Raw genomic sequence first — 288,358 nt, forward strand, 5'->3', positions numbered from 1 at the left:
TTCTGAATGAAGATTTTAAAGTCACCTTCTAGTGTTCTGACCCGCTTTTAGGCTGTGCATGGTAAATATGACTTAACTTAGCACTTATGGTGACTCCAGCTACTTACATATCGAATGCACTCTACTTATCAATAATGAAATGCTTTCTTTTGCATTAGTAGGAAACTGCCATGTGCTATCAGATTTGCATGGTATAATCCTAAGTCGGTATTTTCTCTCTGACTTTGAGCCTTGCAGATTTCCCTTAATGACTCAGAGAGTCAGTGTATGTTACATGTTCTATGCTTCTTCATTTACATTTAAAAATGATTAATAATACACTGTGCTTCCTTTTTCAATGTTTTCCCCCACTGATAAGAAGAACAGATGTGGTAGGTTTGCTAGAAATGTATAAAGCCTATGCTTACATGATTATTTAAATCTCCTTTTGGTCCCTAGGATCTTGCTTTGGTTTAGGTACAGAGAAGATAAATGGTTAATCATTACAGTGATTGCTAAAAAACAACGCTAGCAACAGAATCACTTGCTAGTTTTTCTTGTGTAGTAAATTCTTATATTTTGATAGCTTTCCAGTCTAACTCAAATTCTGTCCAGAACTGACTGACATTGTCCTTTAGATAGCAACTATGGAGGTATTACACTTGATTTCAGATTCTAGAGAAGTTCAGATAGGTGCCTTTAACTGCCTTCATTTGCCTCTGGCACTTCAGGTACTTATCTCAGCAGAATTATTGACATGAGCTAAATCAACCATAACGAACGTGCACACAGCTCCACACCCACACAGCCATTTCTGCCTGGCTTCCTACACAAAAGACAAACGCTGTGTCGCCTATTTGTGACAGTCACCTAAATTCTTGCAAATACGAAGGCTATCATCATTTTTCCTTTCATCAGGTAACTCTCACAACCCCTTCACTGCTGCAACAACAAGTAGAATAAGCAGCCCCTCTCATCTGCAGTCACACACACTTTGAGTGAGTGCTCATGCTCAGCTGGAGATGTGCATGTGAATAAGTTTCAAAGAGGATTTTTCTAGAAGTGGTTTCATCTCTGTGAGTCTGATTCTAAATAGTGTTTGAGAACCTATTTTGAAATCCCCTCCTGTAAACTGTGTAGCTTCTGTACTTTCCCAGGTTACAGATGTAGGCAGAGATCTGTAGTGTTTGCCATGAGTGTTGTGACTCTGACAGTTGCAAAAGAAAATAGTTACAGTGGACATTTGGAAGCTATCTGTAAGGAGAAGATTCAAAGTTTGTAGCATCCAGACTTAGAAGTACCTACAAAGGACCTCCAAATGCGTATTCGATAGTCATTTTAAACACTAGCTCAAAATTTACCCTGAAAGTCTGTTCGTTTACCATGCTTGCATAATTTCTTTTGGGTCATAAACAATGATGGCAAGAAAAAGGAAATCCAATGATGGAAACAATGATTTTTTCTTCTTCTTTGAGTAGGAAATGACTTGTATTCAAGCTTGGTTACCATTCACCATCTGAATTTTGTTGCTTGAAACCATCTTGATTTGCAGATGAAGAAGCTGTTTTCCTGCAGGGAACACTCTTTTCTCTGACATATTTTCTTATTTTCTCATAATGATTTTTCTTTTTTCAGAGAGAAACAATTTTTAGTGCTGAACATTACCATAATGTTTTCTAAAAGCACTTTCTGTGATTGAGGAGACCACTGCTGGGTTCCACACAAGCCTGCTTCACAGCCTCCAATAAGAAAAAAAAAAAAAAAAGAGAAATCTGCAAACAGTCATGATTCCCCACGTTAATAAATATTTCAAGTCATCTCACTAATGCTGTGATTTTCTAAGAATACCCAGAACCTCTCGTTAATGACCTCAGCTAATGCCTTTTCCTGGCTAGAGCCATTCCTCTCCGTCACACTAATGGCAACATGAAGAACGGGCCTGTAATAGCCTCCTGACGGCAGGGTTCACCCTCTGGCTATGCAGGCTACTGCCCAGATGGGAACTGTCACAAGGGCTGGAGAGGGCCATGCTGGCCCCCTGGTTCTTCCTGGGGGATGCCATCACCTGGGGATGCCTCTGCCAGGGCCAAGTGGAGAAGGAGCGGTGTCGGTGGGAGAACAGGGATGATCCAAAGATGTCAAAACATAGGGCAGCCTCTGAGCTGCTCTGAATTATGTATGAGGCTGAGCTTCAAATCACAGGATATCATGAGGTGGTTGAGGCTGGCAGAGACCTCTGGGTCCATCTGCTCCAGCAGGGTGCGCAGGGCCATGCCCCAGTGGCATGACTGAAGGTTTTCAAGGGACTCCACTACCTCTGGGCAACCTGTGCCAGTTCTCCACCATCTGCAGAGTGCAGAAGTTCTTCTGGTGTTTGGAGGGAACCTCCTGTGTTCCAGTTCACCTGTGGCCACATCAGCAACAGAGAAATCAGAGAATCATAAAATCATAGAATCAGCAAGTTTGGAAAAGACCTGCAAGGCCATCCAGTCCAACGTTCTACCTATCACCAATAGTTCTCACTACACCATATCACCCAACAGCATCTAAACATTCCTTGAACACCTCCAGGTTCAGTGACTCTACCACCTCCCTATGCAGCCCATTCTAGTGCCTGACCACTCTTTCAGAAAAGTAGTATTTCCTGATGTCCAACCAGAATGTCCCCTGGTGCACAAAGGCTGCAAAAGACACCTTGTTTCTGTCGCAGGTACTACACCCAGGAATACAGTCCAGTATTTTTACCATGGTGTTTTGGTGTTAATATTTCTTCAGCAATCTTCTAAGAGTACAAGCAAAGAGCAAAACTTAGGCATGAAAGCATCCAGGCTTCAGTAATTGCCACTCATTCATATTTCAGTCTTTTGTATGTAAGTAAATGAATCCTGAGCTCCAAGTGGAACAATCTTCACGCATTTTTCTGGTGTCTGTTGAAAATATTGTTACATTCTGACTTTATTGGGAACTTTCTTCATGTGACTCCAGGCAAGGAAACACTGCTGCTCTGTCAGACTCCAGGACATGGCAATGTGCAACAGAGGGGAAGAGAAAGGCCTGAGCACAAGGCCCTTTGGTGACAGCTCAAACAATTTGCTCTTCAGTATCTCGCTCTGCCTCTTGTGCAGAATTCATCCTTTCCCACAATTGGACCCAGCCTTTGCTTTGTACCCACCCAGCAGTATTTGCCAAGGCTTTTTTTACCAAAGTGCTTCACCGCATTTCTCAACATCGACTTTGCCTGGAGAGACTTTGGGATGCCCACTGACAATAGGACTGAGCTCTGCTTACAAATGCGGATGTTTTCAGCCAGTTCCCAGACTGCTATTCCCCCATTATGGTTGTTTGCTGCACTGCCTGCACATCAGTGTTACAGTTGGGTGCTCACTGAGGCTTTTTCTTCACTGTGCTTGAGCTGATCTGAAGCATAAGTCATATCAGGTCAGCAGACTGACGGGGAGCAACAGCTCCAAGTTCTTGCTTGCAGCAAAAATGTCTATGCTGCCTCTGTGTGCAGCAGACAAAGGGGACATTGCTCCTAATGTTCTGTAGTTTATCTCTGTCATGCAGGAAATTATTGACAGGCAGCTTTAAGTTATGCAATACAAATGCACCCAGTGTGCACCTCATGCTACCATGCCTTTCATCCATTCACCATAGCAGTATCTTTTCAGGCAGATGCCAAACAGTTGTTGCAGTGGTGTTTTTTCAGAGGCTTTTGGTGTGAACATCTTTTCTTGGTTTTCTAGATGAAAAAATCCCAGTAGATCTGTAGCTCTGCATGATCTGTTTGCTTCCCCAAGGTGCATCACTCAGAATATTTTAGAAACATAGCACTCAGAACTCCTGGTGAACTGACATTTTCCTCCATGTCCTCCTTAAACGTGTAGAATTAAGGGAGAGGTTGTAGGAGCAAAGTTTGTCCAAGGTAATGCAATATGACAGGTGCTTTTGACAGGGATCTCAGGACGTGCCCAACATAAAACCGAGATGAAACCAGCTTTGCTTCTCTGTGCTGCTTCTTAAAGGCAGGCACACATTTCATCTTAAGCTGACTTGAAGGAGATCTTTTTGTGTTTGACCTGTACTGAATATCTTTGGTGCTCTAACACGTATTTTGGATGTAGACAGGACAGCAGCCAACTACTGCAGATGATAAGGAATATTAAGGGTGAGAAATCAGAAATGCAGAGCTCCCGGTTCTTAGGCACTTAGTTCAGAACAGTGAGCTACATCTTCAGATGATCAAATTAATTTAATCATAACCCAAAGATGTCACTGCTCAGTTCACTTATGGGATGTGGCCAACACTTCTTCCTGCTCATGCTTAAGCAATGCATGAGCCAGTGTCACAGACTTCCACTGCCAGTGACTTAACACTCACAGTATGTGACATGTGTACCTCTCAGGGTTAGCAACAAGAATCCAGATTACAAAAGGTAAGGTTGTTGAGTTTTAAATGTTCCACTTTTAGGTATATAATTTGAACAACACCACCAATAAATTCCCCCGGAGTGCTAAATGAAAGTAATATTCTTCTTGATTTTGAGATAAAAAATATTAATGATTTCTAAGTTAAAAAAGAAAAATACAGTAATTGATGGAAATTATTTTAATTTGCAGCAGCTTTAATCTGGAATTTGGATACCGAGATGGATATTATGAAACATTTCTTCTCAGAAAGATAGAGAGGCAGTGGCACAGGCTGCCTGGGGAAATAGTGGGGTCACTATCCCTGGGGCTATTCAAGAACTGTGTGGATATGGCACTGAGAGATGTGGTTAGTGGGCATGGTGGGGGGGGTGTGGGCTGGTGGTTTGACTAGGTGATCTGAGAAGCCTTTTTCAGACTTAATGATTCTATGGCTCTTTAATAAAACACTGAATGTATAGTAGTGTCTCAGTTGGGTGAACTCTAAATGTTTAATAAATGTTCATAAAGTGACCTTAGGATTTACCTGGGAAACAGAAAAAAGAGCACAGCTTTTCAAGTTCTATAAACAGGGATGGGATCCTGAATCTACCAGAGTCAGCAGAAGAACCACCTCTGAGTCTTCTTTCCCTTCAGCATAACTAAGTTTCCAATTTCAGCATATTACATTGGCTTTAGAAGATTCCTTCATGCAGAAAGATAATCTGTAGTTTGAGCAAGATAAGCCTCAGAATTAATTTATTTCTTGGTTTACTAAGCAAACAAACAAACAAAAAAACAACCAGCACCCACACATACCATGATTTCAACTCTTTGTCTATAGAGAAATGAAATTGTTTGCTTTGTTTTTCCTAAGAAAACTGTGGGAGAATCTATCTACATCTGGTGAATAAGTCTAGCCACAAGCAAGTTTCAAAACACTGTATAATGTATCCATTTGTTCCTCCTTCCCTTCCCTTCCCTTCCCTTCCCTTCCCTTCCCTTCCCTTCCCTTCCCTTCCCTTCCCTTCCCTTCCCTTCCCTTCCCTTCCCTTCCCTTCCCTTCCCTTCCCTTCCCTTCCCTTCCCTTCCCTTCCCTTCCCTTCCCTTCCCTTCCCTTCCCTTCCCTTCCCTTCCCTTCCCTTCCCTTCCTTCTCATGCTCTCTTCTTCTTCTGTTCCCTTCCCTTCCATTCTCTTCCCTTTCTGTCTTTATTTATTTTTAGGAAAAGTCTGATTACACTGTGAAAGTAACTAATGCCTTAAAGTTCTACTCCATACGGAAATTACAGATGGTGAATCAAGCCCCTGAGAGAATCACTGAGAAAAGAGAAAAGGCCATTTTTAGTACATAAAAATATAACAAAGGTCTAAAAATGCCAGTGTGAAATCTGTGGGCTGTTCTAACCCTGAAGCAAAAATTAACACTACAGAAATTTCTGCAGCTTTGAGACCGGTCTCAAGTTCTGCCATTAAATGTTAGTATCTGTGGTCATACATATTTAGTTCCTCCAAAAGACCTCTCACGGAACAGGACCCCTTGATAAATTGTTGTTTTTTGGTGAGAGTGAGAGTCCTAATCTTTGCAATTAGAGAATCAGTTCTGATCATTCAACCATCCTCTGTTTCAAGGCAGCATCAGGTGTCTTCATTCTCTAGCAGAAGTAATCAAATATCCTCAGAGCTGGCTAACACAGTTTGTTACTATCTTCCTATGTGCACCTGTCTTCTAGAAGCAAAAGGTTGCCTAGATTGTGTTCTTCCATTGTTATGGATTCAGTAACTGGAAATACTTGTTTTAAAACAGACACATACATGACAGGCTCACATTGTTGCTGTGTACTGCAAGGCAGTATTCATGTCTGCTTGGCATCTGAGCTAATTTTAGTTAAAACAAAGCAGTGCCATTAGCATCATGGAGGTAGGAAAGCCGTAACCCAGCCTGAATTTCTCTCTGTTTCTAACTGCCCTTCTCATTCTGGCACCATATGCTGCTATATTTTGTGTTCTAAGCATTGGTGTATTTGTGTTATCAGCATTTTTAACAAACAGTGCCTGCACTGTGAGGCTTGCCATGTTGGTGGGGTGCTCATTTAGGCACTGCACCTGCCTCAAAAGGATCAGGCACTCCATCCCCAATGTGCTGCTGAACACACAGATCTATGGCTGCCACCTGTGCTGAAATGCTGACAGATATGATCTTTTTACAGCATCCTTGCACCAAGGTTTGATTTCGTTTCCTGAGAATGCAGGTATTTCCCCACCTCCCTGGGCCGTCCTCAGCAAGACAGATGATCAGTGCTTACAAACATGCCATGCAGTGACAAGATGTCCTCCCTCCTCCTTCACTTTCCTTTCTATAATTTGCTACTCTCCTAGCCTGTTTTACAATGCATTTCATAGTCGAAGCTGATCCATTCAAGCTTAAAAATGCAGCCAGGCTGCTTTCTGGCATCATCCCAGCATAATCACTGTAATTCCTTCAGTTTCCAATATAGGAAAAGTTATGTCTGAATCAATGAAATATTATTTTAAAGCAAGCATCATTTATTCTACTGTGCATTACTCTGTTTAATTTTGGTAATTGGTATCTATCATTTTTTTTTTGCTTTTTCAGATTTTCCTTGGTCTTTAATTCTGCCATCACATGGCTGTTTATTGAAAAGCTGAACCTTTGTTAAATAAGGTGACCGCATACAGACTTTTCTTTGCAGTTCATTTTGCATTTTTCCACACATCAGCCTTCATGCTCTCTTGCAGCTGAGTGAAGAAGAGACGAATTCTGATTTTCAATTATAGGCAAAGAAAAGGAAAGTGGGAGGAGAGGAGAGGAGAGGAGAGGAGAGGAGAGGAGAGGAGAGGAGAGGAGAGGAGAGGAGAGGAGAGGAGAGGGCCTGGATGTAGTGAAATTTGAAATGGTATTCAATAGAGGTAGAAATAACTCATTAAATAAATTGGTCTAGCTGAGAATGTGAGGTGTCTCCAGGGACTGAAATTCTGACATTTTCTGGTGTAGCACTTGGGAACTTTTGGAATGTGGAAAACATCACCACTGCTGATGAGGGAGAGAAACAGCTGTAGGTGTAGGTGATTATATCTCTCTTTATTATTCCATGTCTCTGAGCCCAGACTCCAAAATGAAGGATGTGCAAGTTAAAGAGGTCAGAAATAAATAACAACAAAAACATCTAAAACTTTCGCTGTTGTGACTTCAGTCTGAGAGATCCTCTCTGCCACAGGCAAAGATTTCTCAGCAGCTGATGGTCCTGAATGCAAAGACTTCAAGGAAAGTAGTTTTTCAAAAAGCTTTCAAACATGCACAGAAAGAATGCACGATAAAGAATGCCCGGAAATTGAGTATTTTGGAGTAGGTAAACTTGTAAAGAGAGATTTCATTTTGTTTTGAAATGAAATTTAATTATAATAATACAAATTTGAATTCAGAATTTAGGCAAATTTAAACATGTTTAAATACTTTATACTGATTCTACTAAGCCCTTTTCCCCAGATCTAGCAATATTTAGGGCATGAAAAAAGGATGTCAAGTGCTATCATTCTCCTGAGGCGCTGCTATGTTCCTGTGTCTTTATCTGACAAGACTTGGTGTGTCAGCACAGCAAACCTGCCCAAGGAGTGGATCTGCTCCTCCCTTCCACTGACCTCAAGCACCCTCTACAGCCTTCTGTGTGCTGCTGGGTGGTGGGGAGGTGGGCGAGGAGTGGGGACAGGGCAAAAAAGTCTTGCTGGACTGGATGACCTCTGCTCAGGTTGATCGAGGGACAAAAGTAGGACAGGTTCTTCATTATGCACCTGTCTCTGTATCTGATCTTGTCCTTCAGAGATCCCTGTGCTTGATGTTGTCCCTCTGACACAGTGGTGACTCAAGCCTGTAACTTTTCTTTCAAGCTACACAAGCTGCTGTTTGAGCTTTGCTGTTGTCCAGCACCACCAGGCTGTCACAAAGCATGAGGGCTGAGGAGGGACTTCAACACTGCCTCCCCCACCACCACCCCCCCCAGGATTGCACTGGATTAGAAAACCAAGTTATCATTTGGAATCTCAGAGATTTAGCAGTTATAATCCCAGGGCAGATCTGTCCTATATTGTTCAGACTGTAATTACTACCATGATCCGATACTCCTTTAATCCTTTTGTTCAGTCTAATAAGTCTAATTAAACTCCTGGCTCAGCAGCCAGAAAAATTTGTGTTCATTTCCACACCGTCACCTGGAATTACTGCTCAGTTTCTCCAAATTTCATCCCATCCCTCAAATCCAAAAAGCCCATCCAAAGTATATTGATCATTTCAACCAAGTGGCTGAGAAAAATATTTCAAATTAATGAATTATGTTAGGCTCTCGTGGACGATTCATCCTGCTTTAATTCCATTTATTTCACTGAACTAACACCAGTGATCATTTGGCTCTTATCTTTTGGATCTGTGAAGTAAATATCTATTCAATTCCACACATGAAGCCAGAGCTGTCAGTGTGCCAAATATGATTAATGCAGTTCTTGTCTGGTTTGATGTTTTTTCCTGGGTTGGTCTAGAGGAAACTTTAGCCACACTGAAAAGCAGTTCCAGATGATGTGATTTCTTATCCTGATTAAGTCTTTGACATGACTTTCTGAGAGATCTACTGTGATTTCCAGGTGCATCCATGTGGAATAAAAAGGCAAACTGCTGTCTATCAGGGACAGCAATTAGGGCTGTGGGTTCCTGAACCAGCTGCCTCCAGCTTTTAGTTACTCTGGAGGATGACTGAAACAAAAAATTTGAGAAGATGTTGCTTTGCGAGATGTGATTTTGGAAGTAGTCAAGGCGTGAATTCAAACAGTAAGTGAAGTGGAAACAGAACTGTCATGAAGAAAAAAAGGTCTTGAACTCTAGTCTTTACTGAGCATTTTATTTTGTGCACTCCGAAGTGTGGATGTCCGGGGGACTTCATAATTTCTCCAGGGCCTCTGCTCACGTAACGGAGCTTCTGCAAGGGGCAACAGCTGCTTGTTCTGGACACAGACAGGCTGAGTTCATATGGAGGCAGATTTTCTGTGCTGTTTCACTGCCATTCATAACAGTGTGCATGTGACTAGTGTTCCAAGATAACAAAAATTCCACCTCAGTTAAATACAGAGGTTAACCCTGTTTCCAGACCAGACTCGTCCACCTCCGGGATATATATGTGAATATACAGATGCCACTTCTGGCAGGGCACTGCATGAGGGAAGGAGAAACACGCAGGCTTTCTGTATGCTTTAGGCTGTACCCAGAACATTTTTCAGATGGACCGGCTGGTGTCAGCACCATCAGAGCTGAACCTAGTCCACCCAGCAGCACCCTGAGGGCAGCTCTGCTGCAGCACAAGGAGAGCTCCCGGCCAAGCTCAGATGCATGGACCACAACCCTGGAGCAGTGCTAGTGTTTCTCAATGCCTGGGGAAAGCAAGGGGCACTGAGCTGCCTTGTTATTACCAGGAAGAAGAGAAACTACACAAGATGTTTTCCATCCTTAAGGTTTTTCACTTTCTGGTATCCAAAGGACTGCACAAGCTTCAGCAGCTGTCTGTGTTTGGAAGTTCGAGTGAGGGGATGGGACAAATCAAGTATCCTCCACTCCCTGGGGAAACCTGTTGTAACTCTGCATCGTGTCTGGATGACAGTGTGCTGTTGATTTTGTTTGGAAGAAGATGCCTTTTTAAACTCTGACCTGATTTTTAGGGCTGACAGAACAAACCGGTTTCCAAATGTGCTGTTGCTGTCTGGATTTCTTCTAGTGCTGACTTCTTTCCCCTACTTAAGCCTGCTTTTAAGCCCAATTTTAAAGCAGCTAACGAGGGCATCAATCAAAATTCCCAAATATATATTTTTTCCAATTGACCTCATACACAGGACCTGACCGTTCTGGAAATTACCCCATGTTACAATAAACAATTGTTTTAAATCAAAGATAGCTGGAAAAGAAGACATCTACTAACATAACTGATTTTCTCCAGGCTTTCTGGCATTATTTGTTCTTAGAATTCAAATTATCCAAGTCAATTTTGAAGCCAAATCAATTAGTTACTCAAAAATAATAAATGGGGAAAAATTAGATTTAAAACTGTAAATATAGAGAAAATTTCTAGTCTTCATCCTGCTCTGAGACAAGTGAGTAACATTGCTCTGGAGAAAATCACATTAGTTTAATCACGTAGGCATTCATTGTGTCAATAGAAAAGTATAAAAATTACTTTGACTAATGGTCATATTGCAAGAGACCGAAACTATTACATTATTTGGATAGGAAAAAGCCAACATATGTGCACCATAATCCCATAGGTGCAGTAAAGAGTAGTAGTGCTTGGAGCACACAAATTTTCACATGAAATATGCTAGGAAATAACTTCTGTATGCCTAAGGCAATAATGGTCATAAAATCATATGTAATTCTTTAACAGAAACAATGCATTACATGTAAAGAACTTGCTGTAGCTAGGTGTCGTAGGAAATGCTAATCAAAATGTATGTTTTCATTCACTCATCTCATCTTCTCTCAATTTAAAAATGAAAAAAGTTGGGACTAATCTTCCAGTTTTGCATTTCTCTTCAACAGTATTTTGTGGTTAATATAGGCAGCACTACAGCAGCTGAAATGAAGCTGTACATCCTGCCAGCTGCTGACACTCAGTCATTGCCTCCCTTGTCTTCTTAGACTGCACCTGGGCCCCTCTGACAAGTGGTCCCCAGTGCAGTTGAGTCTGAACAGCTACATCACTCCTGTAACCTTTTCTTCCATCATTATCACAATTTTAGCATCTGTCCTCATTAGGAATTACACTATGATCTGTTATTCCTCATGGATAATACCAACTTCATCCAAATGTGACAAGAGAGGTTATATTGGTCGATGTCTTAGTCATCTCTTACCCCTGACACTGTAATTTGCTTCTCGGCAGTTTCCTTCCACCCAACTCTCTGTTCTTTCTGAAGATGGCCTGAGAAAAAAAAGTTTGTATCATTCAAATCTGTACAAATGTATGCATGCTTGTTTTCTTTTCGATGTCTTTGTCTTTGTTTTTACATTAGATCAAACCACCTCAATTCTGAAATTATACATCATCTTATTATGTTCCCGTCAGCAATAGTTACTCGTGAAAGAGAAACTGGGTTTCTTTTCCTGAATAATTCCTGAGAATATCAGTTCAATATTCAACATCATTAAAAAAGGATAATAGAAGATTAAAATCTAGTAAGAAAGGAATACAGGAAAAATAAAAAAAGAAGAAGCAAACATGAACAGGTCATTGCAAAAGTATACAACACACTCACACATCGAAACCTCCATGTGGTTTTATTTAATCAGAGTTAAACAGTAAACGTAGAAAAGGTACAAAAAACATTAAATCGTGGATGCCACAGAGAAAATGAATGTGTGAGGATTATTGGCTATTCCTCACAATGAAAGAACTGACAGACGTGGAATGATCAAGTGGCAGGTTGATAAAAAGGAAATACTTTACATACTGCTCTTAAACTGGGATTGATTACCACAACTTGTGAAGTGTGTTGAGAAAACCAAAAGAATGAGTCTGCTCAAAAAGCAATTAGAAAAATGACTGGAAATAAAGCCTATCAATGCCATTAGACAGAGATAATGTAGTTAAAACATCCATCTCTAAAAGCTGGTAAGCAGACAAGATAAGGCCAGGCTCTCACTGACCTCACATCAGGGCTCTGTCCCATTAGGCTTTTCCAAGCTTCTGCTTGGAAAAAGTCCTTGACAAGAAGAGGCTGTGGGCAAGAGAGCTCTTTCGTGTGCCTTAGCATTATTGTTCTTGTCTTATTTTCTTCCCTCTTGGTAGGTTCCTTCATCTTTTGATCTGTTCCTCCAACAGGTCATCTTTCCTACATTAAGTTTCCCATATGTTCCACCTCTTTCATGGGAATTCTTGGATGTTGAGTCATCCTGGAAAGATGTAATTATTACCCTTATACCTTGAATATGTGTGTCATAAGCTGATCTGAAACACAAACTGATTTTGGAAGGTGTCATCCTTTTTTAACATGTGCATATTGCTGATAATGCCCTTGGGGACAAAAAAAACCTGTCACTGTATTTTCCAGCTTCATAATATTGTGTGCACATCTCACAGATTTCTTGTGGTTGCGGAGATCAATAGTAAACCTAAATTAAGAGACAGAAAAAAGAAATGGATGGATACAGTCTATATTCAGCATTGATCAAGAGAATGAGTTCTGCTTCTGAGATGATGCAGAAAAAGTTAAGACAGTGCTGAAGACACCTGAAATCTTTCCCAACAGAGCTGTCATGGAAAGGAGAGTCTGTCCTTAAGCCAGAGGAGAAGGCTTTCCATAGAAGCCACAGGTATGGCCCATCTCTTGTCCTGTGATAGGACTCTCATGTCATCTGTCACTTCACACAGATGTCTTGATTAACATGATGGGCATACATCGAATCTCTTGGAGCTGCTTAGCACTGCTGGAACAATTCATCCAGCCAGCAGCTGGCTCTCTGCTGTTTCTGGGAGTCTTTCTGAGGTTTTCTGAAGGAAAAAGCAGTAAAGGTAAGACAGATCTTGTTGGTGCTCTCTGGATTTGGGCTTGGCTGAATAGAGGGCAGGCCTGCATTTCTGGGTTTATGATTCATTGCACAAGATGAATGAGTGAAGAAATTGCAGACTTGAGCACAGGCAAATAAAAAGCTTCCTAAACATGACCAATAGACATCTGATGGCCAAATAAGGCTAGTAAAGCTGAATATTATTGAGTCAAACAGTTACAGCCCTGTATTATCTGGCTTAACTTATTGACTGACATCACTGAGTAAATGCCACAAACAAATATCCTCATGAACAAGCAATCATTCATTGACACTGCAAATGTGATGATAGAGTAGCCAGATTTCCTTAAAACGTGAGTACATTTTCCACAGCTGTATACATTCAGGTATATGCCCTTATTTCTGAAGAAGGGCAGATGTGCAATAAGGCATTTTATCCGTAGCTTTTCCTTATTATTTTCTCTCAATGGAATCAATGTCTCTTTACTTATATCACCTAACAAAAGATGCCTGATACTGAACAGATCTGTTTAATAAGATTCACAGAATGAATCTCACAGTCTTTATATTTGGGTCAACATTTCTGAGGCAGCTAAATACTCACATTTTCCTTTTAGATTTCAGTCTGCACTTGTGTATTTAAAATCAACAAAATTAATGGGATTGGAGCTCACTGAATTAGTTGAAAGGGGATCAGCATTATAGCCAACAGCTGATGATTTGACCTCTGCTCATCTTTGTAGAGCATCTGCTTGGAAAAAAAGAGTTGAAATGAAACAAAGATGACTTAGAAGTATAAATCCAGCTAAACTCATCATAGAGCAAATTTAAGACTGTGAAATGACGGAACATTCAAAAATAACCCTCACAAGCGTCCTTGGAAAATAATTGTATCAAATTATTAATCTACACTAAATAAATTGGTTTGACTTGTGCTGCAGCTGCCTGCAGCAAATGTCTATTCTACTAAGAAGTTCAAGGCTCTAGAGGAATGTAATTTACACACCAATCTTTAACTACTTCTAAGACTAATGGTCTTTGGGAGCAGAGTATATTTCTGGCAGTATTTGCCTGAGGTACAAACTTTCTTATGGCTATTGAATATGGCCAGGATGCAAAAGAGGTTAAGAAGTTTTCCTGGAGAAGACAGAGGACAGAGAAGAAACTCGTAGCAACTGAGAAAGTAAAGAGATCTTGAACTAGATATTGGCTTCTGTGTGGAAGGTAATGACATAGCTTATGTGTTAGGAAAACAGGATACATGAACATTTACCTAGGAATGGAGAAAGCAGGGAAGCTACAGTGACTGCAGCCCCATCACTAAGTTAACAGCATTCCCTTGAAATTTTTTGGTGGTGTGGTGGCTATTCAGTCCTTACCTATGAGAGGGTATGCTTCCCTGATGGAGAAGGGAGGCTGATCTAGGGCTGGGTATCATGGAAGTCTGGGCAACCAGTGTGTGCTTCAGCTCAGGGTCTGCAAAGGAGGCTATCACCATTGATGGCAGACTTCCCAGAGGAGCAAGTAATGGCTGTTTATAGTGGGGGAAATGAAGAAGGATGCAGATGTCATTCAAATCAGGCGATCATTGCTGTATTTTTATGTGTTATTTGTGTAATCTCCTCTAGGGACTAATGTTACTCATAAAGAGCTTTGAAAAGGCAAGTGACCCAGCTGAGGAAAAGTAAGTGAATAAATGAGTGGCTTTACAGCACATTGCTAGAATGTTTTGCATAATGTCTATTTCAAGCTTCAGCAACTAAACTAGTATTCAGTATTCTTCTTTCTCTTTCTTCTTTACTTGACTCTGTCTTACTGCACAACTTTGAAGGACTTGTAGTTAAGTATTTGCAATTATTAAAGTCACTCCAGAGTTTAGTGAATACCAAGTGCCTGTATTCATCATGTTTTCTCATTTGATTCATCAGACTAAGACATGACATGCGAAGCACTGTCAGATTAACAACAGTGTCTGAATTTCCATGAACATGAACACTCTGCTGTTTTCAGCATATGTAGTTTTGTGGGGTTTTTGCTTTTGGATTTGTTTGGGTTGGGTGTTTGTTTGTTGTTTTCTTTAAACAAAGAAGCCAAACAACTGCAAAAATCAACAAAACAATCAAAGACCATTCTCAGTGAGGCAGGGCTCATTTAGCAGAATTAAAAAATATACATATGAGAAAAAGACATTGGTTTTCTTTTTCCTCTTTTTTAAGAAAGCAGACAATAGAGAAGGCTGAGATCCTGATAGCAGGGAAAGGATCTGCTCAAATCCAGGTCAACATGCTGTTGCCTCATCTTTGTAGAGCTCTGGTGGCTGGCTGATGCTCTGACTGAAACACACTGCTGGTACTGCAGAGAAACTAAGCTTGAGTATCTGACCAGCGATTGAATGAGTACAAAGTGATCCCTACGGCCAGTCTGTGCCAATTTGAGAAAAGCAATCCCCGAGCAAAAACCATAAGAAATGTTGGAAGCTCCAAGGACCAGACTTTGAAGTCCCAGTGAGCAGTTCAGCACCATGGGAAAATGTACCGCGATGAAGTGAGGCACAACAAGGAACTGGCCTTGTGACTCCTATGTTAGATTTAACTAGCAGCTTGGTATTGTCAGGAGGAAGACAGTGCAGTAATTGGGGCACTGCCTTGCAGACTAGATAATCTCCCCGAAAAAAAAATAAAAAATAAAAAATTGGAGTATGGCTTAATCATGTAAGAATGTTTTCACTCATTTTCTTAAGAGTTGGAAACTGGCTACTAAAAGATTTTAAGCTTCCCCTGAAACGCAATTACTTCAACACACAAGTTCATGAAATTGGGAAAAAGTATGAGGGTCTGTAAGGGAATGACCATTTGAATGAAAGTAATACTCAGTAACGAAGTTATTTGAGCTACACAAAGGCAAATCAATCAATCAAACAAACGAACAAAGGAAAAAAAAGAGCAAAAAATCTGATTGGTATTTATTTTTTTCATTTCTATAACTTTATTTTCAACAATACATAGAGGGAACTTCTAACAGATGAACTTCAGTTGATCATTTTTGCCATCTGGCAGTATCAATCAGTCTGATTTTATTTTGACAATGTACTTTGGAAATGTTCCTCTTTCGAATCCTGAGTGTGTATTTGGAGAAAAGCTGGCATGTGAATAAGCCCTTTGTGACAGAGAATGATGAACATTTTTTCCATCCTATTTTTAACAGTATTAAAGGGTAATTAGCGACTGCAGCTTCTGGAATTGGTATCTTCCAGTGGTGCATCTTGGAATAGAAACTCAAAATATGTTGAGATAACAGCCATTGATGTGCCCTGAAAGTATTGGTTGATGGGCCAAATCCTGAGAGCAGGGAAGTGTTTCTGCATTTCATTCACTGCTGCAGATGTTCTATTACCCATAAGAGCCAAGACCATTATAACATGATGGTTGAACTTTCAGCCTTTGCATGGAAAAAGAAATTGCCTCCTACAAAGTAACAGGTATCAAACAGAAGGTATTTCTGAGATTTAACAATTATTTTTCTTAATTAAAATAGCCTGTCTTTCTTTTACCTTCTCCCCTCTCACATTTTCAATATTGCTTCATTTTACGATCAGATTTTGACTTCTAAGGGACTTCTTTTGCAGGAGCTAATTGGGAACTGGTTTTTCTCATGACAACATTGAACAGAATGGGTAAATGCCCTAAATCCAGTGGTGACTAACAGCCATCTGCCATACTGTATGACTAACGCTATTCCATTTCTGTGGGAAGATGTGATTCCATTTTACATCCTTAAGCAATTCAAATCTCCCTATACAGAAGATATTTCGCTTTTTCAGCTTCTTTTTCTCTTCTCTGGAGAGAAGTTGAATCCCATTAAAAATGCAAAACGTAATCAGTTTGGTATCTGATCAAATGCAACAGAGTTTCAGTCTAAATATATCTTGTTAACTTATACTGCTTTGCAAGGACAACCAACTTTAATAGGATTATAATTCTTGAATAAGTTACTGCACAAAAAAAAAGAAAGAAAGAAAGAAAGAAAGAAAGAAAGAAAGAAAGAAAGAAAGAAAGAAAGAAAGAAAGAAAGAAAGAAAGAAAGAAAGAAAGAAAGAAAGAAAGAAAGAAAGAAAGAAAGAAAGAAAGAAAGAAAGAAAGAAAGAAAAAAGGAGATTCTGTCTTATAAGAAGGTTTAGCATAAACTGTTGATGGATTGAAGCCTGTTTAGATAACAATAGAGAATGCATCCTGGCAACTACCAGATGGAATACTTTTTATTTCTTAGTGGTTTCAAAAGATGTCTTAGAAAAAAGGAGTAACAACCAGAAGGTCTTTCCGCAGACCAAAGGAAGGTAGTGGTGAGGGGAGAGACAGCTTGAAGAACTGTTTTTTGGGTATTATGGTTCTTCTACTCTCTTACAGGCTATGTTTTTTACCTCCAAAAATATTCCTAATGTTAGGGAAACTTTGAAGTGACTATTCAATTTCTTATTTTATGACATTTTTACAAATCTTAATGGTTTACTTATATATTGATAAAGCAATTATTAATTAATCATTAAATATAAAGTATTTATTATCAATGCTTAGTCTTTCTGATATCTTGTGATTCTGTCACTCTATTTCTATCTTAGAAAGGTAAATTTACAGGCTGATAGGTGGAAGAAATGAGCTAGTTGGACAAATAGGATGATACCTGGAATTATCACTTGTGGCAAAAGGTGTTGCAGGTGGTAGAAATACAGGTATTTTTTGATATGTTACTTGCATGGTGACGAGTAAGTGTGTTATCACAGCCCATGAGCTGCAGATTCTGAGAAGAAAGCTTCTGTCACTGAGCTTCATACCCTGACAAATTAATGATTCTGTTGTGCATTATAATAAAATTCACCAGCTAAATACAGACATTCCTGATCCCAGTCACTTTCTAGGTTCTGTTCCCACCTTGATCAAAGGCTGGACATGATTTCCACACAGGCTGTCATAAAGTATTGGCTTAATGACTTCAGCCCTTAACAGTGCTCACGTGAGGCTCTGCCTTACTGGATCTGCTTACTTTGAAGTGTGTGTATGGGGTCAGCCCTTCAAAAGTGGATTTCAAAATGATGTGGTTTTCAATGGAAAAAATATGTGCATTAGAGCACTCAGCGTTTGATTTTTTTTTTTTAAGTCAGCACACTTCTGTGCTTTGGGCCTACTAGATATAGTTTCTGCTCTACTCATGCACCAGAGAGCAAGAAGAATAAAACAGGGCTTCTACAGACAGTTGCCGCATACTCTGTGGACCCTCTATAAATTATTGATGAAACAGTTAATCTTCCATGCATGCCTGAGCAACACACCTTATCTTTCCCTTTGGAGCTTAGGTGAGAGTTGTTTATAAAATAGCTTTAGCTAAAAATGTTACATCCATGCACAAAATGAGGATTGCAAAGGCTCCTAAGACTAGCAAATAAAAAGGATTTATCACTGAAACACTCAAAATTCTTTTGTTAAATTTTAAATTTCAGCCTGCACACTTCAGTGGTAGAAATGTCAAAATTCACCTCTCCCTTTTGTGTGATAGGAAAAATGCATGTGTTCCCTTGAAAACAGCAACTTGTTTTATTTCTGTGAGCTTCAAGTTAATGTCACATTTGGGCAATGTGAAATATCAGTCAAAGAAAAAGAAGGTTCAAACACTACTACGAATCTGGAAACCTAAGTATGAAAAGGATATATCTAGTCATGCATTGCTATTGCTGTCAACATCACCTGTGCTACAACTGCCTAAGAGGTTCAAAAGCAAGATACATATCCCCTTTTTTTTCAGTGTTATTTCACATAAGAGAACTGTAGGGAGAGCTCCACAACTCTCCTTCATGGAGAGTGTGTATTATGTAGGGCAGCACAGAGGTAAATTAGTCCCCCTAGAGTTGCTTTTCCCCATGCCATGCAGCCAGGCATGTACCAGAAGACTTCATAGTGAAGAATGGAGAGTGGTGCAACACTACTGGTTGTATAGATTTCTGCCTTGTAAGTGGGGGGTAAACCAGACAACACATAGTGATGTGCTGAGAAACAGACTGATATGCAATGCTGTCTCATCTCCAGGGTTTGGGAGAAAGCTGTGTGCTGGCTCCATTTCACACTGCAGCATGTTATCAGAGAACTGGTGGAGTAAAACCAGCATTTCCAAACTCAATATATTTATCTTCCACCAGATTATCACATTTTTCAGTGCTTGTGAAGTTTTTTCTTCATCTTTTCTGCTCACCTGAGGTTGTACAGTAACAGAAGAGAAAAGTTGAGTCTACTTCACCTGATGAAGAAATCAACTCTGATTGTACAGACTTCTTTAAGGAAGAAATTGAGATGGAATTCTGTGGAAGGCAGTTTGAAATTCAGATTCTGGGCTACATTTGAAGAACATAGGTTGGAAAAGAGTAAGTTTGTAAACTGAATAAATACAATTCCAACTTGATAAATTTGTGTTCTGAAAGGACCGTGCACACATCAGGACTGCGAAAGTAAGGCAGTAAGAAAGTAAGAAAGTAAGAAAGCTTAGATAGCAGGTAAAAATGTCAGTGTGTTGTTGGGTCTGAGCCAAGGTTTGACAGCATAAAGTAGTGTGCAAACACAGCACAAGACTCTTCCTCAAAGAGCTTGATGTCTGACTGTAAAGAGCAAATTATTGAGAAGTAATACAGGACTTCCCATTACCAGCTCTAGGCATGACATTTCCTATCCTATTATGTTTTAAAATTCACAATTTTAGGTTTAACAGACCCACTCAGAAGAACTCACAATTTCCTTTTAGCATGTTGATTTTCAACTAGATGTTGTTGCCTTCTGATACACATGGAATAGCAGTACAAATAAACCTTGTGTACATTTCTGTCTTTAAACACTATAAAGGGAAGTAGTTTGAAGAGGAGAATTAGAAACCCATGATTTGCCATCTTTCAGTAGTTCAGTTACTCAGCTCGAGCTCTTCAAACAGTCCACAGTTAGTTGGCAGGACCTACAAATCTACTATAACAGTCAAATACTAAATAAAGTGTTCTTCCTCTGCATTGTAACAAAGGAAAAAAATTAGGGCCCAATCCCACTTCCAAAGAGGCCCATATTGATAAAGGCAATGGGATTATTCTATCTTTGGCTGCAGCAAAAGCAGGACAAAATTTGAAACTGTACAAAGTGAATACAAAGGACAACCTGACCACTTGTGCTGACAGTGTGCTCTCCTATGCATGATGTGGCACATCTTGTCTCTTCCTCAAAGTATTTTATAATTTGGTTGAAAGATGACTTAAGGAATCAGCTATTGGCAGCTGACCAATGGATCTCCGAGTGTTAAAAGTGTTAAAGACTTTAATGACTTGCTGTACACGATGAGAGGCTGAGGCCCATCATAGTCCTACCCTTGAGCATTTGCATGATCAGAAAAGCATACAGAAGGCACCTCTATTTTTGCAATAGAAATAGAAAACATCAAGGAAGAAAAAAATCCCACCATTTTCTCTGAAGACAAATTAAAATTTGACCCACAGGTTGCCATGGATACAAAAGTCAGTTTACTCTAGCAGTGCTTTCTAGCAACTAAACACTTGTGATTAAGGAGAAAACACATTTATGTTTATTATGTTCCATTAGGTTTATATAATTAGTTTTTTTCAATTGTAAGCCTCTACTGATGACTGTTTTCTCAGCTGTTCAGAAAAACCTTGCAGCATGATGAAACCATTGTTAGAATTACCTTTACTGTCGTGGCTTCTCCACAGTCATTTGTGAACAAATGACTACTAGCACTTATTATTATGACTTTTACAATCCAGAATCCTTATTTCAGGTTATAGCAATCCAACCAGTAGCTTACATGAACAACTATGAGTTAGACTGCTTACTACAAGCTAAAATCCTAAATGTGCGGTCCTACATGGGAGCCTCTAGAGTTCTGTCTCACAGAAGTGATCTTACCCTTCTACGCGCACACACAACAAACTCAAAGCAATCTCTCTACTTGTGGGACAGGAAGAATAGCTACTTGTCATTTTACAGATAGGCTGAAACAGAGGATAGTTCCATCAACAAAAGCTGCACATGTGTGTATGGCAAGAGATTACACCTTTAAAAATTGTGCTGGATTAGTAGCCACCAGCCATAGCTGTCTCCTCCCAGAGCTCTTGTTCCAGAATTCCCTTTAAAAAACCAACCAACCAACAAACAAACAAAATAATAATTTTTTTTTTTTAAAAAAAGGTAAGCTGAGATTTTGGCATTTGTCATGCCATTCAGAGTGAAGGCAGTGGCAGTGTGCCCAACCAGCTGTAAGGGGAGCCTAGAATGAAGCGTTCAAGAGAAGCAAGAAATCACTGCTGTGTCAACCAGCAGCTACAGAAGTTCACGTGTGATTCTTCAGTCTCTGAAATGGTTCCATTAATGTTTTTACTTGGAACTCATTTTCATGAGCCTTCTTTTTCTATCCCGGTCTTCAGAGCAGTCCTTCCTGTTGTTGTGTTTTACTGAAAAATAGAAAATATAGAGACATTTCAAAGTCCATGGACACACTCATAAAACCTGCATGCTGAGATGAATTCACCTGGATGAATTCACTCCATCCAATCACAAATCAAAAATTTTCTTCAATGTTTCTAGTACAAAAAATCTGTCAGCATCTTTAAGGTACTTTTCCAGTCTTAAAAAACACTGTGTGTGAAGGTCATCACAGAGCCTCACAATTTTTTGTTTAATAGGAGCTCATAGGGCTCAAGCTGGTCATTCATTGATACCAGCAAGAAAATTTCTGCAAGTCCAGTTATACCTCCAATGGCAGCTCTGCAATTTCATTGTCTTCAAATGACAATTTGTTATAAGTGAGCGTATTCTGAAGACAGCAGAGTAGCATGGATGTGGTTCAAAGGGCACTCTGGCTACAGAGCTATGATTTCTGGTGAGTGGTGAGGTGAGATGAGAGGAACTCAGTGTGATTCCCGCATTACAGGCTAAGCTGGCAGAACTTGCAGGAAAAAAAAATAAAAAAGAAAAAAGAAAAAAAAAAGAAAAAAAATCAATTTGATCCATTTGTACAGAAACTTAGTAATTTTTAATATAATCAATAGGACATTTATGAGAATTTTCATTGTAGAAGAATGGCTTAAATCTCACCCCTCAAATTACCCTGGGCTTTTCTGTTTGCCTGAGGATGCATAGGAGATGGATTCTTTTCTCAGGACTTGGCTGCATGCACCATACACAATCTTAAAGTTTTAATGAAGTCATTGCATTTTAAAAATATCTGAATAGAACATAAGATTAAACTTTCAAATACTTATACATTCCAGTTTTTACTATATTCCAGGTTGTGCTAAAGTCCTTGAAAATCATTTGAAGGACATTAATCTTCATTTTTAAAGGACAGAGATTTTCACTATTATAAAACGTGTGACGTTTGTCATAGTAACAGATCTTTACAGTAACCTACACCAAACGATTGTATATAAAAATGCAAATTATGTGTGTTATCCTCTGCCCCAATTGCATATAGCCATTCCACAGCAACTGACTCATGGCCATTTTGAAGGCACTGCTGTGAGGGTAGGCTTGATAGTCACTGTCGTTGGCGAGAAAGAAGGCAGAGAATATTTTTGTAATGAGTGTTTGTACAGTAAGCAGCACAGTGGGGTGCCAACGGTAATGATCGTAAACCTTGATCAGTGATTTCAAACACAACAGTAATGTCAGACAGAACGTTATTTGTGCATAACCAGAGATTTCAGCTGCCTTATGAAACCCGTAGATTGCTCTGGGGACACTTCTGAGCCATCTGTAACTAACCCACTCAAAGCACGCTTACTTTCCCCTCCCCGTTCTCCTTGCGCCACCATATTGCTTTTCCACCAGTCACAGCAGCGCAACAAGCGTCACCGCTCCGGCGGGGCCGCCTTCAGCACCGGGCCGGACGGACAGCTCCAGCCTGGACCGGCCCCGGGGCGGGCTCGTGCTGGGAGGCGAGGCCGCGCAATGGGAGCCGGGGCCGTGCCGGGGGCGGCGCGGAGGAGGGTCCCCCCTTCCGGCGGCGATGAGCAGAGGCGGCAGCTCCGCAGCCGGCGCTGTGGTTTTAAATGGGCGGAGCGGCGGAGGGCGGAGGGGCGGCCGGTAGGCGGTCGGCGCTGGCCCGCGGCTCCCATATAACCCCACCTCCCGGGCGAGGAGTGCCGCGGTAATTGGCTGGATGTGGTACTTGGAGATGTTGAGCTGGCTCCTTCCCCCCATGTCTCTGCACACACACAGGGGCGGGTGGTGCGGGCGGGAGCGGGAGGCAGGGCTCAGCCCCGGCGGTGGTGGAGCTCGCCCATCCGCCTGCCTGCCCGCCGCCGTGCCTGAGCCGCTCCTGCTGCTGGGCTGCTGCCTGCGGCCGCAGGACCCGGCCGAACCGGCCCGAGGGGAGCGCGGGCGGCTGCTGGCGGCTGCCGAGATGATGGCGGAGGGCGGCGGCGGGCCGGCGCGGCGGAAGGCGCTGTCGCTGCTGGAGGCGGCCCGCTCCCGCTACGAGAGCCTGCAGATCTCAGACGACGTCTTCGGGGAGTCGGGCCAGGACAGCAGCGGGAACCCGTTTTACAGCACCTCGGCCGACTCCCGCTCCGCCGCCTCTTCCCAGGACGAGGAGGATGACGAGGAGGGCGAGGGGCGCCCGGAGGGGCGCCCGGAGGGGCCGTGCCCGCGGAGCAGGGCGGCGCGGCGTCGCGTCCCGAGGCCGGCGGCGGCCCCGGCGGAGCGGCGGCGGCAGCAGCAACGGCAAGCCGGAGGCGGCGCGGTGCCGGGCGGCCTGGGCCCGATGGAGGAGGGGGAGGAGGAGGAGGACGCGGAGACGGGCGGCTGGACGCGGTCTCTGCGAGACGTCCCGCCGCCTCGCTTCAAGGATAGCAGCGGTACGCGGGGAAACGGGGGCGGGCGGCGAGGCCTGGGCGATGGTGCGGGCATCGGGGCGCGGGTGCCTCCCGAGGCCGGCCCGGCCGTTAGGCTGCCGTGCGGGGTGCGGGGTGCGGGCCGCGTGCGTGCTTAGTCACAAACGTCTTTCCCCGAGGCGCAGAGCGCGGACAGCAGCGGGGTGCTGAGGGACTGCGTGCGGGCTCCTCCCGGGGCAGCGCTTGCGAAGGCCCTGCCCACAGGTGGGGACACGCGGGGAACAGAGCGGCTGGCTCGACCCCCTGCCCGCGGAGCGGAGCGACTTCCTCTTGCGAGGCTTTTCGTGCCTCTCTCTTTCATCCTAACCGTTCTGCGTTGGTGCGTGGCGGAAGTGAGATCCTGAGGGTGGTGAATCGGCAGGCGGTCGGGCAGCTCGGATCTGTGCGGGGCGACTTGCGTAGCGAGTTGCACCGCTGGGTTCCGTCAGCTGACACATCTGTCGGCAGGGCCGAGCATCCAAGTTGGCTGTGAAGGGGAAAAGCTTTGCAAAAACAGGTCGTTGGTTACAAAGGGGTGAGGCATCAAATGAAGTGCTTGTGTCTCAGAAGGGTTAGCGCTGCCTGGCTCCACTGAGCTGATGGATGGCTTGTTTGCCCTAAGGTTGCTTGTCTTCACTGTTTGTTGTTTTGTTTTTTTTTTGTTTGTTTGTTTTTTACAGCTTTTAGTTAATTCACTTTGCTATTAGAATGTAAATGCGGGTGAGTGCTTCTACACCTGGTTAGTATGCTGGAATTTGTGCAGTGGGACGGGTAGAAACCTACCTGCGGGAGCAGCTAGGGATGAGGGACTGAAGTGGAGCTGGCACGGAAACTCAGAGTTCCATGGTGCTTCAGGCAGATGTGAAAAAGAAGTTGCCATTTCCCCCTAGCTCCAGAAGTCTCTAGACACTGTAATATCCTTAAATATCAAGCTGATCTGCCTCTTTAAGGAACTCTTTGATTTTCAACTCATCAGATTGGTCTAAGATCAGATTCTGGACCACAGGCTTCATGGTGTGATGTTATTTTGGTATTAATTATCATTTAATTTCCTGTGTCCACTGGCTTATTTCTTCATATCATTACTTTATAGGCAGTATACACTCTAACAAATAGAACTGGGATTCACATTTTACTGTTGCTTTGGGAAAGAAAATTAAGTTGACCTGTTAACTCTAGAATTCAGATTTCCTTTGAAATGAAAGAGTCTGATCTGCTGTTGTCAGAAATAGATGCAGAAGCCTCTTGAGATAGGCATATGGATATCACTGTGAATATTTCCTCCTAGTAATAGATGTTGTAGAGTTTGCTGCTGCCCTTTCATTCTGTTGATCTTGATGATGATAATAGATGCTGCATGCTGTTCGTAGCATGGTGATTTGGTTTGGCAAAAGTTCAAATAGTGTAGTGCTTTGATGTGTCTGAAGCATGTACACTCTTATTATTTATTTATTGACTACTCTAATTCCAGACTACAGAAACTACTGCACTGTACAACCAAACTCTTGTAATTCTAGTCTGTAGATCAACTGGCTTTGGTCAATGCATATCTCATAATTAGGTCCGTGCTGAGCACACTTGTACTGTCAGTGTTCTGACCCAGTGTACAGTGTACTGTACAGTGTTCTGACCCAGGAGACTGGGGCAGTACCACGGAAGAGGAGGACTCAGCTGATGTGAAGACAACTGTTGTTTCCAATGGCACCACCTCTTTCTGTACCTAATGGACAAATGTAATGAAATATACAAGAAAGAAGTGTAGGGTCAAGCATGCAGCACTAACAAATTCTTCTCAATAAAAAGTTTTGGATGAAAGAATCTTTTCTTTCCAGGTTCTGATCTTAAAAAGGAGTTTTGAATGAGATAAAATTTAAATTAGCACAAAAGCTTCTCAGTATGGTCTTCTCGCCTCAGATGATGCAATGTACTTCCATTACTATACTTCTGAGATTTCAGCCAGAAAATAAATGTATTTAAGAACTGAAGTCTCATGAAACATCAGCTATATTGATTCTAGAAGTAAATCTTTGAGTCAGACTAGGATCAAACTAGTGTCAAGCTGTTTGGTTTAGGAGACAGCCCTACTAGGAAAGGGAAGGTATGGAACAGAAAAGGATTTAAAGTTTCTGAATAAGAATGAGCTAAAGCTATCAAGAGAAAAGTAGACATTTATGATACTCTTTTGGTCTTTTTAACCAGAGGCAGAAAGTCCTATTGCTTTACCTTTTTCCTTTTCTAAAAAATAATTACTTAATGCCTTTCCCTTCCCAGCCTCAATGTATTAACAAAGTGTTGTACTTATCCCTAGAATTAGTCTCTAGAGTTATCAGGCTTACTGTATTTCTGAGATGAAGTATCAGTTGAGGTCCAGATGCTGTGGGGGCTGCTGGCAGTGTGAGATGTTTCAGTTCAGTATGCCCTCAGTCTGGACTCAAGTAGCTATGTGTACTCATGAGGATGCCTGCCTTGCCCACGTACTGCATTCTGATGGACTGGGAAGGAGCTGTATCAGCTTTGGGTGCTGAAAGAGAAGTGACTGGAGAGAATTACTGCACAACACTTAATTATAGGCTGTTGTGTCTTTTTTTGTGCTAGGGAGGTTCAGGTTTGGATATAAGGAAAAAATTCTTTTCTGAAAGAGTAGTCAAGCATTGGAACAGGCTGCCCAGGGAGATGGTTCCTGGAGGCGTTCAACAAATGTGTGAATGTGGCATGGAGAGGCGTGGTAGGTGAGCATGATGGAGGATGGGCTGGTGGTTGGCTAGATTTTAGAGGCCTTTTCCAACCTCAATGATTCTGCGAAAGAAATATCACAAACATGAATAGCTTTGTCAGACTTCCTTTGTGGGAATCCAAGGTAGCTGTTAACTCTAACACTGAGGTTAGAACAGATGGTTTTCTGGCTCTTGGTGTTACTTTCAGTTAAGCTATTCTGCAAAATCATTCTCTTTAGTTGCTGAGAAAAATACAAGCCATACTGTGATGCCCTGATTTTTGAACTGATAAATAGTAGCACTATGCAGCTCTGATCAAAATAAGCTGAGGAAACAAGGGAGCTCAATTGCTTGCCATAAATTTCAAAGTAATGATGTGAGTACTGTGATATAAGGTGTATAGGAGGTGCTGAAATTCTTTCCCTTGAGAAAGAGTGCATGGCTCCAGCAAGTCTGTGGGTAGCTCAATATGTGTATTTAAAAGGATGACGACATTCTTGAGGAAATGTTGGATCTCAGCATGTTTTGTTATATCCCTTCTCACTGTCTTGAAGAGAGAACTTCCCATTTTCTCCAAACCTTACTGTGAAGGGAAGGTAAAATTAATTTGTTTGGAAGTGGACCTACAGAGAGGGAGAAAGGCTTCCAGGAAAGGAGATCTGACCTCTGCCCAAACACTGCTTTCCTTTTGCAAGGAAGGATGGGTGGATTTTCTGTCTTCCCTTCCTGTGAGAGTAGGACTGAGTGAGCTGGGAAAGTGCTATTACAATAGGGGAAGTATAATTGAAATGCGGAGAAAGCAACTATTACTACTTCATTTGTGGGCTAGTGAATGCTAGAAACTCAATGTAAAACCTTGATTTCTGGTTCCTCCTGCCTTAAACTTTTTTTAATGTGTATGCTGTTTCTTCACAGAATACCCTAGGTTAGAAGGGAATGAGAAAGATCATTCAGTGTAACTTTTGGCTCCACATAAGACCACACAAAGTTCAAATCCTATTTATGATAGCATTGTCCAAATGCATCTTGAGCTCCAGCAGGCTTGTTGCCATCACCCTGGATCACCACTGACTGAGGTTACCTCTCCCTAACAGGAGCTGTAGTGATAGTGCTCTTCTCTGTAGCCCTGAAAGCCACAGAGTGAACATCCTTCAGTGATAAGAAAGTATAGAGGTGAAGAGAGTTGGGTGGCTCTGAGTAGTGCTTTCCTCTGTTTGCCTAGTAATCTGACCAGGAAATTTTCTGTAAAATATGGGCACTTTTGCTTTTGGTCTTTCTTCTTGGAGGTCCTAGAAATACGAATATTCTTGTATTAATGCATCTCGATGTTCCTGAATTGGGCAGCTGATACTGTGTCCCTAGAGTTTAATGCTCCCCCTATTTATATATCCAGCGACTAGAAAATTGGTTCTTAGATGTAAAAGCCATCCTGTTGTTAGAGATCATGTTTTAGGATGACAGCAGTAACGGGGAAGTTTGATTAAAAATTATTGCTGAAGTCCTCAAAGTTACAATCAATCAGTGCTACTGTTTTCTTCATTTTTGTGTTCTCGGAAATCTGTTCTTAGACCTAAACCCAAGGACAAAATGTAAGGGCTGTTCCTTACTGACAGTTTGAGACAACTCCTCCTCAGCAGGTTGCGTTTGGAGAGCATAGCTAGCTTTTTATGGGCTTTCAGAGTATATGTCAGACACAAAATGTGCTGTGAGATATCTTTGGAGAATTCAGTCCAGTAGAACAGCTTGCACTCAAGAAGTTGCATAGTCCATGTCTGGCAGTCAGGCTCCCCTTGTTACCTAGAAGAGGTTTAAATGAATATTTGAAGTAATTTTTAATATACTTCTTAGGAGACTAATTTTTTCCAAAGGGCCACGTGATGGGAAATAGTCATTTATTCCATGATGGCTAGCACATGAGAGAACATCTGCTCAAGGGAGGTTGTGTTGATGAAATAGCCTGCATACAGGATAATAGCATGTTCCAGCTACTGTCAGAGAAGCAAAGGATAGCTCTAAATTGAAGTAGTGAACTGTCTACTTCATGCATCTTCTGGGAGCCAACTAGATACAGCTTCATCTGCAACAGCTTCTGAATAAAAGTCTCTAGTACTTGGTTTGAGTGGTATTTTCTTTCCAGTACTAGTAATAGGCAAGTGATCTGTTTCACAGACTTCTCTTTAATCTTAGATACTTATATTTCAGCAGGTTTGCTTTAACAAAAGGGTATTACATTACGTTAAGCTTGGTCATTTAACTATCCTGTTCAGTAGCAGGAATACTTCCAAAGCATATACTGGAGAGGCAGGCTGTTTGTTTTTGGTTTTAAGTCTTTGATTTGAAACATGGAATTGAAATGTGTAAAACTTGTGTGATAAGTTTCCTTGATTTGGGGTTAACTACTAAGAAAAGATGCAGCCAGTGGCCCTTCAGTTCAGTGAGTGAAGACCACAGAATCAAAGAGCAGTTGAGATTGGAAGAAACTTCAAGATCCTCTAGTGTAACGTCTCCTACTCAAAGCATGGTCAGCTAGAGCAGTTTTTGCAAGGCTCTATGCAGTTGGGATTTTAATATTTCCAGGAACAGGAGGCTCCAGCCTCTCTGGGCAGTGTATTCCAGTGTGTGACCACCTTTCCAGTAAAAGTTGTTGGTTTTTCTTTTTTTGTTTCCTTATGATAATTCACAAGTGCCTCTTTGTACATCAGCTGGTAGGACTTCACTCTTTGGAGTTCTTTTATTGTTGTTGCTTTATGAATGCTGAACAATGAAAACTTAGTTCCTTCAAGCTAGTCAGCAGTGAATCTCGCAGTATAATAGATACAGGTATAGCACAGAGTTGTTCATTTGACCTGTGTTGGGAACAATATTAGCAGAGCTAAATAATTCAGCTGAAGTTAAATAATCAAAGGAGAGGAAAGGAATAAGGTAGAAAGGGAGAGGCTTTCAGTGTTATTTAAGTATCTCTAACTGTAAATCCGAGTTGTAGGGAGAGATGCAGTGTTGCGTGCTCTTCCCAAGAATAGAAGACTTGTATGGGAAGGCAGATGAGAAGACAGTATTCCAGCAGCAGGCAGACAGGACAAAGAATTCTTGGGTCAGGCTGGGTTGTAAACGATGGCCACATACATGCTGCCATCTAACAACACTGATCATCTTGGTTCAAGTCCTGAACTGTATCTGAAGGCTTTCATCTTACTCTTCTTACTCAATTGAGGACCATAGCTAAAGATTCCAGAGGTATAAGACCACCTGTAAAAGCTATTTAGTTGCTTATGAAGTATTCTACTTGAGAAATATCTGGGCCAGATTTTCTGTCTGTAAGTTGATGAAGTGCCTCTGATGTGTCATGTTATTGCTTACTTCTGTCATCAGAATTAGCTGCTTTTCACTTGCTTAACCATGGAAAATGGCATATCTGTATGAGCTGTTCTTGCATTCTAAGTAGAAGTTATTTATAGCTTCCTAGATGTTTTGTGATGTTGCTATGTGATATGATAAATACATCAGAAAGATGTACATTACAATTTTCCAGATCATTTATTGGATGACTTAAAGGCTTGATGTTTTGCTAAAGATGTGGATTAATGCAAGGGCTTAATACATCATACCTCATATGAAACCTAAATGTGCTTTCTATATGGTTTTAGAACACACTTTCCTGCTTCCATCATCATTGTAATACAAGTTCATGACAGCCTTCTTAATTCTAAAATTTACTGCAATTTAGCCATGTTCCCATCCTTTGTGTGCATAACTCTGTGATTGAGCATATATTTTGTGAATAACATACTATTGATAAATTTCACAGAAGTACCTATTCTCTGCTTTTATACAGATAGCCAGTTCTGGTCAGTACTTGAGACATGAAGATATATAAATGCTGCAAATTAATGTCTTCTCTATAGACACTGACTGAACGTCTACAAGGGAAAAACTTATTTCTTTCTTGATTTTTGTACTACATCAAATGAATCCTTTCCCCTTGCAGTTACTTATGGGGCCATTTCAAAGAAATAGGTTACTTCCTACAAATAGTCATGTCCACTTGCTTGCTGTACTGTTTCTGTGATGCTGACAACTTCCTTTGTTTACTTAACTCCAAGTCAGCCTGGAGAGGAAACTGGCCTCTCTCCTGAGCCTAATGAGGATGCTAATAGCTGAATTGACTTGCTTATTACGTATAGACTGCTGGGCCACAAGAAGCTGTCCTGGGTTCTGTAGAAGTGGGAAATTTGTCTTAGGTGTGCTTGTTTGTTTACATGTTTTGTATAGTTTTCCTCCCATGCTTGTCTTTCAAAAACTTGGAGCAGATGGATTTAGCAGTTTGGAAGTAAAAGGTGCTTCTCAAAGGGAAGATAATCATGGGTACAGTTTTACATTTTATCTAGAGGTCAGAGGAGTATAGTCCCTAAAATACCTTATTCTTCCTAATACTGCTGAAATTTCTGCATGTTGTTAGAAAATAGAACAGGTGGACTCCAAAGGAATATATAAGACAGATGTATGAGAACACTGCCATTTGACATCTTGCTTCTTTGTGGCAAGGCATCCTTTTTAGGAACTTATCCAAGCTCCCACTTCACACAGGATGTTAATCAGTCACAGTCTCTATCTGAAAATGAACAGATACATAACTGAATGGGTCTTGTAAAAATGAAGCCATAGTTTCAAGAGTGAAGGACTGCAGGGAAACAGTTTTAGAGGGCTCTGCAGCTTGTTTTGGCCTCATATAAATATTTCTGAATTATCACCCTTGATTTTCTGTGAAGATGACTGATATTAATGATTACCTGATTAGTAGGCTTGCTTCCAATTTTGCTCTCCTGGACATCTTGGGTTCATATGATTTCTATTAACAAACAATATTTTTCATTAAGAAGGCTAAAGAACAAACACAGCAATACAAGGCTTTAGCTGTGCAGTTGAGAACTGGTAAAACTGAAGTATGGTTGATGTATCACACTGTAAAGATGCAAAAATCTTGTCAGAGAAGGATAAATAGGAGTCACTGTAGCAAAGAGTAATTTATGTCCATATGGGTGGGGGAAAGAAGTTGTTTTGAACAAAAAGATTACTGGACTGAGAGGATACAGTGGGCCTGTCAGTAGTTACAAATGGTTTTGGTTGGCTTTTTTTTTTTTTTTTTTTTTGAGGGAAAGGGGAGAATGAACAGAAAACAGACTTCAAGCAGATGCTATTATAACTGTGATTCATTTGTGATTACATGTGGCAGAGAAGTGGGTGTGTATGAAATAGATTGCAGCATGTCTTTCTTCTAAGTTACTTACGTAATTCACTGCTGTGGAAAATTTGTCTATCCAGTGTGTGGAGTCATGTGCATTTTTTTGAGTGGTAAATGCTAGCTGATTTGCCACTGGGAAGCATCTGGAGCTGTGCAGTCCGGGATCTGTGTGTTGCTGTGGATGTGTAGCTGTCATCATTGTTACGATGCTCCCTGCTTGCAGAATGCAGACCGGGTTTGGGTACTGGTAATCTTGTCAGTTAATGCCTTGAAAAATTACTTTGAAGGAGTTACATATATTGAAACTCATGCATGCTTTTATGCATATGGTTTGTGGTAATTGGGGTGGGGACCTAGTATTACTTGTTCTGTCAGTACTGGGGCAGAACAGTTTAACTGGATTGCTACTGCAAGGCAAGAAATAGGCAGCCTTCACTAGACGTCAAGGTGGTGGATCTTATAAATTGCCTTGCTGCAGTGGCCTGGCAAAAATGAGTTATCTTTGGATTAGGTTGATAGGTTCCCAATATGGTCTTGAAAAGTGTGAAATGCTCTTACATCTTTCATGCTGGAGACATTGTATGATGGATGTAACAACATGTGTGAATGTAAATTCTTATTTAATCATTCAAAGCAGTGTGTTACTAGAATGAGAAGACCTGTTTAAACTGAAGACTTTCTCCCATTTCTAGGGTATTGTAGTTATTTTTTACATAAAAATTTGTCCTACCGTGTAGTCATTGTTTACGGAATCACAGAATGGCCTGGGTTGGAAGGGTCTTCAAAGATCATGAATCTCCAAACCCCCTCCGACAAGCAGGCAAAGTTTCAGATGAAGTGAAATACAAAGTATGAAGTTTTATACTGGTAAGATCTGCATTAATTACCCCTTGTTATCCTCTTTGAGACTAATAGAAATGAAGCACTAAGACTTGGAGTGCCTTCGAGAGATTTGTGGCTTCTTCCAGAGTGTTAGCTTTCCTGCAAATAGTATATTTAAAAATAAATTTTAAAAAAAGAGTAAGGAAAGATGCCTTTGAGTGTGTTGCTAATCTCATTCAGAAAGGAGTGATGGCTTTTGGCATAAACTACAGTACTCTTTCTACTTGAGGAGGCTGTATCTGAAAAGGAATGACCCCTTTACCCCTTCAGAAAAGACCTTCACCTGCTTCTGTACTGCTGGGTAGTGGTTTGGCTTAACTGACATCACAGATCGTCTACAATAGTTGGCCTCCCTACCAATGCAGGTCCTGGTGACTGGGACCCACTCTTGCACAGTAAGGAGCATCTGGGCAGGGAGACCCATGGCTAGGTGAAGCTGTGGGAAGTGTAACCCAGCCATGCTGGGGGTGAGGCTTAGGGCGCTGGGGGATAACCTGAGACCCAGGGCCATAGGAACAGTTTGATCTGTCAGAGCCCCTAGGATAGTTCCTTGAAACAAACTCTGAAAGTCTTTGCTTTTGCTGAAATGTCTTTTCCACAAAAGAGGAGGTGGGAAGGAATTTGGCACTTGTTTGGGCAGCTCTTCCAGTCCACATACAGGCTGCTCTGTGGGTTTCTTTCTCTGCCCATGTGACTCTGACTGCCTGCACCCAGCCTCTCCTCGGTCAGGGGGAGACTGGTTCCAGTCCTGAAGTGTTGGGTCATGTCTTCAGAACCTGCCTATTTTGCAGGTGCTCTGCAAGTTTCTTCTCCATAAAATTACCTGTGCTTTTTGTTGTGTATGAAACAAGGTATCGGTTGATGCTTTTAGTGCCTGGAGTGCTTGCATGTGGTTAGGAGCAATCTAAGACTGGAGAACTACAACTGTTGTGCTCCTGTCAGACTTGTCTCCTCCCTTCCTACAGTGAATCAGAGGTATCTTCTTAAGGCAGGAGCCATCTTGCCGTTATTAGCTCTGATTTCTGCAGAGTGCTTTGCGTTACGTTATATCAATCATGGCAAACACCTTCTTGCAGACATTGAAATTTGAAGGTGAGAAGGAGCAGATGCAGCAACAGCTGATCTGTTAGATACCTGGTGGGGGCTAGATTACATTCTCACTAAATTTGTTGTTACTGAAACGATCTGTTTCCATTTGAATTTGAAGCTTAAGTATTTTGACAGAGAAATTGTTTTCTGAAAATTTGAAACTGCCTTCCTTAATGGAGATGAACTTACTGAATTTGTTCATCAAACTTTTAGATAAAACAACTGGGAGGGGTTATGTGTACACTGGAGGACAGGTTCAGAATTCATGCAGTCTTGACATCCTGAAATAGCCCAGGGGAGTGAAAGGGTACAGTGCATGTGAGAAACACATAGTGTGAAGGCAGCAGTGATTAACAGTGGAAATGCAAAATGGAGGGGAAGGGGAAGAAGTGTTTAGATAGAAAAGGAACAGGAGGATGAAGCTGAGCACAAGATGAATGTGACTCAGTGTCATATTTTTGTGAAAAGACAAACATCCTCCTCAAATATTTAAACAGAAAAGCTTGCAAGATTTATGATGAGACTGACTTGCCATTTAGGAGAGAGTGAGTCTGGGTCACCACCCCAAGTGGGAGGTAAGCAGCCAAATGTGAAGGGAGAGAGAGAACAGAGAAGGAGAAAATCTACCAACTGGACCATGTTTCAGTATTCTGTTTAAAAACTAAGTGGCCATGTGGATAAGTAAAGGCTATTGTAGAAAAGGGCATTATCTGCCTTATCTGCTATGGAAATTAAATACAAGGAATAACAGGTTTAAGCTGAATTGATGGAGAATTAAATCAGTCATGATAGAAACTCTCAGCCAATGTAATACTGCAGCAGACTTGGTTTGTCTCAGGAAACCTAAGAACAAGCTGTACTAACCTGTTGCAATAGATTGACACCTAGTATGTATACCAATCTCTGGTTGAGACTTGGATTAAATGACTTCTCATATCCCTTGCAGCACTCTTTTCTGCTGTTTTACAAATGGTTAAGGCAGATGTATATGCTAGGAAAGCTGCTCAGTGGCAAGCTGTATATTGGAGTGCTAGGCAAAAGACTTGCTACTTGCATCATCTGCCTCAGCTTTGGGTGTGGGGTGAAGATGTATATCTTGCAGGAAGGAACTGTGTGCTCATAGAAGGCCTTCTCATCTGTTAGGGTGAACCTCTCCCTTTCCTCCTACTCTAGTACAGTGGCCCAGGCTTATATGGCTGTTACTCAGAGTATTGCTGTCTCTATCATATGCTAGAGTAATGAGTTGCATGTCAATGCATACTGTATCTCTATTCACGTGATTAATTCTAGGCCTCATTTTGCGTGTTTAAAAACTAGTTTTTGGATACAGCATTATCCAAATAGTTGTATTGCTATCCTCACAGCACCTGGGAATCTTTTAGTTGTTGTGTCATCCAGTGGCACCTAGGTCTGTAGTTACTTTTGTCTATGACTCTCTTGAGGTATGAAGACCCTCCTTGCAAGTAAAACACCAAGAATACTACTGTAAAGTGTGATGACAGGCAAGAAGACAGGCACAGGTCTTTGATATGCTCAACTGAGTCCACGATCCAGTCACCTGCAGTAATTTATGACCATGGAATAGGTGTCTTGACAAGGAAAGACAACAGAATGTGTATGTTTCTCAGAAAGTTGTTTTCTCACTTCTTTGTGAGCTTTGCAAATTTGTTTCATCTTGCAAAGAATATCATATTGCTTAGGTTGGTCCTTTTCCTGATATATAATTCAAGTATGATTGTAGGGTATCTTGTTTATGATACAAGTGAGTAATACTGCTCTGAATTTGTCTCAGTGCCCATGGTTGTTATTCTTTTCACTCAAATCTGTTCAATCTTGAAAAAATCCTGAGATAAGAGTAACAAGCTTAAATTTACCAGGTTTCTTCTTTCTCTTAGATTGTACCTGTTGGGTGTTCTTTGTTTTAGCTTAGGCTGTTACCTTGAACTTGGATTCACTTTGGATCTTGTTATGAGGCTACTAGTATTTGAGGAATAAGACCAAAAATATTAACTAACCTGCAACATTTTAATTATTTATATTTTTGTTTCTGCTGCAGGCACTGTAGCTTGTGCTGTCCTATCCTCAGACTCATGAAACTTATCCTCTGATGAACCTCATTAGTTGTCTCGAAAACCAGGGCAAAATCCTCGCCTTGACAGCTGAATCACACCTAGCTTATCATAAATTTGTGTTCCGAAAAATTCCCTAACCTTACTTATTTCTTCATCCCCTTTTTCTCCATTTTATTTTGCAAAAATGCCTTTTAGCTCTTTCTTTATGAGACATGGCTGTTTCTGATTAGGAGGTGCAGGAATGTAGCCAGAAGTATCTAATTCCCTAATTCCACTAGGCTGGGATAAATATGAACCACTTTGAGCTCTGTGAGTGCAAATCTGAAAGCTGCTTGCTTTCTGGGGCAGGTGTTGGGTGTAAAATATTCAACTATGGATATATTTTTTTTAAATGGTGCTGTAAAACTGGGCATCAAAAATGAAAGATTCTAGGAATTTAAAATGTACTTACACTGGTAATGCTGCTGGTGAGATTAAATCAGTTTTAATTCTTCTATTTTTTTTAACTGTTGAATGTCACTCATTGAATCAATGACAAGAAACTAAATGAGCATTTTTTTCCTAAAAGCACCTATCTGTGGTGCTATATGCTCAAGTAGAAACATTTGATAAAATTTTATGAGCAGATGCAGAAATTGAGCAAGTCAGATTTTAAAATACAAACGCCTTCTCTTTCGGCCTTTTGCTGAAAGGCTGACTCTAAAGGGAGAGAAAGGGTCTCAGTATTGACCTGGAGAAGCTTGACATTGAGGAGTGTGCTACCAATTGTTCTAATGTCAGCTTTTTTCCTGAGATAAAAAGGAGATGAGATTTTTTTTTTCTTTTCAAGCTGAAATGGGCAGCTAAAGGGAGAATGCTTTAGCACAGTGCTTTAATCAGAAAAGGAGCTAGGAAACAAGTATAACAAAAGCTGTTCAAAACTTTACTTTGAAACTTTCCATTGCTAGTGAATCCTTTTAATCTGTACTATAACCTTTTCCTAACCTTCTCTTCTCTGCTACAAGCATTTAGTTTCTCTAACTGTTTCTCTTTCTAGAAAATTCTTTGCTGTCATAAAAATAACCATTTCTCCTGCACCTTAATATGGGTCTTGCTAATCCTTCACCTCTTAGCATCATATTTTTAGTCATTATGAACTTCCCTTTTTATTATTCTGAGCTCTACTGGATTCCATGTCTCCACTGTCCATGTTAAAATTGCAAATAGTCTGGGGCAGGAATTCATTGTTCACATTTTGCTTCTTAGTAATTTGAGCTTTTTATGTGTATGGTTTTTGTTTGTTTGTTTGTTTTTGCTCTGTCATGTGGCAAGGTCCATTTCTATGGCAGGAGAAGGAAAGGGTCTTCCAGATACTGAGTTCTCACCTACCTCATGCAAAAACAAATGATGAGAGCACTTTGAAATGCCCCTGTTTAAAGGTAGTTTGCTCAAGTTCTATCCTTATTAGACAGCAATTCTGTAGTGAGAAGAGCCTGTCCTGCAGCAAATATATGGTGCTGAGAGATATGATCAGTGGGCATGGTGGTGATGGGTTGATGGTTAGACCTGATGATCTTTGTGGTCTTTTCTAGCCTTAATGATTCTATGAAAAAGCCAATTGATGTTGAAATGAAGTCATGTGAAAGCAGGCTCTGCCTGTTCTTAGTGCCACATAAAGATGGCAGCTGGTACTTCTAGTATACTGCAGTATGGCCAGATGCCTCTAGACCACATTTCTCACTGACACCTGCTACAGCTGATGTTTGAGATCTGAGTGTGGGAGATGCAATATGTGAACAACTGTCACACCCACCACAGCATCAAACTTAGCAGTCCTTTCAGCCTGTTAACACTTCATGCAGCTCAGCAAAATCTGTCATATCTAATCAGAATGGTGCTTTTCTGTGGCTTTGGTTATCCCATGATTAACTGACCTTCCTTTTTGGATGAAGGCTGAGCTTTGAGGTGTTTGCTGTCTCTGCATGTTCTGAGCCAGCATATTAGTTGGATTGAGGTGTGAATGCATCTGTAATGCTGCTGCCCAGTACAAGATCCTAGTAGAAGTTTAGAGGCTAAGGCACTGTGTGATAGCTCAAATTCATTGCATTGAGCAGTTAAGAAATATTCTCCCATCTCTTCCCTCAATGTATGGGCAAGGGCATGGATTGGGTTCCCAATGCCTTCTTCCCTTGCTTGCATAACTACCTGAGCCTGTCATCACTCAGACATTCATTCCAGAAGCAGGAAGATGTACACAAAAGCAAGTGACATCTATTAAAAGAAAAAAAAAGTATAAATGGTATTGGTGTCTGTTGCTTTCCTTTTCCTCTTAAGATTAGCTGAACTCACTGTTGTTCTGTGTCATAAATAATTATATTGATGGAGCATAAATGCTTCCTAAAGAGACAGATTCATTTGAAATTTTGCTTCCTCTGATCACTGCTGTAGACAGCTGCAATAAGTTGCCTTGCATGTAACTTAGGAAGAGGAAGTGAGGTCTTTGCTAAGCAATTTCTTCAAGCTCATCTTTTTTCTTTTTTCTTTTTTTTTTCAATTTTGTTATGTCTTCCAGGACTCTTCTTGACATTGCTACCACTAACACTTTTGTTTAGAGCAACACTTGGTTATCACAAATATACCTAACCTCACAAGCATTCATTTCAGTGAAGTGTGGGACTGGTGCCCAAGAAAAACATGCTTGACTTCAAGATATTGTTATTAACTGCCACAAATGGTTTCTGCTAGACTGAAGCCTAAGACCCTAAAGGAGAGAAGTGTTGTCAGCTAACTCCCCACTGGTATCCTCAACCTTTTTTCACAAGCTGGTTTCTGTTTTGAAATGCAGACCCGCTTCTCTAGGAATAGTAATGTTTGTGTAGATTACTTGGAAGAATGATAGGAGAGGATCTTGCCAAACCATGCAGTATGAGAGTAAAGAAGGCTGCGCTGCTAGTAGCGCTGCTGAAGCCCTTGGAAAAACGACTCTGTGTGGAAGAACGAACTGGCATCCAGACCTATGCCTGCGTTTGAGTTTCTAGCTAATCAGCAGGAATCGATGAAAACTATCAAGATAATTAAAGTAAAATATAACAAAGATAAACAAAGACCAAATGAATAACCAAGGAAAAACTGTTTAGCTCTGTAAAGCAACTCTATCCACTTCTTATGAGCAAAAAGCTTTCAGTGTAGTTCTGGAGTCTGGAGCTTTCTGTTAAATAGCAGTCTCCTACTCCTACTGCCGGTCTTGTGTGTTGTCATTCTAAAGAAAATCTCATGAAATATCTGCTGCTTCTTTGCCCCTTAGTTGAGCTTTTGGAGTAAAAGGCATTAAATGTGCGCAAACGTAAGTCTCCCCTTGTCTCCAGAGAGAATTTCACTTGCCTTTTCCTAATCCACAGGACACAGGTGCTCTAGATCTTTTCTTGTCATTTTCCTTGACCCTGTTCTCTTGTGATGAATAAAGGTGGATTTAAGAGCAATCACAGGTTAAGGAAAGCAACTTCGAACATGAAGTCATTCCACCTACTTTTATGTAGTATAAGAGGAGTTTGGCCTTTGTCGAATGACAAAGGGGAAATTTTTTTTTTTTTTTAAGATACTTGTCAGTCCCTTTAGTGTGTTTATTGAAAAGCATAACCTGTTTGCTTTGACTGTATGAGGAGCTTTGAGGCCAGATGTTACCAGCTTGCCACTGCATGTGTGACTGAATTGCTCCTTAAAAATGGCGTTCTTATAAACACACCAGCAATCACTGTGATATCAAATCTGTGTCTAAGTGGTAGAAACTAACGGTAAGACCCATGATCGAAAGGGAACTCCCATGCTCCCTGAAGAACACATCAGTTGTAATCTGCTTGTCAAGGCTTGAGAAAAGTCATTGCAGTCTATTGAGTGACAGTCATAAGGCCCTGCAGGGATGATGATAAGGCTGTGGGAATGACTACAGCAGATTTGTATGGTAGAAAGATGTTTCCCTCCTTTCCTACCATTATGCATATTGCAGGCTCAGTCTTGCTATAAGCAAGATTGGATTAATAATTTCAATGGCTGACTGCGCAACAACTTTGTGCTCTGGAAATTTATTTCCATTAGAGAAAAACACAAGGCTGTTGAACATCCTTTTGATTTGTCAGCAATACAAATTTAAGTCAAAGTTGAGTGTCAAGGGATGTTAAAAAAGCACATTATGCCTTGAATCTAGGAAAGCTCATAAACACATGCTTAAATCCTAAGCTTTTCTGTATGTGAATGCAGTACTACTATAATGATAATACAGTAATGTACTATAAGCAGAATAGCAAGGGAGCTGTTATACCAATGCAAAAGTCCCTCTGTCCAATACTACTGCTGCTTTGCAATAGTATAGTTTTCTTACAAGAGAAACAGTTTTCCAGGGGTCAGAAAGGGAACCAACTCCATTGGATATACTGATATAAAACCATTTGGTGATACATCAATCCTTACTGAAACTGATAGATTTGCATACTCAACTCTGCTGAAGCGAGTGTTTGAGTGAGTCAGGTAGGCTGCTTTAGTCCTGGATCTTATTATTGGAGTATTCTAAAGCAATGGTCTCCAAAGTTGTTCGGTTGTCCACCTCTATCAGTAGAAGTTTTTTGATGTATATTTATCTGTAAATTGTACATGTATGCTACTGTGCTAATAAATAACATAGACTATCAAATGCACTCAAAAAAAAAAATATTAAAAAAGGGTGAGATAGAGATGAAATAAATACTATTTAGATTTTTATTACTTAATACAAACAAAATTTTCTTCCTGCACCAGTATGGATTACCATGTGTGCTCTCTGGGTTTGTGATACCCCAAGTTGGAAAGCACTTATCTAAAATCAATGAAAGGATGGCCAACATACATTTCTGGTCGGTGCCCAGTGAGCAGGACTACGGTCATCTGTGTGCAACTCTGCAACCCTGCTTCAAACCAGGCCCATACAGAAAATTTCTGTGAGGTGGCTTGGCTTTGTCTGATGGTAGAACTATAACACCTAGTATTTAACAGTGATGCAAAGTAATATGTTCATCTCTTTCTCCCTCCTCAACAGATAAGTAACATTCTAGCTTGCCAGGGGTGCCTAAGTTTTTGATAAGGCTAGTTTATGAAAACTCTAGGCCTTGCTAATAATCTGAAAGCTTTTATTTATTTATTTTCCTCTAAAACATTGATGGTGGGTTATAGCACTTAGGATCTAGTAGAATCTGACCCTGGGGGAGGAACATAATTCCTGATGTGGAAGGGAAAACTCAGGGCAATTCATTATGAGGAGGAAAGAATTACATCAGAGATGATGGAAGAAGCTGATGGGCTTGAATGGATGCAGCAGATCTGTTACTTTTTTCAATTTTATTTTGAGACAGTCAGTGTAAATAAAGTACAAATGGAGAGAAATATAGCTTAAATGTGAGACTTTTGTGAACACAGCAATAAGCAGCTGAAGAAATAGAATGGCTATAGAAAGGAGCAAATCTGTCTTTTAATATAAAAACAGCTGTGAAGTGAAGTCTGAAAGGCTTAGGAAGCAGGAGACAGGTGGAGACAGATATTCTTTTCTTTGTTTGCCTTGCTATTCCTGCATACAGAGCCAAGAGAGCAGGGAGAGACTTAGCAGTCAAAAGTGGAAGTATTCAGATACTCCTTTTACAGTGGGACTAAATACAAAGAGTGCTGGAAAAAAAAAAATAATAATGAAAGGAGTTCTGGAAATAACGAGCATTCATCCTGACACAGAAGCTGCAATTCTGTTGCTCTGGCTGGAGCAGCAGCATGGGCTGATCTCTCCAGGAGGCGTGAGCCAACACCAGGGTTTCTGACAAGCAAACATTGACTGAGATAGTGCTGCAGCAAGGGCATGGAGGGAGGTCTCAGATCTATAGGAAATGCAGTGGCAAAGAGGCAGAAAAGGTTGGATATCAGCCACAAGGAAGAGACAGCTTTTGCTGTTTGGGATCAGAGACTTTCTTAAATAACCTTCAGTCATTAGCTTTTAAGTGGAGGCTGTGAAGCACCTAGGGGATTCCTTGTAGGAAATGTTGTGGTGCTAGATGAAGACTGATGAGTAATCCTCACACAGACCATGGCTCTTCCTTGCTGGCAGGGACTGACAAAATTGAAGAAAGGGACTTGAAACAGCTCCGTGTGAGGTGTGCTACATATGCCATGAGATTACATTGATTTTTGTGGCCTGGGTGGATGGTCTATACAGAAGAACAAGTCTGCATTTATTCATTTGCAGAAATAAGTACTTAAACCTTTTGGTGTATTGTTTCTAGGCCATCAGAATTTGAGTCTGTGCTTTAGATTTTGAATGCTTTTTTCACTGTGTTGAGGATGCTTGAGGAGGATGTATGTACAGCATGCTTGTACCTGAGGACTGAAGGAAAAGAGGCAGGGGTTATGGCTTTCAGCATTCAAGGTCAGGGTGGATGGACCTCTGAGCAACCTGATCTAGCTGTAGATGTTCCTGGTCACTGCAAGGGAATTGGACTAGATGGCCTTTAAGGTCCATTCCAACTCAAATGACTCTATGATTCTATGAATGTAAGATTGCATTGACTTCAAATTGAAAGAGAGAAGTCTCCAGCTGCAGACCTCCTTGGCCATTAGTTATGGAATTTGATCTGTGTTTATTTGCTATCCAGCTGCTCCTTGCCAGAAAGGGATTAGTAGAAAATGGATGTGTGAACTTGTGACTGCAGATGTCAGTACTGGGCTTGTGGGCAAAAGGAGGTATGAGTCTTCAAAAGAGGATTTGGGATTTCTGTTTCTATTATTTTTGGCAGACCAGGCACAGGTACAGATTCTTTATTCTATAATTTACAACAGAATTATGTACAATTGGACACACTCCTGACCAACACCTACCCAGATGACCAACTGTTGTATCCAGCAGCTAATCCTTGTTTTAAAACATATCCTTAGAAACAGCAGGTGCACACAGGATTCCTACTCGCAGAAGCCTCACCTCATCCCATCCCTTCAGCAAGATGTCAACAGAACAGGAAGCTCTGAGGAACATCAGTTCTCAAAAATGCAGGAGGAAGGGAGAGGAGAGTGTAGATCCTGGGGGAAGTCAGGGTGAGCCCAGCAGCCTGGGGAAGGATGGAAACTTGCAGGAGGGAACAAATGAAAACAGGACACAAAGCCCACTGTCAGCCTGAGGCATGGTGAAGCAGGAACACAGATGATTTAATTAGCCTAAGACAGCACAGCATATCAGTAGCAGAGGAAAGCACGCAGGGAGGCTGACTCCCAGTTTCATAACTCAGGAAAATATTTTCTCTGGCTTGGTGAACAGGCAGTTAGAAAGGAAGAACTGCTCTTGTTGTCGAGCGGTAGTCAAAATTCACAGCCCTTGTTTAAGTGGGAATTTTTCCAGTTACTTGTCACTGAGTAAATACACTCTTTTTCATCATATCATGAAATCATAAACCAGCTTGACATAGAAACAGAATCTTATTTTTACCCTTTAAGAAAATCAGTCTTTAAATAGACAACAGCACGTGAAATGAGATAAGAGGCCAAGTCTACAGAGCAAAAACACACTTGGAAACTTTCTCACTTTCTCGGTAATTAAAACATTACATTAAGTAAGAGGAATAATACAGCTAGCATATGTGAGCCTTCAGTTTGTGAAACCTGCAGCTGTAAATGTCCTAATCTGTGGTTCCAGAAGGGAAAGCTATTGTTTCTATTCTGATAATGCCCGAAGCCTTTGTAGGAATACTTAGTGTAAAATGTTTGGTACTTTACAAACAGAAGGATGTGTTTTGCAGAGGTTATTCCCATGTTGCTAATGTAAATTTACCTTGCAGGTGCATCCTGCATAATTACATACAGATTTAAGGAACTGATATGTGGGTCTAATTTTAATACACCATAAAATGTATTGACTTTGTCTTCCATCCTGCTACTTAAAATGATCTCTGACCCAGAGCTCATCGCTCTCGCTTTTTTTTTTTAATGTGAGCATATCATAAAGTTCTTTGGAAATCCCTACTGTATTAAATATCTATTGCTACTCAGTCCAAAACAAGAGATACAAGTACTTCTTTTTGTGAGTTGAAGTGTGTTCTTACAGTGATTAAATCCTTCAGGGTCTTTCAGCGTTTATTTGTTCATTTGTTGCCAGCCCACAAGAAACATGGAAAAGATGAGCTCAACTATATTTGTGTTCATATTTTTAGGTGATTCTGTAATCTTGAAGTATATTAAATTGCAGGATGATGAGGGAGTTGAAAGGAAGGGAAGCTTGCCCTTGAGTTACCCAGAAAGGAATGCTTTGGTCTCCAGGTTTGTCAGCTGGGAACCTTCTCCAGTGCAGAGTTAGCATCTGGTGTGATGGATGGGTAGTGGCAAGTGTTGTCTTCCTGGCAAGCTCAGACTTTTTCCCTTCCTGAACTCAGGGTACAGCAGAATAAAGAGTGAGTCTGTAATTGAGGTGATCAACTTTGGCTCCAGAGTCACGTCCTGCCTGACCTGAAAAGCTGTGGAGGAGCATGTGATGGTCTTCTCTGTAGACTTCTCTCCGTGACCTATTTCTGCTGTGTTTGCCCCTGACAGCTGTGCAGCCTGTCACTGGCCATGGGGGAAGTTGGAGGCCAGGTGCTCCAGTTCTGCTTGCTACTCAAAGTAGCTGGGAGGAGGTTGCAAGAGCAATGCTGTGTTGCTGACGGACTGCTACTTCAAGGTTCTGCTTTGACTGCACTATGTTTAGCTCTGAATTGTGCTTCTGGCTCTTTGTCTGCAATTACAGCTCCCAAAAGCCTTCCCTGGGGGCACAAGGGTTGGTAAAAGTGTGCATCAGCTTGGAGTCAACGCAGGCAGTACAAGTGGTAAATCCACCTTTTCGTATGGATGATTGCTTTCTTGTTTTTCACACTTTATCGTTGAAGAAATGCTCTGGTTTCTTAAAACTGAGAAGTTGTGGGTTTATAAGAGTTATTAGGAAGCGGCCAGAGTGCTGTGAGATGCACGTCGTGCTTCCTGCCTGAGCTAAGAGGATTAGGGTTGCTGGTATGCATGATGTACAGAAGTCATTCATCAAAGCTGCCAGCCATGTGGCTATTCTGAGTTGAGATGTTCAGACACCCTGCAGTGTTACCTGTACATCAGTTCTCAGGGGAGGTAGAGCAAGGATGGAAAAAGAGAATCTGACAGCAGTGGTTCTCTCACACCTGTCCCTCTATGTGCATTCTCCTAACTGTTCTAAGAAAATAGACTTTCATTTGCCCCTAAACCTTGCCTTGTTGGCAAGGCACATGATTTGTAAGTGCTCATCCCAACACTTTGGAGGATTTTGGGTTGGAACATGGGGAGTTAAAAGTGGTAAACTTGCAAATTTAAAAACAGCATGTAGGTGAAAACTTGTGATGTTATGTTCTCTGATGGAGATGGTATAGTCCTTAAATGAGAGTGCCAGCGTTGACTTATTCTTTTAGTCTCCAAAGTGATGGAACTTCCTTTGCTTCCTTGTTCAGGGCTTCACAGCAGAGAAAACTAGTCTGACTGAGCAGCTTGTGAGGTCACCTAGAGGTGCATGTGCACCATACTACAGAGAGCAGTGAAATCCCAGGGAGGCTGACACAGCCTTTAGGAAGCTGACATGGAAGAAGAATCTGAATATCATTCCCATAGAGTCCCTGGCACTAAGCTCCTTTGCCAGCTTCCAGTTTTTAAGCTCTTCTAGCTGGGCTGCAGCAAAAGCCCCAGCTCCGTGCATGGTGACTTGGGGGCAGAGTCATGCTGTGGCTTCGTCACCCTTTTCCAAGTGGATATCATGGCAGGAGCTTCATTCTGCACCTGGGAAGAAGCATCCAATGCTTTATGTACAAAGGGCTTGCCCTAGCAGCCCTTTTTCAGGAAAAGGCTGTTGCTGCTTGGGTATATAGCCCCAGGTTGGGTTCTATAGCCCCAGTTCTGAAGCTACATTAGCACATGTAGGATGGAGATGAATCATTGGGAGGCTCTGCGCTGAAGTGAATGTCTTTGCATGAAAAGATTGTCTCTAATGCTTTGCTGAGCTGTGTGGATTTCCAGATGATATCATCGTTGTTTTTTACATTCAGTCTTTTTTTTTTTAAAAATCAATTTTTGAACAAAGCAGAAAACAATTTCCTCATGAGAATTGTTCAAAAGCAAAAAGTCAGTTTTCCGGAGGCATATGTGTGTTTTGCATGTAAATGCAGGAGTTGACACAGAGACTTTCAGCATCTCATTAGCTGGGTCACTTGCTTATTGACTTTTACTTACAGAAAATAGATTAAATATCTTGATGATTTAAATGGAAAACATACTGGGCAATTTTCCCTTCTTCAAACACAAAATCTCTCCCCTTACAAACGGAGGGTTCTGACACCAAATGCTCCTAATGCTGGAGGGGACAAATTGCTTGCAGATAATAAATGTTGTTTGTAGGCATGCATTGGAACTGACCAGAAACCCTGGAGAGAAAGATGTGAAAGCAGATTGCATCAGCGAGAATTGCTAGCTCAGGTTCCTCCTATGAGGCTATCCCAGAACAGCTTTCTTGGATTTAGCTCTGGGGATCACTCTGCTAGTAATGGAAGTTGTGCTGACATAAATCTATCTATGCTACTTTGTGAAGTTATCTCAGATAAATATTAACAGCTGTGCCTACAGCCAGATGTGTACAGCCCACATTACAGATGATGAACGAAGCCACCATGTTAATGGTTGTCTCCAGCCTGCTGGGTGTGTTCAGTATCACTTGGACTGTCAGGAGCAGCCAATCTGCTATGATGTTTAAGTGTGGTAAAACATATTAATAGAATTAATAGAAAACTGCAGGTGCAAGGAAAGCTGCTGAACAGAGAATTCCCCTGAGAAAGGAACAAGTGTGTTCAATCCCACAGCCAAATGAATAATGAGCAAAGCACTGTGTGAGCTGGCGCTGTATAGTACTGTTTCAGCATGTCTGCTGTTTTAAGGGGTTTTTGTTGATGTTGGTTTTAATGATTTTAGCTATAAAACCTTGTACCAGTGTTTGGGAAGTTCTATTGGGTTCTGATGATGCTGGCTGGTAGATTATAAGATCTCATCGTGGAAATGAAGTATATAATTAAAAGTGTCAGCTCTGCCTGCAGTGGGCTTTTTAGTCTCTCATTCACTTGCTGCAGCTTGAAAGCTCAAAGAGATGGTAAACAAATAACTACATTTAATTAATTGTGGGGATTTTTTTTTCACTGTGGTGCAAATCCCCAACAAGCTGCATTTCATGGAAGGCTGCCGCAACATATCACACATGTTCATTTTCAGACCAATGCTGCTGATGGAACAGTCATTGGCTAGGGCACAAGACCTGCCTGCTTGGACCATGAAGACGTCCAGAACTTCACCTGTTTTTATGTGGTGTCTGATCCTATGTAGTAACCTGCTGAATTACAGCCAAAATCCTTTACCCTTGGCTTGTCCCACTGGTATTGTTCTGGGCCTGCCCAGGGCTGCCCTCCAAGCTGGCACACAGCACCATCACAAGGAGCAGGAGACCATCTTGCGCTGGATAGGAACAAGGGAACTACACTAGGTTGACATGCCAGACTTGGCTCTCAAGGTTCTTGCTATCCTGCTGAAGAAAGTGAGGTAGGAATCTGGATCCAGTATGTAGTGTGGAAACAAGTTCAACTGCAGGAAATACTTTGTTGAATGTTACCACTTTGTTTAAATTTTACTGTTTGGTTTGCTGAGTAACTTCTTTATTTGGCTTGTCCAACTGTAGTTCTTTCTGCTTGTCTAGAGCAGCCTGGGACTGAAGCTGGCCTCTCTTGCCCAGAGCAAGCATGAAGCAACTATATGCGGGTTTCTCAGGGGTAGGTGAATGCAGCAGTCCTCTTCCATTTGTCCTTGGACTATGTTGGATCCAGCTCTACGTTCTCCTTGTGGATAGACGTTGGCACACAATGTATGGATTGCTTTACTGCTGTGAAGAAAGCAGTCTTTTTGTGTTAAAAACTGGTGAGGAATGAGAAAGTACCCTGTCACTGAAACTGTTTGACACAGTTGTTGTGCTTATGGTTGTTACACACCAATGTGAAGGTATTGGTTGGTGCTTACACATGGATCTTGAGTAAGTGCTATCAAATCATACTTCACTAAATAGGTTGGAATAAATGTAACTATGAAACGAAGATAAAAGTGTGTGCAACTGAGTTGCTAGGCAAGAGTGCACATTAGCATCTAGTAAAAATTCACATAGACACATGGGCTGCTGAGGGTCAAACAAGAGACCTATCTTTAGAAGAACACTCTCCAAATTCTTATTTCTAATATAAAAAGACAGTAATCTGTGTGTTTTTTTTTCTTTATAACCTCATCAACTGTCTCTGAGTCCCAAGTGAGTCCACAGTATGGATTGTTTGGCTAATTTAGACAGAATTCTTGTGCTGAACTTTTCTAAAGGAAAGTAAAATTAATCCACCCAAATAAAAAATGCAAACATCCTACTTCCTGTAAAATATGTCCAGAGCTGCAGCTGCTATAAATTAGGATGACTCCTTTGGCCTGACAAAGAAGAGTTGTCATTGGAGGTCTGGTTGCTATTTTTTAATAAACTGAATGAAATACATGCAGCATAATGTATTACAGACCTAGATACTTTGCTGCCCAGTTTCAGCAGAATGCCAGTATCTATTTGCAGAATAAACTGCAAAAGAGAATTGTTATATGCACTCAAGCACTGTCAAACTTCCTTGACAGACTTGTCATGAGGCTGTCAGACTGGCTGTGGTTTGAAGATGGTCTGATGAACATTTTTTTACAGGCCATTAAGAACAGAACTAATACAAAAGCTGATTTTCCAGTAGGCTTGATAAGCTCCAGTGCTTTCAAAGCTTAGATGAGGGAACTTAGTGTGAAACAGAAATCTTGAAAAAATTATTTTGGAAAATAATAAGACGTTGTTTTTAGATATTTTTTTCCCCCAGTTCTTTGTGTTGTTCTTTACTCTTTGAGAAAGCTGAAAAAAATCATAAAACTGTCTACCATATTTCATCAATTGACGCTTGTTACGAAAACATCATGATTTTTTTGATGAATGTTTACTTTCTGACAGAAATCCTCCTTCAGCATTTTTTGACTTTTTCTAAATAAGACTTCAAAATCTTGTTGTGTACTTTTGGAAAGTAATTTCCCAGAAATACAAAACAGTCTTTTCTTGCTTGGACTTAGGATGATGGAATTAATTGTGTTTTCAAACCTTGCTCTTTGGAAGCAGCGCTATATATCAGAAGAGAAAATACTTCCCAATCTTCAGAAACTAACAGATTCTGGTTACATTTCCTTCTTGGATACATAGCTGTATATAGTACACCTTAATGTTCATACTTGGGTCTGTTAAGGCAATGGGATATTTTATCATGAACCTCAGTGATGGGACAGTACCTCAACAGCTTCCCTTGGGCAGCCTGTTCCTGGGCCTCACCACGCTTTCTTAGGGGATGTTGTTCCTAATATCCAAACTGAACCTCCCCTGGTGCAACTTGAGGCCATTCCCCGTTCTCTCCAGTTCTATCGCTAGTTATGCAGGAGAAAAGGCCAACCCTCACCTTGCCACAAACTCCTTTCTTTTTTCCTTTTTGTTGAGAGCAATAAGATCTTCCCTGAGCCTTCCTCTTCTCCAGACTGAACAATCCAGTTCCCTCAACCGATCCCTGTAAGACTTGCTCTCCAGAGCCTTCACAGCTTCAGTGCCCTTCTCTGGATGCTCTCAGTGGCCTCAGTGTCTTTCTTATAGTGAAGGGCTTGAAACTGAACACAGCACTTGAGGTGTAGCCTCACCAGTGCCAAGTACAAGGGAATAATCATGTTCCTGCTCCTGCTGGCAGCACTATTTCTGATACAAGCTAGGATGCCATTGATCTTCTTGTCCACCTCGGCACACTGCCGGTAAAAGGTAAATTAACCTATTAAAAATGTGCACTCAAATACCTCAGTGTTGTGAACCTGACCATGCAAATAAAGAACAAGCAGTCAATTCACTGGAAATTCTTAGGTTTTTTTTCCTAAATTTCCCCTCAGGATGAAGGCAAGAAACACCGTGAGATTGGAGCAGTGGTAAAAATGCAAATGGTAGAGACCCATTGAAGAGAAACACTACAGGGGCTCCCTCAAGGATGGTTACCTGGATGCTTCCTTCAAATTTTTATCCTCAGTATGTCTGACTTCTTTCTGCAATGTGTGTGTTTGCTGAGAAGTTGGGCGTGCAGACCAGCCAAGCTGCTGTAACATGCCCTGAGCTGAGCTGGAAGGCTTTGCATTGCACGGTTGAGGCAAGGCTCCAGTCTCCAGTCCAGTTGCGCCAGTAGGTTGTATTACAAATGGTGTTCCCTGCTCAGCATCTCCATTTACTTAGAGTCTGTCCTAATGATTTAAATAGTGATTTCCCTGCTGGTTGGCTTTGGCAGTGATGTTACTTCTGAGTGCAAAACAGAATGTGGAACCAATCTAATCAAAATTGGATTGCATGACAGCAATGACTTGCAAGGTGACTACTGCTGATTGCATGTGCCAGTTTTTCCTGGTAGTCAAGGTGAGAAGGAGGGAGGAAAGTGCATTTACACGTTGTATTGTAACAGAGGTAGACTGTGTTATTTTCCCTGTTCTGCAGAATGTGACATAAAGCAAGCCCTGAATGCTAGTGATGGTCCCACCTGGTGTAATTAGACCACTGGGTCATGTAGCGTGTTGAAACTCAAGAGCACTTCTGTGCTCTGACTGTGCGGTATTGGAAATCTTGATTGATTTTTAAAGAAAAAAAATGTCAAATATATTCTCAATACAGCAATTTAAATGAAGAGGAGAGAAATCTAAATTTGGTACATGGTCATAATCTTATATTCATTCTGAATTTCTGAAAATTAGTGTGGATTTTTTGTTCTAATTTATTGAAGTCTCATTAATTAAAAGAGAAGGAAGACTTGACGAAAAAGACACTATTTAACTCAATAAAACTTTGAAAGGTAAACAGTGTATTATTTGAGATTTTGAGATTGTTTTCTATCAGTGTTGTCTGAGTAACTGCCATTGAAGTGTCCCTGCCTATAGCAGGGGGGTTGGAACTAGGTGATCTTAAGTGTCCCTTCCTACCCAAACCATTCTGTGATTCTAAGTCAAAGTAGAAGTGCTTAAAAAGCTCAAATGCAATATTTAGGTTTCATAAGCAGCTTGCTCTGTATGTGGGATATATTTGTGGACTTAGCGGATCATATTTAAATAATTTATTCTGAAGTAGTCATTAGCTGTGCAAAACCCAATTTATGTTAAAAATTCAGTTTTCTCCCTGCAGAAACTCAATGTCACTCTTGCTTTATTATTTATCAGTAAATTATGAATCAAATGTTCTCACTTTACCACTAACGGCTTTTTTAAAAGACAATAAAATTATACAGTGGCTTTCAGAATTATATTTAGTCAACTATTAGGTTGATGATTGAGTCAGAAAGTGCTTCAGCTTGCTTCTAGAGCTGTGTGGGTTGTGCAAGGCAAACAGGTTACCAGTCTTGCACATTTATTTCTAGGAGAGCAGATGGGAGGTGTGTGCAAGGTAGAGCAGATCTGCTGGGTAAAAACTAAAGCACGCTATCCAGTCTATCTGGCAATTTGCCATAATCACTTTTCAAGGTAAACTTGTGCAACTTCTGAAGATTTAATAGTGTACAAAATTTTGTTTTGTTTTAACTTCTGACTGTGCTTGACTTAGTAAAAATGGAGTCCAACACAGACTTGTTGCTTGTATGCACCTGCCTCAAGACCAACATATTTCACTTTGTAAGTCCTAATACTTTATGAATGCATTTTGGTTGCTGTAAGCAAGGTTTGAAATGTTAACCACCCAACCCCACCTTCTGCTTCTAAGGGAAAGAACTTAAAAGCTGCCTTCATGTACTACCTGGAAGGGTTGCATGGGCACTGGAGGTAAATTCACACAGCTACTCAAGGCTTTGTGTACAACTAGGAATGCAGTGTGTTGTTATCAGAAAGCTGTATCTCTTGCAGAACATCAAAACTTGATTAAATTGTGGGGAAGGAGGAAGTGATGAACTACTATAAGTAATTCATGCACAATCATTTGTAGAGCATTTCATGTCAACTATAACTGCCTAGTGTGTGCTAGCAGAATATAAATCTCCTGATCAAAAGAAAAGAAATCTTTATATAATATACTTTACTGTTGCAGTAGCAGTTAAGGTTAAACAAGTATATTTATCCTGTCCCCACAGTTTCCAGTTGATAATGAAAGCTTTTTATCATTTCAGCTGAAATTTTCTGCTCTGTCCTTATCATACCATGATTTGTGGGGAGTTCTTTTAGTCTTGTGCTTTCAGCTGAACTATTTCATTTATAGTTTCCCAATCTTGCAAATTATAATTGGAAAGAAATTTTTTGATGTATGTTTCCTTGCCCATCGTACTTGAAAAAAAATCCCCTCTATTGTGTTTTTGGTTTTTTTTCTTTCCTTTTTTTTTTTTTTTTCAATCTCTTCAACCTGAAGACTTTTTTTGTTGTTGTTGTTTTGGTGCCATTTCTGCTCTACTTTCTAGTAAGTTGAGTTCACCAGCTTGTAGCCAAACACTAAGGCTTTAACTACCTTTTGAGAGCAAGTTCAACAACGTAGTTTATTTGGTTCCTATGCAGTACTGTTCCATGCGATATTTCTGTACGCCGTAGTTGTTGTTGTAACTAAGAATGTGAACTGAGATACAGGTGTACAGAAGAACGCGACCTAACCAACACATTGGTGAGTCTTTGAAGCTCCAGGGGACAGAACGGCAAACTTCTTGCTATGGATTCATCTGATGCTGAGACCTAAGGAGCCATGCAATACAAGGAAGACTATTTTGTATTAAGTAGAACTTCAGATGAAAATCTGTGTACTTTCTGCTTAAGAGCACTGTTCAGTCAGTCCTAAGCCTGTCAGTTAAATTAAGAACTGGATTTGCTGAATCCAGCTCTTAATGTGATGGTCATAACCCCCATCTATCTTTTGCACAGGGATGCAGAACTGCTCTTAGCATTGCCCTGTGCTTAGGTTTGCCTGTGCTGCCCCTCTCAGATGCATTAATTTTGTGTGTTTGGCAATTGCACAGCTTTCTTAGGAGAACAGGAAACGTCCCTATTCCTATAGTCTTTACCTGGTGACTCAAGCACTGCCAATGTGGGGCATGAAAGCACTACATTTAAAATTGAGCTTAATTAACTTATGGAAGGGATTAGAGGAGAGAGGGCTGTAAGGATTGGTGTCTGCATCCCTGGTGTTGCAAGCTTGATGTTCCTATTTCGGCTTAATGTAATTTAGTATCTGACTGGATAACCTCATTATGCTGCTACAGGACTGCCAACCCTTACTGCCTCCTTCCCACCACCACTACTTAAGAAATAAAATAAATACTTGAAACTTGCAGCAAAAGAGGAAGATCGTTTAAAAGCCAGGCTAATGACTGCATGGGACTGCAAAGCTTATTGCATTATGTGAGGAAGATGACCCAGGATGTGCACTGTAATGCTTAAGAGTATTCCATATGATGTGGGATGGTGAAATCAGTCATGTAGAGAAAGACAAAGAATATAGGGGTGAAGAATCCTGACAGCTGTCAGTGGATGTGCTTCTAAAGGAATTAGCTGTCACGCCATCACTTTGGCCTTGTTTTCCAAGTGTCCTGTCTGAACAGCCATTGCTTTAACTATCATGGTTGTATCTATATAGATTCATTTTCTTGTGGTATCCAAACTAGCATATTGACCTGAAGTAGTCATGACTGAGCTCTGTGCATTTCCATTACAACTGAGGGTAGGGAGTTAATTCAAGTCACTATATGGTAATTCCTACCAAACAGGTTAGTCCGGCTTTAAATTGCTGATGTTGGTTGAATATGTCTTGTGAGCTTGCCTTCCCTTTCTACTTTTGTCCTAGGTCCAACACGAAAAATGCCCTTGACTGCCAGTGCCATGGACTTTTTTCAACTCTTTGTTCCCGACAACGTACTAAAAAACATGGTGGTACAAACCAACATGTATGCCAAGAAGTACCAGGAGAGATTTGGTAGTGACGATACCTGGATTGATGTCACCTTGACGGAAATGAAGGCTTTCCTAGGCTATATGATATCGACCAGCATCCACCACTGTGAGTCTGTTCTCAGCATATGGAGCAGCGGCTTCTATAGCAACAAGAGCATTGCACTTATCATGACACAATCACGGTTTGAGAAGATCCTGAAGTACTTCCACATTGTGGCCTTCCGCTCGAGCCAGACAACGCATGGACTCTACAAAATCCAGCCTTTCCTGGACTCTCTGCAGAATGGCTTTGACTCTGCTTTTAGACCTTCACAAGCCCAGGTAAGAGTTAATCTCTTTGTGAGGAACACAACCTACATTCTCTGGGTTTTGTTGCTGTGTCTGAAAATGCAAAGCACAGCTGCCTGTGAAAAGAGCTAGGGATTCACACTTCTAGCGACTGCTAGCAATGACCAGCCTGACCTCGTTGGTAGGTGCTTGCCATATGGTCCAGGCCCTCCTGGGAAGTAGCAGCACTACAGCTATCTCCGCACAAATGGGTAAAGAGCAAATAAGCAGGGCATTGGTGACTTTGCTTACTGCTGTTGTCAGTTGTCCTCAACAACGCTGCCTATGCCTTGTGCTGGTCCTGGTTTTTGATGATGGGTGATGCTCCTGTGGAAGAATTTATTGTTGTGTATGTATCCAACCAAAGTGTCAGTATTTCTAAACGACCAGAAATAAAATAAGCAGGTCTCTAATGAATATTCATTTCTAGTTACTAGTATGTGCATAGCAGAAAGCCATTTTGGAGGGAGGCTGCTCTGGAGACTAGGCAAACAGTGTAAGGAACTAAAGATAGAAGATTATGGAGCTAGTAGTCTGACTACAGCATATAGTTGAAAAAATGATTTTTTTAAGTGCAAAAAATTATTTTCTTAATGTTTACGATATACTTGTTTAAACTTTGATCTGCCACAAATAATTTTGGAACTGCTGCTACTGGTCACATTTAAAAGTTTGGAAAGAAAACGGAGTAACAGTGAATAATGACTATTTGAAATAGCTTCTCAATCAGATCTCTATTTTCAGGATATACACTGAGTTCACACAGTCATTGGGAAATGTTGTTAGGTGCACCTTCTTCCCATTTTCATGTTAAAACATTAGGCTTTTGTTCACAGCATACAAAAAATGGAGACATAGATACACCTTATCAATGGAAGTATGCCTAAAAATATGATCAGGAGTGACCAGGGAATAATCAAAGTTTTTTTTTTCTATTTTACAGAAAGTAAAAATCATATCTCTGTAATCCAGGACAACTCAGCTTCCTGAAAAGCAATAAATGCAGAGAAGGGAAGCAGAAGTGGTTTTGCTAAGCCATGCTAGCAAGGTGCATTTCCATTAAGACAAAACAGGCAGTTAAAGACATGGTATTGTTGGGATGAAACTCTCATTAAGATGTGAAATCTAATCCTTCTGGGCACTATCTTCAATGGGCATAAGATAAAGGGTTCAGAAATGTGATCACAGTGTCTAATTGTAAATGCTTATAATGGTGCTGTGGGACATGGTGAGAGTGCAAATCCATTAAAGAATAAAATTTGATTTGCATGTATATCCTTTCTCCCTTCCCCTCTCCCGAACAAGGTTTGAGAACTGAATTGATAAGTTCCATTTGCAGTGATAAAACCTCTAAATTTCCACAAGCAAAATGTGTGATTGTATTAGGCTTGGTAAGGAGATACTACTTTAAGGAAAAAAAAGAAAAAAAAAAAGAAAAAAAAGTGATAATCCAGTTCTCTCCTTTCCCTTCCACTTCTGTGCCCCAGTTCAGTGTTTACATCAGTGATTTCTATACAACATGTGTCGGTGGTATTGAGCGGAACAAAAAGCACTAAAATACCGCTTCAAAAATAACTCAGAGAAAGAAAAAGGGTTTGAATTTGTTGTTAAAAATAGTCTGGCGTAGCTTCAGTAGCCTACTGGGGGATGTTCCAGGCCTCCTTTCCAGAGGAGCCTTGTTGCCCTTCAGGATGTAATCAGGAGGAGCTGCATACTCCCTGTCTCAAGAGATGCGGACCCCATCTGCTCAAAGCTGCAGGAAAGGCTCTGGAAATTAGATCCTGAATACAGATTAGCAGACAGCAATAACCATCAATCCCAGAATGACAGACCCACTGAGGTTAGAAATAATTCAGCTTCACAAAAACAAAGGGAAAACACAAGGGGAAGGGCCATGCAGATGGGCTGCCTCTGAAAGCGTTTTGGCAAGAGGTGCCCGGATTTCTGCAGTCAGTAATACATGGAATCCTAAGTTCAAAATGCATCTGTAGCTTAAGGGGCACCTGTGTTTTAGACATGAGACTTGGTATCCAGATGGTTTGTGCCAGGGCTGCAGTCAATGCTCAAGCTTTAGGACAGTGTTTTCTAAGTGCCATCAAGCAGAGGAATGACTTGCTCCATTTTGTTGAATGCACTGAGGTTGTTTGGGCTTCTGGGTAGTCTTTTTACTGACTTTCTTCTGCTAGCAATCTGGGTTGGGACAATGCCATGCTTAACACACTCCTATGGACTTTGTTGGTAGTCTTGGTGCCAGGCAGGCAGTGTGGCATCCACCTTCATTGTTATTTCTTCTGTAGCTTTGATCTTCTCATTTTGGAGAACTAGAAAAGACTCTTAAAATGGAGTTTCTATCAGAAAATATTTAGTTGGTTTTTTTTCTTCCATGCAACCCCCCCAAAAAATGTGCATGAAAAAATGACACTGAGCTTTTTGTGAAAGGGAACTGAGAGGAGAGAAATATCTATGCCAATATACTAAAACAAAGAAAAACATCTAGTGAGTTATAATTATTTTGCTAAATATACTGAGCAAACAGAGGGAAATAATTACTTTCTAGCCTACAAAGGCACTGGAAGTCCAGAACATTTTAATTGTGTAAGTGCAGGCTTCAATTTTGGAGATAAAAGAAATAGTGTTCTGACCTAGATTGTATAAGAATTATGGGAATAATCTGTGCATCCTATCCCTCCCTGACAATTCATGTGTAAATCACTGCTGCCTGTACCTGAACAACAAGAGGTGAATTTAGGGGTCCAGTTCCTGGAATCGGTATCATCCCCTTGCTGGTTGGGTCCCTGTAGCTTTGTAGCTAGGCTACTAACTGCAAGTGAAAGCCTGAGAACAGAGAACATGCCCTGAGTGAGCTCAGAAAGTATACTGCAACAAATTCAAGGGTACTCACGTACCAAGGGTATAGCCTGAATTCCAGAAAGCAGAGGAGCTTGGAAAAATATTACTGCTTAAATATCCTTCTGTGCCTGCTGAGTATTTATATGCTTGTCAGCAGGATGTGGCTAGACAAGATTACTGTCTCCTGACCAGCATGGGAGAGGTCAAGAGCACAACTCTGTGCACTCCCCTTATCCTTCTCCTTGGCATCTTGGAACCAGACATTTCTGCATCCACCCAGTGAAACCAGCTGGGAGCAGTTAAACACGTTTGTGTAGCTGACTAAAGTCCTTACTCCAGGCAGTAAAGAACTCCCTAGCAAAAACAGACGTAATTCTAACCTCATGCTCCAGAGGCAGTGCCATTCTAATTTGGCTAGTTACTAAGGGGCTTGTTGATTTTCATTCTTGGTGGTATTGCAGTTCTTCCAAAGCAGCTCACAGCACTAGGCAGCAATTTCTCTGAAAACATAAAGATGTTAAAATAGGCTGATTAAATTGTAGCTATTTTGTGTCCACGTGATTAAATGTTATTTGGTACCTGGTATTTCTGAATTAAAAGATTTTGCTCAAGTCATAGAATAGCTTAGATTGAAAGGAACCTTGAAGGCCCCATCCAACTCTGCCTTGAATGCCCCCAGAGAAAGGGTATTCATAAAAAAGCAACCTGTTCCAGGGCCTCACCACCAACTTGAGTAAAAAAAATTTCTTCCTAACTTCCAACCTAAGTCTACTGTCTTTTAGTTAAAAGCCATTCCCCCTTGTCTTATCACTGTCAGACCACGTAAAAAATGAGTTCCCCTTCTGCTTGTGAACTCCCCTCAAGTACTGAAAGGCTGCAGTGACATGTCCATTCTCAGTATCCCCATATAGAAAAGATTCTTTGTGTGTAAAGATCCTGGTTGTAGATCAGGACTGCTGTTTTCTAGGGGTTCTATGTGCATAGCACAGAGATCCTAAGTGTTCAAATGATGTCAGCCAAGACATGAAGCAAGACAAAAACATGCAAAGTAACAATTAGAATATTAAACTTCTGATATAGATCTTGGCCAGTTGATTCTCTGGTGAAGCCAGAATTTATGGAGAGTTTGATAGCAGAAATTCATGAAGTTTGTAGCTATTTTTAAATGACCTCCTGGCTGTGGAGTGCTTTAAGAAGTGATTTTTTTTTTAGTTATTTTAAGAAAGTCAATTGAAGACTGAGCAAACAGGCAGAAAATCTTGAGAAGAGCTGGAAATCATGGCTCCACTGGAGGTGGCAGTTAACCTTTAAACAATGGCAAAGAAGATCAGTAAAATATAGAAGGGTTGAACAGGACTTGGAAAATGAATGAGTCTTTCTGTACTACTGGAGAAAGAGAGCCATTAGAGAGAAACACAGAGAGGAGAGACTGCCTAGTGTGATGGCCTAGCAGAATGGCTTCCCGGCAGGAATCATTAGAGCAGGATTGCCTTGTGTTGAGACCAAACTGCTGCGGGGTGGCTCTGACCTTGATTGGAGTGGGTGGGTTGAAAAAACTATGTATTGCAGAACTTTTACTAAGGAAGCATGGAAAAAAATGGAGGCATTGCTTAACTCAGAGCATCATGCAAGGAGATGCAGTAAAAGTGGTGTTCACATGCACAGGCCAGCAAGATCTACTGCAGAGGAAGGGGAATAACTACTAAGACCAAAAAAAGGAGATAGCAAGGGGTTATCTTAAGGGGAAAGAGATGATCTCAAATGTAGCATAACAAAACTAGAACTGACAGATATCCAAGCAGAGATGTCAGATGCTAGCAGAGGATTTAGTTTAGGTGGAAGGAGCTCTAGAGCAAAGAAGCAGAAAAGCAAGGAACTGATGCAGAAGCAATAGTTGAATCTGTATACACACGTGCAGCTCCCCGAGGGACTCTGTTCACAGCTGGATGGTACCTACCAAAAGCCAGAGATGAGACAGGCTGAGGCAGTTCCTCCAGGGGACAGACTGAAAAGACAGCCTCTAGTAGGGATGGCTACAGAAATAAGGGAAGATAACCTATAAAAGACACATCCAAGGCAGTGAGAGTCCAACAAGTCTGACAACAGTAGAGTTAGTGGCTCTTTGACTACAGGCTATTTGGGCTGCGGTGAACATCATTGCGGAATGGAAGGAACTTTAGAGGTGATCTAGAATGGAGAAGGAAGACACCCTGTGGGCAGTGACTACCTGCTATGTTCAGCAAAGAAAGATTTTGTGAGATGGAGTAAAATTACTGGATAGACAAGACTAAGATGGGAATCCCAACATTTGGAGTGCATATACTTATGGAGGAGAAAATGAAATCTTAGCAAGAAGACCTGGCAGTGATGAAGATGGCTGTAAACAGAATGATAAACAATGGATAGTTGAGAGGGAGTGAAACAGCTAGATGAGAAGCTCCTTGACAAAATGGGATTTGAGAGAAGAAAATGGGAGAAATTTCTGTGAAGAAATCCGCAAGGTATCTTGCATCAATAGAAGTCAGAGTAGGAAGAAGATAAAGCTTGGAGAGTGAGTCAAAGATGATGAAAAGGCTGCCAGGAACGAGTGTGGGAGTCAATTAAGCCTGAAAGTAGATTTTATCTAGGAAGATGAGAAACAGGAAAGAATATGTCGTGGGGGCAGTAAGCCTGCTTTTGGAAAAGAGCACTGCAGAGACAGCAAGAACATAGAAGGGGAAGGGGGAAATATTACTTTGCATGGAGGTCTGGCAAAAACATTGTTTGCGTTGGGGGAGGGAAGATAAACTAATAGGGTTGACCAGGGGCAACAGAAGTAACTTTTCTCAAAAGGAAGATATTCCAGTGCCAGAAGCAATGAACTGACCCCTTAGAAAGAGAGGTGGGGATCAGCTGTCCCAGCAGCAGGCATGACCCATACAGCACTGTGCATGCGAACTCCTTTACAGCTACTGAAGCAGTGTTTGCACACTGGGGTGGTAACACTTGTCTCCCCACTCTCTCTGGAAGAAAGAAGAAGCGCAAGCTCCAAAATTGCCATTTCAATTTCCCTGCCTGTCCTTACTCCCTCGTTTCAGCAAGAACAAATCCCTACCTTGTTTCCATTTGTTGTCCCTTCTCCCAGATATTCAGTAGGAACTTCTGTAGAGCTTTCATCTTTTGGAGAAATAGGAATGTCTTGAAATATTGAGTCACAGAAAGAAAGTCTTGGGAACTAGAGGAAGGCTGGTCTGAGCATAAAAATGGATAAAGGAAGCATGAGGAGATGTTTTCAGAATTCAGGTTTACTTCTTACATTTACAGCTGACAGGTTTTACTTGGCACTGGAAGGTAGAAAAAGGGCAAAGGGTGTAAACAGAATGCAGTAGAGCGCTGTGAGGAGAACTGATGCTGTCATGCAGCATGACGAATGACCCTTGAAGCAGACTGTTCTTTCTGCTGTTCACCATCCCCCAGAAGGAGATATTACAGCAGTTGAACCATGCTGGTAAGAGGGTCTTTCCAGAAGCTGACAAATTTCTACCAGTTTATCCAACACCATCCCAATGTATGCGGTCCTCCTATCTGCCCAGCAGAGACAGAAAGACAAACAAAAGGACTAAGGACATGGATAACATTTGCAAAACACTGTCAGAATTCCTTGAGATCAAAGTGTGAAACATCCCAGGTGGCATTCAGGAAAGAAGAGCAGTATTTCTTGTGGATCTTGAGAGAGGAATGGGAATATGCTCCAGTGAGGTAATGGGGAAGCTGCAGCTTTAATAACGAATATCTTTGTCTGCAACACTCCTTGCTTGCATCTGCATTTTGGTGTACAATTTGGTCATTTCACAAGAGTGATTTCAGATGGTCCTGTGAATGTTTTATGAGCCGTTAAGAAGTGGAGTGTATATAAATGAAAGTGTGCCGCCGCTGCGCAGAGAGAGCTCTGATGCCTATTTTGGGCTGCCAGAGTAATGTTCAACAAGCATCTTGCATTCAGAAGGGCAGCAGCTGCTCATCAATGGTGCTTAACTGCTTACCTACCACTTCTACACAGATTTAATGCAGCATTCTGCTCATTTTCACCACCAGATGCATGCAGTTGTGCGCATATGGAAAGGGTCTGTTTAAGGGTGACAGCCTCTGCCTTGTGGATGTTTGTATCCAAGCCCTATCTCTGTGAGGTGATGGTTACTGGAAAAAAGCGTACTCCTTTGGGCATAACGCAAAGATGAGCATTATGTATCTGACTTATTTACAGAAGTCTTTGAGAGAATATAAATTATGTTCTTCTGGGATGCTTTCCCCTGAAGTACTAGGTTGGGAGCCTCCAGTGCCTTGCTATAATTTAGATGCAGTTGTCCGAGTTTGGTCAGGAGAAACCCTCTTTCCTCAGTTGAGATCTTTCAGCAACTTGAGAGCGTGTCTTGGAAGTGTCTTGCTAGGCAATCTGCACACTGCATAGTCAGGAATGTGTGTGCAGCTACCCTTAAGCTGCGAGGAAGTAGCAGTGCTTTTCTACAGGTAGGCTGTGTGGCATAAAACCTAATCATTTTGGTACAGAATTAATGGCCAGAAATGTAGTAAAACAGCTATAAGCAAGAGGATGCAGAATGCAAATATTGCTTAGATTTCATAGCTTTTCATTACTTTCTCCAGTCTATCTTGTGTTTTTCTATTCCTCTCTGTAGTCTTTTATGTTTCCATCTCCTTTTGTCAAATTTTTCAGCTCTTGAGGCAAGAGAGCCTTCCCTGAAGCTGCTGCCACCAGGAAAAACATTTTCTATTTCTTCACCACCTCCACAATTGGCAGCTAATACCTTTTTCTCTCTTCTTTCATTCTTTGCTGTGTGTTTTCTGTTTGCTGTAGGAAAGGAGAGTACCTTACAACAAATTGTAAGGGGTATTTGGGTGGAACACATTCTGCCAAACAAAATGAATCAGATGATGAAGCTTGGAGAGGCATGACGCAATTCCCCAATAAACCTCAACGCTGTCCCATTTTGGAGCATATAGCTTATAGTGGTAGAGGGACACATTTTGGAGGAATGTTAAACTGTATCTCATGGTGAGAAGCAGAGGGCCATGCCTCGATCCTTGCATACGGTCCTTGCAAACTGTATGTCGAGTAGCCATGCACAGAAGAGTGCTTGTCCAGGCTTTGTTTTTGTTGTTTTTTTTTCGGTTGAGTAACAGTCCTGAAAAAAAAGTAGCTTTTCACCTTTGTATGAAATGTTGCACACAAGCATAAGGCAAAAATTGTTGTTCCTTGGAAGACTTTAAAGCACTATTTCTTTTCAATAATCACGAACTCTTCTGTTTTTCACCTTCTTTTCTGTCTAATTGCAGGTTCTGCATGAGCCCCTGATTGATGAGGATCCTGTTTTCATTGCCACGTGCACAGAGAGGGAGCTGCGCAAGAGGAAAAAAAGGAAATTCAGCCTCTGGGTTCGTCAGTGCTCATCCACTGGTTTCATCTGCCAGGTGGGTTTCACTTCTTCAAACGTCTTGATTTGGTTCCTAGCTGTCCCTCAGATGCACTGCAAGATCAATGGTAACAGATGCTTCTATCCATAAGCATGCCATGGTCTACAGTCAGAGTACAGCAAAGATTCTAGTTCTCAGATACTTGATCCCAAGGACGGTGATGACAAGTTTCTGATGCTCTGATTGCTTGATGATTTAACTGAAGATTCCTGTCTGTAACATGATCTGACTGGCTGCCGTCCCTAAGCTAATTAAATTGAAAAAGAACTAAAGGGTCTGTTTGTACATCTTAAGTTTATTGAAAGGTCTAGGAACTGTGACTCTTGTCCTTTTTAATGGACCAGATTCTTTCTCAAAGTATAATACTGTCTGTGATAGCCAGCCGTGTCCAATAAACTAAGTCAGGATGGTATAAAGATGTCCATTTTTCTGTGAGAAATGTATTAACAGGGTTTTCTTTTACATCTCTTTTTATATCTCTACTTCTCTACCAAAGAAATTAAATCACATATGACCTCAAGATAAAATATGAGCTTCGGTGGAAGATGTGGTAAGGGATTTGTATTTAGCACTGCAAAGCACTGTGGACTAATTCTCAAATTCTTAGATTCTTCATCTGCTGGTGTGTTTTTGAGCACTCATCAAAATCTGCCCAGTTATTTTGATACCTAGAGGTGAGGAAGCAGGTAGATTCTGATATTTCTTTTTCCCGACAGCTTTTGGTGTCCTGCATGCTCCAGAGCAGCTATGCTGAGGTGCCATTAGAACTTGCACGCAGACTGCTCGGACTTGAATGCATGTAGTGCTGTACAGCCTGTGGATTTGCTGTAGTTGAATATGCACACTGACCTGTGAATCACTGCAACATTTGAGTAGCAATGTAGGAGAAGTCTGTCTGGGAACAGATGTTTGCACTTCCAGTAGTGCTTTTCACTGCAGGAGAAAAATGAGGATCATACATCTTCTGTCCAAGTTTTAAAGCAGTTATTTTGTCCGACACAAAATAGATTCATGTTGTGAAGCATCCTTGGAAATTTCCACTCTCGAGTCTTTTTGAAAAACATTTGCTGTACAGAGGTAGTGTCCTTTATCTCCAAGGTGAACTCCACTTGTCCCAGACATAGCTTATCACTCCGAAGTGTAATGGTGAATGCAGTGCTAACAGTGAGCACAAAGTTTGCTGATCTCTCTTGTCATGTTTTCCACAGCCAACTACCACTGAATAACTAAGTCTTCAGACATGCCAGAGGTTTCAGATGCTGAGCTGTAATTATGTTACATCTCCCTTCCTGTCCTTTGAGAGAGTAAATTAATGAAATGTCATGGAAACAGAGTAGATGCTCAGTACCACCCTAATCCTCTTGCTCCATTAATGAAATAGATACTTAAGCTTCTCTTGCATCCAAATGACGTCTAGGATTTTCTTAACAGCCTTCTATTTTCATTCCACGATTTGGCTCTGATTATCACAGTGATAAAATGATTGGTGAGAACAACCTTAGAGAAATATGAAAAAGAATATAAAGGAACATGAACATTCCTTCTAAAATGGAAATATCTAGTCTGAGAAGGAGGAAGGTCTTTAACTAGTATACGCTTGAAATACTGTGTTCAGTTACATATTGCTATTACAAAGGATCATAAGTACTAAAGTACTTGCTTGGTGGTTGGATTATTTGCTGTGCTAAAAAGAGCTTTTTATTTGTTTAAAATATTGAGAGAATTGATCTAATCAAGAAGATAATCCACTATTTAAGGACTGACTGGTTTGTCACTTGTCTGCTGTCAAAGAATTTACACCTACTTGGAAATATGTACAAATTTTTTAGCACTGTGGATGAAGTTCTCCCCTCATCCTTTCTGCAGTGACATCAGAGGTCATGTTATTTGGAATAAAATATAACACTGAACACTTTATAAATCAAGCTAACGAAGTTAACTGAAGTCTGAAAAATGCATAGCTGTGAAAGGGTGAGGCAGTCCTGGCAAAAGAGGGAGCTAAACAATGTATGACTTCGGGATAGAAGCAATCTCAAGAGGTTCATGACACTCCTGGCCAAGGTCTTATAAGCCTAAGTGATTAGTTTGATGATAAAAACCTCCATTTAGGAAAATCTAGTTTTCCAGCAATCTGATTTTCCTACTATGTAAAGGTTTAGTTTATTTTCCTTATTATAAAATTGGTATCAGTGCTTTGAAGAAAGACATATGCTAACATGTTCTCTCTTGATAATGTTGCACTTGGTAGCACTAGCACTTGTGTTATGTTGTTCAGGACAACACAGGTAGATCCAAATACAATCATATATATTGAATGATCACTCATTTTCTTTCCCTACATACCACTAAGATTCCTTTCAAACTAATATTTTAATATCCCAATTCCAAATTAAATGTCTGCAGTAGCTAAGGAGTGTTTCCTTTCTAGAGTATTTGCTGAGTAAGTGTTTAAATCAAAGCTGTAGATGTGTCAGATTTTTTTCTTTCAAGAAGTCTGGAGCACTTGTTCGTAAAAGACATGCATGAATATGATTAGCAGATCTTTCTTTATATATACATTATAGATATATATGAATAGAGCTTGAAATAAGAACTGATGAGAGTTCCCAAATATTCAGGGTTAGTTATTTTGTGCTGACACATCATGTTTTCTCTTTCTAGAGTCATAGAATCATTAAAGTTGGAACAGACCGCTAAGATTAAGTCCAGCTGTCAATCCATCCCCAGTGTGTGCACTAACCATGTCCCTCACTGCCACATCCACACATTTTTGAGCACCTCCAGGAAAGGTGACTCCACCTGAGAAGGAGTCCACTCCACTCCTGAGAAGGTGGAGTCCGCTCTACTCCCTGGGCAACTTGTTTCAATGTCCCACCACTCCTTCTGAGAAGAAATTTTCCCAAATATCCAATTCTTGCTTGTGTGTAGCACATAAGGAACAAACAAGAGTATTTCCTGGTCTTGTAGATGGAGAAGAAGGCACTAACAGCTGGTGCCTTGCACGGAACACTATGGAGCCAGGCAGGATAAAAGTATTCTGATAGAGCCTATTCCAGTACTACAGGGCCATGGCACAAGGACAGCCAAAAAGGCATTCCCCAGCATCATCAATCAACAAAATGAAGGCCATATATAGACAGTAGAGAGTACTGCAACAGTTTGGTTGGGCAGTATTAATCTCTGTGATAGATGGTAATGGAATTAGCTCATCAACCTAATTATTTGCTTAGAAAACTATGAAATTAAGAAAAAAGGTGAGAAAAGACTACGTCTTGGATGTGTATATGTTTCGTGTTTGTTATGATGAAATCTGTTCGCTGAGGCTATTCTGTGCAATCTTCCCTTCCCGCTTTCCATCCTGCTTCAACTCTACAGGTTCTGCACTTGGTTCTATTTTCTATCTATATGGGAAAAAGTTCCAGAAGTAATGCATTTCATTTTCAATAATATCATTGTGAAGTGTCTCTGTCAGATTTATGAAGTTCTTTAGAACTTTGTACTGAGACTGAACTTAAATTTCCACCTTCCTCTGCTCATCCCGAAGAAGGGATGAGTCAGAAAAGATTCAGAAAAAGAATTGTGTGCATCTCTGCAGCTCAAGCCTTCCCACATTGCGGTATCTAATGAGTGTACACCAGATTGAGGTGGTCCCTACTTGAGAGGTAAGGCAACAACTCCCTGAAGGGCTACACTGCGCTGCCTGAAAGCACTCCACAGACCAGTGGTAGGGCTGGGAATAAATCTCGGCTCTCCTAACTCAGGCAGTGTCATATCTGTTGTCTTTTGCTGCTTTTTCTGCTTCAGCATGTCTTTATTACTTTATTGCATGTCTTTGTTGCATCATTCAGTTGCAGCAAAAAAATGAAAACAATGCAAATATTGCAGTTGTGTAATAAATGCTGTAGTTCATTCCTGATGCCAAATAGAGTGGGTACAGTTAGCTTGAGTATTTCATAGCTCTGCTGATTTCACTGGGTAAGAGCTCCCAGAATTTAGGGAAACTGAGAAGATACCCCCAACAGTTCATGGTTTTGCAATACATCATGTAAGTGAATTCAGTCTCTGTTAAGCTATAACTGTTTTTACCCATTTCCTTTGGAATGGGAAAAGCAAAGAGTAAATATGCCTGGGATTAATGTGGTTCTCAAGGTCAGAATTGTGGGAGCATTAGCCATCTGTGCATTTGTTTAGCAAAGCTGCTCAGAAATGTTGGTGTTTCAGCCTATTTAAGTTCTGTTTTGATATTAGCCTGAGCCAAGGGGTTTCTTTAAACAGCACCCTGATAATTTATCTGTCACTGAAATAGTTGCATCTGAAATGCACAGATGTAGCAGCTGCTTTGAACAAGTCCTCAAGGTCAGGTTTTGTCTGGGAGGGAATCCCAGGAAATCTGATCGCCTTCATTTGCCATTCACTCTTGGCTGGAAAATCCTATCTGCTTTCTCCCTTTGGCTCCCACCAGCTCTGTCTTTTTAATGCATGTGATTCTGTGTTGTCAGCATCTGAGAATCTCAGATCTCAATTAAAAGTCTCTAATCCTCTTACTCTCCAGTGTTATGCAGGAAGGTAGTTTTGCAGATGTGTGGTGGGCCAGCCCTGATTGTTTCTCTAGAGTTCAAAAGCTTACTGTCTTTCTTACTTACTTTCTTTTCCTATGAATGGGAAAAACAAACATTTAAATGTGTCTTAATGCAGAGATCCCTCCCAGAGTTGGCCCATGGTCTCAATGTCAGTTGTGAGCTGGGAAGGAATGTTACTATTTAGTTCCAGTCTGTAGTGCATGGGGATTTAATGATGCTGTTCACAACTCGCAGATCAGTGCTGTAGTCCTCTTTTTGCAGCTGTTCTCACTCATTCTCTGCCTGAAAAAGGAGGATAAAAGCTATTGGTCTGCTTCACTCCCTCGATTAACAGTATTGCCACAGGAACTTCACTCACACATCCTACCCCATGTGCTAGGTGCTGTAGGCAGAACAAGAAGTTCAATATCTAAGCACGAGATGGAAGTGTAAGCTGCCATCAGCTCATGAGTTTTGTTTGGGTGCCTTTCAGTGTCCCAGAGACTGCAGGCAGGATACGTGCAATGTTATTTGCTGGCTAATACAGGCTGTAGGCAGCTAGGGCTAGCATGCTGCTTGGCAGCAACAGGCAGCTCCTAGTCCACAGCCATCAGCCATGTTGCTTCTTGGAAATGAGTTGGGTCCTTAGTGGGATTGAATTGCCATCCTCTGTTTTTTTCTTAAGATTTTATGCTTTTTAGGTAAGTATTTTGCCCTTGAGCTACTAAATATTATCCCCTTAAAGGTTACAAGATGTTAGATGGTTTTTACTTATCTTGCATCACCTAAATACATTCTCACTTACATAACTTTGCTTGTACACCTTCTTAAAGCTCAACACTAATTTTCTCAGGAAAACTGAGCTAAAATTGTGTCACTGTGTGGCAACATAGTGAGGGCCTAGTCATGGACTTAACTAATAGCCCAATGAAATGGCTTATAGGTAAGAAGGTAGCCACACAAATGCACAGAGTAGAAGTTGACTGGGGGGGGAAGGAGGGTTCATTGTTTTTAAGGAAAGTGTTGAAGGAAGAAAGAGTTTGTGGAGATTAGAAATGTTTTCCAATACCAAAAAGGAGAAGAGCAACATAGGAGCAAAAATGGCCTTGTTTGGCAACAGTAGTTGGAAGTCTGGCTTCTCAGGGAAACATAGACAGGAATCAGTATATTGAAAAAATAGAGGAAGAACTCAGTGGGGAATGCGAGACTAGAAAGGCCTGTATCCATTTTCCAGGCTCTCTTCTATTTGATGCTGTAAACAAGAGGGAGCTGGCAGAATGCTGAAATGGTCAGAGCAAAGGATTATTAGCCAGGCTGGATGGGCCCCTGGGCAGTCTGATCTAGTACTTGATCTAGTGGCTGGCAACCCTGTCTGTGGCAGGAGGTTGGAACTTGATGGTCCGTAAGGTCCCTTCCAACCCAAGCCATTCTATGATTAACTAGATACACTGCCTGGAACTCAAGATGCTTGTGAGCCAGGACCAAAGGAAAGAAGGATGATTGTGGATTATGTATTTGAAAAAATGGGAAAGGATTTCTCATAGAGGCGTTGTGGATAACGAATCTGCATTAAATGTGACTGGCCTGAGAGAAGATACAGAGAGACATCTACATTTGTTGATCCACAGATTTACATTCACCATACAGATGAATTCTGTGGTGTCCTCAGTGGTGAACAAATGACTTGGAGGAAGGATATCGGGGTGGAAAACTGAGCTTTTTAGCCATATTGGACATTCAGTTAAACTTTATCAGCATCTCTCTGCAGTATCACCAAGATTTGATGAATGTACATAGGAAAAACAAAGATTTGCAGTCCACAGAGTTGTTAGCTGGATCTGCATGTAGATGCACATTAACATCATTCAAAATAGGAGGCCAAGGAAAGAGATTTTTAGGCAGCCCCAAAAGCTATCTGGGGACAGCTTCATGTCCCTTGAAATTATCTGAAATCGCCTTTGGACAAGTAAGAAGAGACTGAGAAGAGGTTAAAACCATTGAAAAAATCCAGTGTCAGTAAGAGCAACATAAGTACACCAGCAAGCAACAGCAGCTGAGGAAGAACCGGACCTAAGAGCTGGCTGATAAAAGGGCATTAAAGAAGGGGAGAACATGGGCTGTAGAGAGTTTGTGGTAGGGTTGGAGGGGAGAATCTCCCAAAGGTGATTAAAACAGTAACAGCTAGAGGTAGGGTTTAGCGTGAGAGGGGAAGACAGAATGAGGCAGGATCTAGAGAGCAGTGCAAGTGAGTATTTGGCTGGGAAAACTACAGAAAAATGAAGTTAACCTTTCAATAGCAATTCAGGATCCAACGAGTATAACAGTACCATTCATTCTCTTGCATTTATAAGTGTTATCTGTAAATCTGGCTCCTGTTTTGTCGTTGTTTACTATCTACCCTTTATTAGATAATGTAGCCTTCAAAATCTGCTTCCTGCTTATTGCTATTTAGCCCCATTTTCTTCCAAATATCACTTTTTTCATTTGAGAATTATACCCTGAGGTGCTTTAGTTATGTATGGATGCAAAGTATTTGGGATACAAGTGCTTTCAATCTGTGATCTGAACTATGAATATTAACAGAATACCCAACATTTTAATTTCTAGGGCGCTTTCAAGTGTACAGACAAGTGGAAGATTTTGTCTCTAACTGATCGGTTTTTACCTTGTTTCTAGCAAGACCTTATGAACCTTCCACATGACTTTTCCATAGAGAAAATTGCCAACACAAAGCAAGAAGAGTCTTGGTGGCTTGTAGCATGAATGTCTGCTCCAGAGAATGGAAGATCTCAGTACTGCTTTTTGTAGCAACCTTCTTCTGTAGCCAAACAAACACTTTATGTTTCTGAATGACAGGTGATTGATTTGTCTCTTATCTGACAACATGTGGAATCTTCTGCTCAGAAATCTGATGTCTTCTCTGTCTGCCTTTGTGTAGATAAATAGACTTTCCAAAACAGTTTGCAGTGTTTTTCATGTTTTGTAAGAGCTAAGCACAGTCTTAATCAATACCTTGTCACTCTGTCATTGAAGTGTATTAAGTGATACCTATTTTTGCCTCTGTGATCCAAAGGAAGTTGTAGTGGATGGGAAGATGAGCCAGTGGCTGTGAAGGTCTGTTCTAATTGCCAGGCTTTTAGGACTATCAGGATGGTGCATGGAGACTAAAGGCAGAAAAGAGGAGGTTTTGAGGGATGAGTGAAAGGGTGTGAGAAGGCAGAGCTGGTATTGTGCATATGGATTATGCACAATACATGCTGGATTAAGAAGTATCTTAACTGGTACAGCAGAGCTACCCTAGATAAAATGATGGCAGAACTTAAAGTGTAACTGTTCCAATAAAGAGAACTGAAGGATGGCTAGAGAAAGTTCCTTTTCTGTTCTATCACTGCAGGATAAAGATCTTCAGCCTGTATTTGTCTTTAAGAGAAATGATGTTACATCTGCAGAAATTATCCCATTTGCTGTTGTAGACTGAATGGATCACTATCAACTAGAAAGAGCTACACAGTAAATGTGATCTCTGCAGACATTTGAGAGATATTGCTTTAACTGTCACCTGCAGAAGCAAAGGGTGTTACTGCCAACATCTCCATCTGTTGTCCAGCAGCAGTTGTCAAGCCTGTACTTCTGATGATGCTTTCCTGTTAAAGCGCATCAAAGGGGCACAAAGCTCTGATGCTGTCCCAAGGCAAACCAGCAGCTCTGGTGAATGGTTTAATAAATACTTTTGGTGCAGCAGCTTCTGACTGTGCCTGTGAAGGTCCTACAGTCAATTTCTGGCAATTCTGTGCTTTGTCTGCATACTGCTAAATGTTAAATAGCTCAAGTAATTAATTGCAGAAGGTGAGGAGAATGCTGTGGGCTTCAGTGGTGAGGGTCTGTATGATTTGAGATAGAATGAAATAGGCTGGATGGAAAGATGAGAAGAAAAGTAAAGGCCATATGGAATCCTAGATACTTGGAAGGATATTTGAAGCTATGCTTTTGCCAGCTGTCTGTACCCAGCCACAGTTTCACAGCAGCCTTAGTGCCTTCCAACATTATGCTGCCGTCACCCATCCTCCCAGCAGAGCTGAACACAGCAAAGCTTTGAATAATGATTTTCCAAAACAAGAAAAATTGTGCCTAGAACAAAGGCTGTGCTTGTGTATGCAAGGAAGTGCCCAAGGAGAACAAAGGAGTATGTATTTTAACATTGGAGGAGGAGGGAATGTCCAGCAGTAGATGTGGATGTTTGGGAAAAGGACATGGGGAAGTAAACAGAGTGAAAGGGAAAGAGAATCACCATGAGACCATAACAGGGACCCTCGATTCAGAGGGAAGCCCAAAGGAAGGGTGCCAGACGTTAGCTCTGCTTACAGAACATACGGAATATGTAGCATCCAGGTATGAAAAGAGTAAGTGGGGACATGCTCTTCAGAGAAGCTACTTTCAGACCCAAAGCAGCCCATAGTAAGGGAGCAGTTGGGGCACCCACCAGTGCCAGCAGATTGTCTCATCCCTTCGCATGGGCCTCTGCAGGGAGCACAAAGTGAGCATGGAGTCTCTTGGGTGGTTTGTTCTTACTGCAGTAGGGAAGGGAAAGTGCAGAGCATTCTCCTGGGCTTAGAGATGCCTGCTTTGTTTCAGCTCAACTGCTAACCCAAGGTCAGAACTAGTCTGTATGCAACTTTTTTGTGTCCTCTTCACCTCTTTGTCTGTAGATTTTTAAGGGCTATTTGTGTGGTCTCTCTGCTGGCGCACTACTAACTAATCTTAATTTTGATACCAATAAACCTTGATACCATGCACAACCTTTGTTGTAAAACTGTAGCAATCTGCCCTTTGTATGTGTTCCACCATTAAGCTGCTCTCTTGAGTTCTATTTAATAATCTAAATAACTTACTGTAATTAATTAGTCCTAAGCTTAGCGTTGAAGAAAGCACAAATTTAACAGCTTTCAGAAGTGAATGGAGGATGGTCAGAGAATCTATGAATATTTCTGCCTGTGTCCTCATCTAAGAACTATCTTTATCAAAAGAGGGTTTACCTATTTTTTTTATATGTGAATAATGTGTAGTTAAGACTTTCTTTTAAGATATGCTTTACACTTCTGGAATTAGTGTGTGTTTATCCTGGCACCATCTCTGTTCCTTAGCATATAGTTTACTTCAGAATACAGATCATGTATCATTTCTCAGAGGTTTTATAGATAACACACTCTTCCAGGGTCTATTTCATGATGAATGAATAGCTAGGGAATATTATCTTAATTTATGTCTGGAATGCCAGTGCTGGGAGATGCAACATCTAAAATAAGGAGAAGCTGTTTAATTTAATTTTGTCCCTCTCTAAGATCATTGAGATAATAAAAAATTACAGAGAGCACTATTGCAAGCATACAAGAATTTTTATTCTCTGAGCACTATAAAGAAGTTTCTTTTATGAAGGAGTATGTTAGTAAGATAAATATGCAGGAAAGCAACATTGTGTATTCTGAATGGCTGCATTCTCAAGCAAGTTTAGCAAACACTCATTTTGGATACATCACTCCAACAAAGTACAGTTCCTTTTTCCTACATGAATACTGAGAACGTTTCAGCTTCAGAGAGAAGCTGAAATTCCTGAAATTTTTTGAAATTCACAGAATCAGAGAATTGTAGAGGCTGGAAGGGATCTCCAGAGGTCAATGAGTCCAGCCCAAATTCCTAAAAGATTTGAAGAGGGGAAGTTCTGGAATTCCTAAAAGATTTCAGGGGGAAGTTCTTCACAAAGAGTGGTGAGGAGCTGCAACAGGCTGCCCAGATAGGCTGTGAATGCCCTATTCCTGAAGTTGTTCAAGGTCAGGTTGGATGGGGCCCTGGGCAGCCTGGTCCAGTACTAGGTATGGAGGTTGGTGGCCCTGCCTGTGGCAGGGGTTTGGAACTGGATGGTCCTTGGGATTCCTTCCAACCCAAGCCATTCTGTGATTCTATGAATGTTTCAGAGCCAAAGTCACATAGATGTACCTGGACAGCTTTTTCAGAAAATAAGCATTTGTGTGTATTTAAATCTTTGAAATTAGCTTGGAGTTACAGTGCTGTTTGAATGACTGAATACGGGGTCTGTGTCTTCTCATTCCTCTTCCCAGCAAGTAATTTCTCTTGAATTTCACAACAAGATAAAGGTCAGACACCGAGTTCAATTTGATGGATGTTGAACTTTAGTGAAAATTACACTTGTGAAATACTTCCAGTGAAATAAAGTTGAAGGCTTCTGTACAAAGAAAAGGTCATGCAGAGGCAGAAAGCACATAGCAGTGCAGAAGTCTCCTCTTCTAGAGGGGTCATTTATAGGAGTGAAGGAGGAGCTTTATTTCAGTGCTCTTTCAGTTGGTGTGAGTATGCTAACTCTGCTGTGTTCAGTTAATTATGCTTTGTTCACATTACTGAGTGTAAATGTTCCCGCTCTCTAACATGTATGTCCACCTGCAGGTGATGGTGGCAACTCTCTTGAAATGTGTAGCCATGTGAGTTGTACAGCAGCAGAACACATGCTAAAGCAACTGCAGCCTGCTGCAAATGAGCTAGACATTTCATTATTAAAAGCAGCATATTGCACTGTACTCTGCTTCCTGGTTCAGTCTGTTTTGGTGGGTTGTCTCCAAATCCTGGTCTAAAAGGATCTCTGATTTAGTGCTGCGCCTGGAGAGTTTGATTAGGATGTTCTGGCTGGTTAAGTATGTACACTGCTGGCTCCTCTCATTTATGGGGGTGCACATACACTTGTATTGCAGCTTAAGTGACTGCTGCCAACAGAAATAAATTAGAATATTACTGCAGGGAAGCTCATGGGCCATTTCCTTTTGGTCATCTTGTAAAGCCTTTTTGGAACTGAAGATTCTGTACTCTCCTTTTGCTGGCAGCAGTAAAGCCTATAAAGACTCAGTAGAACACGTAATCTTTTCTATGACTTCAGATTTTTTTCTTGCCAAGCAAACAGTCTTCCAACTGCACAACAGTGACAGGAATATCAGGAAGCCCTAAAACTGACACTGTGTTTATTGGTAGCTACAAAAGCTAAACTAGGGTAGTTTTAAAATAACAGCTCCTCAAAAGAGCCTTTAGATCATTTGTGCTCCGTCTGCTAGTTTTATTTTTTTATTGTCCACTTTATTAATGTTTTAATATAAAAATAAAAAATAAAAGTTTTGTTATTTATATATATTAGTTATGTTATATATTTTGTACATGACTCAAGACAGTTCCTCTTCAATCAATGTGGCTCAAGTAAGTCCAAAGACTGGAACACCTGTGCTTTAGATATTTGCAGATTATTAAGAGTATCTTCTGCCTCGATCTTCACATTGTCTCTCTTTGAGCTGATGCACTGGCCATTGCATCTGCTTCCTCTGCCTCTGGATTTATTATAATCTTTTGTCTTTTCTCTCTGCTTCTCCTTTAAGATTTATGTCCATCTCAAAGAAGGCAGTGGTGCTGATGGGCTGGATGCTTTGAAGAACAAGCCACAACTGCACAGTATGGTGGCCAAAAGCCTTTGTCAGAATGCCTCTGGGAAGAACTACATTATCTTCACTGGCCCAAGCATTACCAGCCTCAATCTCTTTGAAGAATTTGAGAAGCAAGGTGTGTATTGAGTGACTCACTGTGTTTTAATGATAACAGGCCTAAGGGCCTCCTGCCACTGAATTAAAAAGAACCTCCCAGAAGGCTTCAGTGAGATCTCAATTCCATGTATGGATAAGTTAGTCATCCCTCAGAAGAGATCTCATTTATGGAAAGGTGCTATGAAGAGTGCTTTTTAATTTCCATCTATGATCTTCAAAATTTCCAAGCTAAAATGAGGGCATTTAAAGTCCTGGATTTTGGACTTTGCCTTAGAAATGTGAGGTTTGATCTTCTGTATGACATAGGGGACTTTTCAAGGCATTTCCCTATTTGCCTGTGATTTTTCTGTTCCTGTTGCTAAAAGACTAGGGATGCAGTGAATCCTTAAAGATGTGTCTTTACAAGTCCTTGCTAGTTTAGTATCAGTTAGATGTGACTTCTTGGGGTGATAATTTTATGTTGTTGCAAAAGCCCAAGCATAGTTCAGCTTTTTGCTAGTACAAATAAGCCTTAGTAGAAAAGTTGGTATTTGGAAAGCATAATGAACTCTGCATTTGCCAGGAGAATGCTCTTCATTACACCAGTGTGGCTCCTCTAGCCAATATCTTGCTAGTGCAGAGAGTATCCTCAAGACATCCTTTCTGTCAAATGCCTCTTCACCTTATGTGAAATAGCTGCATGTTACCTTGCTTTCAGAGATGCTAAAGACTTGTGACTCCCCTTGAATTATAGGCTCTCGCACTCTGGCAATCAGGTAAAAGTCATCTCAGTATAATTCTCAGCTAGTTGTTCAGTCAGCACAGCCTTTCAGGGTCATTGTGGTACATGAAACACTTGAGAATATACTCTATAGGGGGCTACAGGGCTGTTTCCCTTTTCGACTCATGGCTGAGTTTTGCTTTTGGCATGTTTTCCATTACAGAAGCTTAAACCCACCTCTGCCATTATAGTAATGCAACGTGCTCTAAAGCAAAGGGAACAACTCGGGATTGAGACAATATTTTGATTTGCATCTGAAACAAGCATACCAGTCAGCTATACCAGTGCTGTAGTTGAGCCCCTCAGTCCCGTACTTCAAACTGCACTGGCACTGAGGGCTGTCTCAGATGCAGAATTTAGCACCTGAGTTATTTTAGGTAAACTGGAAGCTCACAGAATACCAGTGTATTATCACAAAAGAAGTTGTTAATTTTCCAAATGCTGTAAACAGCCATATGGGAAAAAGTTGGACATATCTATGGTGCATTGGAATTAATCTTCTCCAGAAAATGACTGGTTATAACCATTACATTTTTAAGGCTAACAAAGCTGGAATGGAAAATGGCTGGTCAGAAAAAGTACAGGATATCCCACATGCTCCTTGCACATGAAATGTGTCAGGTTTAAGCATGAAGAGTGACAGACAAAGAGTCACACTGTTTCTGCTCAGCTGGGAAAGGAAAAAAACAAATATTACATGACCCTGTTAGTCCGTAACCCGAGTGGAAAAGGTAAAACCAGTTGCATGTTGTCTATTTACAGATAATTCCCATTGTTTACAGAGGTATATTACTCGTGGGCTTTACACTGAGCAGGTAATTCTAATTAACAGTTTCTAGCAGGTAGAACATTCAGTAATAATGTTTTTACCACATGCAATTTGGACTTATTATTTGATCCAATATTCCATTACTATATTGATCTCAGTTTGACTCATGATTTATTATTCTGCTTCCTGAGACGTTTACAATATTCAAAAGCTGCTTGCAAAATTAAATTTCTGATCTGGTACACTCCATCACTTCCCTTACTGGCTCTGAAAAATATCTTGGAATTCCTATATCATGCAATCATAGAATGGCTTAGGTTGGAGGGGACCTTAAAGATCATTTAGTTCCAAACCACCTGCCTTGGGCAGGGTTGCCAACCATTGGATCAGACTGCCCAGGGCCCCATCCAACCTGACCTTGAATGCCTCCAGAGAAGGGACATCTGTAATTCCAGTGCCTTACCACCCTCTGAATAAAACATTTATTCCTAACATCTAACCTAAATCTCTCCTCTTTTAGTTTAAAGCCATTTCCCGTTGTCCTATTGCTATCGGATCATGTAAAAAGTTGGTCCTCCTGCTTGTAAGCTCCCTTCAAGTACTGGAAGGCTGCAGTGAGGTCTGCCCATAGCCTTCTCCAAGCTAAACAAACCCAACTCCCTTAGCCTTTCTTCACAGGAGAAGGGCTCCTGCCCTTTGATCATCTTCATGGCCCTCCTCTGGACCCACTCCAACAGTTCTGCATCCTTCCCCTGCCAGGGGCTCCAGGCCTAGACATGGTTCTCCAAATGGGGCTTCACAAGGGCAGAGTAGAAGTGGAAAATCCCCTTCCTTGCCCTTCTGGTCCCCTCTCTTTTGATGCAGCCCTGGATACAGTTGGCCTTCTGGGCTGCAAGCATACACTGCTGGCTCATCCCTGGCTTTTCATCTGTGAGGACCCCCAAGTCCTTCTCCACAGGGCTGCTCTCTTTGAGTTCTTCTTCCAGTCTGTACTTGCTTCAACCCGAATGCAGCACCTTGTACTTGCTTTGTTAAACCTTATTAGGTTCTCATGTGCCCACTTTTCAAATGTGTCCAGGTCCCACTGGTTGCTGTCCCTCCCTTCTATTGTGCCAACTGCACTACTCACCTTGGTTTCAGCAGCAAACATGCTGAGGGTTCACTAAATCCCTCTGTCTGTTATTGACAAAGATGTTGCAGACCACTGGTCCCAAGATGGACCCTTGGGAGACACCATTTGTGACTGGCCTCCACATGGGCGTAGAGCTATTGACAACAACCCTCTGGCTGTGACAGTCCAACCAATTCTTTATCCACCTAGCAGCCCAGGCTTCAAATTCACATATCTCTACAATTTAGAGAGAAGGATGTGATGAGGGGGACCGTGTCAAAGGCCTTGCAGAAGTGCAGGTAGATGACATCAGTTACCTTTCCCTTTGTTCACCTGTGCCATCACTTCTTCATAGAAGGCCACCAGATTGGTGAGGCATGATTTGCCCTTGGTAAAGGCATGCTGGCTGTCTCGGATCTTCTCCACATCTTGCATATGCCTTAACATCTCTTCTAGGAGGATCCACTTATGATCTTTCCAGGCACAGAGGTGAGTGTAACTGGCCTATAGTTCCCCAGGTCATCCTTTCTCCTTTTCTTAAAAATGGGAGTGATGTTTCCCTTTTTCCAGTCACCAGGGACTTTGCCTGACCACCGTGATTTTGCAAATATGATGGAAAGTGCTTTGGTGACCACATAAGCGAGTTCCTTCAGAACCCTTGGATGCATGTCATCTAGCCCCATGGAGCAGATTTCATCTGCATGTTAGCTTTCCTGACCCCATCCCTGCACATTTGGACAGAATCCCTTGATTCTTCCCAGGCACCTATCGCCAATCCACTGCTTGTACTTTTTGTATAAAGAAGGTCACAATGAGTGTGACATTCTTTATATAACGAGAGTGTGTCTGTTTAACAAGGATGTGGGATTGTTTGTGATTACCATGGGATACTAGGTGTTCACTCGCAGGTTTGGTAGTGTTGTTGAAGTGGAAGGACTGTGATAAACTATGAGAGATCAGATGCCAAGCGCTTGTAGAATCAGTAGGAGTTCTGGAGGAGAAGTAGAGTACTGACTGTACTGCAGAACAAGAAATGTGTTGCCAGCACCTGTTGGGATCCTGCTGCATTGGCTGTACATTTGGAGAGAGGCAGACAGAGAAGTCTGGACTCAGCCACCAAGCTGATGAATGCTGGACCACATGTTCCGCTCCAAGAAGGGGATTGTGCTTGCTCAGCCCAGAGAAGGGAAGGCTTTGGGAGGGACCCAAAAAACACCCTTCCCGTACCCTGCGGAGGTTATCGGGAGGATGGAGCCAGTTCTTCAGTAGTTCATTATAAAAAGATGAGAGATACAAGACGTAAGCGGAACGAAAGAATTAGCTCAGATTAGATTTGAGGATTTCCTGAGGACAGTGAAGCAGGCTGCCTGGAGAGGAGTTACATTCTCCATCCTTGGAAGTTTTCAATCCCAAACAAGATAAAGCAGTCCTGTCTGCCCTCAGAGCTCACTCTGCTTTCAGTAGGGGTTTGGACTGGAGGCCTCCTAAGTTGCCTTCCAACCTGAATTATCCTATAATCTGTTGATCCTATTAAGACTTCTGTGGAACTATAAATGCCATTAGTTTTCCCTATGCCCCACATTCATTCCTGCAAAAATCACGATGTTCTTTTTAGAAAGCCTGCTATGTAGCACCTTTGCTGTACAACAGTAAGAATACACATCAAGTAATATAAAGGGATATCAATGAATGTAATTCGAAGGTCTTTGGAGATACCAAGAGATGAGAAAACTTCAAAAAGTAAGACTGGGAACTTTGGTCTATTTCAAAATCTAAAACCTGAATAGATTCGTTTTCTTTTTCAAGGAACATTCAAAACATTTCTTTTTCTGGCTTCTGAATAGAACTGGAAACCTGCACTGAAATGCCCCAAATTCTCTGTTCTTTGAGCAGACAGCTGCTGTTATTTGCTGTGACAGTCATTCATAGCACATATTCCTTTTCACTCCTCAAAGCAAAAGTGTTGTTCCCTACAGAGGACAGCACATCCTGAAGCCTTATGTTTCCCTTGAGGATATGAACTCTAAAAATCCCTGTTGTGCTTTCTAAACCAGCAGGAGCAGCTGGCTCTGTACTGCAGAGCACTTGGACTCAAGCTGCAGGAGCAGACAGCTGGATGTCCATGGTGCTCACAGAATTGTTGCAGGGTCCTGCACCACCAAGCACATGGATTTAAGCAAGCTCACATCTCCTTGTTCCAACAGGCCCCTGAGTTGCCCTGGCTCTAACATGACCCAGTGTTGCATGCAGGATATATGGTTGAAAAATGTGTACTTCTGCCTGAACCGACTGGCTGAACTATCTGCCTGGATACTTCTGCAAATGGTATCATTTGCAGCACTGAATAGGCTTCCAAGCAAGCTCTCTCTGGCCTGGAGACCTCGGGAATGAACCTGGGTCACTCTGCCACACTTTCTCTTTTTGCTTTAATAGCCTATGCTAGCTTAGGTGCTTGCATTTCTATACAGTTACTGTTTAAGACTGGTGGGGAGCCTATCTCCTTGTCTCCTGTGCACGCAGCAAACACCTGTTGTGATTTAGACTTAATTACTTGCAAAAACTTCATTGATCCAGATGGGCTTAATTTTTATTGCTTCTATTGCTATAGTAACTGGATGTTTTTTTTAAAATTCTGTAGATTAAGGGTGTCGTCCATGATGAGAGACACCAGTGTATCTCAGAAGTATTGATTGAGCCTTTCTGTGCTGTGTAGCAGGGAGGTTATGCTGTGTGCCTCTGAGACAGGAAATGGTTCCCATTATTCTGTGTGAGGATTGAAATATCTGCTGAAGGCTTTCTCCAGGCTTACCGCCTGAGCTAAAGGGAAAGCTGCAATTAATTATTATGGGATTTCAGAGTTGTCTGTTACTATTTTGAAGCTCTAGCGCAATAATGTAGTTATTGGCTTGGTTTTATACTGCTGCAGTCTCCTGGAGAGAGTTAGTATCACCCTTCAGTGAGTCATAAACCTTAGGCAGCTCAGGAAAATTCTCAGGCTCGTGTGTTATTAGAGCAGGAAAGTCTTACTATTGGCTAGAAGAAAGCTTTTTAAAAATTTAATATGTTAAACCTATGTTTTCAGGAACATGACCTCCATGACCTCTACAGTATTTGCGTACCTTAAAGCAAGATATTAAAAAAAAAAAAAAAAAAAGCAGGTGCAATTCCTCCTGTATTGATTCTAGGCCTGTTGCCATCAGGCTTTTCTTCTCTTTTGTAGAGGGAAATTATAGATTTCCAAGGATTGATTTCTTTCCTTAGAAATAACCAATCAAGTGCCTTCCTCTTTCTGAATAAGCTCCAGTGCTGTGTTGGTTGACCTTCTTCTGACATGAGTCTCTTATATTTCTGATGGAAAAGTCTTAGATCCTCATAGATGTGCCCACAAAAACTAGATGAATCCTTGAGTATTTGCTATTACTGTATCAGTATTCCATTAATGTTTGTGAACCCAAGCTGCTGAGTATGCTTAGAATGCCAGGCTCTATATGAACCAAGGGCAAAGGCTGTACTTGCCCTCAAGAACTCGCATTGTTACAGGCAGACAGACAGAAGCAGAAGAGTCATGTGAGTGGAAATCCAAGAATGCAGTAATGCTCTTTGGAATCCAGAAACTGTAATCTGTCATAGCATTTCCCCTTTAAGGATATCCAATTATCCATTGTGGAAAATTAAGCACGATGAAAAAATTGATTAAATGGTCTTAACTGACATATTAGCTTCAGACTACTGCAGACTTCAGCTGCCATATGAATGATGTACACAGATGTCACCTACTTCCATGCCCATCCATTTTTTCCGTGCAGGTGGATTAAAGCAAAGCCTAGGGACACTGAAGAAATTTCTATCCAAGATTTCCTCGAGTTTAATTAACTTGCTCAAGAAGATCTCCTTCTCCTTGAAAGCAGACCATTATTATTTCATGACCTAGGGAGAAGTTCAAGCATTTTCATCATTAATTTAGTTTCAAAGTCTTGTCTATTCCTACCTGGCTGCACTGAGATGTACTTTGTGGCATTGGATGTTATTCAGGAGGAGAAATAGGAGCTAAGATGAGCCTGGGAATAAAGGGCTGTGAGGGGAGCATATCATTTGGTTTTAGTTCTCACAACCCTACTGTGTTATCAGTTGTCAGATTAATCTTCCCCAGGCTAAGTTCATTTTGCCTGTGACAGTAACTGATGAATGACCTACCTGTGCTTATCTCAACTCATGAGCTTGTCCATTGTATGTTCTCTCCTTCTCCTGCTGAGGAGGAGAGTGAGATTGTGACTTGGTGTGAACCTGATGACCAACCAAAGAAAACCTACCACAGGGCTTTTGTCTCCTTTCCCTAAAATTTGCTCTCATGAAACTTTGTGTTTCCATTTTCTCCATCATTTAGAGCGTGCATTTTTTTTTGCCCATGGTTTCAGTAGTTCTTAAATGCTTATCCACGATTTCTTTAATAAACTAGATTACCCATGTGCAAGAAATGCCAAGATAAAGAACAAGAACTGGATGGCACAGTGAAGCAGCAGATTAAACCAGAGTTTATCAGCTGTGTATATTATGAAAGGTATAATAGGAGCAACGTATGAGATTTCAGTTAACAGCGAAGATGTTACAGCTTTCTTTCCCTCCTTGCTTCCTCCACAATTTATTCTCTCAGTTAAACATGAAAGAGTCTCTTGGATCATAAATTCTGATTTGTTTCATAATACATATCACTGCTTGTATTTTTCAGTCCAATTTAAAACGTTGTGAAGAATATTACATGGGTTATAGATGTCATTATGGAGAAGACACCCTGCATTCTTCTCCTTGTCACTGCACTGTGTCTGTGCAGGAAATGTCAGTACATTCCATCTTAAAAGCGGGCTTTCTGCACTTGTCTCATTTTCCAGAGCCATTCAGAATGGACATAAATGTTAGGTACTGCAGGCAGAAGCCAATTGGCTGATGTATTTGTTGGACTATAGCATTGTAGGACAAGCTGTTTTTTAGTCAGGTCAGTTGGACTTGCTCCGTTGCTCCTGCTTGTTGGATCCATGTGATGTTTTGCTGATAATGAGTGCTTTTTTCACATGCAGAAATTTACTGCTGTGGGTTGCTGAGCGCCAGGAAGAGTGACTGTACAGGCCTACCTCCATCCATGCTGAACAACCCTGACACTCCCCAGTCCAGAGGACAATACAGAATAAGAATGAAGGGAAACATGTCCTTGATCTGCTGGTACAACAAAGGGCACTTCCGTTTTCTGACTAACGCCTATTCACCGGTTCAACAAGGTAAGCAGTATTCCTGCTGCTCGTGTGGAAAGTGCACATGCTTTAAGTGACAAGGCAAGATGAGTCATGGAGTTTGATTATAAGCCTGAACAAAGAGCTTGATCATAATATCCTAGATAAATGATTGCAGTAGTGATGACTTCCCTTTGTGTCTTCTTACAGCTATTATATTTTCCTATTCAAAGGTTAAAAAAGCCTTTTGCTAATGCAGCAGCCTTTGCCTGTACTGGTAAAGACTGTACCTTTTAGGTATAAAGATAATATCTCTGCTGGTGGTCAGAGAAGGGGAGTGTTGTTGTATGACGCTATACTAGTCACATTTGCAAAACATCTTGTGGGATTGCTGCTGCAGAAAAAATAATGAATGACATGATACACTTAAAACTCAGAGTAGGTCCTACAATTAATTTATTTTATCCAGTAAAAACAAAGTCACAAACAAATGTATTTTTGCGAGAAGAAAATTAAGGCTTCCTGTTACATTAAACTGGTTTTGGCAGTTGATGAAAAGAAATGAAAACAGATAACTTGAATAGTTCAAATGATGGCCAAAAGTTTCTTGATTACTAAAATCTTTTCCATTTCAAAAATATATAAATATTTTAACTTAGAAACTATATGATACAACATGACAACTAACTCTTTGAAAATCTGCATCAGTGGAAATTTTGCTTCAGTTTCTCTTCATTTTATTACTCAGAATTACGTGTAACTGTCTGAGACAAACCACTAAGTGTAAAGCCACCAATTCCCAGGCATCAGGGAGACTCACATTCTGAGCCCCACCATCGTCTCTGCCACGAGCTATGCAGTAGGTGGGCTTTGGTGACAGGGAGAGCTAATTGCCCCTTTCAGAGAGGGGCCATGAGAGGCTGAAGTTGATAGTGGCCCTCCCAGTGGTTTAAGGTTCTTTGGTTAGGACTTGTGCATGTGTTGGATAAGACCTCACAGTGCTCACCAAATGCCTGCTGGGACAGCCAAGAGAGTTCAGGGTGAATCAGAGCAGAAAACTGAGAGGTTTTTTCAGAGCTGTGCTGGGGAGAAAAGAGTCTCCAGTGAAGGTCTGAGAACAGATGGAGGTTCAGCAGGAGGGTAAGAGACCAGATTGCTTGCCTCTAATTTGGCATCTCTGAAGTCAGTGCAGCAAGAGTGGTTGAAGGCAACTTGACTACCAAAGTCTCCTCTAAATGATGTAAACATGGAGGAGGAAGAAATTTGTGTTCCTTGAGGCAATCCTGAAGCACAGACCTGCTGAATAAGTGTGTTAAGTGGGAGAGGAGTAAGGAGTAAATGGGACTGAAACCTATGTGGAATAGTCAGAGACTGGAGCCAGTGGGATTACTTGACAATAAATTGTGGATTTCTACATTGAGCATAAACGTTAGTGAGAGTAGAGAGGCCATGAAAACAAAACATAAAAACATAGAAGATAAGATGGACAAAGCAAAACCTAGAGTGAGAACAGAGGCAGGTGTAGCTAATAGTAAGCTATGTATTGCAATTTAAAGGAAAGTAGGGAAGGTAAACCTTGCATATACTTGGAGGGCAAATCCCACCAAGCCAGAGGCACTGGAGGGCAGTACTCTTGTCACCGTTGATCTATGAGTGCTATTCTTAGATGCAGCACATTATTTATTATAGATGTTTTGAAGCAGTATGTCGTAATACATCATCTTGGATGCTAAAAGATGAGTCTTATTCCTTTAGTTTTGCAAAAAAAAAAAAAAGTCCTCTTTAGTCTGCTGTGAAGTACAAATTTTCTGTCTAGAACAAAATTCAGTGTTTTCTTAATTTCCCTTAAGTTTTAACTTGAGTTTAATTTTCTTTTGTGTCAGTACTGCAGAAGTCAAAAGCAATTTCCAGAGAGTAAAAAGTTATCCTTAATATAAACCAGGTGATATGCTGGTCCAAACCTTCCTGTCGGGGTGACATGGCCACATTTTGTTTTCCATTCAAGATCTGGAACCGGCTTTCCACACATCTCCAGGGCTGTGTTCTAGAAACAACAAAAATCCTCTCTGCTTTTTTATTTTTAAACAAAGCAAAACAGAGAAGGCAGCAACCTCTCTTGCACACAGCAGGATGATCAGGAACTCAGGGAATCCTGGGATTTCTGGTCTACAGAAGGAATAGGGAACCTCAGGGTCCCTGGTGTTGTGTAGTGCTCCCAGCCTGCTGGAGACTGTGAAAATCCCATGGCTTTGGCAGCATGTAGAGCTGGAAATGTCAGCTTCTTTGCAATTAGGGGGTCTGGGCTGCTTTCTTTTGAGCGTATTATGTTTAAGCACAAACTTATTGAACCCAAGATCCTTTGGAGAAGTAGCTTCTTTCTGAGAAGAGCTTTCGTAGATGCCAGCTCTACTTAGAAACTATATGTATATATTAGACATTAGCTAATGATAAAAATGACATTTGAGCTACACATGCAGAGGACAAGGACCAAAAAGCTGCAGGTGACATGGTCTCACCAGTGACTGGTGGTGGTAAAAGGTTGATGTAGGGTTTAACACTTAGGAGTACGGACTAGATAGAAAGCTAAATGGAGAGGCAGTTGGAGAGGAGACAGTGGTAATGACAACAACGAAGCATGATCAGGAGCCAGCTGCTAATAACATCCTACTGACACAGCCAGTATCAAATGCTGCAGTCCCCTGGGAAGCTCTCATTAGCTTCTCTTTGCTGTCCATGCCTTTTCTGCCCACCCTGCCTTGAAGATTGTACAGCAGGAACCAAAAAAAGATGGGAGATGTGGAAGCATTGCTTTTGTGTACACTGCTTTGATAAGCAAGCCCCAGTGTGGTTCTTAGTTCTGGAGGAGCTGGAGTGAGGAATGCCTGCTGACATCTTTGTTTCCTGAAAAAAATTCTAATTGCAAAAATGGAAAGTCTGGGGTAAGATACGGAATGTTAAAAAATATGTTTCAGGACAGGGAAGCTCTAGGATTATAACTTTAAATTTACACATGTTCTTTCTGAGATTGAAATCATGGGGTTGTGTCCAAGTATGGTGAGACTTAGGATGGAATGAAGGCAAGCGCTTGAACATTAGTCCTTGTGCCAAGCTGCCTGTCTGCAGCTCTGATAAAGAACTGTAACAAATTTACATCCAGATCAAAAGCCATATAGCACTTGGAACGTGAAACAATCCAAACCTAAAGCTGATGCCAGCAGCCTGCACCAGAGCGGCAAGCAGGCAGGAGAAGGCAGGCGCAGGCTGCAGCGCAGGCGGTGTTCTCCCCTGGAAGGCTGCCAAGGACTGAGCACAGTGATGCTGGGGGAGGACCAGGAGGGGAAATAACTCATCTGAGGTGCCGGTGAGTCAGCTTGCTTGGGGCTTCCTGCCACAGAGACCTGCAGCTATGAATGACCCAGCTCCAAGGGGGTTGCCTTGTAGCTATGGAATAAGCCTAGAGAAGGCCATAAGAATAATGTGCATATGAAGCTATGTAATATTCTCAGTACAGAGGAACACTGCACAGAGTACAATAGAAAGTGAGAGGGAGTGTGTGGTGCCCACATAGTTGACATCACAATGCATTGTTAAGGATAGTGAATACAAAGCAAATTGCAAAGGAAATATAAATTCTCCAAGGGAAGATGAGGGGGAGAAGAGAGGGAACATTTGCACTCTGTTCTGGAGGGGAAGAGGTGAGTGTTGAACGTTTTATAGGTGACATTGTTCTTGACTCATGAAAAATCAGAATTTAAAAACCCCAAATAAATTGCTGCGTGGCTCAGCAGTAACATGACATTTAGTATGTGTCACAAGTCTTGCTTCAAAATAGAGCCTGCCAGCTAGGACAGCACAGGGAGCATGACAGAGATAATGGATGGAATGAGACTTCCAGCTGAAGGAATGAAATGGTGAAGTCTGCAGTCAAAACGTGAGGAGCATTTTAGGGATGACTGTAAAAGACTTGGCAGAAGGAAGGAAATGGGAGTTTGAAGGTTGAAGAAGTGAAGAAGCCCAGGATCATATCTGTACCGAAAAACAATGCTGAGAAACAATACAGCTTAGCCTTTACTTCTCTAGAAAAACACTTGTGCCCAGCAGGGAGCAGGGATCATCCCTAGACAGTAATCTGTAGCCGTGGAGCAAGAGATGGTCCATACCGTGTAGACCTGACAATCAAATGCTGAAGGAATATGAAGTAAAAAATGAGGAAATGAGGGAACAGACTCAGTAAGGTACTACAGATTTATTTCATTCATCCTTCCCTTCTACAGACAGCCACCCCTGCTGAATGGGAAGGATATGGAAGACTGGAGTAACAAAGGAAAGAGCTGGGGCAGTTTCTTGGAAGAGCATTGGGCTCATAAATACTGCGGTAGTGTTGGAAGAAGCCAGTGAAAGACACACCAAACAAACTGAGGCTACTCTTCTTTTTGTTGTTGTTAGGTTTTTTTTTTTTTTTGCCAAGTAGCACCCACTGGAGTGGAAGTCCTGTTGCTTTTGTTCTTCAGGGGAGATATGAGGAAGGGATCTCATTTCAGGGGACTTGTTTAGGACTATTAGAACTCAAAGCAGGAAATATCAAGTTACAGCTCTAGATTTGACCACAACTCACTGTGAACTAGCAGAAGAGAAACTAATACACTATTGGTAGGGGGCCACTGTAGGACTAGGGTAGTGGTTTTTCTGCCTGAAACATGGTGAGAACATTTGTCTCCCTAACACCTTTTCACCTCCAACTAAATATTGATTTATCTTCCTTTTTCCCTTGTTCAGTGTACTATCAATGGAAAAAAATGTCAAATTAGCATCTCCATTCCGGGTAACAGAGGGGCCGCATCCCGGTTTTGGACAGAAACTTGCAAAAATTTATTTTATAATGCACAGTGTATGTAAACTGTATCTTTCAGTGGCTACACCTACTGTGTGGATTTAAAACTGTTATATTTCTAATTGATGCAGGAGTTATAATTAAGAGAAAAAGCGGAGAAATTCCATGCCCCTTGGCGGTTGAAGCATTTGCTGCTCACCTTAGCTATATCTGCAAATACGACGACAAATACAGCAAGTAAGTGAGAAGGGGTTGGGGGTGAGGGAGTTTCTTTCTTTCATTGCTTCTCCATGAACTGCAGCTGTGAGCACAGTCCTGCTTTCACTTAATTCATTTCTGTCAAAACTCTTGTTCTAATCAAAGATCAGAATCTGGCTCTGCACAGTGGTGAGAGCTGCACTGCTAGACGCACTGTAGAGAATCTCTGCAGGAGTATAGAGATGAATGAGCACTAATCATTAAGCACATTGCATTTTTTACTGCTTCCTTTCACCTTTTGAATAATCTCAAAGACCTGCCATTCTCGCTTTGGCTCTATCTACCTACCTACCAATCCAAAAAAGAAAATTACGTGTTCATGTTCTTAGCATCTTGAAAATGACTTGTAAGAGGAGTTGGAAAGATGAGCCAAGAGGCAGATGTTATTCTTGGCCACATCAAATTCAAGGCTAGGTTGAGAATTCAGCAAAGGTCTCCAAGTCTCTCAGGGTAGCTCAGTCTCCACTCCACTCAGCAGGTGGTGATGATCTGTCTTGATGCTATTTGAGCCACCTTGAGCCCGAAGATGCTCAGCTGCGAATACTGAGCCAATCTAGGTGGATTGTGAGAACAGAATATAGATATTTGGGCTCCTTGATTCCATTTGATGTCCTCATTGCTAGCTCTTAATGTAATGGAGAAACAGAGACAAGTATAACAGCAGTGGGGAAGCTTGGCTGTGGGTGTAGCAGTGAGATGCAGATGATTTCATGAACTGAAAACTGAGGAGAAAAAGCAACAGAGATTTTCTAAATTAATCTGAGCAAAGTCGCAAGAATTGGGTATGTGGAAAGCAATGAGAAAAGAGATTAGGTAGTAGATTTAAATGATTACTAAAATCATTGAAGAGAATATTCTGGTAATCCTAGAATTAGTCAGAACCTAAATATAAGGTGGTCAGTCTGTCCTAGTTCTTCTGCCTTATGGAGAGGAGGTGCTCTGCATACCAGCACTGTATGCTCTGTTTCTGCCCCCATATCCTCCCACATGCTGTTGACAACAGCAGAAATAATTTTTCTCTTACAGTTGAAATAATTGAGAGAGGCATCAGCAGTATTCCCTAAATTGTAGCCTAATAGGCCTGAATCTTTTATTTTAGTTACAGTCTGAAGGGATTCAGACCAATGGCTCCCAGCATTTGGGTGTTTGCCACAGGCAAGCTCTAGGAGTATAGCATCAGGTTTTTATGATGCTATGTGCAGAGGTGAATGCTGCTGAGGTTTTGGCTCCTGAAACAAGGACACTGCTAGAAATTTCCAGAAGTAAACAGGCAACTAACTGTAAATGATTTCAAATGCAAAGTACGGAATTCTTGAAGATCATACTTGCACTTGGCAGTAAGTACTGGTTCTGCTTCCCTTTTGCATAATCTTCTTCTAGGGTCATTTCTTGCCTTCCAGATGAAAGTGATGGCTGAATACTGTTTGTTTATTTGTTTGTTTGTTGCCTTTTCTCTTGGCTTTGTAGGTATTTTATTTCTCACAAACCAAACAAGACCTGGCAGCAAGTATTCTGGTTTGCCATCAGCATTGCTATAAACAATGCCTACATCCTCTACAAGATGTCAGAGGCCTACCATGTGACGAGGTATAGCCGTGCACAGTTTGGTGAAAGACTTGTAAAGGAGCTTCTGGGCTTGGAAGACATCTCACCTTCCCATTGATGTAACGTTCTTGGAGGCATAGGCAGGAGGTGGAAGGTAAGCAGAAGAAAATACCACACCTGCAACAGCAAAGCAAGGAACTTCTGATGCCACCAGTGCTGTCCTTATCCAAAAACACCAAGTGATGCCACTAGAGAGGTGGAAACTTTGTTCCTAGTAGCAGCTGGATGTAAACATGTTCTGCAGAAAGTGCCACAAGAAACGCTGACACAGAATTGCATATGTGAATGCCCTGTGGGTATCTGTACACTGGAAATGGACTTAAATTAGTTGTCTCTCAATGCCATTCATTAAACAGGGTCATCTTGTAAAGTCATGCTTGGGCTCAGTGCTTTCCACAAGCTGAGATAGCTCAGCAGGCCCAGGTGGGCATTGCGTAGAACTCTATACCTTATTTGGAGTTACTCAATTCTAGGACAAGTAGTGTAAGTCTGTACCATGGACTGTGGTTGAGAGTGCCAACCACCTTGTAGGAACCATTGCTGTCCTCACAGTGTGCTAGAAGAAGCAGTTCCAAGACACGAACCCCAAATAGGCATATTGACTAACAAAACCTTTAAAGCAGGCAGCCAGGAACTGAGAACTGATTAAGACTTTTTTCTTTCTTTTTTTCTTTTTAAAGCATAAGGCAATTTGATCCCCTGTAGATCGCAGCAAGATTAGAAGAAACCAAATACATGAGTAAATTTAAAATGGAAAAGCATGACACTGATTTTTTTCTTTTTTTAAACCAAGATGAAACATTTTATACATGAACAGTGAGTGGATTAATACTGCCTCACATCTTAACTGCCATGGCAGTTAAAATCTGTTGGTATACAGATCAGAAATAAGAGCCTAACAATCATACTTTTTCTTGATTTCAGCCATCTTGTATGTTGCTTTAAAGTCTAACATAACGGACTGTTAAGTGGATAACAAAAACAGTTCGTTTAATTTCCTTTTATAAGCGTCAAGACTTTTCAGTCCAGTTTGGAACTTCACTTGGCACACAGTTGGCAGGAAGAAAATAATTCACTAATAGCTGTGTGTTTCACATTATCACTGCAGGATGTTCTGTAGGAATTCTTCTCACTAGAACACAGGGTTTGTTGCAGTAGCTGTAATTAAGCAGATTACTTGTTTATCAAAATAACATAGCATTGTGTTTTGCAAAAAGAAGTCCAGTTACAGCCAGAAGTCAAGCATCACTAAAACAGAGCAAGCCTAAAGAGTTCACCTGAGTCACACTGTAGAGGACAAGCATTGTCATGTGCTGGGGCCTGTGGCTGAGCAACTACAATTTGGCATTGGTGGAATCTGAAGGCATTAAAGCTTTAGGAAGCAGTGGAGAGCGAGGGAAGTATGGTTGAACCAGGAGAGAATATGGAGGTGAAATACTGCCCTGCCCTCTACGCATTATTGATTTCAGTCCACAACTCAATCACCAAAAAACCGTCTGTATTCTAAAGGTTAACAGTGATGAAAACAGAGTTGTATTAACTTACAAGGCATAAACCATGTTGCTAGAAGGACCAACTGATTTTTGGTCCCCAAGCTTAGCATTTCCTGAGAAATTTTATCAAAGAACAACTTGGGCTGATTCAAGAGTGATGGAGTGATTGATTGATTGAGAGATCAATGTAAACCTCACTAGTTTATATGAAGGGTCGTGAACATGAATTTCAGAACTGCCTGAATTCCATTGCTATGACCATCAGATATGCCAAGGCACTGCAAATGCGTATTGTGTAAATCAGCAGGGGCTGGTAAATTACTCTCTGGCTCAAAGAGAATCCTTGCACTGACAGCTGTCTGTTTCCACCAACGTTTTGGTTTTTGGAGTAAGCTTAGGCAGATCTCACCTGGTTGCAGGGAAAGTAAAGGGACAGCCAACACTTCAGTGGTTCTGCTTGCAGTACCACCTGGAGACTGCCCCACCTGTCCTGCTCTGCCTGCCAGCCACAAGATGAGTGACAACCTACAGGTTTCTTAGGTGCTCATTTTCTCAGTCCACAGCGTCACCATCCTGGAAAAGAGAACAGCAAAGGTTACAACCATGTGCACTGGAGGTCTCAGAGCCTCAAGAGGAATGGGAGGGTTTGTACCACTGTAAGTCCTTGGCAGTGCTGGGCTGTGGAGGGCCCTGAAGATGAATTCAAATCTCCTTGTCCCAGCAGGGAATGGAGATGATCCTTCTGCAGACTGAATGTGTGGTGTGGCTGGGTCTTACCAGTCTTCTAAATATCCTAAGTGGAGGGGGAGACAAACATCCAGCTGTCAGTTTCCATTTCTTAAGAAACTCCAGAGATACCTGAAGGCAAATGGTGTTATTGTTCTGAGATCTCTGCTTAGGCAGTGCTGGCTTTCATTGTGACAGGATGATTAGTGACAACTTCATTATGCCCTGTAAGTTTATATGGCAGTCAGAGTCAGGCTAGTAAAGACAGGTGTGGCAGGAACTCTGCAGGTCAAACGTTGCATGAACAGTAGCTGCTGGGAGCCTATTCCCCTGCTAAACCAGAGCATTTGCAAGATGCTGACGCCCCCAGCAGCAATGGAAAGGCTTGCAGAGCTTCCTAGGAGCTGCTTTGCATGTCTGAGGAGGAAGCACAGCACTCTCCAGCTGTGTTGTAGCCCCTTCAGCTGGAGCTGGAGCCCTTTGCAAATTATTACATCATTACTGTGTACGCTTGAAGGCCTGGATCTATGCCTTCCCATTTAGAAAATGCCTTTTCTTTTTCAGGTGTCAGTAGGTCCAAGGTTTTGGAACATTGAGTTTTTCTACTAACTTATGTTGTTAATTATGGGAATTACTTGAGCTAAAATGACGAGGTCCTAGCTTTTTGCCTCAGGGACTGGGTCCTGAGTAGTTTTCCCTAGAATTGGTGTTGATGGGGGATTACACAGTGGCTGACTATTACAGGGAAGATGTTTTAGTCTCCTTTTGCAAAGGAGAAAAATTTAAACAAAATTATAGCTTTGCAATGAATTTCATTTTCTTAGCCTTAACCATCCTTCATCATTTTGAACAGGTGCCCTAAGCATGCTCAAACATTCCATAAGTAAGCAAAAATATTTATATATATTTGTATGTACAAAATGCCTGAATTTTGGCTCTGAAAGCCAACAAGCAGAACCCACCAAAGCATAGTTTATATCCACAGATAACTGTTCCACCTTATCTTCTCCATCTGTTGACTTGGAGTGGATAGGGTTGAGGAAAGTTATGATTTTTCCTTGTCAAAAAAAGCATCTTGCACTTTCTCTAAGTTACTATTAAAAAAAAACCAAAAAAACAAACAAACAAAAAACAAACAAAAAAAACCCCAAACCAAAAACAAAACAAAAAACCCAGCAAAGTAATCAAGGAAGAAATAGAATGAGATTAAAAAGCAAAAGTTCATTAATCTGCAGCTCAGATGCTGTAGCATTTCCTTTACTGCAAATTGGCTGACTCAGATTTGGTTCTCCCACCTGCCTGTAACACTAAAGCTTCTCCCTAGGTAAAAGGAAAAAAAAAAAAAAAAAAAAAAAGATTTAGTCTCAAAGTAGTGCAAGGATGCTAGTTGTACTGTGCACGTGTATGTTAATTGTGCAATGGCTTGTGAGATGACACGAAGTTTTCCTATCTTTTGTTTTGTTTTGTTTTGTATCCTTGAGACAATCTGGGTAAGAGATCTTAAAGCTCCGCAGTGGCTAAAAGACAGTAGAAATGCCAACCAGGTCACAGAGAAACTTCTGTACATTTTTCTGGGAAAGAGAGTTTGAAGCTGAAGTAAACATGGGATCAGAAAGACTCATGTCTCTCCTGCTGAACTGAATTTTAATTCATCTGTACTTCTGAAAATGATTTAACTATGGTATGCAAACTCTGTTCCAGAGAACCAAGACCATCAGTGAGACATACTGACCATCTTCTATGCACAGTGCTTCTTTCAAGAAATGTCTGTCCTGCCATGATCCATTCATGGAAAGCATTTCTTTCCTAGCGCATAATATAACAATATGACAAGAGCTCAGAAGCCACTGTGAAATGGTTTCCACTGCTGTTGTCTTAGCTGAAAAATGCTCCAAGGGCTTGCAGAAACTCTGCCATTTTTTACTTCAGCCCATTTGTGCACTCAGCACTAGGGCACAATTTAAAGACGCCTCTTCTCTGTTCATTATTTCTTTTCTCTGGCCCCAGCTCTTCTTCATTTACAGTGACATCCCAGAGCCACTAATAGGTACAATGTTGCTTTCTTCAGAAGAATACATTTACCCATTTCCAGACTGGCATGAAGGAGAGCAACTCCAAGCCCTTTCGTCACCTTCAGCTGTGCTTCTGTGGCTGTGGCTTTTTATTTTTGCTGAAGGGTTGTTGGTTTTTTTTTCCTTCTAGTATTTAGTAGACTGCCTTGAGCTGTGGGTAGTTAAAGAACCTTCCACTGGCTTTGTGTCTTGCATGTCTTAGCATCCACTAGTCCTGCATCTGATTTCAGTGATGAGCAGAGGTTTATGCTGAACTGATAGCTCTGTGTGTCTACCTCTTGGAAAGTGCTCTTACGACAGCGGTAGTCATCAGATACCATTATCCTTTCACATAGGAGCTTTCCCCTTCATAATCAGTGAGGCACAGCAGAGACAAAGGCATGATAAAACTGTAAAATGGGGCTTGCATTCTTCCTGATTAAGTCCATGTTCTGTGTTTTCAGCAACTTTGTTCTTTGTCAGTTGTGCTTTTCCAAACTAAAACTGGGAGCAGGATGGACATCATCCTGCTCTGCAGCAAGGGCTGTGGGAGCATAGCATGGATTCTTTGCACATACAGGCCCATATGACTCAAAACCAAGCTGTGCTAAAGGTAAGAGAAAGCTGAATAAAACAGAGCAGCCCAGCCTGCCAGGGGAGCACAGAGCAGGGATATAAACAGAGAATCCAAAGCTCTGCTGCAGACTAGTCATCAGTGCAAAATTCAGAGAAATAATTACTAAGGCTGTCTTGAGGAAAGTATGAAGTCTTCCATCCATCCCTGCTGTGGAATGTGCCACAGCAATTTCTGATTACTGTGACTGGTGTGAGATTGTCTGTAAAACAAGAATACATCTCAGTCTGATTGAGAAATACAAGCAAGTGTCAAAAAAAAAAAAAACAAAAGCTAGCGATGTTTTGGAAGGTGAGAAACTTCAGCTTTGAAACATTTATGTATTTGGTCTTCATTAACTAGGCTATTTTGCACAGAGCTCAGCACTTGCTTAGATGTAAACTATTGCCAGCGCTACTTGGTGTATGTTTCTTCTTGTAAAGGCTCTTTCCAAACCAACCTTTCCTTCCAGAAGCATTATGAACTCGAACTGGAATGGCCCTTTTGTGGTCATCTCACTGTTGGGGAACAGCTGAGAACATCCACGCTTCTGTGCAAAAATTCTCATTCTTCCAAAATTTAGCCCTGAAGAGCTTCCCTGGCTAACAATGCCTTTGGAGCTCATGCTGATCATCCCACCAGCTCCTGGTCAGTCTGGAAGAGGTGACAACAACAGAGTTGACCTTTCCATTTACTTTTGTATTATTACTTCACTGATCCTTCCTGATATTTTGAAAATCAGATGCAACAGGGTATTGTTTCTGAAGCCTTTACTAATTGCAGTCACTGTGAAGGTGTTCCTGTTTTGCCCCATCAGTGCTGCCCCACCAAGTTTCATATGGGCCAAAGAGATATTGGCATCACCTACCCACTGCTCCCATTGGAATGGCTGTGAAAGCTCTTAGCGCTGTCCAAGGGGTTGTGGTATGTTTTTGTTATCAATGGTTTGGTTTTCTTTTTCCTTTTTCTCTTTTTTTTTTTTTTCTTTCCCCTTTTATTTAAACCCTTCACACTTAGCAGACTGAGCGGGCTGGTGAGCAGCTATTAGGTATCACAGAAAGGCCTTATGTGGTAAATCCCTTTTGTATCACTCTTCTGAAATAACGACTGCTAGCATTAGATGTCAAAGTGGTCCACACAATGTGTAGTGCAAAAATTCTATCCGTGAAAACATTACTCTGCAAAAGTGCTCATTTGATGTAACTGTAACAATTCTGGAATGCTTGGGGAATCTGGACGGAGAACCTAGGGGGAAAGGAGCATGGCATCATGCTGTAGGGCTGGGACATTCAGGATCCAATTGGATAAGCAAAGAGAGGCAAGATGAGTGCCCATACACCTCTGTTCATTAGAATCAAAAAGCCTGCAAACACTTCAAGTATTTACAGAATGCTCTGGATTTCAAACAGAGCACTCAATTTCAGTAGTTACCAAAAAAGCCTGGAAACAATGAAAAAGAGCCCAGTACACTAGGTTCATCTGTCCAGAGCCTCAACCCACTCAGTGTCAAAGTCATGCTGTAGTCCTTTTTCTTCAATTAATTTGTGCCAAGGTGTGTGCAAAACGTGCTGAACTATTTGCATCTCTCTGTGAAACCAAGTTACTCATTTGATGGAAACCAAATTGAAGGTCTCACACTTACTTTTGCAGCCTGGATTTTTCCTCTGTTTATAAGCCAAATATTTGCCTGGCATTTCAGTGCAGAAATTAAAAATAATTTTACCCCGTGTTTTGAAGAGAGATCAGGGACAGCAAAACAAAGATTTTTGCCACAGGTGTGGCTAAGTGGTGCAATGAAGTGGCAGAGGGAACAGAAGAGGCTGGGCATGCAGAAGAAAGGAGCCAGATGTTCCCTTCTAACTTACCTGTCAGCATGTGCACTCCCCTTCCCCTGCTGCCTTGAGTCCAAAAGCAAAGGCTGATGTTCAGTACAGCCACTCCTCTGCTAGCTTTGCTCCATGCTTTTGCTTACACTGTGCACTTTGGTAATCACAGAGCAGGGAGTGCGAGGAAGGGAAGCCGAGGGGGTACCATGGGAGAGATGGCAGTGATGGGAATTCTGGAAAAGGAATCTCCCCATCTGCATCTCATTCTAGTTTATATATAAAATGTTAAAGTGACATTCCATTTAATGCGGCAACTGCACCAAACACAAAGCTGTCAGAGCGCTTTCAAAACAGCTCCATTGGGCTGCGCTTACATCAGCGATTGCAGTTCTGTTGCAGAGTTCCACGTTTCTGTTGAAAATGTAAATCCCACAGGTAAAGCATACACTGCAACTGCTTTCTTTTCTTTTTCATTTCTCCGAGCAGTTTTCTAACAGCCACGTCTTTTGGGGAAATGCATGTGTGTGACCTCTTCACAGAGCGATCCACAGCTGTGTTTCTGCATGGGACAGGGAACTACTTTTGTGACACTGGATTTGTTCTACACAAAGGCACGCTTGCAATAAATTTTTACAAGTTTTGTACACCATGAGCTAAATTCTGAGTTCCAAAAATGTGAAGTGTGGCAACAATAACAAAATGGATTTATAGTATCACTCTGATATCTTGTCATGTGAATTTATTTCTTCAACGATGTTTGTTTACAATCAGCAACTTTGAAATACAGTCAGATATATTACCGGTTGCTTTTCTGCCTCGTTCTTTTCTAGAATAGCTATGGTAAGTTGTTTAGGTGAAAGGATGTGGAGAAAATACCCGCAGATAAATTACACATTTTCACTCTCAGACTACTATAGACCGAAAACCTGATGCCTTTACCTGGCCACTGAGTATACATATTCTTCTGAAAGAACTGAGTGCAGACAGAGCCCCAGGTCTCCAGCACAGGTTGCACACAGAAAGGGAAGGGCCCTGCTGCCCCCAACACCCTGGTCAGTGCCTCCTGCTGCCCCTCAAGCTGATCACAGGACAGGGGCTCCAGACATCTCTGCTGAAGGGTGGTGGCCCTTTATCCTTGCTGCTCTGACCCTGCCTTGCCGAGCTTTATCTGCACCACCAGCGGTACATATTGGAGCCATCACCCACACGCCAAGCGCGTGGCATTGGCAGAAGAAGCTAAACGCATATCGCATGGTTGAAACCCTAATCCACAAAGGAAGTGGAAACCTCACAAGAGAAAACTTAAGTGAGGCTACAGTATCTCTTTGCCAGCAACTAACGGAGAGATTTTCCCCATGCCATGTGCCTGTGTCCCTCCAAGGACCAGGCTGTATAGTGTGTGTGGCTCAGCACTAACCTCTTGCTGGGATGTGTCATGTGCCTGCTGTACCTTTACCTTGCTCATGATGTATTTCTTCCTAGAAACCAGTATTTTCCATGGGAAGAAGTCTAGTTAGCATCTAAATTGTCCAAAGAAAAACACAGATTTTTAGTGAATGTAGAACATGACCAAAAGCAGCCAGCAGTGCATCCCTTGACCTTAGCCATTTAACATCACCATGGACCCAATTACATGGCTGTTTTTCTCAAGTTGCTCCCCTACTATCAATAAGGGAAGGAGAGGAGAGTCTGGCACGCTCAGCAGCTCTGAGCTCTGCAACGTACCAGCAGACAGGTGGCTGAAGGGGCAGCCTGAGCATGCCATCCTGGTACCACAGGTATGTCACTCCACAGACACTCTGAGCCAGAGCTGACCAAAAGAGACCACAGGCCCCTGCCACACACCGGCCAACACATTTAGCTGTGATGAGCCAAGTGGGAATTTCTTTAAATTCTCTGTTGTGGTAGAACAGCTCCCAGCACTCTGCTCACCGGTCCCTGGATGCACCATGACCTGAGCTAATGCTGTGTGTAATCAGGCTCCGTCATTGGAGCTGCAAGCAGCAGCACAAGTCATCTTTAGCACACTAATTGAATGAAACAAGGAATTTAATTTGTGAAATTATGAAACCCAGGATCTGATTAACGCTGAGACACATACATGTGTAACCTCAGCGCTCTCACTTAGAACAATGGCACCCATTCAGATCAGGCCAAGGCCTTGCAGTAACTCAATCTCCCATTAAATTATTCTCAGAGGAATTTGCAATTAGTAATTCCAGCAATGTAGTCTTTCTTAATTAAGCCAAACTTAACATTCCATTTTGCAGTACTTTCTAATATCCTGCTTGACTTGCCTCTCCGTCCCTGGAGATGAGCAGAGTGAAAGAAGTGCCAAGTCAAAGGCGCTGCAGATAGCCCAGCCACCACCAAGCCTGTGCACTTCTTCAGCACCTTCATCCAAGGCTCAGAAAAGCACTTGACATGCATTAATGAATTGCATCTCATCAGACCCCTGCAAAGCAAAATCATCCCAGCTCTGCACAGACCACCTCTGTGTTCCAGTTTCCTCTGATTACAGAACAGGACAGATGCACAGCCAGCAACAGTTTCATCTTTGGCAACGAGAGTTTAAGAAAGGAAAAGGTTTATGAGAATCGAGGAGCTCAGGGACGTGGGACCCTGAGGTTAGCATGAAAAAAACAGCTGCAACACAGGAGGGCCCTTACAGAGGCACCTCTGCCTAGATTTGCCCCAGCTGCATTTCAGCATCCCTAATTTCACCATCTTTCTTTCCCTCCTCTTCTTCTCCTTCTGACCTCTGCCTTTTCCCCATATCTTTTGTTACGCCACTCCTCTACTATTGTCCAAATGCTGCAGTTCACTTGCATGCAAGTGCATCCTCTGGCCCTAGGGATTCTAGGGACTTTTCTCCCTTTTCTACTATCCCCACTTCCCGGGAATGAATGTGATTTCCCAACAGTGCTTGTGCTGACACCACCCATTTCCTGCTGAAGGTTTTGCCTGGAAACCCCAAATCCCATCTTCATTCCAAAAGCAAGAAGAGTGGTAAAGAAAATCCTCAGACTCACTGGGAATCCACAGCCCACAGACCAGAAGGAGGATAGCCAGCCCTAAGCAGGCAAACTCTCCTTCCACTACACAGCCCTTGCCCCAATGTAGCTGGTATCAGTGGTGACGTGAACACAACAAGGTGCAACAAGCCAAGATATTCTCATTTGTACTTTCACAACTTGGAGCTAGATTTCAAGCTTAAACGAAGAGTTAGATATTCCTTCAGATTGGAACTGACCAAGGAGAATGAGGCAGAATCACAGCATGTCATTGTCATTGGAAAGAACAGCAAATGAAAACGCTAATCTCTTTTAGACAGATACACAGTACTTAAAATAAATAAAATCTTGTCAAGCTTCCAGCAGCCAGACAGGTCAAACTAACACTGTCTGTGAGGGAATACAGGGAGGGGGAAGACCTTCCTTTAAATTGCTGTGAGATCAGCATCTGCAGCCAGCCGTGGTGGAATTATTTCACAAGCTGGAGAGGTGCATTGCCTGCTGGTCTGTCTATACCCCAAAGCCTTTTAACACAAACTGCTGGAGATAAAATCAAACAGAAATTAATGTACATGTGCAAGTATAGTCACTTCAACATTTAAGCAGAAGAGGCTTCTCTACAAACATAAGCAACTGTATTCCCACCCAACCATGGAAGCCTCCACCCAACACTTGCAAGAAAAAAAGGTAATTCTGTTGGTGTCAGCTTTCCTCTGTTTTCGACTGCTGTTTCACTTCTCATTGTGCCCGATGCATCTCCATTGCTGTGCCCAAAAACTCACCAGCTGGTCCAATAACATTTCTGCACTGGAGACAGACATCCCAAATCTACGATTCTACAATTAATGTAGGGCAGATGGAGCACTGTTCAGAAAAGCAGTTTCAAAAATGTCACTCATTGCAGAAATCCACAGTTACTGTCCTTGAGGACAAGAGATAACATTAAGCATTTATTAAACCAAATACAGATGGTGACCCACAACCAAAGCTATTAAATACTGCAAGTCAGGTTCAACAAACAGATTAAAATATGAGAGGCTCCAGCACTTTTAATCAAGAAAATGTGTTGCTGTAGCCAGGAGCTGGGCTCTGATGCATCTGAAAGGCACTTCAGTTGGACTCAAACCAGTCACTAAACCCCTGTATTCCCTTCAGGGGTCAGGGCTAGCGCAGTAAGCAGCTACCAGGCAGATACGTGTCACACATATTCAGCAGCACACACCTGTGATGACAGCAGTCAATTTCAAGGCATTGTGCACTACAGTGGTTTTAGAAGCTACTTTCCCATTGCATAAAATACACATGCCCTAATCCCTGACCTGGAAGAAGCACGTGCACCCTGTAGGCACCTGAGTGGACCCAACAGGAGCCAGCACCAGCTTTCTATTGCTCCTGCAACTCTTTCCTCCCCTTCATGCTCGCCCTGCCTGTTGCCCAGTCCCTTTGCTGCTTTTGGCCCCTGAAAAAAGCCAAATTGCTTTGTTGCTGCCCCAAAGGAAGAAAACTAGGGCAGAAAAACAATTTTTAATCTTGCCATTTATTTTCTAGTAACAAGGAATTATTTATAGTGCTGTTAGGTTTGTTGTTGCAAGGCAGCATTGCCCTTTTGCAGCTGACTGCCTCTCTGGCAATGACAGCCTCACAGCAGCCCCTGGGATTGCATCGCCTGGGGTACTTAACCCAGTTTCTCATTTCGTTAACAAAAACCAGCACTGATTTGCTGCTGTGGCTGTGCTGTGTGGCTCTGCACAAAGGCTGAAGCGCCCCAGAGGGCATCTCTCCCTCTGGAGCAACACCAAAGCTCTGCAGTGCTGGGTGCTGAGGAAGGCCCAGTCTCTCCCTGGAGAGACTCCCTTGTCTGCACACAGGTCCAGCTCATCAGCCCTGTCTGGCTCCCCAGGAGACATTTGGCAAGTGCTGGCTGCTGCATGCCCTCATACAGGCTTTGAGGTCCATGGGGTGTTCCCAAAATGGAGCTGTGCCACCTGAGCTGGGATCTGGCCAAGGATTGCCACTAACTGCACAGCAGCAGCTGGAAAGATGCAGGACAAGCATTTGGCACAGTGGCCAGAAATTGATTAAAACAAAAACAAACCGAAAAGAGAAACTTGCATGCAGCACAGCTGATCAGTCGGGTCAGGTAGAATGTGTGCCTGGTGCATGCGTCAAACCCAACTCCCTGCGGTGAGCTCACTTCTACCTTTCCACCTCCTCAGGGCTAATTTAAGAGCTGTTCTTCACAGCCCATAATAGTGGTGAGAAAAATCAAATTCTGTTCTGCCAAGAAGAGGAAACCGGAACACTGGAATCAGCAGGGAACTTGTCCTGCTGCCATCTCTGGCTTTCCTCAGGAAGCTCGTGCTCCAAGTGCTGACTCAGAGACCTGAGCTGCTTGAGCACACCACAGTCTTCCCTGTGAGAGAGGCCAAAGGTTCAAACACAGTCAGAGCATTGCGACCTGCCTCAGGGGGGCCCAGCAGTCAGCTTCACTTGGGCTTGGACACATCCTCTGTGTCACCCTGTGAAATGACCTCTAATTTTGCCAGATGTAAATAACTCTGTGAGGAAGAAGAGTATCTTAAAATGGTTGCTTTTTTCTCTGTCAGGAAAGTCACTCTGTGGTTGTTGCTTTGAGAGAGCTGCTCACTTCTGCCAGGCTCAGTCCTGTGTGGCACAAGCAGAGCACCTCATCATCCACATGAAATGAGTCACAAAACAAGTATAGCATTGACACTAACAAAAATGGTGGGGTTGGTTCCCACCACATCTCTCAGTGCAACCAGTTCTCTGGTTAACAAGTCACTGCTTTTTATCACCTTTTATTTTGTGATGGAGCCCAAGGTAACACATCATAGAATCACAGAATCGTTAAGTTTGCAAAAGAACACTAAGATCATCTAGTCCAACCATCAGCCCACCCCCACCATGCCAACTAAATGATGTCCCTCAGTGTTGCATCCACACGGCTCTTGAACATGTCCAGGGATAGTAACCCCATCACCTCCCTTGGCAACCCATTCCCATGCCTCACTACTCTTTCTGAGGAGAAATTTTCCCTAATATCCAACCTGAACTTCCTGTGTCACAATTTAAGGCCATTACATCTCATCCTATCCTACCACTAACATATCTTCAACAAAAGACACCTCTTTGTGCCGGGTGAGGCTATTGAGAAATTCATACAAGCCTCTCTCCAAGCACTGCTGATAAAAGTCCAAATTCAGATGCATAGCAAAGATCATTGCATTCATGCTAGTGGAAAATTCCATGGCATGTTTTCAGTAGTCTATGAAAATTTGTTTTCTTTAGAAACCTATCCTTTGGGACTGTGCAATGAGGAGACACCAGAATGTCAAAGATGTTGTGTCTACCAAGATGCTATTGAAAATGCTGGCTTTTTTCCCTCCTATATCTGCAGTTATGTTAGATAGGCAGAAAATTCTTTAAGTAGCATGTGGCATTTGATCCCTAAAGGCGTTAGATTTCTATTAATAATAATATCAGAAGTTATTTTCCTGACCTATTCTATGCTCATTTTTTCATCTTTCCAGATGAAAGCCTTAAATTTAAATAACTTTCTGCAGCTGTATGCCATTGTAATATCAAAATCGTCCACCCCTTTGTTCACATGTTATGCATGATGTTATACAGGTGACTTTGCAGGTAAACTATAGCAAAAGAAAGCTAATTGGAAACTAGAGCTGGAGATGGGACTCTCTACAGAACACATCATACATCAGCTGCTCAGCTCTCACTCCTATGCTCGATCAGCACAGGCACCCTGCCCATTCCTGGAGATGCACTCACGTGCTGTTCTCTGTGCATCCACATATTTGTCCACCTGTGATATGAGCCACCCAATGTGTTTCAGCTGGAAACCGTTAGCCAGCGGGGATCAGATGATGATCTAACTCAGCATCCAGACTTCAACAACAGCAAGTGCTTAAGGAAGGATCAAAGGAATGATATTAACACTACTATTTCCTCCACTTGCTCTCCAAGCTCCCATCAATCTCTGACGTAGAGACTGCCTTTTGATGTCTTTTCCTCACACCTTTACAGGTTTACCAACATGTTGTATGAACATATTTTTTAATCTATTCCAGCACATAATCTTGTTCAGAAAAGCAGGAACCACAATATGTCATAGGTTGCAGGTAGACAAGAATAATTTTGGGGGATGCAAACTGACAGCCCTGAGAAGCACCAGTTCAGATCAGTAGCCTGAGTTGCAAACACTGCTCCTGGACATCCAGCAATGTTTTGTTTATTGCTTGCACATGTACACACAAACCTTATTGCCTGAACATTGATATATCCCGCTGTGCTGGATTTGCTGGAAGTCAAGGAAGATCTGCCATCCCCTTGGTATCATTGATTCAAAGCTTCTCAGAGCACACTAAGGCCTGTCTGTCTCTATTACCAATTTCAATTCCAAAATACAACACGCGTGGTCAGCATTGATGGACATCTGACAGATAACAACAGTAAGGACCTAATTCTGCTTCTGCCAGAGCAGGAGGACAGTTATACCTCATCATCCCTCCATCTGCCCAGATGGAGGAAAACCTGATGATCTGCAAAGACTGTTTGCTGCTGGGCTCAGCCTGTAAGGGGAAGAGCTAAGAGATGATGGGATCAGATTCCAGAAGCTCTGATACAACAAAGAATATTCTGAGAGATGAAACTGAATTAGCAGACAAAATGGCTGGGAGTTGAAGCTAGAATTTCAGCTTGGCAACAATTAGTCATTAAAACAATCTTCTACTGGAGTAGATGACAAATAAAAAAAGAATTAGATCAGCTGGAGAAGGAGATTTCCTAATTCTCAAAATCATTGATTTCCCATGATGCTTAACTGCCTAAATTTTATCTTTAAATACTGTCCTAAACTCTTTTGAAAATTGTATTCAGTCATTTATATCTGAACTGAATGCTTTTCTCCGAGGTCACATCCAAAAAGAAGCTGAGGTCTTGGCACAGATACCATTGCTGAAGATGTCAGAGCTTATGCTGTAGCATACAGGACAGTTATATCGTATTTTATCTTAATTTACAAATGCACTGCCCCTGAAACACATTCAACTGTGCTGTAAGCAATAATACTCTGGAAGAAGGAAATGGAGATTTCTTTTGTTTTTTCCTCTTCCCTGAACACAGTTTCCATGTGTTCCCATCCAGGTCAGCCTGACTAATAAGAAGTTTAGGTCCAGATAGGAGAAATTGGGACCCTCGTTACCGTATAGGTAAATTTGCCCTGCAGCTGCTTCTCCATACCATCTCACTTTGCTTTCTCTGATGCTTCACTTTTCTTCCACCCTTGCCAACTACATGAATACAGCATCATATTCTTTTATAGCTCCTACAATTTTCAATAGAAAAAGACAAATTAAAACCTTAATATAATTCTGAGAGCAGTTGTCAGAGTCCAACACCATTACGGTGTGCACCATATCATACAAAACACAAACTGCATTCAAGGTGTAACATTTTCTTTCTGAAGATTATCTCAATGAGAGAGTCAATCCCCTTCCAAGTAGCTAAAATCCCAATCAAACAAACTTGATGCTAAAACTGAGGTTTGGATCTAACTTAATAAAATGTTTCCTTTCCATCTCTTGCTCTCCCTTCTCTCTTCCCAACTTGTCACTGATACCAGCAGTAAGGCTGTTTTGGTAATAAATTGTAATCATAAAAAAAACCAAAAACCCACTACACAGAAGTCAACTCCACTGGAAAGCAAAAAAAGAATATCCCAGCACTCAAGCTCACTCAAAAAACAAAGGGTTTGATTTGCAATCTAGTTAAGCCAAGCTCCAATGGCTTGCAGCCACTGAAAGGAACAACTGAGCTCTTCCCATGATTTTTTTTATTTGCAACCTTCTTTATGCTCCTCATTAGCCCACTACAAAGCACATCTAATGAGTGTTTGCTAACTCACAGGTCAGTACAAGACAGAGACAAACTGGTATCCAAGGTCTCACTGTGATGACCAGGAGGGAAAATACAGCTGATGCACCCCACAGCTCCACAGGATGGGCAAAGTGCTTTGGCATTTCAGTGTTGCTAATTTTCTTGACGAGGAGCACAAATGTTAAGAAGTAAATTTTATAGAAATATTTCTCACCAGGCAACCAGGGCAGAGCACTCAGTATCACTTTCTAACCCCCTGTTTTTATCTTAAAGACTTTGGACTTCCAAAGGCAAGGTTTAAATAATGTGAGCGTGGCAGTAAACATAGGTGTTTCCTATTCCAAGATCTCTTTTAATTAAAACAACATCATACATCTGCTGGGTAGAAATAGCAAATTGAAATCAAACAGGTCCCTCTTCCTGCAGCATAGGAGCATATTGTAGCTCTCTATGCAAGAAATCAAATCCAGTCAAAAGAGTATTTTGCACCCATTCATCCAACAACCTCTTGGAGGGCCGTACAGAGAGAACATCTGTGCACTGACTTGATTCCCAATTTTTCAGCTTGATTACTGGCAGATCTGAAAATAGCTGCTGGATGATAAGTTGTAAATAAAATGTGCAGTCTGACAAGAGATACAACTCTGACATTTTTGCTCATTCTGTAATCACAGCCTATTATACCAGACTATTTTTTTTAATGGCTTCTATTCATTTGAAGTCATTCTGTACAGGAATAAGCCTCTTGTTAGAGCATTCTGTAATTATTGCTATAAAATATTTCATTGTATTTCAGTCTGGATGAGGAGAGTGATGCATGCAACTGAGGATCACACTAATCCACAGCATATCTAGATTTAATATAAATACAAGTAAAACAGTGTAGACTTTTTCATATATAAAAATGTAACTTAAAATTAACAAAGGTTATGGTAGTCCTATTCCAGACAGGAATTGGACAGTACTCTACGGGACCCACTTCAACTAAGACAACCACCCTTACCTCGAGCAGTTTAGCATTATAATCTTTCAGTATTCAGTTATGTACAGTCAGGGATTCTCTTGAAAATTATATATTTAAAATATATTTTATTTAAACATGAAGAAAAACAGTTGTAATGTTTTTTATAAAAATGGCGTAAATATCTGACTATGAGCACAGTGATAGGCAAACAGAAAACCCATGCATATAAATAGGCAAAAAAGCACAACCTGACATTCTAGCTTGGAAGTTTCAAAAGATGAGAAACTTTGATATATATTTGGAAATAAGGCAAAAGAAACAATTAAGTTTTAGTCAGAAAGAATGCAGAAATTGCTGGACAGTTCAGATACTTACATTAAGCAGCTTACTAGGAAAAGCACCCACAGAAAAAGCCTAAGGCTCTACAGAGACATGAGACAGACTTCTGCATTTATCACTGGATTAGATTACAAAGGTACTACTCCCAGAAGCCTAATTGCTTTCTAGTATTACCTGCCAGCTCAGAGGTGTCAAAAGGCATTTAAGATGGAAAACCCTCATTTGAATTCTCAAATACAATCCCTAAATACAAGGTGTTTTCTTCTGTTTACTGCAGTTTGACAGGGCAATTTTATTTTTCCAACCATAAATATTAATCAGTGGTCTATTTTCTTGATAGAAGATTCCATTTAGACTTCATTCAAACCTTCTGAAAGGTGACAACTAGTCTCCTACCTCCAGCACACAGGGAGAGTAAGCTTACACCAAAGAATTCTCCTTCCCTACGGCTTGATAGGCAAAAATCCTCCTGTCAGTACAATTAAAGCATTTATATCTTTCCTATAAATGCCTCTGCAGGTTATTCTAGCTGATAAGTCCTTGGGGCTAACTGCAAACCTAGGTTTCTCAGAGCAAGAGCAAATGTTGTAGTTCCATATGCTGCTGAGTAGAAAAGGATGTGCCTCAAGCTCATTTAAGCCCCAGAAATTGTTCTCAGCTGGGATTTTAACTTCATCCATGCTCCTGCTTGCCCTCCTGGACAGATTGTACCCTGTTGGAGTTGTTGAATTTGCAGCCCACATCTATCATAGATATGTTGCAATCAGGTACTGCGTCCCAACTGCAGCCCACAAGAGGAAGATCTCACATTCACAGCTTTCCATCACCTGCTATGGAGAATTTGCCCCCTCCCCAACTGGGCCAGTGTGACACTTCATTTGAAAGTTCTCTGAACTACACCTGCGAGGTTCTTATCCCCCAGGAAAAAAAATACTTCTAGAAAAGGTGTCTTTTTTAGTTTTGTTTTAGAGAGTACTTCAGATATTTCTTCAAGAGCACCACAGACATCTGAATTACCGCCCAGCACACAAAAGAAATCTCTGATTAAGCACAGAGAGAAACACAAAATCACAGAATCATTAAGACTGGAAAATACATTTAAGATCATTTAATAGAACTGTGAGCTCATCCCCACCATGCCTATTACCTATGTCCCTCAGTGTCGCATCCACATGGTTCTTGAATACTTCTAGGGATGGTGAATCCACTGTCTCCCTGGGCAGCCTATGCCACTGCCTCACCACTATTCCAGAGATTAAATTTTTCTTAATATCCAACCTGAACCTCTACTGCTTCAACTTGAGGCCATTTCCTCTCAACCCATCGTTGTTACCTGTGAAAAAAGGCTGACCTCCACTACAACCTCCTTTCAGGGAGTTGTGAAGAGCAGTAAGGTCTCCCCTGAGCCTCCTCTTCGTCAGACCAAATAATCCCACATCTCTCAGCCACTCTCCATAAGACCCTTCATCAGCTTTGCTGTCCTTTGGGCACGTTCCATGATGTGAGCAGACGAGGACAGGCATGCCAATCAACTACAAGAGCCGTTGTTGCAATCATCTTCCTCGAGTCCCTCCAGGCTGAAGTAAGCCCTGCCATGCTTGGAACAGCACTTTCTAAAAGTGAAAAGAGGAACAGCATTAGTCTTGAGAAGATCAGATCTAACCGGGTCATGTTAAGGGCCATGCCTTAACCACGTATTTTTAGGTAACTACTGTCAGGGTAAATTCACCCAATTGGAAACAGCTTTGAAAATAAGAATTTCCTCAAAGCTATCATATTAAATACAAATTCTCTTTTCTTAAATATAAATATATATTCATGTACACACACTTTTACAACAATTACAAAATAACCAAGCTTCAGGCAGACTTCTTGGTTTTACTTAATTGCATCAACCACCACACATGTATCTATAAAGCATTCTTCTTTATTTAAGTTAAACAATTTTTCAAGGATGGTTTCCATCTATAAAATGAACAAAGTACAAGCTCTGTACAGCAGACTTTTCAAACCAACTGAAAAAACAGTTTCCAAACTAAGTTTTGAAAATCTGCAAAACAAACAACATCACCATTCTTGCTCTGAAGATGGTAAGAAAAGTTCTCAGAAGACTCCATCACCATTTGCTTCAAGGGCTTTTAATTTATCTTTCACATGGGCCAATTTCCTAAATATTTGTATATCACAGTAATTAACTTTGGCACACTGTCATGTAAACATAACAAAAGGATAACACTTGTCTGTTCTCTCAAAGAAAAGTAATGCTGTCTTTAACATACATCTCCTGTACTAAAGCCCCTATGCACAGCATCCATGGGGCATTAGTGAAAATATTCCTACTTTTTATGATACCAGTTGACATTAAAGTCTTAAGAGGTGGAATACGATTTTTTTTTTTCTATCTCAGAGTTAAGAGGCCAATGTTCAGAGCTACAACTTTTGATCTCAGTTGAGCACTACGTTTACTATGATCCAAGTTGCAAGTGAAAGTAACCACATAGAAGCTGAGTGCTTTCTCCTTCTATATTCTGTTTTCCAAAACCTCAAGAACTGGTTTGCTGCTGAGCCCACATTTCAGCATTTATTCTCCAGAATATTCAGAAATCTACTGCTATGTTATGAACCATGTTCTTCAAGTTCTCAGCAAGGTTAAAAGGCTACAAATAGGGAGAGACAAAAAAATGGAAACTAGTTTACCCACTGCATGGCCATGGAAAATAGACTGTGAAGAAAAAAAAAAAAAGCAAAAAAAAAAAAGCATTAATTATCCACATATGAAAAAAAAAAGTCAGATGGATGGGAGAAGTTGGATTCAATGTGTACATCCAAAAGGTATGCAGATACTTGCAGGTCATAGCTCCAGAGACACAAGATATTTGTGGCACACTGACTGACATAATTAGAGCCATTGACCAGAAGAGTACCACCTCTATACCTAGCATACAGATGCAGCCAAAGGAAACACGAGAATCAGGAACTGCTCTACTTCCAGAAATAAAGAAAGAAGGGAGTGTACTGGAGTTACACAGTACAGCAGATGCTTTTCATCTCCTTATGATCAACTCTTACGCTTTTCCCCAAGATCCTTATCTTACCAAAACCACTTCCTGGCATCGCAGGCCTGCACTATTTCTTTTCTTTTTTTCCTCCCACCAATGCTGTGTTACTTATCAGTGCTGAAACTACTCACTTTTCATTTTAGAAGCTCATTCAAGCATTTAATTATTTATTTGTTTTAATAAAAAAGTACATAGTCTATGCAAACATAAGAAAGTACAGGTCAAAGTTGATTTAACTTTGACAGTATTATTTTAATATAAAAATGACATCAGCTGAGTTGTCGCTGTAAAACACACAGGCTCAGTGGTGAAAAACACCACATAGGATCTGCTGGTATCCAGACTGATTCCCAGAGCCAAACCTGAATCCACCCAAAAGCCCCATATAATGAAAAAACAAACAAACAAACAAAAAAAAACAAACAAGAAAGTTACCCAGTAGCAGGCCTATAAATTAAGTAAGTGCAATTCAGAGATATTACCTAACTGCTCATCCTTGCAAATTAAAATTCAGACCTCATGCTGCCAACAGTGACGTTCCCTTCCACCTTATTCTCAGAACTCAAGAGGGGAGTTTGAGACAAGGAAATTTTTGTTATGATGAGGGCCCAGAATAAAATTGTGCTGAACCCACATGGCTGCATCTGTGCAAGATTTGCACCACTCGTACAATTTTGTAATGAAGAGAAGTATTTCAGGACATAATATTACAGAAATCATCAACACAAATATCAAGTACAAGATTAACGATATCCAGAGCACGTGTAATGAATTCCCAAGCTGGAATAAACAATCCGAGCAATCATCTGTGCAGATGCATTGGCTTATTCTGCTGTTTTCTTTCTCCTCCTGAGTTTCATGATCTCCAGTGAGGGAGAAGCTTCAAAACGTAGATCCAGTTTGCAAAGCAAAGCATCCAGTGTTAGCACGGACATCATACTCAGCAGCACAAAATCTGCACCTTCGTTAACATCCACTCTTCTAGCATTTTGATCCAATTTCTGGTTATACATACGCCAATGACTTCGTTGATAATTATAGGGTGATGAAAATCGATACAAATCATTGGGAGCTGGCAATATATATATTTTATATATTTATATTTAGAGTCCATCATAGAAAAGTTCATATTCAAATTACCAAGTACACACAAGAAAAAAAAACGTTCAAAATGACACTTCTGTTTTTGGAAACAACAAACAATGCATTTCTATGTAAATGGAGATTTCAAATGACCTTCTCCTGGTAATTTTTCCCACCCTCCCTCCCAGACCCTGTTCCCCACAGGCGTTTTTCAAGATCCTTTTTCTATCATACATCAGTTGTTCCTAGAGTTAGTTATCTGCTGTGCAAGTATGTAACTGAAGACAGAAAGGAACTGTTAAAGTCTTCACACCAAGAAGGAGCCGTGCTGAGGCCACGTTCAGTGAAATCTTTGCAGTGCTCCGAGTCCACCTGTTCCCTGGTGTCCGCTTCAGCACTCTCCTACTTTCAGATAAAGATGGAATACTGAGGTATATAAGTTCCGTGGAAAGTTTTAAGAAATACATCAGTAATTCAATCAAAACTTTGCCCGATGTCTATGAGTTGAAACAGCATTTTGCTTGTAAGTTCTACTGCTGCAGATTAAGTGTGAATTTCCACTGTTGTGATAAAGAAGGACTGCAGATCTCAACAGTGAGACCACCATTTTTGGCATTTCGGCTGTCTAGACAGAGGTTGCTGCCAACGTGCCTCAGTTTAGAGTTGCTTTCAATTTGCTCCCATTTCTGAAAGAGAGAATAAAGTTAAGCTGTAAAAGTCAGGAAAAAAATGCATTCTATATCCCATCAACTGAAATCTTCATGTGCTTTCCTGGCTTGTGCTTAGGAGAGATGTGAATACTGCAATAATGCAGTTTAGACAATCCTTGATTAAGGGTATGTACATTATAGAAAGCCTTGTCAAAGCAACTGTTCTTTCAGCTAGTGCGCTGCACAAGATACAGAATGCACCAAATCATTTTCTTCTACTTCAGCATTTCTCAAATATGCTGTCACACCATATTTGACTTTCCAAAGCCTTTAGTTTGAGGAAGAAAGTAAGTCACAAAACCCATCCATAGTATCACTACTACTACTACAGTTCAGAACATAAGGAAGAAGTACAATCACCAAAGACAAGCCTGGAGAAATCTAGAAATCAGTCAGATGTCTTTCAGTTATAAAGATGTCAACTGGTTAGTCTGTGCTGTCGGAAGCACTATTGCCCAAGGTGATGCCAAGGACAGAGTAAATACAAACTGTAAGATGTTAAAAGATTCTCTGTTGTATTTTCTTTGAATTTTTGCCTTCAAGCCTTATCAAGAAAATATTGCCTCCTTGGTTTCTTTATCTGAAAAGTGGCAAGAGCATTTTTTTCTTCTTCAAGACATCATTTCTGTTTGCAAATATTGAAATACAGAAACAAAGAAGGTAACAGAAAATCAGAACTGATGACTTAGCAGAACTGTTACATGACAACTGACAACAACAAAAAGGCGATACGAGTCTGCAAATGTGATTTTCCTAAGGCTGCATTAATAAGGAGTCTACCTAGCAACAGAGTCTAGCACTGTTATAAACAGGTCACGGCTGAAAGAGGAAAGGAAAGCTAACCCCACCCTCCTGAGACAGACTACGTTATCTTCAAACTTCACTGAAGGCCTTTCAAATATACATCATGAAACACATATTTTATTTCAGAAAATGGACAGGACAGTTGAAGACTGTCACACAACAGAGCTGCTGTGTGAAACCTTTATATAAGGCCAATTTTGAGATAACAGCTCTATACGTTATCATAAGATTGTCACTGGTTTATAAAAAGGAAAGATCAATATACAAAATTATTCCTCCTGCTCTGCAGGATGTCATGTATCCAAATTTTATGTATGCAAAGAATGATGCAGAGAAAGAGTAGAATCCTTAGAATAGAATACAGACACAAATGCGTGTTCTTGCACTCTCATTCACAACCCTTGTTTTCCCACTATTCAGGAAGTATACTCAGGACATACTGACCTGTCTACTGTCATTTTCCCTGCAGCCCTGAAGTTTTATTAGTGAACCAGGTGCTCTGTCCACAACAGTAAGGCACAAATCCATGTGTTTCACTGACTTGTCCTTTGTTAAGGCCCATTCCTAGAAAAAGAAAGTAAAATTTATGAATGGTATGCAAAATCATTTATACTAAGTTATACACAAGGTGCACCTGCTATCTCTGCATCCATAGCACAGGTTAAACTCCTGTCAATGGCTCAGTAAGAGAATTAGAACAATTTATTATTGCCCACAGAGAAGGAGATGAGGAAAACTGTACTTTTGAAACAGTACTTTCATTTACTCCAATGGTCTCAAATCTACGCTGGGCTGGGCTAGCTGACTAACTGCTCCCTCTACTGGCTTCACGGAGGTACAACAGGAAGACACAGGTTCTCAAGTAGGGTCAGCTTCTAAAGCAAGTATCTAACTAGCTACATTTTCTATGTATCTAGCAATAGCTGTATAGATTTTAAATATCTTTCGCATTAAATATATGAAAAAACCAAGCTTGGTCTGCAGTATCACTGGTCACCCTATCCACACACTAGGTAACGCACGTGTTGTGAGGGAAAACAGTTCCTAATGGTAGAGCTCACCAGAAAGCAGAACACAAGGTCAGAGGTAATGGGAGAATGAGACTTTGGACCCAAAGTGTGATGTACAAGAGAATTTCCTTTAAATGCATATTGGCAAGCAGTTTCTTAAATGATGGGCAAAGAAAAGTTGTTCTGTATGCACCAATGCCCAGCTGGTTTTACCTCAGTGTCCTCCTACACAGGACCTGATCTTGCCCTGATGTTCACACACTGCATGCTTCTCACCCTGAAGTCTGATCTCCAGGACCCAGATTGGTCTCCCTGTCTCATTATCCTTTGAGGAAGGAACTTGATCTCCTGACTTGCTTGAGCCACACTAACTGTCTAATTCTCCCTTATTGCTACTTAAAAAGGAAAAATCAACTTCACTCCAGTGAGTTCAGAGGGTTGTGTAACACAAAAACCTAGATATACTCTAACTCACGTCTGGCTATATTTAGTGTTATTTTGTAAGCAGTGAGTGTTTCAGAAAGAAATTAGATGCCTCGTCCCATCCCATTTTTCAACTTACTTTCTAATACTGTAAGTGATGTTCAGCTTGCATGATCACTTAAACCCAGTAGATTTAACAATGATTAAATTTCTTTGAGAACAGATGCTCAGGAAACAACCAGAACTTCTCTCCAATGTTATTACCAGTAATCGCCATCATACAGGAAGCAAGCCCAGCAACACATCATTAGATGGACACCATATTATGCAACCACAACTGACTATGCAGAACAAAAAGGAAGGAGAACTTTGCATGTCTCTTGGCTCCCAAAACACAAAGCTAAAAGCTTTTCCTTTCGCTCTCAATACATCTTTTTTTTTTTTTTTTTCCACTACATTCAGACTGGATACTAGGAAGAGGTTCTGCACCAGAAGGCAGTGGGCATGGAACAGGCTGCCCAGGGCACTGGGCACGGCTCCAAGCGCTGGTGTTCAAGGAGCAATTGGACACCACTCTCAGATACAGGATTTGGATTTGGGGTGGTGCTGTGTGGAGCCAGAAACTAGGCTCCACGGTCCCAGAGGGCCCCTTTCAACTCAGGATATCCTATTCTGTTTTAATCTCAGATGCCTTCTTGTTCCAACCATTTTGTCCAAGGCTAAGTAGCATCATTGAGAGCCGCTTTTAACAACTTAAGGAAGTAAGCAAGTATTTTTAGAGCTCATCAGCAAACACAAGTGCCAATGAAACAGATGATTTATACTCAGTAATGACATTTGAAAATACTGTCAGTGTAGTGGTTAAAATTCAGGTTCAAGAATCCTGCAGCAAAAGGAAATCGAAGCCTTGAAGATACTGATTTTTACATCTTTACCCTTCCATCAGGAGACCAGAAGAGGCCCAGACAAACCAGCAACCGCACAGGAACTTAGCTTATCTAAAAGCAAAAGCTACAGCTTCACAAATGTCTCCAAGTTCTGCAGCTGGAGGCATCTATGTGATGGCCCTTCATAGTGTAAAACAGAATGTACAGGTGCTCCCTCCTAGCGATCAGGATCTGCGATTTGCTATAGTGCTAAAGTTTAAGCAAGTAGCACTACAGAAGAACAGGAAAAAAATGCAAATAGTGCATGTAATGTGCTATGGATGCAGGCTGGAAATAGGTCACGTGTGTGACAACTGGAAAACCAGGACATCTAAAAAAAAACCTGTCTCATAAATCAGAAATAGAACACTACTAACCTTAAACTTTCCCCTTACACATGAGTGCATTTGGCTTTGTCTTAAGCTCCTTATTATGACCCTAAAGATTTGCAAAGACTTGTCAAAACAATATATCAGAATTTCTTCACCCATTCTGAAGTGTAATTCTACCTTTTGGACCACTGAATTCTAACAGTCTGCTTCAGGAAAACAAATCCATTTAAACTGAAGTTTTGCTTTTTAAGCTGTGTAAGCATAAGCCAGAGTACACTCTCCATATGGTAGAACAAGGTTTCTGCAGCCTGCAGTAGTTGAGTACTCACAGTCTAACCCTCCACTCCCAACCCTAAACCTTATTCTCAGTAAGAATAGTTGCAAAACACATAGGACAAAGTTGAAGATTCTGCTTTGCTCCCCCAGCCTTCTCCCATGCTAAGATCACTCCCATTCATTCCTTGAATCCAATATGGAACTCAGTGTGGATGTAAAAAGCCACTGTTGACCAGCTCCGTCTCCTAACGTGTCTGAAATTCCATCACAGAGAGAACATACATTTGTTTTTCAAGGTCAACTTCACAGATGAAACTACACTGAAAACTGAAAAGAGGGATCAGATTTGGAAGAGGGAAGGACTGAAAGAAGCATGTACGTATCTATAGAGAACATACAGGATAACCAGAAACTATCAAAACTTCTGCACAGAGGCAATTCTTTGACACAGTTATTCCTTCTCAAAAAACAAAACAAAACAAAAAAAAACAAAACAAAAAAAACCCCTGTGCTATTCTGAAGATGGTGTGCATTTTCATAAAGATAACAGAAAACGCCTCCCCGAGTATATTCCCTTTAATGATATGGAAGACACATCTCAGATCTACAATAGCAATTCAAATCAACATTATACACTGCCTGAAATAACTTCTGTTAGGCTTTATCTGATTATAGGGTTTTCCTCTTCTAATTTAAATCAGAGCACAAAATTCTGATACAATCACTCTTTCAGTAGTAGATCTGCAATTGGTCAGGCTTCTGATCTAACACATGCATTTGATTATTAGTTTTAAATTTATTTGAATTCATAATCACATTGGTTCTGAAAAGTTTAGTGACCACACAAAATAGTGAGTACATAAGCACATACTTTGTTAATAATGATGAAGTCATGACTGCATAATTAGATTCTTTACAATAATGTTCCCATCTACAGATGTGACATATTTGCAAGTAAAAGTAGGCTCAGATAAATTTTGTTGAAACACTCCCTTTACTGGTTGAAAATAGGAGATGAAGTTTAGATGCCTCTCTTTTCTGGAAGAGCTGAACAGGGATCTGAGACAGATTTTTTACATGCCACTACTACAAACTGGAAATTACTAATACAGCATTATAGTAAAGCACTCTTCTGATTTTGCTGACCTTAGGCCATATGCTTAACAATCCATATCTTTTCTTAAGAAAACTTCCTTCAAAAATCAAACATACCAATTAATGGATTAAAGCTTTTTATGAAAGCCTAAAACTCCTGGGAAAGATTCCTGGCCTCCAGCATAAAAATAAATATTGATAGACAAAAAGGAAGGGGAAACCTGACCGTATTGAATGAACCTCTCTGCTCAGATTCTAACCCTGAAAGTGCAAAACTACATTTGAGGGAGAACTTTTTACAACAGACTGCCTAAATAACTGATTTGTTCATTTCAGTTCGTATACCTATCACTGACACACAGCACATGGTTGAGTTAGTTTCAATTTATTTTTAAATCCTAAGACCACATATTTTGGAAAAAAATGAATAGCATACAGACCTGGTTTCCTCCGGCATTATGACATTCGTAAACTCCAACAACACCATCTGCAAAATGGCCCAAAGTATCAAGGCAATTGGTACCCTGCTGCAAAGCCCCAAAAGCTATATCTTGATGATCAGGTACCCTAAAATAAAACCAGAAATATCTCCCTCAATTAGTCTATCTTTGATATTTCTTTTACCTCCTCATCAAGTATTTTGAAGATGAGAGGTTTAAGATGAGTGATGGCTACTATTTGGAAATTCCAAACATCTTTTGAAGACAGAAGCCAAATTTCTGATCAAACTCAAACCTGCAAGCACAGGACAAAAATAGAAAACAAGGATGAACATACAAACTACTCATAATGACCAAATTAAAGGTGACATCATTATCATTTAACGTCGCTCATATCTTCATGCTATCAGTTCAGATTCACCACACTTATTTCCAGACAAGCCATCAGAAACATTCTACTTTTGTCCCAAATTGATCTTTACTGAAGTGTTACAAGTTGGGGTTGAAGGGAAAAAAAAAAAAAGAAAAAAAAAAGTGTTTTACTCATACTTATTTTTAAGCAGTCGCATATAAAGTAGAATTCACATAGTCTGGAAGTACATAGGCAAACACATTCAGAGAACCCTTGTGGGGCATAGAGACCATAAGTTCATATTAAACAGAAAAGCAAGGACATACCAACTCCTTTAAAAACTTCAGACTATGATAAGAATACAATAATTCAACTCAGCAAAGTGAGCAAAGGGAGGTGACACAGAATAAGATAACATTACACACCAGTAATGCTTATTGTAGCACATTTTCCAAGAAAAATTGCAAGCCATATTTCTTCTGACAAATTAAACACAAATAAATATCCTCTGGCACTGTAAGAGAAATACAGAATAACTTTCCTCCTCAGCATTATCCTGGTTCATGAGACTCTTTAACACGTGTGGCTTTGTAAAATACACGAAGGCTGTAACAGTTTATGCTCATGCATTCCAAGCCTGTATTCTAGTACTAACAATCCAACTTCACTGACACAAAGTGTCCTCAGCAATAAGTATTCCTACGAACCACACATACAGTATCCTGTGCAACCAACAGTATGTTGAAAGAAGACACAGTAGTTTACAGAGTCTAATACCAAAGCAGCAGCGTTGGAACTGGATAATGTTTAGTGTCCCTTCTAACTCAAGACACTGTGATTTTGTGACCCAGTAGACATACTTATCAGTAGACACATTACTGAACAAAAATCTTTTCATTCAAGAAGTGCTAAAAATTTTTTTTTGAGGATTTTTCATTGGTTAGTATGCATTCTACAGCAGAAATTATTCTTTTGTACCATGTATTAATGCTGTAAGCACTGATTCGTTCTGCAAAAAGTATTAGTTATGTTACCCATAATTTCAGTTTGCTTTTTCCTCTACACATGCATAAAGGTTAGCTATTGGCCACTGACAGAGCAAGAGATAATAAAACATGTGATTTAGCTTCTTAGAGCAGTGCATTTACCAATGCTTAAAAAACTTGCATGACTTTCTTATCTGATAGCTTCTGTTATTTCTGCTGTACTGAGATTCAGCTTTCTCACTCAGCTAATCATGTGCTTCAGTGAAGGCAAAACTTTAAAAGGGAAGACAACAGGAGAGAGAACAATGTACCGTCAAGCAAAAAGCCCATGTAGGAGACAGGCTACAGAGGAGTTTAGGGCTTTGGATGTTGTTCTCTGAAATACTGCAGCTACAGCTGCAATTCTATGTAAGTGGAAAAGAAGATTACTTCGATAAAATGGATTTTTAGGAATAGAACAAACAATACTGAAAGCAAATAAGGCCACAATTACATTTTACTTCCAAGAAAGGGGAAAGAGAAACCAGTGATTTCAGGAGAAGACAAGTCAAAACCCCACACCATCCCAGAGTCAGATGACACTCACCGTAACTCAGGATAAACATTTTCAAGATACCACTTGAAGGGTTTGCAGCTAAGTCTTTTTCTGAGTTCCATTCGGCTTTGAATACTAGAAAGGGAAAAAGAAGAATGATTTTCAAGGTCTGGATGCTGTGTTTGTATGAATTAATGACTGTATACAAAACCCAAATTTCTCAGTAGATCTACATCTTAAGGACATAAGTGCCATCACTACTTATACCTCAGAAACCACTGTTTTTTGAAGGAGGAAAAAGAAGTAATTGTGGCTTACTTTCCATAAGGTACATTCCTGGCTGAAGGCACTGCTGCGTAATAGAAATTCTTGTACTCATCCATCCAGACTTCCGCTGCCCTGCGTGTATTTCTAGGGACAATCATATGAAAAAAAGGTTATATTTTCCCCCAACTGCAATTAAACCATGTCATTTATTCTTGATTTGATTTTAATCCTTCTTATTACTACATCACCAGCTGCCTCAAGCCAGGCAGAAGATTTCCTATTAAAGTCCCAAGTAACAGAAAATCATTAGAAAATCACAACTGAAATCAGTACATTTAGAAAAAATGCCTTTTCCACAATTTGCTGCTTCACATTTTCATCTGGAATTTAATACGCCCTGAAATTCTTTCTGTAATCTTCAGGGAATGTTGTTGGTTTTGTTTGTTTTAATACAATTTGATAGACCAAATTCAGTGAATCTTCACCTGAACAAGCAAGCTAATTGGAAACACAAAATTTCAACAATTTGAAATATTTAACAGTGTATATTGCCTTGCTGAAAACAGATACGCTAACTTCTGCAACACATTTTCATTCTTCATCTTACTATTACCAGCATAGCATTCAACATTTCAAGACATAAGCTGTTCCGACAAAGCTATGAAATAAACAAGTCTACTAAAACAGAGGAGGCAGTACTTAGCAAAATTTTTTTAATTCTTGAAAATTCAGAGCTTAATTACTGCTGTAAATGTAAAGGAAAAAAAGCTAACCTGGATTATTTACCTCTAATCAAATGGCTAACTAAAATGTCTATATTTTTGTAATGGTGTGTTTACAGCTCCTTTTGGACTGTGAGATTGTAAGGTGTTTTTTTCCCCATCTCCTGGCTTCCATGTAAAACTCATCTACTTCTATTGTTTGTAGTTTCATTGAATTACTTCCCTTGCAACTGTCATGCTCTGAAGCTTTTTTTACATTTGGCAGTAAGTTCAATCTTAAGCAGCCAGAGTAAATGCAGTCAGCCAACAACTTATTGGTATGATTCTTTCCAAATTAGAAGGCAGAAGTAGCCAGGACAATTTCAGTTCTTGCAAATTGCTAAGAGTGGAGGAGGTGGGGAAAGGGGAAAGAGAGAAAAAACAAAAACAAAAACAAACAACAACAGCAACAGAAAACAACACAAGGCAGACTTTGATCATTTGTTGTTTGAAGACCAATATTTTCCTGCAAAGATTCCTTTTTTTTTTTTTTTTTTTTCCTTGTGTGTGTGTGTAAGCAAAAACCCATTCAATCCAGATTAGACTGTTTCAGTTCAAATTTACTTGTAGTCTGTCAGGTTTTAATGACTGTCACTCAGCAATCAGGTTGGCTATCTATTCACAGGCCAAATGGATTTTGGTGGTGGGAGAGGTACTAATTGGTTTGCCAGAGTTTAACAACTCAAAAGGTAATTCCAAGGCCAGAATGCATCTCTGTACCACACTTTTACACAACCAAAAATTAAGAATCCAGACACAGTGCAATATGGATATAGAAACCATATAGATGCTGAGAACTGCTCAAATTTGTATGACTCCAAAGCAGTCAGAGTATTGAGAAACACAGTGTAGGGAACACTCAGCACCTAGATTAAACCACAGATAATGAAACTTAGCATCATGCCATCAGAGATAGTTTTGCACATACCAGACTAGGGTCTGTAAGGTTTATTAACTCAGATGAAGTTGTGTATTAAAGCAGCTGGCCCTCAAGCAGTAAAGCATATATATGTGCAAAAGCAAACCTGATCTAATACATTCTGCTAGAAGCAAGCAGCATCTGCCCCCGCACAACAGCCACGATGTCATCCCTTTTCTCCTCTTGTACCACACGACTCCCAGCCTCTCATCCAGGATCAATTTGTTTTGGCTGCCCAAAGGCAGTGCATACTGGCTAGTCAGCTAAAAATAGGAAGCTTACCCAGAGCACTCCAGAACAAATTACATACAATCAAGGGACAGATGATTGCATAAGCTAATGAGTCCCAACTGCACAAGCAGTGATTCCATGCACCAAGTTTTTTTTGGCACCATGGCTCCACACATTCGATAATGTCTGCACCATGAGGGTATTCCATTACCTTAGGTTTCACATTCTCTCATTGCTAAAAATACTTTTTTTTTTTTTTTAAAGGGAATTTTGTTATATTAGTTTGACACACAAGGCAGCTGACTGAGAAAGAAACAACCTTCAACTAAAAAGCAAGGTTGACAAGTTGCTGTAAAGTGATATATAAGTTTTCTAGGTCAATTCAAAAATAATTCCAATGAAACAAAGAACTTTAATGGCATTTCAGAATTTGAGACAGCTGGACAGTCAAGCATAATGGCAATAAACCACTTGCAGAGAAAGACAGACCTGGACAGGAATGCAAGTGCCCAAGATTAAAGATCACAGGCTTTACTTGTCCTCATAATTCAAGTCCAGGTAGTATTTTTTTTAAAAAGTCATTTTGAACACAACTAACAGAAAAACAAAATGCATCAAAAATAATCTGTCATGATAGCTGTCAGGAAACGTGGGTGATTAAATCAACAAAATCCAAAAGTTGTCATCCCAATATAAATGCAGAATCTTCAACCACTGTAAATGACACATTTATGATGCATGCTCTGATCTTGCATATGCAAAGCCAGCCCCTTTCTTGCTTTTCAGATGAGTTATGTGTAAGCACCTATCTAATAGCACAAGTGTGCAACAGACATTAGTCAACTAACAATAGACTAACAATAGAAAAGATCCAGAGAATTAGGAAAACTGCACAGTTTGGTTTATTTATTGAGCACGATCCTTGTTATGAAATCATAATTTTATAACCTACTATATATGTTTCTATGATAAAACAGTTCCTTCCTAGGCCTTTGTAATAGTTCAATTGTTAGATCCTTCTACCCTACTGACATACATAAATAGGAGAAGTTCAGGTTGGGTGTTAGGAAAAGGTTCTTTACCAGAGGATGGCTGATCCCTACAGCAGACTCCCCAGGGCTGTGGTCATAGTCCCAAGCCTGCTGGAGTTCAAGAAACATTTGGATGACGCTCAGAAATATGGTTTGAGTTTTGGGTGGTGTTATGTGGAACTGAAAGTTGGACCTCAATGATCCTTGTGGGTCCCTGCCAGCTTGGGATATTCTAGGATTCTATATCAGTACAGAGATGTAATGTCTGAAGAGAGAGGATACTTCTTATTAGTTTTTGTTTACCCACAAATACCACAAATACCCACAAAGTTATTTTTACTGTAGCATATAGACCTCAAATAATAGGGTACCAAGAAAATCCCTCCTGTGACTACTGGAAGAAACAAAGGCAGTGACTTTATTTTAGCAGACTACTAAATTGATTAGTGTGGTGTTGCTGGCATAACCTATGCAGAAGAAAATTTACACCTCTAAGATGGTTCCTCAAGCTCAGGTGAAACACTATTCCAAATATATTGGCAGCTTGGAACATTCTTCCGGACTTGAACACATTTGCACTCTGTGCTGTGGCTCCATATTCTTCAAAGATAAATAAATGAAATTATTTAAATTTGAAGCTCTTAACTCTTAGAACTTTTAGCTCCAACTTTGCTTCTTCAGACCTTGGAGAGCATTAAGTTCTCTGAGCCAAAACGCTTTAAAAGCTGGAACTGACAGAGCCTTAGTCAAAATCCCTGTCATACACCACTCAGTGCCTTAACCCATATAACTTAGAACACTATGAACATGAATCAGGACTTGCTATTCTCATTCTACAGGAAAAAAAAAGATGAAACATCTCTACATTCCAGCAACCGCATACATTAAATCAACAGTAAAATTAACACACATGCTAATCTATGCTCTTACTAATGTAATTTCTTAAGTTTACACAAAAAGCATCTTAATCACGTGATGAGAAAAGAAGATTCAATGAAGAATTAAGCATCCAACAGCCTGGTATAAATGCCAGAATTAGCCTACACGATCACTTGTACATCTCATACTCATTCTGTAATAACAAACAGCAAACAAAGCAAATTCCTAACCTACTGTATTCTGGGTCATAGAGAACGACAGTATCGTTCCTAAAAAATGAAGATGTATGGGACTGTTTTGAAAATAAAGGTTTCTTCAAAACCAAATAAACAAATTTCTCAAAATTGGCTATTTCCTTTTTTTCTAGATTAATCTCTAATGGAGATATTTTGCCTCAAGCATATTCTCCTCAGTCATCAGCTTCTTCTAATGAAAAGGTCCCTAAAATTAAATTACTGCCACCTGCTGATCATTTGAAGAAATTCAAAACATCACTATTTAGCTGAAGATCATCTTAAGAGTTACCTTGCAAATACAGTACCACTCCCACCAGGAAATGTGTACGGATGTTGCTTGCGGAATACGTGACCCACTCTGCTGCAAGGGATGATTTCTAGGCTCCCACCACATTGCCAAACTCGGAACGAGATCTCTGCAACGAAAACATAAAAGACCAACATCACAAAATACACCACAAAATACTGTAATTTCCTACGGTTGTTTTTAAGCAAAGAAACCAGTAATTGCTGAGAAGATCAATAAGATGGATTTCTGAGAAAATCTAGGATAAAACCAAGGCATATTCTTGTTTATTACTATCCAAACTCAGAAGAAATAACTGTATTAACTTGGAAGCAAAACTGCATGCCTTCTCTCCTCTGAGCAGTATTCTCCAAACGCAGAAATGATGCTGAAATTTGCCAGAATAAGTTAGGTTTATGTGTTCTATTGCTGTGCTTTATCTAAATGGTAAATAACAGTAGATTCATTTAGCATAAATTAATTATCTAATCTATAATTTTAAAAATCAGCTAAAGATTAAATAGAATGTCAAGCAAATTCAATGCACAATAAAACAACAGATTCTTGCTGCTGGCTCAAAGTACTGGCAGTAAAAGGAGTTATGCCAAGCCAATCTTGATTTGAAGATAGAGTAGCAACTTATATAAACCAAAAGCTATGGTCACTACTTTTGTAAATCAAGCAAGCAAACTAACTATGGTAGTAAAGACAAGGTCTAGAAATATATTGCATATTTCTCATCTTAGACCTCTAACAGCAGAAATCACCTAGTACTGACAGAGAACTTGTCTTCATTCATTTGAAGCAAGCATAAGGGCGCTTGCAATAGCAGTGTTTCAACTGTGATATTTTTCCCCCTTTTAGTCTAGTAGCTGCAGCAGGTTACCATCTCCTACCCTTAGTCTATTCATCATCATTCAGTATCTTTCCACAGATTTAAAAAAAAAGCAACACAAATAGTAAGCAAGTCACATTCCTCTTCTAAAACTAAGTGCTATTCTTCGTCCAGAAGCCCTCCTTTCACACATATAAATCAAAAGTTTTATTTCAAATAAACTTCATCATTTCAAAACCAAAAGTAGGAAAACCTGAAGGTTAGCAATGTCCTCTCAATTATAGACTCCTTAGAGTTGGAAGGGACTTCTAAAGGCCATCCAGTCCAACTCCCCTGCAATGAACAGGGACATGCACAGCTAGATCAGATTGCCTAAGGCCTGATCCAGCCTTGTCTTGAAAGTCTCCAGGGACAGGGCATCCACCACATCTCTAGGCAACCTGTTCCAGTGCCTCACTGTAAAAGACTTTTTCTGTATACCCAACCGAAATTTGCCCTCCTTAAGCTTGAAACCATTTCCTCTTGTTCTGTCACCACGGACCCTTCTTTCCTGTAGCTCCCTTCTGACTGGTCTGACCAGGGGAAAAATAAGTGTTGTCATTTCAAACTAAGGCAATGTAAGTTAACTGCTTTTCTTCTGAATCTTTGCTTTTTACAAGAATTCTTTCTAATTTTACCTCAGAAAAAAATTTCTGTTCAATCAAGGCCAGTTAGTCATATTCATGAAGACTAGATAATCAACACAGTCCAATCTGCAGACAGTCAGTCTTCCAAAAAATATTAATGACAAAAACATTATCTCTGGCAGTAACTTACAGCCTTGATTTTATAGTTAAATTAACATGGGAGGATAGGCAAATGACTTTAAGAAGCAACTGAACATGGCATTCTCACCACACATTTTTCACAGCACTGACTTTATTCTTATCTCTTATTTTGTGCTAAGAAAAGCAAAAATTGGGAATTACAATAAATGACTGTTCAGTGTTTCTATTAAGCTAGCAAAAAAAGTGCTTTTCTGTAGTGCTTTTATTAAAATGATGAATTTTGAATGCTTCATCCAAAACATCAATACTATGTTCATTAATGATCTGGATGATGGGGTAGAATGCATCCTCAAATGTGCAGATGACATGAAACTGGAATGAGTGTCTGATTCAGAGGGACCTTGACAGGCTGGAAAGGTATGCTGACAAGAATCTCACGAAGTTGAAGCAGAACAAGTGCAGAGTCCTGTGCCTGGGCAGGAGCAACCCCGAGTACCAGTATGTCCTGGGAGCCACTCAGATGGAAAGCAGCTCTGCAGAAAAGGACATGGGGTTCAGGTATCAAGGTAAATACAAGGCAGGGGCATGCCCTTGTTTCTAGCAAGGCTAATTGGTATTTTGGGCTTCCTTAGGCAAACTATCACCACCAGTTCTATATTCAAGACTGGTTATACTGCATCTGGAATATTGTGAAGAGTTCTGGGCCAGCCAGTAGAAGAGAGACATAGATGAACCTGCAAAAATCTAATGTAGGGATGAAGGGACTGAAGCATCTCTCTTATGAGGAAAGCCTGCAAGAGCTGGCACCATTCAGTTAGGAGAAAAGAAAGCTCACGTGGGTTCTTATCATTGTCTATAAATATCTGAACGGAGCCTGCAAAGAGAATACAGCCATGCTCTTTTCAGAGGCACTGTGTGCCAAGACAGGAAGCAACAGGCATGAACTGGAACACAAGAGATTCCAGCTAAACTTCAGGAAGAATTTCTTCACCATACAGGTGACTGAGCACTGGAATAGGTTGCCCAGAGAGGTCTACGAGAAATATCCCTCCTTGAATTTCTTCAAACATTGATTGGACATGATTCCCTGCAACAGTGCTTGAACAGTGTGGGTTGGACCAGATCACCTCCAGAAGCCCCTGTCAAACTCAAACATTCTGCTATTCCATGATCTACTGAATGTACATAAGTGCTGAAAAACTATTCCAGAAGTAATTTAGAAATATCTTGCATACCAACTTCTTCTATTATTCATGGCTTCCTCTACTCTGTACATTAAGTTAATGCTTTGTTATTTGATTAGTTCTCCCTACACAAATGCCCAGGCCTGTACACCTACATATATACTTTCAGACACCTTAGGCTCTGAAGAATATAAAAAAGATGAAAAATAGCTGTGGGAAGTACAGCAAAAGGGCCTGCAAATTGGGAGGGGTAGACTAATACTTACATCACCGTGGCTTCTAAAGTCTGCATGAATTTTAAGTTAAAAGGAACATAAAGCAATTAAAATGTAAGGTGTTAGGCTTTTCTTGTTGTGTTCTTAGGATGCTATTTTTCATCATACTCATTGGGAAAATGAATTCTACTATTTTAACAGTTTCAGAAGACACAATGTTTTTTTTTTTAAAGGCGCAAATAGTACATCATGCACTTCCTTTGGAGCACCTCCCCTATGAGGACAAGCTGAGGAAGCTGGGCTTGTTCAGCCTGGAGAAAAGAAGGCTGCGGGGTGACCTCAGTGCAGCCTTTCAATACTTAAAGGGCGCCTACAGAGGGGAGAGGAATCAACTCTTTGAAAGGGTTGATAAGTGTAGGATGAGGGGAAATGGTTTTAAGTTGAGGGAGGGGAGATTTAGGTTGCATGTCAGGAGGAAATTCTTTATAGAGAGAGTGGTGAGGAGCTGGAACAGGCTGCCCAGAGAGGTTGTGGATGCCCCGTCCTTGGAGGTGTTCAAGGCCAGACTGGATGCGGCCCTGGGCAGCCTGGTTTAGCATTAAACGTGGAGGTTGGTGGCCCTGCATGTGGCAGGGGGGTTGGAGATTTGTGATCCTTGAGGTCCCTTCCAACCCTGGCCATTCTGTGATTCTGTGATAAGATTACCTTCAATACTGCTCTTGCAGCATATTACCAATTTAGAAGGTGAAGTCTTACTTGCTTTCTGATTTCAGCAAAACTAGAAAGAAAAAGCTAGGTTTTCAAATTTAATCCAAACCTTTTAATGATCTATCCATTTCTTTAGTATACTTGATCTCCCTATGCTTATCAAAAAAGCACTGCAAAAGCTCTCAGGATTAGAGTCTATGAATTCGAGAAGATTGGACAAACCTTGATCCATGTTTTATACAGCAAATGTGTTATCAGTCATATCTGGCAACAGTGTGAAAATACACCATATCTTCACAGCAAGAACAGTCATTTTAGCTAATATAGGATTTAGACTAGGCAAAATACTGTAAGCTCATACACCTATTATATGAGTATAGTTGAACCTATACTACTGTGAAGAAAATCTCACATCTATCCTGTACACATTTGCAAGAAAATGCAAATTTAAATGAAGTATAAATACGTTTAGAAGTATTTTACGACTCCATCTAGCAGATTATTTGCACGTAACATCAACTGACTGAGAGGTACGCCTGAGAATAAAGAGGCTGTACAAATATGCATATTGAACTGCACATGACAGATTTCCACTATCTGGTGCATGTCATCTATTGGTAATTAAATCAAAGGCCATGCAATTTTTATTCATTTTCAGTTAACCTGGCAGCTATGAACAAATAATTAGCTGTCTGCTCTGACAGGCCTTGCATTTTCAGGGAGCAGAGAAGATGCACCCCAAAGGCTCCATCTCCCCTCCTTCCTACTGCGGAGAAGAGAAAACTGAAAGCAAAAGAAACAAAGATTTTTGCATGCCAACTTTTCACCTTGAGAAATGAGCTGTTGCTTGAGCCCTTTATTACTACAAAATCCTCAATTATCAAAGCATACGAGCAGTTGCTAAGTTTTCAGAAAAAAAAAATCTGAGTGACTCAAATGCATGCTTACAGCTAATCAGATATTTAAGTGCTCCAGTGTTAGAAGAGGTTCTCAGAGGATAAAAGCACTGCTGTAGTAAGTTTATTCAATGACTTTCCAGAACATTTTAAAAAATGAAAAACAACGATGATGTTCAAATTAATACAGTTTAGCCACATGCAGCCAAATAGTGAGGAGAATAAAATCTAACAGAGAAAGTAATTGTTCATAATACATAAGAGCGAGCACTGTACAGAAAAGTCAGAGGAGATGGTAAGGATGTTTTTTCCAGCGTATGTAAGTTCCAGCTTATTCCAGTTCCTTATGTGAGTGTTAAGCAAGTGGTTACACTGTCTCAGTATTTAGAGGTGTACTGGATAAAACAGACATTTTCTTGTAGGTCACATACGCCTCATGCAGGTATTTCAGTAGCTGAAAACACTCATGAGCTTTTACAAGTTCAAGGTATTTCAGTTTCACAGCTAGAACAGCAGTAGAGGCATTTTAATCCTCAGAATTGGTCCTAAACACACTATTTAGAATGTCTGAGATGACCCCTACCTTGAAAAACTAAATTAATGATACCTGTAACTCATAAGCAATTAGAGTTCTGCTCCACTCAAATATTTCTTTAACTATAAATGCACTTGTCTTAGCTGAGCGATAATACTGTAAAGCAGAGAGCCAAATGCCAAATCTAACCACAAGGTGAAAATAATGGCTAAAGTGCAAGTTCTTGGTCCTCCCTCCTTCCTCCTCAAATCCCACTCAAACATCTGAAAATAAGGAATTCCAATAAAAATGCCTTCCCAAGCATAATTATCTTGTTGAGCTAAAATAGGGGTATAAAATAAAAAACCTAAGTTTAAAAGATCAATGATAAAAAGATCATTTTTTGGTCAGCTGTTTTGATCAATTGCTTAAAGTGTGTGTAAGAACATTAAACTCATGAACTCTCGTGCTCTGATTTTTGTCATTAAATTTCACCAGCATTTTAAAACTTGCCTTAAATTGTCAGCATTTAAACACCGTATTTTAATCAATAACATTATAGGGGGATATGGCTTTCAAACAAGGTATCATTTTTGAAAAGAACTTCCTATCTGCATCCTTAGTTCATTTCATTTTACCTGCCAACTTATTTAACTGCACAGTAAGCAAATAGTTCTGCTTTCTCATACATAGTATAAAATTGCTACCATGTTTTAATTCTTACACTGAAACCTTCTGGATTTTCCCAATAATGCACCTACAGTTTTGATTGCTTTTTAATCTTCTTTGCATGAAACCATGAAGATCATGAAACCATGACAGTAAAAGCAAAGCTGAAACTTGCTTTTCTGTGAAAACTGATCTGAAAGTACATTATGCACTTACCTAAGTTTTCTCCACCCCAAACATCCATCATCATGTCATACTTCCCCAGTTCTTCAAAATAGGATTTGTCCATCACAAATAACCCACCAGCTATCATGGGTGTCCTAAACAGACAAGAAAAATTAAATTAAATACTTACAGAACCATGAACTGGGAGGTAATTGATTTGCATCTCAAGGTTAATATCTCCTTGAAAAAAGCTGCAATGTTTTTGAAGGCGACTAAGTTTACATCCATCATGTCAAAGCTTGTCTGCACAACATCATGCAACATTTCTATGGCATATACAGCATTATAACTACCACTGCCTCAGAAGCTGAATTTCCAAAACTCCACTTGGTTCCCAAGTCCCTTACTTAAAAACTGGGAACTTGTGCCAGCAGTAAAACATTAAAGTTTTGTTGCTGTATTTTTAGCTGTCAAAACATATAAAACATCAAATTTTAAAATAAACATGACTTTTTTTTTTTTTTTTTTTAAGGTTAAATAATCTACAGGGGAACTGTTGGGTGGGGTTTTTTTTGCTTTTTTTTTTTTGTATGCTTTTTTTAAACACTATTTGTGAGAGCATCACAAGGATGCACAAACATGAATGAAGTTACCATATTCTTGAAAGCTAGCTAAGGTTCATTTCTAGACTGATAAAACAAGTTTTAGCTCTGTTTAGTCACAAGCTACTTGGTCTGGATCCATTTCTGTTTTAAATATGTCAAGTCTAACTGTAAATATACAGTTGCTACACTTCAATGCATGTCATTTACAGTAAAATATAAAATGCTACAGATAGGAAAAAAAAACCTAAATGAAATTCCCTTAAGCAAAAACAGAAAGGATGCAAATTCTGTACTACTTTGCTTATTATAAACTCTAATCTTGAAAAACGGGGACTGTCTGCACTAATTGTCTCCATTTGAATTGAATTTTCCCAACTGGTAATATCACTTTTCGTTTCTGAGATGGTGACATGCACAAAAGTAAGTCTCATACTCCTGAGTTAAAAAACAGAACAGTATTCGTGGTAAACTTTGCTTCAAGCTATGCTCTCATCATGTCCTACAGCAATATTACACTCTGCCTGTTTTATTATGCATTTAAATCAGATAAACCAACCAATGCTAATCTATTTGTACTGAAGATCTCTGATGGGAACAGATTCCCATGAAGATGAATCAATACATTTTTTTAATTAAAAAAAAGCATTATCTATCAAATGGAGAATCAGTGATATAGACATACTTTATGGGAGCAACTGGGTTTCCTTGCCGTGCTCTTCTTTGCTCTGGTGTCATGTAATCCCATTTGAATACCAGGTTCCAGTCAAAGCCTTTAAGAAGAAAACAGAGTAGGATGTTAAGACTGTGGTCATTATTCATGTTGTAGTAATGTAATATCAAACAAAATCACTGGGAAGGAAATTTACACTTACACAATCTTCTTGGTAGAAAACAAACGAGGAGGAGCTCGAAAGAAAAGAAGTTGAACTGGAGAATAAAAAAGTAATCTAAATAATATTGATTTTTCTTGTTGACATTTATTACACAAGGTAAGAAACCCAGTAGTAGATGAGAAAGCATAAGTCACAAATACATGAAATAATGTGTAATACATGAACATGTGTAAGTCACACTGAACATCATGCGAAGATCTTCATCCCTTTACAATTGCCCTTAACAGTTCTTATTGTACTGTTGCATCTCAGCTGTTATGATCATGCTTAGGCTTACAGAAACTTTATACAGCACTCGCTGCTCTTCTCTATCAGCATTGGTTCTCTATCACAAAGGTTACAGCAGGTTATGTAGCTCTCACTTCTCATTAACATCCATACAACTGCATCCTTTCCTACTGCATGCTTCTACATGCATCATTTTTGAAATTCAGATCTGTGCTATAGAGACAAAAAGCTTAATCATCTTCTGCACACGTATATATGTGTGACTGCATGCACACAAGAGATTGGTTCTTTTGTGAGCTAAGTACAGAAGCACAAAGATCACCAGAAAAGGGAAGGCCGAAGAGTCACAGCAGCTTTCTACCTGACATTTTGAACAGCCTTCCTTTAGCCACCAATACAAAAAAAAGCCAACACAGCAGGTGCAAGATAAACTTCCTACGGAAACACTAACTGGTTTTGAGCTATGTTACGTCTTTAGGTATGAACCTCTATGGAAAAAGCTCCATGAGCTGTACAGTGATCTCCCAGTGCGCCTAGCAAACCAGCCTTACAAAGACTGTGGACTGCCAAAAGCATTTAGATCCTATGAGGTCATGTAATAAATGATTTCCAGATTTCTGTTGCGCAGATGTCAATAGTTTTCTTTCTTCAGTATGAAGATAAAGCAATTATTTTCTGGGGAAAGTAGGAAAAAAATTTAAGCTAAACAGGCAACAGACTGTTTGTCTGGATCTGTAAATGTGCATGGTACGGATTGATGTGGAGAACTAAAATGAAAATTGCTTAGTTTTCAACTCCCAAGATATGTCTATCTCACAGAAGCTACCCTGAACACTTTTTGCAACATGCACGGCAACTCTACAGATTTAAGGTGTAAAACTGTACAGTGTTACACTGTAAAAAATGAAAGATCATCTAAATACTCCTAAAACTCCAAGTTTCAAAGCATTAAAATGGCTACAACTGATAGCAGTGCAAAGCCTCCACGATGAGAATTAAAACTAACTCCAATATTTCCCGGCAGTTAAAAAAAAAAAATTCATTTCATCATACATCCCCAGCAAAATTACTTGCATCTGGGAAGAACTGAAAAACTCTACTGTTCCCCAGCACAAGTGGTAGAGATAGAGTTACGTACACCATAGTGAACACAAGGGGTCTCTTTTGGAACACAGCACTGCATTGCAAACTCAAAACAAGTGTATAAATTGTCTACTCATAAAAAACTGTTCTTCTGTCTCCATTTTCACAGAGGCTGGGAAAAATCACCCAATGAGATAGTATCAGTAACTTTGTAAAAGGAATATTTTTAAACACAAGTGCATATACAGTATGAAATTCTATCACGTGTAAACTTCATAATAGGCATATCCTAAGTTATTAGAACTCTGTTAACTACAATTTAGTCCAGTAATTAAAATGCTACTCAGGGTGTAAATAGTTTTGTAAGCCTTCTGCCTTCCAAGAAAAAAAAAAAAAAAAGTAATATGAAGTGCACGGATTTAATATTGGCCAGCCATGGGAATTATTTCAATTCTGTCCACTTTTAAGTCTGTAGCATTTGCTAGATTGCTCGTCTTGGGTGATTAAGTCTTGCAAAACAGAGCAGGCACAAATGCTGTCCCAGCTGTCTCAACTCTCCATGTTTAAGCCACGCAGACACCATATCGAAGGTTGAAAGCACGGTTTGATTTCCATGTTTAGACTTGGCCTCAATGAAAGTGTCCTGTGATGCCAAATGCTGGAGTGCCCCTAACGTGCTAATCTGTCCTTTGGGATCTGAATGCAAATATATTATTCACATTTGAACATACCACCAAATAGCATTCAGACATTGCTATGTGAAAAATTTCTATTGTTAAAAGGCAGCTTCTCACTTCACAGCCCAGAAGTACAGAGGCTCAACGCACTTTAAAGAACCTATTGTGTATAAGAGAAAACGAGCACTAAAAGGAGAAAAAAAAATGGGAAATATAGTTCATAGACAAAGCAATGAAAAGCAGCAACAAGTAGAATGATCGCTCAATCCTCTCCCAGTTCAGTTGGAAAGAATTAAAGAGCATGAACCCCACAGGAACCAATCTAAGGTTTCAATGAAAACTCCTCCTCCCACTGCAGACAACAATAAGAGCTACATAATGGTATAGAGATTTCCATAGTTGCTGCATAATGAATAGATTGGGCAAAAGCCTTAAGGTTTTAATAAAGCTAGCACACAGATAATAGCATAGTATTATAAATTAGCATACTGTGAATATATCCATGGCAGACATCTTTTCAGAACGCTAATTAAAAGGATACAGAAACTTTTACCTCAAGATCATGACTGGAACTTGAAGCACATGCAGCATTATGCAAATATTACTTTAGTTTACTGGAACAAACACTTGGTGGCCAGTTATGGACTAGGATTTCACATACAGAAGGAGCTTAAAACTACTACCTCACTTGAGAGAGCCCATTCAAAATAAGCTGAAAAACTGTGGGAACAGTACCACATAATTTCAATATTGTGGCTTATCTTACATCTGTTCTACAGGCAGCACAGTTTCTAGGGTTGTGGGAACAATTATTGTGGATCAGTTATGGGACAACTATTCTAAATGCTAGACACCTGCTAGTAGTGAAATTAAATTTAAAAACTTAACAAATAAGGATTTTACTGCAAACTTGTCTTTCCTCTTTTGGAAAGAAGGGAGAGAATCATTTTTGAGAGTTTCACAAAGCTCTTTACTACTTGCTGTTAACAGTTTGCATTAACCAGACAACAAAACCATAGCTTTTGTAAACAGAATTTAACAGGAAATTTTCTAACAGTAAAGATATAAACACTACCAATTTCAAGGTTATGTGTTACTTTCTTCACAATTACAGATCATGGGCTTAAAAAAAAAAAAAAAAAAAAAAAAAAAACCACCTTTCCTTTTTAAAAAACAAACACATTCCAGAGGTTTCTGCTTTTTCACAAGAGATTAATTTTTAAGCAAACCAGCATCTTAAAAAAACCTCATAGGCACCGCATTGCTGATGGACTTCTGAACTAGAGAGCAAATAAACTGTTGTCTGTAAAAAGGGAATCATAAGCTCTTCCAACCATAAGCTGCTTCTAATACACAGCACTGCAAACATTCGAGTGACTCCTGTACATTGGTAAAAAGCAGCATAAACTTATAAGAATTGGTATAATAAAGACAAACTCTTGTAAAGTAGAATGCAACAAGGCCATTTAAAATCTAAGCCTGGAAACAGTCGATATATAGAAATTAAGCTAGATATGCAAAAGGGAAGAGCAGTGTGTTAACTGCCCATTCCACAACTGCAGTGACCACGAGCTTTGACTTGTGATGCTTCTTATTTTATTTGTATTCCAGCAGAGGTACATACCGCCTTTTAAATCAGCTGACGCCCCCACGTACTGGAAGTTGTCCATATTAATTACATCGATAATAGGAGACACAACTCTGGTCTTGTCCTAAAATAAATATTAGAAAGCGATATTGAAATAATGAAACCAATATATAAAGATTCAGACAGGATAACATGTTGCAGAGTTCAGCAGGATTTCATGAATGCTGCTCCCCCACCTTTTCCCCTGCTTCTGGTTCTGAGCAGCGTTGCTCACCACTGCTTCATTCAGAGAGCAGAAACCACATTACATAGCGAAGAATCCTCTTCATATTCCAGCCTACCTTACACACAGGTAAACCTCTTCTGGCTTATCTGCGAAGAAGGCAGCAAACTTCTATTTCAAAAGACAGACAGGCAAACAGCATTTTCATTCTTACTTTTCAAACCAGTGCAAAGAAGAGAACCATCTGGGTAATTCATATTTTCACAGCAAATTCCTACCCCATAAGGTAGTGTGATGTTATTACTATAATCTTTAAGGGACATTAAGGCCTTTCCACAATCAGAAAAGTCTTAGGTTAATGATAACCGATTTCACCCCAGAAGAATCACACTTCACAATCAGATAGAAAATGGGGAAGAAAAAAAAAAATCCTCCTAAACTAATGAACGCTATTAATCTCTGGCAGCCAAAATTCCAGTGGCATAGATTCTGCATTCCTCTGTCTGAACTTGGTCTCATATACTATTCTAAGCAACATTAATTACCTTAGCTCATGTGTTTGTCAAAATAGCTTTTAAGTTAAAAAAAAAAATCTTTCCAGTAACTCCACACGCATCATCCATTGGGATCATAAGACATCTGTAATCTAAGAGAAAATCATCTAATATTAGAAACACAGTGTCATGGTTAAACCAGTTCTTCTCCACGAGGTACCTCTTGAGGCAAAAAAGAAAAAAAAAAAGATATATTTACAAACTAAAGTATAACTTCTATGGTAGTTTGATTAACAGGTAGCTTGCATTCAAAGTAGAACTTTAAACACCACAATTTAGCAACAGAGCATAGGTAACTTCAGAACAGTAAAATACCAACTTTGTGAATACAAAAATGCTTTAAACAAACAGGATATTTTGGTAACTGTCTTACAGAGAAACTGTTCTTATCGTTAAAAACAATACTAACCTAATCGTCCCCACTGTAAGAATCTATGTGTAAAGTACTGCTCCAAAAAACAATGCATATATTCTAAACAGGTTCAACAGTGCATCCATTGCTACTGCAGTATTATACAGAACGGCTGGTACTAAATTAGCAGGAGAATATAGTGTGAGCTTGTAACAGGAGGCCTGAAAGCAATTCTTTTAGACAAACGATTTTGTTGGTCCAAAAAGGACATTAAAAACACCCATTTTCATTTACTGAATCTTAATTACTCAATCTGTACAGATTTTAGTAAGCCCAAATTAAATAGCTGACATATACTACATCATTCTACATAAGTAAACAAAAGGTCACTTTCCCCCAAATTAGCCAGAAGGAAAATCTGAGTTGTGTCTCCAGCCAAAATCTGAAGACTGAGCTAAAAGCTGACAACTTGTATTGCTTCTACATTCCTTTTAAGTAGAACTTGAGCTATACAACGTGAGTCTTTATGAAGGATATAATGCAAGACGTGATCATGACTTTCACTAGCTATTAATTATCTTTGGCCTAAACCAAATTAGAAACACAAATAAAAGATGACACTGTCCTATTCTGCTATTGATTACATCTTCAGCTCACATTTCTGTTAGCTGTAAACTCAAGTCTACATGTTCATAATGCAAGGATATGGTTTTACTAGCAGTAATCCATTTGGGAGGCAATTATGATGGACTGCATCTGAACTGCAAAACACCACAGATTTCTGCTGTGCCTTCCTACAACTCTAAAACACTTCAGGTGTACACATTGTTTTAGATATCTATATGCAGTGTCAAAACTAGAAAACTTCCTTATTTAAAGGCTAATGTCTTCTAAAGATACCCAGCCTACCCAGTATTCACAGTACACCCATCAGCATGACATGAGACCTTATTGCTCTCTATAACTACCTGAAGGGAAGTTGTAGTGAGCTGGAGGTCAGCCTCTTCTCTAGTGTAACATGACAGAACTAGAGGGAATGGCTTCAAGCTGCACCAGGGGAGATTTAGGCTGGACGTTAGGAAATACAACTTTTCTGAAAGAGTGATCAGGCACTGGAATGGGCTGCCCAGGGAGCTGGTGGAGTCACTGACCCTGGAGATGTTCAAGAAATGTTTGGATTTTGTGTTGGGGGACATGGTTTAGTGAGAGCTATTGGTGATTGGTTGGATTGGATGATCTTGAAGGTCCTTTCCAACCTTGCTGATTCTGTGATTCTGAAATAGAAATAAATATGAAATTTCCCTTTCTTTCTTATTCCTTCCTCAGCTGAAGCTCAGGTGGCTTATACAAATCTATGCCCATCCAGAAAAACCTCCTCCAGCAAAAGTCTGTACTCTCAAATGATTATACATGATAGAGCTAAATGTGGTGGTAAAAACTGCCTGTCGTCTGTCACATTAGGAAGAGCTTCAGTGAGACTTCAGTTTATCTCCACTACATCCCCACAATGCTGAACAAGCAGGCAAGCACAGTTTCCACACATTCAGGATTTCCTGAGGTCATTGCTGTCGGTCTGATTAATTCTGTCAATATCAGCGCAGTGGCAAACTAGCACCATTTGCAACACTTAACGTGTTACTTAGGCAACTTCATTATTTCTCTGACACGCAAATACCTAGACTGATGTACAACTGCCACTTTCTCAGCCTTGGAAACAAGCTGCCCCCTCCATGCTTCAAAACAATACCTTTGTTCAGCAGCAAAACAGACAAAATACTTGCACATCCCTAAGGTGACACTTTGCAAGGCACTACAGAATTGTTAATGTAGAGACTGCTAAAAAAGAGCCAGTGGGTCTCTAAGGCAGAAAGAGTTCAAAATCATTCACTTAAAATACTAAAACCTTGCTCTTCTTAAATTATCCTCAAGCACAATAGAAAAAAAAAATAAAAATCATTACAGTAGAAACCTGGTGTGTGTTTTGGAAAAAAATAAAAGCAAAAACAAAATCTTTCTCATCTGATTTTGTTCTGAAGGTTTCATACCATAAAATATAATGGAATACACAATTGGGAAACCTTGTGCTTTCTGATTATGCCAATGGAAAGAAATAGCCCATGAACGCTGCAGGTCTCTAGTGACTGGAGTTTTGTAGCAGACTTTCATTTTAATATTTCATAAGGAGGTTATACATGCTCTAGAGAGTTAGACTACCACTACTACTCGTTTTCCTCATAAACAATTGGAAATTATCCTCAAGATTCTGCATACATTGTTTTTCCCCCAATCTAGTATCCAAAAATCTCAAAGCACTTTAAAGATTAAACTTCACAACACTCTTAACAGAAAATACAAATATTTTCCTTTCAGCGATGCAGTAGTTGGAAGTAATTCACTCAAGGTCGCAGAATCTAAGGATATGAGAAAAGAATCCACATACCATTTCTTAATTCTAATTCTTTCCTCTTTTAGGATGTTTTGTGTAAAAATATTATCAGAAGTGATAGACAATTTATAGTTATGCTATGAAAACAGATGAGTACAGTTCTGCACCAGAACCTTCCAATTTCTATTTTTCTCAGTCAATATACTGTAAGAATAGAACAAAGTGATTAGAAATAGGAAATGGAAAAAGCCAAGTAGAAAAATTTTCATAAAATACACCAATGCATTCGAGACTGTGTGTTTTATCTCCCCCTAATATCCACACACAGCTAGAATATACAAAAGGAAGTCTTGTGCAAATAGGCAGGAAACGTCTCTGCAGCTGGGAGCAAAGTGGAAGAAGGCATATCAGCTGCAGTTTGAACAGATATCTGTCCATTCTGAGTGCTAAAATTTTCACCTTGTATTTATGTTTTTGTTGCTTTAGACCTTTGCTCAAGTTGCTGAAGGAAATTCCTATCAGTATCAATCCCTCCAGGAATGCCAAGCAAGTATGGACAATGAACAAAGAAACTAGTTCAAGAAGTAAGCACTGCGATGGATCATTCTCCAGTTGAAGAGATCTCAGTGCCTCAGGTGACCACATAAGAAGTCAAACACACAGCGTATCAGATAGCATATTTCAGAATGGATTTCAGTCAAACTGTTTCTGGCAGATCTACGTTTTTATACTGTAAAATGCTTAACAAAACTCCTAAAACTCACACAGAATTAAATGCCAAGAGGACAATTCTGAAATTGAAGGAAAAGGTAACCTTTCTGCCACAAAACAGAACAGATTCAGCAGAGCATCAGAGAACGCTGCATTAATGCTTAGTAGTCCTGACATGAAAGTCCTCCTCGACCTCAAAGTTAGGTAAGGAGTTCATATCTATTCAGCTTCTTGTCACCAAGACCATCAAGAAAATGCTGCTGATTAACATCAAGTAGCATATCATCTGCACTGTGAGCAAAATTAATCCATTTAAAATAACAAAGAACTATCATAGGCTATGTGCAAGCAATATACATTCACTAATGTTTTCTAAGCAGAAAGCTTAGAAGCACCTTTAACAAACTTCATACCTGCTGGTTGGGAACCTTCCCAGGTAAAAGCAAACTGGAATTCCATATAATTTATTTAACAACAGATCAAGAATGGCTCACGATTAGTGTTTTTCACCATGACAATTGTGAGGAGCAAGTTTTTGAAAGGTCTAATAATTCTTTTGCCTCCAAAAGTGGCTGGTACAAAAAAAAAAAAAAAAAAAAAGAAAAGAAAAACATGCACCAATTTCTCCTATCAAGTATACCACACAATCTCATGTCTTTACTAATCTAGCAGCAATTGAATAGGTTTTATATTCTGTTATGATGAACACTTTCACATCCCAGATTGTTTCAGAAAAATAAATAAGTATGCCAAGAGGAAAAAGGAAAAAAAAAAAGGGGCAAGCAAAACTACCACTGTCTTCTCGTTTCTCAAAAACGTGGATAGTTCAAACAAATTACACTTGAGAACACTTCCCATATCCTAGAGCCAAGACACTGCTTTAGCAGAAAGCATTTTCCACTCCCTTTTAAAATGTATTTAATGCCTTCAAGTTTATTCTCCTGATTAAAAATTACATAGGAACTACCTTTCTAAGTCTGTGACACTACCCTGGCAAAAAAAAAATATTGCAAAGTGTTATACTGCTCATTCTTAAGGGCTCTGTGAGCTCCAAATACTTTTAAAATGTTTAGGTTTAAACTGATCATAGTTATTTCTCCTCTAGAATAGGATTTCAAATGCTGATGTGCCTTAGACAATTTACAGTATTTTGGAATACACAGTAAAACACTGCAGGACCAAAAGGAGTAAGAGAAGTTCTCAGTTGACAGCAACAACTGGTTTTCTTCCTGGCATACTGAGAATATGACTTCATCTTCCCCCTCTCTTTTGGAGGAAATGCAAAGGAAAGCACATGGAGGGTAAGCAAGAAACTGGGCACTAACAATACAGAGTAAAACAATTTTGACCAGGAGTACTTTGAAGGAAAGATATTCCAGACTAACATATGTTAAATTAAAATGTGTGTTCACCTGAAAGAAAATGCAATTATGGAAATAGCTCTGTTGTTTCGAACACTCCCTAGATTCTGTGATTACACTTGATTCACTGTCTGCTTCAGCTGAGCTCCTCCAGAGCACGGAAAAAACGTATAACTCTCAGTCCTGTCACTAGCTTTTCTGGGACACAGGCAAAACATCATTTTCACAGAAGCTGAGAGCCCACAGTCCCTGTTAATTTCCATGAGAATTTTGGTTTCACAGCTCAACCTCTCCACCATTATCACACTGAATGTTAACGAGGCATAAATATTCAGGGTAAACTGAATTACATTGAGATGATATTGGTTGAAGGGAACAATGTTTTGCTCTAAAGATTACTGCGGAGGTCCCTAAAGAACCAAAGAAGCATATATTTGAATTACTTGTGAAGGTAATAATAAATATTCACATTTTATATTTCTATGTTCACAGATTAAATGAACAAAAAGTGAGTTTTAATCACAGAATACTCTGATCATCTCCATCATCTCACTTCAGAGAAAAAGCTTCTTTAGAAAAATGCATAAAATTAATGTAGTATAAACCAGATGGCTTTAAAATTTAAAAGCTACTCCTTCAGGAAATTACTTTAGAAGAACTCTTTACTAACCTCAGCTACTCTTTCCAAAAGTGGCTCCAGCCAGTGTTCATTGCATTCACAGTGACTATCCAGGAAAGTAAGTACTTTTGCTTGTGCTGCATCTGCCCCTCTGACCCGGGAGCGCATCAAGCCTGAAAAGGAAAGAAAAAAAAAACAACACAAAAACAGTTGAAGTAGGTTCTGGAAGAAAACAATCAACAGCAGCAAGACAAATTATTGCATTTCAAGATAGTAATGAATTTAATTACTCTCACTCAAGACATGAACACACAAGTTTCATTTTAAAAAGAAAAGATGCCTGTTAACAATTCATAATAAAAAAGCCTACATCCTTAACTACTGCACCCAATTTTACAGGTTCTAATCTTATTTAAACAGAAGAATTGAAGTGCCTTTAAAAAAAAGCAGTCCACAAGGACAGCTGGGTCTGCAGTACAGCAGATGTCATTAATGGGATAAATGTTACTTAACATCAATAAGGAAAGCAATTTTATTTTTTTGTCAGATATCCAGAATAGGATTTGATTTTAGTAGCACAACTGAAGGATTAGTGCTGAGTGAATGAAGAAGCCCTACCTCTATGACCGTATTGTAGAACTGAAGATCCTAACCATCTTTCCACACTCCTTCCACTTCCTACTTTAGAAGCCGTCAGGAATATCCTGTCCATTCTTCTGTCTGCTTCTTCCAGAAATAACTACACTTTGTTAATTCGTGTTTGAGAGCCTCTCTCCTTATCCCTTTCAACCATTTCTTTTCTACATTTTTTTGTAATTCTCTTCTGTTTGTTGTTGTAGTTATCTTTTATGTTCTGTTGTTTGTTTTGCTGGTTTCTTTTGGGGGGAGAGTCATTGCTGTTAGCACTTTTTTTTTCAGTTGTTGCTTATAAATCTCACCTTGAAAAGACTTCTTTAACAGAAAACTTCTGGTAAGAAATCAAAAGACTTCTCAACACCTCATTTACCCAGGTCCTTCACTGATTTGCCCTGTTCCTTTCTTGCTTTTGCTCTTATTATTTGATCAGTGAATGACTTTACCATTCCTCCATGTCCCTTGTAAGACTTACATGCACACCCTGGAACACCCCACTGTGTTCTTCAGTCAGAAGAAAGTCAGCTTGCTCTCTCCCCTTAGCAAACTTTCTGCCTGTTTTTCTCTATTACTCTTCAAAATTAACTGATTTCACTTACATTGATTTCTTAATTGAAACAGTTCTTTAAAAAACAACAACAACAACAACAACAACAAAAAAAACAAAACACAAAAAACCTGAACAACCAAACGAGAAACTACCAACTACTTCTTTTCATCCTCTTCACAAAATAAAACTTGCAAAATGTCACTGCCAAAGAGAACAAAAACTTAAGAGTAAATAGCTATAGAACAAGCTTGCTCTGCCCAACATTCAGCAACTAAACAGCTTCACGAAGATCCTTGTGCTCTCTTATCATAAGAGTACTTCGGTATTGTAGATATGCTCTGTGGTGATCCTGTGTCAGTGCTTTCTACTTTACCTGTTGTACATTTGCAGCTAATCAGATATACTTAGGTTCTCTCCTGAGCCCAAACCCTGGCACTTTTCCATGCAGTTACCTCACAAACCATTCCTCAAGCACAGTGTTAACATTTGTTCTACTTCTGCAGTTCCTCCTTCCAGAGTTTCTTATTTCAAACTTTTGTTTTCATAGAATCCAATGTCTTCTTCTACTTCAAAAAATGTGGAAGTAAACATTTGGGTCATCGAGTCCTCTATAATCACATGGAGCAATAAGACAGCAAGAGTCCAGAAAGTTCCCCTGGCCATAACCAGACTCTTCAAGATGGATGTGTTCCCATAGCAAACTGGTCCTACATATGAAACCTAAATCTACTATGACATATTTCTGAAAGAAAAGCAGTCAGTGACATCCCTGTCTGAGATACCAGTGTAAGTCTTCATATAAAAACAACAAGCAAACTTAGCATTAAGCTCCATCACAACAATGTAGCAATCAAATGAAATCTGAAAATATTTTCATTAAAGAAAATTATCTAGCTGCATAAACGCATATCTAGGAAAAACTTCCTAACCAGCACAGTAGCTTTCATGCCTGATAACTTCATTCTAATCTCATAAAAACACCAAGAAAACCAGCACTGCACCTTCAATTTGAAAGCAGTTCTTTTCTGACAGTGAGATTTGTCAAATCATATCTTTTTCAGATATACTAGTGTTTATTTTGAAGTATGAATGAAAACTCTGTATGTACGGTACAGAATATTTATAGTACAGAAAAAAAAAAAAAAAATCAAAGGGTTATTTCAGTCAGTTTTTCCATTACTGCTATCATAATCTTCAAATGTTGCATTGAGATGAGATCGGCTCTCTCAGAACCCCAAAACCATGGAAAGTCATAAAAGGCCTGCTTTCCTAACAAGCCTTTGTTTACAAGCATATTCCAAACAAATGCTTAAATACTAAGAATCCCCAGTAAGTCATTACTTTAATTATGGGATAACACAGGTTTTGTGCATGCGACTTCCAGATTCTGGCAATCTAATGATTCTAGCTGCTCTCCAGTCTGTCAGCCTAGAAGATACAGTGCCTATAAAAACAAACAGTAGGTATCTGCGAACTCAGTCAGCTATTTCAACTGTCAGCTCCTAGTTACTATTTCAAACAGCTGTACAGTAACAGTTGCCTTTAATACTTTAAGCTACACAGCCAGGAAGCTGTGACTAAACAGCTCAGTGATATGAGGCCATAACGTGCAAAGCAACAAAAAGGAAAAGGATGCAAGAAAAGCTGGCATATGTGGTCCCGGCCCTCCTGGCTGCTTAAACTCACGTTTGCCAAACAGTCTGACAGGCTGTCCATCAACTGAATCCTTAAAACCACTTCTCATAAGGGAACCAGCAAAGAGGGATATTTTTAAGCTGGATTTTTGCAGACTTACATACAACTTACAGTGAGACCTTGCATACAGTTGGAGCAGCTTAACAGAGGATTCACTGGAGTGAGAAAAACAAGGGGCTGAGGATGAGAGGCAATGTATCAAGTTGTCACATGTGCAACTGCACACAACAATAGCAAGTTAATTAGAATTACTATTTTTAATCACAGAAATACAACAGCTTTTTTTCCTTCCACTTGTAAGGTGATTTATGAAACAAAAAATCCGCCCTTCCAATACAGAAAGTTCCTTTAAAAGACTTGATAAGCAGATAAGGCAACACAGTGGAATTTGTATCTTCCTTTTCCCAAATCAAGCCTACCTTCTCGGCGATCATTTCGAAGAACTCGCACTTTTTCAATTTTTCCCAATAGAGCACCATCATCAGCTTAAAAATAATAATAATAATTAAAGTGATCAAAACCAGTCTCATTTACCACAAGTATGTTTTTCTTCAAAAACAGAACAAAAACTTCATAGTGGAAAGCAATCATATTTACAAATAATTAAGAATCATGCTTAAAAAATGCCTGTTTGTTTCTCCAGAAATAAAGAAAAGTGACCAGGGTAAGAAATTACCACCATCATTATATTATTTAAAATTAATTTTATTTTACTCTCAAAATTTTTTTTAATCAATTCTGCTCTTTGTGTTTACCTTGAGTAGTTTCTACATTTCATTAAGAAAAAAAAAAAAAAAAGATTAAAACTTGTGTCTTCTTTGCTTACAGGAAAGCTTTTAAGCAACATTAAGGTTTAAACTAACCTAAAGTATCAATCAGCATTGCAAATGTAGACATTGACTTCCGTTAGAGCGTTACTCAGAGGTTCACTGTTCAAATTAACATTACGATATCCTAAAAGTTTTTAAATCTTGACTTTCTTTATTCACTAAGAATTTTCCAAAAGTGATGGAGAGCAGCAGCACTCCAAAGAAGTATTTTGTGCCAGTGCCATGGGTTTTATTTTTGCATCATAATGTACTAAGGGAAGGCTGTTTTCAACTCTAAACTCTGCTTCTTCTGCTAACAGGAAGCAATAAAATAGATCTGAAGTATTTTAGAACTCTTCATGCTTCCACAATGACAAACACAAAAGAATTAAGAGCAGGTTTAGAACCAGACTTTACAAATTCCCATTCATATGACTAACTCCCAACTGAGTCACCTACTTTCATTTATGGAAAGACTCAGCAAAATAAACAAAATAACATTTGGACACTATAAAAGTACTTACGATCATTACTGTAGTCATCCACTAGTATGATTTCCTTAATAAGATGTGATGGGCTTTTTTTAAGGACACTGAAACAGACAAAAAAGCATTCAATACAAAGCAGTTTCCATCTCACATAAGCAGTGCTTTTAATGACATTATTTGTTAAACTACAGTTTAATATAGTCCAGGATCCCATCTTTCTACAACAGCTATTAGCTTACTCAGTAAAGAGTTTGTGAAAAAAAGAGCACAGAGTTGTTCTTCCCTCAGATTTCCAGCCTCCAGAAATGAGTGAATTACACAGTTTGGACAATGGAAGCTTTGCAGATACCCTCAGATAAAGTAGCCCCTGAAAAATCCATCTTCCACGTATTCTTCTTGAAACCATTTATACAACCAATCTCAAGATATCTTCTTGCAATTAATTTCACACTTTCACATGTTTGTAGTTAAGGGAAGCATTTTTGTCTGTTTAAGATCACTCTTTCAGGATGTAAGACCTGGAGGCATCAGTGAAATTAAGAGCCAGCTTCATCCTTTGTAGATGGTACAAGAAAAGCATAATGGATTGCTTTGGATGATGGATTTGCTACTTCTCTTTATCAAAAGCTATTCTAGCACAAGCAAAGTGCTTTTTGTGGGGAAAAAAAATACAAAGTCATGGATTGTCTCCCAGGCATACCTGACAACAGTTCGAAGTAAAGCAGATCTTGCCTCATTATGAAAGGTGATCACCACACTAGTGGCTGGCAAATCTATCCGCCATTGTTTCCGTTGACACCTGAAAGACAAAAAGTCTGTCAATCTAATATTTACATTACAGTCTTAACAAACAGTCTTCATCAAAAAGCAGTTATCTACTAAACTGTGTACACACTGTATCTACCTAGAAAGAATGATGATTCTTATTTTCAAACGAGATGATTTATAATCAGCTCCTCTTTTACCACTCTTGACACTCGTCTTTGTATACAACAGACTGAGCCAGGGTCAGATTTGGGTAGATAAACATTGCTGTACTACAATAGCTGTAGTTTACTGGTACATACCTTTCATGCAACTGAGTATGAAATCAGAGTTCTATTTCACTTCAAGACCACTTAAGTCTAAGTAAATGAGCACATTAATAAAAAAGCAGAGGTTCACAAGCTGTATGTGTCTCCTTTAGAAAAGCACTCATCCACTTTCCCTTTTATTTTTAATACTGCATCCTAGTCTTGCTTGTACTTCTCATTAGCATAGAAAACTGTTTAAGATTGAGACTTACAATAGCCCATCTACACTAACTGATTTTTCGTGATCTCTTCAACTAAAAAGCAAAAAAAAACCCCAAAATTCTAAAAATACACGAACTCTTGCACATCTACATAAAATTAAGCTACTTGAATACCTTGACAATAAACCTAAAAAAGGACTCATTGTGCAATGAGAATAGCATACTAAAAATGGTGTAACAAAGAGTTTGTGTTAAAATCATTGCTGTCTGACAGGTCAAGATCATAATCTTCATTCATAAGTAACATATGAGTGATGCATTTCTTCACACATGCTTTATCAAACATTTGGGGCACAATTCCAACAGACCTAAACATCTTCAGAGAGGGCAATCCCAGTTGAATTAGCATACACCTGTGGTGAAGTCACCAAGGAACTGTAATCTATGCAGTATGAATCAAGCTAGCTATTAAGGGAAGAAAGGAAAGTTGTATTACTACCCAAACTTCAAAAACAAGCCAAGTGCTTGTATAAAAAAACTGATGAAACAACTGTCACAAATCATAAATCACACAACCTTCAGCTTCAAGGAATTAAAGCGAGCAATCTGCTGCTTCTCCTTGTCCATGCTCCAGAATCCCAAGGAAGAATAGTGCTTTCAATGCAACACGCCCATAAGGTCATACAAATGTTTGCACTGGTAATGAAACAAAATGCTATTGTGCCACTGTGTTCTCACTGCCCTGAAGAAAAACAAAGCCTGTGCCAAACGTACAACTGCTCTGTGTCAGATTAGCAAGGCCTTATCTAGCTTTCTTCCTCCAGTGGTGGGTGTACAAGACAGCATTTCCACAAACACCCAAGTTGAAGCAATACATCACAAATACTCATGGAAAGTAAAGAATTAAAACCTCCTCTATCATTTGGCAATTCATCTGAACAGCTGAAAGGAATTCAGCTATTACATACAAAAGCCTACAAAAGCTAAAAGAATTATCCTGTTTTCTGGTAATTTCCAAACTGCCCACACAAGATGAGCCTCCTGTGCACACAGTTTCCTATGAAGCCCTGACACAGGCCAAGAAGCTTGGTCCTTTACTGATGAGCACTCAGAATTCAAACTTGAAATTTAATCTGTTGAAATGTTCCATTGAAACCTGCATCATAAGTCATGCTCAATAATTCAAAGCAACCCTAGAAGATCACAATTAAGCGTGACAAGAATTAATTGAATACTGTATCAATCCAATTTAGAATAAGGTCATGAAATTGAGTAAATTTAGTTCAAGTCTATTGCAAGCAAGTCATAATGCCAAATTAAATGCATTAGAATAATAATAATAATAAAAATAGTTATATTGTTCTCTTTGCATAAAAGAGCACATCTAAAGAGGTAATTAATCATGGCAATGAAGCCTGTTATTTAAAAAAAAAACAAAACTCAGGAGAATAACACTACTACATATTTCAGAGGAAGAAAAGATTTTTAAACTCTCAAATAAAATGAGAGGAATGCTTCAATTAAGCATTTCTCTTCTTTTTATGTTGGTGTCAATAATGCCACAGTTAAACTCAACAAACCAAAGAAACAATACCACCAGTTTTGGGAAGCGTGATTTTCTTCCCTCGACTTACAGCACTTGAACTGAAAATATCAAACTAGACCTTCAATGCTTAGAAAAAATTATTAAAATTAATGAGAGACAGAAAGTATATTTTTTCCCCCAGAATTTTGAATCAGAGCCAGCTCATATCATTAGCCAAATACTTGAAATCTCTGAGTTTTGTTGAAATCATCTTTTGGTAGAAAAATTCCCTTTAACCAAGGAGACATTCATTACAACAGATGATATCTGGGTACTAAAGAGACAAGAAAGTTTGCTTCTTATCTATTTAGAATGAAAATTTGAACATGAGTCCAGAGCCTGCTAATACCTGTAGAGTCAGGGGAAAAAAGGTTTAATCGAAATAAAGACATTACCAAAAACCACTGATCTTAACTGTGGGAGGCCCAAAAGCACGGAATATTCCACCCAGCTCCTACTCAGGAGACTATTTCACACTGACCAAAGGATGACTTTAGAGATTTCTGATTATGACTGTGACAGTCACCTCCTGAGTCTCCAAAATCCACCATGATCAGGTCAGCTCTCAGCCTGAGACATGTTATAACCAAACAGCAACATAAGAAACCCAGAGCTTTCTCAATCCTGTTGAAAGTGGTAGTGTCATGAGCATCACCTCATTTACATTTCCCCAGACCTTCTCACTTCATTTCAGATGATCTATCAGCCTGTTTCTCGCTTTTCCCTTTTACTTAAACAATGGCAAGCAGCTTAAAGGGCCAAACCAAAGTGTTTTCCCGTACTGCTGACAAGTTTTCACAAAATTATCAATTAGAAAACTTGTCTTGATGCTAGTATAAATTCCTTAGATACAGAAAAACCTAAGCAATATAGTACAAAAAAAGAAATGCATTTACACATTCAACTGCTTCTAAACAACCTAGAGAATTTCAGCTCTTTAAAAGTATTATTATGTAGCTATTTCAGAGTCAAATAGCCTTTATAGACATCAATTAGTAAAGATGCAAGTATAGAAACAAATATTTCCCCAGTTTTCCTGAAGAAAAATGTTGCAGCAATTCCAAAGGAAATATTAATTTTAACCCAGCTGCCTTCAATTTTTACTGAAAATAACATGCTTCCAAGTGTCAAACGCTCAGTTCTTTAACATATTCTTCCTCCTATGGCTATTACTCTTGCACTTTCCATTAGGCAGATATCAAACAAGTATTTAATGCAATGTTTTCAGCTTCTGCAGTTACTGTCCTTGCCAAAATAGAAGGAAAATTAATTGCAAGACAGCAAGGAAAGCACCATGAACAATTTGCAGGAATTACTGCTCGAGTAATTTCCTTTTCTTTAGAAAGATGACTATTTACAGATTGATGGGCACTTAAATCTGCTTCATAGCAAAGTCTAATAAGCCCAGCACAGATGCAGCCTTTCCTCAGGACTCTCTCTCACACTGCCTTGCAAGGCTCTTTTCTAGGACCATTTAAAAATGTCTAATGCCAGACTACAAGACTTGCCTTACATCATCTGCAATATTGCATGTTTAAAGGGAACACAAACCACACTATTATATAAGGGATTTAACATTATATAATAAATATCCACGTTTTTCCAAATACCTCCTCTGCTATACTGCTGCTTACTAGGGAGCATTATGAAGAAAAAAGTCACCTTCCTTTTCTCCCTCTGGCATCTCTTCTAGCTTCTTCTACACACAGCTGTGAATGTACACTCATCCTAGCTGCAGAATTACTTAGGCAATTCAGCTACACACAGCTGGTTAATTTCATGCTTTGAGGCTGTACTTGCCTTGTTTTTAAAAGAAAATATTAATATTTGTAATTATGAAGTCCAACTTTTTTTTTTCAAGTCACTGACGTCATAATGAGCAACCTTCATTTTAATATTAATCAAATCTGCTTAAGCAAGGTTGGTCCAAATCACTTAATTTCCTTACCAAATGTCAGTCTCTTCCAAATGAGAAAAATGTTTTTATCTTGCTTTGAAGCATGCTAATTTGCTGATTCAGGAAGTAGTACAAGAGAGACACGGCAAAAGCTTTCAAGCATCTGAAGTTTGGCCCCCAAATGGTACTGGTGCATGAGGTTATCTCTTCCCAAGGACTCTATGCTTCCTGTGTACTTGTCCCTCTCTCAGCTTTGTATCATCTGGAAACTTACTGAGATTGCACTCTGCCACACCATCTATGTTATTAATGAAAATATTAAGCAGTATTGGATCCAGTATTGACTCCTTCTCCACGCTGGTCACCCTCAAAAGTAGCTTCTTCTATATACCTGTTTATTCCACTCCATAGGTTCAGAGAAGCCACAAAGCCGCACCAACACACAGCAGGCTTCCATTCTCTCTCAGAAGCAGGTGAGATGAACTTCGTGGTTGGGGAAAAAAGAAAGCATCCTTTTATTTACATAAATGTGGTCTATTAGATGGAATACCACATTCAACAACTGCCTACCTCACTCCTACAAGAAGAGGAAAACATCACCACAAATATAGCATGGTGATTCCTGCAACTCAGGGAAACAAATTTGTCATCATTGAGCAATCATTCCAGCATAATTCCAAGCTACACAACAATTCAACCTCTGGTATGAACTTTGAAGCCATAAACACAGGACAGTTTATATACCAGAACAACATGTCAGATTTACCTGACTTTGAACTAATATAATAGCATGTGTTCACAGCACTATCTTGCCTACAGTTTCCCTCAGGAATGGGAAAATGGTTCAGCAACCAGTCCAGCTTTGTGGGAAAGACCTGCAAGCCAACTCCATGTAAAAAACTGCGCCACATGTCTCTGGAGACTAGCAAGTATAAAAATACTGCTAGAGTTTCACTGCAGGGATACTGATGAGAGCTGTGTTTATTGAGATTTCAATCACCAGAGTGAAGCTAAGACAGAACCCTTCACAAACATAGAAACCAAGAAAAGTCATCAGATAAATAGGGACAAAACGAGATTGAAATACAGTGTCAGTCTTGATACCAAATACACACTGATGGAAGTTCTGGAAACAGGACAAACTTGAACAAGGAGTGGTCCTTGTTGAACAAGCAGCCCTGCAGAGAAGGGGTTCTTGATAGGTGAAAAACTTAACATGAGCCAGCAGCGTGCCCTTGCGACTCAGAAGGCAAATGGTATCCTGGGCTCCATAAGAAGAGGGCTGGCCAGCAGGGACAGGAAGGTGATTGTCCCCTTCTGCTCTTGTGATGCCCCATCTGGAGTACTGTGTTCAGGCCTGAAGTCCCCAGTACAGGAAAGACAAAGAGCTGTTGGAGAGGGTCCAGAGGAGAGCCACAGAGATTATCAGAGGCTTGGAGCACCTCCCCTACGAAGACAGGCTGAGGAAGCTGGGCTTGTTCAGCCTGGAGAAAAGAAGGCTGCGGGGTGACCTCAGTGCAGCCTTTCAGTACCTAAAGGGAGCCTACAAACAGGAGGGGAATCAACTCTTTGAAAGGGTTAATAACTGTAGGACAAGGGGAAATGGTTTTAAGTTGAGGAAGGGAAGATTTAAGTTGCATGTCAGGGGGAAATTCTTTATAGAGAGAGTGGTGAGGTGCTGGAACAGGCTGCCCAGAGAGGTTGCGGATGCCCCGTCCCTGGAGGTGTTCAAGGCCAGATTGGATGGGGCTCTGGGCAGCCTGGTCTAATATTAAATGTGGAGGTTGGTGGCCTTGCATGTGGCAGGAGGGTTGGAGATTCGTGATCCTTGAGGTCCCTTCCAACCCCGGCCATTCTGAGATTCTGTGAAGATTCATTGTTCTTTACTCCACTGTTTAAGGATTGCAGCACAGTTTATTGTTCCTTACTGAAAGTTGGAGAACTGCTATAGGAGAACAGCTCTCTGTTCAAAATAAGCAAACAAAAAGGCTAATCCAAGCCAAACATGGCTCAGTTGGGAACTTACTGATCATGTCTCGTGTCAGGAATGTTTCGGTCCATTCGTAGTTTGTCACTTTCTACCTGATTGAACTTATTGCGAGCATATGGATCCTGACCAGATCGCACCATGGTAGCGCTCACATAAGCATCTTGATCAAAGTCTTGCCACCGAACTTTGCCTACAAAAGAAAAACAGGAACATATTCGGTTTAACCTCTGCAACTTCAAGAGAATTCATAAATCCAAATATAACTAATCTTATTTTGCAATGAAGTAATTAAGCCCCACAGTATTTTTAACAGTGTAGCGTCACACTCACTTTTGCACATTAAGTTGCTCCAGAACACCCTGTGAATTAATGAAATTGAACCATTTCACAGCTCTCAGTTCACACAACTAATCATCAGATGGCCATGCATCATCTTATCTGCTATTTTGTTGGTTTTGCCCCTACAACCACAACTTCAATTTAAAATATAATTTAATATATTCCAAATTTTCATACACTTTAACAGAGTAGATCTTTTTAAAGGCCCAGGCTTCAAAGACATTCTAATTTAATTTACTACTGTCACATTATTCAAACAGAAACCAAACGATTCGAGAAACAGGGCTTTTAGAAGTATAAGAGGACATTATTCTTAAAAGCTAGCATTTCAGGTAGGCAGAGCACCACACAGCTCTCCAATGCTAATTACATGACATAACTGCAACCTTCTTTACATTAAAAAGGAATCACAGATTAATTACTCTTTAACAAAGAAAGTACTATTTATGTAACTGATTGCAGCACTTGAACTCGTATACATAAAACTGAAAGGCAGATTAACATTTATTATCCAGGAACAAAATTTCAGAATGTTCACCTTCAGCTGTAAAACAGTTTAATGTCAAATGTATCAAAGGTCTAATTTCTCACTTCTGATTCAACACTTTCTTTTTGTACTGACAGTCAAACTTCTGTTACCTACAGCAAATTTATACCAGCTGTAACTAAAACTAAAGAAAGAAAGTTACAGAGCTGACATTCTAATATAATATACTTAAGATCAGCTTTTAGGCAAATACAAAAGTTCAGGCATATCCTACAGTATACCAATACACACAAAAGGAATACTATTACAACAACTATTAATGAGAGCTAGAGATTGCTCAGACATTTCAATGTTTACCTTTCTTCCTTCTCTCAATTTGTGAAGCACAGAAACTAAGGTGTTCCTCATTCAAAGCTTTCATCCATAAAACATGCTTTAATTATCTTATGTGAACTTCTGTTAGGAGATCCCAATATTGAAAGAAAACTTCTATTTCAATGCAATTAAATATTATAATGGCTTGTTGCTTACCTAAAACCTAAATTGAGCAGGTTGGTAATTTCAATCTTAGGTGTGAGTTTTAAGGCAATTTACACTGACAGCTAACATGATAATAAATCCAACAGTAAGTGAACTGCAGAGTTTGCTATTTGAGTTAAATAAAGCCAAAAATCACTCAGTTGGTTAGGTATCTGGAACCAAACAAATGCTGAACTTGCATTTGACAAGTGCTTATTTTACAGATGCAAAGGTTAGATGTTCTTCAGTTTTAAGGTGATCACTAGTACAACTGTTCTGAGACTGAGAAGCTGAGCAAAGATAAGAAGAAGAAGAAGTGAAATATAGTGAGGCTGCTTTTCATCTACAGACAGAAACAGTTATTTCCCAACTCTAAGGTCTTGGAGGAGGTAATCAACTGAAATAGTGCAATATATATTTATTTTTTAAACACACCGGGTGGCTTTAAACAGGACTTTTTTTTTTTTTCTTTCTTTCTTTTTTTTTTTTTTAAACTCTGAAACAATAAGTAGCTCTATTTAAAAAATAAAAAAAATAAAATAATAATAATAAAAAAAAAAAGTGGATTTGTTGTAGGAAAGAAGTCAAGAAGGTAGTCCATTTCACAGTGCTAAATTTAGTGAAAAGCAGTGCCAGGCCATAGAATAAAAAGACAAGTGAATCTGGCTTCAGAAGGCAGGAGGCAGGCAAAGCCTGGCTCTGGCTCCAACAGAAGATCCTGTCAACTGTGTAGAATATACATCAGATCCATTAGGGAAAAATTCAGATAACAGCAAAAGCACCTTGAAGTCAGACAGAAGGGAAAAAAGCACAGCAGATAAATTTGTGTGCAACCAAGCAGCAGACCTCAAAGTGTAGGAATGGATAGACACAGAATTCTACAAATAGCTTGCTCTCCCTCTTCCTGACTCAGAGGAGCTTAAAAGCAGTAGGATACCTAGTATAAATATGATCATTTTGACTAAGAGACATTAAGAGATTTGTTAACTAACAGAAGCAGCTAGCTGACTAACTGTTGAAACTCTTATCATTGCCTGTTCAAAGCTCAAAAAAAGCATTTAAAAAGAACCGGCCATATAGTTTTGGTTTTGCTACTTATGCAGAGAGTTCAGGGTCAGACAGTCTTACTACAAAAGCTGATGTCACTATTTGCACAAAACACGAAATACAATTTCACAACACAAATCATAAAATGACAGAAGAGTAATATACTTGGTTGTATGGGAAGTAGTATAAAAGGTTTAGCTACCATTTTTCTAAATAATCTTTAAAAACAGCAAATAATTTCTTATTTTGTATAAATCTTGAAAGACATCATATTGCATAATAGTGACACCTAAATTACAGGTCCTCTAACCTCAGTGGAAAAAGCAAGGCAGTTTTGAACCAAACCTCTCCTGAAATTTGATCATTTTGTTTTGAAACACCCCAAAAGTATCTGCAGAAGTATGAATTCCATTTGAATTCAAAAGTCGCCTACTCAAATAAACAAAATAGATTTGAGAGTGCAAAATTCTGAGTAGCCTTTGATATTTGACTTGAGATTCATGCTGTCTTGCAGTAAGGATTATCCTGCCTGTTAAATCAAGTCTTAAAGAGACTGCTAATCAATGGATTAAAAAAGGAGTTCTGACCTGTCCTACTTTACATCTAATTTTGCTTCTAACCTTCCAGGTTCTGATCTCTCTCCCTTCTGACCTGTAATACTTCCCACCTCTTAATACTTAAACAGCTACTTTGGGCAACATAGAAAGGAAGACCTCTGAGGACATAGATGGGGTTTGGCTCAGAATACATAAATATTCAATATTTAAGAATATTGATTTTTTAAAGTCTTATTTTCCAGGTAAATATTAGCAGAAAGAAGAATTCTAGTTGGAAGATGTGCACTGGCTGACCTGTAATTCCAGTATCAGGAATATTCCTTCAACTTGCAGACATTTCTGTTCAAGAAAAAGTACTTGGAAAAATCTGCCAGAAACCAAGCTGGGTTGGAAAAAAATTGCCAAAAAGCATATATACATAACCAGAGCCTCATTTCCCCTCTCCAGAAACCAATAAGACAAAGCAATCCAAAGGCTGCAGGAATAAAACGCCATGAATTTTAAACAGCTTATCCAGTGAAAGGGTTTTATAACTGTAAAAAAAGAATCACACGTCACATTACTGGGCATGGAAGTTCCCAGTTGCTTAGAAGGAAGTTTACTTCAATTAGGTCTTTCCTCCAGATCTCAAACAAATTCAAATGTTTCTCTTATTTATAGCTAAGAAAAATAAGGATTAACTGTAGAATAAAAAAAAATTTGTGAAGCAATCTGATCAGAAGGTGTCATCTTTATAAAGTTCTTGAATACAGTGTCAAATATTTAAATCCATTTCAGCTCTTCTGCACTCCTTGCTATAGCAATTCTAGTCAAACATTAAATCTCATTGATGTGAAGCAGTTAAGAGGCAGAAGAATTTTTATAGCAGTCACATCAAATGAAGGTTCTGTAACATTCAACAATCCCATCTCATCTTCAAGTTATGACTCCACTTCTTTCAAATATCTAGTCATACGGTGCTGTTTCTTTGTGAATGTGTGACAAATACTCAGGAAGAATAAGGAAAAATAAGGTACACCATCAGCATGCTCAAAAAAGAAAACACCTACTACTTCATACCTTTGTCACAAAAGCTACACAAAGGTAAAAAAAATAAAAAATAAAAAAAAAAATGCCAGAACCTTGACTGAATCTTCAGTCAGAAGTATAGCTCCAAGGTGTCTTGTCTGTTGCCTGTCAACACTGTCCACAGAGAAATGGACAACTTTTCTGTTAGATGCTTTAACAGCAGCATAAACCTATTGCAAGGCGACATAAATGTACTAGCAAAGAGTAATTTTCTTCCTATGATTTTAAGCCCAAAGTAATAGCGAAGCAGGTAAGAGGAAGGTGAAGCCTTAAGAACAGAGATACATGCTAATCCTATCACTTCCAAACTACAAAGAATTGTTAGAATCAGAAGAACTGGTTTGCTTTATGGCTATCAAGTAGTTGCATCTATGCCTAGGGATCTTTCATCACAAACTTTACTGCAATACCTGGAGGCAATGTCTCCACACTTTGTGCTTTGTCCTCACCATCACTGACATGCAAGTCTTTCCTTTTGGCATCGATGTCATTTGGGTCCTCCTGAAAAACAAAGTATACCAGTTAGGAATATTATGTTAAGGATTATTTAATTTTGTGTTGTCAAACAACATAGCAGTAACCAAGCTTATTTAGTAGTCTAGTTAACTCAGCTTATTTAGTAGTCCAAGAGATACAACTTTAGATTTTGGAAGATAAAACATAATCATTTCCTCTACTGCTTAAAAAAAAAAATAAGGAAGAAATCAACAAAATGTTGATGCAGACTTCTGCATTTAATTTACACAACAATGCTTTCCGGGAGAAAGTAAGAATTAAGAAGTAAAAATAGAATAAAAACATTTTGACCAGAAATATTCAAATATGCAGGGCAGGCAGAAATTAAATGAAACATGAAGAAAGTACTTCTCCAATAAGGAATAACACAACTATGAAAGTTACCTGAAAAAGAAGTCAGATTACCTTGCAATAATATGCCAAGTGACAGTTTTCTGACTGACCAAAAAAGCCTCCTAAATTGTTACTCACAAGTTATTATTTTCATCTTCTTTTGAGATTATTCTGGGTTTCACAGGTAAATGATGGATTTGTTATTACAGAAATATGGATAATACCCATTTAGAGAAACCAAACAAGCAAACAAACAAACCACTAAGATTTTCTCCTCGCCTCTCTCCAAATTCCAAATTTATTCTCAAAGTCTTATTTTCCTTTCAACAGGGAAAAAAAAACAACCTCATACCCTTACTTCATTATTGTAAAAATACAACAGGAACGTGGAATTGAGATTCATATCACGTTACATACTTGGATGAAGTGGAGAAGAGTGTAAATTTAAAAAAAGATGATGATTACCAACGGTATGTTGATTCTCACACTAAGACAACTGATTTCAGAGCCAGCTGCTTTTGCCGCTTTCAGGCACTTAAAAGAAATTTTGTTGCCATTTCTACATCTCCATCAAAGAAGTTCTAATTACAAGCTCTGGTTTTTGGGTGGCAACCCCACTAAAGGCAACATCTTTCCTACCAACAGCAGAACTGTTTGTACCTCTTCCAGTAATCTGCCCAAGCCTCCCCAGTAAGGTGATGGTATGGAAGTTGCCTACTGCAAGTGGACTCAGCTATGGCTATTGCCATTCCTAAGCTGTATCTGGTACTTCTTTAGAATAATAAGTGGATGGAATGAGCCAAATTCATTTTGGAAAACATTTAAACCAGAAATGATAGCTTTTCAGCATGTCCCCAGGCAGAAACACTGAACTTCCCAATGTAAACTCAGCTTAACTGTCTATATTAAGTAAGAACTAATAACTGGAGATTTGAATGTAATGTCTCGTATTCCTAAAACATCAAAATGCAAAACTCAATGTTGATGTTTTATTGTTAGTAATCATTTCTAGAGAAGCAGTTATATAAACACTGAAGTTAAAACCGAAATGCTATCAATGCATGTTTTTCACAGAATCATGTATCGAGGATATCAGAGAGGGAATTTCTCCAGGTTCTTCTACTAAATTCACCATGCAGTCTATGCTTTGAACTACAAAGCCTTGAGAATGTCACTTAAAAAAACAACTTTAAGGCAATAACAAAATGCATGTTGAGAGAATTATCGTTGCTCACGGAGGTGAATGAAAGTATATTTCAATGTGCCTTAAGCCCCAGCAGCACAGTGAAGGAAAAGCTGTCCTTGGTTCTAGAAAGTCTGGATTTTACTATTTGGTTCTTTTTAAAGACAGCGACACTTTATGAATAACTACAAATATCAACTGTAGGTGCTAGAAGATCTTCCCAACACAAGAATGTCAAGTTCTGCAGAAATTCTACCAGGCTCTTCACTTTCCCATGAGACCAAGACAAAAATATGTTAATTGAAAAATAAAAGCAAAACATCAATAAAGCATCCAAAAGAAACTGGAGGGATTTTTCATTAAGTTAACAAAAGGTGCAGAGTGCCTTCTCATTCTTTCTTCTTCCACCCTCACACCTTTCAAGTCTTTAAGGAAAAGCACTGCCATTCCTACTGAGTTTAACAGCATAGGAGCATGAGTCATTAGGCACGATTATATGTTATTTCCCCTTGTTTTCCCAACCACCTCCCCAATTAAACTACAAAAGACAAAAGTTAGACTTAGAAAAGTTGAACGCAATTTTGAATACTTTTGAATGAGAGACTTGTACCCAGCTATTTGGGTGCAACCTACAGAAATTCTCGGGCAAACCACACTGAAAGGATGGAAGTTCCCAACACAGATTGCTGGATATTCAATCTCCCTCCCAGAGCTCCCTATCGAACAGAACAGAGGCAGCAGAGTATGGGATATCGACCTCTAACCTGTGTGTCTTAATTAAAATATTGTGGTATTTTTCTTCTCCAAAAGAAGTCTATTTTAATGATATTCTATTTTAACCACCAACTTTCAGCCAATAAAGCATTTTGAATAATGCCTTTAAAGGGAAAAAAAAATACATATATCCTCTAGAAAAAACTCAAAGTGCACAAAAGGGAAAGAAAGCAGACATTAATGCCACACAGATATAAATACACCAGGATCAACCACTTTCTTTGGATCTCTAACTGTAAATTGTTTCACCATGTTAATTTGGAGCAACACAAACAAAGCATATGGTCAGATAACATTCCTATGTTGTCATCATCACAGGAAAGCGTTGCCTTTTCAGCTTGCTTACAGTGAAACAAAATACCCATTTCTAATGTAATCTTAAAAAGCTTTTTGCATTTGATGAATAATCTTAGCAGATCATTGCAATTCTTGTACTAACAAATTTCATTCACATAAAAAGCTAAGCTTAAGATTGAAACAACCAGAACTGCTCAATGAGAGGCATAGTTCCAAGCTCTGAAGATGAAAGAGATTTAATGAGCAGAATAAGAAAAAGGCTAATGCTATAACTGTATTAACAATATTAATATTTAACAGTTCATGATACTATTTTCCTGGTGTACTAAAAAAGCTGACAACATCAAGCTGTCAATTGTAGCCATTTTTGATTTGGACAAGTATTTTAAGCTTGCTGAAAAAATTGAAAGGTAGCTAGCCAAACATAACTAACAGGTTATAACCAGGTTATAACAGGTGCTAACCAAACATAAGATGCATGTGCAACACCACTACAGTAATATTTGTGGTCCTCACTTGTGATGTTACTTTCTTAGGTCAGGATACATAAAAGCTACAGCAGTGCTTTCAACTGTAATGCAGGTGTGGGGATTTTGCATATACTGAATTTTATTTATTTTTTTTACACGTCACAGCTTTCCATTATTCTTGATTTATCAGATGATCTACAAAGAGACAAAATTGCAAGCTTTCAATTCCATTCAGAGAGAAATCTTACAGAAAAACTGTAGTAATATTACGATGTACCAAACAAAACTAACTGAACTGTATTTAAACTTCAAACTCAATTGCACTTCCATTACCCCGAAAGCTCAGAAGCTAAAACAATGTACACTTATCAATTTGTTAAAACACTCCTTGCAAATCAGAATCACAATAGATTTTTTCCACTGCAAATTCAAATAGACTGATATCTTCACCAGCTACCCAACTCTGCTTTTCATTTATAATATAGTAATATTTCAGCAAAAATTTCAGCTTACTTCTCAGATTTAATGTGTAGGTCACTAAGTAATGCCTTCTATTTATTTTTATTTAGCTACAAAGAGTGCAATTATGCTATTTGACAGAGGAAATTCTCAGCTGCAAGACATTATTTTTCAACATAGTCACCACCAGTAGCTTGCATTTTCACCAGAGCCTGCATGCTGTGCTCCTGACAATCTGCATCAGTGGACATGACCCACTGTCGCCACTGCTGAAGCGCACCACCCACTGCCTCACCATGATCATGTCCACTCTGTGGTCTCCAGAAACATTCAACATGCATCAAATGAATGCCAGCAGGTGCCATTTTTTCCTCATGGAGTAACTCAATTACACACTTTTGCTTCATCAGCACTTTCACATTAGATGCCATTTTGTCAGATTGCCCCTTAGCAGCCATCCCTTACACAGCAACTAAATGTAACAGAATATTGGTGGGAAGGTTCAGCCTCTACTGCCACCAACATCTACGTCTGACATCATGGGCTGACACCATAGGTAGGAGGCATTACTTCCAGAGCAGCCTTCGCATAGCTCAGAGTAGATTGTGCTATAAGTAGAATTGAATGTATGAGCAGTTTTTGTTGTTTGGGTGTGTTGTTTGTTGTTTTGGGGGTTGTTTTTGTTTTTAAGGCTGATTAATCCCTAAAGTACAGCAACTTTGTATTTCAGAAAATGTTAAAATGTCTCTACACCTGAAAAAGCATATGTTAGTTCATAAGCCTTGCAATTGCCCTTTTTCTTCTCCTGCTCAACTCATCCACTCCGTTAAGACAACATGGTAGATTCAGGCTGAGATAAGAAAAATGGTGCAGGAGGAGATTTCAGCTTCAGGATTCAGACTCTCAGCTAATTTCTACAGAGTTTTTTCTTTTTTTTTTAAAAAAAACCTTCATCAAATGATTAGTTACACATTTAAGAGCGCATCGAGTGGTGGGTGGGAAAGGAGGATGAGGCACTTAATAAAAATTCTAAGAAAGATTCAAACTCATTTTTACAGCATTTCTACACATCTACTGCAAGATGTCATCATTTGCAGCAAGAAATGTAAGATAAGTGCCATTTCAGTTTAGAAAGCTGTAATTACACACAGACATACGTTATTGGATCATTTCATTAGCATTACTTAGATCATCCAGACTGCCTCCCCTTCTGGTTTGGGTATATTTATTTGCATCTACTGCTATATTCCTTAGAAGTGTTTCAAAGCAATTAGTGTTTCACTGATTGTTATTTCACTTGGCACAAAAAAGACATTAAACTAATCCAAATCCCTAGGTACTACTGCTCTGTACATGTACTACTGTTTTTCCTATTTACGTCTTTTTCTTTTTTAAACTCACATTTTGAGTGCCATGGATCTGACATTTAGCTGTGATGCATTAGACTTCATTATAGGATTTCTATCCTACACTGACTTCCCATCACCAAGAGAACAATTTACCAATGTGTAATATTGCCAGATATATCAAGATCTCATATGCCTTATAAGTGGCAAGTCAACACAGACTACAGAAGAACTCCTGTGGTTAAAAACATCAACTGGAAGCTGAACATGCATCCAACTCCAGTCTTTCCTATCACTGTGGACCCTGATGCTGAACACCACACAACATTAAGGCGCAGGAGATGTTTGGGAGCTATGACTGCACCACACACAACCAGGACAGCTGCTCACTGTCTCCTGGATGGAAATGGCAGCAATGTAGATAAAAACACCTCATGGGTGAACGCACAGCACTATCCCACGGGCTAATGCCATCCAGCCACCTTAGATGCATGTCAAATGTGGAAAAGACCTCCCTTGCTCATCACTGTGTAGAAATGCAACATTTCAATGTTGTCCATGCAGAATGCAAAGCATGGGATTAAAATAGAAAGCTCTCCTTTGGTAACATACATGAAGACAGAATAATTGAGAAGAGAGGCACGATGGGACAAAACACGTGCTAAAGCTTAGTATTGGCTGTGCTACTTGCTTTTAAGACACTGGCCAAGGGCCAATTGCAGGCAAATTTCCTTCTACTGAAGATTTTCTAAAAGGAAAGTGAATACTGGCAGCATCCTCAAAGTGTCATCGGATCCAGCCGGCCTAATAGAAGGCTTTTCTGCACTGCACAGTACAGATCAGACAAATTAGTTGATTTTGGAAGAGGTGCTCTCACTGAAGCAGACACTTCTCTCAACACTCCATATACTTCTGCTCCAGTGGTGCACTGGAACTAGATACGCATAAGCACCTCAGTGTTACATAGCTTAGTACTTGGCACTGCAACAGCTCAGTGCCTGCTAGGATTCAGATCCTCTCCAAGGACCAAGGCTCCTTGCAGAAGCTAGTTACCTGAGAAAGGACTCAAAGCTGGCTATGCATGGATGCAGTAAAAGTCCAGTCTTGTTTCCTACTTCTTTTTTCCCTTACCCAGTTTACAAGCTTATAAACAGACATCACATGAGATGCTTATAGAATAGCTATGCAGGCTCTGAAGCACAAGTATCTCCTAGTCCTAGGGAAACTTAAGCAAGAAGAATCAAACTCATCTGCTTGCTTTCCAATTTGCTGCCATCCAAGAAGATGCCTCAAGAAATAAGACTTCAAGTCTCTTCCTGTGGTAAATGAGATCAGTTTTCCTACATGCCAGACAAGTACTTTAGCAATTTAATTTAATTACATTAAGGGGGCATCCATGTCTTCCCTTGTCAGCAAAAACGTATTGCATGAAGCAGACAAAGCATACTTCAGTAATGCCTAGAATGGTGATTCTTACAGGCAAAACAGGCAGGAAATATCCTGTAAGCAAATGCTGACTTTCTGTGGATGCCAAATTACTTAGCATTAGCAAAACATTTCCAAGTACATCATGAAGCATAATGTAAGTAACCAAAAAAGCACTGAAAACACCTTGCAAAATTTGATTACATATTTGTAAGTAGTCTGATATTATTATAGCAAAAGATTTGTTTTTCTCTTAATTCCTTCTTTACTTAAAGTAAATTACTGCCAAAGGTACATTCTTCTCATACATTTGAATACTTTAAGTTAAATAGAAGTTTCCACCAAGGGAGAACAAAAACACACACAGTCACCACACACACATACAAGAAGGCAATTTCAAATTCTCAAGAAATATGAAGTAATCAAAATTATAATTTGATAGTTCCACATGTTTAGATCCAGTCTCAGTGAATATACACAAAGCATTTTGATAGTGCCTCCTACTATAACCTGCAGTCTCTAGACAAAATGAAGTACCTTTGAGTCCTACTTTTCTGTAAAGTTTACCTTTAGTTAGGACAAAGCACATATTTTAGTGCTTTCAGGCACTATCTGAAGCGCCAGAACAACTGTAAAACCTGACATGACATTTCATAAACTTAGATCAAGTTAGACAAAAATAATGCTTTCTCTAAAGTTTCTGGCATATACGTACACATATTCTCTGAGGACAGCCTGAGCCAACTTTGCAGAGGAAAACTTATTTGTACAGCAAATGGCAAAAACTGGAAGCTCCAGTTAAGCTTAATCTAATATTCCTGGGCATTATAAACATATTCCACTTGAACGAGACAACAAGTACAGAAAACCCTCAGGTCAGGGCAGAGTAGCTCTTTAGATGTAGGTAAATTGTTTTAATACAAAGATTTACATTCCTGTGTATTTTGAGGAAAAAAATCAAAATGAATTTGAAGATAGCCTAAAATGAAATGTGTGTTTTAACTCTCAAATCCCTGCGTTGGTTTAATATGCATTGGGTTAACTGAATAGCATGTAAATGTTACGCAGTTTTTTATTATATTTTAATATATTATAACAAATGGTAAATTGTTCCATAAGCATCTGACATTGAACAGTGCTGATTCTCTGATAAGCTATATTCTCTTGCATAGAGATTTCATCAGCTCCAGTAACAAGAGTCTAAAACTAAGTGGTCAACCTTATCTATCAGAAGAAAAATAAGCATTGTCTGCCTTCCACCAAAACAAACAAAAAAGAAAAAAAAAAAAAAAAAACACAAAAAAAACAGACAAATCACAAGTCAAAGACCACAACAAACCCTACTTTTTTTCACTCTGCAGCTGAAAAAGTCCTCTAACAGAGGACAGCCAAAAAAGGGCAATAATATAAACATACTCGCTCATTTAAACTAACAGTAGATAAGAACATACCTTCTTATCAGAGGCTACTTCTAGTAACATCAGCTAACCTTAATCTACCCTGCCTAAAGCAGTCTGACCAACCAAGAAAAAACCTCAGCACAGCCTGCCTAAGACAGAAGCACAAATGGCACTTGCTGTGAAGTGCCCAAAGACCAGAAGGCTAATCAGAGTCTCACTCCAACTTGCGGGAGAGACAATTATCTCTCCCTAGAAAGCTGAAGTGAGGGGAAAGTCTCATACACCAGGAAGACCATTAATGCAGCAGAAACACTACAGAGGAAGCATTGAAAGGCTGCTTTCCAAGTCCATCATGCTCGTTTGAGCATTACTGCACATGTTCTGCTTTTCACCGTAGAGATTTGCAAGAGGTGAAATCCGAACATTCAAGTAGCTTAACACAAGTATATGTGCTTCAATTTAGATCCAAGGAATATAAATGGGCCTGTTCATCATTCAAAAAAATTTACCAGGTATGCCAAAACCCATTTGGTTTGCTTGTCCCACAGATCAAAGAGATCCCATGGAACAAGCACTCTAGAGACAAGAAGAAACCCAATGACAATACAGCCTTCAGCTGCCATCCTGCTCTGCAAGCGAGCATGTGGCTGAGGCAGCTCTCCCTGACATCCCTGCATCAACTGCTGATGGTCCCCACTTCTCCCCTTACAGACGCTGTTCTCAGCTTTGTTGACCGGCTTCCTTCAGCAGACCTGGCACTGAGCTTTTGGGCCAGAGCAGAGAGTTACACGTGTACCTATTGTTTTTTTGAACCACCATATCAACTACTGAATTATGTGATTTGATGGAGGGCAGCAGCTGGAGGAGTGTGCACACAGAGTAGCTGAGAAAAGGGTGATGAGAATACACTTTTCAGCACGAGTAAGGGATTAAAAGTTTAGCTACAACATTAAACCACCCATCACTCAAAACCACTGCCTGCTTTCAAGCAGAAAAATACACAATTACCCAACAAATGTTCAGGCACAATTTAATGCCATCTCTTGTTAATTCTACAGTATCAGAAATGCCCCATGAATTAGTGTGCATTCCAAAGTCCTGTCTCTAATCCTCTTTGAATACAAATACTCACTGCTTGTTCTTACCTCCAAGACTAACTTCTTCCAAGTGGGGGGGGGGGGGGAGAGGGAAAGGAAGAAAAAAGGTTTCTCTGAGCACAAAAAGCAATGCGTGTGGTGTTTTGATTTATTATTTCTGCACATGAGAAAGCCTCTTTTTATTTCAGTTAATAACTCCAGTTTTTTCTGAACTTCCAGGTAGTAAGCTAAGGACTGAATAAGTAGGTAGATCTCAATTTACACAGTGTGAATCCAATAACAATTATTTCAATAACCCAGGTATTTCCAATTTTCATTCTGTATACTTCTGAAGGAGCCAGAAAGCAGTTCCTCATCTGCAATACAGAAAACAGCTGGGAAGAAAATAAGAACAGAAGAAAAATTCTCATGCCTTTCACATATCTTGAAGTTGAAACGAAGGAGCACAATCAGAACTATACACTTTTCAGCTTAATTTTGTTTTATAAATATTTAAGCCTGCAAATATAACTGAGGTCAAAAGGATACATACATTTATGAGATATATAAGTATATCTAAAGGCAGAACTGCTATTGCAGTCACGTCTGTGGTTTGTTAGTAAAGGGAGCAAGGTGACTTATTGCAACAAACCAACACAGAAATAGGATCCAAGAGAGCTATTCCAGGAGGGGGAGGTGGAGAGGAAGGAAAAAAAAAAATGCATTTGACAGCTTGAGTGCTTTGCTGGATTGGAACTGCAGTATTGTGATGCAATGAACAAAACATTATACCACATTTTCCTAGATGTAACAGTAGGTTAAAACAGGTACAGAATCAAACTGTAGATAGCAACTTTAATTACCTTATCTTAACCAGTCTTAAATCATTCGTTTAGCATGCAAAAGTACTTTTGTAATGTCTAAGGGACTTTAAAAGGATGGCAAAAAGTTCATTTTCAGGTTCGGGAACTGAGCCCCTGAAGAATATGGGAACGATTTCTTTCTATCTCTTTCAAGGACACCTTTTGAACACAGATGGGAAAAGTTTTATCTGTAGAACTTCATAACTTCTTTACTGAAATAAATTTGTAACAAGCTAGCATTTGACAAATGGCTTCTGCCTTCAACAGTTCTCTACATTTTTTCCTTCCATCCTATCATTAGGATTTACAAACGACTGCAACTCTCAACACATGATGTAGTACTCATAGTATCACTATTAAGAATCTGCAGAGTTCAGATCCTAATTAAAAGTCAAAATGAAAAACACCGCTCACATTCAGTGTTAGTATAGTTCCAGAATTCTGACAATAATTGCACCCAATAAGCAACATCCACCAATGCAATTAAACATCAAAGGCCCCACATTATGAATTTCATGCAAAACTGTCAATAACATCTTTCAGTTTTGCCAGATCTAGGCAAAGTTGTTCATCTGAAACACTTAGGATTACTAAATTGGACAGATCATTAGACGGATGAAGAACCAGCTGCAGGATTGAATCCGGAGACTGTTGCTCAATGGCTCAGTGTCTAGATGGAGAACTGTAACAAAAGGTGTCCCTCAGGGGTCAGTGCTGGGACTGATGCACTGTAACATCTTCATCAGTGAGATGAAGTTGTCTGATATAGTTGACACACATGAGGGATGGCATGTCATCCAGAGAGACAGGCTCAAACAGCGAGCCCAGGAGAACTTCATGAGGTTCAACAAAGCCAAGTGCAAAGAGTGCCGCAAAAACTGGTTTCAAACTAGGAGAAGATTTGGATTCAACATAAGGGAGAAGTTTTTACAGTAAGGATGATGAGGTATTGGAACATACAGTAAGGATGATGAGGTTGCCCAGAGAGGTGGTGAATGCCCCCTTCTTGAAGACAATCAAGGTCAGGCTGGATGGGGCTCAGAGTAACCTGATCTAGCTGTAGGTATCCCTGTTCATCGCAACAGAATGGGACTCAATGACCCTTAAGGGTCCCATTCAAATCAAACGATTCTATTAAATTAAAGCTCAGTCAATAGACAAGTGTCTATCACAAGTCGGACACCAAGTGTGAAAAGTGCATCCTTGCATCAGGATAAAGAAATATGAATTTCCACAGAGATAATGGGTATCTATCCTTCCCTTCCCTCCATTAAATTATTTCTGCCAAATTTTAGTACTATGATCTGCATCTGGAGTAGGTAGAGCTTTACAACCCTACACAACACAGAACAAAAGTATACAACGTTATACCTCTGATAAAACCATTCTGCAAAAAGGTACCAACTGGGGAAAAAAAGGACTTATTGTGGGTTGGCTTTTTGTTTGTCTTTTGTTGTTTCGTTTTTTGCTACTATACATGAGATCAGTTTGGGTGTGAACTGTTATAAGAAACTCAAAAATCACAATTAAGTAAAATTTAAAGCACATACAGACCCAATCCTTTAAGGCAGGAAACCACTTACTTCAGATAACTGCTGTCGTTTCTGCTCTTAGCACTCTGTGCTGTTTTTCCACTGAGCTCTGCTTCACTAGTTTGCCCCTGCTTTCTGAGAAAGTGCACTTCCTCCAGATGGAGCCCCATTTTCTGGGCTCTGTACAAACAGATAGCAAGGCACAAAGCAGAGAAGCAGCTTAGTTGTATAGGAACTCTATAAAGGGAGAAATAGTTTAGGTCTGTGTGCAAAACCTTCAATTTTCCACAGCATATCTAATGCATCTCTAAGGCCTGCAAGAATATTAGCTCCCAGATGCTTCCATTACCTCCTTTACTGAAGCATCCCAAGAATCCTGTGCATCTGAAAGCATCAAGTTAGAAGCCAGCTTCACACTAAGTACTCGTGCTGAAATTAATCTGACTAAAAAGCGGTGGGAAACCTGGATGCTAAGGCCTAGCAAGAAGATGGGAGCTCAAGTCTGCACAAGTTAAGACCTATTCATCCAAAATCCCGCAGGAGAGGTCACCAACTGCTCTTCAATGAAATCACACACTAACTCTACAAAAGAAGCTTTATAATAGAAATTGACCTTAGAAAGAAATAAAACAGAACTAAAGACTGATCCAAGCATGACGGATAAACCAGGTGCAACACAGGAAAGCTTTTGTGCTGCTCTCAAATCCATCAATAACAAGTATCCTGGAATTTAGCAACTCAAAAGATTGCAACAGAAAAGATTCATACTTGCAGATTCTACTCTAAAGCTGCTGAACAACTGCTCTATTAGAAAGTTTCAATGTTTACATTTAAATCTTTCTGTAGGATTTTATGAGTTACCATTTTCTAGGATTCATTACATCAAATGTTTTTCACTACCAAATTGGAAACAGAATATTAGCCTTAACATTAGAAATGCCACAAGACGAAGTCAAAGCTATCATCTGTTTTGGAACTCGTGAATGGTATAAAAAAAGATAAAAAATGTCATTCTCATCTTCCATTTCCATAATAGCAATACCACACCGTATTCTGCAGTGAGCTCTCTGTATGGTATGGATGTATATTGAAATTTGAGACAGAAAGCATCCCAAAGTTATAAAAACAAGATTTCAGGAGAAACAGTCCTTAACTCTATAAGTTCATGCATACACACAGACTAAACACACTTTTAAAACTGCAGCAGAAATCCTGAAGAGTAATTTGAACTACAAAATTACTTGTTCTCTGGAAGTCAGGTAGAATTGAAATCCTAACCATAGGAGAATAGTAACAGAATTAAGAGACATATTGCTACTCAAAGATAAAAACAAAAATAAGAGTAAAACAAGATTTCACACACACAAAAAAAATCAAGATAGTAATATCAACCATCTCGAACTAAACAATACTATCATTTTCAAATTTAACCAATAAAACAAGAATGTCACTAGCTTCCAAAAACAAAAACAAAAAACAAACCACTGTAACAAGGGTTTAGAAAAGTGCTAAAAAAAAAAAAAAAAAAAGATGAGAGAGTAAGGACTACATCATATCTAGGAAAAACTGTTTTTACACTATAAAACAGCTCCAAATAAATTAGCTCCAGTAAGAATACAGTCATCAATTTGATGCTTTTACTGAACAGAAGGTTTCATATTCCAGAAAGATCACTGCAGTGCTGTAGCTATTCTGCCATGAATGTGTGAAATAACATCGACTTACTAATTTATTCATATGCTATTAGTCAACCAAATACACATACAATCAAGTAATGCAATAAATATCTATATTACAAATCATTTTTTAAAAGCAGCACAGTTCTGATGATGATAAGAAATTCATGTTTCACTAATAGTGTATTCCTTATTTCTCATTGTTTTTCACTTATTTTCTGTAAGTTAAAGCAGTAAGGGAACTGGCAGAATGAAATAGTTGATGTGCTAGAAAAGGACTAGGGATTATTTTAGTATTGGTTATTCCAAAGAATACTCAATTTAAAAATATTATTTGAGTGATGTTTTCTCTTCTTGCATTAGTCTGAAGTGGGTTTTACTTATGCCTTCACTAACTGCAGATGCAGCCTTCTGTTTTGCATGGCAGTAACTTCACTGGAACGAGAAATCTTACTCATCTGGCCTCTCCCAATTGCTGTTCAACTATATTATTGTCTCTATTGGACAGCAACCTTCTTTCTGACTAAAAAGGTGACTGTTGGTCTTTAGAGAAGTCCCTCCACTATAAATTGAGTCAACACAGTAGCATTTCATCAAAGACAGCTCATCAGAAAAAAAATAAAAATTGAACATGAAATGATTTTAAACACTAGATTGCGCAGTCAGATTGATATGGTAGTATTTTTCCACTTTTACTGATTGTAGAGTTTAATCGGTTTTATACAGAAACTCATTTTATGTAGATTTTTAAGCAGTCTCATTCTTTACAAACACTGAACAGCTGTTCAGCTCCAACAGTTAAGACAAGAGAGGAATAAAGGAAACAGGTAGTAACATTAGATAATACATGTAGATATTGAGACATTTGCTTCATTTACTTTTTACTCTACTTTGTCGTTCTTCTTTCGAATCATCTGTAACTCCTCCTCATCACAATGAGGCCTTTGAAGTGATAGCTTTGATGAACCAGTTCTTTCACTTCAAGGCCAAGTGATAACACTCTTCAAATCGACAATCTTTTCTGTATATTTCCCAAGTCCTAGAACAGTTTGTTTCACCTGAAAGATTTAGAAGACAGAATAAGAAACAAGTTGTTCATCAAACTCAGACTGAATAAAACTGCATGAGTCAGAAATTCTCAGACACAGCCCTATTTTCCTGATGAATTGTTTTGAATAGTGCAGATAAATTAAACAGGTAGACTTGACTGGCTTCAATTTTTAGGCCAGATTTAAAAACAACGCATACTGCTCTTTAAAAAGAAAAACAAAAAACCACATTATGTTTGCATCTAAAAAAAGCACAACAAAGTCACAGCACACAAAATGAAATCATGCATCAGAGAGATAGTAGAGCCATGCTTCTCATTTACCCAGACTAATAATTCAAAAGCAGCTTCTAAACTCATGAGTAAATCCAATTTGTCAACATTTCTTAGATTCTGATTCATATAGATAAATAGTTGAGATGTAGTCTGAAACGCAACTTTACTTTTATTTCTTCTATTGGACTAGAATAGAAAAAACTACATAAACGTCAGTATTTTACAATGCTAAGGCCATGAGAAATCAGGCTCTGTAATCTTAGTCCACAAGGAGTTACAAATATTTTGGTTCACGATACAGCTGTTCCTTTGGAAAAGTCACAATCCCATTTGCAATTATCTACAACCCTTATCAAGCTTTTTGAAACTGGACAAGATGGAATATTGAAGTTTATTTTAAATTGAACAGTAGATTCAAAAACAGATAGAGAAAGAAGAACAAGGAAGGAAAGAAAGAGTCCATTGAAAGAGTTTTCTTGAGGGAAGAAGAGTAGACTAATAAATACACAAATACACAAAGATGCAGAAGAATCCCTAGAGAAAATACACAAAAGTTTCAGAAGAATCAAGCAGCAATTCAAAGCAAATGTTTCTTTGACATTTAATTCTCAATACTGGATACACACCTTTCAGATAAAAGCGACTTTAAAAGGTTTATTATTAAAAAGATAGACCCCTTGAAAACTCATTTATTTTACACTTGCAGAAAAACTAAGATAAGGGACAGAGACATAGATTAGGTCACCTGCTCTTAAAGCATGTGCCATTCTGCTGATGGATAGTCATCACGTGCTTAGATTAAAGTTGAAAAAAATGAAGAGCTACAGAAAATTCTGAGATAAAACCCCTTATATCCATACAAACATTAAAAGATACATTCACAAAATTAAAAGATTGAGGGAGGAGGGGAATGGGTGAACATGGGACTTGATACACCATGCTAATTTCTCCAGCTACTGAATGCTAATTTCCAAAAGCCAAATTCCGGTACTTTTTTTGCCAGAGCCAAGGAATATTACTTGGTTACTCCAGCTTTTTCTACATTTTTCATTCTTCTCATTCAACCATGCAAGCACACACACACTCCCTCCAAGAGGATGAACCAGAACTGGAGTTGTTGGATACTCAAACTGATCACACGCCCCTGACCCAAGCTACAACAAAAATACAAGCCCATTATAGCAGTGGTTTCTCACGATGCTTTTGAAAGCTGCCAGCTCTACCACCTCAACCTAACATCAAAGTTATGTTCTCATTCTGCCCCTTCACCTTTTTCTAAACTTTTCTGACTGCTTGCATCACTAAAAGGGATTGCATACCGTCAGCAATAGCTGCACCTGAAAAACCTACATACTGTGGCCATGGTTCTAAGAAAAAGCAAGTGTTAAGCACTGCTCTTTTTTGTTTTCTAAACTGCTCTGAAGTCATGCACTCAGCAGCCACCAATTTCTCTATTTCTTGCACTGGTGACTCCTTTACTATCCGCATTAAAGGCAAAGGACTTGAGTCCTTTATCAGCTACATGCCCAATGTTAACCTTCAATTACAATGACACATACTTAGAGGCAATGCTGAGTTTCTCTAAAACATATTTAGTCTCTAAGTCTTCTCATACAGGAAGAAATACTCCTGACTAAAGCATCTGGTACACATCTTGGACAACAGCTTCTCTTCAAAAGGGCAAGAATTCTAAGCTGCTTTTGAACACCTGTTGTGTTCAACAATATTATTATTGGGTTTATTCCATTATAAGCTGCTTTCATTACCACTAAGGGAATATTTTTTTTTTCGAATGGAGTTGCTCAAAACAGCAACTTCAGGAGATGGCAGATGTGAATTGTAAGACATAAGTAAGAATTTTAGGATTTTTGAACTCTACTTGAGGAGGTAGAAACAATTAAAATATTTAATATGTTAAAATTGATAACCTACAATAGGTTTTCTGTTTCTGAATACCATTGTAAGAAAGTGATTTTTTTTTTTTTTTAATCAGGCTATTAGCTTAAATGCATTTCATATATGATAGTAAGAATGCCTTATTAAACACAAAACAGCAAGTGATAGCCTTGAGAATAACCTCGGTTCAGTGGTGGGTTAGTGTGCAAAGCAATTAACTCAGGTTTATTGATTAGTTTTAGACACAGGAAGATCATGTATTTATGAAATCAACTTGAGGCAAAGGAACCTACACCAAAATTTGTATACTGCAGTTCACACTTTAAGAGAAGTTACTGACTCAGTCAATAAATCCCATTTTATTCCCCTAACTATGAACAAGTGCTGCTAGCATATCTTAATATAAACAAGGCAGTTTTGTTTTTAGATTTTTATATATTCTTTTGCACTGTTCTTTAAAGAAATGCTTTAACAAAAAGTAGAACTATATTTATGGGCTTGACAACACTGCAAACAAGGAGCAAAGTTGACTTTTTGAGCATAGGGTATTGTAATTATTCAAGTCTTGTCTAAGTAATTTCAGCATTCAGAACTAGTTCTCTGGCAACCTCACTGAGAGCCTTCTGAATGAGGAAGAGCACCTTGTACTTCCTGGTGTCCTTTAACATAAGTAAGCAGTCTGCACTCGCAGCCCAGAAGGGCAACTGTAATCTGAGTCCATCAGGAGAGGGATGGCCAGTAAATCCCCCTCTACTCTGCCCTTGTGAGTACATCTGGAGTACTGTGTCCAGGTCTTGGGCTCCCAGCACAGGAAAGATGAAGAGCTTTTGGAGAGGGTTCAGAGGAGGGCCACAAAGATGCTCGGAGCGCTGTTTTCACCTCTCCTGTGAAAACAGGATAAGGAGCTTGGTTTGCTCAGCCTACAGAAGAGAAGGCTGTGGGGACACCTCCTTGTGGACTTCCAGTATTTAAAGGGAGTTTATAAACAAGAGGGATGCCAACATTTTGCAGGGATAAATAGTGATAGGACAAGTGGGAATGGCTTTAAACTAAAGGAGGGGGGATTTAGATTAGATATCAGGGGGAAGTTTGTTGGTTTTTTTGTTTTGTTTTTTTTTTTCTTAAACTGAGAATGTGGTGAGGTGCGGTTACAGACTGCCCAGCGGTATGGATGTCTCATCCCTGAAGGAGTCCATGGTCAGGTTGGATGGAGCTCTGTGCAACCTGGTCTAGTGCTTGATCTAGATGGCTGGTCACCCCGCTTCTGGCAGAGGGGTTGAAACGTGATGATCCTTTGGCTCCCATCCAACCCAAGCTATTCTGTGATTCTAAATCACTCCACAGAGAAGTGTGGCCAAAAAAGAAAAGAAAAACAAAAAACAAACAACAACAAAAAACCGTCCCCAAAGTTTTCATTTCACACGCCTGCTTATTCTTGTTTGCCATCCTCTGTACTATAGAAAAACACACGGTACCTACAAACAGCTTACAGACCTGATGGCAACTCTGGGGATAATTCTGGACAACTTTCACCAAGAAAAACCATCCCCCTCATACTGGAGATCTCAGTCAGAACAAAGAAGGTGAACAGTGCTGAGAGGGTGAGGGAGATAAAAGATCCTTTTACAAAAGCTGATCTGCAGAACGTAACCTATCAGCCCTCACATGTGACATAAAGAGCTCTGTATTCTGATAAAAACTTACGTTTCTCACTTTTTAAGCTAAATTACTCCTTTGCATCTCCCTTTACCTGTCTAGTTCTAGAAATGTCTATAGTGACAGTGAAAATTTGCGAAGGAGAAAAACCACAGCACTTGCAAAAACTGATGTATGTCATTGAGATTGTTCAGAAGGGCTTCCACTAGAACACACGAGAGGAAAGATAAGGTTGGGGGAAGGAAGAGATAAAATACAGTTTAAACAAATCCCAAATTCATACACCGAAGGACAAATAAGTTCTACCCTCAGGTTTAATTATGGAAAATAAACACATCCTGAAATTATTTCTACTTTTGGAAAGCAGCAGAGATTATGCTTCAGCAAAATGAAAAGGAACTTAGAGTTCTATACCAGTAGAAATAAACTACCAAGAAAAAAAACTGCTCTGACACCCAAAACAAATCTTAATAATATCTAAAAAAAGTAGATAGTATAGTGGAATGAATAATATATATTCCAGATTACAGAAAATAAATACTTGTTCTCTTAATGAAATAATTCCTTCGGAGACGAAATAGAATACCAGTTGTTTTTGTTTTTTTTTTCTTTTTTTGCACAGCTGAGTTCTTACATTTTTATCTCCTTAAAAGGAGGAGGACTACATCCCTAATGAAAACAGTCTTTTTTGAGGGTACCAGTGCAAGCTAAAGGCTCTGAGCTTTCTAGAAATTATGCTGAAATCTTGTAAAATTTTTAGGAAAATAATGTGTTTATTTCTAAACACTAAAGGACTAAGTTTGTGTAGTCAGAGGAAAGAAAAGTGTAGGAAGGAGAAAATGCATAATGTGTTAGGCAACATAAGTGAAACAGCTACTGGAAGATCAATATCAGAATCACACTGTTGATGAACTAAGGATGCTTGGTTTTCAGTGAATGAAAAGACTAAAACCAAAAGGGAATGTTTTCCAGCACAAATACTAGGTTTTCCTGCTCACAATTTGCAGGAGACTTTTTGCAGCTTGCATTAACTTGCTTTCTGCACTGGTTCAGCATACAGAAATGATGTGTTAAAAATGCACATTGGCAGTATCTTTAGCTACAGCTGAAAAAATCAATTAAAAAAATCTTAAAGTTCCTCTCTAATGATCCTGGGACAACCAGCTATAAGCATGTAAGAAAAGCAAAGTTATTTCTGGCATACACACAGTGCAACAAAAACCTAACCCATTAGAATAATTGCCTATTTAAAAGGTAAGTTACTTCAGTATTCTGGTAGTAATTTCACTTGCATCTTAGAGATATCTACTGAGCCCAACGAACAGATGTATTTTCTCAAGAGAATGTTAGCCTTCACATGAAATTTGCCCTATATTTAAAATAATAATAATGTAAAAGATTTTGTGCAAACAATATGAAAATGAAAGGGTACGCTGAAAACAAAAAGATAAAAGATCCGAAGCTTTGAGATATGACTGTTCATTTTTCCAGGGTAAAGTTTTAAAAGGGTTTTTCATCCTTACAAGCAAGCAGTAAAGTTTTGTAACAGAGAAAGAACCTGCTGGAAAATGATACCACGTTGCTTTCCATCATATCATTCCTGTTTAGAAGTTAAAAAAAAAAAAAAAAAAAAAAAAAAAGAGAGAGAGAGAGAGAGAGAAAGAAGAAGTTGGTTCCTTCTCAGACTTCCTTCCCAGAAGTTAATACAGGCTATGAGAAATCATTCTCGATGTCATACAGCTCCTTGCACTGCAACACTGACTAATAGAGCTGGTCTAATAAAGTTGGTCCCTCATGCTACTACAATAAAGCCAAATACCACAGCAGATGCCTAAAAAAATCCCTGGTCAACAGCAACAAAAAATTATTAGATGAACATCTTTTTTTGTTGCACAACCAGAAAACAGTAATCAACTTTATGCCTTTCACAGGAAGAAAGAATTACAGGAGAGAACAAAGAGAAATAGCTGTCCTGGCAATCAATACTTCTCTTACCCTTGAAGAAACATACTGCATGTCATCCATTATGAGAAATATATTAATAAAGGAATGCAAAGTCTAGAATTCTCAGGCTGCCAAGCTCTGCTGCAGCACAAGAAAACCAAGTTTGGCTTCCTCTTACTCCTACTCATGATCTTATCAAGTTCTTGTATTAGCCTTCCAATGACTCACATGCAAAGAAAAAATTTCATCTCTAAAATGACTTCTTAATTAAATTACCGATAAAGTTTATGTAGATGTAAACAAGAAAAGAGTGCTTTATCAAACTAAGATAGGAAAATTGCAACTTGCTAACCCTAGTTTCTGTCTGTATTCATATCTGTGGTTTCATGAGATTCCCATTCTGAAAACTGGTCTAACTATAGATTTATTTGTTCACTAGCTACACACCTCTTGGTCTATGGATTAAAGCATTGCCTACTAATGCAATCCTGTTTCATTAATGACAAAGTTAAAGATTAACTTGGCAAGTCTGTCAGAGTTATCTAATTTATACAAAGAAATATTATCTAGGCAGTGTTTCCTTCCATCTTGAGAAGGTGACTGAAAAGAAGGACTTCCAACATTTTCCTAAACACCAGAAGGAAAGAATGCTGCAGACACTGCTCCAAGTGCTCATGAGATAAAGCTAACAGGGTATTACAGAACCATCAAACACACAGCAACAGCTAGCTGTTCAGTGCACTTAATACAGGCTACCTCCCCGGCTACCTCGGCACTGAGTCAAGGACGTAAGCAAGTTACCAACACTGAAATTTTTACATACACATTTTAATACTAGAATTTTCTGAATTATTTTTATTGCACTAATTTACACAAAGAGTAGATACTCCTGGCATTTGTATTTTTGCAGGACAATTGTAAGACTTCAGAAAAAGGGCACAACAGCAATGTACTGCAACACAATTTGTATCTATCTTAAGCACTAAATGAAGAGCGAGAGCTGGATTAAATTGTTAACCAGTCTGCCAGCACAAACACAGACATGAATAAGCTGTAGCCTTCTTCTTATCCCAAAGGCTGTGTTTTGGGCAGAATTCATAGCAGTGCTTCCACACTGACCTGCAGAAGTACTGAATTCAGTAAGAAGTTTAAAGTCTGAAAAGATTAACTACTCTCTGCATGATGCAATATGCTAAACTTAAGTCAGGTGAAATAAGAGGCGTCTGATTTTAATTTTAATATTAATTATTTATATTTTAAAACTAAGTGCCAATACTGAGACATATGGGGGGAAAAGAGGTAAAGCATCTCTGGTACATATGTATACACCCAAAATACAACAGTAAATGATCCTCATCAACGCCAGTGTAAGATATCTGTAGCCTGGTAACTAGTGGAAATAAACTATAGATAAAGATAAATCTTAAATACCCTGTATATTATGACTGCTTGGTGTAAGCTTATCTTCAACTTTTAATATAAAGTATTACACCCCAAAACCAATTCTGCAGGCATGTTGGAGGTCATTTATCATGTAAAAAGTAGGTCCTTAGCCTAAAACTTCCTTCAGAGATGCACACTGTTACATGTCTGTCCTCATTAACTGGTAAAGGAATTTTGAGCACTTAAAATCCACCTAATTGCTGAAGCAATACTGAAGACTCTATGGTATTCCTAATAGCTTGCAATTCTGCAGGGATGCCTTGGGGAAAACCTGACCTCTCTGCTGTGTCTTCAGAGTAATTCACAATCATCACAATGAAGAAGAAAATATGGAAATCAGGCAGTGGATTCATAGAAGACACAGGCCAGTTAACTGCAGAGATTTCTAAGCATACATATAAGAGTTTGACAAAAAGTTACAGTTCAGAAGTGATGAACAACAATTAAATTGTTTAAACTCCAGATTTAGATATAGATTAACTACCTATAAAGGTATGTAATACATTAAATAATTATCATGCTCTTACAAATTACCATGCATTCTAAAAAAAAAAAAAAAAAAGTATTTGCAAAAAGTTAACAAGCATTCCTGAAGAGACATTTTAGGCCAGTTAACCTCACCACTGAGTGCACCACAGCATTCTTTTCCTGCTCAAGCCAAAGGAGGAAGCTTTGTCTTAATTTATCAGTGAGGCGCTGAACAAATGTTTTCATAACCAAGAATCCAAACCACTGAAGATTTCACTGCTTCAAAAGATACAAGTTCCAAGAATATCTTTAACATAATTCCTAACAATTCCTAACAAACGGATGCTAGAATCAGAAGTATAACCTAAAACAAAGGCAAAGGGTTTCAGGGCAACTCTCGATCTTTCTGGGGATCACTCATTACAAAGTGGTTGTTTCCTCCATGCAGTCTTTTGGGAATTAACAGAATGCAAATTTACAGTGAAGCATCCCTGCTCAAATCCCAATATTGTCACTCAAAACTTGCCAGAATCACTAGAGAAATACAAATTTACTGACTTGAAAGATGTTGTCATTCGTCATCTGGGAAACTGTGTAAAATCTGGCTGCTAGCCTGCTAAAAAGCATTATTAAAACCAATGACAGAGTTTCAGATTAGAGACCTGTTTCCAGTACCCTCGAAAAAAACACTCACATCCACTGTTCAGATGGATTGGAAGTTCAGATGCATGCCACAGCTTCCCCCAGAACCTGGAAGAAGCACCGTAACTGAATAACCCTGCTAAAAGCCAGCAGGCAGGTGATGGGAAGAATCCATTTCTTCCCAGGTTAAAAACCACTAATCCCTCTTTCAGTGGCTTGATCACTAGTGGGGCAAGGGGAGAGAGGTCTTAAAAACCATAAAGATCTGTTAAAAATTCAGCGAAGCTGAGCAGCAGTATCATACCTGGCAGTATAATACCTGGCTAAACACAGGTATTTCTATGCCTAGTATGGAGGATGCCCAACAAAACCTGTAAAGAGAGGGAAGAGCAGACTATACATGGTCCATATACATCTACCAGGCCTCTTTCTTGCAGAAGGACAGAGGAAGGAACAAAGTGATTAAGGAAGAGAATTAAGACCCTATCAAAAAATAAAGTAGAATATAAGCAAGCAGGATGTTACCAACAGGACAGCAAGTTGGAGAGCATACAGCAAACCGTAATCTTGCAGCTAAAAGCCACGAAGTTCAGAGAACCCAACCAAAACAAACCAAAAAGGCTCCACTGTATTTCCATACAAAATATTTGGGCTTGGCTCTTATTTTAACAATAAAACAGTGAAGTTCTTGAAGCTTATCACTCAAGAGATATTAGAACAGAACAAAAAGCACAGTATTTGACTTCAGAGACAACAATAGAAATGTAATTGTCAAAATAATTTTGAGAAAATGGCAGACTTGTATGCAAGAGTCTCTACTGTTTATTAATTGAAGACAAAGCGCAGCTCTGAAACTGCAGGAACAAGATAGCTGATCTGTTTAGTATAACATTAGACAAGGAAAATATTATTGGTACTATTTTACAAGCAGACTGCTAAGCAATAGGAAGGCATTTATGCTTGCAGTAAGATGCTTTCAGAGCCTAGCACAGAAGCATTAAAAGTTACTCTGAAAATTCCGCTCACAAGAAGGGCGGCGTTGTATCAGTGCTTCAGCTGGCCTGTAGCACTGCCCATTCTCTGGGCAGGACACAAACAGCAATGCCATTAGAACAATTGGGAGTCTGTGATATAAATGCTGAAAAACATTTGGGACAGACCTACAGATTGTATGTAGTCATACATACACAGCAAGCTGTGTCTCTAAATCAATTTAAGAATAATCAATACTCCTCTAACACAACAGTCCGACTAGATAAGTTTTATTTTCACAACTTTTTGTGAGCACATCCTACAGCAAAACAAAAAGATGACACTCAAATTTGATTCAGTACTAAGAATAACTTTTCTGCAGTTGTTCTGCGGTGAAATTACTGCAATCTCTCTCTTCCGAGTCAACCAAAAATGTATTATCACAAGTGTCAAGAATGTTTCTTTACCTAAAATTAGAACCCTATATATTCACAGTAAGCAAAGACATTTTTCTGTAAGACTATATACGATTTAACTTTTTAGAAATAATTACAGAAATACTATGAGATAATGAGTTTGTACTTAAAAAATGATTTTAATATGGTAACTCACTACATTCTGCAGAAGATACCGACAACTGCATTTTCATACAACTTTTAGTTTATGGGAACTAAAGACATGTCTTAAGTATTTGCCTTAACGCCTGAAAGCATGTGCCACATTAACAAAGAGAACATTACAGAAGCATATCAACAAGAGTGGTATGAACTCACACAGAACTCACCTACTCATCTAGAAATTCACCTTCAGGTGCACAAGTTATTCAAAACTTAAGTTCTTTTTTAAAGCCAGTTTGCATACCAAAAACGAACTCTTTACAATGCTGAGGAGCTTCCCAATAAGCTCATCCTGTATTTCAGATAGATGTCCTCAAGCACTAACCAGTTTGCTAGTTTTCGTAGGCAGCTGCTGGGCACAATAAAGCACAGTGATTCCTCTCTAGCTAGCAAGTAGACACCTGATTTATGGCTGCTGCACAGCACAAATTCACTTTCTGTTTCATGAAACATAACTGAACGTTCTACCACTTGAATTCAGTCATTAAGCACCCTGCAGAAAACACTCAGTTGTAGTAGTCAGATTTCACAAAAATAATTACATCTAAAACTTCAGTCTTTTCTACCTCTCTTAGTGGCGCTAAGAGATGTAGAAAAGGTATGTCTAGTATTTTGGGATGGCAGGAGATGAAGAATAACGCTGTAAAACTACTAAAAGGCAACAGGGACACCCTCACAATCTCACCTAGCACTCCCACTTAGGTGACACTCTACATTCCATTGGTGAAAATTAAAACCCTGATCCTGTTCTTATGCTGAAGTTCAGGAAGCAAAGTAGAGTCACAGAATGGTTTGGGTTGGAAGGGACCCCAGGAACCATCAAATTCCAACCCCCCTGCTGCAGGCAGGGCCACCAACCTCTGTACCTGATACTAGACCAGGCTGCCCAGAGCCCCATCCAACCAGGCCTTGAACACCTCCAGGGACAGGGCATCCACAACTTCTCTGGGCAGCTTGTTTCAGCACCATACTACTCTATGAAGAACTTCCACCTGACATCCAAAAAGCAATTGACAGGTATAAAAAGAAGTGCTGCCCAGAAAGACGTGCCCAGTGAGTACCATATTTGAGGGCAGCTAGTTCTATAGCTCACTGTAGTTAGGGACAGCCGGTTTCACTGCATCTCAGATTGCCTACATGTATGCAAAATTTGATGCTTTCATTTTTGCTTTGACATCAACTTTGCAAGTGATAATTTTGTGTTAAAATATAGGTTGGAAAACTTAACTGGAACAGAAATTTGCACTTTCGAGAACAGATTTTGGTAGCAAAATCTGAAGTACAGTCAACATTTAATTATACCCGCCATGCAAGAAACGAAGATGTAATCAGGGATGATTAGAAAAATTGCAACTTCAAGTTGCACAGCTTAACACTAGCAGTACCTTATAGAAATCTCAAAGCTCTAATTTTACAGAAATTAGCACAACAATTTAGTGCTAGAAGTTTCTGAAGATGCAAATAATCAGGTACAGGTGATACTTGCTCCTTCTTGTAAATCTGTAAGGTTTATGCTTAACTATATACACTGACTGCTAATGAAAAAACTTACAGATAAAAAAAAAAAAAAGGCACCAAACAACATGCAAAGCCTACATTCAGGGAATTTGTTTGCCATCATATTTGTGTTTTAATTTTTCTGATTTAACTTCAGCAACCCTTTTCTTTACAAGCAAGTGGTTAGCAGTTTAAGAACATATATGACTTCAGAGTGGATTCATGTTCTCAACTATGCCCTTTACTCCTGGATCAAAAACCACACATATGCCCCAGGACTTGAATAAATTTATGTCATGCAATTTCCTTTCAACAAGGAAATTCCGTAATAAGGTTTAGAGAGACATAACAACATAACAAATGCAGGCAGATTTCCAGTATGATCAATACTGAATGTTGAACTTGAACCCCTGTATTTTTACAGCACAGAAGCAGCTATTAAGCTTTACTAGCAACACTGTTTTGGCATCAACTTTTTGCAGATGAATAACTCCAAGGGAGGGCCCAACGATCTTGATCTCTTGATTTAAGCTTTGAAAAATGTCACATCTGACCCTGTAAAGTTAGTGTCACAACAGCTTCTAATCTCCTGAAGAGTCCCCTATGTTCCTGTTCTGCTTATCTAGGACAAGTGGAGTATTCAGTAAGCAGATTACAGCTGGTTGAAAACATTAACGCTTAAATAGCGGATATGGCTCACACCAGCTGCATCAGCAACAGTGACTTAGCATGCCAAAGAGGTACTCCTTGGTGCAAGTTCACGTCATGTCTGTATTTGGAGTTTTGCAACCTCTACTAAGGAACAAATCGAGTATGCTTGAAGCATTCTCCCTCCGAATGAAAACAAAGCCCAAGTCCCACCACCCACTATTATCCACTATCATCTTAACGAAGATGCAAGATCATCCTAGGGGTGCACTCATAGAACTGACAGCTAGTGCAGACTTCACTGAGAGGGAAAATGCAGAGTGGACAAAAAGTTCAGAACCATAACAGAAAATAGCAGTCAAGACTCCTCACCACACAAATCCAAAGGACTTGCACCCAACCAGTTTATTACATCAGAGCTACATATATGCCAATACCTAGATTGGTTCTTAAGTTAACTAATACTTAATTTATCCCATATCACAGCAAGTTGTCAGAAGGCTTGTCTTCACATAAACCTCTAGTTTTTCCTCAAAAATCTCCATCTGTATGTGAAGCAAACATACCAGCAAATATTCTGTAAGTAAGCTGACATGAAATTTCAGTAGTGAATTAACATTTAGGCTTATTTACATTTTCTAAAAAGTGATGATAAAGAACAGGTGGTTGGTCTGCCCACTGCCACTTTAAAGGCACAAGATCAAAAATAACATGCTCACATTCATTCTATGTTCTACCCGCTTTTCACCAAGACCCATCTGCTCCTTCATCTCTACAGTGCCCACTCCCTGTGCTCTGCCAACTCTTCTAAAGCAGAGCATCCTTTCTGACTGTGTTATGTTGATGACACTCAACTGGTATACATTCTTTCCTATTTTCCTCTTTTGCTCTTCTTCAACCTTATCATCTTTTCTGAGCCTCTTTTTCACCCCCTCCCTCCCTCCCCCAACTCTTACTTTCCTCCCTCTCTGCTTTAGGGCTGCAGAACAGCTGAATCTAGCAAAGTTTCTTTTACTAGCCCATTAGGGCTGCCCACTTATCTATACTAGCTAAGTAGGTATCAATACACGATAACTGAGACCACAGAAACCTGTTAGTGTTACTAAGGCGATAAAAGAAGGCTCCTGCAAAAATAAAACCAAACAAAAAAGCAACAACAACAAAAAAAAAACCCACACAACAGTCACCTGAGCTAAACTGCTTTTTCAGAGACTGACTGTCAAGGTAAAAAAGAAAATTGCTTCCTTATCACTATTGCTTTGCTTCCAAATTGTGTTGCCTTACCAGAATTTATAGACAATGATAAAAGGACTGGCTCAATACTCTTGGAAAACCATACAAACCTTAGTGATACAGGCTGTAAGGCAACAAAGCTTTAACAGCGTGGCAAGACAAAAAGTGCTTGCTCACTTGTCACACTATCTTGCAGTTATCTAATAATCCATTTTTTAAGATAATAAGCCTCACATATGTGCTTACTGGACCCCTAACAAGACTGGTCATTCTTTTGGATCAGTGGCACTCTCCTGTTCACTTTCCTTTCCTAATAACGTGGGAGTGAATATATCCATTTAGATTTATACAAATGCACTGCTCTGAAAGCCACTGTTTCATTCAGCATTCAAAACAAACTAATAATCTTTCAACAAAAATGTACAGATTTGTTAGATCTGTGCTCATGTGATTAATGACAGTGAACTCTCATCTCCAAACACATTTCCTGACTGAACATCCTATTGCACTACAATCATGCACATGGACTGTGCTCTGGAATTTATTCAGTGTTTTCTTACCTCACTACCTTTCCATATACTGTGTTCTTTAAACTGCTACTTACTTAAGAAACAAGAAAAGGTGACAGTTTTGCTGAATTCTTATATGCAAAAAAAGGTCATAATACTGGAAAAAGATATTGCAATAGTCAAAAAAAAAGCAGAAGTGATGAAATTTATGCAGTTTATGTGGACATTTTCCTACTTGCAGAGCACAGCTGAATGAATAGCAATATTCATTCACTTGATCCACAAATGAATAGTCCTCAAACACCCTTGTTTTCAGAATCTCTTTTCTACCCCACACAACTTCATTCTGCAACACTCTCGTCCAAATGCAGTCTTTTGTTTGACCATGTGAGCCACGTCCTAAAAACCTATTCCTGATCCATCTAAATGAGGTAAAGAACAGCAAAATATATCCCACTCACCTCAGAGAGCCAAGGACAACAGCATTCAGTCATTCATAAACAGTAAGAGCAGCACTAACCTCCAATGCAAGACAGACACACTGTTAGGTTTCCAAGACCTCAGCTGGATCTGCTGCCGCGGTCCTTCAGTTTTGCACTCCACAATAAATTCTCACAGGAACCACAGCCAAATTAGAAAGCAACAGCAATGACTTGGACAGATTTCCACCTGTCTTAGTCTTCTTTGTCTTAGTTTCAGCTGAGATGGATTTTTTTTTTCCAGTTTATTTTTTGGACTGGTATGCTAAGTTTTGGTTCTAGGAGAAGAACAGTGTTGATAACACATTGATGTATGTTGCTGCTAAGCAGTGCTGTACAGAGCCAAGGCCATTCCCAGCAAAGGGCTCAAAGAGCTGGGAGGGAATAGAACTAGGACAGCCAAAGTGATATTCCGTGCTATATGACATCAAGCAGAAGTTGTTTTGGAAGGGGCAGGAGTTTGTCTCTCTTCCAGCAGAGGGTAAGTGAACGACTGAGTGGTGCTAAGCTGCCTGCCAGTTTAAACCACAACAGCCTTTTTCAATGGCACTCAACAGAATCGTTACAGATATGAAGAAGTGAGAGTTCATGGTCTCTCTGTATCAAAGCATACACAGGAAAATGGAAAATTGTCACATTACTGAGGAACTAAACAAGCAGAAGCTTAAAAAAAAAATAAGAGATACTTTCTGTAGTCTACGCATATTACAATACAATACAGCAGAACCAAAGAAAAAAATATATTTGTATGCCTGGTTTTAAAACTTTCTTCAATATTTGTCTTTAAATTCAAAGCAAAAGACCTTCCAACACGATATAAAAGTTATAGGACTAGTGAAATTGCTCATAGACTTGTTTGTTGGAACCTAACCAGGCAGATTAAAACATGAGGTTCAAGATGCTACCAATCATACTGCATGTCCCCGAAATGGGAGGGAAACGAAAATCTAGATCACCCAGGAGGAAACCTCAGAGGTGTCAAAATGACTCCAGTATTAGATGACAGATTTAGTCACTGAACTTTGAAATTTGCTATGTAGATCTATATATACACACACACTCTTCCGCTAAAAAGAATATATGCAACCATGAAGCCTCTCACCAACCGTCCCCTCAAAGAAAGAGAACTTCATAGTTGCTTGTGAAAACATATTCCATCATGCACAGCTGTCTGATCTAGACACACCAAGAAAATACAGTAAGTCTAACACAAGACTTCCCCTTGTACTTAATAATACTCTTCAGATCTCCTGATATCCTGTTTTCCACAGCAAAATACGAAGATCCATATCTAAAAATCGCTTAAAAGTGATCAATTCAATCCACTTCAAATAAGAGAGGAAGGAGATGTGTGGGAAGAAGAATGCAAGGGGCTTAAAACGGTTCCTCAAAAGAAAAAACTTCATTCAAACATTTCCTGTACAGATGAACAGTTACTGTCTTTTAAAAGAGGATATGGAATAATGAGAAGTTCAAATGCAGTGAAAATTCTCAGTCTTGTAACAATCATGAAAGATTCTTCAGCTGTTCCAGGCACATTCATCGGAAACACAGCAACAGTTAACACTACCAAAAACATTTAAAAACACAGGCACATCAATACTGTGATTCAGTTTAAGAAATTCACTGTCCCCAGTGTGTGCATTTCCTAAGAAACCAAATTCTGGATAAGGAAAAGTTTTGGTTTCTTCCCCTTTATAAAGATAGATATGACAGTTTGTGCCAATTTAGAAAGCTCTTGGTTTAAAAGCACTTATTTTCCAGTGTGATCACCCTAAGAGTCAGTGGCAGCTTGATAAATGGTGTAACATTTCCCAAGAATTCCAGGCAAGGAGCATTCCCCAGCAGGCTAAGGCCACTGGCTTCACATCTTGGAGAAGTGGCCAGTTACTGAACCAGCCCATCGGTAATCACAGCAAATGAGGAACATTTGTAATCTGCCTATGAACAAAACAATTGTCGGTTACTTGCCCCCTGTATAAATTGAGACCACTTACTCAGTACTGTACCAATAAGCAGCCACGCAGTAACGACTTTCTTTCTGATCAGACAAAAAGTAACTCAGCCTGGCACAGCAAAGGATGCCACCATTATGGCAATGGCAAGGAACGACTGCTTGAAAGATTTGACCTCTCAACTGAATAAACTGCATTAAGCTGTCAGAAACCCTTCAGAGCAGCTGCCTGGGTAGACAGGAAACAATGGAAGGAAGAATTCCTGTATGCTGCTGTCTATTTTTTTTTTGTAAGTCACTGAATGGATTGCTTTTGCTCACCTCAGACAAATGCTTACACTGGCTGCACTGAATAGACAAGCAACAAAGGCTTCGCTTAAAGTCAAAGATGTTAAAATAAGATTTTACAATCCAGAAGCTGTTCTCAACTGCTTCTGAACATCAGGCGATGTTTCAGCTCCTGCATCTAGCTGTTGATGTACAGCTTCGGCGCCAGAAGCTAAATTAGAGAGGGGGGGAGGTTCTGCACTGTGATAATTTCTGTTAATACATTTACTTTGTTGATAATCCATGCTAACAGAGCATATTACTTTTAAGTTCATATACTGTATTCTTGTTGTCAGTACCTTCTACGGACAAATCTCACATGGGAGAAGCAGAAATGTAATTATATCCAGTAAATATAAATTTCTGGGTTTAAAAGCGGGCTCTTCCTTTCAAGTCAAGCAATTGAAAATGTCACAAAGGCAAGAGAAAGTTCAAGGAAAAATACTGAGGGTTTTTATGGAATGAATATATTCGAATGAGCAGAACAAAGATGGTTGATTTTATATGCGAGTAGAATAAAGAAATAGCTACATCACCACTCTTCAGAAACGCATTCCCAACACTTTGGAGTTACGCCATACCAAACACAGACTCCAAGAATGCTACTAGAACAGATTCCTTTGGAAAAAGAAAGCCTGCAATGACTACAAGTTCACATTTGGCAGAAACTGTGAAGCCATTTTTAAGTTAACCCTCCACTCCCTCATTCAATTAAAAAAAAAATAAAAATAAAAGTAAAAAAAAAACCTCCTTGATAAATTCATACTGAAGTTCAGTTTGAAATTGTGTCAGTTTGTCTGACAGAGTAGAATGAAGCTTCATCACTTTCCCCCTGCTACTCACAGTCCGAAGAGCTACTTTTTTGTAAAACCATTTATTTATTCAGGATCTGATTACCATCAGCATAGCACTATGTCATGCTTTCCCTCCAGCAGGAAAACAACCATGTTATTTCTTCTCTTTGTTTCTGAACTTCCCCCCTTCCACGCTGATTTGAGAATCCTCTAAGCAAGAAGAAAAACTATTCTCGTTTAATTACAATAATACTTATTACACAACTTCTCCCCGCACACATACAGAGGGTAGCAGACTGCACCACCATCCAACAAAATTCAACAGCCACTGTGAAATCAGAGACTAAATGCATGGTTTGCATCAGGAAAAAAGCACATCATAAAATAGACAGTCCAGTATAACTCCACTGACACCTAGATACTTGAAAAGACTGATACAACTAAACAGTATAGTTCTGTACAAAGATACAGAAGAATAAAACTTTGTGAAGACAAAAATGACACGGCTACTTGTTTGCAGAAGAGAAGTTTCAGATAGAAGGGAGAAAACTGAAGTCAGTGGGATAACACAACTATTGGATGCAAAGCAAGCCAGCGAGGACACAAGCTGCTAATCAGTGATCTTTACAAACCAAACTGAAATCCCTTTCCTAGAACAGAGTTGACTGTGCTCCTTAGGAGAGCAATGACCCTCTGAACAGAGGGTTGATTCAAGTAACAGCTTGAAAATCAACATCTGTTTCAACTTGATGATAACTGTGTTAAAAATAATATTTTGTTGCTGAGAATTTGCTTCATCAAATAGTGTTATTGTGGTCTATCTGTTGTAGTTTCTGTGGAAATAAATAGGAGACATTACTTTCAGAGTGACCCACATAGTTATGAAGAACAGCAGGCTTCTTCCAGTACTTCCAAAGGCTCCCATTTTCTCTAACTCTCAAAGAAAACCAGTATGTATTCAGGTGATTGCTGTTCATTCCTATTAGTTTGTACTTTACAACTAGGAAGGCAAGTGGAAAAAAAAAAAATGAAAATATTATCAAAATTTCAATTAGGTCTACTTGTGCATTAATCATGACCATGTGACCACACCATGAGATAATTCAGTAAAAATATTTTGTCTAAGTACAAAAATAAAGTACAAAAGACTTTTTAATACAGATTTTATTTCATCAACTCTTCATGGATAAATCACCACTACGCCTATATCTCCACAATGCTTCAGGTCAACATTCCCTGATTTGGGAAACATGTTCAACCACAGCCATCTGGTAGCCTGAGATCTAGGAAATAAGATGGTGATGTCCAGTCACACAGAGAACTGAAAGCTGACTGTTGCTTCAAACAGCAGCATAGAGTATATGGTGATAGGAAAGATGGAATCAAACATTTTGCCATTCTCAAAAAGTAACAAGCTCCAATATTTTTAAGTCTTGAAGCCTGTAAAACAGTACATTGCAAAAATCAAATAAAAGCTAATCTGCTCATGAAATATATACTACTTTCCACTTTCACTCCATGCAGACAGTTTATAAGTAAAAATCAAGTGCTTTCATCAAATATTAAGAGTAGTTTGGAACAAATAGTGTTTATTTCTTGTTGTGATAGTAGAAGTCTCCATTCTAATTTCTTTTACAGCAATGTGACAAGATAGGTTTTGTTTTAAATAATAAAGGTGGATGACAAGTGATGATAAGCACATAACGCATTCAGGATTACCTCATCACTAGTAAGGCAGCTGAGAAGTGGAGCCTTGACAAACGCGCCCTGTCATAAGAAATACAAACTAATAGACCAAGTCCACTATTTAAGTAAAGTTTGAAAAACATTCTAAAACAGTAGTCAAGTTAAAATTTGTAGATACCTAACCATGGGAGAGAACTCAGTTGGCAACTTAATCTCTCCTTCATAATTGCAGATCCCTCAAAACACCTTCTGATCTATTTGAAATAAGCTGAAGCCATGCAGATAGACATACACATTTCTGGCACCGGCACCACTCACTCACAGGAGCAATGGCAGAAGAACAAAGAAAAAGTGAAATCCAAGTTCTACTCTAATTGCTTTGCAGCAGAGGCACTGAAATTAGGGGAAAACATGGAAGGCCCATTCTCACTAGAACCTAATTCACTACCTGCCAAAAAAGTTACTACAAATTCTTAAGAAAGTCATCAATGGAAAAACAAGTGGCATACTTCAGATACATATTCTACCCTTACAATCTAAATTCACTGATTCAATGACTGGAGTCCCAGTGATTGTTACAGAAGAAATCGACCCTTCTCTTCAAGGGCTCTCATTACTACATGGTTTTGCTGTAGTTCAAGCCATAACTTGGCTTGCAGGTTCTCCCACTTACCTCAAACTTTATAGTGATTTTGAAGCATGTTTGTTGGCTACATAAAATTCTGACTTTCATGTTTCATTAAGGCTTGAAAATTTTCTGAAAGCTGAATCCCATAAGTGGTACAGCCCAGAGCATCCAGCATCCTAGATGGAGAAACATGACTAGCCACTACCTTTTTCCTTCAGTGTTGTATATCTGTGGACCACATATTTCATCTCTCTATACGCTACATTTTATAGCTGCAAGAAGACTCTGAAATATTAATATGGATGTGGTTTCTGCTTCTAAAAGCCTCTTCCTCTATCAATGCTAATCTAAGGCAGCTGAAAAATTCCATGTCCTTGGTATTCAAAGTCTACCAAAAAAAAAAATGTAATTGTCACCACTCAAATCCTCAAATCCAAACATAACTGAAAAAGAAATAAATCAGAGTCAAGCTGTCAAGCAGAGAGCAAACTGTAAGTAAAGGGATAAAACAGCATAAACAACAAAATATAAACATGAAAAGAACAGCTTTCCACTCATATTTGTTCTTAATGGGAAATATTTGTATTTGTCTACAAGTGAACTTCCTAAACAGGCATACTGAACAGCTTATTCTAAAAGTGCATTGCTGCTCTTCACAGAAAGACTATTTATTGTTTTGTAAACCTCAAAGCTAAGTGAATTTAATGGGATAAGTGAAAGTATACATTTCCGCCAGTGCAAACAAGCAAACAAACTAATCTGCAGCATGGTATTCTCTGCAGACTTTTTTCAGTTGAACCAGTTATGACTTCCATACAGAAAACAGGTAATGCAGGGAGCCTGCAATGCTAATGGTAAGGTTAGAATGAAGTGCGCTTATCCTCTTAGGGCGTGGGATGATTTTCAAAGACAGAGAGAAGGCAAGCAAAAGGCTGAGCTTCTCTAGTATATCTTTCTCCCTTTTTTGACCTCCTGCTTATCTGCCCCCATTCCTTCCTTTTCTTACACAGGATGCATTGTTAGCAACTGATGAAATAATTACGTACAACAGATACTATGCTTTCAAAAACAAAGAAGCAGCCTATGTCATCCTCTTTCCCATTTCTGTGGCAGAACACAAATAAGATGTGTGTTGGTGCATTCCAGATACTGTTAAGATGATTTTTCCTCCTAGGAAACTGCCTGGTTTTGGACAGAAGCGGAACTAGCATGTTCCTGCTGATGCAACTATTTGCTGCAACAAAGCCCCAGTGAATGAGAAAACAGTTCCATTGAATGTTCACACAAGATGCATTTTGTTTCTCTTCAGCCAGCAACCACCACATCCTAAACTCTGGCAAGCCACTTTGTTAACACGTGGACACACTGTACATTCAGATTTGCAAAGAAGCAACATGTGAACACTTACATTTCAGAAGTAAAACAGAATGGGATGATGAAGTACCTGGATGCCAGCAAAGAAGTGGGAAGTCTGAAGTGTAGCTAAAATACATTTACACAGAGCCAACTATATAAAGTTGCATGAAGGTGGTGACCATTTATTTTCCAAATAAAAGAGAAAATGGAGTGAGAGAGAAGGATATAAGAAAATGAGCCTCCTCCTTAATTTTAATGGCTAAGAAACACAAAGCAAGCTGACCACTCAGTCCAGGCCTCTACTTCTGTGAATAAGTTATGGTCACTAGTCTCACAAATGGAAAAGCACAACTGTCTGCAACAGCCTAAGAGGCAGCACACATTCATTTCCAATTTACCTTGAGCTCTCCTCCTGTCTTCTGTCTAATCCAAAGAATAAAGAGACATCAGCAAAACCAAGAATACTTTCTGCTATATCAAATAAATGACTGTCAGGCACCCAAAGCTATGGGAGAATTGCTTTTATTTTGGGGAAGAGGGCAACAAATCACATTATGGGGAAGTCTCTTAACAGAATGTCTTACCAAAATGTGAATAGTTTTAGTAATATAAAATACTACGCAGACACACATAAGAGGCTCACATGTTAGAACATACTTTAAAAGACATAGACCTGCATCAAAGCATTCTTAAGCACTCATACCCTTAAAGAAACCAAACAAGGGCAGTGAGACAGAATCAGTTCAAAGTTTTACCCCAAAGTCCTACAGAAACTTCATACTTGATCAACTTTGGAAAATACAAATTGGAAAAAAAAATGAGAAGTCCAGTTCTGCAGTCTAAGAATTTACCAGAACTGTTGTTCTCCATCAACTGAAAAGATCTTCCTTCCCTTGACCAACAGCATTCTCTTTAGATTTGATATGAACTTGAAGACTATAAAGGCAGGTGACAAGGATCAACTACTCTACTTGTACGAAAGTAAGAGCAGCTAGATATTTGAATAGAAACCCATGCACACAGCACAAAGTGAGCAATTGGAGTCTACACAACTTATTGCTGTACATCTCCATCCTCAAAGAAGTAAGTGGGTACCATCTTACAAGTCAGCTCTACTGCCAGAAGCGGGCACAGGAACTAGAATGTTAATTCCAGAAAGAAATTGACAGAATCAAGTATTAGCAGTTGCATGGTGCTAGATCTGAGATGTGGAGTCATTGCACAATATAAAAATCTGACTACCAGTACCATGGTAGGGATTAATTACTCAAAATATAAGATGCTAAAAGGCATCTGCATCTCTAATGGATATAAGCCAGTAATTGCTACTTCCCCAGCACAAACAAAATTACTCTTGGATGAAGCATTCAGATAAGTAATCTTAAAGTTAACATGTGCAAACTAAAGCCATGTGCCTAAACACAGTAGCACTCAACAATGCTGCAGGAAACACAATCCATACCACGTCTGCATAGGCTGATACAGTCTGACTGGGACAGCTCCTATCCATCAGTAGTTCTTACCTATACTAAAAATCACTGCATCAACTGGCAAGCACTGATGTTTAATGATAGAGCTGGGAAGAAGATAGTTTTATTTTTGTACCAAAATTCAGTACTCAGAGAGGAAAGGAGAGAATCAACAGCTTGATCATCAAACTAAAAGCAAGAAATAGCATTCTGAAATGCATTAACTACTGTAGCTTCCAAAACTAGAAAGGAAGCACTAGCACTTTTTCCATTCTGTTGCCTTTTTTTTCTTTTTTTTTTTTTTGTTTGTTTGTTTGTTTGTTTTCCTATGTGTATAATGGCAAAAGGCTATTCAAATATGGAGAAAATTACTAGAATTATCTTAAACTGATACTCCTGAAAAAGAAGAATAAACTACATCACAAGAAAGCAAACATGCTGATATCCCAGCTGCTGCTGTCTGCTGCCAGTAGGAACATGAGAATATCCTAGATGAAAACACATTACAGTTGCCAGGAGCAGAGTTTCACTGCTGTACTTCCAAAATCTCTCCCATTGGAGACTCCTCTTCCTTCCACTGGCAGAAGAGTCAGCTAAACAAATTTGGTGCTAGAAAACTGACATCCACAAGCACTAGCTGATCATACTAAAAACAAAAGAATTTTAACTAAATGCCCACAATAATTCTGATAGATTTCTAAGTAAAAATAAATCTTCTGAACTGATCATTCTGCACTCCTTCTTCCACTTCCATAACAAGAAGCATCACTTAACTCATAGAAACAGGCAAAAAGAAGAAAGTCACCTTGTTACCTTGTTTTAATACCGCACAAGAAATAGCAATGAAGTATCTACTCTACAAAAAAAACAATTTCTTCTCTTAAAAAAAAAAAAAAAAAAAAGGTAAAACCATTTTTACCTCTATCCTTGCTTGTATATTAAAATACAATCTCTGCCTAAAACCCTTTCTTAACTAAGGAAATGCATAAGATTTTTTTAGGAAAAAATCCACCTTGTGTCACAATGTTCTCACAAAGAACCACGATATTACTAAAGGAAAGTGAAACAGTTATATAGTTATTAGAAATTAGCAATGCACTCAAAGTAAGAACATGGTGTGTGATGCTCAAAACAAAAAATTATTAACAACTGAAGCAAAACTGTAGATACTTTTTAGCTGTTTTGCTTATATAAATAAATGCTTCCAGGTTTTTTTGTTTGGTTGGGTTTTTTTTTGGGGGGGGGAGGGTGAAGGTGGGGTAGAGGTTTCACTGTAATTGCTGTACTTGAATGATTTGTCCTAATCCACAGAAATTACCATTTCAAGCACAAGGTATTTCCTTTAGTCATGCTAGTTGTACATTTTTTTTAAAATGACAATCATAGAATAATATTAAGACCATACTCCCACTAACTTGCATCCAACCAACACCTCAATTACTCATCATTATGAACTAGCTTTCATTACAAACTGTGTTCATTACTAAAAGTGCTATTTCTTTACATGGTTTCATCAATCATCACATGACTTAAAGTAACTCAAGCAGGAATTCACAAAAAAATATGTCTTCAAAATAATATACAGTTGAAGAGCAATTGGTTCAGGCATTGTAAAGTACTCAAAGGAGGCAACACCTGAAGTACTCTCATACTGCAAGAGTTATCTAACAACATAACTAAATTGCCTCCTGCTTTTTTGTGTTGTTGTTTTGTGGCTTTTTTTTTTTTTAATAACTTTTGGAACACCAAGAGCATTTCTATTATTTTGGGAGGGAGTCATTATAAGATGCACAAAATTCAGCAATTCTGTTGCATATTTATCCAAATCTGTCACTGGAAACTGTCTGAGACAACGCTTTCATGAGAGGACAACCACAGTAACGGTTAATCAGAACAAACGCCAAAATGTTTCAAAACCATTGCCTGCATCTGAGCTGTAGCTCAGATTTGAAATAAACATTGAAATATCACAACCCTAAACAAAACTGAACATGTATGAACTGAAGGTTTCAGAAGTGGTGAACATCAGCTACGTAAGATCAGGCACTATCCATGGTTGTCTGCATAGCTTGCCACCCACAGTATCATACCCAGATCCACAATGCAGTCCAGTCTTGATCTCCTCAAAGCTTAGCAGCTCTAGGTCACATCACACTTCAATACCAGAGCCTGAAAGGCTTGAGTTATTCTTTTTCCTTTGAGTACAAATTGGGACATTATCATTTGTTGGAGTCTGTTCCATTCCCGAGTTTTATCCCATACAAGCCAACTCTCTGCTACATCTTGTCAAGAAATGCATAGACTGAAAGGGTTGTTTGGAACAGAAGACAAACCCTAAAAGATGACCACAAGAGAATCTTGACTGTAAGACCGCAGCTTCACTCCCATGTCTAAATACCATTAGGAAAAAGCCCTTTCCTAAACTCACAAAGTAGAAAAAACCTGTCAAGACCACTCAATCATTCGCACAACAGAACTGGGACTCCAGACAGTGCTATAAGGCAAACAACAGTCAAAATACTCCTGAATTTCACTGATCTTTCCAATATTGTCAGAGACTGTTTGCAACAGCTGAGCTGTTCAACAAATCACTACTTTTACTGACAACTTAGCAAATCTGCTTCTTGAATATTTGCTGCATGCTTAATTTAAAAAAAAAAAAACAAAAGAACACAACTACTTTAAAACATTAAATAAAGACACAATCATGGCCCCATATGAAACATTTACAACCATCAGAGAAAGATTAAAAAAAGAAATCTCACACCCCAAGGCCATGCATGTATGTAAAAACTTAGGATTTGCTTAAGCCTCTTGCTCTTGAGATGGCAAGCACATAGGAGAGAGAACTAAATGAGCACAGAATGAGGTTACCTTGCCTTTCTAGCTATTGTTCCTAGGATGCAAGTAATGTTTTCCTGGAACACCACTATAATTTGCATTAGTTATCACAGTAGGTAACCAAAACGGATTTTTAAGCAAACAGCTTTCACTGTACATCAAGTCAGGTACTTCATGCCTAGGCTAACATGAGCATTAAGATCAATCTCTTGCTTTTTTTTTATATAGTAGAGAATGTTCAGATATTGGGAATAACTGAACAACTGCACCTTAACCAAAGAAAACACATCACTGCAACATCTCTCACAGCCCTGACAGTCACTGCAGATGAGTCCTTGAAATTTTTTTTCCCTCTCTCGATCAGTAGAGGCTTATTTGTCCTGATGTGTTTCTAACTCACAATCACAGCCGAGGCACCAACACTTCCACTCAGCTCCCTTTCCCCTTACTTTTCACACATCAGCTTCAGAACAAAACCTAAAGAGACAAACAAGTGCTACTGTTTGCTAGGCTGCTGCCAACTGCTCTCAGTTGAAACGCTTCTCTCTGACTGCAAATACCTTTTTAGTTTAACTAGCAAGATCTGCAACATATGATGTGCTCATTAACTGACCTGACACAGCTTAGCAAATGGGGCAGAGGCTCTTTCACAGACGTCTATCCATTTAAAAGATATTAAAAACAGCTCTTGAGAGTGTAGGAAGAGAACCAAGCTCCAGCTTGCTACTGCACTGCACTTGCTACAATTACTGTTCCTCATCATCACCTACAAAAGACTCTGAATGAAACCTAGATGCTGCCATCAGTTGAACAAAAAAACCCAACATTTCTAAATTAAAACTTAAAAAAGCATCATCTAACCATGTGTCTCGGTAATAACATACTAGAACACCAGTTGTCCATAAAGACTAAATGGCATGGCTCATTTTTGGGTCAATGGTGTTTTACTGGCAAAGCAACAGGGCAAGAACCCAAAGGTATGCTGTGTTGTGCGAGCACAGGTCAGAGGAGTAAAGAATACATGTTTTCCAGAAATAGTAATGCAGGAGAAAACGAGCAGACTGAATGGATGATCTGCTATGGTCTGAAGCATTCCACTGTAACAGGAGAGCACCGTAACAAGGAGTTAATACACTGTCTGGACAACATATGCACTCCTCATTTCATGGAATACTCCAGCAGAAAATACTGTAATACAATCACTCCCACATTTTTGATAGGTCTGCTTACCACAGTACTGGTTTTGTGAGAGGGACATTCCCCAGTGTTTGAACAAAGACCAGTAACGATACAGGCCAATCCACCATTAGCTGGTAGCAGCTAGCTACCAAATGAAATATGGAAATTTTCCTTACTGAGGTCTTAAGAGAACCTGCATGTATTTGAGCGAACAGACTTTTCCATTTAAGGAAAAAAAGAAAAAAAAGAAAAAAAAAGAGTTAAGCTATATAAAAACTAGTATTTCACCTCACTGTAACGTACCCATACCCACACACTGACCATCCCTAAACCAACAGGGCAGCCAAAGCAAATTATTTTAGTAACCAAATGTAATTTAAGCTGTTCAGATTGTTTTCAGGGTAGTTAAACATTTGAAACTTCATACAACAAGGAAGCATTTTCTTCTCATCAAGTCATGGCTCTTAGAGAATTTGTTCACAATAGCATTAGTTCAGTGCCAACCTTTTGTCAAATCTTTCCCTAAGTTCTTTTTGTTTCAAACAGCTCCTTTACTCAGTACGGACAATCTACTGCAGTTTGCTAATCCCCAAACTCAGCAGAATCTCTGGGTGCTGTCTGTTTTCCTTAAAGACAGCACCCACATTGCATGGTAACTTTACAACTTCAGAAAGTTATTAAGTAGTTGAATCTGTAAACTTTTCAATTGGCTCTTTCTTCCATAAGAAACCATAGTTATAAAGATGACAAATCCAAATGATTGCTTTTGATGTATACCACATAATAATTTTTGTGGATATATGTTCTTTTATTATCTCATTCCTTTTTCCACTTGAGTTTCATAAGCAGAGCTCAGAATTATTATGGGCAGGGATGCTCTCTTCATATAGATAGTTCCTTCAGATAGATAGTGTTCTCTGCCAGGTGGTTCAGGAATTCAAGTTTGCATTTTAACTCATTTAAATGACAATAAACACACCCAATGTTTAATAATTAACAAACCCAATGTCTAAAAATTAAAAAAGTGGTGAAAATAAATAGTTTAAACACATGGAAAAGCAACTGGAAAAATAAAGTGCTGACAGGCTTCAAACACAGCCGCTGCAAACTGCAATCACGTGAACAAGTTGTTTTGTAACAAATTAATACACTGGGAAGCCCCTCCTACAAAACCTACCATAAATTGCTCTATATTCCAACAGGGGAAGTATAGGTTACAGCTTTAAGAAAGAAAACAGATGCTGAATTTTTCGCTTTCTTGATCATTAATAACTGCTGCAGGACTCAGCAAGTACTCCTGCTTCATTCATGGTAAGATTGTTTGGCAAGTGAACTCCTATGAATGACAGGTAAGCGTGCACTCGGTGTGCGCCACTCACACACAGTAATTTATATTCCCTCCTCAATTCATCCCCTAATTCTTTAGAAGCTCACAGAAAGGGAAAAACAGATGAGCACACACTCACTTCAAAACAAACAGCATAACAGAATGCACTCCTTAAAATTCATATACCCGAAGATGCCACCGGTTTGAATTTCATGATGACAACAGAACAACCTTATGCAACACCCACTCTGATATTCTGTTTCCCTCCACCCCAATATATGCAGGCAGTGACATTCAACTCCCTATTACTGAAGGAAAAAAAAATGAGAGTGTCTCACTACTTCCTGCAAATTCATTTTTAGAATTCAAATCTATTGCCAACACATGGCACTGCCAACATACTGGCAATGCATTGCTCCTCCAATAGCTCCTACTAAAAAAATCATTTAGTAACAAGCTATCAATGTCCAGTCCATTGAAGGAACATTTGTACACAGCCTGGCTACACACTGATGGGTGCCGTTACAACTGAGCAGCCATCTGAGAAGGTTATGTAAGAAAAGATCTAAATGGCCCAAATCAACTTCAAAACACAAGCGTATATTTATCATTTGCACCGACTACCTGAGCAGCTTAAATTCATCACTTGAGTTGACAGGATCAGTTGCATCTTAACTTTTTGTTTCCAAATAGATGTATTTTATCCCAAGGTATCATGTATAGAATTCTTCGTGAAAATATACGTAGTTGCAAAAAAAATCAAGTAAAACTACATTTTCTAGGCCATGCATAGGTCTTATTTTTTGAAACAGTTTCCAGACATGCAACTAGAGTTAACCTCTCATGACAGCCAGTACAGATACAAAGGCATCTCCTCCCTGCAACAGAGCAGCATTGTGAGCAAGCTTTCTAGCAGATAATATCCAATCTCTTATCTGACCTTTCATCATCTGATAAAACAGCATCAGTTACGCACAAGCTCTTAGATATCACATCATACTGGAAAGCAAGAGAGGGGAGAAGAGGAGTGAAAAACAAAATCAAAATTTCTCAGGAAAAAAAAAAAAAAAAACAAAACCATGGAATTATCATGTAATGTTGAAGACAGAGATTGAAGTTCTCCAGCATGTATCAATGTTCTATTGTTCTAGATTGGTCTCAAGACCAAGTCATGACTATTTCATTTTGTTAGTCACAACTGAGATAGATATTGAACATTCTTTTACTTAATGTGAAGTAATCTTTCTATATTGGAAAATATTACATTCCATGTTACATTTTAAGTTATATTTTTGGAAGCAGCAGGAATACATTGAAAGAATGACTGACATTTGTTTACAACACATTTCAAACTGCATGACTGACAGGTAGACAAAAAAGGTAGGGCACGTGGCACACTTTGTTCACATTCCAGTTAATTTTCTAATCATCTCTCAAAGGACATCGTTATTAGAATTTACAAACTTTTGTACACAGAGATCACAGTAACCAACAAACTACAGCAGTGGAATAACACAGAGAAGTACAGTTAACTATTACAACGCTAGGAAAAGTGGAAAAGCAGCTTAACTACTCTGTTTCATGTAACCCCAAAGTCATTCTTGCTTCCTCAGTCCCTTCCATCATCCCTAATGTCCTGCTTCCTTTCTGTTTACGCAACAAAAATAGATATCAACTATTCAAGGGCAATAGCATCCAAACCAAAGCCAGAGTCATCAGTTCCTACACTGATGGGTAGGTTGTGGGGGATGACACAGCACTCTTATGTCTAAGAATTTACTTCTCACTACCCTGTGAGAACAAAAAACAACAAAAAACCTCTATTTGGAAGCATTTCAAATTGCATGGGCGATGAGAGGAAGCGCCTCATGCAACCACAGACCTAAAGAAGCTGCACAGGGTTTGCAGGTGGCTCTCTTTTCCGCACAGCTGAAGTTAAATTCATGAAAGAAACAATCCACAAAGATAAGGCAGTAATTTCACCAAGTGACATTTTAAATTAAGAAAGCATACACACGACAAACTTCAGAGACTTTACATTCTAGCAGGAGAAGGACAGCTTTATCAAAGTGCCAAGGTATTTCATTGCTTTCACAGTTGTTATAGAATTATGTATAGCAGAAAAACACTTTTGGGACAGGAAATAGCTGCCTGTTAAATAGCAGAACATCCCTTTCTGTCTTCTTGCTCCTCCTAGGAAGCAAATGCCACATGACAATGTGTCTTCATTTGTCTTAAGATCGAGATATTGGAAATCACATTCAATGTGGCATCATTACAAGGCACTGCAGTTACCCTTAAGGAAGCAATAAACTAAACTTTCAGTACTTAGCCATTAAAACTGGCAATGTCTTCCTTAGACAAAAGCAGACAACAGAAGTGATGTTACTTTCAATCCCCTTCCAAAAAGGAGTTCTCCTGCCGTGAGAAAAACAACCAAAAGAATTTGCACTCCACTGTTTCATTCTCTGACAAAAACTGGCTAATGCACCTACAGCTAAAACACACTTCCTTTTTCCTCCTACTTTAACCTTCAAAAAGAAACTCCAGTGCACTAAGTCTGTCGAACACACAGCTCTCCTTCTCCTGTCATTATGCACACATAATGGTACACCTAAGAGCCTCACTTAAGTCTAACCGAAATAGTTTGTCTGTTCCAAATGAAGAAAAGAGGAAGAGAAAGCAGCGCCTATGCTGGAAGGAGTTGTAAAATTGGATCCTTGTAAAATCCCAAAGAAAGCAGCTGCTTTCTTTTCTCCCTGCTTTCCCCAAACGATTGACTTACTTTCAGTCAATCTCATACTCCAGATATCATAGTTTACCTTTGAATTTCTTTCACCTTAGCTAGCTTCATGGTACAGCCACTACCAAAAGCCTACTGAAAAAAAAAAAAAAAAAAGAAAAACCACTACTGCTTCCTCCCTGCCCCAAAAACACACAAGTCCAGGGAACTGAAGGAAAAACCCCAGAGCAGCACAACACACTGGGTTGTAACCAGTTCTGCAGGAGCAGTCTGCCTCCCTGTGGCTCAGCTAAAATCAATCCAATTTCTGCAACTCATTCTATCGCACCCAGAAAATCTGGCAAGCCAGAGGCTTAATGGGCCTTTAGTCCAAAGTGTTTCAGAGCTGTTTTTTTTTTTCCACTTTTTTTTTTTATTTTTAATTTTTGTTTGGTTTTGGAGGAGGGAATATAATGAAAAAGAGGTTTCTAATTTTAAACATGGCAAAAAATATCCAGCTTTGATTGCCTAGTAACTGTTTTACTCTGTTTCTCTAAAGTGCATGAAGAGGAAGAGAGGAGGCACAGCAGTGAGGGAGAAGGAAGAGGTCTACATTAAAAAAAAACAAAAAAATCAAACCAGAACACCACCTTCACATAGCAACAAAAGCCAAAGCTTGTCAGTGCTTTAGTACCTAAATCCAGAAGACTCCAAACATTGGCTTAGCTGCCGCTTTGCCTAGCAGGCATCTCCTCTCAATGCCTCCGCTCACAACACTCAGTGCTTACAGGTCTCCTCCAGGGTACGCCCATGAGGACTTCACTCTTGGCAGCAATGAGGTGTTTGGTGCTTTCCTTCACCCTGCCTGAAGGGCTCCATTCAGCAGGCCTTCTGCTGTAATGCTTGGAAGGACAGGCTGTTTTGTTGTTTCATACCCAGTCGTCACTCATTTGTGGAAGAACTTAGTTGTTAAGGGACTCGAAACAAAACCCGAAACAAGTTAAATGATTTATTTCCAAATACACCAATTTTGATTCGCACCACTCTTTGAAGACTGGGGCAGTATCACTGGGGGATATCACCAGGGTGATTCCAGCTTGGGAGGGCACACATCATTTCTAACCATATTGAAGAAGCTGCTCTACTTTGTTCTGGGACACAGAGCACAAACTACATTTGCAGTGGGTTAAGAAATATGCCCACAAGAAGGAAAGTTCCAGTCTCCACTCCAAAGACTGTTTAATAAAAAGCACAGTAAGTGAGCACAAGAGCAACCCACATTTTTCAGTCTCACAACTCCTGGGCTTGCGACTTGCTTTCTTCTGTGTTACAGACTCTGTCTGTGGAACTATTTCACTAACCATTAAACAAGTGAGACAGACTTGCTCTTTCCAATCTACAACTCAGTGACCTGGCTGGACAAGGAGCAAGCTGAACCCCTGGTTCTCATGCTTAAAGTCACTCTCATTGGAGATTAAAAAGAATATGAAGGAGAAGTGATTCTGTCACCTCTAAGCACATTTGAATGAAAAGCTTCAACTTTGCCCCCTCTCTTCCTTTTAAGAAAAAAAGAAAAAGCAGTCTCATACCTTAAATTCCAGAAGTGGAAGAAGTAATTTCATCCAACTACTGCTTTGTGCCTAGTTCCAAAACATGAAATATTTCTCCTGCGTGTTATTATTATCCACATATTTATTAATGAGATGGCTTCTAGTTTGTGTGCTGTAGCTCCACTTGTGCACAGTCAGCTCCTTCTGTCTACCTAGCCAGAGCAGTGCATACAGGGCTATGGCTCCCACCACTGCTCCCAGAGGCTGAATGCTTGGGCAAGGATACTGCACACTGGAGCATCCAAATGGCTTGAAATGTTAGAAGTGAAGAACCAAAATATATAGAAGCTTACATCAACTCTGACACACCTCTACTAAGAAAAAAAAACAAAGCATTCTTCTCTGTTTCTCAGGTGTAAGGCCAGAAAAGGGCAAATATTTTCACCTCTTTTAAGGAAATGGGAACTGACTGTGTCTTCACAGCACAGTGTCATACCAAACAAGTCCGGGGTGTCCAGATAATACATCAGGTCTGAATATGGAAAAAAATCACTCTTATGGAAAAACCATTCTGTTTGTCTAACTAGATCTGTAATTAACATGCAAATTACTTATTCACGTAAATGAAGAATGATCCCCTTCTGGCTTCTGTAATTTTAGAGCCTCAACATGGCATACACTTCAATTTATAAGAAACGATGCTCTTCTGTAAGCAACTCTGTTTTCATTGCATTGGAATAGTGGAAAAGCAATGAAAACTACGTGAAGTCATACAAACCAAGAAATTTACTACAGCGGGGTTTCTGTTCATAAGTTTAAGGCAGTTTGTGCTGTTGCTTTGTACCAGGGTCTGACACTAAGTTAATAAGGCTTTTATCGAGATTCAAAAGCTATTACATTACACACATCTTCCCATACTTACATTTGCTAACCTACACTGAGGCCCAGGATTAAATTTTACGCTTCGCTGACAGAAAATAGAATCCTCAATCACCAATCCACACATAATTGTTAATTTCCCCACTTGTTTCTCATGGCCATAGTACCTATTTTGTTCCTTACCACAAGCTTAGTTTAAGCTTTCACATTTTTAAACCCAACACTGAGCTTCGGCTCATGCTTACAGAATACCTCATTTACTTTAAACTCATCTTTGCTAAAACTCTCCAATTACCCATATTGGTAAGGTATATTAAACTGCTAGCAGAATGATGACAAGTTACAAGGCTGAAGCAAGCATCAGGGATTGTAGATCTCTTCAACCCATAATAGAAAGTCATACTACTATCAATAAGGAATAGCAGCAGGTTCTAGTAGATTAAGCACTAGAGCTGTTCTCAGAAAAACTGGTTTCTTTTCTGTTTTATTCTCACCTGGTCTTCTAGGTGACCTTGTGCAAATCACCATCTCCATGCTGCCGTTTCCCCAGCAGTAAAAATGAATTGAGCTCAGCTACAAATCTGACTGGGAACTCAAAATGAAACATACTAGGAGTTAAAAAATCTATTTCCCTATCTGTGGATACATGCTCCTTTGATAGCTTTGCTTTATCCCATTATGCATCAGCAGTAGCGTAAGATTGCTTTTAGTTTCTAAACACACTCTGGTGGTTCCTCAAGAGAGGCTTCAGGGTACTGCCTTACTTTTTATCTCATGCTTCATCTATTTCCGCTACTGTATCTGCTCTGAGAACCTGTATGTAGGATACATGCTTAACACTGCAACATACTGCTGTGTCAACAGCCACTGTCCCGCAGACACAAGGGGCAAAGAAGAGGACACAATAGAGCACTGAGGCAGCCTGAGAGCGGTTCTCTCCCCAGACTCCTGTTCCCCTCAGTAACACCGTAAGTCAGCATGCAAGCTCCGCTCCCATGGCTTGCACAGGAACCAGTCAAGATCTTCGCCCGGAACACACACACTGACGAGCAGCACTGCATCAAAGTAACCCTACAGAGATCCCCGTGGCTGTGCTGGAGGAGCACCAGTTGGCTCACCTGCCAGCAGTGCCATTTTTAGCAAACAGCACGGCTCAGCCGCGGAGCGCTCTGCTCCTCACCCTCTGCCCATCTCTGGGTTCGCCTGGGAAATCTTTTACAAGAAAGCTCACTTTCCAGAGGCTTGGCCACCGCAGCAGGAGGGTTTGCGGAAGCTCCCGACTTTGGGGAGGCACATGCAAATCCACGCATTCACAACTCATTATTCCAAGCAGAGTTATGGGGTGAAAGACCCTGCCTCGCACCTCGCCCTACCATAGCACCGCTCTGACCCACGCCGATGGGAACGGCGGAGCGTTTAACTTCCCCCTCTTTCTCTCAACGATGGACCACCAAAGCACCTCCAAACGCTCTCCCAGAACAATACCAAGGGGAAAGGACCATTAAAACAAATAAAATAAAACACGACGAGCGGAGAAAGCCCGACGCAGCCCCGGCCCACGATCAGCCCGGCTCTCTGGAGGGCAGGAGAACCCCACGTAAGGAGGAGATGCCCAGGGTGGGAACGACGCCCCGTGCCGCCCCACTGCCCCCGGCCCGCGACGTGGCTCAGCGTGGTTGGGCGGGAGCCAGTCTGAAGTCCACCGAGCAGCCGCCCGCCCCGTGGAACGCGCTGGGGGCGGGAGGAGAAACATAAAAATAAAGGGGAAAGGGTGGGGAGGAGCGGCGCGGAAGGGCGCCCCCCCGCACACGCCGAGGGCGCCCCGCAGCCCGCCGGGGGCTCGCAGCCGGGCACGGCGCCTCGCGCTCACCTTCCTGCCGCCGCCGCCGCCGGCCAGCGCGGCGCTGCCGCCCGAGTACATGTAGTAAGCGATGCCCAGAACCCAGAGGAAGGCGAAGCAGAGGAGCAGCCGGGACCTGCGCCGCATCGTCCCCCGCGCCGCCGCCAGGCCACCAGGAAACGGCCAGCAGCAGCAGCCGCCGCGCCCGCCGCCACCGCCGCCGCGCAGGGTCAGGGGGCAGAGGGCGAGTGCCCGCCCCCCGACCAATCCCGCGCCGCCCGGCCCCGCGGGGGGCGGGGAAGGGCGGGGCCGTCGGCATCGCCATGGTTGCAGCACGCCGGGCCGCCGCCGCCGCCCCCCCGCGAGTTCAGAGAAGCGCGCCGCGCCTGGCGGCCGTCGGACAGACCCGGGCGGCGGCGGCGGGGTGCTCGCTGCTCCGCTCCTCCTGCTCTCGAGGCCCCTTAGGCGGACGGTGGGCCGGTGGTCCTCGCTACGCCTCGGAAAGGGGCGGCTCAGGGCTGCAATTCTAAGTTTAAAGGTTTTCTCCGTTGCCTCACTATGTTTTCTCAACGGGTGGCTTTATCACCGCCCATTTGGGCCCGACACCGCTTTTCTCTGCTCCGTCTGTTCGCGCCACTATCAGGCTTCTGCCGGTGCGTTTGCACGGACGGCCGCAGAGACCCTCTGGACTGCGAGTCATACCAGGGTGCAGCAGGGGCTCGGTGCTAAGTCTGCTGTGTTGGAGGGAAAAGAGAGAGCAGTCCAAAGAAACGGCACAGATGCTCACTTGCCTCTCCAGAGAGCCATGTCTGGCCTGGAACTGCCCAGGCAGAAGTCATCTGGTGTGCTCTCCTGCCTGCCACAGTCCCACGGGAGGGGAGGGATGGATGAAAAGTCAGAGGAAGAAATCAAAGCTGAGTAATTCCCATAGGAAGCATAAAATAACATCACTTCTTTCTTCTGAACAAATGACTCTTTCAAATAAACTCAACATTGTGATTCTTGATGCGGCTCTGGGCAGCCTGGTGTAGTGGTTGGCAACCCTGCAGGCAGGGGGATTGAAATTAGATGATCTTTGAAGTCCTTTTCAAGCCAGGCCATTCTATGATTCTTGTGTTTGAAGGGAGATAGAGAGAGGCATCAATTTGTGCAGAACGCAAACTTTGGAATCAAACAGCTGGCATCCCTTGAAGTGAGGTACACTGGAGAGTATGGGCTGCCAGGAGACACACACATGTTTAGGATGGGATTTTTTTATTTATCCAAAGAGCGTTAGATGCAAGTGAGCACCGTAACTGTAAAAACTTGCATCTGAAAAGGCACACACATACACACCACTCCAAAGGCTAAATTCTCATTACCAATGTTTCCAGTGTAATTTGGAGCAGTCTCAACAGTCCAGGGTTGTCAACATGCTAATAAACTCCAGCTCTGTCAGCTGGAGGTGAGATGGCGAAGCAGCTTTCCTACTGCTGTGCGGACTCCTTCGCCAGGCAGATGTGCTGGGGGGAAGAACACTGTTCCTTCTACGGCCCTGCAGAGAAAACTTCACACATGGATATGTCAAGTAATCAATTCTGGAGCCATAATCCCATTTAACCTTACACATTCTGCAGGCCACTTACTCTTCAAATGCCTTGCAAAGCCTACGGAATCTTTTCTTGCCCTTTTCATAGTCTAAAAGATGTTGAGACAGCCTTCAAAGGTCCTCCTGAAGCCTCAGGTATTTTCACTGATTTTAGCAATGTGCTTAGATAGATTTTTCCCTTTCCAGCAAAATTAGCCAGCCATGCATGTACAGAAAATCCTTCTGTAGCTGCACACTCCACAAGCTTACTGAAATAATCCACTGCACATGCTCAATCACAGTTTTCAAAGCCTTATAACTCAGGCAAATCAAAACTAATTTCCTCTTGAACAAGCAAAGGCACATCTACTTAAAGGAAGGCTACTTACATGTCAGAGTTCACTTCTCAGCCTTCTGCTGATAAAGTTGCAGAAATGCTCAAGAAATGCTGTAAGGATCTATTTAGCTCAAAAAAAAAAAAAAAAAAAAAACCACCACTTTTTCTTGCCTCTTCCCTCCTTCCCCCCACTCTCCTGATATTCTGAACTGGCTGAACCAGTTCTGTTCAAATCCTTCCAAATTATTCACATTTGGAAAAAGCCCAAAGCCGGAAGATTTCCTTCTGAAGCACTTTTATTTCAGTGACCACAGGAAACATAGAGGTTTAGGATGGAAAAATATGATATAGCTTTAACTCTAGGAAAAGCTGCCTGTTGTATTACGACACATTTGCATGCACATACCTCTTTGCCTCAAAAGTCCTAACGTGTTTAGTCAGCAAGTCAAGTCAGACACGCACACACACAAAAAAAGGCAACCTTCAATTAAAGCAAGGAATAGGAGAAAAAAAATGTAAAACATTTAAAACTGATTTTTTCTAGCACATTTCAAAGAAAATATTAGCATATTTTAAGAGCAGCATTGCTAGAATGATTCACCGAATTCAAATGCTTCTGTATCAACCACAGTGCTTTAAACAAAAGGGAGATCAATCATGTGAAAGTACAAATAGGGGTGAAATTTGCAGAAGGATTCATCAAAACTTTTTCTTTGATCTGTAATGCAGCACCTAGATTCAATGGGCCAAATCCTGCTCTCCTTAGCTAGGGTGTAAACAAGGGGTTATTTCACCACATACATTTGAGAGCAGGTATAGAAACAGACACAAGTAGGATCAGAGGCTAATTCAGGGTGTTAGCATTCACCTGCTTGTAACTAAAGACCACAAACATTGCTCATCCTTTTCTGGAGTGAAATGACCTACCTGGAGGTAAATGAATACTCCATCAGTGAGAACGGAAAGCAGTCCTCCCCTCTAGAAATAAGCAAATCAATCCCTTACTCACACACACGGTCTTGCCCCTGGAAAGATGAGAGTAAAGATCAGGTCTAAAACCCAGAAAATAGGTTTTAAACACTTTTAAAAGCCCAAATTCTGACCAAGCTGCCTGAATCTTTTTGATATACAGAAGCTAATGTTCATAACAGATTCATTTCAGATTATATTTTTTCAAAGTCACACAGTTATGTCAGAAGGTATATTATTCCCTCCCTCTCAAGAAAATGGTTACTCATTAGCCTGATGTAAGACGTGTTATAACAGAGAAACCACATATTAACAAGAAATGTAAAATACATCTGCAGGGATAAAGGTTTATTAATACATAGAGAGCTTGAGCTGAATACTCAGCCTGACTGAGTTTGTGTTTGTAGTGAAAGAATTGTGTTTGTAGTGAAAGATCCTGAACCTGCAAACGTTTATGCAAATGTTTAACTTCATTCAGTGCACATTCCCACCGGAGTCAGTCGGACTACTCAGATGTTTGAAATTATATGCTCATGGCTGAGTACTTGCAGGATTAAAGGTTAAGTGCAGCTAGCAGGTCTGAAAAATCTACGTGGGTGTTTTGCAATTCCTCACTGCACAGTGGCAACAATGAGACACAGCCTACCTCCTTCGTTAAAGACATGGGAGTCAGCATGTCCTTTCCCATCTGTTTAGATGACAAGAACTATGTTTGTTTAATTTTTTAGCACAGCTTCTGATGCTACCCAGAGTAGGCAGACATGCTGGCAATAGTGTTCTAGAGTGGCTCACTTCCAGAAAATCTTGTTACCCTCCAAGAACGCTGTTGGAGCTGTTAAAACCCCAAGCAGCAAATATTGTATCATACAAGTTTCACCTTGAGAACAGCGTGTCATCCTGCCTGACCAAAGAGTACACCTTGCAAAGCCAGAGTACTTTCAGGTCCATTAGAGCTGAAATTCTCTCTCTCTGCAGACTTTGACATCAATAAGGCAGTATCTTCGCTTTTAAAGCATGAAACAATGACTATTTCCCCTGGAAGAAGGTTTTTTGGGGTTTTGTTTTTTTTTTTTTTTTGCTTGTTTGTTTTTTTAATGCTGTTTCCCCACTAGAGATCAAATAATACATTATGTCATGTGATGCAGATAAAGCAAACACCATATTTTCTCGCAGAGGTTTACAGTGTCACCTTAAGTCCATGTTCTTCCAAGGCAAATAATCCGCATTTGGAAGTTCTTCTTCTTTAATAAAGTTGAAAGTTCAACATCCTTTGCAGTTTTGTTTTATGAACAGAGGAAGTAGACTCTTTTTTTTTCCTTGCAGGTGGTGAAAGCTAAACTGTTTTTTGGCTAGGATAGAGTTAACTTTCTTTCTGGTAACAGGTTCACTGCTATGTTTTGCATTTTGGTTGGAAATAATGTTGCTAACCCAACCCTACTTAAGTTCTTGAACTGGGCTTACGCTAAGTTGTAAGGACATTCCAGCTTCTGGTGCTGTACTGCCAGCATGAGGCTGGGAATGCACATGGAGATGGAGGAACAGAGCCAGGACAGCTGACCCAAACTGGCCAAAGGAATGTCCCATATCATACAGGGTCATGGGGAACAATAAAACTGGAGGAGCTGGCTAAGGAGCTGCCACTGCTGAGGAACTGAGTGTGCGGAGTGAAAACGTGGTGATCAATTGTTTTGTGCATCACTTGTCTTGCATATTCTTCTGTCATTATTATCATTGTTATTATCTCCTTTTCCTTCTATGTCCTATTAAACTGTCTTTATGACAATCCATGAGTTTCACCATTTTTCTACTTCTCTCCCCCCACTCTACTGTGGGAGGCAATAGCGAACAGCACCATGGTGCTGAGATGACTGCAGGGTTAAAACACAACAAGACAAAGAAAGAACAACTCAGCCTTCGGTAGGCCTCCTGCTAAGGATGGCAGCAACAAGTACAAACTACAGATGCACTGCCAACTATTCTTCCTAAGCTGAGTCACTTAGTGAGTCCGATTGAACTTCAGCAGCACATAAAAAACCCCCTCTTGCAGCATTCTGGAGGCTGATCATCAGATTTCAAAGTGTGATATGGCTCAGAAGCATCTTTCAAAGGAAAGTGATGATAGGCGGGTGAGAATCAGCCATGGAGAGAGACTTGCCGAATCAGCGACCTCACCTTTGATTGGGAAAATTCGATCCTCATTTGTTGCATTTATCTGAATTCTCAGGATCACGCTTGATTTCTTATTGTTGCCAGGAGTGGTAAAGACTGGTGATCTACAGTCTGAGACAGGACAGGAAATTCCTTCCTCTCCTCTCAAGCATGCTGTCGTCACAGTGGTGTGCAGCCATAGCACTAGGTACTAGCCTAGTATCTGAGGCTACAGGTAAACACAGAGTGCTAAATGCATAGTACAGTAGTCTGGTTTTGAGCAAAACATAGATGTGAACTCTTCACACAGTGTCTCTGTAACCTTAACTGGTATTTTATATGTTCAAACTTATAATCCAGATCAGCAACGTGATGCTGTCTATGATACAGCAAAGCATAGAAACTGCTGCTAAATTAGCTGACAGCAAAATTCCTGGAGAATTGGAAAGAAGTTTCCCCAACTCACAGCATTCTGCCAGAAGCAGCTTTTACTCATCTCTTTAACTAAAGTCTTTACTAGCTAATTGCATTGACACCAGCTCAACACATGAGATATGAGAGAATGAAGACAAGACAAAATGGAAAGAGGAATGAAGGAAGATCTGTAGGAAGGGAGCTGAGATTGCAAGGAAGCCATGTAGGGCCTTCCCATTTGAAGTTACAGAGCTGTATTCAGACTATCTGTCTGCAGCATCCAAAGTGGAATGAATGGTGATTCAGACAGCCTGCTTCCCAAGATGTCAGACCTTGCCTTCTTATACAATCAACAGGGAGAGGATGATGCTTAACTACTTAACATAGGTACCATAAATGCTTCTCTTCAGTGACTACACGTTTCAAAAGGGCAGTGAGAGTAAGCCTTTTCTTTCTATATAATATTTTAGTTTCATTTGGATAATGGAGTGGAAAAAAAGTGGAAAATGTCTCCTTACTTTGTCCTCGCTTCCTTTATGGTAGGTGTTAAAGTGATTTCAGCCAGAGCCACTGAAAGCAGGTTTTCCACTACCTAGAGAAGCACCCTAATCACTGACAATGACAAGGTAATTTCAGAGGTGCCATAACAGACAGGCTGAATAGAGCTCATATATATATATATATATTTTTTTTTTTTAAAGAATAATGAGAGGAAATATTTCTATGTTCACACTGTTGTCTCCCACTCAGATGCACACAGAAGAGCCCATGCCTCAGAAGTGATGTGCTGCCTGGAGCAGCCTACCTACACAATTCATCCTGGGCACTACATGGTCTTATGGTCAGCAGTGGTGCACATTCCCAAAGGCTTCTCCATGCTTGACAAGTTACACACACCTGGCCCAGCATCATGCCTACTTTTTCTTTTTACAACCACAGCCAAACAAATCCCAGTGATTCATTTTTAATCGATACTCTAGATTGTACTCCCAGATATTGCTCAAGAATATTTTGCATTGTGCAATTAGAAGTAGTCTTTTCCCACAGCACATTAAAAATAAACATGTCACTTTATCCTGTTCTTTTGCATACTTGCCAGTTCATGAAATGTGGTGTTTGGATCTCACAGTCTTTATAACAAATGACATAGGTTTTTCTGTATCACGCATAAGAGCATATTTTGTGCAAGACAGAAGAGATGCTCATAGCTGCTTCAGTTCACATACTCTGTATAAGTCATATATTGATTTCTCCCGAATTTAATCTTTCAATATCTTGGAACAGACAATAAATGGGCTCACTCACCACAGGCAATGGAAGTTGACCCCCCCTTTGTGGCCTTTATAACCCTTTTGTCTTCAAACCTTTATCATCATCTGCTGAAATCATGAAAGACGTTGTTGGTTTCACCCCATTTTCAGAAACAAATCATGAGAAATCACTTCTACAGCATTCCACTTCCCACAGTGGTAGCCAGATCCACCCTCTATGTAACACTTCTGAACCACGATGAACTTGGCCCCAACATCTATCACACAAAATAATTCAAAAGAGGAAAAAAAGGATTGTATTTTCCATGCCCTTTGGTCTTTCAAGAGTTTCAGGTACAGAAGAAAGTGTTTTCTTCCAAGACAAACAGAATATAAAAGACCATTCCATCATGTTTTTATGAGATCTACAGGTTTGTGAACTGATTCTACATCTTTTTCCTTTCTCGTTCAACTGCAGCACCATACAGTGTTTTATCTGGCTTTCTGAATTACTGAACTGAGAGAGACAAGTACCGCATGGAGAAATGGCCAGATAATGATTTGACTTTCACTTGTAAATTAGAATCTTCTGTTCATACGGGTGTAAATGAGGCCTCCTCAGCTGAAATAATACTTTTGGCAGCAGAAGTTCTCTGGCAAGATTATTCCTTCTATATAGGAATATTCTATCTTTTGTCTGAGAGAGAGATACCTGCTCTAATTGTCATCTCACATGCACTGAATGTAAACTGGGCATCAACTCTGCAGAAGGCCACTTCTCTGCAACAGGATGAAAGTGGTGTAAGTGGAGAAAAATAAGCAGCTTTCTCAGGGAGTGCTAGAAAAGGAGGAGACCATCAAAAGAGAGAGGACACACCCTCTTCTTGGGCACATGTTAACATATCCTGACTTAGGACAGCCTGGCACAAGAGATGTGGCTACACACTGCAGCCTTTCTCCATCACTGGTGAAGGAGAAAATCCCACACTCTAGGAAGTGCTCTCTACTGCAATGCTTTGTAAGCAGCATTTCTATCATATACTTGTTTTTCAATTATCTTGTCTGAGTGATCCCTTCTGTATGGAAGTCCCAGAATAATGTTACAGGAACAAACATCTTTGGCTGCATCGCACAGTGTAAAACCAGAAAAATCTGTGTCCTTGCTACAGAAGAGCTCACTAGATACTTGCCTAGGCACACTAATGTGCGTGCAGAGGTGCAGCAGGACAGAAGAGACAAATGGTGCACATGCAGTATTGACTTTGGCAGCTGTATGCCACACGAAGCATAGTTGAAACTCTACCTCTAAACAGCAGAGCCTCTGCCAAGCTGAGCAGTGTCTTACCCAAACCATGATCTGAGTCATCTGCCATTTCAGCATCGTGCTTGCTACCTGCCCTGAGGCAGGTCAGACCTGGGGCTCCTGCTGATGAGAGCAGAGAGCAGGCAGGAAGCTGTGTGCATTGCCACACCTGAAGGCAAGGATCCCATCAGGAAGATGTTCCTGTCACAGCACGCTAGCCAGGCACACATCTACATACCACAGACAAACCCTGTACTTCAGAAGTAACTCCCTGTGCTCCCACACTTTCACAAAGCTCTGTCAAGTCACTGCAAGAGGACTTCAGCCAGAACAGAAGCAATATTCCCTGTGCTTGGGCAGTGGGGTTTTCCTACTCTTTGCAGAGCTGTATGCAGTTGGGAAGCCTCACCTGCTGCAGAACCACTATCAAATTTTATCTCTCTCTTCCTTTTTAATGTTTCAGCTTATTAACTTCACAGATTTCATCTTTCTTCTTGGCAGGCGGAATTCTTTTAAAGTCAGTGAAGGGCAGTGCATTTTCTTGCTGCAATTAATCACATGCTTTCTGGCATGTGACTAAATAACAATAATTAACCCAGCAGCTGGAGTTTCCCTGGGTTGGACTGTGATGCTCTGTGCTGGCTTCTCTATAGTGTTTGCTTGCTCTCAGTTTGTCTACACTGCTTTCTTGGCTAGCTTACCTTAAGGCATACCATGTGCTTGAGTAACAATAATAAATAGGAAAAAATGAGGTAGTTCATGTGGTTATTATTTTAGTTAGATTTTCTGTTCTAAAAGCCAAGAAAACATCAGCAGGCCCAATACACCCAGAAGAACAGGTTGTTTTTTGTAATTTGTTTTTTTTTTTTTTTCTTTTTTTAACTCTACTCACTAAAAACATTGAGCTGTTGCATAGCTATATCAAAGAGTTTGATGGGACACCAAATTAGCTCAGAATCCCACTGGTACTTTAGTTGCTGGATTTGGTCAGCAATGAGCTCATATAATGGCTGACAAAGAGAGAGAGGAAAGATGTCTGCATTTGGAAGACATGAACAGATTCAGATCTCAGATGCTCATCGGGGTCAGCCTGCACATGTCATTCTTTCAGTTCTTGAAAAATTGTACAAAGATACTGCACAGAAAAGAAGGCTTGAAATAAAATGCCAGTAGTGCTGACAAGATTCTTTAGCATGCAGGTGACAGAGCACCAGCACAGGTTGCTAACGAGAGAGAGAAGCTGTGGAGTCACCTCCATGGAGATCTTCAAAAGCCACCTGGACTTGAGTCTGGGCAGCCTGCTCTGAGAGTCCCTGCTCAAACAGTTGGACCAGATCACCTACAGAGGTCCCTTGCAACCTTAGCCACACTGTGATCCTCCGATTCCTTCAGCCCACTGTCCCAGCCAAGGAAACAGTGTTCTATTGGGAACGAGGCAGTACTTAGTAAATGTCTCAGAGTAGCCAGTATGCTTCCGACAGCCAAATAAATGCAAAATAAAAGGGCTCACATTTATACAGACATGATAGGTCTGCACTGAGATTCATCATATGCAGGAGTTACTTCTTCTAGACTTGTGTTGATTCCACGGGAATGAATTCTTCACAGAGAGACCTCTCCAATGTAAGATAGCCTACTACAGTTGTGCTTCTATTCTGGACTCCCAGTGAAAAGTGACGCTATCAAGAGCTGAGGCAAGTCTGAATAAATTAGTTATCTGAGTCAAGGTCTCTTCATAGCATGCAACCAGTCACCACCTTCTCATCTAATCCTTCCTACAAAGATTTTCCTTTGCCTTCCTCAGGAAGCACTCAGAGAGCTGTGAAATGGACTTATGTTAGGCCATTTGTGGTGGATCAGATGCTACAGCACGTTATGAACAATGTTTGCACTTGCAGTAGGCTCCCCCTTTGTTAGTTGTCCCAAAGATACAACCAAGAATGTATGCTGCTCTCAGTCTTGCTGACGCCTTTAGTAAAGCCTGCACAGATCCTGTATCTGTTCTACTGAAAAGACACCAGTATAGAAGCTGCTAATCTAGCACCATTCTGAACCACTAATTTCACTAGGACAAATAAACAAAAACAGCACTACCACCAGCAACAACAAAACTGATGCAATTGGCATTTACTGTATTTTCAGCTCATCATTTCCACTGGAATTTCAGGCACAAAAACAACCCCGCACAGGAAAAATAGCAATCGGGTATAGGTAGAATGAATATCCTCTGGAAGCAAAGAGATATATCTTGACAATTGATTACACAGATGGGAAAATCTTATGAAGAGTGGCAAAGCTGACAACAGTTTGGGAGCACTGGCAACATCCCAAAGGCTAATGAAAGTATCCTCTCCGTTCAGTATTTCTTGACATCTCCCCCGAGTGCAAGGTTAGAAACTGTACATTTTTTGTGTTGAGACAAATTCTTTCAGGCTTGTCACAAGTACAGATGCTGCAATTGCCAACCCAGGGCTATAAGACTCAATAAAGGCTATACTCCTGTCCTTTTTTTTTTTTTTTTTTTTTTTGCACTAAAGATGACTCTTGTAACATCTTGACTCCTGAGCAAGATGAATTCTGCCACTGTGCCAATTCTTTGCACTAGGCAGTGGAGGGCAAAGATAAGGTTTCAGATGTGCCCCACTTATGTGTCAAAATACTGCAACACTGACAAGTACTTTAGTGCCATGTATTCCCAGAATACTAAACTTCTTTCTAGGACTGCCTTTTACTGTACAATATGACTCCTTTCATGCTTTTGAATATCAGCATTCCTTTTCACTTGCACTTAGACTAGAAAGAAAAGAAAGCCTCTCACAAAAATTAGGATTGTTTTTTCCAGTCTCTGCTCGTGGATGTAGCACCTGTGAACTATCCACACAAGCAGAGATTAGAAGTCTCAGAACTAAGATATACTTACAGCTTTTCCACCCTGAAGTGTTCTTTATCAGATCTTAACCTACTATTTATCTTAGCAAGATTTAAAAAAGGGATGCTTTTTACCTAGCTCAATACCTTCTTGCCATCTTCAGAGATGATGGAGTGGAGAGTGCACTTATAAAATCTGTAGATGACATGAAGGTGGGAGTGGATGCAAGCACTTCAGAAGATGGGATCAGAATACAAAATGATCTCAAGACATTAGAGAAATAGTCCAAAATGAGCAAGTTGGAATTCAGTAACAACCTGTACAAAGCACTGCACACGTAAAATGAAAGATCAAATGTACAAATACAAAACGCAGAATCATGGAAGAGGTGAAGAGACTGCAAAAAAGGATGTGAGAGCTACAGGTAGGGCTCAAAGCAAATATGAGCAAAGCAGGAAAATCTCACACTGATGTATTATTACATGTGCATCATATGCAATGAGATTATTCAGCTCTGCAGGGCACTGGTTCTCACACAGCTGGAGAACTGGATCTAGTTCTGTACGGCTTGAATAAGAGCAACAAGAATAAAAGAGATTTAAGCAACATGATCAATCAGAAATAGCTCAGATAATTAAATTGATCCTTGCAGAAGCTCTAAAGGGAGGTTTGATAATAATTTACCAATATGTGAAGAACTGTTCAAGTGAGGACAACAATCACTCCCTTAGCCTAGTTTTCAGGAAAGAATCAACTAGATCCTACAGAATAACAGATTTAAGTCAGATATCAGCAGAAAATCCAAGGCTGCCTAACAATCTTTGGTAATTACTCAGCTCACTCAGGCATGAAAACAACCCTGCATAGGAAATATAGCATCAAGTAAAATTCTGGAAAAAAAGAGACTAGGGACTCTCTGCTTGTGAAGGACTTCAGGAGTAGATCGAGTGGTACTAAAGGTGTCCCTTCTCCAAGGGGGATCACATACATGTTCTCAGTGCACTTACCCATCTTCTCAGCTTTCTCAAACCTGTCTTATCAATACCTCCATCCAAATGCTTTTATTTGCAGGTGCATACAGCTGAAGTTCAGCTGCAGGTGTTTTTCTGTCTCTTCAATTCTTCAGTAGTTATTAATATGGAATCAGATGCCTTTCCTTTCTCATGCTCTAGGTGAGCAAGAAGGAAGCACTCTTATCATCTTGCTCTGCTCCCTGCTTGCATACATGGGTTTCCCAACAGCAAGAGCTGTGGGGGCTTGCATTCCCCCTTCTCTCCCCAGTGCACTGCACATTCTACCAACTATGTGGCATGGCTACAAGCGAGCAATCACAACTAACACCTTTCCAGTCACTCTCAGATATAATTCTGAGCTGGGACTCCACCTGTAATAGCTTCCAGTCATCCTGAATTTTTATCCTCACAGTGGTGGAAAGTAGAGAACGTTTTTTTCCAGGGCTCAGCTATCTGTGGAGACCCTCAGGCTCTAATCTCTACTCCACTGAATACAAAGCCTGAGGCTGCAGTATTTCAGGGACTCACAGCCTGACCTGTGGGATGCAGTGCAAGTGCTGAGTGACAGCGACTTGCTGCCTGAATCTGCTCTGCCATGTGCTGCAGACTGAGGTGCAGCATCACCACATGCGAGATAACTTTAAATTATAAGAAACAGCCGAAGGAGGAAGGAGCACCATGCACACTGATCTGCACTGCTTCACAGTAGCTTTTACAAACGACTTTGTTCACAGCCCTAAAAACCCCAGCAATGCAATTAGCACAGAGTATAAAGCTGGATAGCAACCTCGGGTGTGCAACCAGCACAGGTAAACAGATGGGACAACTGCTTGCACCGCGCTGCAGGGCTTCTGCTATGGATGGAGAATATTTTTCCTCTGCCCCCACAGACAGCCAAACCAATGTCAAGAGGTAATAAAATGAAACGTATAAGCTTTACTGCTGTTTTTTTTTTTTTTTCTTAGAAATTAAAAAAAAAAAAAAAAGGAAAAAACTCTGATTGCCTGCATTTTCACTAGACTTTTTAGATCAAAAAAGACTTTAAATTTGAAAAATAAAAGGCTTCTGAAACTGTAACTTGCTCCTAACAAGCTGCTGAGATATCAGTGAGAAGTCAACTGCACACAAATGCACACAAGTGATCTCAAGTCACCCCAGAAAAGGTTAACATATTTAACATCCTTCAGTACCTTTCTTCTCTCCTTCTTTTCACAGCTCTTTTTTTCCCCCCAGCTTCTTTCTTCCCATTCCCTAATTTCCCCTCCCAGCCTCCCTTAAGAAAAATGAACTCTCAATAAATTTCACTTCTTTCAGCCTCTTTCACTTCTCTTCTAGCCCTGTCCTCTAATCCTTTTCTTTCTTCTACTTCCTTTACTTACTATACCCAGGGATACATTTCCTCAGCCATTTACTGATTTATTCATATATTTACTGCTTTTGGCTGTTGTCCTCACAGAAGCCCTCACATTTCCCATCGGCTCTCAGATTTGGCTCATGTCCCTGCAGCTGGAGAAAGTTTCCCCTCTAGCTATGGGCACACCACAGCTGCAGCTGACCTGACACCCAGATTTCAGTCAGTTCAGTTTTAACAGTGGGACCAGAGCTCTGAAGGGCATAGTATGGACTGCAAGATCTGCCTAGGATTCTAATAAATGCATGGGGGCTTAATGGTAGCTCACCTTTATGCTGCAACAGCTGCACAATGTCCAAACAAGCCGTAACTACATAGTAAAATAACTGATCTCACCAGGGATCTCACAATAATGATTGTATCATGGCAGCTTTTAGATACCTGCACCTTATCACATCTCGCTCCAGAACATTGCAAGTAATGAAGATGCCCAGGAGAAACGATCCTGCCTAAAAACGATGGCAGAGGGAGTGCACTCCTTCCCCAGTACATCGTTTCACCAGCTCACTGCTGACCCAGCACATCCTTGCCTAGAGCTTGCCAGATGCCCAAGAGTAGAGGACACTGGCCTCATGGACTTATGGATGCTCTCTACAGAGTTCATGAAGAAACAACCGTTCCCAGTGCAGATCAGGAACTTCCATAGCCCACAGCGTGCAATGCTCAGGGGTCCAGGCAGGAAGAGAGTAATGAAGATTGACTTTTTGGATAACAGCTCTCATCTCCAAAAGCCCTGATTGTGTGATAATCCTGTCCATGAGGATTTTGCTTTTGTGCTCAAAAGAATAAGAGAAGCCTTGTGTCATTTAATTCTCTTAAGATACAACAGACAAGAAAGGGGATTAAAAAAAAAAAAAAAAAACACAAAAGGGAAACTAACAGGAAAACCAGGCCAGCATGGTTTAGGAATGAAGTCCTGGTGTTTCCACTGATGCTGATTTAAGTCCCAGTTTCTCAGCAGGGCCAGATCCCCAAAGGTATTTGAATGTAGAACTAGCACATGAAACAAAGACAAGGGTTGTACTTAATACAGTTGTGTGAAACCCTTTGATGGTAAGCCCTGAAGATAAGGGAGTGATATTCAAACTCACCAGAGCATAACACTCTAGTTTAACTTGGCTAAGAGTCAAGCACTGTGTGCTGTTCCTACACAATGTAGGAAACTGCACATTGGCTGTGCTCAATAAATAAATGATGATAACAAAATCTGAAGAATAACCAGAAGAATACATGGAAATGACTTACGTGTGAGATTCCCTTAGATACAACTCTTTGCCTTCAGCAAAGTGAAATACACTTCCACTATAGGCTTATAGTAAGACAACTATTACTTTATACCTATTATTCCAAGTCAGCAAAAACAATAATCTGAGACTGCAATGGGTCAAATAGTCTATAAATTATCAGGCAGATTATAGTGCAGGTCTGTGGACCAAATAGATGATGCTCTGGGGACAGTGAGTGAAGCATTAAAGATATCTGAATTCTTCCCTTAACATACAGCCTAACCTTTGCATCTTGATGATCAGCGAGGCTTGCTTACAGTGCATTGCTTGTTATTTGTGAGAGAGGACTAGGGGAAAATAAAAAGGCTGGATGAGTAAGAAGGCCTTGATGGAACAATATCTATCACAGATGTTATCCTGCCTACTGTTTTTTCCAAAATGCTGCAGTGAAGCAAGGGATTTCTAGTCACAGGATACTGACATAGGACATTTTTCTATGGATTGGTACTTTTCTTTTGAAAACAAGCGCAAGTCACAAAAGATGAAATTGTACTAATAAAATGTTTTGTAGTGGGCAAGATAAATAGCCTAGGGTTATGGCCAAGCAGGCGAGTTCCAGTTGGTATTGGCTATACAAAATTGTCAATGTTGAAAGTGTCCTTGAGATCACTGAGTCTGATCCCCCTGTTAAAGCAAGTACTTTGCAGTTAGTCACACAGGTAGGCACCCAGATGGGTCTTGAATATCTGCATAAAAGGAGACTCCACAACCTCTCTGGGCAGTCTGTGCCAGTGCTCTGTCGCCCTTGCCATAAAGAAGTTATTCTTCATGTTTGTACGGAACTTCCTTTGTTCAGGTTTTAGGCCATTGCTCCTTATCCTATTGCTAGACAGCACCAAGAAAAGGCTGGCCTCCTCATTTTGCTTCCCACCCCCTTTAAATATTTATTAATATTAGCCAGACTCCCATTCAGTCTTTTTTTCTTCAGGCTGAACACAGCCAGGTGTAGCAATTGGACAGATCAACACAAAGGGAAAGGCATTACAACAAATGTGTGGCGAGAGAAGGACCAACACAATAGAAAGCTGCTATAAACGAAGGGAAAAAGATTACTCACCCATTTCTGAAAATTCTAGGTTCACGTGAGAAAGCTTCAACAAGAAAGGATCTCCAGAATCTCTTCCCAGTGGCAGTCAGCCCTTAAATGAGGTCTAAGAGAGATGCAGCCAGACTCCACCCCCTTCCAGTTGCACAGGTGAATTGACTTCACCTGTGCTCCCAGAACTGACCGGGTCCTTTCCCCAGGTGCTCAATCCACAGTTCAGGCAGTGACTCAACAGTTACCATACAGCTAGGTCACTCAGCCTTTCCTCATACAAGAGATGCTCCAGGCCTTTTATCATCTTTGTGGTCCTCTGCTGGACTCCTTCTAGGAGACCTCTGTCTTTTTTAAACTGGGGGGCCCAGAACTCTTTGTAATGCACTCCACGAAACCATTGGCCTTCTTGGCCACAAAGGCACACTGCTGGCTCGTGCCCAACCTGTTGTCCACCAGAACATCCAGGTCCTTCTTTGCAGAGCTCATCTCCAGCATGTCATCCCCTATCCTGTACTGATGTTATTTCTTCCCTTGTGCAAGACCCTACATTTGCTCTCTTAAATCTAATTAAATCAACAGGCTCCTCTTTGCCCAACTCTTCAGTTTGTCCAGGTCTTATTGCACAACCTCACACTCCAAATCTTTGTATTGGAAGCTACTGGCCACCAGTAGACATCTCAGTTACTTCGGGTAGGCATTGAAGATCCAGCCCAGCTTCTAATGTAACTGGAAGCACTGCTGTATTGGAACAAGTAAGCAGCTATCCTCTGGCTTGGCTGCTGGCCTCCAGCTATGACCAGGGTGGCACAAGGCATGGGACATCTCTGCAGACAGCAAAGCAGCAGAGCTGTGTTCACAGCCAGCCAGGAATTCTTGAAGGGCAGTACCAATGACTTGCCATTGTAATAGACTCAGACTTGCTCCTGCTGTAGATGAGGCTGATGTCCCACAAAATACAGCTGGGATCAGGATGAAAATATAGGGCCATATCATCCCTGCTGCTGTGATAATAAAATATTGTCTTGTTGTTATTAATACTATATCAAGACAGGAATCACATAGACAAATGTCTCTAGATGAAATACATTTAAACTAGGTTTAGGGCATATCATCAAGCACCCGTAGAAAACCTGTACTGAAGGAATGGAGAGGCAAAGAGGACTGGAAATGATAAGATACTTCTGTGTTGGCCAGGACTCTGTACAGTTTTATTCTTTAGAGGATACACTTAAAAAATACTGAACCATGTTATTAGCATCTAATAAATATTTACTCAGAAGAGTTAACTGTGCTTCACAACTGAAGTGAGATTTGCAGAGGACAAAGTAGTGCTTCTATGAATCAGTTGGTGAACTTTATTCTGCATGTGACAGAGCAAAAAAAAATCATAGAATGATAGAATAACAGACTGATAGAACCATAAAATCACAGAATGCTTTGTGCTGTAAGGAGCTTTAAAGCATACCCAGACCTAACCCCCTGCCATGGGCAGGGACTCCACCCACCAGCTCAGGCTACCCAGGGCCCCAGCCTGGTGATGAATGCCTCCAGGGATAGAGCATCCGCAGTTTCTCTGAGCAGCCTATTCCAGGGTCTCATTATTCTGTGAGTAAAGAATTTCTGCCTCAAATCTAACCTGATTCTCTCCTCTTTTAGTTTAAAGCCGTTTCCCATTCTCCTATCACTGTCAGATCATATAAAAAGTTGTTCCCCCTCCTGCTTGTAAGCTCCCTTCAAATACTTGCAGGCTACAAGGAGGTTTGTCCATAGCTTTCTCTTCTCCAAGCTAAATAAACACAGGAAGGAAAGAAAGTGGAAAAGTCATCTCTCGGAAAAGCACTTGCTATTGGGTCTTGTATTCCATCTCTCTGCAGAGATAAATGTTTACCCCCCACCACTTCCAATACAGAATTTCCTTTGGATGATTCCTAACTTTCCTGCCCTGTTCAGATAAAAGCCACTACCTGGAAGACCAGATTATGAGTATCTCAAAAAAGTATTTCCACCAGGGGACAACACCTCCCAGGCAAACATTTTGGGCAAGAGAGTGAACTTAGGATCTCCAGTAGGAAGGCCACAAGCTCTTTCCAAAGAGGCTAAACACTAGCAGAACAGGTGTCAGACAAAATCCACTCATCACAGGTGAGTCCTCATGCTTGTAGGGTCTGCCACAGCTGCCCCAGCTGTGCCAGGATTCCTGGAGGGCTGTGCGAACTGGGGAAACACAGAGCTGAAAGAAGATGGCTGCTTGATGTGCCTGGTTTTTCAGTGTGTTGCTCAATCTGAGGTCAGATCTTAGTGAACCAAAATCAATCAGAATTTTTGTGAAATAAATATCCTCCCCAGAAATATTTGATTTAACTTAAAATATTTTGTTTCCATCTCAAATTATGTTACCTTTTAATAGTAACAATAAGAATAATAATGGTTTCCCTGGGATTCCCCAAACAAAACCTTCAACTTCAAACTAGGAACACAAACTTTTTTTGAAATCTTTGATTTGATGATGATTTACTAAGTGAAAACTTAGTGTTTCTCAAGAAACTGGACCTTGTTATATTTGCACCCACAGGGGTTTGTAACTCACACTGTTGGGTGCCAAATACTTCCCATCCTGGCCATGATCAGCAGCCAGTGGTTTTGGGGGCATTCTCCAAATGAACCTCTAAAAAAAAAAAATTAAATTTAATGGGCTTAAAAAATATGACATAAATCCCCCACTGCAGTGTTCTAAACACACAGTTTTGAACAGCAAAGCTACGATTTTTTACCACCTTCCAGAACCCAGCAATGCTTTCGTCTGTCTGAGCTGGCTAATTTTACCCATAAAAACAGCAATGCAGACATAATAAATGTTGCATTCTCAGTTTCATTCTAACTCTATAAACAAACACAGGACTGCCAGTTTTAAACCACTACTATCAATATATCTCTAATTTTAGCCATATCTGCATGGTCCCTTCAGAAGTAAATGTGAGCTCTTTTTAATGCTTTTTTTTTTTTTTTTTAAATGTTCAGTCTATTCATTCATCAAAAGCTCCTTACTGAAATGGGGATACAGGGTCTACACTTAGCTGTAAAAGAAGGTCTAAATGTTTCAAATTGGGAAGTTCAAGCACTGCTTACAAAGTGAAATCTGCAGAAAGTAACAACAACTAATATTTAAATAAAAACAACAACATGAGTGAAGTTTTCTTGTTAAGCAATGTCTGACTGTTAAAATTCACTGCATTTGGCACAGACATGGGCAGAAGGCCGTGTGATTGGTGAGAGCACTGCCCCAGCGCTGCACTTAGGTTATACAGAGAGCTGGCTCCAGCACGTGGCGGTCTCTATCTCTTCCCTTCTGCAGAGCCTCCTCTGCCCACACTGCAGTGCAGGAGCAGATCCCCCACCTTCTCTTTCGCAGATGCTGTGCATTATGCAGCTTCAGAAAACAGCAATCTCTTCAGGCTCCAATTGACCTTAAAAATAGTTTTCAAAAATCTCTTCCTCAGCAAAACTGGATATCTCGGAGGATGGGTAATAGAATACAGGGGTTTGCTTCCTCTCACCATGCTTGCCAATTACCAAAAATTGGTACTGTTTGACAGCAACACCTGTGTGATTGCACACACTGATTAATGGTGGCAGGGAGTGCATTCCCTGCAAATGTGCCATTGCTAAACTGGTGTCACTCCAGACCCCTCCATGTCAGCTTGCCCAAGCGAAGCTGCAGTGAGTAGAGATTCAATTTTAAGTATTTTACAGTTTGGGAACTCACAGGTTATTGTTAGGCAAGTTTTTATTTGTATTATCCCAGCTACAGTCACACATGGAAATTCCATCCTCAAGCACTCTGAGATCATTCCCCTAACCACAGTTTTTGGGCTTGCTAACAGGGAAATTACTCACAGAAGGACAGAAAATGTACAGGTTACAGTGGAGCTTCCCTTAGCATACAGGTATTCAGATTGTGGTCAACACTGTGGCCATAGGTGCTCACATGGGATGGCCTTATTGCCTTTCCTTATGTCACTGTCCCCCATGTAAATTCCCGTAACCTTTGTATGGCTGCTCATTGCCTGTTACACGCACACTGACATGCACTAGCATGCACAGACTCCTCTTTTGTTGAATTTCAGAGTCCTTTTATGCAACCTAGTCAATAAATCTGAAAAGAACAAGTCCATATTCTGAAGCACAGTGGGACAAATAATCACACACCAGCCAACTCTGACGATGCTATGCACTCTGTCTAAATATACAAGGAGTGCTTTGATAGAAAAATGCACACATACACACATGTATGCATAGAGACAGACAAGGATATATCATTTATAATATGTGCATATACCCATATATACATATATAGAGAGAATCTTTCAAAACAGAAAAGAAGATTTAGTCACACTGCTTCTTGATGGTAACTGATGCTTTATATCTGCACATACACATGTGCATATGCTGCTGGTACTGCAAAAACCATCTGTGCTTGCACTGTATAGCAACATTTAGTCACATTTCCCATGGAAATTATGATTTATGAAATCATCCTTCATCCTGCCTGCTTATTCTCCTTGAAATTCCAAACCTTTTTAACATCTTCAACCACACCTGGAGACAACGTGTTCATTACAGAATACAAGAAAATAGGCATCCAGACAGGAGAAATCCCCAACATGTATCGTGCCTGACGTAAAAGCTACAGTATGAATTGACCCTCATTTTAGCCAATAGAATCTAGAAGATAAAGCAAACTTAAAACTCCAGCTATCTTAGGGAAGTTTAAAAAGAAACTTCTACTCAACTTCCAGATACAAGATAGTGGGACCAGTGGCTTTATTAGATCCTGCACTCACAACTCAGCTTTGCTCTGCCATTCTGAATAGTGTTTCTCTGTCAATTTCTGGCTTGGATGTTCAGCAAACACACTCATCCTGTACAATACTTCTTATACCCAACATTTTTCTGCTTGTAAAGGGTTGAATGACTCCCTTCCAGAGAGAATTTCATACTTAGGGTGAGTGACGTACATATTTATGTCAGAAGGAATTAGACCAGGACTTAACTGATGGGAGAAAAATGGTCCAAGTGCAATGATGACTTCTGAATTTTGCAGCTGAAGAGGTATTAAACAATACAAGAATTTCCAAGTCTGTTTTTCTTATTCCCCATTCTAAACCTTACCAAAGACACAGGGTGTAGTGAAAATGGTGTACACGTTGCCCATCAAAAACAGACAAAATGGTTTAGAGGCCACACAAAATGGTTGGAAAGTCTTACCTAAACAAGAGGTTTATGAATTCTGGAGGCTGTCCCAGATGATGATGGAAGATGGTTTCATGTCTCCCAGTCCTTCTGAGGGGACCAAAAACCACACCAGGCTGGGACAGGGCTGTATGAATTGGCTCCTACACAGCCATTTCCATATCCTGTGCTGCTGGAGAGGCAGAGGTGGGAGCCATTAGGGCACTGGTAGTGAGCAGGTCACGGTACTAAAGAGCTGCCCAGGGATTTATACAGCAAGTAGTTTTAATAGGAGATTTCTAAACTTCCTAAGAGGTAGGCACCCAGAACACTGAAGACCCCTTCCAATGAAAGAAATTACACATTTCCACATAGCATAACTGTTACCATATTGCTGGCTTTGCATGCGATGGCAAGATAGAGCTCATTGGGATTCAAGTCACCTCATTCCCATTAATCATGTTAATAATTGAAAACATATGTTCAGCTTGAAAGCACAGCAAGAGAGTTAGGCAACCCTACATGGAAGCGCGCTGTTACCTAATTCTGATGATACTCATTAGTGTACCCTTGCCAACCTCAGATAGAAAATCCTCCCACCCACGTTAGGTACAGCGTCTGTTGTTAACTTCTGCTCCAGCCTGACAAATGCCTTCCCTGGGCACCCCTTTCACCTCAGGAATTCCTCTTCAGTCAAGTCTGACCCTTCTCCCACCACATGGACACAGTGCAAGTGGTGAGGAGAGCCCTGGGCCACCACACTCTGTCTGTAGGTTCATGCCCCTGGTTGTGATCTGCAGGAGCCAACACCAGACCTCAGGTCTGCTGGTGAATCACTATCTACAGACAAAAATGAGAATACAGAACAGAGGCAGTTTTTGAGTGAGCTTCAGCTTCAGGAATGTGCTATTCTTGACTTGTGAGCTTTGTTCAGGCCCAAGAAAATGCTAGGAGGGCTCATAGGCAGGGCTTTAAACTATGTTTGAAGGGGGCACGGGGTATCTAGAGAGCCTGCCCATGAAAAGATGTGTGTCTAACCAGCAAAGAGGGACAGGGTGCTATTACAGGCCTTCAACCTGCTGCCCTGAGAAATCTTAGGACAATGAGCCTGGGATTGCTGAGGCAATAGGAGAAGGCAACCAAGAAACTCAAGGGCAGTACTTCAAAGGAATTAAGGAGGGATCCTCCAAGAAAGCAACAAGGCTGGCAGAGCAGCTGAAGTGGCTGTACACCTCTATGTAGTTGCCCTTTGTGTCAAGAAAGGAATAGAGTGTAAGGAGTTGTCCCTGAAGAATGGTTGTGAGTCTAAAGTCTATGGATGAGAGTCAGAAATTAAGGCAATAAAGGTAGGCTTGTGGTTGGTGTCAGGTCGCTGATCAAGTGGAGCCTGTTGATGAAGCCTTCCTTCTCCAGCTACAGGAGCTGTCATGATTGCAGGCTCTTGTCCTGCTGGGGGAATTCAATCACTCTCACATTTGCTGGAAAAGTATCATGGTGAGTTATAGGCAATACAAGAAGCTCCTGGAACATATTGAGGATAAATTCTTGAGCCAGGTAATAGACAACTCCATCAGGAATATGCAATGCTGGACCTGTAGCTCACCAATGTGAGTGAACTGATTGGTGACATCAGGATTGGAGGATGCCTGAGCTCCAGTGACCGTGCAATGGTGGGTTTTACACTCTTGAGGAATATCAGATAAGCAAAGAGTAAAATCAGGATGCTAAATTTATAGAAAGCCAACTTCCAGCTCTTCAGGGAGTTAGACAACAAAACCCCATGGGAATCTGTCTTCAAGGACAAGGGAGCGGAGTGAATTTTAAAATGAACCTCAGTGCATGAGGCAGGTAATATTCCTAACTCAGCATTTCAGACTTTCCCAGCTAACAAAGTAAAAAGGGAGGGCTTTTGCCTTGAACAAGACAAATCTTGGCTCCTCTTGGGTCCAAGCATGCTCTTAAGTTATGACAGCAGACCCAGAATCCACAGCAACCTCACTGTCTGAGCCCCAGGGGAAGAATACAGAAGGGGGAGGAAGTTCATATATAGGTGGAAGAGAGGATGGCTGTTCTTTTTCTTCATATTACCCCAATTTCTCTAATGTGCATATTAATGTGCACTTCTGCTGCTTTTAGTAACAGGAAAGAAGTCTGTTTGGAAAAGAGTTTTGCAATCCTGTAACAGGAAGACAGAAAAAATAAACAAGCCTTGTCAATATGTTAATAATACCTTTAGACAAACTTCAGAATCCTGATGAACAGTATGGTTCAGATTATATTCTGTTTATTCACCAGACCTTCTCCACTCCTTCAACCCTTCTCCATAGAAACAAGAACCTTGTTTCTCCTTCTCCTGTCTAGATAGCAAGCCCTGGACAAGGAGATGGAGAGTGGTGAGGGAGGCTGAAGGAGTTAATTAATGTCAAGATATTTACACCTGGTGCCTGCCAAGAGGTTCACCACAGCTTTTCAAATGGGAGCATCACAGATGGGGAGACCCTGCAGATACACAGACATTGTCTGCACCCTCAGCGTGCTGGGGCTGGGGCTGACCCAGGGGAGGCCAGGGGAAAAGAAGTTCTGGACATCCAATCCCAGGGACTGTGGTAACCCAGCCCTCTGCTGATTAGATTACTCTGGTATTTTTCATTAGGAAATTTTGGAAAATCCTTTGGAAAATACAGGCCAAGGCCTCCAGCAGTGTAAATCAATGTAACTCTTCTGAAATGTATCACCAGGGAGCTGTCACGTGAAGTGCTTGGGATTACTATTGTACAAACAAACTGCAGAAGCTTGGGCAAGGCCCAAGGAAACGGGACTGCCGACAGCTCCACCTTCCTCCATCCCTAGTATCCCTGCCTCCTCCTGCTGGCAGATACGTCTTCCCCACGTGGGTTGCTCAAAGCATTCACACTTCTCAGCTCCCACCAAAGAGGTGGTGGTGTGCCCTGTGCAGATAGTTGGCTCTTGCTTTGAGAGGAGAACTCCATTCATTGCATAAGCAGTAAATCTGAAGACATTTCAGTTGAGTCATTTTACTCAACAAAACACGCGTTGTGTATTCACCTTTTTCCTTCCTGTGGTATTATTTACTCTCAGACACCCAGCAGCTACTCTCCATAGCAGATCTTACTTCCCACCACCAAGATCTAGGCCTAGTTACATGTTAGAAACCTATGGTGGGAAGGGGCCACTTTGGAGCCACTGAGCCCAGGCCCCTGGCATCCCAAGGGATGCAGGAGGATGGCTCACCCTGCCCTGTGGATCTCCCCAAAATCCCACTATGAGCTTCAGTCCTGCAGTAAAAGCCTGAAAGCTATTCCCACAAATGGCCCCAGGAAGACAGCTGCTGGATCACCCTGATTCTGAGGGAGCAGGGGAGGTGTAAACCAAGTCTGAACGTCCGACCTGAGGGGAAATTCCCTCCTGGCTCCAGATCTGGCAGTTTGCTCATCTGAGCATGTGAACAAGGCATACAAGACAGGCACTGCTGTTATCAGCTTGGAGAGGAGCCACATCAGTTATCTCATATAGGGGAGGCTATTCTAACAGGAGGAACAGAATTAAACCAAATTGTTGTTTCCTCTCTGCTTCCTGAAACACCCCTGCTCAATTAAAACCACTTTTATAGTATCTTCTCCTTCAAGACTCTAAACTTCTTGGCTACATCTTCTTTTTTCCATGTCTGCTGAAAGCCAGAACTGTGAGTGCCAAAATGTTGAGTGAAAATTTGTGTTTCTTTTTCCTAAGGAACTCTCTCAATGGTTATGGTTTATCCCAAAGCTACGAGTAGTTGAACAGAGTTCAACAGCCAGAAGAGAAGTGATGGCCAAGACAGAGATGCAGAGCAGAGACATTTTTCTTTCCAGCCCTGGCCCCGTTGCAGCACTGAGCACCTCCCAGAAAACCCCTTTAGCCCAGTCCTGCCGAACACATGAGTTTCCTTAGGAAAGTCACAGGACTGCACAAGCGGAAAGCCAAACATGTGCACTGCTGTGCTTCCCAGCCAGGGGCCCAGGACTACTGAGTGTAAATCAAAAGGCTCTCTCACGTGCTCAAAATAAGGGTGTATGTTCAAACACTTTATTGGATCAAGGATTTCAAGGACTTAACCCCTCTTTCTCACAGCTGAGCAAGCTTTTAAAAGGCTTTTGGTGTGTTGCTATCTTTAATTCTTTTTGCTGGCAGTATTTGGAGCATCAAGACTAACTAAAACCAGTTCATATAAAGCACAACACTAATCTGAGCACCATATGCATTAAGGGAATAAGTAGGATGAATGGATAATCACTACATTTCCTAACATCATGGCTTTCTCTGTTTCATTTCTCTTGTCAAGGGGACCTTAAAATCTTGTCTTCTAATCTAATCACTCAGACATCCTTGCATGGGCATATCAAAAACAGGATTCATATCATATTTCCAAGCATTCTGTACCCCGTCCTGATCTTCTCATCCCTGATCCTGTTTCTCCTGAAGGTCACAGTAAAATTTTCCACTGATGTCAAAGGGAGCAAGAGCAAGCAGTTAGACCTGTAGGTATTAATGCAATTATTCCAGCTCTCAGGATTCTTTCTTGCCTGTTTGGCTTTCTACCTATCTCCCCTCATGGCTCTGCCCGAGCCCCCTCCTCTGGTGCTAGAGTTGGTGGTACATTGCAGAGTGCTGAGAAGAGCTGATGCCAGGTTGCACCTTTCAGTGCTGAATTTGACTAAAGTTAAAGGCTGATTAGAGCTTCCAACTGCAAAACTCCATCTCGAGTTATTCCATCCGTTGACTCATGACTTAAGGTGTTATGCCACAGCAGGCATCCAGTGCTGAGAATAGCTTTAATTCTGTGCATGTTCATCACACAGCAATGCAAAATACAGTGCCAAGCTGTAAGGTGTGTAAGTAAACACCTGCATGAGAGCTGAGGAGACTTTTGGCTGGTTTTTTTCATTTGTTTGTTTGCTTTTTGTGGACACTCTTGTAGTTTCCCACTTTTCCTTTTGTTCCATTTTCTTGATTTCTTCTCTTAATACCACATCTGCAGTATCTGGGCTGCAGCAAAAAAGCGACAGTTAGGATGATGAACTACGGACTGAAAGAGCAGACAGGGACATTTTGGAATCACTGCTCAGAACATTCTGAAAGGACAAAGGAACTCTGAAGTGACAGATCTTCATTTATCTGCACTGAAGAAGAGAGGGAAAGAAGGGAAAGGAAGTGAAGGAGGGTGAAAAGGCAGGAAGGAAGAGAATGAACGAACGAACGGAGAAAAGAAAGACAATTTCTTCTGTTCACAGCTGAGAAACCACTCCATTCTCTATGAATTTTGCCTTCCAGATTTTCCATAGAAAATACTGAAACCCATGCGAGTATTTAGTGGTGCTCACACACTGGGAGCACTAGTGGGAATCCACTGGGAGAGACTTGTGGGAGCAAAAGTATTTGTGAGGTTATGGATGGTTGTCCTCCTCCACAGTGCATAGGACTGTGAAATAACCCAGGACAGCTCTGCTGGAAATTTGCAGTCCTGTACTGAAAACCACAAACAAACATTTTCTCAAATACTCCAAGCAATATCTGTGTAAATCCTTCCTCCCTTGGCTGGAAGATTATAGGGAAAACAATTGCAATTTTGTTGACTTAAATTTAACATTTGAAATCTATTAATAATGGGACGTGGGGGAGGCTTCTGTTGGGGAACTAAAACTACCATCTAATTCCACTGCAATTTAATGATCTATAGGCATCTTTGGTGTCTGCTGTGCAGAAATGTTAATTCTTGTCTGAAATGAATGGACATCACTGAACAAGAGGGGCGTTTTTAGGTAGATGATTTGTTGCTCATTTATTTAGCAAGCGAGATAGTGTGACCAATGAATTTCAGCCACTGAAATAGCACAGAAACCTTGCACAAGGCCCAGCGCTGCTTTCAGGTTGTGGATTGGCAGTGGACAACTGAATCCTATATACTGACCCCCATCTGCAAACAGAGAGCTGCAATGTTTAAGGCAAGGTGTGCTTTGAGATTCTGGTGCAAAAACCACTGTGTAGCACTGTATATATATGGGTGATGTTGCAACAGCTTTTCTGGATAAATGTACTCTCTTTTAGACAGCTCAGTATCAACTTGTTTTGTTTAACAAATTAACAGCAATGTACTCATTTCATGCTCCACTCCGCCTGTTTCAGTGACCCTGGTAATACAAGTGTCAGGAAGACACAGTCAAGTATCTAACCAATTCCCCACTGCCTGCTCCTCCCGCTTCCCTCTAATCTCGGTTGAATAGTTTCATTACATGACATGTTAACGCACCAATGGAGATGGAAAGGCTGAGCGCTCTTCTAGGTGTACGCAATGTAAAATCATTAGGATTGCTTAAGAAGCTTCCCAAATGCTTTCTGTCAGCAGTTAGATCGCAATTACAGAATTAACTGGAACAGACCACATTTCCCATTTGCAGACCCACTGCTTGACGACGAGGGGATACCATTTCAGTGGAAAAAAAGTATCACCTGTCAGATGAACAATAAGAACATGAATAACATATGGAAACCATTTGCTGGTTTCCACTACATGCATTCACCAAGCACCCTGAAATTTCGAGTACTGCTCAGACCATATTGGGGTCAAAAAACATGCTGCTGCTGCTTGTTTCTCCCTTTCTCTGCAGACCGTGTAGGTGAACAAACCCGTAAGAAGAGCAAGACCTTCAAGCACTGATGTGGCAGTGGCAACAGTATCCAGCAACAGTACTGCCTGGAGGCAGCAGTGTTATGAGCTTCAGCCTTTATCCCATCCTTTCCCTGTGTGCCACCCATGGCCACTCAGCTGGCTCTCCTTCCCTAATGGGATGGAGCTGCTCTGGCCATAGACATGCTAATCCCAGCCAGATGTTTTCCAGAGTGATTAAAACTTATGGACACAGCTTGTATACTGGGTCAAACACTTTCTAGGTTGTTACTGTCACCTCATCTGCATCTCCACAGAACAATCATAATCCTTCCCCAAGCCACCACACACATAAGTCAGTCTAATGGACACCTTTCTTTCCTGGCAGCTTAACCCTTCCTTCTCCTCTACATGTCTGGATCTTATGCACCACCTTTCGCCCTTTCCTATATCACATCCTAAACCCTTGTTTTGCACTGTCACTGCCCTTCCTCATACCTCTGACTCCATCCCTCATCTTCTCTTTCCCTTGCTGTTCTTCCAAGAGAAAATTTGCATGCTACTGGCCACTCCAGTTTGGTGCCATCTGTCCTGTCACCTCCTGCTTCAAGGACAGTTTCCTCACTGCCTATTTATTCAACTACCTCCTTAGAGAAATAGCAAGAAAATCCCAACATCCACCATCAAAATCTTAACTCAAGTGGCTCATGAAGTGAGGCTCACGCAAGAGAGTTACAGCTGTGGTTCCACTCTTATTACTCTACATTATTCCTGTTTTGACCTTTTTGTGTCACCTGGAGAGGTCCTGAGGCACTTGGAGAGGTCTTGAAAATCAGACAGTTCATATTTAGTCCAAACACAAGTCATCAGGAATTGTCACCCAGCCCACAGCCTTCTCCCAGTACCTCTTCTCTTGAGAATGACTGCAATGATTGAGAACGAATTGTTCAGGCCATCTACAGTAGGCAGCACACGGAGTTTGTATGGTCTGGAGGCACTTCTCAAAAGGAAGATTGTGAGGATCAGGCAGCATTGACTGTCCTGGTGATGGCCACCTCCTGTTGCCCCCCAGAATGGCAAGAACATCATGGACAGCACACATAACCGCAAGGATGAGGGGACCCAGCAAACCATGAAGTCTGTCAAGTCTCAGCATACTCTAAACCTTCCAGATGTTCACCCAATGCTGTTCTGACAGATGTTTACCCAGTGTGCTCATACAAAACCTGAGGTTGTGGTGTAGGCACCCTCCCCAGGCAGCACACAGCACAAAAAGCCTGTGCTTGTGCAGTAAACTGAGGAGTTACGTGGGGTGCACAGCAACAGGCTGTGCACAGGCAGGAGATCCAGTCAGGTAGAAGAGAAATGGTTCTGGCATCCAGCCCACCCTGACACCAGAATAACAGCATGACCCATCCGGATGGAAAATTTGGGCTAACAGCTTTATATTTGTCTAGGCAAGAGCTTGCTAAGTGTTTTTACACTCTCTTCTTATTGTAAAGAGCCATGTATGTCTCTGTTTCTCTTTGAGTTAGGGGAATTGATTGAAATACTCAGTTCTGGTTTGTACTATGAGGAAAAATATACTATTTCATATTTTAATTTTTTTATTCCTTCCCCGTTCCACCCTCCTCCCCCTTTTTTTTTTTATGAAAGAAGGAAAAGAAAATAAAGTCTACCAGGGGAAGAGCTTTCCAAACAAACCAGACAGATTTTTTAAACAAAAACCAAAATTGGACAAAAGTCTCTTTCAGAAGTTCTGTCCTTCTTTGGGTTTTGTTTGTCAAAGAACACCTACTTTTCTCTGTGTGACACCAGCAATGTTGACACTGTGTGTCACACTGCAGATGTTGCTTTCTGGTATCCAAAAGATCATTCATCAGCTGCATCTTCTGGGTAAATGCACCAAAGATCAGAAGAGCCCACCCTGCCTTCCCATCTGCACAGTGACACAGCATGGCATAGACCCTGGGCTGGGAGAGAGACGGGTGGGGGCAGAAAGGCACTGCTCAAAGAGGGCACTGCACACTGGGTAGCTATTCTTTCTGCCAGCACGTGTATCTCTTGTAAATATGCAACTATGATCTTCTCAATACTTTGATTTTTATTCTTGCATTGGAAAAAAAAAAAAAGAAGTAAATCAATTGCCAATCCATAGAGCCACAAACAGGGCAGCTGTGAAGGGTTTAAACAACTGTAGAACTAGCAGCTGGGTCCTGTCCAGAGAAAAGCAACAGGTGCCATGTTCATATTTCATCTCTTTCCATCACTGTCCCTCATGTTATCATAGTGGCCTGGAGGTGGAAAGCAGTGCGAGAGGAAAGCCAGACCTTTTGGGCCAGCTCAGTCCTCACCTTGCTGGCCCAGCCACCACCTGGCTCACACATCCCATACACACACAGGCATCTAAAATCTCTGTCCTCAATAGGAGGCAATTGCCAGCCCTGAGACTCCCAGAGCTACCTGGGAGAAGCTCCTTCCTGGCCCTGCAGTTCCAGGACCAAGGCTCAAAGTAACCACTGGGAGCTCAATTTTATTTCCTATCATGAGCATCCTACATGCTACTGCTGATGCACAGATAATCATTTTAAAAGTCAGTGAAACTCCTCAACTCACCTCAGGTGTCACCTTCTAATCAGCACAAGAAATTTCATCCTCTGTATATAAAAACTGTACAGCAACAGATTTGCCTGCCACATTCCTGCAGAGATAATTACATGTTGATGCCAGAAAATATGAAGCTGGAGGTTGGCAACATTCCTCTAAGCTTTCTCACCCTCAGCTTTTGAGTTCACAGAGAAGGAAAAGGGGAGTTCAGTAATGACTGGAGATATGAGGGAATTTGTGAGAACTGTTTTTTTCTGAGTAGGGAGGGGAGATTTCATTAATCTTTTTATCTGTCAACGTACTGCTTGCTGTAACTTATGCACAGCCACGAATCCTACTCAGTGTGTGATGTTATACTACATGACTGTCAATTGTTTTTTTTTGTAAAATATGTCATGGCTTATTGAGTTGCTGTACCAAATCATTCACTTCCCATTTTTTCTCTCTTTTTTTAACAAACACTATCTGCTATATATTTCATAAAGTCTCTCCACATCTCATACAACACAGAGCAGCAGTGTAAATCCAAATCTGAGGAAATGGAGAAGAGAAACTGAACTGGATATAAATGTCACCATGCCTGTGTCAATAGCAATTGGTGGAAAATTTAAAAATATATACAACAGCTAGAAAATGAACTCTTTCACACGTGCTCTGGGGGAGAGGTGGTTAATTAACAGAGCAAGATCATAGCAAACAGCCTTTGGCTGTACATCATCCACGCACCTACTGCCTCTGGCCAAGATCTTTGTCCAGAATTGGCATTGCACAGTGTCCTTGGAGAAGACAGCAAATTGATATTTTTGGTCACAGCACAGGAACCAGGGGCTGCTGTCCACAAATGAATGGGGATGTGCTGGCATGATCTTGTGCCTTATCTTCTGGATTTTTTTCTTTCCTCTCCCACCTCATAGTGACGTTTTTGATCTCTTGGTGGGCTTCAGCATTTCCCTTATCAATTATAGTATTGTTTTTTCCATTGTTTTCCTCAAGTTCCTTGTTTCACATGCACTTGAGAACCTCAGCATCATGCTTGGACCCCACCATTTCCACCTTCAATTACTACTGCTGCTCTCAGCTTCTGGGAGAGCTTCCTACCACTCCCTCTTTCCAGCACCAGGTAGCTGGGAATACCTCCTTTCTCTTCCTTTCTTTTTCTCCTTCCTGCACAAACCCACATCTCTGCCAAAGATGCTGCTTTTCCTGATGTCTGCTTATTCTACCTAGCTGCAAATATAATTCTTTGCCTCACACACGCGAACTGAGGACATGGACATTGCATCTTTTTGATGTACAGGTGTCACTAGGGTCAGAGGTAAGCAAAGGTATATACCAACAAGCGAGTGCTGATCTGTTCTGTATCAGGCTGCAGGACTCCACCCACCTCACTCTCCTTCATCATAGCCTGCCTGTCATGCCCACTCCAGCAACCACATCCTTCTCTTTCCTTCATGTGTTTTCCCCACCACTTCAGCTGGGAGGTCTTTTTTGCCTTTCCTTCAGCTTTTTTGGCATCAAAGCTCTGCCTTTTGTCCCACACTCTTCTCTCATTCTATCTCTGGGTGGTTTCTTTTACAAGTAGAATTCACATTCCTCATCATTCCTACATCTACTGGGTATGCCAGTTCCATCTCTTAATGTCCAGACTAAAATAATGTCCAGTGTTCCATTTCGGATATCAGTTCAACACCCATAGGTCTAAATAAGATATTTCCTCTGCCCTCCACTCGGTCAAGCATCCTGAGAAATCCCTTGCTTAATCACTGCAGATCACATTACTGGTTCAGCTTGCCATGAGTGTAACATCTACCCAAGAGAAATCACTTCTGACATAACCAGCTTATGAAGGACTTCAAGATTCATTTTGAATAATTTATCTTAAAGAACATGATGAAATTGCCCAGTAAGAATCTTATCTGGTTCCACATCTTCTCACATCTCTGTTGTTGCAACATCTATAGCTTTGACTTGAAAATCCTGACAGCAATCCTGTCCTCATGCTTTTGAATGGCTACTGCTGCAAAGGTCCACATCCTGATCCCATCACCCCAAGCTTCACCATTGTTCTGGTGATTGTTCTTCCCTTACTTCATTTGATTCTTTGCAAGGAGTTTTATCAAAGGAAAAGAAGGAAAGGAGGAAAGGAGGAAAAGAGGAAAGGCGGAAAGGAGGAAAGGCGGAAAGCAGGAGAGGAGGAAAGCAGGAAAGCAGGAAAGAAGGAAAATTAATCAGGGCAAGGAGTATCTTTTTGATTTGTCCTTTCACAGCATACAGCACAGTGGGGCTCCAGTACACACTGGAGTTCTACTACTAACCAAAATGACAGAATACCATAAGTATATCAAAACTGACAGTAGGTGTAAGTAGCTCACTCTGGTTAGTCACTCCTGCCCTCCCACAGGTGGAAAAAATTGATGGGAAATGCTGTTGCCAGTAGGAGATTTCACAAGTACAGGACACAGTAACCAGCAGTGGGAACACCAAGGTCCAGAAGAGTTGTGTACCCAGGCACAAGTTCTGCTATCTCTCCACTTGTCTGTATAATAAGTTTACACTGATAACAAACCTGCCAGGTAATTCTCCATAAGTTATGCACCACAGGCTGCACACTCATGTCATCTCAGACAACTTTCTGAATTTGCAGACAGCAAGAAAACCTACCCATGTTTTGGCCATAGAGAACACTTTTTCATGATGAACCTTCTCTCATCAGCTTTCTTCCTGAATACTTCTAGAAACGATAGAAAATCAGAGACTTTGTTTTACAAAACAGAGCAAAGTCATGCTCATTTCACTGAGCTTGAAATAGTTCTTCTTTTTTTCTGCAAATACTTTTTTTTTTTAATTTAAGAAATTTTACCACAGTAACTTTATTTAATCAATCCCTTTTTCTTATTAAATGATGATTTGTTAAGATTTTCACTGATGAACTACACAACACAGGAAAAAGCTCAAATCTGAACAGCTTCCAGAGTCAGCAAATGCCTTATTTCCATATTGCAGAGACAAGGATTGGCCTTTCTCCTAGGAAACCAGCAACAGGACAAGAGGCAATGGACTTAAGTTGCGCCAGAGGAGGTTCAGGTTGGATGTTGTGTAAAATTTCTTCTCAGAAAGAGTGCTAAGATATTGGCACTGGCTGCCCAGGGAGGTGGTGGAGTCACCATCCCTGGAGGTGCTGAAGAAACATGGAGATGTAGCACTGAGAGAGATGCTCTAGAGTGGTCACAGGCATGGGTTGCAGGTTGGACTAAACGACTTTAGTGGTCTTTCCAACCTTAATGATTTTATCATTATACAATTCTAAGCAGCTCCAGTCAGGTCCTGCTGCCTTTTTGTCACTCTGGTGGCTGAACGGAAGGCAGCAGCCTTCTGCTCATTGAGCCTTCTTAAACAGGAGCAATGTACATGTATTTGGAGCCATGAGCAAGAAAGCCACCCAAATGAGATGTGAGAGATGCTGCCAACAACACTGTCCAGGGCTCAGCACGCAGTGATTTAGGATAGACAGAGTATATAGGGCTCTCTTGTCTTACAAGGGAAAGGAGAATGGTAAGGATGGAGGAAAAAGAAAGGTATCCTTTGACATCAGTAAATATCTGAAGTGAATGTAAGAATGAGTTTGCAATCTATCAGCATATTAAACCAATGCCAGATGTGGTTTGTTTGATTTTCATCTGCCAAATCCAACAAATACTGTTGGGGTGGAATTCGGCCATACATGGAGTATTCCAGTAAAGAAACCATGGTGTAACTGCGGGTACAGAGAAAAGCAGTGCAGCAATCCTAGGAGTCTGTGAGCAGAAACATAAGTAACTGTAGGACATGAAGAGAAAAGTGGGGGAAAAAGAAACCAAGGAAAAAGCACATAAATATTTAAAAATGGGAAATGCCATCAATATAACAGAGGAATGAAAACTGCAGAAAAATAATGGGTCAATAAATAGAGCTTTTGGAAGGAAAAAGTGACTGCAGCACTAAATGTTTTCTTTGCCTCTGAATTCGTTAGGAAAACATATTAACAGTTAGCCTGCAGAGAATGTGGGGGTACTAACGAGCAGAAATTTGTGGTTATAGAGATTAATGAATGTGCAAAAGACCCTCTTGTGTAAGATACAGACAGAAAACACCAGGCAAGTATGAGTTAACTATAGTTAATATTGGAGATTGAGGATCAAACAGTTGGACCACAAACTACATTCTGAGAGAATTATTTATTAATCATGAGTCAGGAGAGTTTTTTGAAAGGCAAATCATGTCAGATAGACATGGTTCCTCCACAAAATTGCTGTCTTTGGGAAAGATGAGGTAAAAATTCAGCCAAATTCTCCTCTCACATAAACTCCAGAGCACGTGGATATCACAGCCAGCGGCTGCCTCAAACATTCTGCCTGGTCATGGTTCATGTTAATGTCAGAATTCAGTACCATGGACCCTGGTTTTCTCAGGGGTAGCAAAGAATGACTGAAACAGCACCAGAAGCTTACTGTAAATGAATCAAAAGATAAAAGAGTGGTAAGATATTCGATGAGACATAGAATTTAATTTCAGAGTTAAGTGCCAGGTAATTTGTACGTAAGTAAAAAAATTTTGTTAGTAAGTGGGTGCTGGAGTGAAATTTTATTTTCTTTCAAGAACTGGTAACCTGCAGTCCTCTCTGGCTGTCAGGAAACAACTGCATCTGGAGCAATTTTATTACTGATTTTGACATAAGAATAATGTGTAAAACGTATTTGGAAATTATAATAAAACTGAGTGGCAAAGAGACATGCAGTGATGTGTGCCTCAATTAGTACAGTAACCTGAGCAATAATAAAGGATTCCAGGTTAAAAAATGAATATCCCTAATACCACTCTCATTTTTACTGCCATAAATTACAAGTATTTTTAATGAAACCAAATAAATTATGTTGATATTAAAAATGCATGTATCTTTATATGGAGCCTGGTTTAGTATGATTATACAATTAGAGCAGATACTATCCCCTCAAGAACTAAAAAGGAAAACTGTAATCTTCATTATGGTGTTTTTAATTCCTTTTTGCAAATTAAATAATTATCTTTGAGTAAGTTTTGTTTTAAGGGAAGGAAATGACAGGAGTTCACGAGTTGCAGATGAACAAAAACATAAAAAATGAAGTTTGAACAAAATGAAGAAGGGACAAGACGACTTGAAACCATCTCCATGATATTGTATGTTTAAGCAAGAATTTCTAATTGAGGTCATTTCGCTCACCAGAATTAGAACACAAGCCGAGAGCAGACAGAATTTGCAACTAAATAATTTAAGGAGGATTATTTTACAAAGAGAGCAATCAGTAGGGGACACAGATATTCAGCAGAAAGGGAGAGGTCAGACAATGCCGATGCAAGCAAAATCCTGCCTTCCACATGCAGCTGAAATGGATGTGTGCTTGAGGTTAGCCAAGAACTCGGAGCACTGCGGGAGGCAAAGAATTTGCCAACCACCACATTTTTCTCACAGGCTGTGCAGAGCTGTTCATATTGTATCCATTTCCAGGAGTGTTTCGCCCTTCTTTGGCCCACTTTTTCATGATTATAGCCCATACAAATGGATATAGTCATAAGCTTTGCAAATGCTATTATAGGAATTACACTGCTTATAAAGGAGGAAAAGAGATTTCAAATTCACATTTTCAACATGTTTGGTACAAGGTCTGACACTGAGCTCTCCCCAGCAGAAAGTAAATATGTCCTTTTCCAATAGCAAAACATTGCATATTAACATAGACATCACCTTCCACAAAGAGCCTAAGCGCTCTGCTCGGAAGGGCTCGAAAAGTGGTATTTCTTCTCACCTGTCTGAAGTCACCTCTGAGCAATTACTGTGGAATCCTGTAGGGCTTACCTGAGAAAACAAAAATCAAATCAATTCAGATTAACAAAAAGGATCTCAGTTACTGGTTTACAAAATTATGAAGTGATATGAAACGATAATACCAATCAAAAGGATTTAAGAAAATTCATAATGAAACTTACGACTTGTTTATCTTTCAGCTTTAATCTGCAGCCCCCCGTGCACTTCAAACAAACCATGCACTATACTCTGCCCATCCCACAGGCTCAGGACTTCCCTTCGATTACCTGCCATCCCAGCAAGAGAGCTCAAAATCACAGATCAACAGCAAGTGCCCTTCCCTCAGCTTCCAGGTGGTCTCTAGACAACATGGCCACCTGTTAGCTTCATCCACAGCCACACAGTGCACATGGGTGCAAACACTGAGAAGAGGCTGTTCTCTTGAAGAATGGCCCATTGAGCCGAAGTGGCATCACATAGAAATGTTGGCCTTCTTGGCCTCCAGTCAGAGCTTGCCTTCAAAGAACTGGGAGCCCAGATCAATATTGTCTGTAACTTCTTAGTTTGGCAAACACACACACAACAAACAAGCACTTTGTGAGCTTTTGCAGAAAGAAACAATCCTGTGAGACTGAAGATCACTTCTTGTGCCTCTCATTCTTGTACTCAGTTGAATCCTGGTTTTGTCACTCATTTCGGTTATAAGTGAGACAAAATTGTTGTCTAGCAATCCAAGCAGAAAAATCAAACTAATCAATAATTTGTAAACCCAATTCTAGTATTACATTCTTGGTCAAATACTAATTCAGCTTTTACTGAAGTTAAAGAGCCTTCTTAGATGGTTAGGAATTAGACTGGACAATAAAGCTCTTTGATTGTAATCAGTCTGCAACCAGCCATGTTTCATATTTTTACCTGGAATAAATCATAAAAATCATCAGAGATGTTTTCAATACAAAGTAGTGAGGGAGAGACCAGCTCAGACTCATTTGCACACACTGGCTCTGTGTGCAGAAGAAACCAGTTGCCCAATTTGGTCTCCTTAGGAAAAATTTGGTCTGTGGAGCACTTCTAGAAATTCTGTCACAGAGCATGAACAGAACAGTAGGCATATGAAATATTATAGAAGTTCATAAACTGAAAAAAGTGCAAGTTGCTGTTCCAGTTTATATCCTGAATAAAAGACCTTGGTATGTTCTCTTGAAATGAAGGTTTACAGTGACCAAAGACTGCTTGAAGTGCTGAAGCAGTTCAGCGTGTGAGTGTTGAGAAGTGTAAATCTTATCTCAAAACAGCTTTCTAACTTCAACTACAAATTATTGGATCCTTTTAAGGCATTTGTTGAGGAGCTTCTGTCACCAGAGGCCTTGGTGAGGCTGTGTGGGCTGCAGTGAGGTCAGACTTTGACCCTTCTTGTTGCCAACCTCCTCCATTGCTGAGCACACTCTCCCACCATTGTAGATCTCCTCTGATGCCTTTAACACTTCCAGAACTAGGCATGCAAAGAGAATGTTGCTAGCAGAAACAAGCCTTTTCCTACAACCAGTAATGACTACAGCTGTTTTCATTGTAGAAAAGCGAGTGGAGATTTTTGTTCACCTGATTTTGCACCCCAGATCTCCAGTCCCTCCAGGGCCACTGATTCTCAAGGCAGTGGGCACCACCTTTCTATAGGTGCAGTCTACTTGCATTCTCCTGAGGCAAACTGCTTCAATTTTGTTTGCACTGAAATATTTGCAGGTTCCCATTTTAAGAAGTAATTCAGCTCAGTGGGATGCCTTCTTCACCATCCTCTCTCCTCAGCCTCCAGCAAAATTTGTAAATTTTCTTTTAGGTCATTTGTGTAACAAAAGGCTGAAAAGCACAGGTTGCCTACTGAAGATTGCTCTACATTTAAGTGTGTTTTTTTAAGTGTGTTTACATTACAGTGTGTTTTGAGCCCAGTTTACTAAATTATTTTTAGTCCCATTTACCATGACATGGTCATTTGAGTAGCTCTCGATAAAAAAGTTTTCCAGTACTGTAGCAAACACCTTACAGAAATAGAAACACATTGCCCCCAGCATTTCTGTCATCAGACAGACATGATACTATGCTGATATTGAAAAACTTGTTTCCCTTGAGTCTAAACTGATTATTGTTGAGTGAAGTTTTTTTGGGTTTTCTTTTGTTTTCTTTTGTTTTCTTTTCCTTTTGTTGTTTCTGTTGTTGTTTTGTGCCTTGTTGTTAATGAAATTGCACTATTGCTCAGGATCACTTCTTATGTCAGGCTAGCATGCCTATAATTATCAAGATTTTTATCTTCTGTATCTCCAGACAAGCAAGTTTTTCTAGTGTCCCCGTGGTTTAATAGTCCACAGCTCTCCTCACACAGCCCCTTTAAAACTGTGATTGCAACTAGTATTACTGGTTAAAAACAGCCAGCTTATTAGTGCATTTAGCACACTGCCAAGTTAGAAGGGAACAGATTTCATCTTCACCCTTGGTGAATTCTTCATGCAGACTTTTCAAAAAACATTTGGAGCAGTGAGATATATTGAATGTATCTGCCATTTCTACATTAAAAACATGTTTTTACAGATTAGAATCATTGTTAGGATTTTTTAGTATTAATAGACATTAAAAACTTTGTTTAACAGGCATTAGCTCTCTTGCCTTGGGTTTTTCCCTATGTCCTGTCACTTCACAAAGACATTTTCTGGTTTTCCACCCTTCTAATTTGTATTCACTACTATCTCTTTTTCCCCTGTGTGTGTGCATGTGCATTTGTATTCATCTGCACTCGCTTACTTCAAGCTAGCTTGCTTCTTTTTACCAGTGTAAGTTTTTTCTCTCACTTGGGCAGCTGTGTGGCTTTGGGGCATGTAATAAACTATTGCATAAAATTCCCAATTACGCTTCACATTTTAGGAAGGCGAGAACAGCTGGACTGGGCATGATCAAAGGGCCACTGAGCCAGCCTCCAGCAGCGGCCGGCTTGCCTGGGGTGCGCACAACAGAGCAGCACAGGCACTATGACTGCCTCCTCGCCTTCATTTGCAGACATTTCCATTCATTTTTTCTGCATAATTTTTGGTTGTATTCCATAATGTTTGCTCCTCAGTCAACTGCTTTCCAAGCTGACAAAGTTTGGCCTATTTAATCGCTCACTGAATGAAATTATTTTGGCCATTTTTGTGCTCACTCTTCTCATTCTTTGCTGAACCTCTCCCCTTATTCACTTTTAAAGATGTAAGGTAACAAAATTGCTTGTACCATTATGATATCTTGCATGTCGAATTCTTTCTCCAAAATAATTTGGCACTCTTTTGCAGCTTCATGAAACTGGGATTCTAAGCTGTGAAATATTTACGTGTTTCAATACAGCAGATCCACCATCTCAATCCACCGTCACCTGAGTTTCAGCAACCAGCAGTTTTCAGTTGTATACCCAAAGAGTCCTTCTTGTCAAGTTAATGTCTAGTTCAGTACTCTGCAAGGCTGGATGCCATCCCCACGAAGGGAATTGCCAGCTATGGTTATTGGCAGTTCTAAGGAAATTTTGTGCTTGCCTCATAAAAGCGAAGGCCAGTAAACATTTAGATGGAAGCTGCAATAATAATCTGAGATCAGACAGCTGTCTGTATAGTAAAAGGCCAACATAGTTTATGTTGCTAGCTTATTCAGAGCAGATAAAAGGTGTCTCATAAACACCATTATGAAAGCGGTTTCTGATGACAAACAGGTCTCTAATCTAGTGATGCAGAGATCTAATAAGATCACGTGGCTGAAAGCTGAAGCAGGACAAATTCAGATTAGAAACAAGATAAAAACAAAGCTAATTATACAAACAGCTTAGAGGGATGTACCAGATTCCGTAGCACATGATGATTTCAAATCATTATTAGCTGTCTTCTTAAAAGATGTGCTGTTGCTCAAGCAGAAAGGATGGTCTCCATGCAGAAATAATCAGAAGAGAGTTTTTAGCCTGTATTAAGATAGAGGTCAGCCTAGATGATCTTAATTACCCCCTTGGCCTTACGATCCATTAATCTAGAAAAGTGAGGATCATGGCACGTATTTAACTACCTTGTGTTTTGGATGAGAGAAAATGGGAGAATTGTTCATAGTGAATAATTGATTCTATAAACGTAGGGCATTTTTCTGTTCATAAAATATCTTGGAATAGACCATTAACTCCTCCAATCTATTATTCACATTTGATGGACAGATGTCTTGCCCAATACTGAACTCAAAATGTGTGAGTGATTCTTCCTAGCTGGCAAGAGGACAGATGATGTGTCAACTCTCCTCGGTGACTGATTAGCATGAAGGCAATCCAGACAGGCATACTTAAATGTTTCAAATTCAGTTTAAGTGAACATGTGTACGAACATGATTTTGAAATCCACATTCCTTTAATCAAGCTCCACTATGTAACCCTACCAAGGAGTTGGCAGAAAAACTGTGCAAGCCTCACTAAAGCAGATGCATTTATTTTAAATTGTAAAGTCAAATAAAGACACAGTGACAGCATCATTTTGCTCATCAGTTATGCCAATCTAGATCTAAGAAGCATTTTGTTTTGAAGATGAACAAATTCGAAGAATCATCATAGTATCATTTGAGTTGGAAGGGACCTTTAAAGGTCACCTAGTCCAACTCCCCTGCAATGAACAGGGACACCAACAGCTAGGTTAGGTTACTTGGAGACCCCTCCAGCCTGACCTTGAGTGTCTCCAAGACTGGGGCATCCACCACCTCTCTGGGTAACCTGTTCCAGAGTCTCATCACTGTTATTGTAAAACACTTCATTCTTATATCCAATTTAAATATCCTCTCTTAGTTTGGAACCATTTCCACTTATCCTATCAAAACAGAACCTGATAAAAGGTCTGTCCCGTGCTTGTAGAAGCCTTTCTTATTTTTCTTTGCACCTCTTGCCAAATCCCATTTCAGTTGAGCTTTGGTCTTCTTGACACCATTTCCACACAGACAAGCAACATCACTGTATTCCTCCCAGAGTACCTGTCCCTGCTTCCACTGCTATTTACTTAGAGGCTGCTAAAATAGCAGGGTCCTTCTAGGAGCTAATGCAATCAAAACAAAGCAAATACTCAAGATACTAAAAAAAGTCTACTCTCACTGTGAGTTGATACTCATGTGAGGAAGTGGCATACCAGGAGACAAAATAAGAGCACAGGCAACTCACACAGGCTGCAGTTAAATATTACAAAAAACAAGGCTGCTGTATCAAGATAGGACAACTACAAAGAGTAACGTGTTAAAGAAAAAAACTTCGTTCAAAGCAGATAGTCTTTTGATAACGAGACTTCATTTAAATGATTTTAAGATCAAGGGAAGGCATCCCTGGTGGCAATGTGACATATCTGAAGGTAGTCCACTGTGGAAAGACAATGATACCTCCAGGCTTGCACTGACAGTTGTTTGAGGGAAGGGATTGTCCTCCTCTGCACTGTGCTGGTGCAACCTCATCTGAAGGACTGTGTGCAGCATTGGATATCACAATGTAAAAGGACACAAAGCTATTAGAGAGGGTCCAAAGAAGAGCTACAAGATAGTGAAGGCTCTAGAGGGCAAGATGTATGAGGAGAAGCTGAGGTCGCTTGGTTTGTTCACCCCAGAGCAGAGGAGCTGAGGGGAGGTCTGATGTCAGCTGCAGCTCCTCACAGGGAGCAGAGGGGCAGCGCTGAGCTCTGCTCTGTGTGACAGCGACAGGGCCCGAGGGAACGGCATGGAGCTGCGGCAGGGGAGGGGCTGTGGGGTTGGGGACAGGTGCTGCACCACAGGGCGGTGGGCACGGAACGGGCTGCCCAAGGACATGGCCCAGAGCACCGGAGTTAATTTGGACAATGCACTCAGACATAGGATTTGAATGTTGGGTGGTGCTGTGTGGAGCCAGGAGCTGAGCTCAGTGGTCCTGGAGGGACCCTTCCAGTTTGGGATTTCTATGTTTTTCTATCATTCTATGACTCCAGCATCAGCAAGGTATGCTTACGACACTGATCTGCAAGCAGAAAACATAGCAAAGTGAGAAGATGGATGTTTCTTAGAAATATGTACCACTCAATGCTCTTCTTTAACAAGGCTTTCACTACCAGGCACTGACAGGAAATGCTTCTTGCTTATTGCCCATCCGCTTCCCCATCAAGCTCACACAGTTGCAAACACTTTCATCTGCAGGGCTCAAATTGCAGCCAGAATCCACTAAATCACACCCCAGGATGCAGGAGCCTGTGTTTCATTTGACCAGGGTGTACCCAGAACCCCATCATTCTTTGACAGTCACCAGAGAAGCCTGTGCTTCTGCAGCACCTGCAGTCTGCACTGGCTTGCAAGCAGCCTGAATATTGCAGCATGTAGGGAAACGCTGCCCCACATAGGAGATGAAGGACTGCAGGTGTTTGCAGTACAGGCTGGGCCAATAAACAGCCATTCAACCTGCAGTGAGCCTGCAAAATGAGCACAGTTTATATTACAGAGATGCCAGGGAGCAGAGGAAGGATGCGGTAGGTGGGAGGGAGTATCTGCATGTGTCAGGGGCCACTTCATTTTTCACCTTTGGATGGCTTTCCCATTACACCTCCAGCCTGGCATGGAAATGATGCTTGTTCTCTGCCTGTAGTTGAATGCCAAATTGGAGGAAATATATGGCTGCCCTACTTCTGTGTGCTTTCTGCTGGGAGATACAAACATTGCTTACAAAACTTCTTGGCACTGCTGGCACCTGGAGGGAGCAGTATCTCCCAGTGCTCAGCATAAAGCTGATGTTTGAGGTCAGACTAATCTCTGCACCACAAATATCAAGAGCTGTAAGAGCACCTGTGCTCCCAGAGTCATCCTGTGGCACAAGAAATAACAAGAAATAACTCCATGACTGCCCTCTCCTCTCTGAACTTCTTAGTCACCAGAGCTTTGAGGTGACTGAGAAACCTGCAGTGAGGGCAGTGCCTAGACCAGAAGTGCATCTGCTGTCCTGCCTGGTGCACAAGCAAGCTGCCCTGCCAACCCAGAGATCATGTGTTGGTCATGCATCATTGCTGCTCTGTGGTGCTTGGGAGGTGCACGTTTCAGGTGCCTGATCCATCACTGCAGGAGTTATTTCTGCCTTTGTACAAGGAGGCTGCTTATGCACCTGCAGAAAGCCACTGATGCCAGCAGAGTACCTCCTGACACCTCCTGTGACAGCATGACCCCAGAGAAAGGTTTGGTCTATGATTGTTCCCCACCAGGGAGAGTACATGCTGGCATGCAGGCAGCCTGCCTACAGCTGTGTATGGATGCACTGCTGGGTAGTAAAATCTCTGCTGTCAGGCCATATGCTGCTTTATTGCAATATGACCAGCCAGCAAAAAAATAACAAAAACAGTGTTTTCAGCCAGAAAAGCTGCTGTTCATTTGCCTTTTGGGCTTGCTGTTTGAGTTAGATGGAAGCAGAGTTAACCCCAGATCTGGATGCTCAGCCACTTAATACTGTTTCCCTGCCAGGATTAGCAGTCTCGGTTCAAAGCACTCATTAAAGCTGCCCATTCTGCCCTTGCTGGTGGAGGAGCAGGGCTGGATGCCTCCATCAGGTCACAGTCCCAATATGTAATTGGAGCCCTGAGGGAGCAGACCCACTCATCCCCAGATGTGATCTAATCTCCCTCAAGTGCAGACATGGGGGAGTTCATCTGATGGAGTGAGAGGACTGGGTGTCTTCAGCCTAAGAATTAAACAAAGGTGCTGATAGCAGATGGGGATTTGGGGTCTTTACTAGCTTAGTTTACTACAGCAACTCCTACCTATTCTCCCTTTGCATCCATCAGATTAATGCAGGCTGTCTAATAGGCCAGCACTTTGCAAATCACAGCTTTTTTGCCCGATTCTTGTCTCTCCAGCACTGATGTGACTCTGCTGGCACGTATTCTTCATTTAGAGCACTGCAGGATCAAGTCTGCCATTCTTGAAGCCAGGGTGGTGGCACTTGTGGAGCGCAGCAACAGGAGTGCTTTGACATCATTTGTAATACGTTTTTCATATAAAATGTTCCTTTATTACTCACTGTGTGGTCAGAGCCAGAGTCTGGCTTTGGGGAGAAGTCTGGTCATAGAAAATGTGGGCGAGAGTTCCACTTCTGCTTCCATTTTCCCCAGGGCACATTGGGCGTAAGTCCCCATTGGTAGCTCCACATTGCATCTGCATGACAAGGGCTGGATCCAGACTCACTCTCCTCCCCTGCTCTGTGGGGTAGAGCACAACGCTGTTTGTTTGCCCTTTGCTGAAGGCGTGCTCTGGAAAAAGGCAGCCTCTCTCTTCCCCCATGCTGACTCAGACCTTTAAAGCCAACCCAGGGCTTTTTCTATCACTACGCTGCAGAGAGCTGACAGCCTGAAAACTTGAGGAAGCTGTTTGCTTCATTTCAGCAGTTTTGAAGTCTTGTTTCAGTCCAGTGGGTTGACAGAGATGCTCAGGTATTGCTTTCTTGGGATCCATTTATCTAAAGAAGCAATCAAGCTATTCCCACTGGCTGCTGCGTGAAGGCCAAGGAGAGTGGAGATACATACACGGGACCTGCTCTTTGATTAGTCTGGTTTGTACATCAAGATTTTATTAGCTTTTACTGTCCTACTGACTGCCGCTTGCAATTGCTTCATGCTAGCCCCAACGCTAATGGCTCCTCTGCTCTCTCTGCTTTCTTTCCCACTGAGTTTGTGTGAACCTCTTTATTGTCAGCTCTGGCGAGATGATCAAATTTGGCATCTGTTGCTGGGAATTTCAGGCTTATTAAATCTGTAAAAAAAATCTTTAATTCCCAGAAATGTGCACAGGACTGGGTAATCACAGGTCCCTGTGCACATAGCTTACACTGGGTCAGAATGCTGCACCTGCTCAGGTGGCCACAGATATACCTTCCAGGCAGGCAGATTTGGGCCCTGGGCAACCTGAACTGGTGGGTGGCAGCCCTGTCCATGGCAGGGGGATGGTGATCTTTGAGGTTTCTTCCAACCTTCAAGCCCTTCTATGGTTCTATCATTGTATGATTTCTTATGTGGGAAAGAAACACTTTCTCTTTTCCTACTCCAGCAACTAAAGCATGGAAGAACTGGGAAGATTTTCTTCCCAGAAAATTCTCAGCATTACTGGAAATTTGCCACCAAGCTAAAAAGCTGGGTGGAACTTTTCACACTAGGAAAAATATGTGCTCTAAAAAAGTCCTGAGGATGTGGAAATGAGAGACAATTTGGGAAAGCACTTTAAACTTCACACGGACTGGTCACTGTTGGCAATTTGTATAATAACCCTGGAAAATAAATGATTATGCTTGATGACAGCAGCAATAATTAAATGCTAGAACTGGTCATTATAAGAGTTAACCACTGATTAATTAGTCTGTTTATATTAAAAAAACAGGGCTGGCCTCACTAACTAATAAATTGTCTGTGTACACTGTGTACAGCTGCTACATAGAGATCACTTGTTAGATAATTGCTTAAGTCGTTTTTAAATTGTTTTAATTAAGTTCCAGTAATTGGACTCCCCCCAATTCACTTTCTCTCTCTCATTCTCTCTCTCTTTTTTTTTTTTTTTTTTTTTTGAGTGGAGGACCACATATGTATGTAATAGGAAGCAACAGAAGTATGACTAGAAATCTATAAGAAAATAAACACCCATCATGAATCCTTCATCTTCCCAGATGCTTATAGGAATCTAGAGAAGATTAGATCTTTATGTTATTTTATCTACTTTGCCTTGCAGAGCCTGAGCTTCCTCAGTTCTCAGTTCAGTGCATTCATAATAGGGATAGAGATTCTCAAGTCAGTGAATCCATGTACACTCACTCAGTCTACTAGATGTGCCTTTTGCCAGCCAGGAGACGTTGTGGGAGCAGTTTATGGCTTGCTGGTAAAGCCTTGCTCACACCTTCGTTGTGCCAAATCCTCTCTTCAGACCTGCTGTTTGCCTTTCTCTGCCTGGTCTTCAGAATTGCCCACGCTGGCCACAAGCCTAGTGGGAAGCAAGAGGAGAAAGGGAACCTGTGCTGATGGCAGCAGTGACAGGGAGGGCTGCCTTCCTCAGAACAGCCTCCTGATATTGTCCACGTTACGTAACACAAACACTGGCATGAGCTTGAGACAAGTTCTTTTCTTCCTGGAAATTCAGTCACAGTGGACTTGCTGGAAAAATCCTTTTTAATATGCTTAATATGTTGTTCTCCACATTACCAGTCATTACCATAGAGCCTGTTCTTAAGGAAAACCCTTGGGCATCATCATGCATTGACTCCCCTCTGAATAAGGCCACTTTGCTAATGACGTCATTGATCCATGCATCCAATATGACATTTTCTATCACAGTATTGCAGTGACATGGAGCTTAGCCCTGGGACACAGTCACCCAGGCATAACACCAACTTCTGCTGAAATACAGCTGTTTGGCAGCTTGCTGGCCAAGGCTTAATCTTGAATGTGTTTCCTCGTATCAGGTTAAAACTTAAGGCATTGGATTCAGAAAATCAGTAGAGTAACAGAATCAGAAAAGCAGGAATTATCACGTTCTGTTATCACTGAAAGAGTTACCTACCTCCCTTGAAATGCAAACAAATACATGCACCTCCCTTGCCCAGTGCACAAACAAACAAAGGTACTTTGAAAGTGTGCTCTGATAAAGAACATTCAACTTGTATTTGTTATCTACCTATGTGGCTCTGCAAATATTAGTTCTTAAAGGTGCTTTTCTTTCATCTTAACAAAATGTGAAATGTGATGGTTTTTTAATAGAGAAACAGTCTCAATGGGGAATGGCATAGCCATAGCGAAAACCACCAGAGATGTCAAAGTATGCAGTACAGATGGCAGCAGTGTGAGAAAGACAATGAGAAACCTTCCTGCTAACCCCTGCCTCCCCCAGCACCGAGGTGGAACTTGCTGGCTGAAGTGTGCTTTGAACAGAACAGCCATGAACAAATAAGAAAAAACATGATCGAGTTTGGAGGGTGGAATGGGAAGGATGGGATACCTGCTATACCTGCTGTAGGGAGTCTGCTTTGGCAAGGGGGTTGGCCTCAATGATCTCTAGAAGTCTCTTCCAACCCCTGCAATTCTATGATTCTGTGATTTTGTGCAGTTGTAACCTCTAGGAGTGAGATGGGAGGAACCAAGTGAGATGCGGTTGTACCAGGAGACCTACTGCGGTGTGGTGAGCAACTTACTGGGGTGGAAAGCACTCTGTCTCCTCATGCAAAGAGCCACCAAGCCTCTCACAGGATGCCCTCCCAGAGCGCCTGTTCACCAACACTTGCCATCCTTTTGACTCCCTCTTTTGTCCTGCCCTTCTGTTCTCAGTACTGTGACTAACTTGTGTCCCACTTCTCCTTCTTTTCTATATTGCCTTATGAATGCCCTTTCTTAACATTCCTGTTTCCCAATCCTCTCTCTAATACCACTACCTCCAGCAGCCCTGCAGACACAGGACCTCACACAGAAGCTGTCTAGACAAGTCCATGAAGACTTGGGAAGCACTTGGACGCTACCACAAAAGGTTATGCAGAAGAAATTAATCTGGAAATTGCAGCCCATTTCCTCCACAGCACAGTTTTAATCATGGCTTGTAAATAAGGCATGAGACATACACTGAATAGTGAGGAGAGATGATGGAAAGTATGAAATACTTGATCGTGAGATCACCATTTATTTTGGACAATGAATATAGGAAAGGTTCCCAGGGAAATGTTATTATGCAAGTACGTAGGTTCAAGATGAAAGATGGTAACATAATACATATGGAAATGGAAGTCACATGGACCTTGCCAGACAATCCTATGTCTAACTTATAGTCTAAAAGCTTAATTTTGCCATTTTAAAAGCTTCTTAAACTCAAGGGATCAGGGCTTTATTTTGTTAATCACTTCTATGGAAATGCTCCCAATGTGGAAAAGGAATTCGGCAACCGATAAAATAACATTTCATGTTTTTGTCATTTTATAGAGCTTAAATTTTCTGTACCAAAGTGTGGGGTTTCAGCTATTCCTTTACTTAAGAGAAAAAGAGCTTTGCTGAGCAAGAAGGAAAAAATCCCAGAAAAAAAAGACCCTAGTCACATAAAATTGTTCTATGTTTTTCGTGTATTCAGCACTTTTCCTGAGTAAATTTTATAGAACGCTCACATGAATAAAGCTCCTTTTTTTTTTTTTTTTTTTTTTTTTTTTTTGGTGTATGTATGTGTGTGTATTTAATTAGATTGAGCCTGGATTGAGCCTGGAGAGAGGGAGAAACCAAATAAATCTTTAACTGAGTGCAGGAAGGGATGGATGGGTGAAAATTCTTAAGTGAAAGTAAGAACCAGGTAGGGCTTTCGCTGAGATTTCCTGAGATAGAGTATTCTTTAATCCAGATAGAGTATTCTTTAATCCTGGGTTATTTTCCTGGACTCAGACTAAAGGCAGAAAGTGTCTGATTTCTAACACAGTTCATAGGATTTCATCCAGCTCATCCTGTGTGCACCATGGTCAAGCTTTGCTCCAGCTTTTGGAGCTGGGGGCTAGGAAGGGTCCTGGGGAGAGTAGCAGGGTGTCTCAGCGTTCCCTCCAGATTGAGTCCCTTTCACGTCATTGCCAGAGGTTTTTGTCTGACCCACTCCTTCACAGTGAATTCAGCAAAGGCAAATTCCTTTTTATTCCTCTAGGCTCTAGGACCTGTGGAAGGCTTAAAGTGCTTGTTAAAGGTATCTGCTGATTTCAGTACTCTGCAGGAAAGATGTGAGAAGTGCTGAAACTCAGTCTCTTGATGCTTTCTTGGTGCTGGACCTACCCTCACTGCAGGCAGACCAGCTAGGGGCATTTTTGCATGCACTTGGGACAGCATCAGCAAAGCTAACTCAGGTATAGAAGTGGCAGTGTTAAAGGATGCAGTACTACAGCTTCAGGCACTTCCACACTGCATCCTAGGTTATAAGATTTTATTGCTAGTGGTATACAAATTAGCCACATTAAGACTAGCTCCACTCCTCCTGTGATTGCTGCAATCACCATTCATTAGCTTTAGTAGCTTTATTACAATCCCTTTTGCTCCTTTTGGCTAGCAAGAAGGAACAGCCACCAGCTCTGAGCAGCCTTTCTCTGTGCTGCCTCATAGCCTGACCTCCTGCAGCAGGCACACAGAGAGGAGTAGCCTGTGGTGCAGCCTGTGGGCTGCATGTTACGTCATTCCCCTCCTATGTTTCTGTTTGCTGATTCAATTTCAGAGCTGTTGGCTTCTGTGGGAAGTTAACCACAGAGTCAACACAAGAGCTGGCTGAAAGAAACATTCCTGTCAGTATGGTACTTTGTAGGGCTGAGAAAGGTGATAAAGGCTCTTCAGCAATAGCAAGAATTGCCCTGGTGGTGGCAAACCTTGCCAGCTGGCCATTTTTCTGGCTCTGAGTGTGACAGTGCCAAATGTTAAATGCTCTGTGCCTTCTACCTGAAAGCAAGCTCTTGCAGGTGGGTGTCCTCACTGTGATGATCAGAAGCTGCTCACGTGCAGGTCCTGTTGGTAGTGGGAGAGAAACTGGAAACTCAGCTGGAATGAAAGCTGCTCTCATTAGCAAGGGTGGCTCCTCCAGAGCAGGATGGAAACACGCTGGCTGCATGCTGCGATCTGACACAGCTAGCACAGCAGCTGCCTGTGCTGGGTGTGACCTGGGATGCAGGAGGAAAGCAGGATGTGGGCTTGTTCATCCAATGCATCTGCAAAGCACTATAAAAATAGTCTGGGAGCTGCTTTATTTACAAACGAGATGTTATTTTTAGCACTGGGGAGAAAGGAAGTGCAGAAGGCTGTGGCACTGCACTTCACACTTGTTCATTTACCCAGGCTTCCCCAGGGAGCCCTACAGCTAACACAGGCGAGCGGAGTAGGTTTGCAGCAGGAGAGCCAGTTTACATGATTCACTGATGGAAATAAGGCCTTTTGTGACACTCTGTGCAGTGTGAAACATGTTGTTCTTCAGTATGGGGCGAGCCATCTGAGGCGAATGCTACCTATTCAATAAGGAGATGAAGAGGACCAGATGGAAAGATGAATTTGCTTTTCTAGGATCCAAGAGAGTGGGCTGATGCTGTGGCAAGCGGAGATGAAAGCTGAGTTGCAGAGTGAGGATCTAGCTTCTGATCTAAAATTTCTCAAGTGGAAAGGAAGGGAAGCATTGGCCCAAATATTCACAGAGAAACTGTAGGATGAAGACAACTGAAGGTTCTTTTAGTGTAATTCTGACCTTCAGCACAGCAACACCTGCTGTCCATCTGTGTGTTTCTTAAGTCACGATGTTCATGCCTTAAATAACCAAGACAAGAGCATCCCACCTCATGGGATGTACGTTCACATACTGACCATGTCAGTCCAGCTGACATCTCCCTGCTAGCTCCTGGGTCCACCGTCTCTGATGGTGCTATCTCTGTCCCTCAGGTGAGAGCAGTTCCAGCTTTTTATTTGCATGTAATGCTCTTTTCAACCTCCCATACACCAGAACTCCCAGCTCTGCCTGAAATCCTTGTCCCTCTCTCCTGCTGCCTGGTCTCTGCCTTGGCACTGTCCCAACACAACCACATCCTCCAAATCTTTGCCCATCAGCTCCTGTGTTCACACCCTGTCTCCACAGGGCAATTCCTATCCCACCTCCCTGGCAGGTAATGTGCCTGTGCTGCCCACCACTCAGCACAGACATAGGTTGCTCTACTCCCCTCCAGCTCCACAGGGAGCTGCACTTCAGAGGCAGCTGGATGTCTTTTTATAGAGGGGACTTAATGCCACTTGATGGACCACAGCATTATTTTTATGCCAAGTTAGTACAGGCTCAGTATGCTGAGCATGTGAGCATTTCACCCAAGCTAGTTTCTGAAATATAAATACCATTCAACCAAAGTTATTTAGAACTTCAGTTGGATCAACCTGATCTGAGCCAATTATTTTCCCCGACAGAATTAATTAGAATACATATAAAGTGAGTGAAATGTGAAAGGCAGAATTACTTATTCCATTAACAGCTGGTTTGGGAAAAAAAAAAGATGCTGTCCTTGATTTGGCTTTACTGTGGCCTTGTCATGAAGAAGGCACTCAGGGTTTTCACATGGGAAGCTGTTCTGCTGGCAGCCACAGTTCACTTGATGTTGGTTTGCATCAACAAGCTCCCTGCGCTCCTCCATTTGTGATGATAAGGGCTGGCTGTTTAAACGCTGTCACAGAATCCAAACTCCCTTCTTGCTCGGAACAACTGTTGCTTGGAGCTCTTCTGCAAAGCTAATTTATTGCCAATGAAAGTGAGATGTAAATAGCTTGCAGCAGGTACGCAAGCAGGCATTTCTTCACTGTGCAGTGCCTGGAAAAGAGCCAGCTGGTGCACATACACAGGACTGGGGGAGTGGCCTTTCAGGCACAGGGAAAAAAGCAGGACTGGCTTTGAAAGCAGTAACTGCCTTATAGGAATAACTCCAGCCAAAGTGGGGATAAACTGAGCAATTGAAAACTCATGCTCAAATTTCCTTGGGACTCCTCTCTTCCCCAGAGTAGCGGGTCCCATCCTATATGAATAATTAATTCTGAGGAAATACACATGCCAGTACATTAGGATAAAGCCTATTTTGTTTTCAAACACAAATCATGAGAAACAAGCATGATGAAGAGCACAGGACTGAGGCCAGCTTCCATCATCTGCCTGGGGACAGGATTCACATTGCCCCACTGAGCCTTTCCGTGCCCTGCCAGGGATGTTCCAGGTACGCTTGTGCTCAGGTTTGCAGGAACCAATAAACCATCCTGTGTCTCAAGAGCAAACAGGTTACATCTCACAGTCAATAAACTCAGGCTCTTTGCATTCACCACCTTTTTGCTGACAAAATCCACCCTGTGTCTGTCTCTGGCATTTATTGAGGTCATGATCCAGTTCCACTTTGTACTCTTAGTTTCCAGTGGCAATACATCTTGGTGCTGCTCTGGCCTCCATCATCTCTCTCAGTCTCGTAGCACACTCTGAAGCTGAACCTCACTTCCTGAGAGCTTCCATGATGTTTGCCAAGAATCAGACCCGGAGATCTGGAAAGCACGTATTCATCCCCAGGCCAGTGCTCATCTCCTGAAGGGGAAAAGGACTCATATTGTCTCTGCAAACAGCTTTTCCTCATATGCAGTTTTATCCCAGCTTGACTCTTCTTCTGTCATTTCTTTCAGTTTAACTCCCCCTGCAGATTAATACAGACAAAATGGTGACCTACAGAGCACCGTGTTGCCATAACCTCCCACGACTCATAGAAGTGAGAAGTATTATTTCCTATTTTATGGAGTTATTTTGATCACTATTGCATTGTTTCCTGACACACACTAATGCTTTGTAATTAGGTGTGCTTTGGGAAGTAAGAATGGACCACAAAGTCATATAGTCTCTTCTCAGTCCCATAGTTTGGCTCATGAAGGAGATCAGAGATATCCTGAGAGGTGCTTGGCCATTGCCTATGCCCTCTCATCTGCTCTGAAAAGCTTTCAGTGAAGACACTGCTGTAATCTCCTTCCTTGTTTCATCTGGGACACACAGCCCTCTTACAATCTTTGCTTACACCTACTCTAAGGGTATGTTGCTATGCATTAATCCAATTCTTCCTCATCTCACCTGTAGGAGCAAAGAGGAAAGAAAAAAGAAAAAAAACCAGTTTGTGATATTCCCCTCAGTCAACTATTTTCCAGACAAAACAAAAATCCCTAATAGTTTCCTTTTTCTGTTGCTTTGCCCTGATGGCCTCTGGCATGATATCCAAATCAGGACAGGTTGTACCAGGTGGGATGTCAGCAGCTCTCATACTATCTGCCTGCTAACACCTCCTACCCAAAGATTCACCTTCGTCAAAACAGCAGCATATTATTGGCTTGCTCAGACTGTGGCACACCAAAATGCCTGCTCCCCTTCTCATGTGCTGCTGTCTCAGCAGCTTTTGTGCAATCAGTATGTACGCATTTGATTTCTATGGGTAATACTTCCAACTTGTCCCAGAACAATTCCATCTCGCTGAGCCCAGATCAATTCTCCATCTCATCAGGATCACTCTTTTTCTGATTATGTCCTCCAAACTCATTATAGCTCCTTCCCAGCTTGGTGTCTGCTGCATATGAAGTCTTTTCCATCATCCACCCCGATAATGAAGACAGTGAACAGAAATAGTCCCAAGGAAAAAATTCCCCTGTAGAATCCAACATGAAATGCCATCTCAATTTGACACAAGCAGTTTGTGAGCCAGTTAGTGATTATTCAATAACTTGAATGCTACTTCATGGTGATTTTTTTTTCTAATGAAGATTCAACCAAAAAAGCAATGAATACTGAAAACATCTCTTTGTCATACTTTATTTGTTCTCTGTGTCAGTTATGCAATGGAGTTTTATTTCAGAAATATTGTTTACACTGCCTTGTTGCCTTGGTTTTGCTATTTGCAAAACTCCTTTTTTTTTGGGATTTCAAGTAATGAGGTGCTCCTGATGAAGCTATATAGGTTTAACTGTAAACACTACAGCTCCTTTGCAGTAAGATGAGTGGCCAATTTGTTGTAATACAGCCATCAGCCCTCTGCACTTGTTCACTCAGAATTTCTTCCCAAGAGATGCTGCCTAACTGCCTTCTGAAATTGCTGAAATCTGCGTTTTTGAAGATTTGTCCAGGTTTTCATTTGCCACCCTTAGACCCTGAAATAGCCAGTTATCTGTTCTGCAGCCACAGCTTCAGCAGCAGAAGAGGCAGACACAGAGAATGTCCAATTCTCATTTCATAAATTGGCCCCCTCCAGGACTGAGATGGATGGGCAGGATAATCTGAAAACTGCTGCTGTCTTTGCTTACTTGATCTGTAGACAAAATACTTTAAGAGCAGTAAATCTGGAGGCCTTCATGAGCACAACAAAGAAAAAAGGAAATCCTATCAATTAAGATAGGAGCAGAAGGAAAGATAGAAGACCTTAACTGACATATGAGACAGTCATGTTTTAATTTGTTCTTTGAGAGATAGACAGGACGAGTAGCAAATTAGGGTCACTGGCTAATTTGGGCCATTGCCAGAATGGACCATACATAATTTGATACACTCAAATCAGCTACCAAGGGGCAGGAAGTTGGAATTAATCCAATGAGATCAGAAATCATCCAGAAACTTTAATATTAAATGCAAAACATTTGTTCTAGTACAGGACTAAAATAAAAAATGAAAGCTAGGAAGCAAGTCAGGAAACTATCTGACAAAGTCCCTTTTGCAAACTTTTCATAGGAGAGCTCTGGGAAGAGGAGGCACGTAGCTTTTGGTGCCTTATGACACACCACAGTCATGGGGACAGAGAACCAACCTATTTGTTCGGGGCTTCAGAAGGAAAGATTTTATTTATTTATTTATTTTCCTTAACAAATAGGGGTTAACTACTGCAGAAGGAGATGTAGAAATATTTCAGAACCTAATTATAGTGTTTTACCAACTTATAGACGGAAAATTGCATCTGTGACTTTCTCAGGAACACTGGCAAGGAGCCACATCACAAAAATACTTCTTTGCACATACATCAAGAAAGGATCAAATGCATTTACGATACGTATATTAATTATTCCTAGATATCTCAACCACTTCTCGAGTGAGGGTCACAAGCCTGGCCCTGAAAGCTGTTGAATACTAATAACTTTCACAAACTTCAGGGAGAAGCGTAGGCGGTCAGTGACTTAGCTATGTCACCTGGGAAGTGTGGCAATTGTGTGGGCACCTGGATACCGGGACAAATATCACCAGGGCCAAGTTTTGACCTGACCAGATTCTGAAATGGCTGATCCCATTTCACTGATGATTTCAGTAAGTGGCAATGTGGCCTCCTTCAGATTTGGGTATCTTTCCCACCCAAATCTTTCCAAGATCTCATTAAAACTGGGGAGGCACCCCATGTCATTGACTCACAGATCCTGGTGCTGTGCACTGAGACCTGGCCAAGCATGTTCACAGAAAATTGCTGCTTCACTGGCAGCAGAGCACCTTTAGCAAAGGCATCAGCTGAGCTACAAAAAGGTTTATCTATGGTTTTTTTTTCAAGCAGCTCTGCTAATTTGGAGTGAGGACTAACCTGGCTTTCTGAAGTAATTGCTTTTCTGTTCTCTCTCCGTATCTCTTTTTCAGAGGCCACGTTTACAAGACACTTTGTCTGTTTCCCATTTTCATGCCAAATTGCTTCTTCTGCTCCATCCGCTGCCCCAGGCTGAGAGAAGTATATGGGGGACAGCTAGCAGAAAACCCCATCTGGCTGATGTTTTCTGACAGCCCTGTACAGCATGGAGCTGGGGGTTTACTGACTACTTTAAAAGGAAAATAAAGCCTAGCTAGCCTGGGCCTGTCCTGCAACTGAAAACTCTTCCTAGTAGAGCCTGACTGCCCAAAATAGTCATAGAATCATTAAGGTTGAAAAAGACCATTAAGATCATCTAGTCCAATGTCAAACCACCCCCATCACACCCACTAACCTATGTCCATAAGTGCCATATCTATCCTCCTCTTGAAAGCTTCTAGAAAGGGACACCTGTAGCCCACAGTCCTTCAACCCCAGGAACAGGTTTTTAATTAGAGGAGCATCAAAGAGGAGAAGGGCCACGGTCAGGAGAAATAAAGGCTGGGACCAAACCCAATGCATTTCTTTGGGCTCTGGTTAGGCAGCAGTCAGCTACTCCTTGAGCCCATCTCCTCAGATTGACCCAGGCAGAGTCTGCAACTGGGAACAAGGACTAGCTATGCAAACCTGTTTTTAGCATATTTTTTGCTTTGCTCACAGCTGCAGTGTGCTCAGTGACCAGTCCTGCTAAACTGACTGCCAGCCACTGTTTGATTTTTTACATAGATTAGATCATGTGTGCAGTGAGTTTACACAGCAAGTTGCACTTTTATTTTTAGAAGACATTGCAGTGGATTATTTTGAGGGTCTGGACCAACGGAAGAACTGCCAAATGATCAGAAGCGCATTTAGAATCATTTGTGTGTTTGAGACTGCAGTGAGTATGAGGTATTTACCTCAGTTTCCTCCACAGGTCAGGTACCTTTCTTTTGCCATAGGGTCAGGCTGTGAACATGGATTAGGACCACTTAGGACCATGGATTAGTACTTACTGGCTTTAAGCTCATTCTCTGGATTGTTCACATTAGACTGCTCATTTGCCCTTACCCTCTGCAGTACTTGAGTTTGATGCTAGCTTCTCTTGTAGAGTAATTTGCATTTTGGTGTGTTTCCAGGAGAGAACGATAGCATTTTACATGTGTAAATGACTACAAAGTATACTGGGGAAGGGAGAATTAGATCCTTATCCTTTGAAATGACAGCAAAAAAACAGAGGCAATTTAGGATTGGACACAAAGGATATTTCCTCATTTTCAATCTAAAATAGTGAGAGAATTGTATTAAAAACCATAATTATGGGAGAAAAAGCTTTAGCTAAAGTTGTGTTACTAAATATTCAAAATCACTTTCTGCATAAAATCTTATCCCTTCAAAAATTAAGATAATGTATTCATGTGAGTACTCAAAAGATTTCAATTTCAATTTATTGTCAAGGTTGAGAGGTTCTGAATAAGGCTCCTGAGGAAAATGGCAACTTTGCTATTAAAAAGGTAGCACTTTACTGCTTGAAAGTGATTTCCAAACACTGACTAACTTAGACACAGAATAACACTATGGCACAGGACAGCTGTAATTTGCCTTGCAATTCCCATTTCATAGTTGGGAAGCTGAGGTGCAAGTGTTGAATGTTTTCTTTGAAGCAACAGCCATTGAAAAAGTAGGATTTGGACAGGATTCTCATACTCTCAGGTATGAACAGGCAATGAAGACCACATACAAGATACCATTCTCTTCCATGTGATCAGTTCTTCAAAACCTAAAAATCAGAGTTTTCAGAGATAAAGGTAAAAACAAAAGCTATTCAGCAATGCCATTCTCTAGCAACAGTGCACTAGCTTCATGCAAAAGATGATTCTGGTCATCTCATGAGATAATAAACATAATTGTCTATATCTAAGAACAATTTCTGTATCTTCTGCATTTCTGTACAGTTGGAATTACCCAAATTCCGCCTCCTGGTAGGGGAAGGGTGACTAACTGTCTCAGGGGGAGGAAGAATGTTTTCTTCATGATTCATATGGGCCATTTGGACTCAACTGGTTTTATTTATTTTTCACGTTAGGAAAAAAAGAATTTCACCCACACAGAATCTGTAGATGCCCAAATAATCAATTTGAATGGTTTCAGTATATATTGCTTGACCTCTGCTCATGAAGAAGACTGTCTATTGCGTGAGCAGAGACTCCTATGCAATGAGCTGCAACTCTTCCTGAGTCTAAGAGCCTGAAAGTGCCATCTGAATGAAGACTGTGGCCCCAAATGTAGTTCTATGAGGAGAAAAAGTTGTGCACAGCAATTCTGCAACTTGCAGGCTCAGTCCTACAAGTGTTGGGTAATATGGAGGATGCAGTGAAAATCAGCATTTGACCAGCTGAACTTCGAGGACAAAGTCAACCTACAGATAAAGATGTTATGATTTCCCTCAAAAAAACAGACTTGCTTTTTTATATCAAGACAGAAGTGGTTTTCTATCAAGTCCTTGAGTATGAGGTTGGAAGGGACTCTCTGAGACAAGCTTTTCACACACCTTGGGCTGTTGATTCTGTCCAGTTCACCTGTGTTGAGCCTGACCATGTAAATCTAACAGCGTAAGTTATGTCCAGGGAAAGCTTCAGCTGACTTTTCACATTAATTACATCTCTGGACTGTTCAGTTAAAGATGTCCTTATTTCCTCTCTTCTAGAGGTAAAAGACTGGCAGAAATACTCACGGCTTGAATCACCAAAGACTCACCAGCCTCTGAAACAGAAGTCTGGTAGGAAAATGGCTATTATCAAATAAAGGACTAGAACACCCTGAATTATGTTTTCACAGTCATTACTGTTTAGTCATGTACAATCTGACTTTATGAGTCACTGAAACTTACATGTGCAAAGAATTGGTCGTGTAGTTCATGTAGAAGTGAATGCAGTTCCAATGGCTTCACCGAAATGAAACTTACCCCAGACTGGGATTTGACTAAGTGTGTGAAACACTGTTGAGTGTCCTACAAGGAAAATGCTCAATAGTGTTAAATTGTTCTGTCAGATCTACGATGAGCACTTGATCAAAGTTGTGCATTCTTTTAAAAGTCCATTGAAGGAATGTTTCCTAACAGGTAGACAATAGGTTAATGAAAGATTACAATATTTTCCTCAAATTATGCCAGTGGAGAAATCAATTACTGGGAAAATGGATGAGGAAAATGATCTCTACCTACTGCAGTCTCTGTGCTATTTTTGCCTTTTACAATTTGATTTTCATGAAGCATTTCTGAAGAGTGCATGTCTTCTGAACACAAATTCCTTAGACTTGCTACTTTGTATGCCATAATTGCACACTAAAGAGACAGTGCCCTGCTCCAAAGGCCTTTGACTGGAAAAGACTGTATTTCAAAGAGAACCTGCAGCTCATGCCGCAGTACTATAAGCAACCACTGCCCAAGTAGGAGTTAGACTGACAGAGGGAGGTGTAAACTCCCTGAAGGTGGATGATGGGGATGGTGTATGCTATCTCCAGTGGTGTAGGCTGAGTTCATGTTCAGAATCCAAAGAAAATTTCACTTTGATTTTAATGCCTCCTGTCGACTCATGCCGATGCGAGGTTCTGGTGTGGCATCATGAACAACACTTGCTTGTAACTGGTTTCACCCAGTGGAGTTTACAATAATAATGAAGTAACTTGCAGAGTGTTTTTATAAGTATGCGTATGCTTTGAACAGTGCTGCTTAAAGGATCCCTGCTTCTTCAGCTCCCTTTCAGTATTCTTTTTATTCCTTCTGAATGACTCTTCCTATATCCTCCCACCTACCAGATATCAGAAAAATACTTGAGCTTTGCTCAACCAATCTCATTTTCAGAAGAAGAGATGTTTCTGATTGGCACACCAGGGCAGGGTCAGCACCAACAAATCACCCACCTGTGTACACTACCACCACTATCCTCAGCAGCAGGCTTTAGGTGAAATTCTGCCCTAGAGAAGTGAGATCCAGGGTCAGCATCTGCTCCTGTAACCTCCATGAGGATATCACCCCAATAGGATCTGTATGTCTGCTGCTGTGAGATATGCTGCCTCCCATTCAGGTGGGTCAACTCACAGCCACTCTTGCCTTGCTCCACAAGGAGTGCTTCTAGATGTCTATGGCAAAGAACAAAATTCCCATGGGTTTTATTGTTGCTGCTGGGAAAATTTACCTGGCAGAAGCCCGTTTTCAGAATTTGTTTTGATGGGCTTGAACTAGTGATCCTGTCCCAGGATCATAGTGCCTGTCAACTCATAGTGCCATCCCATGCCTTCTGCTTCTGGGAAAAGAGGAGGAGCCAGCACAGAGTGATTGGTGTGTGTGTCTGTTTGTCTTGTGCATAAGAAGGCACCTACTCATCATCTCGTCATCCCTCACTGTTTAAATGCATCACTCCTGCACATACATGAGGTTTGAGCCTTTCAGCATTAGCCAGATTTCTTCCCACAAGTGGGAGAACATCTCCTGTCATGTGAGATATGGGAATGCTATGAGGAGACATTGGTTTCTGCTGGTACCTGAGGTAGCCCTCACTTATGCCCTGATCTCTGAAGAACTGCTAGCCAAAGGGATAAGGAAGAAATGTCCTCTCTGATGCCACAAAAAGAAGAAAACAGCATCTGGCACTTCTTGTTGTCTGGTGTTGATATTATTCCCAGTGTGAACAACTCAACAAAGCTCAGGCTCCACAGGGTTTTTCCATTCTTTGGGAAGCAGTGACAAGCCATTGTGTCTTTGATAGATCCCTGTTTTATTTGCTAAAAACCCAGCTCCCTGGGTTCTGTAAGACTCAGACAACAGATCACCTTCTACTCACTACGGCTATCACTGAGAAGATCTCTTACCTTTGGCATTTCTTTCACTGTCAGTGAAAGGCTCGAAGAAAGAAAGGCTCCCAGTGCCTTTCTAAGCACTGCTGAAGACATGCTCTGCTGACTCCACTCCTGATTTCTGTGTGCTTCTCACTTTCCTCTCCCGGGTACGCAAAATCTGTCCCCTGAGCATGCCCTGCATTTGGGAAAACTACCACTCCTATTTCAGCTTGTTGACCATCACAAGGCCTTACCCTCTCCTCAAAGCTCTCAGAAAAAATCATCCCGTGCTCCTCATTTTCAACGAGAATATTTATGAGTTCTTTATATTAGGAGTTCCTGCCTCAGAGGCTCATTTACAGTCCTGTTGTAAGTGCACAGTGGTAACCTGAATGTACAAAACAGCACGATTGTCATGACGGACGATAACTGCTACACTTAATCATGACGGACTATAACTGCTACACTTAAGAGAGTGCAGCAGTTCACTCGCTCTCCTTGAAGAACAAACAAATAACAGTCTCTGCACAGAACAGGCTTGGAGAGATACAGAGTGCCGACTCCTTCATCCTTGGGGCCAGGGGAGGGAACAAGTGATAAAAGGATTTACCTGTCCTGATTCAGCTGGCTGATGTGCCTGTCCTCAGAAGAAGCCTCCTGACAGGCAGAGTCCTACCTACATCAAAGGCTGACAGGATGAGTCACCAGGTGCTGGGCCCTTCACAGGCACAGTTCCACCCTGTCAGCAAGATCAAGTTCTCCTTAGCATTCCCAGTCTCACTAACAGCCTCAGGCATGTGTCACCACATCATCTCTTTGGGAAAAATTACTCGGTGTGGGGGTTAAAAGTGGCATACAGGAAGGCTCAGAGGCTGAGGCTGGAGGCTCTGACTTGCCAGCAGAATGGGGCAGTGGGCCTTGCAGACAGATGGTTGCTCAGGGAGGTTCGTGTTCCCCTCACAGACTCTCAGTGCCATCTCAGGTGGGCACTGGGCAGCCACAGCCTGCACACAGAAGTGTGAGGGAGAAATGAATGTAGGATGTGAACTGAGTGGGAGCCTCCTTAGAGATGTGCTGCAGGGGTGGGTGGCAGAGGGAACCATGTGTCCTGAGGACACTGTCCTGCTTGCGGATCAGAGCGCTCAGGGCAGCAGTGAGAGCAACAGCATGGCCTGCACAGAACACTCGTATCTCTGAAAACTTCAAATGTTATGCATTCACATCCTAGTTTCTAGCAAACAATCCAGTCTGGAGGCACCAATCATAAAGCACAGGGGGAAGGCTGTTGGAATGTAGGGTGTTTTCATTTCAATGGACTTTCAAAGCAGATGTACTGTTCAAACCACGCCTATACCTTTCCTTCACTGGAAGATGTATTAGGATGAAAGCTGGCTGTCAGACAGCCTTAAGACTACCCACTGAAATAATTTTATTTTTCTTTCCATTATTGTTTATCTCCATTATTAACATTCTGCCTGTACCTCTATTAGCATATGAACTGGCCCCATCCCTCTTTCAATTCTCTCTGCAGAAACAAAAGAAATACTCATGCTCTTGGTAAATACGGCTGTGCAGGTGCTCCTTACAGATAAGGTAAAAAAGCGACTTCAAACATTAGTAACAACTTATGAAGGCCACAGCTGAATTTTTAGTGGCTGAGTATCAGAAACAAGTTCTGAGATATGAGTACATATTTCATATTTGTCTCTATTCCAGCACAAAAATTCAGGTTTGGAGAGAAGTAAAATGAAGGCATTTCTCTGTTGTAAGAACAGACAGCACTGAGGTTATGTTCAGGTCTATCAGACACGAGCATCTGGTTTGCTTCACATTATGAGATCAAACAATATCAACGGCGATGCCCATTCTGGGGTGAGCAGCTGAATTCCTGCAACAGTAAGAGGCCACTAGAGAAGCAGACTAATTTCTGAGAAGATATAAAAATGATTACTCAGAATCACTTCATACCTCTCCTGAGGTAATGAACTGTGGTGGGGAATGGATGCACCACAGCTGCCAGCCAAATTTCACACATCCAGCAGCAGCAACACACTGTTCCTCCATCCCACCTCCTCCCTGCAAACAAGACATATTGCACTGCCCTCCATTCCACCTGCGGCCCTTTGCTATGTGCTGTGAGTAGAGTTTTTTTCCATACTGGCAGTGGCTGCTGCAAGAGGGCAGAATCATGGAATCACAGAATCACAGAATGGCTGGGGTTGGAAGGGACCCTAAAGCCCACCCAGTCCAAGCCCCTGGCATGGGCAGGGCTGTCACCCACCAGTTTAGGGCCCCATCCATCCTGGCCTTGAATACCTCCAGGGCCGTATCCTACCTACATCAAAAACTGGCAGGATGACAAACCTGGCACTGCACGTCCTCCCTCCCACAGTTGACCCTGTCCCCTCTCATCCATGCCCTTCCTCCAGCATGAGCATGCCAAGCCTTTTGGCATCCAAGCACCACACAGTCCACATGCAGAGCTGGTGGCTGATGCAATCCTTCCTCCCAGGCTGGAATCCAGGCAGAGACCAGGTTTTCAAAACAGATGCTGCTGTAGAAAGCTGGCTCTCACTGCCCCTGAATGTCAGACTTCACATCCCTGCTTTCCAGATCAGAGGTTGACATGCTTCTTAGGTGGTTTGGAAGATATGAAAGCTTTATGCAAAGAAATGTCTACCTTAGGGCATCTGGGAAAGCTGTCCCTTGAATGACTGAAGCACTGTGCCCCTGCACAGTCCCTAAAGACAAGTGATCGGGAATTTTTAAGACTAATCAGCTACACTGAGGTTTGCATCAGCCCGTTACACTGGATTATAGCTTCCCAGATCGTTTATGTGCTGCAGTTGGATTTCTTTTTCAGTATCAAAGGCTACATTCCTTTTCTCCATGATATATTTTTAAGAGTGATAAGAGATCAATAAAAACATGTCATTTAGGGGTCCGTAAAGCGCACATAAAGTAGCTCCATATACCAAGCTTTAATAAAGCAAGACACCCCACTCAGATGGCATGAAGGCAGATTAATACACCTGTGTCTCCAATTTGGTTCATGTTAGGCTTTGTGTTTTAAACTCTGACAGCTATTTAACAGATTATTAGGAAAATCGAAACTTAATTAAAATATTGTGAGATTCCTCTGTTCGTCTTAAATAAAAAAACAATGATCCATCTCCATTTTTTTTTTACATAGGAAAGATAGAAAATGAAGTGTTGATTCTATTCTATCCCTTGAATTTTTTACGGGCATTTGTTGCAGTTAAACAATTGAAAAATGTTTTCCAAAGTCTTCCCCTTACAGTCCCAGATGACTGTGACCATCAGTAGCCAACCCCAATTATAAATAACTTTTGGTTACCTCACTGGAAGAGTGAGCTGTGAGACAACCCTGGCTCTCTATGCAAGGCGCTTCTCCTCCAAGTAAAGGGCAGAGCCATCAGCTAGGCAAGCACTTGCAGCAGTGTGGCAGCAAGTCAGTGCAGGGTACCATCCAGCCACAGGGATATGTCACTTGATAGCCAGCCATGGTCACACCAGGCCATTAGAACAAGCCAGGGGAAAAGTTTCCTTCTGTAAAAGTGAGTGGCAAGCTGCTGAATCACACTGGCAGGCAGGAGTCAGCATGTCTAGGGGAAGGGAAAGTCAGTGTCTCCTGGAGGGAATATTAATAATAAAAACCAAAGCAAGGACATTCAGGACTCAAAAGGATCTTTACGTTTAGTAAAAAAACATTCCAAGAGTAGCTCCATGCACCAATTAATATTTCAGGAACCGTAAAACAATATTCATTTTATATTTATGATACAACATCATTCATCCACCAGGGTTTCAAAGTATTTTACAGTCACACGCTAAGAAAGCATCTCGTTCGCAGTGAAATGCAGCCATCCTGTCATGAGAGTAAAGCAGCTGACAGAACTGTCTAGGGCACAAGGGAGAAATGTTGCCACCAAGGGAATTTGACAGAGCTCAGTAGCACTAGGATGCCTAGACTAAGATAGTATGAGGTATCTGCAGGAGCTGGGTATGGGGAGAGAGACAAGCGGAAAATTCAGGTACACAACTGCAAATGTGTATGGAGTTTTAGACAAGTCCTTGTTGAAATCTGGCTGGTCCTGTTCAGATAAATAAAGATGTAACAATTTATGAAATATGGATTCTATTGTCCTTTCCTCCAGGCAGCTCTCTGTTAAAACATTGGTACAAAGACTTTACAGAAGCTAGTCAGATCTGTCAGGAGCACCAGTGGTTTCATAACCCGGAAAAAAAAACACAGCTGCAGCAAGAAAACCACTGGGAATCCCCATCCCAGCTGAGGATGGTGAGGCCATCCCCTCTCAGTATTTGGAGGGACAGCCTTCACTCCTTCTTCTCTCTACCCCTAGCGCCTTTTCCAAGCATAGGAAAAGGCGTGCAGAGTTAACCCTTGCTACATTTGTAATGGCTAGTATTCACAAACCCGTGTATATTTCCACCAACTCCATAAGTAGATTTTTGTGAATATCACGTCAATTTAATTAGTAGCAACTGTAATACTATGTAGAAGAAAAGAAAAAAGGAAAAATGCAACACTTCTGCCGCCAAAATCAATAATTCTACATATGCAAACATTCTTGAAGTACAGAATTTGTATGAAATGCAACAGAAGCTGTGATACGGGGTGCACTTTATTACAGCTTGAAGTAGATTCAGACTCAAATAATGCACTGTCAGAGACAGACACCGCCCCAAATTCAATTTTCCTCTCAAAATAGAAGTGCAATAAATAAAACAGACTGCCAAAACTGTCTACATAAGTCCCAGCAATGCCGTGTGTTTAGATTTTTTTTCCTGTGTCTACGTAGGTGTATGGACATACGCGTGCACATAAACGGTCGAAATATGAATTTATATTTGCTCAGGGACAGAGATTGCTTTTGTTCTTTCTGTGAAGATGGAATATTTCTAAAATAACCATCCAAAATAAAGAAAGAAGAATAAGGAAAAAAAAAAAATGGAGAAAGCTTCTGCTTATTAACAGGGCTTGTCTTTCATAGAAACATAGAATCATTATGATTGGAAAAGACCACTAAGATCATCTAGTCCAACCATCAGCCCATCCCCACCATGCCCATTAACCATGTCCCTCAGTGCCATATCTCCATGTTTCCTGAACACCTACCTGCACATGGTATTTCAGATGGCACTTGCAACATCTCAACAAAGACCTCAGAGCCTTCTGGGTCAGCAAGTTAAGTGCCAGTGCTAGTTTACATCCATCAGGGCCATGTCAGTGCTGGCATCAGTAACCTGTTCTTCTGATCCCTCCTGCTCTTCCCATCCCAGTGCTGCATTGACTTTGGTGCCTTCTCATGCCTAAAACTGCAGCTAATCTTATGCTGCTGCTTCTGTCCTTAAACACACACTCAACACACACTTTCCAAAATCGTGTTCCTCTGTGTATCTGTGTACACTGTACCAATAATATTGGAACTGTGTAAATGCTTGCGGAGTACAGTGGCTTATTTGGTGTAAAAACATTTAGGAATCAAAGGTGAATTAGAAATACATCAGATGAGCTTTGCAGGTGAAGAGGCTAATTCAGCAGAGTTAAGCTGGAGCTGTGCAAGCAGCAGAGAGACTTCAGCTGCATCTGAGCTCCCAGCAAAACTCCATTTAGTGGTATCACATCACCCCAGCAAATTCCCACTAACTACTCATGCCTCAATGCTTAACATTATTTCCAGCTTTCCAGGAAAATAGTAACTTGTGGTGAGTGCCAGTTGATGCATACAGGAAAACTTGTATAGATGAGAAAAAGAATTGCAAAGGGTTTACCTTGTATTTTAGTCCCAGTCCCAGCACCTTTGGTAAATAATATGAACAAACATTTTCCAGATCAATGCTGTGATCCTCCAGTAGCTGCATGCTTTGTCATGATCTTCCCCCCCCCTCCATTAGATGAATATTCAGGCTCTTTCTGTAAAGTCTTTTAATTCAAACATGAAAATAGTTTTAAAGCAATCCACTGCCACTCTATTATAATAATGTTCTTTGCTAGTGAATCTAAGCCAAGGGCTCTGGGGACATGAGCACTTTAATGTTCTTGGAAAGTCATTTAACATATGTCTCTTTCCACTTAAACCCTGCTGATCGCTACATAGATTTAATTTTCACTGCTGTGAAATGAGCCAATGACATCTACTTACCTGGCTTGTGGATGGAGATGTTTGCATCAAAGGGCTCAAAGAGTTGAGTAATTAACAAAGAAGACCTTCATCTGCCACAAGGTACACCATCTGTGTGGGGACATATTATGAAGACCAAATTGAGCATCTGAGATACCTGACAGACTGATTTACACAGCCAGTGAAGACAACTGGAGGAAGGTAGCTATGAATGGGAGGGAATCTGTCTTTTTACACAATCTGACAGTGATAAAATAAGAAGCAATGGCTTTAAATTAAGAGGGTAGATTTAGGTTAGACACGTGGGGAAAGTTCTTTACTCGGAGGGCAGCAAGACCCTAGCACAGGCTGCCCAGAGAAGATATGGTGCCCCATCTGTGGAGGTGTTCATGGCCAGGTTGGATGGGGCCATGTGCAGCCTGAGCTGTTGGGTGGCACTCCTGCTCACAGCAAGGGGCTGGGACTGGGTGGGCTTTAGGGTCCCTTCCAACCCAACAACTCTGTGATTTCTATGAACCACTGACACTAGATCCCTGTTGGGAGGCACTGGGGGTGAATGGGACATTGCTGTGCTGCGCAGGACAGGAAGGTGGGGCGGATGGGTTATGGTGGTGGGATGTCCCCTGTGCAGCACTGTCAGGAGGGACGGGGAGAAGACCTGATGTAGAGGCCCAGGGCAGCGCACACAACAGGGAAGCAGACTCAAAGTTGATGCTGATGGACATGTCACTCCCCTATCCCGACACTCCTGAAGCTCACATCAACATAAAGCTATCTCTATCTCAAATTCCCTAATCGAGCTGCAATATAAGCACCATAATGCACAAGGCATCCGCCAGCCCATGGCTGTTCTCTGCCAACACTTGTTGGAAGCCAGGGATGTCTCCTATGCAGGCCTGTGTTGCTCTCCTGACAATTACAAAGCCAATTAAGAACTTCCTTTCAGTGCCACAACTCAAACAATAATGAAGAGGCCATACTTTATGCTAAGTACCTAATTGCCTTCTCATTCCACAGAGCTTAATCATCTGTAAATACGGGAATAAAATCTAAGAAAGGGCAGCTCTGACATACCCAAACAGCTCCCTGCTCTGCTACCTTGCCCCTCTGCTCTTCCCTCTCCCTGTTCAAGGTCTCACCCCCTCTTTTAGAGCAGAGGACCTTGTGCAGGCACATCCCTGCCTGGGACTGCTGCTGAACCTGGTCTGTACAACAATTGCCACAGGTGACAGCCCACAGCATTTCTGGGCTCACTGAAATCTCTCCCTGCAGCATCTAACAGGCAAAGCTCCGTCCATGCCCTGTGCAGGGATGAGGCTGCATGAGACTGCTCAGGATCACAGGTTTGGTGTAGAACCGGCCTCCTTCAGGGCCAGGTGGTGACACAGGGCTCATCACAAACACCAGCCAACACACTGACTTTATGGTTATCCACCAAATAATTGTTACCTTCCCTTAGGGTCTGTGTAGTGAGTGGCAGACCAATTACAATACATGGAGCAGGAGGTGACTGTGCCTCAAAACAGGAGCCAGTAATTAAACTTATCCTGCCGATAGGGAACGTGGAGGAGAGATTTTAACTCTTCTTTTGCTTTTTCCCATTTCCTATGTTTAGTTCCTTTCCCTTTCTTTTCTTCAGGTTCTTTCTTTACTTCTCCATCATCACATCCTCTCTTTGCAGCTGAATATTTACAGTGTTGGTGCTTCTTGGTGGGTGAAACCCTCTCTTCCTGGAGATGCTCGAGGGCAGAAGTGCTCCAACCCACAGTGGCAGCGCTAGGTGACCCACAGCTCTGCGAACGCAACCCGATCTTCAAGTGTAATGCCATTGTGAAACTGCTTATGGTAACAGAAACCCAGCATTCCCCATGAATAATCACAGATTTTATTTATAGTGACAAAACGAGAGGGCCTTTTATGCAATATTCACTAAGGTTACCCAGGTCAATAGCAGCCTAGTCAGAGTGACTCATACTGTGGAATTAAATATTTTATACATAGCACAGTTATCGTCTGCGCTTGGCTTGCCTTCCAGTAACTGTCTTGATCTTATTTTCCCCTTCCCTCCCCAAAACAGAGCAGGGAATTCAAAGTATCCTATACAGTACAGCATCTGGTTCTCCTTATTTCATGTCAGAAAGTGATCAAAGGCTCAGAATGGGGTGCTGCACTAACACTGTCTTTCGCAATAGCTTTGCTTGGTGATCTGTAGGAAGAGATAAGGTGTGTGAGGCCAGGCACCCTGCAGTCTCCCTCCTGGCTGCCAAGCAGGGTCAGCATCATGCTGCTTACACAGCAAGGTTGCTGAAGGACCCAGGAAGCACAGTGGTCCTTGCAAGGTCACTGAGAAAACTGAGAACACTGAGAAGAGCAGAGCTGGGGATGGAGTTTAAAAGCTCTGAGTGCAAACCCTCGCTGGGAAATCACCTGCAAGTTTTCACTGTTCAGACAACTGAAGGGAAAGTGATGCTTGCTGGAGCCTTTTGCCCTTCCTTGGCACATGAGGAAGGAGTTGTGTCTTTGGTCCTGCCCTGCAGCCCGAGTGCAGCTCCTACAGAGAGGTGCTGGAGCATTCCCTCTGGCAGTGTAAGAAGTACAAAGGCTGCTCTGAAGAGAAGGTGGGAGGGAAAGCATGAGAGACAGCAGTTGGGCTGAAGACCTGCTCTCACCTCGCACTCAAGAGCTCTGCAGCAAAAAGCAGGGGCTGGTTAGCAGCATGTCTTTGGGCAGCGTGTGGCCAAAGTATCTAAAGGTGGGCAACCTGGGTTGATGCTGCCTCACTCAGCACTGGGCACTGACCACAGCCAGTTGCAGCGCTCAGGCCGTGCCTGGCTGAGAGCTGCAGGACAGGGAGCCCTGTGGGTGCCTGCACCCCAAGGAGCAATACGTGCTCTGCAGCTGGGTTTAAGCATGTTGTACAGAAGGCTTCCCCAGAGCACACAGCGGGTGAGCTGGTACGGTTTTTCCCTGCTGACATGCAACTGTGGATGTATTTTCATGGAGGTTTGTTTTTTTCCTCATCAGTAAAACTGGCCAGAAGAGCAGCTACGTTAAAACAAGGACTAAATTGTTTTGATTTAAGCCTTTCCCACTTGGAAAGGGTCATTACTGGAACAATGGCTATAATAAAGCTATACTTGTTTACATGACTTTTCCATTAGCAGAGGAGAATTTGTGGGAGGTGTAAACTTTTCCAGACATTCAACTGGAGCTGCTTAATGAAACATTTTAACTGAAGCGTCAGGATATAAAAGGGTGATTTACCGTGGCTCACTGCTGAGTTTGGGTGGTGGCAGAACATTTTAAATGAGTGTAAGAGAGTGAGCCCATACTTCTATGCACCACAGTACTTAGTGGCTCTGCTGTCTTCTCTATTTTATTACCCAGCTACAAACCCAGGCCACAGATGCTGCCTCCAAGAAGTTCCACCAGAAGTCTCTGGCCACAGGGCTGGATCCTTCAAGGGCAGTACTATGTTGGCCAAGGCAACACTGCTGTGTTAAGGAGCCACTCTGTCTTCAGTCTGAGCAATGGAACCTCTTTCACAATAATAGTAATAATAATAATAATAATAATTAAAATAGCAACAAATGTTGCCACTGTACAGGTAGGTTATTCCCATCCTCAGAGACACTCAAGGTCAGGCTGAATGGGACTCTGAGCAATATGATTTAGCTGTAGATGACACTATTCATTGCAGGAGAGTTGGACTAGATGACCTTTAAGGGTCACTTTCAACTCAAATGATTCTATGTTCATCTAGAAATCTACTGCATGTCTTCTCCAGTATGCGGCATTAATCATCTTACTGGGTGTGACGGGTCTCACTGTAGGGCCCTTTCACTGCTGCCACACCATGAAGGATGCATAGAGCAGGAGCAGGCCATGGTTCACCATGCCAATAAAGGATGTGCAGAGCAGAAGTGGAACATGGTTCATCATGTCAATAAACCTCTAGACGAGGCTATTGTGCTCATGGAGGGTCAGTGCAGATGGAAATGGAGGTCAGAGCTGGCCAGGATGCTCCCCTATACAGTCTGAGCACCAAAGAGCACTGAAGTCAAGGCAGCACTGCTGCATGGAAGCATTGTTCGCTCCGCATCATTTCTGGACCCTTCCTATAGCTATTTCTTGTGTAATTAAGTCCCCAGAGAAGACAGGTGAGAAAAATAACTTAGGAAAAGTATCTCAGCCACAGCTGAGAAGCTACAGAGTTTTAAGGATTTGGGATGCTGGAACAAGCACCATGAGCCTCTCTAATAGGGAAACAGACACTTACACAAAAGAACCAACACCTAAGGGTCAGATTATGATACCTGCCACTTCAAATAAAACTGTACAAGAGAGGAATTCATACCCTGGAGGTCAGGCTTTTGACATATCCTCAGAAAAGCTGGGTTCTGCTGGGAAAATACTTAAATTTCACCACATGAAGCAGCAGAACATGGCTGGCCCTGCTCTTCTGGGAGGGCAAAGGGGCTCTGCTCCTGTGCTGTACACATTTCAAGCACAATGAAATTCCCAAGCTTCTCTCAGTTTTCCAGTACCGTAACTCACTTTTAGCAATGAATATCTATTGCATCATTATCAGGCTGAAGATCTGTGTGTGTGTTTATCCTCACAAACCCTGCCTTGCCACACAAGCAGCCCAGCAGTACTAATTGCTGCCATGAGCTAGTAGCGTCTGAATCATCTCTGTGGGTCAACTCTGAGTTTGTGCAAATGACATCCAGACATGGATGGTCCTGTAAATAAAGGTCCCTGTAAATAAAATTAAAGAGAAAAAAAAAAAAGTGAAAGATCAGGCAACGTTGGAGGGAAGCCAAATAAGATAACACTAAAGCAGCCAGTGCAGCTCTCTCAATTTGAAAAGACCTACTGACCCCACAGTTCTTACACTTGGCCCTCGAAAACAGAGAAACTCTGCCACAGGGATAAATCTTAAGTGCAGTAAGCTGCCTTGGGAGTAAATGTATGTAGAGCTCAATTTGTCCTGATAGATGGATAGACGGTGTCACACTTCACTTCATCTGACAGGACTAAGATTCATGCATGGTACAAATTGATTCAGAAAAGAGAAGACTGTCATGTGCTATTACTGTTACATTTGGTCTTAATAATTATGTACTATAAACAGATTTTGGTGCATCGCTTCTTCAAGGGGAAATACAAGCAAAAATAAAAATAAAACAAGAGAAGCTCAGTGTATCTGTATAAAGCAAGAACCAAGCTTCCCTGAGCACACTTGAGAGAAGACTTTGATGGGTGAGAAGAACTAAGCTAAGTCCTATCCTGTTCACCCCTTTTTATCTCCATCCACCCCTGTCGTTGCTGCACCTAAAAGATCCACTAAGGCAAGGAAAGGAAGGAAGAGAACTTGTCTGTGTGGCTTCCTGAAAGTGAATCCAAACCTTGTTACAGCTGCTTATTCTTCTTCTCCTGCCCTGTTTGCCTTGCCACAAAGGCAAGCAAGACACAGGACTCCTGAATGTTCTGTCCACTTAACATGGTTTCATTGTCCCAACACACCCAGTGCTGGGCTGCTCTCTCTCCCTTGCAGTGCAAGGTAATCTGGGTGCCTGTGCCGCTGGCAGTAGAGCAGCCAGCCACCCATGAGAAAGGGGGGGGGCAGAAGAGCCATATTTGTTTACGTGTGATCAGTTACTGAATGTATTTGCTGTTTTCTTTACTTGTGAATGGCTTTTTATATCTTCTGGGGTACTTCCTGCCAACTAGAGCAGAGGAGGAGAGAAATAAAATACAATCCAGGTGTTAACAAAAGTCACCCTCTGCAATCAAAAATGCTATAATCATTCTTTTCCCTTCTCTTCCTTTTCTAAAACAACTGAATGCAATCCACCAGGGAGAATGATTCACCATCAAATCTCTCTGTTTAATCAGCATGCCCAATAAGGTGTTTGTCTTCTTATAATTATGTGGAGCACAGACAATGTATGCTGTGCTCCTTTCCAGTGTAAGTGAACCAGGTGAGGAATCCCTTGGAGTCCCACAGCCCTTATCTGATGGGCAGCCCCATTCTCTAGTCACAAAACTGAAATTAAATTGATGTCATTACTACCAAGGGTAAACAGCCTGATGCCAGATTACAAGGCTCCTTCTCACTTCCCTCTTCTCTCTACATCCTGCCACTTGTGGGTGTGCATACACATGCATACTCACTCTCACACACACACTAACTTAGCCCAATTTCCTTATCTACGTGATTTATCACCACTGTGTTTTTACAGCTAGGCAGGTAGGGGCTGTGAGCTGAGTATCTTTATGGAGAAAATATTTAACTGCAGCACATTAAGATAGAAGGTGAGGGAATTGGAACAACATAATGAAGAGAGCGGTGGCAAATGAAAAGATGGAGCAGATAAGTAAAGAAGAAAGAGCCTTTAACAAAAATGCACAACAAATAGAGGAATGCAAAAGATTGTTTCTATGGCAATGTAAGTGAGACTGCAAAACTGCTGTCTGCAAGAAAACGTATTTAAAATGAAACACGAGGTAACTGAGGTAACAGAGCTTGTGTCACTAATAGCAAAGTAATTTGGCGTTACTAAGCCTCCCGTGTTCCCAGCCCTTCCCACCAGATGCAACACAAGGGCACTGCTGCCAGCCCTCAGCTCTTGCCCTGCCCAGTTGGGCTCCAGCATTGAGTGAGGTGTGGGGCCACTCCTCCAGCCAGAAAAAAAGCCACCCTGCCCCATCCCCACTCCTTTCCAAAAAATGTATAGCTCTGGAGACCCACAGAAGCCTTTCTCATGTGCCATGTGTAATGGAGGGGTCAACTCAGCAGCTCCAGTCTGTCCCCATGGCCCCTTTTAGGATGAGTCAGCCCCAGTAATAGATTCCCCTAGGGCATCACTAACCATCTCTCAGCACCATTTTTGGCAGAAATGTGCAAATGTGAGGAGGGGACTAACAAAGAGTCAGGTTAGCTTAGGGAAGAGCTGCCCCATACCTTTGTGGAAGCCTTTTGGAACAGAGATCTTGAGAGGAGGAAAGAGACGGGAAAGGGAAGTTCTTGGGACTTCTTAGGTGCACAGGGCACAGAGGTGGCTGCAGGAGGGAACAGCAGTCAGGCCAGGGCTTGGCTTGCACAAGAAATATCAGCATCATTTCTCTGCAGAACCAGACTGCAAGAGAAACAAGATGTCAGTGGAACTGCAAAGAGATTACTTCAATACACAGTCTGATTAGTTTTGCTATTAGTTGCCTGTCTTTCAGCTACATGGCATTTTTGTTCCCTAAATTCCATCACACTCTATTTATTTCCATTTACTGAATTTTAAAAGCCATAACCTAGCACCTCAGGCAATGGGCTGAGGCTTTGAAGAGCTGGGTCTGACTTGTCACAGCACATGCAGCCACAGCAATGCCTTTATCCAAAAATCAGGGATAATACATGCATATGCAACTAAAGCCAGCTTATGAGATCCTCGTATGAGGACCTTCTAATTGTTGAGGACACACAGTGCTATTCGTATTGCCTTTGAATCAAATCCAGCTTTTTTTAAAATATTAGACAGCTTATTTATTCTTAGTGCTTCTATGTGTGCTAATGCCACCATCATCTATCAAAATGCAGCTGGTGTCAGCTGTATTTCTCTGGTGTCAACCTGAGTAAACAGCAGAGAATCAGTTCCTTTCCCTCTAATTAGCCACCTTTGCTCCCATAAATGCTGTCTGGAAATGGTTTTCCCTCTACTGACCAAGCTGCAGAGCTTTCTTCTGCAGTGCCTCCCTGCTGATGCTGTATGGCCACCACTCAGCCACCTTCAGCTGCCCACCTTCTGCTTGTCACTGCAGCATGCCCATGACTACAGCCCAATTGCTCACACAAGAGAGAGATGTGATATTGGTGCCTGATGCACTCTGCAGTTCGATCCCTTCTTGGATTTCTCAGTAACCCAGGCTTTACTTCACCTGTGCTCTTCCATTCTACCTTCAAACGTAGAGCTACCCACACCCCACTGTGAGGATGGGCTGAAAGAAACCTGTCCAGCTCAGAACAAACATCCAGATACAGCACATTCACAAACACCCCAAAATCTCTCTTCTACCCTTTCAAGTTTGGGGCTTGGTTTTTGGGTTGATTCCTTCTGTGCTTTTTGTTTTGTTTTGTTGCTGTAACAGTGTTCCTTGTGGAAGCAGCCTGCCTGACAGCCTTTCTGGCTAAAATCTGCTGTTTATCAGCAGAGCAGGAACGGTCTGTGCTGTGGAAGCTTTCTTATTCTCATCACCTACATGCCACTAGTCTGCTTTGAAGAGGCACCTCTAGGGGTGAAAGCATACTTCTGTCTCTAAGCTAAATTCAATCCCTGATCTCTTTGCAGAGACTAACAGCAAGGGAGACGTTTGGTATGATTGATGGGAGCCAAATGAATAATTCATGCCTGATCATTTATTTTGATGAATTTTAGCCTCTTTTTCTGTTTGCAAATTGTCTGCAAGTAGCTTATGAACATCTCAAATGTATACGGGATTTGAAATTAACTGCTGGATACTTTCTGGAAATAATTTCTAGCCAGTAGATTGCTCATGAACCATTCAGTGGAAGCATTTGAAATTTCTGATTCCAGCCACGTCGATTAGCCTTGATTGCTCTGGTGAGCCAGAAGCTGATCCACAACATTGGTGTAAAGGCAGAGAAACTTCACAGACAGCACTGGGGCATTACTCCGGGTTTACTTTGGTGTTACACCTCAGAATCAGCCCAGAAAATATTTCTGCTCTCTAATCAGGTAGGTAACATTTTAAATCAAGCATCCTCAGTGACCAGGAGAGGAGAAAATAAAACAAAATAATTATATGTTTACATTTCTTTTCCTTGAATCATAAAATATTTTGCCCCATTACCTCTCTCTGGAAGTAAATACCGTATCTTTAACATGCCTGGCTATCAGTCACCTGTCACTTCTTACCTGACAAATTTCTCATCAGTTACCATGATGTTCCTGCTTCTAGAAACTCTTCAAATTAGTTTGCTGAAGCAAACCCAGGACTGAACTCAAACCACCATGCCCTCACAGTCCTACACTGATGTTGCCCCTAGCTGAAGGCAGTGGTATGGAACTGGTGAGATATAACAGGGGACTACATTCACATCACATGCATCCCAGCGTGCATGGCCCCTTCAGGTTGCTTCAGGTTGCCTGAATTACACAGTGCAGACTTTGCATCCTGGTGGCCCAGGTGCCTAGGATGAAACATAAATACTGCTGCCAGAGGACAAAAACCTGCCTCCAAATTCCATATGTTCCCAACTGGAGTCAGAAACTGAGTTCAGAGTAAACTTGGAGAGGAATCATGCCAAAGCCATGTCTGGAACCAAACAGGACAAGGCTGAGGTACTGTGTTTGCTACAAGGACCAGCCACAGCTGGTCTGCAGAACAAGGAGATAACACCACATTCAGTAACAGTAAGATGGGGTTGGAGCCCAAGGGAAAGACTGTGTTTTTTGGGTAGAACAGCTCAGCCTGGTAAGGGCTGCACAGCCTCTCTCTGAGGGACAAGAGGAAGGAACTTTTGCTTTAACATTTTAATTACAGTCTTTTAGTAAAGCAGATCAAGACAGAGCTGCAGTTAATGGAATGCTATTTTGAAGAGGCAGAAAAGGGATCTCCCATTGGGCTGGGTACCTCTGGATACACTGTCATTCAGTGAATGCTTAAGTGACATTCATCTGGGCCTTTGGTCCCTGCGTCAAATTCCTGCTGGCTTTCTGTGGATCACCACATCTATTTTCCACCAGGCACCAAGTGGCCAAGCAGCTGGCAGCGCAGTCAGACTGCTCACATCACTCCCATCTGAGCAAGCACCCCAGCAGGGAAAGGCCGTGCCACCCAGCCCTGCACCGACAGTTGTCACAGCAAAGCAAGCAGATAAGACTCTTAGTCAACTGCAAGCTGACAATCTGACTGAAAATCCTCTCCGGTCAGGTTCTCTGGCTTCAGCAATGCCACTGCTATTCAGAAGTCGTAAGGCCCTGCTCCAACGCAGAGACAGAGCTCAGTCTGAATGCTGAGTGACATCTGGGCATTTGCTCCTCCAGCCCTCCCTGCCCACAAACAGCCAGGTCAGCACACATGGGGACATGGGAACTCCTCAGTGATGGGAGCCAACAGCTCCTTCTTCAGTTTTTCCCACCTCCACCCTTGACTTCCTCGATATCACACCTCTGCTGGCTTTTTGCTGTGTTTCCCCAAGCCTACTGCATCATATTTGTTTTTTCACTGTGGGCCCGATTGAATCAGAAACCAGAAAATGGAGGGGGTGGTAGTGGCAAACATGAGCACCCTGACTGGAGGGTGACATTTCCTCACAGCAGAACAAAAACTATGTGGCACTCCTGGCCCACCCCTTGTTTGCATGAGCTTTTTGCTGAAAGACTTCCAAGCCTGCCATTGCTGAAATCTTTTTGGCAGCCAAGTCTTAAATATAGACTCTAATCATAACTGCACATGTTGTACAATCAGCCCAAAAACTGATTAACTTTTACGTAAGCTTATGCTCAAGGGGCAACTCAAGAAGTGGGAGCTGGCAGCAGTTCAGGGCCTGAGCTGGTGTCTCTGTGCTGAAGGTACCATAAAAACAGTGCGTGGCATACTTAATCGAGAACCAAATTGTACATAATGGGAAATTAAGATGGAATAGCCTTCATAAATTAGGTGGACCATCAGGCCATATTACATATACATATATAGAATGTGGTAGAATGAACTGCTGTGAAAATGCCTATTTTACTGAACACGGACTTCATGTGTTTTATTATTCAGTAGTCCTATTTCATCAATGGAGGATTTTTCATTTCAATTTGAGAAAAACGCAGGAGGGAATAATAAACTACTTCAGCCCATGTTGTTTGTGTAGAAGAAAATGGATGAGATGGGATAAAGAGGTATTTGTCAGGGGATGTATCCAAACCCATTGCCAGGATACTCAGCCCTGTGAGTACAGCTCAAACACACTGTAGCAGGCATCCGTGACAGTGGTAACGTTGTATCTTAGAACATAAGATACAGCAAGGTCTGTATCATATCAGCATAGGTCTATATCATATACAGCAAGGTCTATAGCCAAGATCCAGTAAAAAACTGCCTCTGAAATCAAACCACAAGGAAGTCTGCACCTTTGCTTGAAATGTTCAGCACTAACCCTGGAGGGGACAAAGACCTCAACTCAGTGGCCCTTCGTTCTCTTCTGGTACTTTAATTGTGCACTGCAAGTTTCTGGTTTTCCTGAGAAAAATGAACATTATTTTCCATGCAATCTCCCATACAAAAAAAATAATCTCTTTATTGGTCTGTAGTCCCCAGTGGTCATATTTCACATCCCAAGCCCCCAGTGCACCTGGTGCACTGAAAGTGAACTGTAAAGCAGTCGGTGTTTGAACAGCTGCCAGGAAGTGCTCCTACTCTGGCTTTCTTTCCCAGGCAGTGGGTGCTTCATCTTTAAAATCAATCTGATGCATTGGCATCAGCCCAGCAATCGTGAGTCCATCTGCCGCCTCACTCCCTGTCTGTTTGCAGAGGCTTGCCATCAGCTGTGCAAATCTCTCTTTTCTCCCCTCCAAGGAATTTCCTTTTTTTCTTTTTTTTTTGCCCCCCACTAGCCCACCAGGATCCCCCAAATCTCCACTTTACTTTCTGTTTCATAATCAGCTTCCAGAAAGCCACAGAAAGAAGCTTAGGAGCACAGAGAGCAATTAACACTACTTCTAATGTGGCTGGCAGGGTAAGCACAGTACAACAGGATAGGCAAGGCAGAAGGAGCTCACCTTTCCCTAAGGGGCAAGAGAGCAGATCTGACCCAATATCGGGCTCAGCACTGAGCCTGCCCCAGCCAAACTCGAGCCACCACGTAACCCCTGGCTGAGTTCAAGTGCCTTCCTTTCATGGGGCTCTGCACCAATCCTTCCCACTCCTCCTCCCTCCCTTCCACCCCTCTTTACTGCTTCATGAATGCCTCATGAAGGGAACAGACCTCACGTATAGTAGCTCAGGCTGCTCAACCTGTTAAATAGAGTCCCAGCTAGATGCAAAACTTACCTCTCACCAGGCTAGCTCACCCTGCCTGACCCTCTCCACAATTTCCTCTGAGCAGTAGCCAGCTTCTTCCCTTCACATCACAGAGCACAGGGGACTCCCATCATCGTGGGCACTGACTGTAGGCCCCAGCAGAGTCACTCAAGGATGGTGAGGATCCCCAGAGTCACCATGCACATCTCCTGGGTTGGAGGAGACATAAAGAGGCTTTATAGCATGCATTTCCCCCCCCCCCCCCCCCCCCCCCCTTCCCCCCACGCTTGTGGCAAAGCTGTGTTGCAGCGCTGGGGTGCTACCCTGCAGTGTTGCTGCAACCCAGAACAAAGAAGCCATTCAGCCCTGGCCACACAGCAGTTTCATGCTGCAGATGAACATCCACCACTGTTACCAGTACTGCAGCCCAGAGAAATTAAACGCAAATCATCTCTGCTTCCAAAAACAGATCCACATTTCTTCAGCCCCAGGAGCCTAACAAACACCCTGTGCTCCCCATTTGTTCTCTGCCTATCACCTGCTTGTCAGCTAACGCCCTGCTATGCCAGGGGATTTAGCCACAGCACAGCCCGGTGATGTGCAACAGCACACAGATAAACTTTTAGGGGTGTAGCTACACAGATATCACATGCAACAGGAACATTCCAAAACCAGGGATCAGTCGGTTGGTCAGCAGGCAACACAGCTACACAAAGGAGGCTATCAGTTCTCAGGGGAAAGGCAGTGCTGTTTCAAAGCCTAGCCATCCACAACTACCCCAAGCTGGGCAGTAGTGATATTGTTCCTCCAAATCTTGATGCAAGAAACCCTACATCTCCTGCCACAGTCCTGGGAATAAGAAGATAGAGTTGATCGAATGAAAGGCAGGCTGGAGATCAAAGAAAATTTTCCACGACATTAATCTTCAAAGGTAGGAAATAACTTCCTGAGGACACTGAGAATGCTCCATTGTTTGATGCACCTAATCCTACAGCAGAGGAAAACAAACAGAACAGAGAAAGAAAAATCTTTTTGACAGCACAGGTGGGTCACTAGTCATTGTGCAAAAACACTTGACACACCGGAGGCACTCATCCCACAAGGACCTTAAACACACCCTTCCCTGCACCCACACAGAGCTCTACTATGGCCGGCAAGGGGCTAGAACTAGATGGTCTTTGAGGCCCTTTCCAACCCAAGCCATTCTATGAGTCTATGATCCTTTATGATCAGCTTGGTTTCCTGCACACAACCTGCTGACACCCTATGTAACACTCACTCTGTGGCTGGATCATAAATAGCATGGAGGTAGTTTTGCAGTAATGAGGATGGGCCCCTCAGCTTTCAGTTCAGACACTTGAGTTGCTATAGCTCAAAAGACACTGTGTATCTGCTGAGCTGCAGTGGCTGACTGTACACACGCTTAGCCTATCACAGAAGCCAGATCTAACATATTTGCTTAAACCATTTTCACTGAGGCTTAAGCAAATACACTTTACCTTGTATTTGGTCACAATGCACTTGCCTGTCTGAGCCCCCAGTTTGTAACAGTTTGTGCTTTTAGATTCACAAATCCCAGGTTCAAGCCTAGGCATGACATTGCTGAAGGTTATGATGTTTCACCAACACCCGTGATCTGCACAGACCTGATAGTTAGTCCACAGCATGTATTTCTATATTGAGGTTATCACTGTGGTATCTGATCAGCCCTATCCGCTACCAGCCACCAGGTAACTCTGAAGCACCAGCGTCCAGGTCACCGGCTATGCAGTTTGTGAGCAATGAGGCAGATAAATATCTGATTTAGGACAGATGAACCTGCAGCTGGCTGACGCATTATGTGAGCTTCATTTAAAGTAGCCACATATGTGTTTTCCCTACAGTTAGGATCTTCATCATCTGTACATTAGCTAATAAGCTTGCTTACACACAGAGATGCGCTCTCCCAGCACACTGGGGGAAAACTCCATTTGCACAAGTCAGTTCCTGTAGGGAGAGCACACAGAGCTGGGTAGTCCCTTGCCAAAAGAAAATGATTAAAGACACAAATCAGACAAAACCATATGGCATCAAACCATTGGGGTCCATTATTCTTCCCCTTAAGGATTGGGCAGGGTTCTTGCAGATGCTGAAAATCTTTCCATGGCCTCCAAAACATGAATTAGCACGTGTTCACTTCTTAGCAGGAAAACCCAACCCAAGGCAGGAGGAGCAACGTGGCTTCAGACAGCTGGTACATGACAGAAAAGCAGCCAGCAGACTGAAAGCAGCAAGGCTTCAGCTTTCCACGTTGTTGCTGGAGACCCCTAGAAACTGTTAGAGGAATCAGAGAACGTGAAAGCATGTATTGGAAATGCAGTTGAAAAAGATAGTGCATTTAGAGAAGGTTGAGCTGCTGAGCAGTCATTTATACAGCCTGCTTTCCCCTCAAGCGGTGTGACGTGCCCCATTAACCACTTGGTTTAACATCTCAGAAGCCTGGAAGTTAACAACACAGTTACCAAGCCTGACCAGGGAATATCTCACACTAAGTGCTGAGCTGTAGCTTTGCTTTAGCAAATAAAGTAGCCTGCATTTCTGGAGCCCAAGGAATGCTGTACTGCAGGCAAAAAATTATTTCCATAATTACTATGCAAACAGAAGAAATGCATAAAAGGTGAAATACTGCAGACACTGGGAAACAGTGCTCAGCATATAAGATAAGCAGCCTGTCAGAGATGGTCAAGCCCAGCAGTGAAAAAGAGAAGCAAGACAAGATGAAGGCTCACAAACCAAGACATCCACAAAAGCTGAGCACAAAACCATCTCATACTTCAACTGAAGAGCAGTAGAAGGCATTACCTTAAGTACTGGTACAGTACATGGAGCTCACACTCAACATATCCCAGCTTGTACTGCTGTTACTAACAGCCTGCAGTTGAGTACAGCTCATGTCCAGTGCTAAACATCTTGATGGTGAAGAGCAATATGTTTTGAGGGAATTCAAGGCAAGGGGAATGGAACCACCCACTCTGTAATGCATGTTATGTAGTTTTCAAGACCCACTTTTCAAGGCTCTGGAAGCCACAACCCTAGCTAACATCTAACAGCTGCAAGGAATTAGTCTCTGTGATACTGTTCACCTGTGTTCTACATTGGCTCTAAGACAAAAAGCAAGAAGGGGCTACTACTGAAACACTCATTTGTTTTAATCTGTCCCATTCCTCAGTGCAACTCCCATTCCAGCCATCTCATAATAACAAAATAAACACATTCTTCAAGTCATATAAATAGAAAATCAGGACAGACCTTGCTTTGAACCAAGCTGCCTCGGGAATATCTACTCCTGCTGTCTCTCTGTATGCTTTCCACTTGAGCACTTTCTACTGGCTTTGAAGCAAATCTCGAAACATACCTGCATTTGGATCTCTGTATGTTCCATTTTAAGATGGTCTTGAAAGTACAGCTTCTCACCCTACTTGGATCCCAAAAAGCACAGCATTATGTAAGGAGGCCTCAGTGGCTCATCTCCTTCTCATTCACTGAGCTGAAAGCTCAGTTCTTGTTACAGAGAGAAAACTACATAACAAGCTATACAACCATAAACTTAATCCTCCCACGGCACTGCTGCAAGAGAATCCATTCTTATTCCAAGGCAAGGTATTAAAGCCAACATAAACCTGCTCTGCCACCAGAGGTGTGACTGCAGTGCTTCTAGCTGCTCTTGGGCCAGCTCTAATCAAGGGAACTGTGATGGCTGCACCTGGTGATGGAGCTACAGTAATTAAGACCAAAGGGAAGAGTACAGCCCCAGCTGTAGCAACAAGGTGACCAGGATTAAGGGCTGATTTTGGAGATCTTGCACCTGTTAGAAGGCATCGGAGAGCTGCTGGTGCTGAATGCCTCCACCTGCAGCACAGCCATGCCAGTGAGCAGAGCAGAAGGTTCCACACAGGGCTGAGCCACACCTGGAGCAGCCTCCTGGGGCTTCAGAGGAAAAAGTGCTCCTGTGAAAGCAATTGATGCTTCTCTATCAGAGGGCTGTAAGAAGCTGCTACCAGCAGCATCAGCGGGGGCTGCTCCTATTGTAGCAGATAAACTCAGGTCACTTCTCCGTGTACTAGCTTTGTCTTCTCAATTCCTTTCACTGGCAAACTATACAGCCAGAAGTGCATAAAGAAAGAGATGAGCTCCTGTTACAAACAGGCAGGTGGTAAAGAAGGATCCTTCCATTCCCATCCTGACACAAGTACTTCTATTTTAAGCCAGTATTTTCTTTCTTCAAGATTTCAGACTAGTTTACCAAAAGAGAACAATGACAAACAGCCTCTTGGTCTGATGAAGTTCAGGTAAAGCTCTCAAAGTGTCAAATTCACATTAGTTGAATGAATTCTTAAAAAAAAAAAAAAAAAAAATCATCAACCCCACAATTGCTCTATTTGGCAAGCCACTTTCTGTCAGAGAAGCACAGGCGGTCTACTTGACCTTAAATTAGGAATTAAAATATATAAAGCTGTGTAGATCATCTGTGTAGTTTAATAAAATCTACATTTCAGACTGATGGCATTTATCCTGGATGACACCCGCTGTAGCATTTCATTCCTTTATTGCCTTATGGAGCTCGATAGATATTTGCACCTTACTTAAATTTGCATTTGGTGGAATATAGCTCCTAGCTATGTTTGTGTGTGTTGGTTTGGGGTTTTTTTTTGGTTGTTTTTTCTTTTTCCCCCCAGTCTCCTTTACTAAGCAATTCAGTTTATAATTCTAAGACTACAGCTTATACCTATAATAGCTGGATTCACAGTTTAAAAGTCTCTGTGAACTCAACCAATAAAATATTAATAGAATTCTTAATTAACATTATTGTTATCACCCTTGTTGCTGTTCTGGGTGTTGATGTTTAATAGCACCCCTGAGAAGCTCCACTCAAAAAACAGACAGAACGCATCTCCCGACTTGAAGAACTTAATGTCAAAAATTTGGCTTTGTGGAAGATATGCTGCAGACACCCACAGGTTATTGGGCTTCCTCCAGCAGCAACTATATTAAGCTCAATATCTGTAATGTGATACAAAGGAGGTCTGGTTCAATGATCTACTAGTCCCTCCTGTTTCCAAAGTCATGAATCTAAATAAACAGGACAGGAAGAAGATAGAGGTGAAATCATTTAGCAAGCAGCAGAGAACTGCCCCATATGCAGATCGGTGAACTGAGAGCACAGCACTCAACCCACTAAATCAGTAGGTTACATCCATATACTGTGTACTTGTGTGCACTTTGAGGGCACAACAGACAGCGTTGGGGAGATAAAGATGAAGGAGGGAAGTGGGAGTACATTTGGTTTAGATTATTTTAAAGTTTTTAACACCCGAGCCTTCCTGCCAGAATCTTTCATGACCTTTCTCCACCTCCTGAGTCCTGCAACTCATTCACTGTGAAATGATGTGCCGGATTACACTGGTTCCCATAAAAACACCTAAGACATTGTAAGTGTATGTAAATTCAAGCTTTCAAACAGGCTTTTCTTCACCTTGCAATTGCAAGCTATTTTTACGTTCCCCTTTCCTGCTGCAGGTCTCAGCCAACCACGACCTCCTTTTTTGCAATTGCCTGTGCTAGCATAAACATAGGGATGAGATGCAGTGACATGTAGGTTAGGGGAGACAGAAGCAACAAAGGCTGCACAGATGCGAGGTGGGAGTTGCAGGGGTAGGTGGAACTGCACCTAGAATGAAATTGCTCCTCTTTTCATACTGCAGCTTTATTTACCTCTGCACCTTGTTCTTCTCATCATCCCTATTCCCTTTCAAGTCTTTGCTATTAAGACTATTAGGAAAATTATTCATTCAATTGCTTGCAGAAGCTGCGCAAAGATAAATACATTCAGCTTAATAAACCTTGTTAGCAGGAAGGAAGCGGAGAATGCCTAATTAATGTATTAATGATTATAATGCACTTTGAAGATGAGAAGTGCCATGAGCTCTAAGGGCATATTTCTGCCCTCAGAAGTCCCTAGAAACTGTGTGCAGAAGTTAATTCTAAACATTACCACTACCACAGTGTGGCAGGAAAAAAGACGCACAACTGCTTCTCAGCGCCTGGGCCTACATCTTCCAGGAACTGCTTCTGTGTTGAGACAACATCACTGCATAT

General features: G+C 40.8%; 2 protein-coding genes and 1 long non-coding RNA gene across 4 annotated transcripts; 1 reads left to right on the forward strand and 2 right to left on the reverse strand.

The window, feature by feature from the left end:
* The first annotated feature begins 23,124 nt into the window (after window positions 1-23,124).
* Window positions 23,125-96,734, forward strand: PGBD5 (piggyBac transposable element derived 5). Its single transcript, XM_052683045.1, has 7 exons — window positions 23,125-23,835; window positions 53,770-54,197; window positions 62,385-62,519; window positions 74,509-74,689; window positions 82,383-82,580; window positions 87,495-87,600; window positions 89,089-96,734. Exons 1-7 carry the CDS (start codon window positions 23,139-23,141, stop codon window positions 89,282-89,284), a joined length of 1,941 nt encoding a protein of 646 aa, XP_052539005.1. The 5' UTR covers window positions 23,125-23,138; the 3' UTR covers window positions 89,285-96,734.
* Window positions 96,735-109,291: 12,557 nt separating this feature from the next.
* Window positions 109,292-204,396, reverse strand: GALNT2 (polypeptide N-acetylgalactosaminyltransferase 2). Its single transcript, XM_052676609.1, has 16 exons — window positions 204,198-204,396; window positions 155,348-155,438; window positions 150,957-151,110; window positions 144,915-145,013; window positions 144,251-144,318; window positions 143,337-143,402; window positions 140,091-140,212; window positions 133,870-133,957; window positions 130,047-130,134; window positions 128,811-128,914; window positions 122,810-122,936; window positions 118,515-118,607; window positions 118,248-118,331; window positions 116,324-116,450; window positions 112,266-112,385; window positions 109,292-110,993 (listed from the first exon to the last, which is right to left on the reverse strand). Exons 1-16 carry the CDS (start codon window positions 204,312-204,314, stop codon window positions 110,838-110,840), a joined length of 1,704 nt encoding a protein of 567 aa, XP_052532569.1. The 5' UTR covers window positions 204,315-204,396; the 3' UTR covers window positions 109,292-110,837.
* Window positions 204,397-204,610: 214 nt separating this feature from the next.
* On the reverse strand, window positions 204,611-219,856 carry LOC128084161 (uncharacterized). Of its 2 annotated transcripts, XR_008208364.1 has the most exons (4): window positions 219,792-219,856; window positions 206,999-207,096; window positions 206,478-206,552; window positions 204,611-205,713 (listed from the first exon to the last, which is right to left on the reverse strand). It is a non-coding gene; the product is annotated as an uncharacterized LOC128084161 (long non-coding RNA). The 2 variants fall into 2 exon arrangements; XR_008208365.1 differs by lacking the exon at window positions 206,478-206,552.
* Between the last annotated feature and the right edge of the window lie 68,502 nt (window positions 219,857-288,358).

This window comes from Tympanuchus pallidicinctus, unplaced genomic scaffold, assembly GCF_026119805.1.
Source record: "Tympanuchus pallidicinctus isolate F22 unplaced genomic scaffold, pur_lepc_1.0 scaffold1, whole genome shotgun sequence".
NCBI classification, from domain to species: Eukaryota; Metazoa; Chordata; class Aves; order Galliformes; family Phasianidae; genus Tympanuchus; species Tympanuchus pallidicinctus.

Coding starts and splice junctions, on each gene's coding strand:
- PGBD5 (XM_052683045.1), top strand. CDS start 23,139: ATGTGGTACTTGGAGATGTTGAGCTGGCTCCTTCCCCCCATGTCTCTG. Junction 23,836..53,769: donor TCGCTTCAAGGATAGCAGCG/GTACGCGGGGAA, acceptor CTTTTGTCCTAG/GTCCAACACGAAAAATGCCC. Junction 62,520..74,508: donor CCACTGGTTTCATCTGCCAG/GTGGGTTTCACT, acceptor TTCTCCTTTAAG/ATTTATGTCCATCTCAAAGA.
- GALNT2 (XM_052676609.1), bottom strand. CDS start 204,314: ATGCGGCGCAGGTCCCGGCTGCTCCTCTGCTTCGCCTTCCTCTGGGTT. Junction 130,135..133,869: donor GTCAGCTGATTTAAAAGGCG/GTATGTACCTCT, acceptor TTCTTCTTAAAG/GCTTTGACTGGAACCTGGTA. Junction 118,608..122,809: donor AGTGGTACTGTATTTGCAAG/GTAACTCTTAAG, acceptor GATTGTCCCTAG/AAATACACGCAGGGCAGCGG.